This window comes from Mytilus edulis, chromosome 4, assembly GCF_963676685.1.
Source record: "Mytilus edulis chromosome 4, xbMytEdul2.2, whole genome shotgun sequence".
Taxonomy (NCBI): Eukaryota; Metazoa; Mollusca; class Bivalvia; order Mytilida; family Mytilidae; genus Mytilus; species Mytilus edulis.
In genome coordinates, this window is record NC_092347.1 from 13,351,359 (window position 1) to 13,623,061 (window position 271,703).

Consider the following 271,703-nt stretch of genomic DNA (forward strand, 5'->3'; position numbering starts at 1 on the left):
CAAGCAATTACAAACATAAGCTCTGAAGAGCTTTTAAAACCGACATAACAAGTAAAACAAAACATACATGATGACTTGCCGTTCGATGGTATTGTCAGTTTCACAATTTGAATACGTTTTGGCTTTTATCGTTCGTTTAGACATTGTCTACAGTGAAATAAACTTAACTCTGCCACAAAATAAACAACAGGCTCATAAAGTACTTCACTACAAAAAGGCAAATTGGGAGCAAATAGAAAAAGATCTCACTGAAACATACAAAGAACTTAAACATTAGATCAAGATAAATTAAATCTTGATGAACTTTGGAACATGTTCAAAACCAACATTCAAAAATCTATTACCAAGAATATTCCAACAAAAAGCATTGGTAACAAATCGAAACTACCTTGGGTAAATTACCAACTCAAAAAGCTCATCAACAAGAAAAACAAATTATACAAAAAGAAAAAGACTGAAAAATCCCAAGTATAAAAAACAATCCCAAGAAATTAAAACCAAGCTCCAGAAAGAAATGAGAAACTCGTACTGGCAATACATAGAAAATATGATTTTCGATATTGAAATAAAGGAGCCAGATCAACCATGCTTCAATAATACACCTAAAAAACTGTACACCTACATTAAAAGCCAGAAAAACGAAAACACCGGCATAGCTCCTCTGCGAAGTGAAGGTACACTGCACTCAAGTCCATCTGAGAAAGCAAATATACTTAACAAACAATTTCAGTCTGCTTTTACATCTAAAGCAAACACTAACATTCCAGACAAAGGTCCTAGTAAACACCCCATAATGGAACCCATTAGAATATCTAGGGATGGTGTTTACGAACTAATCAAAAACATAAACCCCAATAAAGGAACTGGCCCTGACACCATCGCAGGCAAAGTACTAAAAGAAAACATCGAAATATGTACAAATATCCTCACTTTAATATTTACAAGATCACTACAAACAGGCAAAGTACCATCTGACTGGAACCACGCAAATGTCACACCTGTATTCAAAACATGCAGGAGATAAACACAACCCAGGCAACTATAGGCCTATATCCTTAACACGCATAGCCTGCAAACTACTCGATCATATCTTTGCAAGCAGCATGATCAATCACTTACTAGAAACAAACAACACTCTATATGAATTACAACATGGATTTAGGACAAAACGATCATGTGAATCCCAAGTCATCTCACTGATACATGAATTATTCCAAAACAACGACAAGAACATACAAACAGATCTAATTATAATCATGGATTTTGCTAAAGCTTTCGAAAAGGTACCACACAAAAGATTACTATACAAAATGAAATACTTTGGCATATCAGATCAAATCATTAACTGGGTAGAATCATTTCTTTCAAACAGAACGCAAACAGTACTTTTAGAAAACATGTCATCTTCAAAAATACCAGTCTCATCAGGAGTCCCTAGGGTACAGTGCTAGGACCAATACTATTCTTAATTTACATAAATGACCTCCCAGATTACATCCAACATAGCAAAATCAGACTCTTTGCAGATGACAGTATAATCTACCGACAAATTAAAACTCAAAACGACTGTCTCAATTTTAAGCTCCAAGTAGACATTAAAGCTGCCATAAAATGGGAAAAAGATTGGCTTATGTCTTTCCATCCAGACAAGTGTAACATCATGAATATAACAACAAAAAGAAATCCCATCCACTTTTATTATAACATGTATGGACACATCTTAGAATCTGTAAAACATGCAAAATACTAGGTATCACCATCTCAGCAGACCTAAATGGAACCAGGGCCGTAACTAGCTTCTTTTAAAAGTGAGGCGAAAGCTCTGAAAAAAAATGACGCCAAATCGTGCATTCTGACCGTTTCCCGGACTCTTTCTTACTCTGAAACGCAATTAATGTTTAGCTATTTTTTTCGACAATATTCTGGTCTCCAAGCAAACTATATAGATTCAATGTAAATAAAAACTTTTAGGTTAAAGGGACAACATCAAAAGACCGATATGTAGGATAAAGCAAAAATCGTAATTCTTATTATCATTTTAATACCGGATCTGTCTGTTCTTGCCTTGTATTGTGTTTAGACTTTGGTGAATTTTGTTTATGACTGAATTCAAATATAGTGACAGTGCAGTATTATACTTTAAGTACCGCTTAAGTCGACACTAGGGACCATCTTGACCTTGTTTTAAGGTATTAATGATTTTTTCATTGTTGAAGACCCTCAGGCCAGCGACTATCAAGATGAAGAACAGGAATAAAAACCCTGACCATTGATAATTTGTATTTTTCTATGTATTGACTTTGTGTGCGATTAAGTCACTTGTACGTTTACTCCATATTCCTTTATTTTGTATTAAAGGGTCTGAACACGACTTATTGCAAGTTTAACCCTTCAATGTAAAAGGTCATATATGGTAATACATTGTTGTTTTTTCAAATGATTTGATACAGGGATATTGGTGGTCTCACTTTAATTTAACCCATGTCAGCTATCTAGTTTTATCTACAAAAAAAAGTGTCAGTTTTGTATTCTTTAATATTGAATTCAATTCTCCATGAAGAAACGACCAATTTTTCTGTGTCTAGTAGCATCGTATCTTCTTAAAATATTATCTCGCACAATGTCTGGACATCGGTGGACATGCAACATTGCCAAACCACACAACCGTTCACCCGTCATCGTAGATCTAATTTCAAATATTCTTACAATTGAATGTAGTTTTTTTTTCAATTAGACAAAAGATCCTTCAGTATACATGGTATAAGAAAACTCAAGTTTAAAACAAAATGACTAGATTTACAAAAGAAAATCAACACTTAGACTATAGTCCTAAAGTAGGACAATAAATGAACAAAAGACAAACCCGGGTACAGATAAGACACATAACTACAAACAATAGACCATCAACACTGAAAACTAAAAGTAAATTAGAAACATGGATCACGAAAAACATGCAGGGGCGACATCAGAGAGTGAAGAGAACTTGCTTCTTGCAAGACACTCGCCGTGAAAACAATTTGATATGAAGACAAGCTTTTGTTTCAATTTTTTTTTTTAAATTTCCAAAATGAGGTATTTGCCTCATTTGACTCCATGTAGTTACGGCCCTGGGAACACCCACATCCAACAAACCGCTGCAAAAGCAAATAAATCCTTAGGTTTCATCAGAAGAAACCTTAAAGTCCAATCGCAAACAATTAAACAAAGAGCGTACCAAACAATCATAAGACCAAAGTTGGAATACTGTTTAACTGTATGGGACCCATTTACAAACGGTAAGCGGAAGAAGGGATCCCGTAGACCGCCCTACGTCACGATTGTACACACCTGTCAAACGATTCAAATTTTGTGCAGCTTACTTATTGTTGTGGTAGTCTATTCCAAATTTTGATGGTGTCTGGCAAAAAGGAGTAATGACAAACTTGAGTCCTGGCAAAAGGAATGAGAAATTGTTCTGCATGTCCTCTTCAGTACTGTTGCTCATTTTTTGAAGGCCACACGATGACCTATAGCTGTTTACTTCTGTCACGGTCATTTTGTCTCTTGTGTAGAGTTGTCTCATTGGCAATCTTACCACACGGCACATATTTTAATTTTTATATCATTACCAAAAACGAGTTGAATAATTAAATCTAAAAAAAGAATACATTTTTTTTTACCGTTTTCTGCATGTTTGGTTTTATGATTATAGAGTAAGGCACATATGTATATACTTGTTTTTAACAATATTCTATGTAGAGACATTTTTGAACTAGTATCTACTTATCATGTTGGCGGTTGACATACTAGTACACGTTAACATTGGCAAAGTAGTGTACGAATTAAAGTTCAAAACTGTACCAACACCCCGTTCAACGACGATTTTAGTAGTCTTTACTTTAAAACGGCTACTATTTTTTAGGGATTGGGATTTCCTCTCCCAGATTCAACTAAATCGAGAAAAAAGGTTGGCTGGAACAAATATGTCATGACAGATATGTAATGACTCATTACACTGTCAACTTAGATGTGTAATAACTCCTTACACTGTCGACATAGATGTGTAATAACTCATTACACTGTGGACATAGATGTGTAATAAGTTATTAACTCATTACACTGTGGACATATATGTATAATAACTCATTACAATTGTCGACATAGATGTGTAATAAATCCTGACACTGTCGACAAAGATGTGTAATAACTCCTTACACTGTCGACATAGATATGTAATAACTCACGATTTTAACAGTCTTTACTTTAAAACGGCTACTAATTTTTAGGGATTGGGAATTCCTCTCCCAGACTCAACTAAATCAAGAAAAAAAGGTTTGCTGGAACAAATATGTCATGACAGATGTGTAGACTCATTACACTGTCAACTTAGATGTGTAATAACTCCTTACACTGTCGACATAGATGTGTAATAACGCATTACACTGTGGACATAGATGTGTAATAAGTTATTTTAAAAACTCATTACACTGTGGACATATATGTATAATAACTCATTACAATTGTCGACATAGATGTGTAATAAATCCTGACACTGTCAATATAGATGTATTATAACTCATAACACTGTCGACATAGTTGTGTAATAACTTCTGACACTTTCGACATAGATGTGTAATAACTCCTTACACTGTTGACATAGATATATGATAACTTCTGACACTGTCGACATAGATGTGTAATAACTTCTGACACTGTCGACAAAGATGTGTAATAACTCCTTACACTGTCGACATAGATATGTAATAACTCACGATTTTAGTAGTCTTTACTTTAAAACGGATACTATTTTTTAGGGATTGGGAATTCCTCTCCCAGACTCAACTAAATCAAGAAAAAAAGGTTTGCTGGAACAAATATGTCATGACAGATGTGTGATGACTCATTACAGTGTTAACTTAGATGTGTAATAACTCCTTACACTGTCGACATAGATGTGTAATAACTCATTACACTGTGGACATAGAGGTGTAATAAGTTATTAACTCATTACACTGTGGACATATATGTATAATAACTCATTACAATTGTCGACATAGATGTGTAATAAATCCTGACACTGTCTATATAGATGTGTAATAACTTCTGACACTTTCGACATAGATGTGTAATAACTCCTTACACTTTCGACATAGATGTGTAATTACTTCTGACACTGTCAACATAGATGTGTAATAACTCCTTATACTGTCGACATAGATATGTGATAACTTCTGACACTGTTGACATAGATGTGTAATAACTTCTGACACTGTCGACAAAGATGTGTAATAACTCCTTACACTGTCGAAATAGATGTGTAATAACTCATTACACTGTTGACATATATGTATAGGTCATTTCACTGTCGACATAGATGTGTAATAACTCATCACACTGTCGACATAGATGTGTAACAACTCATTACACTGTCGACATATATGTATAGTACCTCATTGGTTGACCTGCATGTTTTACCTTTATAACTTTAGCTGACCTGCATTTTTAACATAGCATGGCTGTACCATTTTGCATCGTCTGATTTTGGCTGTCCTATTTTATTTCTATGACTTTTCATGTAATATTTAACATCTCTGAATTTGGCTGACGTGTTTCATCTCTTTGACTTTGGTTGCTATGTTTAACCTCTATGACTTTAGCTGACCTGATATTTATGACTTAAGATCTGCTTCTTAACCTCATATGACTTTAGATGACCTGTTTAACCTTGGGTTATTATGGCTGTCCTGTGTAATCTGTCATGTTTAACCTCTAGGACCTTGGTTGTCCTGTTTTTCCTTGTAGGAGTTGGGATGACATATTTAATCTTGTATGACTTTGGCTGTCCTGTTTTTTCCTTGTAGGAGTTGGGATGACATGTTTAACCTTGTATGACTTTGGCTGTCCTGTTTTTCCTTGTAGGAGTTGGGATGACATATTTAACCTTGTATGACTTTGGCTGTCCTGTTTTTCCTTGTAGGAGTTGGGATGACATGTTTAACCTTGTACGACTTTGGCTGTCCTGTTTTTCCTTGTAGGAGTTGGGATGACATGTTTAACCTTGTATGACTTTGGCTGTCCTGTTTTTCCTTGTAGGAGTTGGGATGACATGTTTAACCTTGTATGACTTTGGCTGTCCTGTTTAATTTCTATAACTTTGGTTGTACTGTTTAACCTTGTGTGTTTTAAGCTGTCCTATTCAGACATGTTTTTATTTTGATTGAATAAAACCTTATATATTAGGTCCACAAAGTGTTAGAAATGAGCGTCCTCATTGATTGATGAATGTTATTCCAAAAACATGATATATGATTTAGTGATGAAATTGATATTGTTTATGATGTGACAAAGTTCTTTTTTTTGCTATCCATGAAAGCCTTCATATGTACAACTGCAGTGAATAAAGTGTAAAATGCAAAATTCCATTGCCTCACAGTGTAAGTACTCAAAGCTGGTTATCAGTATTTGCTTACATTCATTGCTTGATGTAGAAGCTTGGGTTTATGCACACACATTTCTATATTAAAATACATTGTTGTCACAGATCAAGCCAAACCATAGCAGAGGCACAAAGAAATCATTTATCTCACTGTGGCAGATGCAACAATTTTGAAAGATTTAGAAGAATTAATGACCTACTTCAGAAAAATAATAAAAGATATATTAACTATCAACCAACAACATTTTGGACAAGAAACTGAATATCTATGTGCTCTTGTATTTATCATGGAGTAGCATTTATTACTGGAAAAGAATTGCAAAATAACAATTAAAAAGGTCTGATTAATGAAATGACTGAAATTATTCTAAAAAAAAACCATGCCCATCTTCAATTCTGTCATTGACCTCGTCCATTCTGGCAAATTTGGCTATTTCTAAAACCAGGGAGGGCATCAAACAAATAAACTTTGTAAAGGTGAGATTATGTAAATAGCTTAAATTAAGTTTGTCTAATTATTTTGTTACTTCTTCGCTGTGATTTTTATTTACAGAAAGCAGTTTGTTTTCATGAAATATATAATGAGATAAAAATCCTGTGTACATCATTATATTTCTTGATTGTATGTATTTTCAAACATTACATTCAAATTTGAAATTGTTTTCTTTATTTTCTTTTGCCTTAATATGCCTGTCCTTACTCCATTATCATGTTATTATACCACTTTTAGATGTGCAATGAAAGTAATCATTAAGGATTCATATATCTATCTTTATTTTAAAGAGATGCTTCAATCACTGACTGGTACTTTTCCATACACATAAACATAACACAAGACTTCATTCACACTTCCATATACATATTGAATCTGTCAGATTCTTCAATATTGATACTTGTTTGAAAACAAAATGAAAAAATATTACCTTTTTAAACTATAAAGTACTAAAATGTTTCTTTACAAAAGTTATGATATTTTTTGGTGAAATAATTGTGTTCTAGAAATAAATTATAAAGTATCATTTAGAATCTTTTTTATCATCTTTGTCCTTCTTCGACCCATCTTTGACCGAACTAATAGCGTTTTGTATAGCTTCACTTTGTGGATCAACACCAGGTAATCCTTCAAGAACACTTTGTAAAAATGTTGGATCGTTTATCACTTCAGAATAATCCTCATCCTGTAAAAAAAATAATATTGTTGTTGATTTGAACAGTTATATATATATCTAATTCTGTTTATTTGTTTGTTTGGTATTAATTTGAACAATAGTCTATTTTATTGGTGAAGATAACCTGAGTTGTACTATCGGCAGATAACTGAAAAAACTCTTTCACATTTTATAAAATAGGCCTTACTATGCAATTTTTGATAATAAAAGAATGTCCTCTTCCCAAAGATCTAAATGAAAAAGTTCTTGTCTTTATTTTTTCTATGTTGTGTTTAGTGTACTATATTTTTAATGTTTGTCTTTTTTATCCATGGTGTTGTCAGTTTATTTTCTATTTATGAGTTTGAATGTCCCTCTGGTATCTTTAGTCCCTCTTTTATAGACAAAGCACTACTAGTATCTTAATTTTGCCTATTTAACAGTACTGTAGATTCAATATTTGTGAAAAAAAACCAATTGTCATAGGTTTAGGTAAACAACAAACTAAAATGTTCAACAAAGTATAAATTTACTATGAAGAGTTATGCAAAACCTTGAAATAAAATATCAAGAAAACTACAATCTTTCCTAGGCCTTGTTATTGGTGACAATAAAAGAATCCACATATTGATTAGTATCACAATCTATTGTTTGATGATTTCTCTGTCATTTTACTACAGAACTACTTACAGCTCCCTCTGCCTTCTGGACAGGTGTTTTACCATCTTCATCCACATCCATAGGAGCTGGAGTGTTTTCTGTTGTATTATCAGCTAAAATATAAACAATCGGTTAAGATGTGTGATTCTTACAATTAGTTTTATTTGCATCAGAATCCTCACATTGTTTGAATTGTGACACAAGAGTTTTGTTTTACTTCTATTGTTCTTTTCCGAAGTTGGTATAGTGGATTAAAAAGCCAGAATTTTATCAAACCACATTTCATTATGATAGAAACATTATTGTACAGACTACAGTGTGCATACCCATGGATTATTGTCATTAAGGTGTTCTTCGTTATAAGGGTAAATGGTTTAGGGGTTCACAAACGGGACCTAGGAATTTCGAAAACACAATGTAAATCTACTACTTCACGATTTGAAAGAATTATCCAAGTTACAATGAAAGTTCTATCAGAGATATATTCAGTGTCTCTTTTAGTTTATTACTTTTATAGTGTTTCAATAATACAGTCCAATACTCTACCATGTGTAAGTTTACAGTTATCCTGCAAAGTAGGTTGAAAGCTCTTTTGTAACTCACAGCTATATGACAGTGATAAATATTATACAAAAATATCTTGCTGACCTGAATTTTGTAGAGATAACTGCATGGCGTATGCAATTTGTTCCTCTTCTGATAAAGAACTAAAATTCTGTCCACTAGGTGTTGGTGCTGGTTCTTCTTCCTGTCCTAGTGACATTGTCAATGCTTGTCGTAACATGGCTTCATCATTGGTTCCTACAAAACAGATGATAAACTAAGTTAATGAATATGGCAAATATCAACTTTACTCAACACAATGATAACGAACTTAGGGCACAAGCATACATACAACAAACCCCAACTTTCTAGGAAGCATTTGCACAGAGTAGGCTTTTAGAAATTTACAAAATATATTCTCCTGAATCAACACATTTCATATTAAGATTTAAATAGTGATCAATATCTTATAAAGTTATCCCTTTCAATCAGAAATATTTGCTTTATAACAGAAATAGCTACTAGTGTGGATTGAATAAACAAATAATTGTATCTGGAATAAACAATAAAACTGTGGTCTAATAGGAGGTCCAGCCCATCTCAGGACTTTAGGAAAACTATGTCTTCTGAATGATAAAAATATAGTTACCAGTTTCCTGTACTGGTGCTGTCTCTTCAGCTGTTGAATCTATAGCTTTCTTAGCTTCATCTTCCTGTCTGGCTCTCTGTTCCTCCATAGATACTCTCAAGGCCTATAAATCAAACAAATGGTACTGAGAACAAGCTCACAAATAAGAAGCCCCCCTAAAGTAATGTTTAATGATCTTTCCCTCGAGGTTGTTTGAGCAGAATTAATTTTCCTTTTAGAAAAAACACTTCATAAGATGGCGCATCTGAAGCTTTTTTCTAAATTTATCTTCACCAGGAATGCTTAAGCCCAAAAATTTTGATAATCTAAAGAACGTGTAATCTTTAAATGATGTTCTACCCTCGCATAAGTTCCCTATAGTTCATTTGTAGTTTAAACAGTAATCATGACAGATAAACAGGCTGATATACCTTATATAGATAGCAATAAGGATGACAGATACTATTTTATTTCAAAATTACATTCTTCCTTTAGTTATTTAAATTTTAGGAAATACATACCAGGGCTAACTCGGGATCTTCATTAGGATCAACCCCAAATTCAAATCCTGTGGCTTGAAGACCAGCACCAGATCCATCCTCTCCGACTATGATAGGTGAATTAATCAAGGCTTCAGATAGTAAAGGTCCTGGTGGTACTGTTACTAAATGGGATCTGAAATGGATAAGGATGAATCTTATTTCAGTAAAAGTTAAAACTTCCCAAGAAAAACAGGATACGCTGGAAAGGAACAGAAACTTGGACTCATAAGTAATCAAATAAGAATGGAGAAAAATGTATGACAACTGTTTCACAGTAAAACTTCAAATCACCCTTTATGTATGAAATAAAACACAAAATTCAGTCCCATGTTTTCTCTGATAGCAAGTCCAATTGACATGATTGACAATGTATGAACTGAGTCCTTACAAAGGAAAACAGCAGTTTTATATAAAACTTTACATTAGGAATTTGATCATTACCCAGTTCCATCTTTTCCATTGATTGTGTTAACTAATGCTGTCAATTTGTCTGTGTTGACTGCCTGTAAAATATAAACCAAAGTATTCACCATATATACTTTTTATACTAGAGGCAATACAGATTTTTTAATTAAGTGTGCAGGTAAGAGAAGGAATACATTTACTTATTCACAAGGAAATAAATTTGAGAGTTTAATTACCTATCTATACTAAAAAAAATCAATAGGTGCCATTTCCTTGGATAAATGTTTTAATAATTGCTTCCTCATGCAATATTCAAAACATGTGTTGATTGTGATTACCTTCATATTATATTTATGTTCATTTTATAATAACTTTGCAGTTTTGTTCCACTAACTTTTAAATTACTTTTATGCATTATATCTTTATAATCACAAGGTTAAATGAAACTGTTTCCTGTTTGTTTCAATAATGTTTGTATTGTTGTTTTTCATTTTCCACCAGCAAGAAGTTCAGGTATAATTATCAAAAACACTGTCTAACTCATACAACATTTCAAAATGAATTATCCCAACAATCTACCATACAGACCTCTTCTCCAAAATTGACTATATCTATCTGGACTTTTTCTTTCTTCAGTTTCTTTGCAAGTTTTACCAACTATAATAAACAAGACAATATAATTACATAGCACTACAGAAACATAAGTCAAATTTGCCTAGTAAAACTTTAGTTACAGTTGGTCTGTTTAATCATTTTCTTTTAGTATTTTATCATTTATTTTTTCAGCTCTAATAGACGCCATCAACCAAAATTGTGAGAAACATCAAATAGATATCTTTTGCCTCATTCTAGGAGCCAATGGAAACAACCACTTACACAATTAAAAGTTAAAAATACCTGCAAACCACTTCTTTCTGGCCATTTTTTTTATTTCCAGAAAGCACTTACTAGGCTAAGTAGATTTAATCAGATAAATTGGTAGCAATAATAAGAATCAATGCATAAATCAGTAAATGTAACATTTTACAATTTAACAAAAGATTTGTAATCTTATTTTTGATATTCCATTATAGAAAACCTTTAATAACACATGCCAAGCCTATATAGGCCAAATTAGGCAACATTTCAAATCATTGACAAGAATCAAACTAACCTCTTTTTCTTCATCTTCAACAGGACTTCCAACAAAGAATACAATTCTCATTTTATGATTTCTTCCTTGTCTGTGCTTGAGTGCAAGCTATAAATAAATTACATAAGCTAGGATTTTCTTCTATTCTTGAAACACCAGCATGACTGGTAAATTCTAATCGGACATACATGTAGGTCTTTCGGAAATGGTTTATATTTTGTTTGATCAACAACAGCCTAAAATAACATACTACATTGTACATGTAACATGATGTATGATCAACAACAGCCTAAAATAACATACTACATTGTACATGTAACATGATGTAAATATGCACTGATCAACAACAGCCTAAAATAACATACTACATTGTACATATAACATGATTTAAATACATACTGATCAACAACAGCCTAAAATAACATACTACATTGTACATGTAACATGATGTAAATACACACTTCCCTTCTCATGTTTACAATATAATTTAATGAGAATCTTAAAGATTTAATACATTTTCAGAGTTATTGCATAATGTGATGAACTCCACTTATTCTATTCCAGATTCATCATTTGTTCTTAAAGACTTACATGTGCAACTTTCAGTGCTGTTCCAAATTTGATTTCTCCCATTGGTTGAACTTGATGAAGCTTACTTAAAACCCTTCCAGCATCTGTGGTCAAGGTGACTAACACTTCAACACTGAAAAGAAGATAAACTCAATTATTAATTTGATTTTTAAACTATAAATTGACATGTCACCTTCTGTTTCATATAAGAAAATTACTTATTAGTTTTTATTAGCTTTGATCTATATAGCTAGCTGTCAGTAACAGTGAATCCTCTCAGATTGGTAATTATTGTCTTTTAGTTGTGATGTATAATGCTAGTCATGCTAGTCCATGTCCCCTTTGTTTTATTTAAAATAGATGCATATTTATTGGTATCCATCGGATTAGTTTAAACTTTTTCAACTGAATTTTATATTTTGTTCTTAGGTCGTACTGTTACACTACTGTCCAGGATTAGGGTAGGGTTGGGCGCCTGCTAACATGTTTAATCTACAATCTGTCAATATCTATAACTTGGCATTGCACAAGGTCATGTTTTTCTCTGGCTGTTTATGACGTGTTTACACTAAATCCATTGGATGCTGGATGTGTACGGATTGATTGTTTAGTCTTAGATGCATGATTTTTTTATTAGTTGTTAGTGGCTTTGAACTAGCTGTCAGATAACTATGAGTACTCTCAGATCTGTTCATTACGTCTTTTTGTGTCGGGATGTATAAGTACCCGGCCACGTCTACTTGTATTTTTGTCCATCTGATGAGTTAAGCCTTTTTCAACTGATTTTTATAGTTCGTTCTTATGTTGTACTGTTATACCACTGTCCCAGGTTAGGGGGAGGGTTGGGATCCCGCTAACATGTTTAACCCTGCCACATTATTTATGTATGTGCCTGTCCCAAGTCAGGAGCATGTAATTCAGTGGTTGTCGTTTGTTTATGTGTTACATATTTGTTTTTCGTTCATTTTTTTACATAAATAAGGCCGTTAGTTTTCTCGTTTGAATTGTTTTACATTGTCTTATCGGGGGGTATTACATTGTATAGTTGACTATGCGGTATGGGCTTTGCTCATTGTTGAAGGCCGTACGGTGACCTATAGTTGTTAATGTCTGTGTCATTTTGGTCTTTTGTGGATAGTTGTCTCATTGGCAATCATACCACTTCTTTTTTATATTAACCCCATCAGGCATCACATTCTGTATGTGCCTGTCCCAAGTCAGGATCCTGTTATTCAGTGGTTATAATTTGTTGCTGTGTTACATATTTAATTGTTTTTCCTTCATTATTTAGTACACCAATTACATGCAGTGGTCTCGCTAGCCCAAAATAGAAGGGCGCCGCGCCCTGTGTGCCCTCAGCTGCGCCCTGGGTGCCTTCATCCGCGCCCTTCTGCCCTGACGTCTTTTTCCAAAATCATCTTGTGCCGTTTTGGTAAAATTTTGTTTCATCGATTTCTGATCTCCAAGTTAATTACATATATGACACCTGTGTGATTGCCCCCAGGTTAATCATGTCATTACAATCAATTACAATGATAAAGACTTCAAAGGTGTTAATAACTAGGTAATTTAATTAGGACAATGTATCTTTTTGTCATACTTTTGATGAATGTGTCAGCGAGTGAGTGTGTTTAGCTTGGGTCGGCATTTTCGATCTCCAAGTCACAATTAATGGAAGAGCGTATATAAATGAAGACTTTCATGACTTTAGAATTGAATTTAAGTCATCAAAATAAAACTATGCCTTTACAGAAATGCCTTCCATGTCAACTTGTTAGCGACAAGCACAGTTTTTAATTAACCCAAACGTGGTGGAAATTGATTTTGGAGTTACTTCCCCTGTTTTAGCTTATTACAAATTTGTGCTCTAAAAATATTATCTAGTACCAAAAAAAGGAATAAATTACCAATTGAATATATAATAACATAATAATGTTACCTTAAAGATATTAACTGTCTTTGAACATATTAAAAAATATATATTGCAATTTCTACTTGATAATTATACTTTTAGCAATCCATGTTCTAAACATTGCTAAATTAGTAATGCTCTCTGTTCCAAATCATATGATGTATTCAAACTATAATTCCTATATAGATGAAAAAAACAAAACAAAAAACACATATTCTTTGATAATGGGTAGAGTGAAGTTGAACTGTAAAAACATAATATGTTGATGAAGATGTACTATATCAATCATAACTACACAAACAATGAAATAAAGACTATAGTTGAAAAGCATCTTTATTTAAAAAAACCAACATACATGTATACAGTAAAAAAAAAAGAAGAGATTCGTTAACTCGTGATACACACAGAAACGTAGACAAAAAAATGAGCAGTGCCTTTTCTTATCATAAAAAGTGCCCTGCCCTCCACTGGCACCCTGCCCCTTTTGATTTCTAGCTAGAGCACTGACATGTATGCTGTTAGTTTTCTAGTTTGACTTGTTTTACATTGTCATTTAGGGACCTTTTATAGCTGACTTTGCCATATGGATTTTTCTCATTGTTGAAGTTAGTACAGGACCTATAGTTGTACATTTTAATTTCTGTGTCACTTGGTCTCTTATGAAGACTTATCTCATTCATGTCATTGGCAATCATACAACATCTTCTTTTCTATAAATACTTTTTTTTTTTATATCATAACAGAATATAACATAGCAAGAAGTGCTTTTGTGCTTGATATGCATTCTGATAGTCACTTACTTTCATTCTATAAACATGATAATCTAAAAAAACAAAAACAACATTAATTTCTAAAGTATTTGAATTTGCATATACTATGTATACACGTATTTTACGTTCATACTTCTACTTTTCAACATTATTTCTCTTCAACTTACTGAGACATAACTAATAGTCCAACATTGTTTTCTGGATTAGATCTAGTTTTGGAGTGACAAACAAGATTGACAGCATCTTGTTGGGCTTGCAGTCTAGTAGGAACAAAGTCACCATTTCTCATATAATCACTGTTGTCAACACTGAAACACATATAAAAGTAAATAAATTGCAAGTGTATCAAAAACACTAGTCACTACTGTCACTAGGTTAGGACTAGTCCAAATAATTATGACGTCTGGCAAGGCTATTTCATTTTTTTTCTGGGACGCCTTCCTATAAGGTCATAACGCTGAAGCCATTTTTTACGTCTGGAGTTTGAGAGCAGATTTTGGTGGGAACTTTGACACCTAGTTTTGACATGAAATTTTCATTGCCGGTTAGAAATTTTTACATAGTTACAAAGTCCTACCTTTTTTGTGCTTATTGATGTAAAATATTTCCTGAAATATCCAAAAGAAAAGATAAAATAAGGTACGATTCCATTTGAGGTGGGCAAATATTTATTATGTCTCAAAATGTTTTCCCATAATTACCAAAGAAACGTCAATTCCGATGGATATAAAATTTAAAATCTGTAAAATTTGACAGACCAGAATTTCCAGATAATGTAAATGGAACGTTCCGGAAATTCGGCTCCATTAAATTTTACCGTTTTTAATATTTTAACATGACGTCCTTCAAACGTTTGAGTACACACCCGTGGTAAAATCTGAATATATTGCCAGGGCTGTTCCAATCGTACTCCAACGTCATATACTTTTTTATGAATGAGGTGCCCGACGTCATAGAACGATGACGTAAGAATATAAGCATTTTACGGGATGACACGCTTGTGAAACCGAAAATTATCACAACAAGGAAACGTAAACAAACGATGCTAAAAGCTGGTTTAAGCCATTTTTTAAAAACATATTAGACATATATAAGTAAACTATCATTTAAATTCATTCAAAACGATATAAATACGTTATTGTGATTAGCTTAAGCATGTCAATAATTCAGTTAGCTCTGTTCTTTTACGCCAATTGAATAGTGCATTTATATATGGGAACGGCAAATATTTGCCTCCACCTAGAGCGCTTCGATCCAAAAGAATAAATGTATATACACTTTTGGTATTTAGCTGTATTTTGCCTCTGAATGACCTTTTATCACCTCGGAATAACCTTTTGACGTCAGGCAACAATCACTTTTTAGTTGTGACGTCAAAGTTTACGGGAACCTGTGTGATTTTATGTAATGGCGGACAAATTTGCATACAAGTGTAATTACGTCTATTGCCGTATTTGTCCTATTAGAATCGAAATAATTCATGGGGGTTTGAATATATCCAGATTTTACCACGGGTTGTTCCTTTCAGGGCTGCCAAATTTTTTTTGAGCCAGCCGGACATTTTATATCTGATCCCGATTTTAATCTCTAAGACTAAGTCACAAAAGGCAATTATGCTAATCAGATGGCCATCCCAAATTATGATTGACATTAGATTGACAATGACGATATTAAAATTTACTTTGATATGAATTTGATGTTCTGAAGTAAACTGTTAAAATTGGCAGTGCATCATTCAAAGTGTGCACATCAGCATGCTCATATCTGCCTTAGGCTCTTTATTTGTGCAAAATGACATTGTCAAAAAATTTACTTTAGTTTTTAAAGTCACATTTTCCCAAACCGGATGTTGACTTGACAATGGTAAAACATGGACCATAAACGGATATGTAAAATCAGTGTACGTTTACAAAGCACGACTGAGTGAAGAAGCTCTTTCCACGTTATTTCTCCAACAAAATACTTGAAATGAACGTTAGATACAGGTATCAATGATAATTTTAGCATTTTTGAAGAAATGTAGGATGCATAATTAAATTTCCCACCTGTGCACATGCGCACACATGTTCTTATTCATGCAACGAAGTTCTGACGATTTTTCATTTAAAACCTTTTTAAATGTTTCATCAAATCATGTTTATAAATGTATTTATTATAATTTATTCTTTTGGACTAAATCAATTAGATACAAACTGCTGAAATGTACGGAAATAATTGTGAATAGACAGATTAATTTATCCGATGTCTGGTACTGAAAATTATAGTTTACCTGTCATCTGAGCAGGTAGTTTTCAGCTGTCCAGCAACTAATTAGCCTGGATTGAAATTAGAAAGTATTGAAGTAAGGGTTGTTTTGATAGTAATTAATCATCATGTCACTTTTAAGATCGGAAATGTGGGGCTGTTAAAGGCATAAATTTGGGTCAAAAGATCGTGAATTAAGTAAAAATGACCGAAAAAGCCTTGAAAACTAAAAAGTAGATGACCGTTTCATGCTTTGCCCAGCTGGACTTTTAACGGACATTATACAAATGACCAGAATATTTGACCGTTTTGGAAGCCTTGGTCCCCTTATGCCGATATTTTACCCCTTGCTATCGCTCAGGGTAAAATATTTGTCATAAAGGGCCAACTCGTGGTAAAATCACGATATAGTGATCAAGCCCCCATTAGTTATTTCTTAAATAACGTCAAAAGTAAAATCCCTAACAACAGAACCAAAATCGGAAATGTTACAGTATTTCCGTTTCTTTTTTTAACAGATTTGAAGTTACAAAAAAAAATCGTACAGACTTCGTCCCCTTTCACAGGTAATGCCTGCCTCATATTACATTGACATAATTTGTGGCATTTTTGCACTTGGTCTTCGAATATTTCCCTTGAACAGTAAAATTCCATTATAGCATTATATTCAAACAGGGTTAAACAAAACCGATTTCTTTATAATTTTACGTGAAATGATCATTGTCACATTGATATGACCGAGTCCAACCGGTGATGTGGATTTCCAAAATCGCTAAATCATCGTCGTTATAACGAATAAATAATTTTCACACATTAAATACCCTAAATCAGGAATAGTGAATATGAGACGATAAGCAAGTTTACATCGGGCCTCTACCGAAATATGTATCTTATTAATTAAGCTTGAGTGTGAGGGAAACAAATATGATTTAAAGTTTTTTTACCAGACAATTGTACTTTCGAGAACCATTTTGGAAATGAATGATATGATGCGTTGTGATTGGTTGAAATTATTTTCCATCTTAATGTCCGGATGATAGACATTCAACAGCACAGCACAACGACGTAAAGAAAAATATCGCTGTGCTTGCTTTTTAAAGATTGAAAATTGATTTAAAATTTTTCATTGATAATCTTTCACAAAGAGCAACATTTAAAAACAATTAAATACACAAGTAAATGAATAAATTGAAGCAAAAGTGCATATAATTATATTATTAAATAGTATTGTATTTGTTTACTGGTTTCCGTCACACAACCTCGTCATAAACGGAACCCAGTCTTCAAGCACATGGTTCAACAACAACAACAAAAGAATTATGGTCAACTTCTATGGCTATGACGAATTTATGGACGATAGATCATTACAAATATTGAACGAAAAGAACGTCATAAGAATCAACTCATCATGGAGCAACACAGCAGTTTATTTTGGCAAGTATCTAATTAAAAGAACACAGTTAGGTCAATCTCTTGGAGATTACTACAGTTAGTTTAATAGTATATTTTATCTGTTGAATGACACTAACTTGCTCAGAAAAAAACACTGGACCGGAACATTTCCGTTGATAACAAGGTGTAACTGTAAAAGAATAAAGACAAAGGAACTTAGAACCGACTGAGTGGTATAGCAAATATTGGATTGTTACCAAAGACTGACAAACCTGACAATATTTACAAACATGCAATAGTGAAAGCTAATAAATTTTTATATAGGTATGTCATATCATGGGTCTTGCATCTATGGTCATATATTAAGATACTCAGTTTTTGCAAATTTGATATGCATGCTGAGGGTAGATTACAACTGTCCAGTGTCCTGTCACTCAGTATTCTGTCTTGTACTATCACACCGTGGCTTTTTGTAGATGTTAACCTGTACAAAAGCACCATAGAAACAACAAAGAATCTCCATCATGACACATTTGCTAAAATGTCATTGTTTAATGCTTAGTATAGCTTAATAGTTATACTTCAGTTTGTTATTTAAGGCATCGTGCATTGTTTGTCTCATTAGCATGATTAGTTTTCATATTGTAGCTTTCATGTATGCCTGATCTTCTCAGTGAGAGGATAAGCATATAATGGATAACTGTGGGTCTGGATTTCTGCATTCTTTATTTTTAAATCAATTTCTATATTCTTTAATTATTTTGTCAATTTTTATATATACCGTACTTTCTAGCATCTATTATAAATCTATTCTTTTTTTTTTTGCCAATTTTCTTTTCCCCCTTTATTCTGCACTTTTGACTGTAGTTCTCCATCCAACCAGGCCCTCTTACAATTGCTTTTGATACGTTTTGACTGGGCAACTAGTTCGGCCATAAGTCGTTTCGGCCGCTGAGTAAGTTCAACCAAAGTCATTTTGGCTACAGTCATTTCGGCCATACTCGATTCGGCTAGACTTTTTCATATTGTTATCATAATATGTACGACTAAGCGCTCATATCACAACTTCTTATGCATATTGATAATTGTTAAATATTTTGACTGAAGTTTGTTTTGAAAAGGAAAATTTGTAACAAAAACGAAATAATCTTTTTGACATAAATTGTAAAGTAAGATCCTTGCATAAATTGTGACTTTCTTATGGCACTGTGCCACACATGGTTAAGATATTACTGATTACAATTTGATACGAAATTCCAGTTGACAAGGTCGGTACTTCAAATTGTTATTTAACGTCTGCTTCTAATTTCCCCCTCCCTTTATAACAATGAAAGCCTTGTCTGAAATGACCTTACAAAGTTTTGCCGATTTGGAACTGGCAGTATATGACCAAAATGACAATGGCCGAATCGGCTGTGACTGAAACGGCTTGCATCGGTAAACTTGCAGGGACAAGTTTGCGTTTTCAAGTTCCTGAAATAAATTCTTGTCAAAGTTGTGACAAACGTTTTCAATTGCTTTATCTTAGATATATGTTTTCCGTCTTTCATATCCCCAAGCATATCCTACGTAAATTCTAATACGATAATTAATAATGTTTTAAATGTTGAATAAGTTTCTACACATTGTGTTGAACACGATGTGGTCATCTTTATTCACATGCATCATTTTAAAAACTTCGGACATGTGGATATTGTTCGTATCCTCGATATGTCAGTGCATTTGTCTGTTTGAAGAACTATTTTTGTGATACAGTTTTGTGTTTGCAGTATATGCTTTTTATTGCTAAAGTCGATAAACAGCCATTTGAGCAATAACGCAATTTTTTTTATAAATTATTAACTAGCATACCAACACAGACTAGCTCGTATCTTTTGCCAGGTGTCACAGGCCTTATTTGAAAATGTAAAGAATGCCATATGGACGTCATATGCGATTAATATTTTATCATATTATAAAATTGAGAATGGAAATGGGAAATGTGTCAAAGAGTTATTTTTTTTGTGATATGTTGATATGACGTTGTTTGCTGCCCGTACGTCTACACATTGTTTTTGTGGTTCTCCGATTATTGAAAATATTTTGAAAAGAATTTTGCCAATAAACAAATGTCACCTTTGAAGATATAACATGTTTGAAGACCATTTTAGAGAATCATTTAGAGCAAGGAATACTAAAAGACCAAAGAGCAGAAAACGACCGAAGGCCATCAATTTGTCTTCAACACAGTAAGACAATCCTGCATCCGGAGACGTGCTTCAGCTGGACCATAAACGAATATGTGTACTAGTTTAGTGATAATGGACGTCATACTAATTAACTCCGAAATATATAAACGAACTAAAATTAAAAAATCATACAAGACTAACTAAGACCAGACTGAGCTACCTGACTTGGGACAGGCGCAAAAATGAGGCGGGGTTAAACATGTTTTGTGAGATCTCAACCCCCTATACCTCTAGCCAATGTAGAAAAAAATATATATGTAGCAATACGTAGTTAAAGTTAACTGATATCTTTACTATGCACTCTTGGTCCTATATCTAACTGCTACTAGTGAAGCAGGACGGCTTATCTTTTCGTTGCTCATGCCCAGTCTCCGAAAAATACTTATATACCCTTATGTAACAATTTTCTTATGACTGTGGCGTTGTATTACACATGAGGTTATAGTTAATAACTTTCAATTGAAGATTTAAAAGATAAATATGACAGATCATCCAGTAAAATAAATTAAATAACATTTAGATGAAAAGATGAAAGAGTAGATTGTAACCCCCTCGAAAAAAGGGATGATCAACATTGGCTTCCCCTCGGTTGACAATTGTTTTCTCAGGAAAAAATGTACTCTATCTTTCTTTTGATTATGTGTTGTTTAAATTTTTTTTTCAATTAATCTTATTTTCTTAATCATTCATTTATATATTGCACATTTGAATAAAGGATTTTCTTTCAGATGACGGAAAACAAAAAGTATTGGGCTATCAACATGCGATATTGGACCAAATTCTTTACAAAATTTCTGGATGTTCCATTAAAAACATTACATTTGTTGGTGAAAATCTAGTATGTTTAAACAATTCTGATCAATGTTATATGATAACAGACAAATTAAAATATTTTATGATACAATTTTATGACAAACAGCAGCACAATGGACAGATAAAGATATGCCATCTTACTGCAACGGACAAAGACCTCGTAATTATTTCAGGTATGTTCATAAACTGAGAAGTTGTTAAATTTATATCAAATACTCTTATTTTCAGAATCATCATGTTTAAGATTAAACATATCTTATTTGCAAAATATCTCCAAAAGGATTAGACACAAGTGAGTCCAACTTAGACCATCTTCTCCTACTATATAATTTTAATCAATACAATTTAGATCATGATCATTTACAGTTTGTGTTTGCCACCTATCATTACTCGAATACTGAGAGATGTGTCATCTGCAAAGAGTCTAGTACGTTCTTCTCGACAGAATCGTTTATACAAATTATAAGAACATAGGACCGACCCTTGGGGAACGCCTGCTAAAACAGATGTAGGAGAAGAACAGGACGGTTTAACTTTTTCATCATATATATTTCCATGTGCTCTTATGTTTAATATTATATTAAGTATAAGATAACTCTAAATCATGTATAGGAATCCAAATGCAATAAACCCCACTCCCATAGGCGGATCCAGGGGGCCCTGGGGGGCCCGGCCCCCCCCTTTTCGTGGGAAAAATTTGGTTGATTACATAGGGAATCATTGAAGCATGACTGGAGCGGGCCCCCTCTTAGGTCAGTCAGCGCCCCCCCCCCCCCCCTTAGGAAAAGTTCTGGATCCGCCAATGACTCCTCACAAGAATTAAAAACATAGCATGTTTTAGATCGAAAATATAGGTTTAGCACTTAGTAAGTGTGCCTTTCAATAATTTTAGGTTCTAAAAAGGCCATTTACAAGATTTACAATTGGTTTGCTTCCAGTTATACTATACATAATACTAAAACCCCTCATTTCTGGAGTATTTAGTGCATATTTTGTCTAAATTGAATGATAACTTTTCATGTTTAATGATGAATGCAAAATAATGATGAATGCAAAAACCTTAACAGTACCTAACTACACATCTTTATATTACTTGAATAAAAGTCAGACGGATATGAGCTGACACTATCGCGCCCGTTTAGTGTCTTTAATCATACTAAGAGTAAGGTACTTGCTGTTATCTTGTGAGCTAGTATGTTAAAATCCGAATCAAAGTGTCGATCTTGTACAAAGCAGGGCTTTATAAAAGCATATATCCATGATCTAAAGGACAACTTTTTAATTTGTTAAAGCAAAAACTTTGAAAAAACAGTTGATCGTTTTGGAATAATCGTTTCACAGATGATATCGGATATGTTCCTTATGTCGTAACTACAATTCACTTCCCTGTTCACTACAAATGTGACTTACCGTTTATACTATAATTTACCGGGGTTGTAATAACATGAGCAACACGACCGGACGGGTGCCACATGTGGAGCAGAATCTGCTTACCCTTTCGGAGCACCTGCGATCACCTCCAGTTTTTGAAGGGGTTCGTGTTGCTTAGTCTTTAGCTTTCTATGTTGTCAAGTGTGTAATTTGTCTGTTTGTCTTTTTATATTTAGCCATGTCGTTGTCAGTATATTTTCGATCCATGAGTTTGACTGTCCCTCTGGTATATTTCATTCCTCTTGCTAAATACACATAAATATACACTGCAAGTATCAATATATAAAATCAGATTTTAAGTATTTATTTTTGAAGGTATAGAATCCAAACAAATGATAACATCGAAAATAAAGAGATGTGGTATGATTGCCAATGAGATGTGTTATGATTGCCAATGAGATGTGTTATGATTGCCAATGAGATGTGTTATGATTGCCAATGAGATGTAACTATTATCCAACAAAGTTCAACGGAAGTGATTATAAACAATTACTAATATAGGGCAACTGTATTGCCTTCAATGAAGAGAAAAATCCATAACTTATAGTTTGTTACAAAAGGTCCCGACAAGAAAAATATAAATAAAAAAATGACAGATATGAACGAACGACAACTACTGAACTACAAGCACTTGACATGGGGCAGGTATATATATAGAATGTGGCGGGGTGTCTTGAAAATGCACTTAATATTTTGCAGACAACCGTTAATAAAATGTTAATAGATCAATTATTGTTATTACTATATATCTTTACAAGAGGCAGTAGGTTGACATGTTTGTGTTATTTAGTTTTTGCTTATAAAGTACCATATGAGCCAATTTTGTAAAGCATACCTCTCAATAAGAGACTTATTGTAACATTTCCCATCATATTCAATGTTGAGTTTTAGTTCACTTGTTACTATTATTACAGATACCAAGATATGTTTTATAAGCGAGAACATATTATGTAAAATAGGAAAAGACATCAGATGCGAAGATACAGATATTACACCAACATATTCATTGCCTTTAGTGTCTCTATGTACAGATACAGTGGCTGCAGTTAGCTGTGGAAAGGAACATGTCTTACTTTTAACAACGTATGGCACAGTCCTCACGTTTGGCGGAGGAACGTATGTAGGCCTAGTATATAAAAATACGATATAAGTAAAGGGAGATGTACTTGCTGTTTTACAAATTGTTTTAATCACTTTAATTTTTAACACAAACAAAAGTAAGATTTGGCTTAGATTTTACATGAAACACAGTGACGTTTAAGATAATAACTTTCAAATATTGTATGCCCCTTTTTTAATGCAATTTTCTTTATATAACGCATCCGAAGAAATCGTGTCATTTCACCAGATTAGACATAGCGATTGCTCTTTCCGAGATATATGTAGCTTTTCTGCATTCTACTGTGTCCAGTACATTACAGTCAGTCGCAGTGATATGTCTTCACTTGCTTTCACAAATGTTTAACATTAGCAGTCTTTATTACTGTGTATTCCATTTTATTTAGTCGAGGACAACTTGGTCATGGAACAGTTGATAGTACAAAGGAACCACATTTGATAGACAGCTTAGCGGGACTCAAAATGTTAGCAGTTGCAGCTGGTGGCTGGCATTCGCTTTGTATTTCAGGTAACACAAAACGAAATGATTGTTTATTGTATATCAGTAGAAAAACAAGAGCATCGGTGTCCAAGTAGAACTGATATATATCACTAGCCTATCAACACGGAGTTAGTGTGGCCAATTCCGCATGTTGCAGGTGCGCTCGAATCCAAGCTTAATTTAATAGTACTAGTAACCAAGTTGTCAGTTTTCCTACAGAAGATCGGCACGAAATAGCACAAAAGTGTTGAAAGTGTCGTCAAACACCAATCAATATATTGGAAAAACTTATAAAACTTTAAATTAAGTGTAAACTGCCTCCTAAACATCAATGTTAAAGTTCGACAGCCTGGTTTTAACGATGAAATAGTGTATATATCTATCTAGTACGGCTGTTTTCTTCCCATCCTGGTTTCTAACTAAGCATAATAAATGTATTATCCATCAAGACAAATAAGTGACAACTATCGAATATTAAACATTTGACTACTATCTATGGACAGAATGAGATATACATCTTGTATTATTTTAATTTTAGTTTCTTGTGTACAATTTGGAAATTAGTATGGCGTTCATTATCACTGGACTAGTATATATTTGTTTAGGGGCCAGCTGAAGGACGCCTCCGGGTGCGGGAATTTCTCGCTACATTGAAGACCTGTTGGTGACCCTCTGCTGTTGTTTTTTATTTGGGCGGGTTGTTGTCTCTTTGACACATTCCCCATTTCCATTCTCAATTTTACAGCTACTTTTACATATGTACTATTTCTGTACTGAAAATCTGTAGTACTGGAAATTTACTTTTAATATTTAGTACTATTTCTTTACTTAGAATTATTGTAATATTCATGTACTTGTATTTTCCAGTACTTGATTTGTACTTACAATATTGGTACAAAAATAATACCAAAAATGATCACAGTATTCCATGGTGGAACATTATTACTTTATGAGATTTGAAATAGACAAACTTTCAAAATGCTGAAAATGTAACCGTGCAACCAAAAAAATCTGTAGTACTTAAATTTCAAGTGCAAATCATGTACTGTAAAATACAGGTACCTAAATATTACAATAATTCTTAAGTAATAAAATAGTACTGAATATCAAAAGTAGATTCCCAGTACTACAGATTTTTGGTACAGAAATAGTATGCAAAAGTAGCTGTGTATGGATACTTTAAAGATGCATCCATCAACACACAAGTAAAGTTCTATTTTCATTTTTGCAGAGCATTCTGAAATTATAATATTATAATTATCCATTTAACTTATTTGTTTAGAATGTGGAGATATATATTGCTGGGGTTGGAACGAAAGTGGACAACTCGGTCTTCCCTCTTACACTGTTCGAGAAAAAGACGGAGATACTAATCGACAAGACACGTCAACACCACAAAGCAGACATACTATGGAAAACATTGTGATTAAAGATGATGATACGAACAAACTTGTACAGGATAAAAGCAATGACAGATCTTCACTATCATCAAAAGATATTTTAGCTGATGACTTACCCGAAAGACAAAACTTAGACAAGTTGGAAAGTTTATTGTTTATACAAAATGTAGACCCAGCACAAATTCACCCTCTCCCATGCTTGATTGATTTACAGGACACATTTAACATACAAAAAGCCAGTTGTGGATCTCGTCATACTGCTTTACTCACAGGTACATTACCATAGGAAATCACCGGGCTCCTTCTTAACCCTTCTCACCATCGGCATCGTACATGCTCTTTTTATAGAGCTCCAGCGATTTGTGTATTACTTGGTTTGTATTTTCTAAATAGAGTAATGTGATTTGAACATCGGTAAACTACCGTGGCTCCTTATTGAGGATAGTTAAAGTTACTTTCTTCAGTTAAGTTGGTTCTGATCTCCTTTAAGCAATTTCAATTAGCCTATTACCAATTTTACTCACTGTGCTATTGAAAGAAACAAATTAACTCATATTTCACTACCTCACTGGTCGTTTTTTTGGGACACATTCCCCATTTTCATTCTCAATTTGTTTTGATTAAGCGAGTTTGATTCGTGAACTTTATATACTGTAAGTTCTTTCCAAATCTATTCTGACATTTTTACATTTCTCGTGGATATTTTATTTTTGTTACTCTGCAATAATACAATAATACTCTAATTTTTTATAGTAACTTATGACCATTTTTAGTGTTGCAACACACAGTGAAATTACAAAAGAATTATAATTGATTTGCTCGAAAAGAATCCACTGTTAGTTTTTGTAGTAACAATAGAGAATCCAACATACAGGCTTTGACAGAAATGCTACATATTAAAACAATTGTATCTTCTTGCTCTTTTATTGCAGAGAATGGTATCTTGTTGACCAGTGGATGGAATGACTATGGACAGTTATGTCATGATGACAAAATCACAAGGGACTATTTTGAAACTGTATCTTCATACGTCAGATCAGGGACTAAGATAAAGGATGTTCAGTGTGGTCCTTGGTCTACTTACATCATTACAGATTAAAATGAACTGCATCAGAATTCTACTTTTTAAAATGTCATTAAAATTTGAACTTGAATTAACCTCGTTAACAATTAATACCAAAGGTGTTGAAATTATTTTGTTAAGATTGAGAATACTCAATTTTGTATTTTATCAAAAGAACAGTAACAACAATAATTATCTTGGTAGAATTAAAAGGTCTTTCTTCAGCAATTTATTATAGCCAGTCTTTCACATTAAATATCTTTTTAAAGATTCTTTAGATAATAATAAATAAAAATATTAAGGCTAGGTGTACCGGTATTCAAATCTCATTATATCAAGGTGCAAATCAAGGTAGCAAACAAACACCTACAAAACCACAAGAAATAAAAACAAAAAACCAGATCAGACGACTATCCCACATATATATATATCTAAAAATCTAAGAGCGCTAGGAAATGGTAAAAAATCACTGACTCAATTAGTTACTAGTTATACAATGATAACGTTCATTGAATTCCGACACGAGGCTATCGAACACGTTGTGCCTATCTAGTGAGTATAGACGGGTACATTATATCGGTTAATTAATATGTGATGATGACCGTTAAACCTAAGTAGTGTCGATCTCAGTTTTCTTGCTAAAAACTTTTTTTTGAGCATTTTTTGTGTAAGGAGCACACGCTTGTTTATGAAATCTTTATTAATAAAGGCAACAGTAGAATACCGGTGGTCTAAAGTCATAAATCGATGATATGAACATGCTCGAGCGTAACATATTAATTGAGATATGCGCACTATGATGGAACAAAGGTATCATGGAATTGACGAGAAATGGGAGCTTGACAAACTGAAAGTTGAAATCATCACGCTTGTCATAGATTCTTGTTTGAAGTCGTCTATATGTGTCAATTTTGAAGGAAAAAAAAGTCCAGATATGAAGCAAACCTCGGTCGGTAGTATTCTAACTATAGCTCACCGTACGGCCTTCAACAATGAGCAAAGCCTATACCGCATAGTCCGCTATAAAAGGAAACGATATGACAATGTAAAACAATTCAAACGAGAAAACTAACGGCCTTTAATATTTATATAAAAAAATTTAACGAAAAACAAATATGTTACACATAAACAAACGACAACCACTGAATTACAGGCTCCTGACTTGGGACAGGCACATCCATAAATAATGTGGCGGGGGTTAAACATGTTAGCGGGATCCCAACCCTCCCCTAACCTGGGACAGTTGTATAACAGTACAACATAAGAACGAACTATAAAAACCAGTTGAAAAAATTTTAACTCATCAGATTGACAAAAATGCAAGTGGACATGGCCGGGTAATTGTACATCCCGACAGCAAACAGACACTAGGAACAGATCTGAGAGTACTCGCAGTTATCTAACAGCTAGTTCAAAGCCACTAACAACTAATAAAAAATAATCAAAAAACAAATCATAGTAATACATAGATTGCGTTCGTTAAAATCAAAAACGTCACAACAGACACGGGTATAGCGAACATCACCATCTAAAAATGGAAAATTAACAATAGGAAACGAAAAATCGTCTCTTTTGTCTTAAATTTTAGTGTGGAGTTTCCCGTTTAAAACCGAAATATCTCAATCCAGGAAAGGACAGTTATTACTGAATAAATTTGATTTATTAAAAGAAAGTTCCTTGGGGTAAATTTCTGCAGTATATTGAGAAAATTCTTGATTATTTAACGAAAAAATATCACCAAGATAACGGTAAGTGTTGTTGAATTTATCAATTAAATGCAATTTCGACGGGTCTTTACTGAGTTTAGTCATAAACTGTGATTCGTAACAGTACAAAAACAAGTCTGCTATTAAAGGGGCACTAATTTTGCCCATGGGTGACCTACAACCTGTCGATAAACTTTGATGCCGAAACGTACATAAATATTATCAAGTTAACAGTTTCAATCATCTCATCACATCTCCAGTAAGTATATCTAGCATATTTATCTTTCTCATTAGAGAAGAAGGCTTTAAATGAGTTGCAACACATATATTTACATTCAGCTTTACCAAACGACCATTCAATTAAATAGATAAACTTTTGTTAAATAAGATAGTGTGGAAGTGTAGTGTAAAGAGTAGAAAAATCAAAACTGTCAACAGAATCAAAAGGACCCTCAAAAGCACGTAATTTATCTAAAACATCCAAAGAATTTTTTACACTCCAAAAATGGTTTATACCACTATGTTCATATATTTTATTACAATAGTTTATGATAAGCTCTTTAATAGTAGTAAATGAACTTGTTAAAAGCACTGAAAGATTAGTTGTAGAACACTTACTATAGGCCGAGATGAAACGATATTTAAATGTTTTTTTGTGTAGTTTAGGTAGCCAATACATAGTAGGGACCTTCAAATGTTCAGAAGAAGCCTTAAGCTTTGATGTGGTTGTGATATATTTGTTTACTATATGACTCTCTGTGGAGCGGATGGACTTAAATGTAGATGAATTTAAAATTTATTCTCAAGAACGTCCGTGTAGTATTTACGGCATACCACCACCACATTGTTGGCTAGTACAAACACAAACCGCTTTGAAAGTTTTTGAAGTTTATTTCTTATTCTGGAAATAGGTGTATTATGTACTCTATTGTTTACTTCTAAATCATTTTCAAAATGTGATATTCTCTTATCTACCACATTCATACATTTATTTAAATAAGAATCAAGAGATTTTCTATCAAATTTTCCTCGTTTACACCACTTTTTACAAAACGAGGAAAGATCATCTTTGGTGACTTGACGACACTCTTTCCAATCTATTTTAGATGGAGGACGATATTTTGGTCCTTTTTTCAAAAAGTTTTTAACCTCTCTGTCCTGGACGATATTGAGGTCCCCTGTAATAACATGGCCATAGGGAACATATCTAAACTTCGACGATTCACAGTTTCAAGTTAAGGGATTATTAGTATCTATATTTACGTCTGATGTAACCGACGTATAATTAAAAATTAAACTTCTGCTGGTTTTTTTTGTATGTGTATGAAATTATAGGTGGTTCTATGTTATCAAAATAGGGAGGTATAATGTTTTAAACGGTAGATCGAGTCATTAAATATACTAGATAAGTTGATGAAATCAATACCTCTGCTAATATATTTAATTTTCAGAAAATGACGTTTATGATCTCCAAGTTTGTCGATACGCGGGAACAGCCTATGGTGACAAAAAGCTGTAATTATACGAGAATATTTATACAGTGGGCTGAAGAAAGAGATGTAGTCACACTCTTTTGAAAATATCATGTAATTTACTAATGGTTATTTGACCCGGTTTACATAATAATTGATGCCTACCATTGCTTTTTAATATAGATAGGAGATTACCAAGTGTATAATTTATACGATGTTTAACTTGTTGATTTACATTGATACGTTTCCCATGAGACCTATTATTTCGTTGTTTTTTTATCAATAATATTCATGATATCAAAAGAAGAAGTAGTAGATATGTTCCCTTGTCCAAGTATATTGTCATTTAGACCCAGGGGATAAGCTGTTTGAAGTCGTTTAATCCAAGACAGTTCGGTAATTTTACGGGAATCTTCAAATTGTTTATGCGATTGCCCTTATTGTTTCTGGACCGTTTCGAGCGGTTGAAATCTAATAAATTTAATATTGTGGTTGTGTTGTATCTATGATGAGTTTATTTACCTAAATGTTGATAAATTATACTTTTGAATTTCTTAGGTTTTCGGAAGCGGTATAGATGTTCATGTGTTCGTTTAAAAAAACTCCCGTACTGTTTGTCCTACATATTGTATACCACACTTTGGCTTTGTTCATGTAACTATATAAATGAGGTTTTTGGGTTTTTCATGTAATGTCACAGGAAAAGGAAAGCGAAAAAGCTCTCCCGTTCACTGTTGACCTTATGGTATTATCAGAAGATAATCTAGAACAGGTTAGTCATTTTCTGGCATTGCATGGAAATATTTGTGGATATCCACGTGCATTTTTATTGAATAATCTGGCTGCAGCACCATTGCCACCTTTAACACGATTATAAAAAATGCTTAACTTAGATGTGGAATTTCGATTAACGGCGGTTGAATTAATATTTGGAATAAGGTTCACTCTTTACATAAGATGTAAGCATCCACTGAAATGTGTGTTATTGAGTGACATTATATCATAAATTTATCTGATAGAAGTGAAATAAGCAGGGATTCACAGTTCGTACCAACTGAAATACCGACTAAACATGAAAATCAATCGACCAAACTCAACAACTTGTCGATAGGTCCACATTATGATAAAATTATCTTTGATGTATTTATTGATGGACCCAGTGCTGTTCTTCACAAATTATTTTTTTCATGACAAAAAACGGTATTGCGTGGTATCTATTATAACCATTTGAGCAGTAAAAGGACTGTTAAATGAGACGATGCATTCAATTGATCAATTGATCAAGAGACATAGTAGTGTGTAGCGTCAAAGGTTTTGATAATAATTAAAATTGTAAAGAGTGTTATTAAATATTTGGAAAAGATCTTCAGACTACAAATATTTAGGAGTCCAAATCGCTGTATTGAAATACCACAAAATATCTGAGGGCATTCTATTTTTTATTGGAAGGAAAGGTATTGAGTCGACCAACATGACGACCTGGCTATATTTATTTCTTTATAAGGGTTTTCGTGAGGGTTATGTATTTAGTTTATAGAAAGGGGGTTTTAATCCATAACAAAAATAATTTGTATTTGACAATTTTGTTTATGGATTCGTCGCGTAGAAAGAATAATGCATCCTCAACATTGGTACTTTTTAAAGGAGTTGAAACCTGTGTGTTTATTGTACATTGTAGATTTTCAATGCAACACCAAACAGCTTTGACTTCAGATAAAGTACCCGCGAGAAAATATGTGTGTGTGGACCACAAACAAGAGCAATCAGGAGGTTTGTAATTTACTTCACTGAGGGTAAAGGTCTTATTTCTTCTAGTGGATGAAAATCTTAGATGCAATAAGTTTCGATGTAGGTATATATGAAATGTCAGCTGTAGTTATTATCTATGAAGTAATGTATGGTTTAGATGGAGGGAAGATATCACAGCTGTAAATCTTCGTTGATATATTTACTAACTTGCGTCAAAACTACCAGAAGCGAAAACGGCCTTGATGCCAATGCTTTAATTTGTGAATCATTCAACACAGATTCGTTTTAATACGCAGATCTCTCCAGATCGTCGATTGTGGAGGTTCACGTTGAAGAGTCGAAATGGCATATTGTTTAAGGAAAGCAGCGTCTCTGGTTTTATTTACTATTGGAATAGTAAAATCTGCAAGTATTTCAAACACCAGTAAGTACCCTTAACACATTAAGAGGCGTTGTTTACCACAGTAAGATTTTAGCTTTTTATTTTAATGAAAAAATATTTTGCGTTTGCACATTGCATACTATCATGGAGTAACCATTTATCTCATAATTAATTCTAATACTATTTTATATGTCTTTTTATATTTGTGTACTATGTTGCTCAATCGTATTAACAAGAGTCTCGTCTGATACGATAATTTTGATTTATTTTATACCGAAATGAACTCTTTAAAATTAATGCAGGCAATGTCCTATTGAGCTTAGCAGCTGTACATGTAATAATATGTTGAAATATCTATAAACAATGGTTGCCTTAATTTAAGATATACATTTCAAATATTGTCTTTATAGTGTATACTGACTGCCCTCTATATTAACAGTAAAAAGAACAAGAAAAAAAAAGAGTTATTTAAGCAAATAAACCCTTTTTGGTATACATATATTTGTACATATATATTAGAATGAATATAATTGTTCGTTTAGATAATAGCCCAACAATGATAGATATCCGCAAATTTTTGTTCTTTGTTAGTTCCTGGCCGGGATGCGAACTAGTGCATGTATACATATATATGTGTGTGTGTGTTTGGTATTTTGGGAATAGCATTAATATATTCATCCAAAATATGAAATTGACTGTTTCATTGAAACTTTATACAATTTTCTCTGTGCATTGGGTTATATTTTCTAGTATAGCTTTGGCTTGGCTGGCTTTAAATCTATACCGATGTATTGTTTTTTTTATTTCCTTATAGATGAATCAAATACCAGACTTCCTATAGATTGTGGTGACATTGATATCAATAGAGGTAGTGGTGTGTACAAAATATATCCGCAAGGATATGGCATCAATGTCTTCTGTGATATGGAAACAGAAAATGTGGACGGAGGATGGACAGTACGTTTGTATGATACATTTATACAACATTCAATTTATTAAAACATATATGTTACTATAACTTGATACATTTTTAATTTCCTGTTTACAAAACTTAAATTTCTTCGTAATGGTGGTAATGATAAGGGTTTTCTCCACCAGGAATATATAACCTTAGCTGTTTTTAGTACAATATTTTTGGAAATTTGGGTCCCCAATGCGTTTCAATTTCGTACTTCGTTTGTCCTTTTCTAAGTAGCAACATTCCAGCAGCACCTGCATACGGGGTATATATCTCCCAATTGATACGATATTCCCGTGCTTGCATTTCCTATCATGATTTTCTTGATAGAGGTTTGCTGCTAACAAGGAAGCTATTAAACCAAGAGTTCCAAATGGTGAAGTTGAAATCATCCCTTCGTAAATTTTACGGACGCCATCACGAGTTGGTTGACCGTTATGGAATAACCGTTTCACAAATGATATCGGATATGTTCCTTACGTCGTAACTACAATCCCCTTCCCTTTCATGAATATGACCTACCGAATTAGACAATTTACCGGATTTGTAATCACATAAGCAACACGACGGGTGCCACATGTGGAGCAGGATCTGCTTACCCTTCCGGAGCACCTGAGATCACCCCTAGTTTTTGGTGGGGTTCGTGTTGTTTATTCTTTAGTTTTCTATGTTGTGTCGTGTGTACTATTGTTTTTCTGTTTGTCTTTTTCATTTTTAGCCATGGCGTTGTCAGTTTGTTTTGGATTTATGAGTTTGACTGTCCCTTTGGTATCTTTCGTCCCTCTTTTACAACTTTGTTTTATTCAAGTTTCACTGATAAGTAATTTTTAGACAAAACTCGCATCTTGCATACAATATATTAATCTTACTTTATTTAAAACTTATTAATTTCAAGTGTTCCTGATAATGGATATTCATGAAACATGTGTTGCGCACAACAAAATTGGTATAATGCATTATACTTGTAATGCAAACGATGCTAATTGAATATATAATATTTTTCTTTGCCGAGATTATGCTTACAACGAAAGAAGATTAAAGGGGTAATACAAATTGTAATGTTAAAAATGAGCCTGTTTGTTGTAAGGAAATTTGACCAGTTTTATTAGAATGATCAACACTTGTAAAATTGATCAAACAAGTGAAACTGCGAGCTACTGCTCACTGATGATACCCCCGCCGCAAGTGGATAATATTAATAGTGTAAAAATATGCAAGTGTTCGGTAAACAGGAAGTTGTCGAGTGATGAATCTGAAAACGCATCACACGGTATAGCTGACTTATATAAATCCTGAAACCAAATTTCAGAAATCCTTGTATTGTAGTTCCTGAGAAAAATGTGACGAAAATTTTCAACTTGGCTATCATGTGTAAAATCAGACAAGTGTTCGGTAAACAGGAAGTTGTCGAGTGATGAATCTGAAAACGCATCACACGGTATAGCTGACTTATATAAATCCTGAAACCAAATTTCAGAAATCCTTGTATTGTAGTTCCTGAAAAAAATGTGACGAAAATTTTCAACTTGGCTATCATGTGTAAAATCAGACAAGTGTTCGGTAAACAGGAAGTTGTCAAGTGATGAATCTGAAAACGCATCACACGGTATGGCTGACATATATAAATGTTGATACCAAATTACAGAAAGGGTGGATGTGTAGTTCCTGAGAAAAATGTGACGAAAGTTTCATGGGACGGACTGACGGACTGACGGACTGACGGACGGACGGACAGACAGAGGTAAAACAGTATACCCCCCTTTTTTTTAAAGCGGGGGTATAAAAAGCGAAACAATGTCGCATTTTGCATTTACTTTTGGAAAATAGTTTATAGATACGTATGTTTAATACAAAATATTTGCACAATGTATTCTTTGAATTAGGTCTTTCAAAGACGAATGAATGGTGACGTTAACTTTTACAGAGGGTGGACTGAGTATAAAGCAGGATTTGGGACTCTAAACAAAGAACATTGGCTTGGTAAATACTTTAATTGCATAGAAACTACTTCACTATCTGTTCACCACAAATTTTGGTATGAATTCGTGTCTCAATCTTTAGTTTTCTCTGTAGTTTTGTTTGTCCTCTGATGGCCTTTGGTCGTGCTGTTGTAATTAGTCTGAAATAATTTCTGTTTTTACTTATAACAGTATTATCAGAAAAAGGGCTTTCAGAAATTAAAAACCGATTGTGAAAGTCTTTCCACATTGAATTTATTTTTAAATAATTGATAAGATGCTTTTTCAGGTTTTTAATCATTTACTATTGGAGTTATTTTTTATACCGACTCAAAAACATAATTGGTCTATGTAAATTTGTCTGAAATTAGTGTATGTTTTATGTTTTTTTCTTTGATTTGTTTTAGTTACCATGCTGAATGTACAGCGCCTTAGAATATTTTTTATCTTTTTATATTAGACACTTTATAAATGTTCATTATCATTATTCAGTAAGGGAGATAATTTGCTACTCAAGAAAATGACAGTCCCGGTCTCAAACATGCAAACGAAAGCTTTCATTACACTTATAACAAATAACTATATGGTTCTATGTACTTTCATTTGAAATAAGGGAGGCAATAAGCCACTCTCAGCTTACCGAAGATAACAGTCGGTACCATTAGAGAGCTATAAGATGACTTCTGATTTCAAATAATGGCTGCTGTTACGCAATTTACAGACACTTTATTCGGAAGGTTCAAGAAAAGATTTAAATTAGAAATGGCCACAAATGCTAGGACATACAAAATTCCCATTCGATCTTTTAGATTTAAAACTCGTAAAGCTTACAAATAATAATATTGCAAATCAAAGTATTGAATAGTTATCAAAGGAAATATATCATATTTAGCATGTTATTTTTTATGATTTTTTTCCAAAATCCATTTATGTTGATATTCTATGTTTTATAAAGGAAATGATAAACTCCATAAACTGACCGCCCAGGATGAATATGAACTGTTGATAACGATGCAGGACTTTGGAAATAAAAAGCGTTATGCTAGATATTCAAACTTCAAAGTGGGTAATGAAGCAACTAAGTTCAACATGACGTTTTCCAAATTTACTGGAGATGTTGGTGAGTAATCTAATTTATTTGTATTTCTTTAATGTGCATGCCGCCTAAATCGCCCATATTGAGAGAAGAAATTAATATTTCGAAAGAGTATTCAGATATCGAAAATTGTGTCGCTGATCATTGGTTTTGTTCACACATCGTTGTCAATAAAATGGAATTTTATGCGACTGTCATACAAGTTAAAGGTTGAGCTAGTAAAGACCAGGTTTGATCCACCATTTTGGACATAAGAAAATGCCTGTACCAAGTCAGGAATATGACAGTTGTTATCCAATCGTTTGATGTGTTTGAGCTTTTGATTTTGCCATTTGATCAGGGTTTTTTCGTTTTGAATTTATTTACCTTGGAGTTCAGTATTTTTGTGATTTTTATTTTTAATTTGTTTTAACCATAAAGAATAGACACATCCTATTTATAAATATACATTTTACCATATACTATCATGATGAAGCAGAATAATGAACAGTAGTACATAAGCACATTATGTGCATACAAACTTCTTGTTTTTGTTTTTTTAAAGGTGACTCCTTAAGGGGTCATAACGGACAAGGATTCTCTACAAAAGATCAAGATAATGACTCTGATTCTCGAAACTGTGCAGAAACGTTTAAAGGTGCTTGGTGGTACGCATCCTGCCACGAATCCAACTTAAATGGACAATACCTTGGAGGTGAACACTCTTCTTTTGCTGATGGTGTAAACTGGAAACATTGGGAAGGCTATCATTATTCTCTAAAAGCAACATCTATGATGCTACGAAGAATGGAATGAAACTGGTGATTAATTTGAATATGCTGATCTAAACACATGTTTAAACGAATTATGTCTGAAGAAAAAGTAGAAATTATCAATGAATTCGGAAGTATTTAGGGTCTTTGTGTTCTATCTGCTAGCAATACGCTAAATTTTACTTTCGACTGTTGGACAACCCAAAACACTAGTGCGAATAATTGACATAATAGATGATGACGACTGCATGTATCGACACATTATCTTACTCTTTTTAAAGATACGAAACACATATTTGATAATTAACACAGCGGCAGAAAAAATAGGTAGTAACATTTAATGTTTAAAATATAATTCTGCCTGTCCTCCTCTGTCATTGTCTATTGATTTGCTTAGTTTCCATTATTAGCTTGCGATTAAGCCAGTTTATAGAAAACCATTCGAGGTAGGTCAATAATATTTGGTATGCAGTTGCATAAGCATTGCCATATCTCATTTCCATGAAGATTATTTGGCCCGTTCCCCTTAGTTATGGTCTTTTGACTTTGAACGTTTTGCTTACTTTACATGTATTAGGTTAAGTTTATGATGAATGACTTATGTTAAGTCAATGATATTCGGTATGCAAATGTATTGGCATTTGCAAGTTTCATTTCCATGGAGATTACATAACCCTATATCCTCACTATGGTTCATTTACTTTGAAACTTGTCCATAGTTTACAACTTAAGGTTTGTGTTAAGGTTTGTTGAAAAGGAACGACTTTTGATATTTCAGTGGTATTTGCTATGCACTTGTATTAGTATTGGCACATTTCATTTCCATGGAGATGTTTAGACCTGAACCTTCAGTCATTGTTTTTTTGACTTTGAATATTTGCATAACTTACATATTAAAGTATTTCTATTTTAATTTTAACATTTGCATTATCAAAATAACAAAGCGGCGAAACACATATCTGTGTTAACAGTTTAGGCTTTTATACAAGACATATTTTCATCAATTGGTAATACTCGTCTCTTCGTTCCTTGTCCGGTTTTGACTTTATTTTTAGTCAATCAATAGTTAAGAGTTCAAAGTGTGATTACAATATTTTCATTTCTGGTATCTATGATGAGTTTATTTCCATAGGCCTTGGTTCACGAGGTCAATCTTACGGTTCAAAATGTTTCAAATATCATTAATATTAAGACAAACGTTTTCTTACTTATCAACATAAAAAATAATGCTTAATTTATTTATTAATAAAATTATTCAATAGGATGTGATATTAAAAAAATCATATGATGAGGAAGAGCGTATGCTACTACTGAGAAATATTAAAGTTGACAGTAGGAAAAGGGCAACATTCTTAGATCATACTTTGAAGTAATCCCATCTGCGTCAATTTCAAGAAACCCGTCGCTGATGTTATCAATTTCATGTTTACTGGAACAAATAAACAACCTTTTTAGTGTAGATTATTGAATGGAATGGAATTTTGGATCCTCAATGCTCTTCAACTTCACACTTGCTTGATTTTATAAATATTTTGATCTGAGAGTCACTAATGAGTCTTATGAAAACGAAACGCGCGTCTGGCGTATTAAACTATTGAGTACCAGGACATGATCAATATTTTAACGGTTTATTTTGCAAACCGTTTTTTCAATCCGAACACTAGAAACACGACACCGTTTAAATTTCAATGACGTACTAAAGATCAATCTAGGTCTGCATTAACTCTCTCAAAAGTTTCCCTCCAGTAGCAATTATACGTTTCCGGCAAGTATTATATTGCACAGTGCAGTTATTATATTCTACGACGTATAACTTGTCGTTTGAATCTTTCATCCGCCAAGATGGTCAAAAATTCATCCATGTGGTACTTTGTGATGTTATTTTGTTTGATTATCGTACTGGTAAAATCTATTAGCGTTTCCAGTGAGTATCATTAAAATAAGCTATAAGAGTAAATTAAGTTAGCGTTTCTGGTGAATATTATAAGAATATATTATAAGAGTGAATTATGTTTGTGTTATTATTTATTACTTAATTATTTATACATTTAACACAATCATCTATCTTATGTTGAATTAGTTTTGGTATGCTTAAATTTACTACTTATTTTGTCAGCTTGAGCATTATATTTGTCTTTTTAAAGAATGAACAGTATATCTAGATTTTAAATAATGTTAAAGATGTACTAAGGTGAGGTTTTGGAATTGGTGTCAAATGTTCGGACTCCTGGTTTTTTCCCCCATACCATAAATATTAAATATTTTGTCCCATAACACCCATTTATCTTTTCATATAAGACTTAATAGATTATAAAAGGTCATTTTTGAAAATTTAACCAGTTTCTTGTTATTCTTATTATTTTTTAATTTTAATTTGAGACCCAAATACCAATGCAAATACAAGGTAAAAGTCTGAGTCAGCATTTTCCCGCTATGTATTTTTAAATGAAATATCTCGAAAAGGAGCTACATGACTTTTTTTCAATATTTTTAGCTTATATTGTTCCTTAACAAATGCTCTTCTGACTAAAAGATCTAGAGGGACGAAAGATACCAAAGGGAAAGTCAAACTCATAAATCTAAAACAAACTAACAACGCCATGGCTAAAAATTAAATAAGACAAACAAACAACAGCACACACGACACAACATAGAAAACTAAAGAATAAACAACACGAACCCCACCAAAAAACTAGGGGTGATCTCAGGTGCTCCAGAAGGGTAAGCAGATCCTGCTCCACATGCGGCACCCGTCGTGTTGCTTATGTGATAACAAATCCGGTAAATGGTCTAATTCGGTAGGTCACATTCATGAAAGGGAAGGGGATTGTAGTTACGACGTATGGAACATATCCGATATCATTTGTGAAACGGTTATTCCATTACGGTCAACCAACTCGTGATGGCGTCCGTAAAATTTACGAAGGGATGATTTCAACTTCATCATTTGGAACTCTTGGTTTAATACCTTCCTTGTGAGCAGCAACCCTCTATCAAGAAAATCATGATAGGAAATGCAAGCACGGGAATATCGTATCAATTGGGAGATATATACCCCGTATGCAGGTGCTGCTGGAATGTTGCAACTTAGAAATGGAAAGTTCACAATTGGAAAGCTGAAATCATCTCTTTTGTCGTAAAGTTTTGTTTTCAACCGACCCTCATTGTCAATTTCTAGCTGTAAGTCAAGATATGAGGCCGACTTAACTGTATCTGTAGTATCCTTTATATCTAGCTCGATTGGATAGATGCGTTACAAAGTATCAATCTTAATTTCTTTTTTTTTAATTTCACCTAATTACTTTTAATTAGGATATATTCCTCCCAGTCACCAGTGCTTTATGACTGGTGAAAAGATGGACAATAAAAAACCCTGGTTAAAAATGGGGCGTTGGTTTTCAAATTACGACTGCCTTTTAAAAAGTTGAATCACTGCATTTTTGGCAGTCCTATTTATGTTCTTTATTAAGGTCTTTCCTCTACGCGAGAAAAGACCTTATTGTTTTTCTTCTTTATTTTTTTTAGCCTCCCCCCGTTTCTATTGGAGTTATCAAGACCAAATATGGACAATCGGTAGACCTCATCATGAAGTATTATCACACGAGGCTGTGTAGGATTTCATCATCCTCTTTAGAAGTTATCACCCTTTTATTGTTTTTTTTCGACATGGCCCCCTCGTTGTTTTTGAAGATATCATGACCTTATTTGGATAATAGTTAGATCTCATCATGATGTGTAACCATGAGAGGCTGCTAAGGATTTCATCATTCCCTATGAGAGCTATGTTCCCTTGAAGCATTTTCTTTCTTTTGCATTTTTCTCAAAAAAATGGCAATGTTAATAAACATATACAATCATTTTGTTGTTAACCCTTATAAGGAGTTATTTCCCTTGAAAAATATACACAATTTTTGAAAAATTGTATCTCGAGAACCGGAAGTCGTAAATACTTGGGACCTACACCAATAATCTTAAGCTCATGTGACCTTCGTTCAATTTGCACCCAAGGTCAAAGGTCACAGAGTGCAAAAAAAAACCAACTTACGCTGCAATTTCAAGCTTGCATATTAAGAAAACGATAAGAGTTTGCTGCATACTTACAGCGTATAAAATGTTCCTCTCGACGAGCTCTTCATTTTATACAATGTGCTCAAAAGTGTCCGACTGTCTGTTCAAAAGTTACGATGGGATGATTCTTAAAAGTATAAAATTGTGTGTATATCTTTTTAATGGCAACAGATATCAACCTACTATAAACTTTAAAAATGGTCAGTAGTTTGATACCTTCAATTTGATGTCAATGTCAGGTCATGATGAAATTTAACCTTCACCTTAAACGTGTATTATGACCTTGACCTTGTGACATTTGAAAGGTCAAGTTGTTCTTAATTGAATGGTGGTAGTCTCATGTCTCTACGACTTCCGGTTCTTAAGTTTTGTATTACATCATATATGTGATGATTCTTTTTGACCTTGATGAACCTTGGAATTGTCCCAAATTTTTTTCTTCATTGTTATCCTTCAACTGCAGATCATTTATCATTTACCTGATTTGAGATATGTATTGTCGTTTTAGAGATAATGCAGTTTCAAATTTTGCGAGCGGAGGCATGTATTTATGAATCAACAACAGGTTACCACTTAAAATGTTTTAGAAATTGAAGAGGTTAACATAGTTATATGTTTGACCAAATACCAAAAACATTCCATGGAAAAAAACCCACCAAAAATCAATTTGAAATGTTCATGTTTTGCATTGACTTTGTAAGTTGCATAAGTTCTATTTATATAATTGATATTGCATCATTTTTGGCACTTTGTCAAATGGGGTCATCTGATATATCAAATTGAAGGTCTTAATAAATCTACTTAAAAATGAAAATTTTAAACCCCTTTTTGATCCCAAGGATAAGGGTGGGGTCATTTAGTGCAAAAAATTAAACTTCTCAGATGGCTAGGTTGTTGCATATCAAATGAAAGTCCGTAAAGCGTACATTTAAAATATCAAGTTGACGTACCCCAAAAAATGGGTTGGGTGGGGTCATTGAGTGCAAAACATATATTTTCTTTTAAGATAAGGTTGTTGTACCGGTATATCAAATGAAAGGTCTTCACGTGTACATTTCAAATATTCCTGTATTTCAAAAATTAGTTGGATGGGGTTATTATGTGCAAAAATCAAGTTTTCTAGAACATGGCGTTGTCGCATATTAAATGAAAGATCACTAAGTCAACATTACATATATCATACTTCCGATCTCGAAAATTTAGACGGATGGGGTCACTAAGTGTAAAAAGCGAAAAGGTTCCGAAGGTATGCTTGGCGTATATCAAATGAAAGGTCGTAACAAGTACATTACGAAAACATCACTTTTATAGAAAAGACCTTTCAATAGTTTTACAAACAATTGAGATACTAGTTTACAAATACATTTATCTACTAGAGTTGACATGACTATAAATGATGACCGAATATTCAGGAGTTTCAGAGGGTCCACAACTGTTAAAAGTTATCAGTTAAACAGTATTTAGTTGTGGAAATTGATGTTTGATTAGGCTCCTATTCTTGATGCATGGGAACTTTGTTTGAATCAGGGAATTAGAATGACAAGCTTTTTTTACCCGATGTTGGTTAATTAAGTTTGATTTTGTCTGTCTTTTTGAATTTACTTTATAATTCGAAATTTTTGTTATACTTTCTGCTTTGCACTCGACTTTATTTTCGAACTACTCTTCTACTGTCGTCACTGTAAAATGGTGTTTGATTCTACATGTGAAACAATGTGATTTTAACCCACCAGAATAATGTCAAAATTTCTTTGTTAATGTGGTTTGAGCAGCAGTATTATACATTACTATTTTGTTCATTTCACAACATAAACATCATATTGGCAGATTGTTACGCTTGCCAATTTTGATTTAATTAGAAACATCCTACAAAGATACTTTAAATTTTAAAAATATTATATTACTAAGTGGATGTTAAACGATAACATTGTCATCAATTTTGTATCATCAGCACAGTAGTAAGCAATCCAATGTTAAGATGAATATTAATCATGTGGTAATTTTATAAATTTCCTGCTTACAAAAGTATGATTTTTTTCGAAACACTAAGGATTTTTTGATCCCAGGCATATATAACCTTAGCTGTATCTGGCACAACTTTTTTGAAATTTGGGTCCTCAATGCTCTTCAACTTTGTACTTGTTGGCTTAACAACTATTTTGATCTGAGCGTCACTGATTAGTCTTATGTATGAGAAACGCGCATCTGGCATATTAAATTATAATCCTGGAAACAATTATAGAGGGTTTCATCAGATGATACCAGACATAGATTTTTCCTATATTTTGTAAAGTAGCTGAATATTTCTATCCTTCGGATCTACAAAATTTCTTGCTGCTTTCTTTTTTGTTTTTGAATTTTGAGGGGATTCTTTTGGATTTCAATTTTTCAGCTTATATATCCAGACTCGCGTTTATCTTAATAAAGGCACCAGAAGTATACCGCTGTTAAAAAATCATCAAATAATTGAGTGCAACAAAATCAAACGCCAACATATATAGAAAAAAGTAAAATCACAAAAATACTGAACTCCGAAAAAAATTCAAGAAGGAAAGTATGTAGAAAATGATGGATTAAACCTGGTTTTAAAGCTAGCTAAACATCTAACTTGTATGATAGTTATCAAAGGTACCAGGGTTATCATTTCACCAGAAGCGCGTTTCTTCAACATAAGACTCATCAGTGACAGTTGCACCAAATTCTATTATATGGACAAAGATATATGAACAAAATAAACAGACATAATAGGTAAAGCTGTCAAAGAAATGGGTACAGCAGTCAACATTATGTTATAATAATAATCACTATAAAAATAGACAAATATGTAACAAACAAGCACAAAATGGCTTATAGACCAAGCATATTAGAAAAAAATAAAAACAATAATACACAAATTTACCATAGTACAACAACACAATGAAGGGATGAATAAGTACAGAGCCACGTCATATATGTATAAAAAAACAACAACAACATAAAACAGCCATATAAACAAAGCACATAGCAAAGACGAAAGACAGGAATACAACAATGTTTGTCAATAACACAATAACGGGATGTACAAGTACAGGGCCACTTCATAATTAACAAAGAAACACCAAAAGGCACATAGAAAAAGCACAATAGCAAATGAAAACCTATTTTATTACAACTGCCATATTCCTGACTTGGTACAGGACATTTTAAGAAAAAATGATTTTATTGGTAGCACTATATTAAACCAATCGCTAATTTAGGCAGTCAGAAGAAAGATGGCACCGGACTACATTACTCGTGCTATCAAATGTCTTAACAAGACCATTCATTCACAGTCAATATTCTTCACCATGCTTGAATCAAAGTCCTACATTGTTTGACCCAAAGATATTTAAAAAGAGAAATATCTGAAAATATTAGGTCCGTTTTATTTTCTCTTCAATTTCTCCAAAAAATGACGAGGAACTGAATCTTTTTTCACTCTACTGGTTGCAAAGTTTTATACATGCACTTACAAACAACGCTACATTGCTAGTTCTCTCGAATTCTTTACGAAGTTTATTCCCAAAAAACCTGTGATATTATATCAACAATCAAAACAGAGGATCAGATTCCGACTTTTCACACGATAAGTATCCACACAATTTACTCTTTAGTCAAGTGATATTTATTCAAAAATCTTGGTCGTCTGAGGCATATTGCATAATATTTTGAAAGGGGATTGGGCTACTTGACGAAAACAAATATGATTAGATTCTACACGACTAGTCTTATTTCCTTGCCATCTGATTTCAAATCAATTTGTGTATGTTTTGCTCTTCAACTTCGTACTTTATTTGGCCTTTTTAACTTTTTTGGATTCGAACGTCACTGATGAGTCTTTTGTAGACGAAACGCGAGTCTGGCATATAAACAAAATTTAGTCCTGGTATCTATGATGAGTTTATTTGCTTATGAATCAGAGTAATTTGTATTTTAGTGTCATGGTCTTGTATATTCTTGGAGTTTTGTATTTTAAATGCACACATCATTTTTAACTAGGGATGGCAACGAGTACTCGAGTACTCGGGTACTCGCTCGGAAGGCCGAGTACTCGAGTACAGTTTTAGTACTCGGATACTTGTTTGCCTGTTATACATATGGAGATATTTCTCTTCACATTTCACTCACTTTTCCGTTGAAATATCCCCTTCGTAATACTAAATAAAATCAATTAATAACATAAATATGTTTACTCTGAGGAAACTATTTGTTATAGTAGTACCAGCAACCTCCTTTCCTCCCGAGGGAATGTTTTCATATGCACTAGTTGTAACAAAACATAGACAGTCAAACAGTCTTTCTTCTGAACTTGTTGACCAGCTCATATTTCTAAACAAGAACAAAATCAAAGTGACCTGCAGTGAACCCTTCGCAACTGATTAAAGACATGTTTAACGGTGTTTGTACAAGGATCAACACTTTTATGGATGAATAATTAACTCGTCACAAGCCTTAAAAACTGACCTTTGTTTGTTAATCAAGACTTCTATGTAAACGTGATTGGTATGAGATGTATATCTAAATTAGTTTAATTACTCTGTATTTCAAACTTAACTATAATTTTTTAATTTACAATTTAAAGATTGGCGAAAGTACGAGAGCGGCATTCAAATCAAAAAGTCCAAAATAAACTTACTACGTCATGGCTAAAAAAAGAGGGGCTAACGAGAGTGCAAAAAAAGAGAGAAAAAGTAAGACTGAGCAGCAAGAAAAAAGCCCAATAGTATTGTTGGCAAATTAATGGACAAGTCCTACTATAATAATATATAAATACCAACTCATTAGAAACAGATGATACATATATTGTCTTCTTTGTCGAACTTTATAAGCAATTATTTATGATTTTATTAAAACTTGGTTCATGAACACGTGCACAAACAATAATTGCTACTATGATAGGTTATTTGTATAATCGGCGGTCGGTAGTTCATTGTTTAAATGATAAAAAAAACAGAGGATCAAGCTACTTTAAATTTGTAGTACTTTGTATTTTGTTAATATGTTTATGAAAGGTAATAACAACAACACTGCATCCCACCTAAAATCTCAATTTTTCAGTAAACGTTTAAGATTCATCCGAGTACTCGCGAGTACTCGAGTATCACGACCGAGTATCCGAGTATTAATTTCCAGATCTTTTGACATCCCTATTTTTAACATATACTTGTGTATTATGATTTCGGTAAGGTTTTAAGCTTATGATAAATATACATACAAATCTGCTAATACATGCAACTGATCATCAACTATCATTAATCGGATTTAGATATAATCAACAGAAAAGAAACCAACACGTTATAAATCTGATGCGTCCGAAGTGCTTTTTTGGATTTACTGGTCCTAGTTAATCAGAAAATTCAGTATTGAGTTAAAAAAATAAAATACTGAACTTCGGAAAGTCCCTAATCAAATGGCATTACCAAAAGCTCAAACATACCAAACAAAAGGATATCAACTGTCATTTTCCAGACTTGGTACAGGCATTTTCTTATGTCAACTATGTAGACTAAACGCGCGTCTGGCGTACTAAATTATAATCCTGGTACCTTTGATAACTATTTACATCACTGGGTCGATGCCACTGCTGGTGGACGTTTCGTCCCCGAGGGTATCACCAGCCCAGTAGTCAACACTTCGGTGTTGACATGAATATCAATAATGTGGTCATTTTTATAAATTTCCTGTTTACAAAAGTTTGAATTTTCCAAAAAACTAAGGATTTTCTTATTCCAGGCATAAACTTTTAGCTACTTCTTTACAAGCAGAACCAAACACAATGAAAGTCCCAACTATGTACTGGCTTCCGAAGCTGCACAAAAAACCTTACAAATATAGATTTATTTCATCTTCCAGCCATTGTTCAACTACTAAATTGTCTGTTTTACTTACTAGTACACTTGGTACAATAAAAAACCTGATAATAAATTGTTCAAATAAGGCCTTTGAAAATAGTGGAATTAATTACTTTTGGAGTGTCAAAAACTCGTTGGAAGTACTTGATAAATTGCATGCATATATTGGTGATTTTGAATCTGTTCAAAGTTTTGATTTTTCCACCCTATATACCACTTTGCCTCATATTCTTATTAAGAAAAAATTCACATCCCTAATTAACTGGGCATTTAAAAAGTCGGAATGCGAGTACATATGTTCAAACTCTTTTAGATCATTTTTTAGTAGCAATAAACAAAAGAACTATGTCAATTGGACATGCTTTGATACTATTTATGCACTTGAATTTTTACTTGATAACATTTTTGTTCGCTTTGGAGATTCCGTATATCGTCAAGTTATTGGAATTCCAATGGGGACTAACTGTGCACCACTTATTGCGGACCTGTTTTTGTATTGTTATGAGTTACAATTTATGACTAAAATTAGCAAAGACCCATCAAAACAACATTTGATACAAAAATTTAACAATACTTTTAGATATTTGGATGATATATTGGCTCTAAATAATGACGACTTCAGTATGTATACTAAAGAAATTTATCCTGTAGAACTTACTTTAAATAAAGCTAATGATAACAATGACCACTGCCCTTTCCTCGATCTTGATATCTATATCATAAACGGGAAGCTTAATACAAAAATTTATGATAAAAGAGATGATTTTTCATTTCCTATTGTTAATTATCCATTTTTAGATGGTGACGTTCCCTTGTCACCATCTTATGGTGTTTATATATCTCAACTTGTACGATTCGCTCGTGTATGTAACAATGTATTAGATTTTAGCGAGAGAAATTTATGTATTACTGAAAAATTATTACACCAGGGTTTTCGATATCACAAACTGGTCAAAACATTTACTAAATTTTATCACCGGTATAAGGAAATAATTCGTAAATATAACTCAACATGCAGACATCTTATACGTTCAGGTATTTCACATCCAAAATTTTATGGAAATATTCTTTATAAAGCACAAAAATGTCAGTATTCTCCTCAGAAACTAACAAAACCTTTAAATAGACTTATTAAAAGGGGATATAGTTACGATACTGTTGTCAGGTCATTAAAGATTGCATATTTTGGCTTTAACATTGATTCACTGATAGGGTCTTTGCATCGGAACTAAACACATTTATTTCTTGAAAAAACAGTTGTTGGCATGACACGGGTTATGTTCTTCTCATATATTTTATGATAGTATGATACTAAACCCCTAACGGGAGGGATTGTACCTGATATTCATATGATGAAGACATAATCTTTCAATCAGTTTAATTGAGGTCTGGAGCTGGCATGTCAGTTAACTGCTAGTAGTCTGTTGTTATTTATGTATTATTGTCATTTTATTTATTTTCTTTTGTTACATCTTTTGACATCAGACTCGGACTTCTCTTTAACTGAATTTTAATGTGCGTATTGTTATTGTTTTACTTTTCTACATTGGCTAGAGGTATAGGGGGAGGGTTGAGATCTCATAAACATGTTTAACCCCGCCGCAATTTTGCGCCTGTCCCAAGTCAGGAGCCTCTGGCCTTTGTTAGTCTTGTATGATTTTAAAATTTTAGTTTCTTGTGTATAATTCGGAGTTTAGTATGACGTCCATTATCACTGTACTATTATGCATATTTTAGGGGCCAGCTGAAGGACACCTACGGGTGCGGGAATTCTCGCTACATTGAAGACCCATTGGTTGCCTTCGGCTGTTGTTTGCTCTATGGTCGGGTGGTTGTCGCTTTGACATATTCACCATTTCCTTTCTCAATTTTATAGATTACCTTAGCCGTATTTGGCACAACTTTTGGGAATTTTGGATCCTCAATGCCCTTCAACTTTGTACTTGTTTGGCTTTATAATATTTTGATATGAGCGTCACTGATGAGTCCTATGTAGACGAAACGCGCGTCTGGCGTACTAAATTATAATCCTGGTACCTTTGAAAACTATTGCAGGGTTTTCTTATTCTTAATTTGCACATATGCCTGCTTACAAGGGTCTTGTATATCCGTTATTTTTAATTTTTTTTTACAGATTTTAATTGGCCTCTTAAAACCTTATACTAGTATATCAAATGTTTATTGACTTCCCGTGCATTTATAAAAAAAACATATAAGAACCATGAGAAAAAAATATCGATTAAAAGTGGTATATTCGATATTTACCTAAAACTGTTTAAAAATATTGATAGCAGATCGATATAAACAATTGCTGTGTCTTTTATAATTTCTATTGTTGAGTATGTGTATAATATCAATCTCGATTTAGAATATATGTTGAAATGAGCGATACATTTGGGCAGAAGAAAATGTTGTGTGATCATGTTCAAATGTCACAAATAAATTAAAAAATACAAATTAAGGTAACAGACAAATATCAGAGGGGATCACAAAATCGCATTTAGAATCAGTACCTTTCTCGAAGTATTAGCCTAGAAGGATAGGATGAGTTCCCATTCTTAATGTGTGATTTTAAATTATAGGTCGATATAACATCGGTTTTCCTTCTGACTGTGGTGACATCGATATCAAGAAAGGCAGTGGTGTGTACATGATTTACCCTGAAGGAGTGGAGGATGGATTCAATGTATATTGTAATATGGAGACAGACAACGTAGGAGGAGGATGGACGGTGAGTAAAATCACTGACAGTTCAAACGTTTTTAGGAAGAAACGTATGTATAGCTCACGAAGGATTCAGTTGTGAAATTTTTGAAAAGTAAAAGTTTGGTTCAATTACAAACTATAGTTACCATTCTTCTGTATTAGTATGTTCTCATAAACCTATCAAAGATGAAAGAAATTACCGAATATATTGAACAATACAATATTTCTCATAAACCTATAACGGATAACAGAAATTACCGATACATTGAATAGTGCAATAGACCCCCCCCCCCCCCCAAACCAACCAACAGATAAAAAGGTTTAGGCATTTCCGAATATATTGAACAGTACAATAGACCTCATGAACAGATAAAACGATAACAGAAATTACAGAATATATTGAACAGTACAACAGACCGCACAAAAACCAACTATAACACTCGACTCATATTAAAGAATGACGTACAAAAAAAGACGATAGAAATACAAAAATATAATTTTAACATAAAGCAGAATGTTCGTTCTCTCTTTTCTCTTTCTTATGTTTCTTTATGCGTGTGCAATTTAACGCTTTGGTATGGTTTTGTTCAAGTTTGAAGCCTGTCATTTACATGTAGTTGTTAAAATATTAATCACTAGTCCGTTAAAAATTTGAATAGATGAATGCAACTGGTCCATTTGGTACATAAGACCAATGAAATATACACCAAGGGGCAAACACCATCATAAAATTGAGAGTCTACAATACCGGTGCTATGATCAAAAAGAAAAATAACGAAAAGACAAACCTATAAAATACTACACACAATACTAAAGAACGACTCACATGAACTCTACTAAAATCCATGGTAAACACAGGTTCTCCTAGAGGATAAGAAGTTCCTTCTCCATTGCTCATAGCAAGTAAAATTCAATGATTTTTTGCATTATGCGATGTCTTCATCATAATCATAATAGGAAACGCAATCCCCGGAATATCGTATCATTGGAAAAAAACTATACACTATCTGCGGAAGTTGTTACATAAATGCTTAAGAAATATAAAGTTCAAAGCAATTTATCTAAAATTCATTAGATTTGAGAAGGAATGCAATTTGAAACATTTGGAAAAACATAGGACTGCTGGAACGCTGTGTTGTTGAAACAGGCTCCAAAATCTTGCGGAAGTATGACTTCCTTCCATATTTTTTGACAATGTTTTTTCGTGCGATATTTTTAAACGAGCAGTAAACAATAAAGGTGTTTTTGACATTCCAAATAATGATACGAATCTCTTTACAACCATAGGTGTTCCAGCAACGACTAAATGGTGAGGTTGATTTTTACAGAGGATGGAATGATTATAAATATGGGTTTGGAACTTTGTACGGAGAACACTGGCTTGGTGCGTTTTCTCGTAATTTTTTAGATATGCTATCATTATACATTCTCAAATAAAAAATGTTCTAAGATTTTATCAGTCGTGAAAACTCAAAATATATCTTTTTAACGGCAAATTTATAAGAACTTGATGATCATGAGGAACAGATGATTTTGATAATGTTTGTAAAAGTTTCTATATATAGTTCAATACTGTTTACTCCGAAGCTAATATGCAGTAGCTGTTTTAAGATTTAATTTAATGAAACATTTACAACACTTTCTGGATATTTGGAAGTATGTTACCATTTATTTTAAAATCGAAGAATTGTCATTGAAGTCGAATGATACGCACGGGGCAGTTTATTTCGCTGACGTTCTTCATGAATCGGTAAACTCAATGTGCGACATTGACATTCGTTGTACGTAATCCAGACTTAAAAAAACAATAATTTTCTCCAAGTTTGACATTAAGTGTTAATCAGTAAAAACATTGAAATATAACGATTCCATTCGAAAGCAACATAACTCAACGACAATATAGAAAACATAACAGCTTTATCAATAAACAATGCTTTATTCTAAATTTCAAGCTCTTAATCATTACGAGTCTACGAAGTCGTGTCAATATATCTGAATGTTTAGAAGAAAAAAACATATATTGAATTTTAATCTAATTGTTTGTTTCTAGCATGACTGTGTCGAAGTGGCGATATAAGTATGTCCTTCACTGGATTTTTTTAAGTTGGCATTGTTATAGAAACACAGATAATAATCCGTGAAGTTGCATTTTACTCATATATTACATTAAAAAATAAATTACTATTGTGTATAATCAATAAAAATTGTTTTGATATATTACATACAGGTAATAAAAATCTCAATATTCTTACAACCCAAGACAAATACGAACTCTTAATCACGATGCAGGACTTTACCAATCATACTGGATATGCAAAATATGCAAACTTCAAAATCGCGAATAAAGATTCAAAATTCAAGATGACCATTTCATCTTATACTGGCAACGTTGGTATGTTTATCAAATTAGATTTATATATACACTTGGTTTTGTGCTGACAATATTTTTGGGATGATTTTGTTACGTTTCTTTGACATCACCTTTCATTTACATATACGAAACACTTCCATCTCGTCTTTGTAAAATAACTCTAGACCTATTTGAAGAAAACAGAAAATGAAAAGCGACCTTAATTCAATATTTTCCGTGAGAAAAATAAATCCATATTTTTTTTAAAACTTCACGAAGAAGTCACATATGTCGTTAATGTTGATAAAACATGGGTGAAAATAAAAATTAATAGTGAGCATATTATGTGTTTAAGCAAGGATTTGTATACTCTAGATTCGTTCGAAAATTCATCACTTCATTTAAAATAATTTTATTTCATTCACACCTTGAGTTTTAGTCGTCATCAAATTATTAATAATAGAAAAGGAACGTCGTTACATACGGAACATGAGGATAAGTCTTTTTTCCAATTCCCGTAATTGACCATATAATAAGAGATCCCATTTTTAGTTATCTCCCTTCTGAAGGATATAAGTTTTTATTTACGATGGAGAGCTAGCAGACAGTACAATTTTGTCCGGTATAGAACCAGTCTACGATTGACAAAGGGAAGATATTTGTTTAAAACGTGTGTAATAACGTTAACAGAATCAATCGGTTATTGATTCTGTTATCCTTTATTTATTGGTAAATTGACTATTTACACCTACTTTTTTTAAAGGTGATTCACTTAGCGGCCATAATGGGAATAACTTTACTACGAAAGACCAGGATAACGACCAGAATGCTCACAACTGTGCTTCCTTATTTAAAGGTGCATGGTGGTACACATCCTGTCATGCTTCAAACTTGAATGGGCAGTATCTTGGCGGGGAACACAAATCACGCGCTGATGGAATCAATTGGAAAGCTTGGAAAGGCCATAACTACTCATTAAAGACAACCGACATGATGATTCGAAAGAAAAAATAAAAAACTTTTTTTGCAAAATTTGTAATTTATCGAAATGTCTTTTTTAATAGCAAATCATTACAAGGTATAGTTTAGGTGAGGCTTAATAAATTAGAGTAAAACAGATAGAAATTATTCAACATTTGAATAAAATGAAAAGAAAAAGATTTGTTTTTATTTTCCTTAAAAAAGCACACAAGAAAAGAACCTAACAAATTTGGGTTATAATTATACATTTTTCTGGTGATATGAAAAGAAAGAGATGTGGTATGAATGCCATGTATATATCTACCAGAGAACTACAGATTACTTTTATGAATGTGACCTAACGAATTAGACTATTTACCGGATTTGGTATAACATGAGCAACACGACGGGTGCCACATGTGAAGCAGAATCTGCTTACCCGTCCGGAACACCTGAGATCAACCCTAGTTTTTGGCGGGGTTCGTGTTGCTTATTCTTAAGTTTTCTATGTTGTGTCATGTGTACTATCGTTTGTCTGTTTGTCTTTTTCATTTTTAGCCATGGCGTTGTCAGTTTATTTTCGATTTATGAGTTTGATTATCCTTCTGGTATCTTTAGTCCCTCTTTTACCGGAATATTTTTATTCACTTAATACTTTTCAGAGGACAAACTGACATTTAATTGTCCTTATGATATATTGTTTAAGAAATTTGAATGTTTCTTGCTTTGGAATATTTTACACCTTTGTACATTGATACAGCTACAAATTGGTTGTTAAAGTTGCTAGTGGAATGTCAGTTTATAAAATCCAAGTTATACATCATAATTGTCAACTTTTAGTTGATAAACTATGTAGTTGCACTGAAACATGAAGCCATCAGGCAATTTGACATTGTAACGAAGCACAAAAAGATGTAAAACATGTTCTACCAGACTAAAATATCAATCAGTACACATCCAACGCATTTGGTGTAAACACTTTATAAAATAGCATGACATTTTGCAACGCTAACATATTAGTAAATTATATCGACAGAATGAAGGCTCATGTGTTTTTACAACTTCATATCAATACATGTTTGTTATGTTATAATTGATCACAAGACAATTTTAGGATCGTCAAGTTGGTTACTTATTCCTTATTACTTATTTGTTACTCATTCCTTATTCGATGTATCCTTTTTTTGTGCTCAACCAATCCCCTGCTACTTTATATTCGATACCTTTTTGTTCCTTATTCGATTTAAATGCGTTCTACCTTTTAGCTACTTTATTTCCGTGTGTCTGGAGTTTGTACCTTTTACAAAATACCTTTTGGAATTTTATTTCTTGTCTATGGTGGTAACTATGGATTCTTAAAGGTGAAATACCCCTATTAGCGCGTATGTACCCGTTTCAGCTCTCGACTAATACCTTGTTACTTATTCGTTTCTTATTCACTGTTTATCGTTGCATCTTTCTAATGTTGAATTTTATTTTATTTTCTTGTATCTGGTGGTAGTTGTGGGTTTGTAGAGATAGAAGAACCCTTTTACTGGATTTAACCTTTTATAACTTGGGCGCGTATGTATGGGACGAGTTTGTAATGGGGTGATTTGTGATAAATTAAAACTTAAGTTACCTTAGTACTGCTCATTACTTTCCCCGGCATGAATATTGTACTGAATTCGAGTTATAATATACCTTTGTTTTATGTAGAAGAACTACTATAGGTTGCATTTCTTTAAATATTGACAATGCATTTACCCATAGGAACTCTCTTTACGGCTAAATGCGTACCACTTTTACTATGAAGCTTCAACGTTTATATGCCCCGAACTTCAAAGATTTTAAACTAACACTGAATTTCTTAACTACCCCTACCTCGACTGCAGGGTTACCACAGATTTCAATATAAACAATATTCACATGTATATTTACTGGTAACATTTCCAAGTTATGTCTCTATGAGATGCAACCTACATATCAGAACTGGGAACCAGTATGTAAACACAATTAATTATCTATGAATATTATAAATCTCCCTAAAAGAGGCGTGGTTTGAGAAACAGCTGTATTTACAAAGTGCAACCTATAAGCACAACGGTCTTTTTTATTTGTTTATCAGTAGACTTATTGAAAATAGCCGTTGATAATTTATTTGATATTCAAATAATGATATAAATAAAAATGAACATTAAATTATTCATTTAGAATAGGAATAATTAAAAATTCTTAACAAATGTAGGAGTCATTTTGTTTATCGGGAAAATTTTTCGTGAAATAACTAAAAGTGGTCAAGCATTGTGATTAGATCGTGAATGATCTGGTGTAGGATCGTAAATGAATGAATTGGCGCACACGACTTTCAAACTTGTGCGCATGACTTTCTTACTTGTGTGCATGACTTTTAAACTTGTATGCATGCCTTTCAAACTTGTGTGCATGACTTTAAACTTGTGTGCATGACTTTCAAACGTGTGTGCATGACGTTCAAATTTGTTCGGATGAATTTAAAATTGGCGGGCACAACTTTCAAATTGGTTCACACGACTTCAGACTCGTGTGCACCAGTTTGATAGTCGAGAGTACCAGATTTTGAAAGTTATGCGCACCAGGTTTTTTTTATGTTAGTTGCATGACTTTTCTAACAAGTAAGCGACCCTTAAGTATATCAACTGTTTCTTCAGAACTGCGAATAAAACCCTCAAGGAAGTTGTTAAAAAACAGAATGTGTTATTTTCACAAGCCCTGTGGCTCAACTTTATTTAGGCATGCCGGTTACCAAATGGAAGATATAACCTCAAAACATTACCAAATAATGATATACTAGTATGTAAAATACACAAAAGCTTCTTTGAATAGAGTTTTTGAATTAAATGCAATTGTGTTTACGCGTTCTCAAACCAAACACAACACGTTTTTACTTTCAATGATACATGAGCAATAAATGTAGATCTGCATTATTTTTCTCACAAGTATTTACCCTCATATAAACTACACGTTTCCGGTGCGTATTACATTGCGCAGTTTAGTTATTATACTACGACGTAAAACTCTTTGTTTGAGTGTTGTATCCACCAAGATGTGGTACTTTGTGATGTTAATTTGTTTGGTAATCGTACTGGTAAATTCTATTAGCGTTTCCAGTGAGTATTATAAAAATAAGCTATAAAAGTAAATTATGTTAGCGTTTCTGGTGAGTATTATAAGAATAAGTTATAAGAGTAAATTCTGATTGCTATTCCAGTGTGTATTATAAAGTATAAGCGATAATAGGCATTTATGTGAGGGTTTTCAGTCAGTGGCTTTTATCAGAATATGTTGTAAGGCTAGCCATTAAACCAGGTTTCAACCCGCCAAATTTTCTTAAAATGCCCTGTACAAAGTCAGAAATATGCAGTTCTCAAATAGTCCTTTTCTTTGTATGTTGGCGTATGTATTTGTAGCTGTTCAGTGTTTCTGTTATCCCGTTGTTTTCTACTTATAGTTGATATACTTTCCACGATTTTTGTTTATGACCTGAATTTGTTTTCGCTTAATCGATTTATAACTATTGAACAGCGATAAATTACTGTTGCCTCGTTAAGGATGAATTATATCTGCATTTTAGTGAGTATTGTTAAAAATAAGTGACGAGAGTCTGAATCCTGTTAGCGTTTCCAGTGAATATTATCAAAATAAGTTATAGTACATTAATTATATTTAACAAAAATATCTATCTTACATTGGGGTTCGTGTTGCTTATTCTTTAGTTTTCTATGTTGTGTCATGTGTACTATTGTTTGTCTGTTTGTCATTTTCATTTTTAGCCATGACGTTGTCAGTTTATTTTTGATTTATGAGTTTGACTGTCCCTCTGGTATCTTTCGTCCCTCTATTATATTGAAATACTGTTGATATGCGTAAATGTAGTGTTAATTTCTAATTTGTCATCTTTAGTGTTTGAAGGGGTTACTGTTAATGTTTGTTATTATTCGAACTAAGACAAACTCAAAAAGTAAAATACAAACTATCTTTATTAAGGATAGATTCCTCCCAGTTACCAGTGCTTTACGACTGGTGAAAATATAGATAATAAACAATCCTGGTTATAAATGGCGCGTTAATATTTAGATTGCGACTCCTTCAGGCAAAATTGAATCAAGGTATTTTCGGCTGTCCTATTATCATCTTTATGTTTATTTAATGTGTGTGGTTTTTTTTTGCATTCAGCTTTCAAACTTTAAGTGTAAAGCGCATGAGAATAAGATTATGTCGTGTGAATTAAACTCGATATAGTACGTCTGTATTTTAGCATTTAGGTGGTCGGTTATTCTATTTTCAAAATCTATATTTCGTTCCGTTATTATGCTAATACATTAATAGTATATTGACGTTTGAAACTCTCTTAGCTACTATAGATTTGTACATAAAACATATATGATGACCGAATATTCGGAAGTTCCAGACAGCCATAACTAATTTAAGTTTTCAGTTTAACAGTATTTAGTTGTTGAAATTAATTTTATGTTCGGCTCCTCTTTTTGATGCATGTACATATTTTCTTAAATCGGGGAATTGATATGACCGTTGTTTTTCACTGTTGGTTGGTTGATTACGTCTGATTCTATCGGTGGTTATGTTATACCCCATTTCAAATTAACCTTGAAATTCGATAGTTTTGTCATACTTTCTGTCTAACCACTTGACTTTATTTTCGAACTATTTAACTCCTTATGTCCACTGTAAAAATGATGTTTGCTTCTACATGTGACACAATGTGATTTAACCCACCAGAATGATGTCAGTATTTCCGATTTTATGTTGTTTGAGAAGAAAAACTTTACATCCCTTCTCTTTTTATAACACATCATACACATCATTTTGACAGATTCTCACGCTTGCATATAATGTGCCAATTGTAATTTAAGTAGAAACATCATAAATAGATACTCTAAATTTATCAAATATCATAAAACTAAGTGGATGTAAAAATATGATATTATCATCAATTCTGACCTTAGGGCAAATTTTGACAACGTGAGACCTAAACACAAACTATTTTAGAGGGTTTAATCAGATGATACCAGACATAGTTTTTCCCTGTATTTTGAAAAGTAGCTGGATAACTGTATCCTCTGAATTGTTAAATTTAATGCAGCTTTCCTTTTTGTTTTTGTTGTTTTTGTATTTTATCAGAATTTCAATTAAAGTTAAAACATATCCATACTCGTATTTATCTTAATAGACATCAGAAGTTTATCGCTGTTAAAAAATCATCAACTGATTGAGAGAAAACAAATCCAGCTTACAAACTGAAATCAAGGGAAACACATCAACTATAAGATGAAAACAACGGAACAACGGGAAACCTGAAGTGCAACAAAAATAAACGCTAATATACATAAAAACGGACTGTTTGATAACCCTGCCATATTCCTTACTTGGCACAGGACCTTTTAAGAAAACATGTTTTTATGGATAGAAATATATAAACCAATCCCAAATTTAGGCACTGGGTAGAAAAATGGCGCTAGACTACATTTTTCGTGCTATCAAATGTCTTACCAATACCATTTATTTAGTAAATATTATTCACCATGAATAAATCCAAGTCTAACATTGTTGACCAAAAGACATTTAAAAAGAGAAATATCTGGAAATTTTAAGTCCGTCTTATTTTCTCTTCAATTTATCTTAAAAGACAAAGAACTGAATCTTTGTTCTCTCTACTGGATACCAAATTTCATACGTGCCCTTACAAACAACGCTATATTTCTAGTTCCTTAGAATTCTTTACGAAGCTTGTTTCCAAATAACGGACCTGTGATATCAATCAAAACTGAGGATCAGATTCCAACTCTTCACACAATAAGTATCAAAACATTTTACTCTTAACAAAAGTGATCTTTATTCAAAACTTGAAGACAGGTGCACAGAATACGTTTTATGAAATATGAATGACACACATTTTAAAGTTTGAGAGAGAAGATACCAACTGAAGGTGGTTATTAAAATATGCAGTACAAAGATAAGTATAACAGCACCATGGCCAAGGAAAAGACAAACAATCCCTCATACATTTCAATAAACTTTTGAGTTACACAAACTAACACAAAATGTGCTGAAGAAATGTGCTGCGTAAGATAAACATATTGGTTGTGTTATGTGGCAGTCTTAAATATCATAAAGACGATATTTCATGCAAACCCTTGTCACTGAGACGTTTCTTTGTTCGTATGAGGTAGATGCATAAGATTGGGAAGGGGATCGGGATTCTTGACGGGAAAAAAAGATATGAGTAGATACTACACGACTGATCTAATTTTCTTGCCAACTGATTTCAACTCAAATTTAGTATGTTTTTCTGACGCTTTATGTGTTGAGGTTTTTTATATTCTATTTAAAAATCAGAGTAATTTGTATTTTAGTGTCATGGTCTAGCATATTCTTTCAGATTTTATTTCTTGTACTTTACATGCACTCAATTTTATATAAACTAATGTCTTATGATTTCGGTAATGTTTAATGTTATAATAAATATATATACAAATCTGCTAATACCTGAAAATGATCACCGAGTATCATTAATCGGAATTAGATATAATCAACAGAGAGAAAAAAACACATTATTAATTTTATGCGTCCGAAGTGCTTTAATTTCTGGATTTACTACTCAGTCTATGGAAGAAGCGATTCGATAAAATCTTTTCTTATATCAACGAGCGATATTGTCTTATATCAACGAGTTGCATTGTGGAAAATTTCAGACGAATGTTAGCATTTGTACGAAGAAAGGCAGATTTCTCGGTATAAAGAAATGACTCTTTTCTTAAAACAGGGTGACATTTAACACAACATACGTCAAGTGTATAATATCCATGGATTATTTTATGTAATAACAAGCAAGGTGTTTTTAAACGAGAAAATTGAATTGTTGAATAAATGAAACATAAATGCACGATTATTCATTTGTAGATGTACACATTCTATAAATATCATGTACCAAATTCAGTGGAATGCTATTGAGATGAATGCAATTGTTTGCTAAGCCAAAATCATCTATAAGTCAAAGATACTGCTATATTTTATTATATCAATGCGATATTTGTCTTATATCATAGCGATGATTTTTTAATATAAAAAATTTATGAATTCGATACTTTTCTAATATAACTGCTATAGTTTTCTAATATAAAATGAATACGATGACACGTCACAATGCATGTCAAGAAAACTGCAAACATAATTCACAAACTTAGATCATGACCGGTTTAATGTTTTAGGATCAATATCACTAAAATTTCGTAACTGTAACAAAATGAACGCTTACAGGAACTTATCATTTCGAAAATGTTGCTTGACCCTATTGATAGTTGAAAGTGTTAACAACCTGTTCAGTCTATTGTTTTCAATCACATGGTTTAAAGTCATATGAAACGAGTGAGTGTTGAAAAATAATGTTTATCCAATTCTTGAACCAATACATGTATATATCGTAAACTTAGTCCTTTGTGCACGATTTTATCATTTTTTTCGCAAATATATCGTATAATCGTCAATTTTTGTTCTCTCTGTCTGTTATGATTTAACAAATATGGCTCTTCATTTAATGTCGTGTTATGAAGCCGAAGTTTACCGATTGTCACCTTATAGTTAACAAATAACAAAAAGCATGGGTATTGAGCACGTGTTTAAAATGTGTAATCAGATAATTGTTTGTTTTAATGACAGATCCATGCGTATTGCGATCACCTGATTTTTACGAAGCAAGCAATTAAATATATGTAAACTTCTTCTAAATGTGGAAAAATTAAAGAATTTTCCTCAGAAAAAAAGTATATGTACATAAGTTGTATAATGAAAACTATCTATTTAGTTATAAAAAAACATATGCATATTTTTTTTAATTTGAGGTTTCTTTTGACCAACTAATTCGAATTGAAGTGTTGATGCAATGGCGGAATTTAAATGCGGTTACAAATAGTCTACCGACCTATTAGATTCTAATATACTGGTCACACTGCTATAGCCTATCCACCAATATCGAAATAGACAAAACATATCATTACTTAAAAGAAACATTCATTCAAACAATCAAATCCAATACAGCTCTAAATTACTATGAATATTCAAATGGTAAAATAAATAATCTTAACAAATTAAAATGTACAAATGCTGATGTCCCGAACTTTAAAGATACCAACTGAGTAGCCTCAGGCTATAAATTTGACAACTTCAGATACAACGAAAATCAAAAATCTTGTCACACAGAAAATGTATGTATTATTAACATAGAAAAAAATATTGAGAAGGAAAACAGTTCTTTTTGGATATCAAAGACTTATCCCGTTGGTTAATCAATATCTCTATGAACATAATCAGCTCGTCGCGTGGACGCTCTTTTACATCGCGATGTCCGTCAGTGCATTCCGATGTATTGTTGGCACATAGATTTTACTTTCGTTTTTGACTAGTAACAGATCGTATAAATACGCGAACATTTCTTAGTGCAAACTAACAATCCATATCGCTTGTTATAAATTCGTGTCTTCAATGAGTACTAAAAAAAATGTTTAGAACACAAATAAATAAGATGTAAATGTCTTTTGACGTTAGAAATGAGTATATATCTTTTCTATATTTATAAATTTAGATCGTTTAGTTGGAGGACTGGAAAGCATTTATTTATAAGGGAAAATTTTAAAGATTTATAGATATAAGAAGATGGTGCATGAGTTCGAATTAGACAACTTTCCATCAAAGTAATAATTTGTTTAAAGTAAACCATTATAGATCAACGTAGGGCATTAAACACGGAGCCTTGGCTCACAGCGAACACCACGCTATATAGGAATAAAAATATAACTAGTGTTAAACCATTCAAACAGGAAAACCAACGGTCTAATTTGTATAAAAAAAGGAGATTCAAAAGTACAGGTTAGATTTTGTCGAATCAATTTGAACGAGGACAGTATGATTCATCATTGTTATCAATAAAGAAAGTCTTCCATGCGTGCGTTGCGAGCATATCTGATATATATTATTTCGGTGCGTTCATTATAAAATTTGCTAAATGTTATATATGTGAACAATCGTTTTGATACTTAGCTATTTGATTAAGACATTGTTTATTAAACCCTTATTTGCTTAGTTTTGCTTCCAAAAACAGTTGAAAAATTTGTAAGATGCAACCAAAAACAATTTGAATTTAAGTAATGGTCATAAAACTGCTTATTTACATACAATACTACTAAGAAGTAAAATCACAAAAATACTGAACTCCGAGGAAAATTCAAAACAGAAAGTCCCTTATCAAATGGTAAAATCAAATGATAAAACACACCAAACGAATGGATAACAACTGTCATGTTTCTGACTCGATACTGGCATTTTTCTAATGTTGAAAATGGTGGATTGAACCTGGTTTTATAGCACTTAACCTCTCACGTTTATGACAGTCTCATCAAATTCTGTCATATTTATAACGATGCGTGAACAAAACAGACATAATAGGTAAAATTGTCAAAATATGGGTACAGCAGTCTAATATTAGTACTAATTAGTACTAATATTGATATAAAAAAAATACCGCTATGATATTTTAAAAGTATCGCATTGATATAAGAACTAATAGCATTTGTTTATTTATGTATATAAGAAAAACACAGCACTTCAAATTTTACACGGACATAAACTTTAGCTTCTAACTAACTTCTGAATCTATATTTAGACTCAATTGTTGTTTATATTTGAACAATAAGTTTTAAAGTTAGTTTTTTCTTAATTTTTCGTATCCGAAAACAACATTTTCCGCATGGAATGTCTGCATATTTACAATATTTACAATTGATATTATACAAATATAGCCTTTGTATAAGGTCGATACAAGGATATATTGACCTCATACAAAGGCTATATTTGTTATATTATTAATTTCCGACATGTGTGTATCAAAATCGTCATTTAGGTTTGTTGGAACTTTATATATATAACATTGTCTCCTTGACAATAACAACATATTAGTGATTATTTCATTTACTTTTTTTTTTGGACATCTTATGTATTTGAAGATTTTTTTTCGTCAAATAATCGATCACAGATTTCATTCTTTCAAAACGTTAAACAATATCCTGAAATTCATTACATGACGTCACAAAGTATATCGGTTTTTAGATATTCTAAAAATAACCGTGCAATATGCTTTTTGCCAGTCAATATGCTTTTGCTATCCGCCGTTTTCTCTCTACCTTCGAAAATATAGTTTAACATGTGACTATCCCTAAACGAATCAAATTTGTTAAAATATACGAATTAATAATATTTTCTAATATCGCTATGTGATATAAGAAAAGTTTTTATCTATAACTTCTTCCATAGACTGCTAATAGTATTAGTGAATCAGGAATAAAGCTTTTTGAAGGGGGTCACAATTTAGTTAAAAGGTAAAATCAGAAAAATACTGAACTCCGGAGAAAATACAAAACGGAAATCAAATGGAAAAACCAAAAGCCGAAACACACCAAACGAATGGATAACAACTGTCTTATTCATAACTTGGTACAGCTTATTTCTATTTTTATTGTGTAGTGTTTTGTGGACTTATTTTTAATTTGCACATATGCCTTCTAACTATGGTGTTTTACACAGGCAAATTTCATTCACATCAATTTCACATGAATTTAAATTCATGTGAATCTCACGTGAAATTCACATGAATTTCACCTCAAACGAGCTTATACATGAAACTCACGTGAAGACAAGTTTTTGTGAGTTTCATGTGAATCTCATGTGAAACTCATATGAATTTCACATTAAAATGACGTAAATTTTTTTCATGTGAAATTCCCATAAAATTTTAAAAAAAAAAGAGTATTTCAAATGACATCTTAATTTTCAAACTTAGTTAAAATCATGAAAAATATCAATTTTTTTGGTGGTAAATTTCACGTGAAATTCATGTGAAAAATTCACATCAGATTCATGTGAATCTCAATTCACGTGAAATTCACATGAAAATTTTCACGTGAGTTTCATGTATAAGCTCGATTGAGGTGAATCTCACGTGAAATTATTCATGTGAATTTCCTGTGAGATTACGTGAAATTCATGTGAGCAAATTTTGCCTGTGTATAGATCCCTTTTTTATTCTTATTTTACATAATTTGATTGGCCTCTTGGTACCTTATTTATCAAATGTTTTCAGACTTTCCATTTATTTATAAAAAATATATATATATACATAGCCAATATCTCTTTAACTGAAAAGTACCATGAAAAACAAACCGATTAAAAGTAGTATTTTCGAAATTTTCTCAGAACTGTTTACAAATATTGATAATAGTAAATAAATGAATTGCAAATTGATATATACCATTGCTATGCCTATTGCAATTTTCATTGTTAATTTTGTGTATTATATCAATCTGAAGTGTCGATCCTTCTCAAAATGTTTCTTTTTTTTAAATTATTCTAATTGTAGCAGCATTATTGTAGAATATTGAACGCTTACAATTATTTATAACTGTATCTCATTCTAAAGGTGCAAGTCACGAGCCAGAAGCCGGTAATATAATGGTGTACGTTGGTTGTTGTCTACTATAATTATTTGTTGTTTACTGTATTAATCATGCCGTTGGGTTTCTCTTTTATATTATTTGAAAATTTGTCATCCCAGAGCCTTACAAATAAAGGCAACAGTACTATACCGCTGTTCAAACTCATAAATCCATGGACAAAAAACAAAATCGGGATAACAAACTAAAACTGAGGGAAACGCATTAAATATAAGAGGAGAACAACGAAACAACACTACAATGTAACACACACAGAAACGGACCAAGCAACAGACAAAATCCCAAGAGAATAACAAATATAACATCAAAACTAAATACATGAATTTGGGATAGACAAGTACCGTGACACGTCTTATCGCAATATGAATTTACACTAAAAAATAAGAGAAAACAAACGACGCAACGTTAAAATGTAACACACACAGAAACGAACTATAATATAACAATGGCCATATTCTTGACTTGGTACAGGACATTTTTAAAGAAAAAAATGGCGGGTTGAACCTGGTTTTGTGGCATGCCAAACCTCCCCTTTTATAGCCATGTTAAAATCTTGAATACGGTATGAAGTTTACTCATTGTTGAAGGCTTAACAATGACCTGAATTTGTTCACATCCTTTTTTGTGATTTGTTTGTGGACAGTTGCAAAATTGGCAATCGTGCTACATCTCCAAATAGGTATTTGATTTCTTTTTAATGGTTTGAACACATTCCATTTTAGTGTTTCAATGATTTGAATATATGTTGAAATGAGCGAAACATTTGGGCAGCAGTAACTGTTGTTTAATGATGTACAAATGTCACAAATAAAGTGAAAAAATATAAATCAAGGTAATAGATAAATAAAAAGGGGATCACAGAATCTCATTCTGAATTAGTACATTTCTCGAAAAACTAACCTAGAAGGATATGATGTTTGCTTATTCTTTATGTGTGATTTAAAATTTATAGGTCGATATAACATCGGTATTCCTTCTGACTGTGGTGACATCGATATAAAGAAAGGTAGTGGTGTGTACATGATTTACCCTGAAGGAGTGGAGGATGGATTCAATGTATATTGTAATATGGAGACGGATAACGTAGGAGGTGGATGGACGGTGAGTTAAATCACCGACAGTTCAATGTTTATTAGGCAGACACGTATGTGTATCACGAAGAGTTGAGTTGTGAAATATTTGTTTAGTTCTATTACAAACTATAATTTACATTATTCTGTATGTATGATTTGCGTTTTCAAACAAGTTTAAATTTTGATCAAATGTAAATGTGATGATTTGTAAAAAAAAACTCTTGGGAACGCAACTCAATATATATATAGTAGGTATGCTTAATATAAATTAATTGTTTGGTAACCTTGATACTATTTGTTTATTGAATAGTACAATAGACATCACCAACAGATACAACGATAAAATAAATTACCGAATATATGGAACCATACAATAGATCTCATAAACCTATAAAGGATAACAGAAATTACCAAATATATGGAACAATACAACATATCTCATCAACAAATAAAGGATGACAGAAATTACCGAATATATGAAATAGTACAATATAACTCACCAACAGATAAAAGGATAAAAGAAATTTACGAATACACTGAACTATACAATAGATCTCAGAAACCTATAAAGGATAACAGAAGTTACCGAATATATTGAATAGTGCAATAGACCCCCCACCAACAGATAAAAAGGTTTAGGCATTTCCGAAAATATTGAACAGTACAATAGACCTCATGAACAGATAAAAGGATAACAGAAATTACAGAATATATTGACCAGTACAACAGACCGCACAAAAACCAACTATAACACTCGACTCATATTAAAGAATGACATACAAAAAAAGACGATAGAAATACAAAAATATGCTTTTAACATAAAGCAGAATGTTCGTTCTCTCTTTTCTCTTTTTTTTTATGTTTCTTTATGCGTGTGCTATTTAACGCTATTTTGTCTGATGCTTGGTCCGTTTCTGTGTGTATACATTGTAGTGTTGTGTCGTTGTTCTCCTCTTATATTTATGCGTTTCCCTCAATTTTAGTTTGTTACCCCGATTTTGTTTTTTGTCCATGGATTTATGAGTTTGAACAGCGGTATACTACTGTTGCCTTTATTTGGCATGGTTTTGTTCAAGTTTGAAGGCTGTCATTTACATGTAGTTGTTAAAATATTAATCACTAGTCCGTTAAAAATTTGAATAGATGAATGCAACTGGTCCATTGGTACATAAGACCAATGAAATATACACCTAGGGAAAAACACCATCATAAAATTGAGAGTCTATAATACCGGTGCTATGACCAAAAAGAAAAATAACGAAAAGACAAACCTATAAAATACTACACACAATACTAAAGATCCACTCACAGGAACTCTACTAAAATCCATGGTAAACACAGGTTCTCCTAGAGGATAAGAAGTTCCTTCTCCATTGCTCATAACATAAAAATTCAATGATATTTTGCATTATGCGATGTCTTCATCATAATCATAATAGGAAACGCAATCCCCAGAATATCGGATCATTGGAAAAAAAAAACTATACACTATCTGCGGAAGTTGTTACATATATGCTTAAGAAATAGAAAGTTCAAAGCAATTTATCTAAAATTCATTAGATTTGAGAAGGAATGCAATTTGAAACATTTGGAAAAACATAGGACTGCTGGAACGCTTTATAGTTGAAACAGGCTCCAAACTCTTGCGGAAGTATGACTTCCTACCATATTTTTTTACGATGTTTTTTCGTGCGATATTTTTAAACGAGCAGTAAACAATAAAGGTGTTTTGGACATTCCAAATAATGATACGAATCTCTTTACAACCATAGGTGTTCCAACAACGACTAAATGGTGAGGTTGATTTTTACAGAGGATGGAATGATTATAAATATGGGTTTGGAACTTTGGACGGAGAACACTGGCTTGGTGCGTTTTCTCGTAATTTTTTAGATATGCTATCATTAAACATTCTCAAATAAAAAATGTTCTAAGATTTTATCAGTCGTGAAAACTCAAAATATACCTTTTTAATGGCAAATTTATAAGAACTTGATGATCATGAGGAACAGATGATTTTGAAAATGTTTGTAAAAGTTTCTATATATCGTACAATACTGTTTACTCCGAAGCTCATATGCAGTAGCTGTTTTAAGATTTAATTTAATGAAACATTTACAACGCTTTATGGATGTTTGGAAGTATGTTACCATTTATTTTAAAATCGAAGAATTGTCATTTAAGTCGAATGATACGCACGGGACAGTTTATTTCGCTGACGTTCTTCATGAATCGGTAAACTCAATGTGCGACATTGACATTCGTTGTACGTAATCCAGGCTTAAAAAACAATAGTTTTCTCCAAGTTTGACATTAAGTGTTAATCAGTAAAAACATTGAAATATAAAGATTCCATTCGAAAGCAACATAACTCAACGGCAATATAGAAAACATAACAGCTTTATCAATAAACAATGCTTTATTCTAAATTTCAAGCTCTTAATCATTACGAGTCTACGAAGGTCGTGTCAATATATCTCAATGTTTAGAAGAAAAAAACATATATTGAATTTTAATCTAATTGTTTGTTTCTAGCATGACTGTGTCGAAGTGGCGATATTAGTATGTCCTTCACTGGATTTTTTAAAGTTGGCATTGTTATAGAAACATAGATTATAATCCGCAAAGTTGCATTTTACTCATATATTACATAAAAAAAAAAATTACTATTGTGTATAATCAATAAAAATTGTTTTGATATATTACATACAGGCAATAAAAATCTCAATATTCTTACAACCCAAGACAAATACGAACTCTTAATCACGATGCAGGACTTTACCAATCATACTGGATATGCAAAATATGCAAACTTCAAAATCGCGAATGAAGATTCAAAATTCAAGATGACCATTTCATCTTATACTGGCAACGTTGGTATGTTTATCAAATTAGATTTATATATACATTTGGTTTTGTGCTGACAATATTTTGGGGATGATTTGGTTACTTTTCTTTGACATCACCTTTCATTTACATGTACGAAACACTTCCATCTCGTCTTTGTAAAATAACTCTAGACCTATTTGAAGAAAAGCAAAGCGACCTTAATTCAATATTTTCCGTGGGAAAAATAAATCCATATTTTTTTTTAAAACTTCATGAAGGAGTCACATATGTCGTTAATGTTGATAAAACATGGGTGAAAATAAAAATTAATAGTGAGCATATTGTGTGTTTAAGCAAGGATTTGTATACTCTAGATTAGTTCGAAAATTCATCACTTCATTTAAATATAATTTTATTTCATTCACACCTTGAATTTTAGTTGTCATCAAATTATTAATGATAAGAAAAGGAACGTCGTTACATACGGAACATGATGATGAGTCTTTTTTCCAATTCCCGTAATTGACCATATAATAAGAAATCCCTTTTTTAGTTATCTCCCTTCTGAAGGATATAAGTTTTTATTTACGATGGAGAGCTAGCAGACAGTACAATTTTGTCCGGTATAGAACCAGTCTACGATTGACAAAGGGAAGATATTTGTTTAAAACGTGTGTAATAACAGAATCAATCGGTTATTGATTCTGTTATCCTTTATTTATTGGTAAATTGACTTTTAACACCTACTTTTTTCAAAGGTGATTCACTTAGCGGCCATAATGGGAAGAACTTTACTACGAAAGACCAGGATAACGACCAATCAGGAGGTAACTGTGCTTCCTTATTTAAAGGTGCATGGTGGTACACATCCTGCCATTCTTCAAACTTGAATGGGCAGTATCTTGGCGGGAAACACAATTCACACGCTGATGGAATCAATTGGAAAGCTTGGAAAGGCCATTACTACTCATTAAAGACAACCAACATGATGATTCGAAAGAAAAAATAAAAAACCTTTGCAAAATTTGTAATTTATCGAAATGTCTTTTTTAATAGCAATTCATTACAAGGTATAGTTTAGGTGAGGCTTAATAAATTAGAGTAAAACAGATAGAAATTATTCAACATTTAAATAAAATGAAATGAAAAAGATTTGTTTTTATTTTCCTTAAAAAAAAGGTTTTAATGATCAAGAACACAAGAAAAGAACCTAACAAATTTGGGTAATAATTATACATTTTTCTGGTGATATGAAAAGAAAGAGATCTGGTACGAATGCCATGTATATATCTACCAGAGAACTACAGATTACTTTCATGAATGTGACCTAACGAATTAGACTATTTACCAGATTTGGTATAACATAAGCAGCACGACGGGTGCCACATGTGAAGCAGAATCTGCTTACCCGTCCGGCGCACCTGAGATCAACCCTAGTTTTTGGCGGGGTTCGTGTTGCTTATTCTTTAGTTTTCTATGTTGTGTCAAGTGTACTATCGTTTGTCTGTTTGTCTTTTTCATTTTTAGCCATGGCGTTGTCAGTTTATTTTCGATTTATGAGTGTGACTATCCTTCTGGTATCTTAAGTCCCTCTTTTACCGGAATATATTTATTCACTTGATACTTTTCAAAGGACAAACTGATATTTAATTGTCCTTATGATATGTTGTTTAAGAAATTTGAATGTTTCTTGCTTTGGAATATTTTACACATTTGTACATTGAAACAGCTACAAATTGGTTGTTACAGTTGCTAGTGGAATGTCAGTTTATAAAATTCAAGTTATACATCCTAATTGTCAACTTTTAGTTGATAAACTATGTAGTTGCACTGAAACATGAAGCCATCAGGCAATTTGACATTGTAACGAAGCACAAAATTAGCTAACATAAAAGTAAAACATGTTCTACCAGACTAAAGTACCAATCAGTACACATCCAACGAATTTGGTGTAAACACTTTATAAAATAGCATGACATTTTGCCATGCAAACATATTAATAAATTGTATCGACAGAACGAAGGCTCATTAGTTTTTACAACTTCATATCAATACATGCTTGTTATGTTGAAATTGATCACAAGACAATTTTAGGGTCGTCAAGTTCTTTACTTATTCCTTATTCGTTACTCATTCCTTATTCGTTACTTAATCCTTATTCCTTGTTCGTTCCCTATTTTATACTTATTCCTTATTCATTACTTATCCGATTTTTGATATCTTTCCTCCTTTTTAAATGGTTTATATTCTTATTTTTGTAATAGGTTCTTATTTTGTTGAGGTGAAATTACCCTTTTAACACATATGTATCCGTTTTTGTGCTCAACCAATCCCCTGCTACTTTATATTCAACACCTTTTTGTTCCTTATTCGATTTAAATGTTCTACCTTTTAGCTGCTTTATTTCCGTGTGTCTGGAGTTGGCACCTTTTACAAAATACCTTTTGGAATTTTATTTCTTGTCTATGGTGGTAACTATGGATTCTTAGAGGTGAAATAACCCTATTAGCGCGTATGCACCCGTTTCAGCTCTCGACTAATACCTTGTTACTTATTCGTTTCTTATTCACTGTTTATCGTTGCATCTTTTTAATGTTGAATTTTCTTTTATTTTCTTGTATCTGGTGGTAGTTGTGGGTTTTTAGAGATAAAAGAACCCTTTTACTGGATTTAACCCTTTTTTTAACTTGGGCACGTATGTATGGGACGAGTTGGTAATGGGGTGATTTGTGATAGATTGAAACTTACGTTACCTTAGTACTGCTCATTACTTTCCCCGGCATGAATATTGTACTGAATTCGAGTTATAAAATACCTTTGTTTTATGTAGAAGAATTACCATATGTTGCATTTCTTCAAATATTGACAATGCATTTACCCATAGGATCTCCCTTTACGGCTAAATGTGTACCACTTTTACTATGAAGCTTCAAAGTTTATATGCCCGACTTCAAAGATTTTAAACTAACACTGAATTTCTTAACTACCCCTTCCTCGACTGTAGGGTAACCACAGATTTCAATATAAACAATATTCACATGAATATTTACTGGGAACATTTCCAAGTTATGTCTCTATGAGATGCAACCTACATATCAGAACTGGGAACCAGTATGTAAACAAAATTAATTATCTATGAATATTATAAATCTCCCCAAAAGAGGCGTGGTTTGAGAAACAGCTGTATTTACAAAGTGCAAACTATAAGCACAAGTCTTTTTTTATTTTTTTATCAGTAGACTTATTGAAAATAGTCGTTTATAATTTATTTGATATTCAAATAATGATATAAAAAAAAATGAACATTATATTATTCATTTAGAATAGGAATAATTAAAAATTCTTAACAAATGTAGGAGTCATTTTGTTTATCGGGAAAAATTGTCGTTAAAGAATAACTAACAGTTGTCAAGCATTGTGATCAGATCGTGAATGATCTGATGTAGGATCGTGAATAAATGAATTGGCGCACACTTTTCAAACTTATGCGCATGACTTTCTTACTTGTGTGTATGACTTTTAATCTTGTATGCATGACTTTCAAACTTGTGTGCATGACTTTAAACTTGTGTGCATAACTTTCAAACGTGTGTGCATGACGTTCAAATTTGTTCGTATGAATTTAAAATTGGGGAGCACAACTTTCAAATGTGTGCACACGACTTCAAACTCGTGTGCACCAGTTTAAAAGTCGAGAGTACTAGATTTTGAAAGTTATGCGCACCAGTTTTTTTTTATGTTAGTTGCATGACTTTTCTAACAAGTAAGCGACCCTTTAGTATATCAACTGTTTCTTCAAAACTGCTATGTGTCTTCAATAAAACCCTCAAGGAAGTTGTTAAAAACAGAATGTGTTATTTTCACAAGCCCTGTGGCTCAACTTTATTTAGGCATGCCGGTTACCAAATTGAGGATATAACCTAAAAAAAATACCAAATAATGATATACTAGTATGTAAAATACGTAAAAGCTTCTTTGGATAGAGTTTTTGAATTAAATGCAATTGTGTTAACGCGTTCTCAAACCAAACACGACACGTTTTTACTTTCAATGATACATGAGCAATAAATGTAGATCTGCATTATTTTTCTCACAAGTATTTACCCCCATAGCAACTACACGTTTCCGGTGCGTATTACATTGTGCAGTTTAGTTATTATACTACGACGTAAAACTCTTCGTTTGAGTGTTGTATCCACCAAGATGTGGTACTTTGTGATGTTAATTTGTTTGGTAATCGTACTGGTAAATTCTATCAGCGTTTCCAGTGAGTATTATAAAAATAAGCTATAAGAGTAAATTATGTTAGCGTTTCTGGTGAGTATTATAAGAATAAGTTATAAGAGTAAATTCTGATTACGTTTCCAGTGTGTATTATAAAGAATAAACGATAATAGGTATTTATGTGAAGGTTTTCAGTCAGTGGCTTTTATCAGAATATGTTATAAGGCTAGCCATTAAACCAAGTTTAAACCCGCCAAATTTTCTTAAAATTCCCTGTACAAAGTCAGAAATATGCAACTCTCAAATAGTCCTTTTCTTTGTATGTTGGCGTATGTATTTGTAGCTGTTCAGTGTTTCTGTTATCCCGTTGTTTTCTACTTATAGTTGATATATTTTTCACGATTTTGGTTTATGACCTGAATTTGTTTTCGCTTAATCGATTTATAACTATTGAACAGCGATAAATTACTGTTGCCTCGTTAAGGATGAATTTTATCTGCATTTTAGTGAGTATTGTTAAAAATAAGTGACGAGAGTCTGAATCCTGTTAGCGTTTCCAGTGAATATTATCAAACTAAGTTATAGTACATTATCACAGTTAACAACAAATTCTATCTGACATTGGGGTTCGTGTTGCTTATTCTTTAGTTTTCTATGTTGTGTCATGTGTACTGTTGTTTGTCTGTTTGTCTTTTTTTCATTTTTAGCCATGGCGTTGACAGTTTATTTTTGATTTTGAGTTTGACTGTCCCTCTGGTATCTTTCGTCCCTCTTTTATATTGAATTACGGTTGATATGCGTAAATGTAGTGTTAATTACTTATTTGTCAGCTTTAGTTTCCAAAGAATGAACAGTGTTTGCGGGTGTTACTTTATGTTAAGGTTTGTTATTATTCGAACTAAGACAAACTTAAAAAGTAAAATACAAACTATCTTTATTAAGGATAGATTCCTCCCAGTTACCAGTACTTCACGACTGGTGAAAATATAGATAATAAACAATCCTGGTTATACATGGCGCGTTGGTACTTAGATTGCGACTCCCTCAGGCAAAATTGAATCAAGGTATTCTCGGCTGTCCTATTTTTTTTATCTTTATGTTTATTTAATGTTTTTTTTTTTGTTATTCAGCTTATAAACTTTAAGTCTCAAGTGCATGAGAATAAGATTATGTCGTGTGAATTAAACTTTATATAATACGTCTGTATTTTAGCATTTTGGTGGTCGGTTATTTTAATTTTTGATTTTCGATTTGAGTTTGACTGTCCCTCTGGTATCTTTCGTCCCTCTTTTATATTGAATTACGGTTGATATGCCTAAATATAGTGTTAATTACTAATTTATGCTAATACATTAATGTGGCGATACTACTAGTATATTGACGTTTAAAACTCTCTTAGCTACTAGAAATTTGTACAAAAATCATATATAATGACCGAATATTCGGAAGTAACAGACAGCCATAACTGATTTTAAGTTTTCAATTTAACAGTATTTAGTTGTTGAAATTAATTTTATGTTCGGCTCCTCTTGTTGATGCATGTACATTTTTTGTTCATTCGGGGAATTGATATGACCATTGTTTTTCACTCGTGGTTGGTTGATTACGTCTGATTTTGTCGGTGGTTATGTCATACCCCGTTTTGAATTAACCTGGAAATTCGATAGTTTTGTTATACTTTCTGTCTAAGCACTTGACTTTATTTTCGAACTATTTAACTCCTTTCGTCACTATGAAAATGATGTTTTATTCTATATGTACCACAATGGGATTTAACCCACCCGAATGATGTCAGAATTTCCGATTTTATGTTATTTGAGAAGAAAAACTGTACATCCCTCCTTTTTCATTGCACATCATAAACATCATTTTGACAGATTCTTACGCTTGCATATAATATGTCAGTTGTAATTTAAGTAGAAACATCTTTAATAGATACTTCAAAATTCTAAAATATTATATGACTAAGTGGATGTAAAAATATGATATTGTCATCAATTCTGACCTTAGGGCAAATTTTGACAACGTGAGACGTAAACACAAACAATTTTAGAGGGTTTAATCAGATGATACCAGACATAGTTTTTCCCTGTATTTTGTAGCTGGATATTTTTATCCTCTGAATTGTTAAATTTAAAACAGCTTTCTTTTTTGTTTTTGTTGTTTTTGTATTTTATCAGAATTTCAATTGAATTTAAATTTTCAGTTTAAACATATCCATACTCGCTTTATCTTACTAACGACTCAGTAGTATACCGCTGTTAAAAAATCATTATCACGCCTGGTAAACCATCCAATCTCAACCAAATGTTGAGGCGGAAAAAAGTATTCTGGCACTTCCTGTTGAGCTTTTCTGGTTCAAAATATTCAAATTAAACACAGGGTAGGTCGACTATTCGTCAATTTACTGAAAATCAAGGCGTTTTTTGTAAAATCGGAGAATGTCATGCCAGAGATATTTGAATTACAGTTTGTCTCTTGTATAACACAGATGAATAGGATTTTAAATGACATCGTAATGACTTTTCTCCAGCAGGTAAATGTGGCCAGCGCAGTCAGCTATTGACAACATGACAGTGATATCATTGATAAACTAGCATATATATTAGTAAATTAGTATTTTTCTAAAACATTATACACATAAAATTATAAATTGTTCTTTTTCTTTAATAATTTAATTTCATTATGCTAAATATGTTATAAAGTATGTCATGTTGAGATTTTCTGGTATCGGTTGAGATATTCTGGAACAATGTTGAGATCTTCTGGTAAATGAAATTTTCAACTATAAAAAGGAAGATGTGGTATGACTGCTAATGGGACAATTGTCCACAAGAGACCAACGACACAGACATTAACAACCATAGGTCACCGTACGGCCTTCAACAATGAGCAAAGCCCCTACCGCATAGTCAGCTATAAAAGGTCCCGATATGACAATGTAAAACAATTTAAACGAGAAAACTAAAGGCCTTATTTATAAAAAAAAATAAATAACGAAAAACAAATTAATATGGTTCAATATGTACCACATAAACAAACGACAACCACTGAATTACTTGGGACAGGCACATACATAAATAATGTGGAGGGGTTAAACATGTTAGCGGGATCCCCCCCCCCACATTTCCTGGGACAGTGGTATATATATAACAGTACAACATAAGAACGAACTATAAAAATCAGTTGAAAAAGGTTTAACTCATCAGATGGACAAAAATACAATTGGACGTGGCCGGGTTCTTGAACATCCCGACAACAAAAAGACACTAGGAATAGATCTGAGAGTACTCGCAGTTATCTGACAGCTAGTTCAAAGCCACTAACAACTAATAAAAAAATCATGCATCTAAGACTAAACTATCAATCCGTACACATTCAACATCCAATGAATTTAGTGTAAAGACGTCATAAACAGTCAGAGAAAAACATGACCTTGTGTAGCTTAGTATCAATTACATATACAACTTTCAAAATTCATAAACTTGCTGTATATTGTTTGACATTTCAACAGTCAATTTTAATCTTGTCTGTAGTTATCACAGCAGCTTCTAAAGAGGCCTTTGTTTATGTGTTACATATTTGTTTTTCGTTCATTTTTTTACATAGATAAGGCCGTTAGTTTTCTCGTTTGAATTGTTTTACATTGTCTTATCGCGGCCTTTTATAGCTCACTATGCGGTATGGGCTTTGCTCATTGTTGAAGGCCGTACGGTGACCTTTAGTTGTTAATGTCTGTGTCATTTTGGTCTTTTGTGGATAGTTGTCTCATTGGCAATCATACCACATCTTCTTTTTTATATTTGGTTGTAATAGAGTCTTAATAGTAAAAGCGTTTGAAATGCAGTTTTGCACAGAGTCTTTAACGTCAATGATGTTGTAATTAACTTCTCCAGGGCTAGAATTTTTTTTTTTTTTTATGTGTAACATATTTGTTTTTCGTTCGTTTTTTTTTATATTAATAAGGCCGTTAGTTTCCTTTTGTAAATGTAAAACTTTTGTTTGTCCTTTCGGCGTTCGTTCGAGCTATCTGGTAAGGTGTGACCACAGTTTTCAGCAGATATCGCATGCTTAGCATAGGCATACACAATTTTTTTATTAGAATTTAAGTTGACCAGGCCAGAGTCCAAACTAACTATCTCCCACAATTTAGCTACGTCGAATCAAGTTTTAAAATATTTAAAAAGAAAACTGAATTAATATTCAGAAATAGATAATCATTAAATGCATTCATTTCATCAAAAGTTATTCTCATTTAAAATAGATAATTGCAAAGGAGATGTACATACAATGGCGATTACCTCTAACTGTCATAATCTGAAGGAGAACTGTTCTAGCGGACTAATGTGGAACTATATCCTGACACTTTTAAGACAGTTCTAGCTAGAACAGTTCTAACCAAGAACTAATTTGGTCATTGGTAAATTCTACCTAGAACTGATTTACACAGTTCAACCTGAAACTGATCCTGACAGTTCCACGGCTAAAAAAATCTACGACTAGAACAGAACTGCGACCTGATTTCGCCACGAACGCATCACGATTGTTTTGAACGTGTTTAAATTAAAGTTGGCTACTCTCAACACGAATACCAAGACCTCATCAAGACCGTAACACGACCATACTGCACTACGATCGCCAGTAGCATTATTGTTTTAGAGATCGTAGTGCGGTCACGGCCTAGTGTGACGGGTCACGGGTTATAATATAAATGTTGCTGAATATAACCAAATATTAAGGATTTGCCCTGAACCCAGTTGTGAACAAACGTCACTTATAATACTTACAAAGCAATTTTAAAATCGAATCATATTTTTTTGGTATTATAATGACAAAAATGACATCTTTTACTCATATTTAAGTTATCACCACCTTTTACCTGAAATAATGTGTACGAAAAAATAAACCTAGAAAAAGGGTCCTGTTCGATTGTTTAGTTTTTAACTATTTTATTTCTTTATAAATGTACGAATTTTTGGCATTAAATAAATTTTGATGTCTGTTAGGAATCGAATTAATCCAAATCATGAAAATACGAATCAGGTTAACCATAAAAAAAGATTAACTCGAATAGTACAGCGCAACCAGAAAGTCTCAACATTGTGACAGAAAGACTCAACCAATACCTTTATATCTCAACCATTTATTAGGTCTTTCCACTTTTCTGTGGAAAGACCTATTGTTTTTCTTCTGATTATTTTTTTTTTTTTTTTTTTTCTTCCGCCTAATTTTGTTCTTGCGATAAACATTTGTTTCGCAATATGTCGCTTAGATATTTGGTATATGATATCGAACAGTTTATGCACTTTTGAAATTTACCCTGCGTAAACCAATACTTTTCTTTGTAGGAGTTATCTCCCCAAACACTGTTTTCCTTGTTAGCGCATCTCCTTCGCAACCGTAAAAGATTATGACAAATTTATTTTACAAAATTGCTCGTTATATCCTTCGAATGATTTGTCCTATTTTGACCGAAGCGATATGACCGCTCCATATGAGAGTTATTTCCCCTTATGCATCTGATATAAGTGATATGAATTTCTATCTTATAAATCATAAGTGATAGAGACCTAGGATCTTTTGATTTGAGGTCCTTGGTCCCAAAAAATGAAAATTAGGTCAAGGTCAAAGGTCAAGGTCATATTCTAATATTTGAATTTGGCTTATTTTCACTTATATCCAAAGACTCTATAAGATATCAACAAATTATTTTTACTAAATTGTTAGTTGCGACATGTCGTAAGATGTAAATTTTGATTGCAAGCGTACGTTGAATGTAAAAGGGAGTTTTCTCCCCTCTTGTATTTAAAAATACGCGTTTGGTGATATAACTCATTAACTAAATATAATAAAGACCTATGGTCTTTTGATTTGAGGTTCTTGGTTTATGACCTTGAAACTGATCTCAAGGTCATAGCTTAATTTGACGTTCTAGATTTTGACCTTTGCTTTTATTCTATATGTATACATGATAAAGATATACAACTTTTAGAAAAAGATATCAAACCATTTAACCTTGTAAAAAACAACCGGAAGTGACCTTTTGTAAACCGGAAATAGCTATTTTTTTGTACTTTTTAATATAAAAGTATATAGAACCAGATATTTTTGGAATCAGTGTCAAGTAAATATTCAAATATAATCGGAAGTAACATTTTTCAAACCGGAAGTAACAAATTATCTCCCTTATTTAAAAAAAATGTATGGAAACAATATATTTTTGGAATCAGCTTACTAGGAGCTATCATTTGACGATTGAAATGACATTTTAAACTTAGTTTCACAACTTTTCATATCAAAATACATTGTTTTGATGGAAAGACCTTCAATTGTTCTCTGAACAATTGGTTTTTAATATTCTTTTTATTTTTCTGCTCAGAGTAGGCTTGACAAAAACATATTTGGGAAATTTACAGACGTGGTTATCGTAAAGCCAAGAAAAACCACAAATAATTGACATATTTCTTGCTAAGTCATTAATATATCATAGCAGTTCTGTCGGATTTAAAAAATGTAAACATTATAATCCGTAGGAGAAAAGTGATTGTGACTTCAATTTAAAATATTTTAAACCAAGAAGAGACAAATTAGTTACAATTATGATTTATTTATGGCATGACATTCTCCGATTTTACAAAAAAGTCATTGATTTTCAGTAAATCGACGAAAATTCGACCTACCCTGTGTTTATTTTCAATATTTTGAACCAGAATAGCTCAACAGGAAATGACAGAATACTTTTTTCCGTCTCAACCATTTAGATTAGATGGTTTACCAGTCGTGATTATTTAATTAAGAGAAAACAAATCCGGGTTACAAACTAAAATCGAGAGAAACACATCAATTATCAGACGAAAATAACGGAACAACAGAAAAACTGAAAGGCAACAAAATTAAACGTCAACATACATAGAAACGGACTGTTTGATAACTCTGCTATATTCCTGACTTGGTACAGGACATTTTAAGAAAACATGTTTTTATGGATAATAATATTGACAATGTTTTCTCGGAGTAACAATCTGCTCTATCACCCTCTCAACCTTGTGTTATCTATAATGTTAACTTTGTAGTGTTTTGAGGACGTATTTTTAATTTGCACATATGCCTGCTTACTAGGGTGTTGTACATCCTTTTTATTTTACATCTTCTAAATTGTCTGTTGGTACCATATTTTGACAATGTTAATTGACCTTCTGTGCCTTTATAAATCATATATACATAGCCAATATCTCTTTAACTGAAAATTAACATGACAAAAAATCGGTTAAAAGGGTTACCTCCGATATTTACTAAGGACTGCTTAAAAATATTGATAGCAGTACATATATGAATCGCAGATCGATATAAAAAAATGGCTGTGTCTTTTGTAATTTTGTGTATTATATCAAATATCTAAATGATTTTTTTAAAATTCTTGTGATGGTAGTGACAATGTCATATGCCTACAAATGTTTTTAACTACACCCCATTCTAAAGGTGCAAGTAATGAACCAGAAGCTGGTTACACAATGGTATACTTTGGTTGTTGTCCGCAATAAATATTTGTTGTTAATTGTATAAATCATGCTGTTGGTTTTCTCTTAAATTTTTCATATTTTGTCAGTCCAGTGCCTAACAAAATTTAGTATACGGTATGAAGTTTACTCATTGTTGAAGGCAAAACAATTACCTGAATTTGTTCACACCCTTGTCCTTGATTTGTTTGGAGGCTTTTTTTTTTATCATTGGCAATTGTGCAACATCTACAAATAAGTATTTGATTTATTTTTAATGGTTTAAATATGATGTTTTTAGTGTACTAAGGATTTTGAATATAAAATTATGTTGAAATAAGTGCAACATTCTGGCAGCAGTAACTGTTGTTGAATGATGTTCAAATAACACAAATCAATTGAAAAAATACAAAATCAAGGTGACAGATAAATAACAGAGTGGGCACAGAATCGAATTCTGAATCATTACCTTTCTCGAAGCACTAGCATAGAAGGTTAATATGTTTATATTCTTTATATAGATATAGGAAGATGTAGTGTGAGTGCCAATGAGACAACCCTCCATCCAAAAAACAATTTAAAAAAAGTAAACCATTATAGGTCAATGTACGGCCTTCAAAACGGAGCCTTGGCTCACACCGAACAACAAGCTATAAAGGGCACCACAATTACAAGTGTAAAACCATTCTAACTGGAAAACCAACGGTCTAATCTATATAAAAAAACGAGAAACGAGAAACACGTATAAATTACATAAACAAACGACAACTACTGTACATCAGATTCCTGACTTAAGACAGGTGCAAACATTTGCAGCGGGATTAAACGTTGTAATGGTACCAAACCCTCTCCCTTTTTTAGGACAATAGCATAACATCACAACATAGAAAAACATACGATAAAATATCAATTGACAGGCTTAACTCAATCAAAAAACGTAAATTAATACACTATGAACGAATAAATTTGATCTGCGATATCTGAATGTAAATGCACAGTTAATAAGACTTTAGGGATAAACATTTAAGGCCAAAAAGCAAACAAATAAGTCCCAACAAAGCCATGGCAAGACACCACTGCGAAATATTTAACCCTAAAAAATTATCACATTTGAAAAAAAACCCGGTTTTAATAATACAGGTAAATCTTGAAGTTTATACAAATGTAGTGAAAATTAGAAGATATTCCAAATAATCAAAGCTGGTATATAGACAAGTTCCATATTAATATAAAATAACAAAAAGGCATTATAAACAGTATCAACAGGTCGAATTAGCAAGAAAATACGATTTGAGAGTACTCGCAGTTACTGACAGCTACTTAAAAGCCAAAAACAACTAATAATAAAAAATCATGCAAAAACACATCCCAGGGATTTAGCATTTTAACGTCATGAACAGTCAGAGAAGACATGACTTATGCAATGCTAAAATAAATGTATTGACAGGCAGTAGGATAGCGAGAAGCGACTTCTTCAGAGACAAAAATCAACGTGTCTGTGTCTCTATACATCCCGCCTCGAAAGAAGACACAATTTAGTTATGTTTTAATTTGCTAATGACAAAATCGATATTAGTCCCAATGTAAACTATATTCAGAGATCTAATTACAATATTGGTACGATAACCCTAACTTATAAGTTTGTTTAAAGGTTCGATAAGTTTACACGGATCACATTTATGTTTGCTTTTAAATTTATAGGTCAATATAACATCGGTATTCCATCTGACTGTGGTCACATTGATATAAAGAAAGGAAGTGGTGTGTACATGATTTACCCTAAAGGAGTGGAGGATGGATTCAATGTATATTGTAATATGGAGACGGACAACGTAGGAGGTGGATGTAAAGTGAGTAAAATCAATCACCGACAATTCAAATGTTTATTAGGAAGAAACGTTTTTCACGAAGACTTGAGTTTTGCAATTTTTGTTTGTTTCAATTACATTTTGTTTCAAGTTTTCATTCTATATTTGTATGTTCTTTATGTATGAATTTTGTTTGTATAAAATTGAGAATGGAAATAGGGAATATTTCAAAGAGTCAACAAAACGAACAAAGAGTAGATAACACATGCAACTTTTGATCAAATTTAAATGTAATAATATGCAAAAAAAACAAAAAAAGAGAAAAAAAAAAGAAAAAAAAAACGTCTTTTGAACGCAACTCAGATCTTTATAGAAGGTAAGCTTCTTAAAAATAATTAACATTTTGGTAACGTAGAAATTATTTTCTTTTTTAATTGATAAGTACTTTAGAGCCATGCTACACATAAACGGATACAAGAAATTACTGATAACATTGAACTATACGATAGATCTCGTAAACACCAACACATAAAGGTTAACAGGCATTACCGAATACATTGAACACTACAATAGACCGCACAAACACCAACACCAACAATCGACTCATATAAAAGAATTATGTGCAAACAAAGACGATAGAAAATAAACTCATCATCAATTTTATATTTACGCCAGACGCGCGTTTCGTCTACAAAAGAATCATCAGTGACGCTCGGATAAAAAAATATAAAAAATGCCACATAAAGTTCGAAGATAAAGAGCATTGAGGACCAAAAATTCTGAAAAGTTTTACCAAATACAGCTAAGATAATCTATTCACAGAAGTGCTGACTATTAGACTGGTGCTACCCTCGGGAAATTAAAGCTCCACCAGCAGTGGAATTACACAGATATAATTTTAACATAAAGCAGAATGTCCGTTTTCTCTTTTTATATGTAGTTAATAACATCTTTGTCCTTTGGTCTCTGGTACCGTGGTCAATCACTCGTCCGTAAAACATCTGAATAGACGAATGCAACTAGTCCATTGGTTCATTAGATAAATGAAATAGGCACTAAGGGGCTATCACATCACACTCCATCAATCTATGATACCGGTACCATGACAAATAAGACAAACAACGAAAAGACAGCAACAGTCCTTAAAATACTAAACAACCAACACGAACTCCACCAAAACCAAGTTGTGCACAGGTGCTCCGGGAGGATAAACAGTTCCATCTCCATTTCTCATAGCAAATAAATTCAAAGATATTTCGTATTACGAGATGTCATAATCATAATCATAATAGAAAACGTCATCCTCGGAAGATCGTATAATTTGGAAAACTATACACTTTCTGTGAATGGGAAAATAGTACTATCAAAATAATTTATGTAAAATTGATAAGATTCACAGAGGAAAAACTCGGAAAACATAGGACTGCTGGAACGCCGTATAATTGAAACAGGTCACATGCAACTCCTCTAAAATTGGGTGAAGCATGACTACCTTCAATACGTTTTCACGGTTTTTATTTCTTGAGATATTTTAATTTTAAACGAGCAGTTAACAATAAAGGTGTTATTGATATTTCAAATAATGATACAAATCTCTTTACAACCATAGGTGTTCCAACAACGACTCAATGGTGAGGTTGATTTTTACAGAGGATGGAATGATTATAAATATGGGTTTGAAACTTTGGACGGAGAACACTGGCTTGGTACGTTTCTCGAAATTTTCAAATCAAATATGTATTAAAAAAATAGAAGTTCTTTAACAGTCGAGAAAACTCCAAATATACCTTTTTAATCGCCTATGTACAAGATCTGACTGAATGATTATGAAAACCGGATTTTTTGATAATGTTTGAAAAATCTTCTCGTTTTTGTCATAAACTACTGTTTCCTCGAAAGCTGTTATGAAGTAGTTATTTTTAAGTTTATATTAAACATACACGTACGCTTTCATTTCAGAGATTTTAAAAAAATCAACACAATACAATACAATACAATATTTTTATTGTCAACCAAGGACGCCCTAAGAGAGCAGTATAATTACAAACAATTTATTACAATGATTATTATTAATTCTTAATGATATATAATGACAAAATATAGAATAGAGAAAATAAACACAAAAGCAAAATTAAAACCCCAGATATTTATATAAATATTAAACATATAAAAATGTATATCTCTTGAGCATGCCAATGATTTTTTTAAGTTGGCATTTTTAAAGAAACATAGATAATAATCTGCGAAGTTGCATTTAATTGATATAATACATTATGATATAAATTACTATTATGTATTATCAATAACAATTGTTTTGATATATTACATACAGGCAATAAAAATCTCAATATTCTTACCACCCAAGACAAGTACGAACTCTTGATTACGATGCAAGACTTTACCAATCATACTAGATATGCAAAATATGCAAATTTCAAAATCGAGAAGGAAGAATTAAAATTCAAGATGACCATGGCAGACTATACTGGCAACGTTGGTATGTTTATCAAATTAGATTTATATAAATTTGGTTTGTGCTGAAAATATTTTTTGGCATGATTGGTATATGTTTCATTGACATCACCTTTCATTGACATGTACGAAACACTTCCTTCTCTTCTTTGTATAACTCTAGACCTATTTGAAGAAAACAGAAAGCGACCTTAATTCTATATTTTCCATGGGAAAAATAAATCCATTATATCTTTTTTTAAATTTCATGAAGGAGTCACATATGTCGTTTATATTGATAAAACATGGGTGAAAAAGATTTAATAGTGAGCATATTGTGTGTTTAAGCAAGGATTTGTTTACTATACAAATCATTGTTTTAAGAAGAAAAAAGTAGTTGCAGGGCTCGAGCAAAAGGTTTTGTGAAAAAAAATGTATACCGAATTTGGATTTCTTCTTTTCTAGATTCGTTCGAAAATTCATCGCTTCATTTAAATATAATTTTATTTCATTTAAACATTGAATTTTAATTGTCATCAAATTAAAAATTTTAAGAAAAGGAATGTCGTTATATACGAAACATGATGATGGGTCTATTTTCAAATTCCCGCAATTGACCCTAAAATTAGAGATCCCTTTTTTAGTTATCTCCCTTCTCAGGGAGATTATTTTTTTATTTACGATGGAGAGCTAGCAGAAAATACAATTTTGTCCGGTATAGAACCAGTCTTCGATCGACAAAGGGAAGTAATTTGTTTCAAAAGTATGTATTAACAGAATCAATCAGTAATTGGCAAATTGACTATTTCCACCTACTTTTCTTCAAAGGTGATTCACTTAGCGGTCATAATGGGAAGAACTTAACTACGAAAGACCAGGATAACGACCAGAATGAAAGCAACTGTGCTACCGTATATAAAGGTGCATGGTGGTACACATCCTGCCATGCTTCAAACTTGAATGGGCAGTATTTTGGCGGGAAACACACTTCGTTCGCTGATGGCATTATTTGGAAAGCTTGGAAAGGTTATAACTACTCATTAAAGACAACCACCATGATGATTCGAAAGAAACAATAAATAACCCTCGCAAAATTTGTAATTGATAGAAATGTCTTTTGTAAAAGCAATTAATTAAAAGGTATAGTTCAGGTGAAGCTAAACAAATTAGAGTAAAACGGGTAGAATTTATTCAACATTTAAATGAATGAAAGATAAAAAAAATTATTGACCTAACAAATTTTGGTAAAAAAATACCCATTTTTCTGATGATATACCAGTGAACAAATGGCGAGGACTTATGTAGACGAAACGCGCGTCTGGCGTATTAAATTAAAATTCTGGTACCTTTGATAACTATTTACACCACTGGGTCGATGCCACTGCTGGTGGACGTTTCGTCCCCGAGGGTATTACCAGCCCAGTAGTCAACACTTCGGTGTTGACATGAATATCAATAATGTGGTCATTTTTAAAAATTTCCTGTTTACAAAACTTTGGATTTTTCGAAAAACTAAGGATTTACTTATCCCAGGCATAGATTACCTTAGCCGTATTTGGCACAACTTTTTGGAATTTTGGATCCTCAATGCTCTTCAACTTTGTACTTGTTTGACTTTATAAATATTTTGATATGAGCGTCACTGATGAGTCTTATGTAGACGAAACGCGCGTCTGGCGTATTAAATTAAAATCCTGGTACCTTTGATAACTAATTATAAAGAACTACAGATTACCGTAATAAATTGTTTTCACTTGATACTTTTAAGACGGACAAACTGACATTTGATTGTCCTAATGAAATAATGTTTCTTGCTTTGGAATATTGTACACTTTTTTATATTGATATAAATACAAATTAGTTGTTGCAGTTGCTATTAAACTGTCAGTTTATACAATTCGAATATACATCCTAATCGTCAACTTTTAGTTGATAATTTATGAAGTTGCACTAGAAACATAAAACCATCGGGCAAAGGTTAATAACATTTTACGAACAACAAAATTAATTCTAATGCAATTATTTTGCATCAATGGTTCTGATTGGATGACAGTAAGCGTAAAATTCTCTATCTCCTTGTATGTAACTAAGGAAGCCGACATTTTGAATTGCTGAATGTATTGACATGTAATTTCTACAATAATAAGCCAAAATACTCACATGTTGCACATAAAAATCTTCTTTTCATCAAATTTTATTACATTTTGAAGCGGCACAGAAGCCCGAAAACGCCTGGTGTTTATGTTCGACGCCGGAAGCATACCTATGACGTCACCTAGTGTAGGGACCAAAGAAGATAACTTCTTTTCGCGGAAATTTCTATAATGAAGATTTTACACTGAAATAATGATTAAAATTTAATTATAAACTTGTTTTGCATTAGAATAGAGATAACTGTATTGTATTTGAAGCTTTGCGGACGTCCATCGGTAGTTTTACTGTCCGTTTACCTGTCTCCGCTACGCGTCGCCAGGTAAACTAAATTTGCGACAGTAAAACTACCGATGGACGTCCGCAAAACTTCAAATACAATACAGTTATCTCTTAACTAACATACAAATAAAACATGTTCTCCCTGACTAATGTATCAATCAGTACACATCCAACGGATTTGGTGTGAAGACGTTATCAAAATATTGAAAAAGCTTGACCCTTTTGCAATGTTAAGATAAGAATAAGTTTATTAAATATATTAAACATGTTTATCAGCGCTCAACCCCTAACATGAAAAAAGGTGTAACATAAGAACAAATTAAAGAATGATCATTCATACATTATTTAAAAAATTTAATAACTATCCGAAAAACAGCCCAATTAAGTGTATCAAAAGTAAATAAAACCACATATTTATTTTCCCAAAACACAGTAATTGTTAATTATTCCATATTGACAGAACTTTCGTAGGTTTTCTTTATGGATTAGATTATGACTAACAGCACAGTCACACGAGGAAAAAGTAAACTCACAGCACACAACGACGCATGCAGCTTAATTTTATGTTTATATGTGGAAAACACGAATAAACAGACTTCAAAGGTAATAAAGTTAAAAAAATAAAAAGTCAAAATCTCTTTGGTAAAATTTTAAATGATACAAACTGAATTTTCACTAGTTCTGCTATGCAAACAAATTAAAAAAAAAGGAGATGTCATATGATTGCTAAAGAGCCAACTACCTACCAGAGACAAAATGGTGAGAATGTAAACAACTATATTTGTTTTGCGTGAGTAGTTTGGAACATAAATAAGGCAATTGTTTGTTGGTTTTCTCGTTTTTGCTTTTGTTTTACATTTTTACATGTCTGAGCATACGATAGCATACTATGCTGAGTGAGTTTTTCATAGTTCTGGCCCTGGCGCCATAAAACTATTTGAGTAATTTGATTTTACTCCGCCTGAGAATTTCCTCAATTTTTTATTCTCAGGAAAATACACCACCAAAAAAAAATATAAATTCTCAGATATTTTTTTACTCTTAGTTAAGAATATTCTTAGATTTTTTAGTAAAGCCAAAACCATACTTAATTATATAAAAAAAAGCTTACGTATTGCTTTTAAATTGAAGAATGTCAACACAAATTAAATTGTATCCAAAAGAACATACGCATCTTTACTCAGTCAAAGATATTTTTGATTTTGATAACGTTGTCTTTCTCATGCATTATCTGTTTTATTATAAATGTATGAGAACGATGTCCAACGTAACCAAAATCCAAGATATCTGTCAAAATTTAGGTTTTAGGCTTTTACTAGCGTTTATACCTTGTTGATTTATTTAAAATACTCTTTTTATTGTTAGAAGAATAACAAAAGTAATCACAGTGCTGTGAAACTATGAATTTTAGTAAAGATTGAAGACTTCTTAAACATAGTGTGAAATAGCTTCACTGCTCCTTTTTTGTTGTATGAAATCACCCACATGTTAGTAGGAATCAGATATTTGAGCAAAAATAATGATGCGATGGGATGCAAACATATCAAAATGATTGGGAGCAGGTATCAAAATGCTGAGGTATTCAATAAAGAACAAAGCACAGAGTTCCAATTTTACCCGCGTTGCACTTATTTGATATTTCCAGAGGGCATAACTCATCTAAAAAAAAAGTCGATCGTCGTATTTTAAAACTTGTCCGAGATATTGCTGATATTAACCTACATTATAAGTTTTATTAAAGTCTGACATGAATTGTACCCGTGAGAGCGTTAACGAGGCCAATTTCCATAAATTTAATATTTCTAAGGGGAATAACTCTTTTAAAAAGTTGATCGTCCACAAATTTAGAACTTGTCCGAGATATTGCTAATATTAACCTATAGTATAACTGTATCAGTTTTGTAAAAATCTGGCAAGAATTGTACCCGTGAGAGCGATAACAAGACCGGACGGACGCACAGACGAACTGAAACACAGACGGACATACGGATGATGATGCCAATTTAATATTTCTATTCATTATCTGCTGCAATTTTTCTAAAATATACCAAATAAAGAAATGTTTTTTTTTAAACAGAACAATCTCACAACTACAAAAATATAATCATGAGAGCATCCAATATCTATTCGAACTAATAAAATTCATTAAACAGCATCTGTTATTCATAGAAATAAATTAATCAGTATGACTGTTGTAAAATGGGTAAATCATAATCTTTCAGTCAGTTTAATTGAAGTCTGGAGCTGGCATGTCAGTTAACTGCTAGTAGTCTGTTGTTATTTATGTATTATTGTCATTTTGTTTATTTTCTTTGGTTACATCTTCTGACATCAGACTCGGATTTCTCTTGAACTGAATTTTAATGTGCGTATTGTTATGCGTTTACTTTACTACATTGGTTAGAGGTATAGGGGGAGGGTTGAGATCTCACAAACATGTTTAACCCCGCCGCATTTTTGCGCCTGTCCCAAGTCAGGAGCCTCTGGTCTTTGTTAGTCTTGTATTATTTTAATTTTAGTTTCTTGTGTACAATTTGGAAATTAGTATGGCGTTCATTATCACTGGACTAGTATATAATTGTTTAGGGGCCAGCTGAGGGACGCCTCCGGGTGCGGGAATTTCTCGCTACATTGAAGACCTGTTGGTGACCCTCTGCTGTTGTTTTTTATTTAGTCGGGTTGTTGTCTCTTTGACACATTCCCCATTTCCATTCTCAATTTTATAATCTATGTTGAAATATTCCAAATATGGAACATGGCCGTAATACTTTCTTTTAATGTATAAAAAAATACAGAAAAAAGAGTTAAACAACCGATGCAGACAATGTTCAAAGATTTTACTACAAAACTAACTTTATAACCTCTCAGATTTTTGTTTCAAGAGATGAATAATTTAACATACATCGTTTCTTAAATTTAGCTCTATAAAATCATTCAGGATGTCACTGTGCTATCCATTTTGTAAAATAAGGTACAACCAAACCAGGAAACTTAGTATGAAATTCATAACAGTGTAGCTATGGCCATTCATTGACTGGGGAAAATTAGGTGAACGTTCGTCTGTAATGCCCACTGCTCACGACATACTTATCATAGAAATTTAAACTGTGAGGTCACCAAAGGTTCTAAACGCCTAAATAAAATAATTAAAAATACTAATCAGGAATAACCTTTGTAATTTGAAAATAAATAACATACGCATTGAATAAATAGTAGGCCATTCTTAAATGATCACACCGTAGAAGTAGTTGTGCTCTTAATCAATGACATATTTTGTCAATTAACCCCATCAACTTAATAGTTTTTTTTACAATGGATAAACCTAATTTTTTTTTATTATTATTAAATAATATCATCTCTGAACATTATTATTCTTATAAATGACACGGTTGTATGTGATGATTATAATAAATATTTAAAACAAATTCCTTTCAAGCTTTGTAAAAAGAAAGTTTCATTTTATGTATCGGAATGTGTAACAAGTGAATATTTCAATCCCCACTGGAAGGCCTCTGACAGACTGGGTGAGCATAAAATCATAGCCGTTGACAAACAAGTTACAACCTACAAACGTTTTACTGTCGACCACACTGTTCTGCAATTAGTTCTATCTTTGTATTCATGAAATAGAAGAAAAAGGTTTAAGTAACGTGTGGTAACGAAGGGAAATCTAAAACGGCATTTCAAATCGAACTGGGATATGCGTACACCGAAAAAAGAGACCAAATGCACCCCGGTCTTTAAAAGAAAACGCACCAGTACGAAACATCGATTTAAGGACGCCAACCATTTACACTTCACGGAATGAAATTTAATTAAAAATTAAAATCACAAAAATACTGAACTCCGAGGAAAAATCAAAACGGAAAGTCCTTAATCAAATGGCAAAATCAAAAGCTCAAACATACAAAACGAATGGATAACAAATATATATCTGGTTTTGTTTTATACAGGTGGTAATTTTTACAGACCAAACTCATATATTTTACAGCCTCTCTTTAAATTTCGTTAAGCCGATGTCCTTTGCTTCAGTTTTATATCTGTTGAAACGCATAACATTTAGTTCCAACAATTGTGTAAAGTTTTGAGATAATCAATCAAAAGATGATGGAGTTAATGCGCGATTTGTAAATCCATTCGTTTGTATACAACATGTATTAATAGATGCACAATTGACAAAGAAAAAATACTAAAAAACGTCAACTAGAGCACAGGATGTCTTATAAAAATACGACAAGACCATTCACACTTCCATTACTGTGCATGCTTTGTGATAGACGTAAAATTATAAATACATGTACCATAACACGGTTATCTAAACTCTTATTCAAATCAACAATGCTTTTATTCAAATCATTAGTTGTATAGTGTTGAAAATCTAAAACACTAGGTTTAAATGTAGAATGAAGGTTCACCGTCATACCTGACTGCTTATTGATTCTAGCTGAATATTTCTTCCTTGTTCTATGTTTTGTATAGCTGAAGTTAGCAACAAAGAACACACTACTGTCAATTTTATAGATCAACTCCACTAGCAGTTAATCACCTAAAAGACATGAGCGGCAGCTACGTATTAATATTCATAAATGCTATTGTTGTAGCACTATTGGCCGTTTACGTATACCAGAATGAAAGACGAATGGATGAACTCTCCGCCAAGCATGATAGAACAGGTATTTAAATGATGAAAAATATATATAAGCATTATTTAAATTTGAACTCATGAAAATATGTCATACAAGTATTTAGTGTGTTAAATGCGATGATTTGACTTTCACTGTGCATCTCGCTTCTCTTAATTCAAGTTCAGTATTGAATGTTTTTGAAAGTTCATACGAAACGAAAGCTAGTGAACAACACATTTTCATGAAACACGTTAACGCTATCTTAAAAGGTGTACATCATATAATGACAGGTGAATATCATGTAATGTCGCTTCGGCATCATATAATGACAAATGCACATCATATGAAGATACAATCACAACAACATTCACAATCATAGCAAACGCGTACCATTTTATAAACATGACATAATTAGAAAGTTTTGGGTGTTCCAAACATTATTATTATTAATTTCATCTGCTGTAAAATAATGTTAATTCCTGGTTGTGTTTCCTTTATATGTAACAAAAATGAGAAACGAAATAAGAATATGTATGTTCTAATATTACACACACCGAACTGTTTTGTATGTTTAGAGGTAAACAGTCAATTGATTTCAATATAAGTAAATAAGATTGAGAATGGAAATTGGGAATGTGTCAAAGAGACAACAACCCGACCATAGAACAGACAACAGGAGAAGGTCACAACATGTCTTCAATGCAGCGAGAAATTCCCGCACCCGTAGGCGTCTTTCAGCTGGCCCCTAAACAAATATATATATATACTAGTTCAGATGTTTAATGCAAAATAAATAGATTTATAAATCCGCTTTTCTTTATATTTTCAGGAATTACGCCTACAGAAAAAACTACGACTGAGGAAGGTATTAACACATAACCCACCACCCGACACATTTTGATATGAGATACATGTACTAAGATATACGCTTCAATTGATCGATTATGATTTCACTGTCCCAACTCCATGCAGTAATAATATTTCAAACAGGACCTCTCCATAATGTTTGCGTCATTTACATGTAAATTTTATTTAGATTATAAAACAAAATGGAATATTATCCCTAAAATCGTCATAATACCGCTATGAAACAAACAGTAATAATATCTTATGTTTTATAAATACTATTTATTCTTACATGGAAGTTAGCGTATCATATGATTTAACACCCGAATTAATAATTTTGTTCAAATTTATATTGGACAACCAATAAATAATTTGAATTAAATTGTTGTAATGATCATTCTTTAATGTATTTTTTTTTCTTAACCAGCCGTATTGTTTCTATTTTTCTTCTCGATTACTTAATTCATTTCGATCAGACAGTTTATTTTAAATTTTGTTTTCAACATGTAGGACACTTTTACCCGAATGTATTATATCTATTTTGTTTATTTTCATTCAAACTAAAAAGTCGAAAATATTCTAACAACGTCATTGATAAAAAGGAAAATTACCAAAAGACAAACAGTAAATACACAAAAACAACCTAGAAAAAACTTACAGACTTTAAACCCCATCAAAAACAGGGGTGATCTCAGGTGCTCCGAAAGGGAAGACAGATCCTGCTGCCTATTATACACCCATCGTGTTGCTCATGTTAGTTTAAACCCGGTTATAAGTCCAATTTGGTAGGTTACAATCGTGAAAAGGGGACGGGATTGTAGTAGCGACAATATAAACATATCCGCTATCGTCTGTGAAGCGGACATTTCATAACAATCAATCAACTGGTGGTGGCCTTCATAAAATTTACGAGGAAATGATTTTAACTTCACCATTTGGAACTCTCCTTGTGAGCAGCGACCCTCTATCAAGGAAACCCTTGTAAGGAAACAATTTTACAATTTTGTCTCGTTGACCTATTTGTAGATCTCGTTTTGCTAATCAGTTTTGTTGTTCTGTTGGTTGTTTAGGGTGGTAGTTTTTTTTAAATATTGATTTCTTTAGTTTCTTTTGATTTTGTTTTGATGTAGGCATGTGATTCTTTAATTCTTACTTATAAACAAACAAGTTATCTTAGCATTATGCGCTTCTTGAGAAAAAAGAGGTAAAATTTATGTTTTATTTTACAGGAGCAAGACGATGCAGGTTCTTTAGTCTTAACTTTAGTGTTCGACTAGGAAAGTCCTTTTAGTCTAATTTCTGGGCCAGATGATTACTATTGTTTCGGCACACTAACAAACCTCACAGAACAAGCTTTAAAATTATAATGCTACAAGTTCTATTTTTTCTGTTTTTATAAGGATTGAATGAGCAATATAAGATTCTTTGTTATATACTGGAATGATATATTTATGATAAAATATCTTTCGTTTTTCTGTCTGATTTTTGTGTATAGCTGAAAGAATTCCTTCATTGTTTGTTCGCATGATAAATTTTTGGCCACTTCGTATTCATAATTTATATGCTTAGTGCTCAGTCGTTTATATACACTACTCTAATCATCGCTCGCCGTTGGTATATAATCGGGGAGGGGTGTGTGTTCATTCACGAGTTGAAAAAATATTTGCAAAAATCTTAGAAATATATATGGATCTGTATTTTCTATATTTCATGTCTTATTGAGGTATGTTTTAAAATATTTTCTGTTCATACTTTAATCTTTGATTGCCATATATTTTATCTTTTGTTTCAATTGAAGGGTTAACTTTTAATCTAAGGATTCCTGTTGTTTCATACAGATAAAGAGTAACAGTTGTTGTTTTTTAAAAGTAAAATGCTGGATATTTTTTAAAAGTCTACAGCGCTTGACTTTAAATCTACAGCGCGACTTTACGTTAAAAGCGTACGACAGCGCTAGACTTTACATTACAGCACTAGAGTTTACGAATTCAACAGAGCTTCAACAGCTCTTAATTTGAAAAACTACAATCTGTGTTTGTATGAGGCCAACAGGGCACTGTAGTAATATGTGTATGTATGAGGCCAACAGGGCATTGTAGTAATCTGTGTATGTATGAGGCCAACAGGGCATTGTAGTAATCTGTGTATGTATGAGGCCAACAGGGCACTGTAGTAATATGTGTATGTATGAGGCCAACAGGGCACTGTAGTAACCTGTGTATGTATGAGGCCAACAGGGCACTGTAGTAATCTGTGTATGTATGAGGCCAACAGGGCACTGTAGTAACCTGTATATGTATGAGGCCAACAGGGCACTGTAGTAATCTGTGTATGTATGAGGCCAACAGGGCACTGTAGTAATCTGTGCAAAAATTAAAATTTGAAAATAAATAATAAAAGGTATATACCAGTGGCGGATCCATGCATTATTATCAGGGGGGGCACTGACTGACACTCAAGGAGGGAGGGAGGGGCTCTTTTCATGCTTCTATAATTTCCTATATAATCAACAAAATTTTTCCCCACAAAAAAGAGATCCGATTCCCCTGTATCCGCCCATGTATACTCTGTTAAAACGGATGATTCTTAATATTTCAGATAATCGCCCTTTAGATTGTGGTGACATTGATATCAACCATGGAAGTGGTGTGTACAAGATATACCCTGAAGGACCAGGACATAGTGGCTTTAATGTTTACTGTGATATGGATTCGGAAAATGTAGACGGAGGTTGGACAGTGAGTATTTAGAATCAACTTAATTTGTAAATTTAAGTATTAAATTTGTCCATTTATTTTAATTTATAAATGTAAATAACTTAACATGTATGTAGTAACGTATACAACTGTGTCCACAGTATTTCGTTTAAAAATCGACGTTTTACGACATACAAAACGATGACGTGACGCTAATTTTCGAATCTGTGTAATGAAAACTAGACGTCAGAAGTGACATTTTGCTAACCGGAAGTAGCTATATTTTTTAATTATTATAAAGGTAAATAAAACAAAAAATAAGGTTTTGATTGAATAAAAAATAAGCTATCATATGACACTAGGCGGAAGTTACATTTTTAACCAAAAGTAGCTGGTCATCTCACTTATGTCTAACAACAGAACTATAACTACTAGTACATATTTATGGAATCATGTGCATGATTAATGTTCATTTGACACCTTTTTTTTTATCAACGAAGGTTGTTTTAGTAATAATAAAAGGTGTCTGCATAAATTCGAAAATTGTAATGTGCACCTTAATTTTTCGAAATATTGTTTTTTTACATTATATCAATTTCCTTTATGTAAAACATTTTTTCAGTTAATGTAATGATGTGATATAGACAAATTACCACTTCTTAGAATAAAGTAAAACAGTTTGGTATATTTTCTGATTGTTTAGGTGTTCCAACGTAGACTAAATGGTGAAGAAGACTTTTACAGGGGTTGGCGTGATTATAAAGAGGGGTTCGGTACTTTTCAAGGTGAACATTGGCTTGGTGGGTTCAAGTTAAATATACTAATTATAGGCCATAGCAGACGAAATTTATTTCTTATTTATAGGGGGAGCGTTTGATGCCGATTTTAATGCTTATAACACATGTTTCTGGAATAACCTTCATCTGGTGCACATGAAAACAAATCCTTGGAAAGTCAATAATATAAACGTTCGAGAACATAGAAATCAAAAACTCCGTAACAACAGACACACACTAAAAGACAACTTTGCAAAAAGGGAGTTTTAACCCAATTAGTTTTAGTTTAAGTACATAATGTATTACTTGGAGTTACAGACACAAATACCGAAATTTAAAGGCAATATTACACAATTACTGTTTTTTGCTGAAAAACTCATATTCACAGAGGACAACAACAAAAGTCATTATTAACATATGATTTTTACTGTATGATAACAACATAGAGATTAATACATGGCCTTTTTCATATCAGCCTGGGTATCATCCCGAGACCCCCATATCAGCCCAAGACGGAGTCGAGGTGCTGATATGGGTTGAGGGGTGATACCCAGGCTGATATGGAAAAGGCCATGTATTAATCGCTTTATCATATACTTCCGACAATAGTTTTATGTAAGGCAAATAAACAAATTCAATTACTAAACAGTCAAAAACTTTATTAAGAAGTTAAATTATGAATCAACTATACTATAATCGTCCAACAACAGCACCACTACCTCCATATTATTTATGGTAACGTTTCCTATAGAGGCATTTTGAAACATTGAAAATTTGGAAGATTTTTATGATCATTATTACTCTATGTTTGTTGTACACTATAAAATGATTCATAATTGTCAATGGCCATGTGTTAGCAAGTACTAAACTATCCCCACAAAAGTTCCCGTAAAATTAGACGTCGTCATAAAAAATATCTGACGTCACAATGGGAAAGTAAACAACCAATACCGGAAACAACGGAAGTAACTTGCACGAGAGGCACTATTATGGGTTTTGTGCACGAGATGCACCTGATATGGGATATCGGCCCGGGTGGGAAATTATGGCTTGTGTACTTCCGCTCATTACACATATATAAAAGCTATCATATCAATGCTAAGTATATGATAAATTAAATTAACGTAAACTCCATATTTTTCGAATTGGTGCTTAGCGGGCTGATAAGAAAAGTTTATCACATGCTGATTGTTATCACATGCCTTTCAGCCGGACAGCAAATCCCTGATTTGTCAGTTAAAACCCCGGATTTATTATTCGAGATTCAAGTGGAGATAATATCTGTGAAAGCCGTCAATAGATGTCGCTGCGCTAGAAAAAAAATAGTTGCCGAAAACGACACCTTGAAAATGTATATTTTTCAATATAATATAAACGGAATAATAGTCCTGTCGGATAAAATTTCAATCAAAGGCATAAAAGCATAATAAATTTAAAAAGAAGTTGAGGTGACATTAGCCAGATAAATAAAATCGAGCGATTATTTTTCAGTTTTTGGGACAGCCATTTTCCGCTTCGACTGTCGTTGGCCAATTTTCTGCTCAGAACGAATTGACACATTGCCGTTTTAAAATGAAAATACGGATTTTTTGTGTTATTAAAATTTGCTGTTACAAAACATTTGAAATTATTATAAATTAAGGAATGTATCTCCCTCATGCAAAGCTCTGATTCCTTTCACGGATTTGGCTATACTTTTTGGACCTTTTGGATTATAGCTCTTCATCTTTTATATAAGCTTTGGATTTCAAATATTTTGGCCACGAGCATCACTGAAGAGACATGTATTGTCGAAATGCGCATCTGGTGCAAGAAAATTGGTACCGTTAATTTTATTACTACCACTGGGTCGATGCCTCTGCTGGAGGACTATTAGTCCCCGAGGGTATCACCAGCCCAGTAGCCAGTACTTCGGTACTGGCATGAAAATACGGATTTTTTGTGTTATTAAAATTTGCTGTTACAAAACATTTGAAATTATTATAAATTAAGGAATGTATCTCCCTCATGCAAAGCTCTGATTCCTTTCACGGATTTGGCTATACTTTTTGGACCTTTTGGATTATAGCTCTTCATCTTTTATATAAGCTTTGGATTTCAAATATTTTGGCCACGAGCATCACTGAAGAGACATGTATTGTCGAAATGCGCATCTGGTGCAAGAAAATTGGTACCGTTAATTTTATTACTACCACTGGGTCGATGCCTCTGCTGGTGGACTATTAGTCCCCGAGGGTATCACCAGCCCAGTAGCCAGTACTTCGGTACTGGCATGAAAATACGGATTTTTTGTGTTATTAAAATTTGCTGTTACAAAACATTTGAAATTATTATAAATTAAGGAATGTATCTCCCTCATGCAAAGCTCTGATTCCTTTCACGGATTTGGCTATACTTTTTGGACCTTTTGGATTATAGCTCTTCATCTTTTATATAAGCTTTTGATTTCAAATATTTTGGCCACGAGCATCACTGAAGAGACATGTATTGTCGAAATGCGCATCTGGTGCAAGAAAATTGGTACCGTTAATTTTATTACTACCACTGGGTCGATGCCTCTGCTGGTGGACTATTAGTCCCCGAGGGTATCACCAGCCCAGTAGCCAGTACTTCGGTACTGGCATGAAAATACGGATTTTTTGTGTTATTAAAATTTGCTGTTACAAAACATTTGAAATTATTATAAATTAAGGAATGTATCTCCCTCATGCAAAGCTCTGATTCCTTTCACGGATTTGGCTATACTTTTTGGACCTTTTGGATTATAGCTCTTCATCTTTTATATAAGCTTTGGATTTCAAATATTTTGGCCACGAGCATCACTGAAGAGACATGTATTGTCGAAATGCGCATCTGATGCAAGAAAATTGGTACCGTTAATTTTATTACTACCACTGGGTCGATGCCTCTGCTGGTGGACTATTAGTCCCCGAGGGTATCACCAGCCCAGTAGCCAGTACTTAGGTACTGGCATGAAAATACGGATTTTTTGTGTTATTAAAATTTGCTGTTACAAAACATTTGAAATTATTATAAATTAAGGAATGTATCTCCCTCATGCAAAGCTCTGATTCCTTTCACGGATTTGGCTATACTTTTTGGACCTTTTGGATTATAGCTCTTCATCTTTTATATAAGCTTTGGATTTCAAATATTTTGGCCACGAGCATCACTAAAGAGACATGTATTGTCGAAATGCGCATCTGGTGCAAGAAAATTGGCACCGTTAATTTTATTACTACCACTGGGTCGATGCCTCTGCTGGTGGACTATTAGTCCCCGAGGGTATCACCAGCCCAGTAGCCAGTACTTCGGTACTGGCATGAAAATACGGATTTTTTGTGTTATTAAAATTTGCTGTTACAAAACATTTGAAATTATTATAAATTAAGGAATGTATCTCCCTCATGCAAAGCTCTGATTCCTTTCACGGATTTGGCTATACTTTTTGGACCGTTTGGATTATAGCTCTTCATCTTTTATATAAGCTTTGGATTTCAAATATTTTGACCACGAGCATCACTGAAGAGACATGTATTGTCGAAATGCGCATCTGGTGCAAGAAAATTGGTACCGTTAATTTTATTACCTAGTGTAAATCAATTTGACTGGGTTATTTGGGTACATTGAGACACGGAGAATAGCTACAGTATGGTCACATGACGTTACCATGCGATGCAAATTCGCAATCGGCCTTTCCGCCCACATCCATAATATTGTAAGGTCATACAAAAAAATCTCCTAATAATTTCAGCAATACGACAACAGTTGGAATCATAACAAAGTAATAACTGTACAAAGCATTCAACAACGAAAAGATCTTCAAGTTTTCGCAAAATTTCACTCGGCCAAATCAGTTATTTGTGTTTAATTTCCCTTTTTAAATGCCCCAAATGACGTAGTCCAGATTAGAGGTCACAGTTGAAAAACTTATTTACAAACAAAGTTTGCTTACACGTCTGGTATTTTCACCTTAAAACTGCATTTATAACTCATTGTTTAATATAAGGAAAGGCAATATAATATCAGAGCTATACATTGGGCACTGTTCATTGATATTTTTAGAACATTTGTGTACTTTTTCTGTTTTTTGTGTAAAGAATTTTCTTCCCACATTTCTCTTAAGACTCTCTTTACCCCACACATTAAATTTCTTAGTGCCTGCAGCTTGGTATAATAATATTCAAATATACAGCTTAAATTAGTCTTCAATTACACATAGTATCCAATAGTATTTAATGTAGGACTGATAAAATCTGGGACATAATGTGATAGTCCCTCTCCCAGAACTTGTGAAGGTGTGGTATGGCCTTGCCCACAGATATTTCATTGCATTTTAATATTTACTGATTTTAGGAACCTCTTTTCCATTAACTTTTTTAATTTACTGCTTACTGTACATCATCCCATAACATAAGTAACCAGATTTCCCTGCCTTTTTTCATTTCCACTTGAATTGGTATACATTAAATTTAATGATAGTCATAACATATTTTGTTTTAAAAATATAATTTAAAAATATAATTTTTAATTGTATAATTTAGTTTGATTCTGTTTATATTATTTCAATTTTTAATTATTTTTATGTGACTTGTTTTAAAATGTAAAATATGCCACGCAAGAAAAATTGTGATATTGTACATGAAGGTAGACAATCAGGACCATGTGTTTACTGTCGGTTACATGAAAGAACAGACCGATATATCCATCTGGTGCAAAAAAAGGAAAGTGCTCTTGAATTTTACACTTTTGTAAAACAAATATACCTTATTGAGGATGAAGGGTGCATTTGCAGAAAATGTGAACTGAAATTAATTTGAAGCTATGATCAACAAAAGCTAAATCAAGATATCTAGGATGAAGCTACTCCAGTAAAACAACAGTGTCTTCCACATGAATGTCCTCCAAGTAAGAAGAAGGCATTGTGTTATCTTGCAAAACACAACTTGTGTAACTCAGATGAAAAACTTATACTAGTAACAACCTCTGTTGAAATTGGACCATTCGAAACTTGCTTATATGTAGCATTTGACAAGAAATATCTCCAACCTGGTAATGAGCAAGTAACACTGGATATTTGTCACATTCACTATATGTACTTTAAAAATTATGCTGCAAGATCAAACTGCTGTATATGCGATGTTAACAATAAGATTAGTGCTCTGGAGAAAAAAGTAAACAGTAACATAGCATCAATCCTTAAATACAATGGAATGCCTGGATAATACTGCCAGACTCATGAAAACTCATGTAAAGCTTTATGTTCAAGACGCTATCAAGACAAAACTACCAGACATTCACTGCTTTGATTTATTTAAGGAAATCAAGAAAATAAATCCCACATTATGGAACTTCATCTATGTATTAACATCAAATGAGGGAGAAGAGAAAATTTGGAGACAGAGTTATTTTTCATGGAATAAGCATTATATGCCAGAGGATATGCAACAAAAATGTAGGCTTTTTCCTAGACTTTACATTGCCAGTTGTATCTTTCATGCCAACAGCTCACATTTTGTTCAGCCACTTCATCTACTAGCATCTGATATATTAGATAAGTACAGTAATTCCTCATCGGTCTCTTGACTATAAATTCCAGACTTGGTGCCGGAATTTCAAAGGACACATGAAAGAGGATTATTACAAACAGAGTTATGCAACTAAATAGAGATAATACCATCAGTTCGGAAAGTTTCGCTTTAGCTTCTTTCGATAATCTTGACAAAAATCAAAGCTATGCATTAGTAGGATCTGGAAAAGGCAAGTCAGGTTTTCATGGTACAACTATTCAGGCTGTGATACCTAAGCAAAGTGAAAAGAACGAAAATCTAGATATTGCATCGCCTGAACATATTGAAAAAATAGATCACAGAAAGCGAATTGAAATGTCTAGCAATAGAACCTTACCATCAGACATAATCAAATCCTTGAAAGAACCCAACAACTTAATTGGTGAACCATCTAAGCTTTAAAACTGGTGGATTTTCATGAATCTGAAGTTGAAATACATCAATGGAATACATTTCAGAGTATGTTGATATCCTATGGCTTTGTAAAGGATCATGTAAAGGAGAAGCACATTATCATACCAGGTCTAAAAACATATCTATCATATTCTCAAAAGACAGCCGAAGCTTCAACGTTTCATTCAATTGCAGTACTTGATGATCCCGCCGATTCCAAGGAGACAGTTGTCAAAACACTAAATATTTTGCATGATCGGTTTCAGATTGGAAATAAATACAGTACCTAGTTGTTGTTGATGATGGCAAGTCATATGATCATCTCATTAAACTGAAAGCGGAATATGGGTGTGTCTTAGACTGGGTTTTACCATATCCAGGAGATTGGCATATTTTGAAAAACATCTTACCAATATTCATCAAGATTTTTCTATGATGCGGGATTGAAAGAATTAGCAGGAATTTACCATCATGGTGCTACGCTGAAAGTGTTTACAGAGTGTACAAAGTTTAGTGTTACCCACAGATTCTTTTGTCATGTATGGGAGGCAATGCTCAGATGCCAAATAGATGCATACAAAAATCAGGAGACAGTAATGGATTGGCGTAAAGAATTAGACATTGTGTTGAATACTGTGTTGAGGTCTTGTGATCATACACCTGACACAAGTGAAAAGTGCGCCGGAGATATGTTAGATTGTGAGATTTGGAAAAGTTTATTACAAGAGAAATCAAAACTTAAAAGCTTGCTTGATGGTGTGTGCACTAATTTTGATCAATGGAGGGTCCATAATTGTACAGCCAGTGCTACATTTCAGTTCTGGGACACATTTGTCCACACAGATTTTATGGCTTATCTGGGATTATACACTGGAATTAGAAGCAGAAACTGGAATCTAAGGAATGTTTCGCTTAAAAAACTGGCATGCTTATTTTATGTATTTGACAGACACAACTACCTCCATATGATTCCTTACCACTTAGCTGATCTTCAGACTTTTCCACAATCAGTTCTAGACCATTTTGAGGCAGGATGTTTTTCCGTTTCCATCACTGGAAAAAAATATTACTGTGTTGCGTTGGATGAGGCTCATGAAATGGAAAGTAATCTAAAAACCAAGCAGGCAATAAATTCATTTAGCCCATCTCTGGCTACACTAACACATTACTTGCCACATAGAGCTGAAACATTGCACAATATTAAAACCCAGTTGTGTATAGAAAAAGTGATTCACAATACCGGGAGTCCAACAAGCCATTCATTGAAACCGAAGAACTTACTATCAGGCAGTATTTGAGTGAACTTAACACCACATCATTATTTCAGGGGAATTCTGAGTGTCCACTTGTACACATTTTCCAAAAAACAATGGCAACAACAGATCAGTCTAACAGCATGTTAAATTATAGGGAGTATGGGAACACAGACATGCAAAAGTATATAACATGCTTTCTTATTAAATCCACTGAATTATCTGCTAAACAGATGCATGGAAGAATGCGAATGAATGTAAAAACCTTTGCGCCAATGAAAATTAGTATGCATAAACAGAAAAAGGAAATCAAAGACAACCAAACAGTGATTTCTTGCCTTCGCAAACAGATTGCATTTTCGAAGCACACTCAGAAACCAGTGACAGACTTGGATCAATTTATTTCGCTTCCAAGAGCAATAAGTGATGCCTCAGGCCAACCTGTAAAAGGTACAAAATCAAATGCGTTGAAAGTAATCAAATCAACCTATGAAGCTGCTTTTCTGTCGTCACTTCCAGTCATTGATGAATCTGTTCAAAGTAATGTAATTCTTGAAGGAATGTTTCTGATTTTACCGCCTTATTCTATGTGTATATTTCTCAAAGCACAGGACAGCATTTCAACCAGCAATTTCAGTAAAGGAAATGTATGACAAAATCATATGTGAAAGTGCTTTAGATAAGCATGTTACTCTTGTTAAAGATTTCCGTGAGAGGATGTGGTAGCGTGTAATGTTAGAAGTCGAAATGATTCCCAATGCAGAGGCGTTGAAAATGCATTGGCTAAGATGTTGCTGGGTAATGCAATACTGGAAACAAGGAAACACCAACTTTATGTCACTGCCAGATTTGAATAGTTATGGATGGAATATATCAGATGGAGGAATTACAGTTGTGTGGGACACTGAAATAATTTAAAAACAGTAAATGATACCATACAGTGGTATACCAAGGGATGTTCCTGTAAAAGTGGTTGTACAACATTAAGATGTAGTTGTAAAAAATCTGCAAACAAGTACTGTTCACCAGGGTAAGTGTGTAAACTGCGTTAACTAGCCAACAAATCTGAACCAAGCTGTTGATGATCCAGATTCTGATTTAGAAGACAGTGAACAAGAAGAAGACATTTCCTATGAATCTGATTCAGAAACAGATATTAATGAGTTTGCAGCAGATACATCTGGAAATTCATCAACTGCTTACAAAAACTACTGGGACACTTTTGAGAAATACATTTTTGCAGTACCTACAGATTAATGTAAAATCCCATATATATACATGAAATTACTGCATACTCCCAGGGACTTCCCTTTAATTTCATTTGATTTGTTCTATTGTCCCATACTAGAATATATATGGTTTAGGGGTGGGGATCTGAACCGTTTACAAGATACTAGCACTTTCTCAAATTGAACAGGGTTGGGTGACCCCCAGGGACTTCCCTTTAATTTCATTTGATTTGTTTTATTGTTCCATACAAGAATATATATGGTTTAGGGGTGGGGATCTGAACCGTTTACAAGTTAATAGCACTTTCTCAAATTGAAAGGGGTGGGGAGGACCCCTAGGGACTTCCCTTTAATTTCATTTGGTTTGTTATATCGTCCCATACAAGAATATATATGGTTTAGGGGTGGGGATCTGGACTGTTTACAAGATAATAGCATATTATCAAATTGAAGGGGGTGGGGAGGACCCTCAGGGACTTCCCTTTAATTTCATTTGGTTTGTTATATCGTCCCATACAAGAATATATATGGTTTAGGGGTGGGGATCTGAACCGTTTACAAGTTAATAGCACTTTCTAAAATTGAAGGGGGTGGGGGCGACCACCAGGGACTTCCCTTTAATTTCATTTGGTTTATGATATCGTCCCATACAAGAATATATATGGTTTAGGGGTGTGAATCTGGACTGTTTACAAGATAATAGCATATTATCAAATTGAAGGGGGTTTTGAAGGACCCCCAGGGACTCACCCTTTATCTCATGTTATGTGTTTTATTGTCCTATAATCATTTCTGCAGACTGCGTGTGTCTATCACTAACAGTTTTCAAGTTATATTCATTTGAAAATTTTAGAAAAAAAAATCCCATAGGTTTCTATAGTAAACCCCTCCCCTCTTTCTGTCCCCCAAAATACCCCTTAATAGACCCCAATGCACAAACGATAGATTGATGGCTCACCTAGATATATTAGTCTAACATTCTATGAAATCCTAAGAAAATCTGACAGGCGGTTTTTCTTCAAAGTTTCATTGTGATTTATGAATAATAAATTATGAAAATGAGTGTCTTGTTAAGATGAAATAATTGGTCTTATAATATGCATAAAATCAAAGAAAATAGATTATTTTCTAAATGTCTTCCTATGAACCTAATAGTTATCAAAAGTACCAGGATTATAATTTTATACGCCAGACGCGCGTTTCGTCTACATAAGACTCATCAGTGACGCTCAGATCAAAATAGTTAAAAAGCCGAATAAATACAAAGTTGAAGAGCATTGAGGATCCTAATACCTAAGATTATATTCATCTTAAATAGGAGTATATTAACTATTTCTTAATTATTCCCCCTCTCCTCCCCTCCCCCCCCCCCCCAAAAAAAAGGGAATACAACACCCAAATTCAATTTGTCAGCAAATCCGCCCCTAAAAATTTAAGACCAAATTCCCTTTAAATAAATCTCTATTTCAGTTTCTGAATATGTAAGTGGGCCCCGTTGTAAAACTTAAATGAAATAGAATTATTGGTACTTAAACCATAAAATAAAACCAAATGAAATTAATATTGCCATCAAACTGTAAAATTCCTAATATTATTATATCAAGTATATTTCTATTGAAATACTCTTATGAGAGATCAATTTTGTTTTCTCCTTTGAAACCCCCCATTACAAGTCCAAGTCTAAGTTGGCCTCTTGTTACCAGGAATTCATTTGTCCTTTAATATCATTTTAAACAGAAAAGAATGAATAGTTTAAATTTTCCTGTTAATCTCCTGTATTTAAAAACACAATCATTATATATAATTAGACAACAACAGATATTTTATTTTTAATCCCCTTAAGAGCCTTATGAAATATAAATGATAAAGTAAAAGCAAGTTATTTAATTCTATAATATAAAGTGAAATTTTTGTTCTTATTTCACCTACTTAGATTTTGAGTTTGGGCAAATATTATGTTTGGACCACCACCCCTATTTCCTTAAAATGGTTGGCGGCCCCTTTTTGGGGGGACATATGGTAACAGGTTAGAACCCTCCCCCCACAAAAAAAAACCTGGATGAGTTCCCTTAACATTAGTTTATGTATTAGATAAGGCCTCAACAAATGATTTATGATTTTTACACCCATGGACAATATTAATTATCCCACATCTCCTGTTAATTAATTCACACATAGAAATGTAGATTGGTCATAATGAACATCAATAAAAGGGAAGAATTCAGCTGCTGAAAAGGTGTAATTAGACCATGTTTCAATATTCATTATATCTACCTCAATTTGGCTCAAACATGACAATGCATGACATGAAGGATAAAAGTTAAAATCATTTAAGTGGTATATGTTATTGAGATATCAACCAAACATCACAATATGAGGCACTTTTATAAGAAAATTTTCTCTATTTGAACGCTTCCAGGTTTTCTTAGAGAAGAAAAAAAAAAACAATTCAGGTTTTCACATTATTTTAAACCATTTATATGTTCATTTCTTTAAGTCAATATAACTATTATAGGTTACCAAACATAGAAAGCATAGTTCTTTTAGTTGACATAAAGTTGGATGTGGGTGCAAAGCTAGTTGTTAGATATATTAGCTACCTTTTAATACCTTAATATACTGAAATACATCCCCACTCCCTGACCAAACTTGCCATTCAAGGTTATTGTAACAACTATTGATCAGTTTAACTATAGTCTTGTTTCAAAACAAATGTGATACCAATGTTTATATATGTATATGTATTTGACAAAGTAGCAGATGTTGCCATATTTCTGATATGAAATGCAGTTGAACATGAGTCGGGTCATTTAGAGTACCATAAAATTGTTCACACCAGTTCAAAGTGTCCTTCATGACATACTGATTAGTTGTCCATAGGGTTGATCGTGTTACCGTTTAGGATGTCAAACAGGAGTTAGTACAGATTTCTCAAAATTTTATGTTTACTTAATATAAGTTAAAACCACAATGGCATCATGATATGTTGTACATTTGAATGTTTGTCAGCTGTGGTGTTTTTAATTTCTAAAGTCAACACTTCTTGGCCAGACTTTTGTACAATAACTGCTTCAAAGACTGCTGTTCCAAATGTAATTCATGTTGACACAGTTTTGTTTTGAGAAGCAATTCTTTACAAGACTGTGATACATATTGTACCTATTCAATGTATAAAATTGTGTATAGCACCGACAATTGATCTCGTTCTTGGTTCTACCACACATACTCAGGCATAACATGTTAGTCACTGACTGTGACATGCATTGTTCAGTATCAAAGATTGTATATTTGTTCCACAGTTATGTGAATTTTACTCCTTGAAAATGTAGTAAATAATCTTTAGCCATTCATTAAAACCAAACAGAATTCATGTTATAATGATTTTAACTATTTTGGGTTTTCCTGTTATGCTCAAGTATTAGATGATAGTAACTAAGAATTTAGAACATGATTTCTAGAGCAAAAAAAATGTCTATGCAAGTCAGATGTGAAAATATCTTTCTTTTTAATTATCTTAGATTACATGACAATAAATACTTTTTGAAAAGCGTGTTTAAAATCAAAATAAACTGTGTAGATGTACATATGTGTTACCATTTTACAATTAAGAACAGAAGATGTGTAAAAAAATTAAGGATGCTACATGTATAAAGACCTTCACGATCTAGGCAATGTGTGGTAGTGAAAAACATACATATTTTTTTACTTCTCCTTGTTGAAATTCACCAATTAATATGTGCTTGATAAAATTTCTTTTTACCATATTACAGCCTGTAATGGTTCACCACATTTCCCATGTCATTGGAATAGAATATTCCATTTTTAGTGTCTTCTTGTATGTGTGGTAAAGTGGCTTGACTATTTCCAATGCCAGGTTCCCTGGGCGAGATTATTGAAGCTGAATAGGTTATTTCTTTTTCTTGGTGGCATTTATACAAATTTAATTACTTTTGATTTTGTTTAATTGTTTGATTTTGTTTATTATGTTATTTTTCTATTAAGTTTGCAATATTATTTTATCTTCTGTTCTATTGTTGCATAAAAAAATCTGGGTCCAAAACAATTTTAATAATTTAAAATCAATATTCATTAACATTCATAATTAATGATTGTTTGCAGGGAACCTATATATTAGTAAGTTTACCTCTCTTGAATGTCTTAAAGGTTATTAAATTGATTTGATAGTCGGTGGAGGTGATACTAATGCTATGTTTGTTATTTCAGATTCTCCTTTATAGTGTTATATAATCTCAACATTAGGTATTGGTTTAATTTTTCAATGTATCTCATGCCAACTTTTTTTTTTTACAATAACTATCTTTACTTATTAAAATAAGAAATTGTTGAGACAATTTTCAACATAGAACCATGAACAATGCAGTTTTGAATGTTAAATAACTTAATTCCACAACAAACAACAAATTATTGAGGTCTATGGAAATTAGCAAGACCACTTTCATTGATAAAGCCCACTAACATATTATTTCTGTACAAATTGTTAAGATGACAGTAATTAGATATTTCTTTGGAATATTTCTAACTGGTTTTATTAGTAAATTGGCTTGAGAAAAAAAAGTGTAAAGTGTAAGTATGTCAGTATTATAAGGAGTTAATTTGTTAATTTGTTATGTTTTTTGTTTGATAACCCCTTTCTGGCTTTGCTGGTAGTTGATTTTTTATTTGTTAAAGCCAGGAGTAGAACTCTGTGTACCATTTAAATATTAAATCGTGTTTCTGGAAAAGGGATTTTAATTTTAAATATGCAAAATTATTTAAATTAGCTTGATACTTTAAAAGTTTAATCATAAGTCATATAGCTATAGCTAAGTTTATCAAAATTATCAGACAGCTATTCTGTTTCATTTTAATTAATACTGATTCAGATTTAAATTGGTTTAATAAAGAATTTAGGAAAACAAATTACTTCAAATGTTTCTGGCTTAATTTTAACTGGCATATTATTCAATAAATTATAAATTTCTTCTAGTCTTACATTATTACCATCAAAAAATTATTTAAAATGTACAAATTAAAAATTTGGAAAGGAAACATTTAAGATATAAAGTTTTCAATTTCCAAACAAAAATATGATTAGCATGTACTTATAGTTTTTAAGATTATTTGTTTTTTTTCTAAAACACAATTCAAGTCATTAAAAAAAAAGAAATATGAAATGAAATAAATTTTTTATATAATTTTTTTTTTACATCTACATAAATGAAATGTATTTATAATGAAGTATTATTTTACACAAACACAAAGCTCAATTTTAATGAACAAAATTCATTTAGTGTACTACAGTTAAATTTAAAAATAAATGTAAAATGTATGAATTAATTACAAAAGGTGTTTTTTTGGTGGTTCAGTAACACGAGTTCTGCTCATGATTCAGTTCAAAGGACACTTGTATTTTTTATTCAAAAAATTGAAGAAAAAAAAATAGAAAGATCTTTGTGTCCTTATATATATAAAGTTTTCAAAAGAAAATCATTGAAAAATTGTATCTTTATTAAAGTTAAATGTGTTTCTGTCATTTGCACTGGATTGCTAGAGGGCCTCTTGACATTGTAATTATGCTCAAATTAAATACATTTCTGATCTTCAGGTACATTATAAAAACAGTTAATAAAGATTTTTCTTTCATGGTAAAATCTAATTATAACACAGAAATCAAATAATTCAACACAATTCTTTTTCTCATAAAAATTAAAAAAATATTTAAAAATTGTGATGTGAATAGTATCTGTAAACCAGAATTGTATTTAACATTAGCATTAGAAATGTCATGAGTGTATCCACCAATAAAACCGGTGGACGTGTTTAAATCAAATTAAAGCTATCACTTCTGTTCATCCTCATGCTTATAGGCAGTAGGCAGTAATATTTTTAGGAAAACAAATATAGAATGAATAATTTTCCTAGTTCAATGCTTGTACAATGTAGATAAGCAAGAAATAAGTGATTTAAAATATGTGTTACTAGAAAAATTAACATTAATGACATATTTGTTATGTTATTATTTTTGAAATTCCAGAAGGACCACATTTAGATGTAAATAATTTTGAATATTTACAAGAATTTATTGTATGCTCAAACTTGTCAAAAGTATTTATTGAAGCAAAGACAAAATTATTTGAAAGGGAATATTTTTTTCTGACTACCAGATATATTTGAGAAGAATATATAGCATTATACTATTGGTTTATTAGTTTTTACTTATTAAATGATAAAACAAGTTCTTGTTTAGGTGGGAAATTAATAAAATTTATTTTAGTATTTTTAGGAATTGATTTGGAGATATTATTTTTAAAGAAAAACACACTTTTCTAAAAAAATAAATGATATTATTTTTTTATTTTATTCTTTGTACATTCATATAAATGGGAGACTTGTCTTGGATGAGAGTTGTCAATTGCATAGCCAGATCTAGGGGAGGGGGTAAACATCGGTTGATTATATAGCGAATCACTTCAGCATGACGACTTTTGTTTGAGTTCAGTCAGCGGGTACCCCCTTATGAAAAGTTCTTGATCCGCCACTGAATTTATAAAAAATATGGAAAACATAATAAATTATTTAACAGAAGGCAAATTATTTGTGAAGAAAAGATATTACTGGACGTGTTTCAATCGGAAATGCTGTATCATCAATGTTCAGATCAAACGTGCCCTCAACTAAACTTATCGCTATTTCCATGTTACTTTAGGAACTTTTAACTTCTTATAAAGATTTATGATGTTATCTTTTGAAATTTATGTTAAGAGTCGTGATTCGCATCACGAAAATTAAGGCAAAAATAATGTCCTTGTCATTTCCTGTCGCCGCCCTTTCTTTGTTTATGTTTGGCATGTGGTTTAAATCGAGTAAATCCCCTTTGATCGTTCAATTTTTGGGCTTGTTGAATCGACACAATGCCGTTTTACCTGGCGAGTTTTTCTATCAATAGGCATTTTCTGTTCATAAAATCAGGAGGTATCATTCATATAAAGGAAATCCCGTTACCATTCCGTTTTGTATTACAATTTACATTTTTTTTTTAAGTGTGAACTTCAACCATCAAATTTGCAAGAAAGTCTTGAGTATTAACTCTTTAAATATGAACACAGTGACAGTCTGAAACCTTCCGTATCAAATGATATATGTAGTTAATTTTGGGAGAAACTTAAAATGTATTTTCGCTGACGTTTTCGTAACGGCATTGCGGTTTTTAAAAAAAGCCATTTTTTTAATCCAAAATCACGTGACTATAATAATAAAATCGACGCCATTATGGGATTTGCTGTCCGGCTGTTTCCGTAACGTTATTGCATGGCATTCCGGTAATACTCGGCAAATTCCGGAAAATACACCTCAGTGCTACGTTTTCAGTGAAAAACATTACAAAGTAGTGTACAAAACGGCTAGAGGTATAGGGAGAGGGTTGAGATCTCATAAACATGTTTAACCCCGCCGCAATTTTGAGCCTGACCCAAGTCACGAGCCTCTGGCCTTTGTTAGTCTTGTATGATTTTTAATTTTTAGTTTCTTGTGTATAATTCGGAGTTTAGTATGACGTCCATTATCCCTGTACTAGTATACATATTTTGTAAGGGGTCAGCTGAAGGACGCCTACGGGTGCGGGAGTTTCTCGCTACATTGAAGACCCCTTAGTGGCCTTTGGCTGTTGTCTGCTCTATGGTCGGGTTGTTGTCGTTCGGTCCTTTCTCAATTTTACAAAACAATTATTTGCATACTGGAAAGTATATTGTGTAAATAAATAGATAATAATAATAATAAAAAATATATTAAATAAACGCATTTTTTGCAAGTTTCACACATAATTTAGAAAGTTTCTTTCAAAAAGTTGACTTTTCCAAACAGTGTTCATTATGTATATTGTTGAATTATTTCTTTTGTCGATTCGTCCATATTAAAATAATTTTCTTCTCTGTTGAGGCTTATGATAGAAAGATTTCACATTGAATGTACTAAATCTTGGGTCCGACGTCAGTGAACTTTTCAATCTTTGAACTTCTATTTTGTAACCACGTAAAAGGATCATTTTAATGAATCTGTTATTTTTCTACATTGTTGAAGCATATGATAAAACGATCATAACATTTCAATTTTCATATATCATGCATTATCAGCCCTCTATCAATATCAGTCCTCGAACCATGCGGCTCTTGGGCTGATATTGAACCTAGGGCTGATAATACATGCGATATGAACAATGCCATGTAATAGTCTGATATTATTGAATAACTTGGGTAGAATGTAGTAGATGTATAAAATATAAGTTCCAATTCGAAACTTAGATGTACTAGTATCTCATTTGATACATTTCTTGAATCCCCTTTCTTTTAAAAACAGTTGAACGACCTTTTTTTATTCGAGTCTTATGTAGACGAAACACGCATCAGGCGTACCCTGATTATAAGCCTGGTATATTTGATGAGTTTTTTTGGCATCATATAATACATTAAATGTCTACACAAATTTAACACTTTTTCAGGTAATGACAAGCTCTATACTTTGACATCCCAAGCAAATTATGAACTCTTGATAAGAATGAAAACTTTTGAAAATGAAAATGGATATGCTAGATATAGCGACTTCAAAGTGGGTGATGTGGCCTCCAAATTTAAATTACAATTGTCAACATTTACAGGAAATGTAGGCGAGTCATAGACTTGTCTACGTGATGGTTACAATGGGATTTATATTTATTTTTACGTATCGCTCTATAGTTTACAAAAGTTCAAATATGTTCTTTTTATGACGTTGCAAAATTTCAATTAATACGAAGAAGGAGATGTGTTGGTAAATGCAAATGCGACAGACCCCTCGACTAAAAAAAACCCAAAACAAAACCAGATACTATTATTTCTTTTCAAGCGTTTTATGCAATTTGGAAAATAACTACTAACAACTAAAATAACGAGGTCCAAATTGATAGCCGGCGTAAACACGATGAAGGCAATAAAACCCACGATCTAACACTCACACAAAATTTAGAAAATATCAAAATATATCAGTATAACGACATGATCAGATGACAATACTTATACTAAAATCCGGGTTAAAAATAAGAGGTAGGTACTTTAGTTAAGTCATGGACCTGTGTTTTCTAGTGTTTACTGAAAATAACGTTTTGTATACTGATTTAAAACGGTTTAATGTATATTGGATACTTATTGTTTATTGAATGATTCAGAAAGGTGGCAAACGATTGTATAAAAGGCAGGTTGATAGTTACTGCCATTTAAAGTAAAGTGTAAACGGGCCATGTTTTTGTCGCACAGCGAACAAATTCACATTATTATAATTATAAAACATATGAAACTATATGTCAAACCCATTGATACATATCTTTTTAGTTGGCCATTTCTATTTGTTTCATTGCTCAATTGTTCAGAAATAAGCACAAATCACAACAGGATATCAAATTAACCAAAAAACAGTGTCTGGTAATATTCTATACATTCCCAATCGAAAGACTGGTATCTGAGATTATGTGTTTTCTATAGAAAGAATTCGAATATAAAACACAAACCTGCTGTATTATCAAATTTTGAAAGTGAACAATTGTACAATTATTAAAGGATTCACTTTGATAACTGTTTAATATGAAATAAGGAGATTTGTTATGATTGCAATTGAGACAACTATCAACCAGAAACCAACTCACTATAACAAACATTTGAAAAGAACTTGGCTCATTAGACAGATACAAAGCACAAAACAACTAACAAAAACACTCACAGCTACTGTATGCTAGTTCAAAGCCAATAACAACTAATGCAAATTGATTTGCCTAAGGTACAAGATCAATCAGTTCACATTTTATTGTATAGACGTTATTTATACAAACAGTCTAGGAAAAGATGAAATTGTACAATGCCATAATATAAGTATCGACAGAATGTAGAACCGTAATTGTTAATAACTGTAGAGCAATACATATTACGTAATGTTTAAATTTATTGTTAACAAAATCAATATAAGTACCGATAAAAACAATATTCAAAGATCTAATTACAATATTCAATGATAATATTATTTTAAGGACCGATAAGCTTAGACGAATCTTATCTAAATGTACATTGAATTCTGTTTACAGGAGACTCCCTTATAGACTCTCATAATGCTATGAAATTTAGTACAAAAGACCAGGATAACGATGTTTATAATGAAGGAAGTTGTGCTGTAGATTATAAAGGCGCTTGGTGGTACGCTCAGTGTCATGCTTCTAACTTGAATGGACTTTACCATGCTGGAGATCATACATCCTATGCTGACGGGGTGAATTGGCTTGCATGGAAAGGCTACAAATACTCAATGAAGGAGACAACAATGATGATACGGCAATTGCACTAAATCAATTGTTTTAAATAGAATAAGGAAAAGTTAAAACAGTTGTTTTTGGGTACATGTTAACACAATTTGTTCTAGGAAAATGTTCGCCGAAGCGTCTTGGGTGAATGAAAAGGAAAGATCAGTTATGCTCAGTTATGCTTAAGTATACATGTTACCTCAATAATTTGCATGCAGAAATGCAAGTCCAGATCCGGAATAGGTCTTGTTGATGTAGAGCAATCTGTAAAATTGAACCTTATCCTATACAAGCGATTGTATATTGACATGATCATCATGAATTTGGTAATTTGTGTACACATACTTTTGTTATCATTTATTGACACCTACTCCAGAAGTCAGGAATATGACAGTTATGTGCATTCGTTTGATGTGTTTTATCTTTTGATTTTGCCATTTGATTTGGGACTTTCCGTTTTGAATTTTCCTCGGATTTCAGTATTTTTGTGATTATCATCAATTATCCAAATATGCTTCATTTTTGGGCCTTTAAAGAATACTGTTCGGTTTCAGCTAAGGGTTCGTGTTAAAGGCCGTACTTTTACCTTGAATGGTTTACTGTACAAATTGTTGCTTAGATGGAGAGTTTTCTCATTGACACTCATATCACATCTTCTTATATCTACTCACGACAGCATGTTTAAATACTTAAGTCTTGGATGAAGTCGACATATTAAAGGCTTGATAGGTTATAACATGACATGCTGCATCCTATATTGTGTATATTTCACATGTGTCCGGTTTGCTATAATATTTGCAAACATTTGTTTTTAATATTTTAAGCAGTGTTACTAATCGTTTTAAAGAATTTCTACAACAAGGGCATCAGGCTTCATATATAATTCAGTGAAAATGGTAACTTTCTAATGATGGTCCTAAAAATTTAAATGAATTCTAGCATATTTAAATTACTGTCGATATCAATTCCATTGTCTAGTGGGAACTTTATGAAACCTAAAGTGTTTTACGACGGAGGACACATGCGGAGCCGGATCTGCTTACCTTTACTGAGCACCCGAGATCACCCCGTGGGGTTCGTTTTGCTGTTGTACCCCTGTTTGTGAAATGTTTACCTATTGTGTTCTTTTTTTTCACACAGTATTGTCAACATAAGGGAATTTAATGCGACTGTCATTCAAATGAGAGGTTTATCGGTTTAAAACCAGATTCAATCCACCATGTTTTACATCAGAAAATGCCTGTACCAAGTCAGAAATATGACAGTTGTTGTCCATTCGTTTGATGTGTTTTATCTTTTGATTTTGCCATTTGATTAAGGTCAAGTAACAGTAAATGAACGCCGTCTAGCGGATTCCGCGAAATATTGCGACGTTTTGTACGAATTACGTCCCTTTGACCAGATTTTGCAATGTTAAAATTTCAACCGGCGACTTTTCAATGGGACAACGGTAAATCTGACGGAAAGTATGTATCTTCTAGGAGAAAGAACTTGTTTGCTAAAATTGAAGAAATGCTACAGGATTTTGAAAATGAATATGAAAAGTCATGAAGACGACCTTCAAAACGAAAATCAGGTGTTTGAGTTTGGATATCTGCCGACCAGTTAAAACAAGTGTGAAAACTGTTGACCACTGTTGCTCACCACTATTTCTACAGAAAAACAGTGCGGTCTCGACAGTATATTGAACTCTGACACAAAATAGTACTTTTGATGTCATTGTTTACTTAAACTAACCAACAAATATGCAGAAATGAAACTTCTGGTGAAAGGGAAATATAGTTAAACCATTTTGAGTCAAAATTCACTTGTCTATGAGTTTGCGTTAAAAATTCAGGATTAATGCGCTACATAGTACACTAATTTAAGATTTCAAGAAAACAGGGAGTTATTATGGTAGTACCTGTGTTTTCAAGATCAGAAATTTCATATAAGACTTTAAACATTGGTTGAAAATTGACATGTAGAAAGGTGATACATGTACAATTCAGGATATACCTGGTTTCCTTGAAGTTAAACTTAAGGTAAAATATTTAGATAGCTGTGAAAATTGCAAGATTCGGTTGAACAGATAGGGATTTTTAATTGGTGGTCTGACACCTTTATTTTCGTTTTCCTCCCAAAATAACACAAACTGAATAATCATAAGAAAAGATGACAAATGCGACTATACCTATATAGAACACAGAGGCATGATGATTAATTCATTGTAGAAGGAAGAGAAGCGACACACAAAATTAGGTCTTCTCGTTTATTAGTATAGATACTCTAACTTTTCTTTTACAGTACTTTGTATATCCCCATCCCTGTTTCACTTGAATTATTGTCAGCTTATTCGAATATGAGCATGTTTTCTGGCACGTTTGAAATAAATGCAATTCATCTAATGTTTGAATGTTAATTTACACAAACATGTAATTATAAACATTTAGCATGTTTTAAAAACAGGAAGAAATGTTTATAAGTGCAACACACGGTATTTTTGGACAAGAAATCAATTTTTCTTACACTTTTAAAATTCAAATGAAGTAAAACAAGAAATCAATCTGGTTGACGCAACAATGACAATCTGTTACACAGAATAATAGTGGTGCATTTCTTTCCAGTGGGTCTCAATCAACACTGATTTACAGAAATCTTGGTAAGAATTTAGTCTTAGATGCTTGATTTTTTTATTAGTTGTTATTGGCTTTGAACAAGCTGTCAGTAACTGCGTGTAGTGGCGGATACAGAGGGGGGCATGAAGGCGTACGCCCCCCTTTTTGCTTGGACTTAGACAAGACTTCGTAAACTTTGCCATTTCCCGTGTATTTAATTTTTATGAGACAATTCTTTTCTTATACAGATTTTTTTTCGCCAGTATTTACTGATTATTTCAAAAGTAAAACTACAAAATACTGAACTCCGAGGAAAGTTCAAAACGGAAAGTCCCTAATCAAATGGCAAATTCAAATGATAAAACACATCAAACGAATGGACAACAACTGTCATATTCCTGACTTGGTACAGGCATTTTCAAATGTAGAAAATGATGGATTGAACCTGGTTTTATAGCGCTAAACCTCTCACTTATATGGCAGTCGCATCACAGTAGAGTGATTCGGTATGGTTGAGTTGACCAGTTCGTCGAAAAAACGTCACTTAGTCATTTTGAAATTCAAATTAAAGGAACACATTTGCAATTCTGAGCATGAAAAATCATGACACCTTCAAAGCGACAAAGGAGTGAGCAAGAACGTATTGACTTCTATTTCACAATTCAACCAAAAAAAGTTATACTCTATTATAATCTCATGAAAAAAGTTCCACATTAAAATTATTTACCTACGAAATTATGTTTAACCCCAAACGCCCGCGCCTATCTTAAAATAACATAGCTGAATAATTATCCCCAGTCAGTATAAGCTCTGGATAGATTTAAAGTGCAAGGTTCGAGCCATTGTTTGAGGAGGCAGTCTGAGATCTGATAGTCTGGCCGTATTTAGATTGAAAACAATAATCTTGTCCACTTTTTGGCTAATAGAAACGAAAATTTCCAACAGAATAATATAGCATTAAATGAACATAATGAATAAAAAACGGGCGTATTTTTTTCGGGACGGGGGTTTGCATGAACTGATATATCGAATACTTTTATCAAGATCAGACTGCAACCTGCCTGCTGGTGTGGCCTTTATGTCTCCATTTGTCGACCGTCATTCATAAATTCGTTGTCATTTCAGACTCATTCGTAGCTTTTGGTTAATTTTCAATTGTGTTGGGTAAAACATATCAACCAAACATTTGTATAAAAATTACTTGTTTGTCTTTTTTAACTCGTGTCGCTCGTATTGTAAAATTCATCGAATAGCGCGGCGTGTATCTTGTTTACAACAAGAAATCTGTGAGTTTATGCTAACTTAACATACAACAAGCGAGAATTTTCCATGTCTTGTTTTTACTGACAAGTCCCACATCAAATATATCAGTTCATAGCTTTTGACCCATACTATAATTTTATGATAGACAATTTATGGGGAGAATACAACATCAAAAATGTCCAACTCTTACACTTGACAGCAACTATTAAATATACATGCCCCACCTCAAGAACCGTTTAAAAAGTGCATTTTACAATTATTTTATGTTTTTTAGCAAAAAAAAGGTCCCAAAATTTGTTCGCCTCGCGCCGCTCGGCGAATTTAAAAAACTTCGCCCCACTTTGCAAAATCCTGGATCCGCCCATGTATTCTATACGTAGTATGTCAAAACTGTCCATACAAAAACCCTATACATGCTATATTCACTGGGAAAAGACATCGTGTAGCAGGAAATAAGCAGAATGGGGTGCAAGTTTGGGACATTAATACTAAACTTAGTCTTGTACGGTAAGACTAGATATCCCCTATTTATCCCCAGTCAGTCATATAGATGACACTAAACTATAATACATTTAAATGTTTAACCTTCTTTACGGTCGGAACAATAATTTAATATTCATACAACAGTTTTTAGACTATAACAAATGAAAAATAAACAAAAATGATGTCCCACGATCATTAATCCATCGCTACATTTTGTATTCTGACGTGTTTGTTTTTTTCTAATGGTGTTTTCTTTCACGTCCGCAATTTTGTTGAAAGTTTCGATGTTAAAAATAGAACACAAATCTTTTTAATAGATACATGTATAAATAGTTTATGGTTTAAAGAGTTATACATGGAATATTATCCTAATAAAAGAACATTCAGTGGATCCTTAAAAGAATTGTCTTACTAGTATTGATTCGTATGGTTGTCTCCTCAAAGGAAATTGTTCTATATATATATATATATGGGTAAAAATTAACCGAATAAAAAATAAAAATGTACCCTGAAAGTAGCATCTCAAATATAGAATAGAACTGTTATCAATTCTATTTCACCCATAAAACTTGAAGGTCGAGAACGAGATTATATCGATCATCTCTATATCATACTACTACTATATACCTACTAAAAAAATAGGAAGGGTCCCGATTCCGAAATCCCGGACTTTAAAAAATGAAATCCAGAGGTCCCGAATTTAAAGTAATTTAAAATAAATCCCGCCATCCCGAAATTCGAAAAAAAGATTCCCGGATCCCGAAAAGATTAATTCCGAAATCCCGTATTTAAAAATACTCGATCCCGGAGTTCCGATCCCGGTCCTCCCCCCTCCCTCATTTGTGTGGATGAACTAAATAACAAAACAAACATTTACGAGTCATTTCTCAGCCTGTGTGCGATTATATTTTTTTTTTTTTTTTTGTGTGTTTTCTTTTTTTTTTTTGGGGGGGGGGGGGGATTATTTTGGTAGACATATTAAACATTAATTTGTACATCTGTTTTTAAGTTATATCTCAATCTCCGTATGTTTGGTTTCCTTGTAAATGTTTTACACGATGTATCTTCTGGAAAATACACCGTGCTTCAAAGACCGTGCAATGTCTTGAGAAAAAGCGAAAATCAGAGAGAGAAGGACATTAATTTATTGTCACATATAATAAGATCTCAAAGGGAGTTGCAGAATAACGGATACTGGCGAATGTAAAAATTGAACAAACAAGTTTGCAAAATTATAAAGAATAACAACAGAAAATAAGATAATAATTTAATACAACAGTGTTGACACAGACAAGAACCATGTACAGAATTAAGAAATCATTTAATAATAGAAGAATTTTACAAAATTCTTTATTGAGGATTTTACAGAATAAGCGTTGTATTTAAAGATAAAGAACATTTAGGTCCACACTTCATATAAACCCTTAAAAACTCGTTGGATCATCTCGTTGTGGCTGGTCAGTAATAAATAAAAAAAAGTCACTGGTCAATTCAAAGGTTGTCGTAAGTGATGCAATATATTCTTATTTTCCTGTTCCCCTTGTGTAACTTCCAGTTTTATTGAAGTTTACATCGATCAAAGCCTTAGTTTAATTTAGTTTCCTGTTATTACTACCCCCCCTTTTTTGTCGCATGTTGTGTATCATGTACTGATTCTATATATACTTCGAGCATACACATGTACACTTATGGAAAAATAACTATTTACTAAACTTTTTAAAACGTTTTTGTAGACTTGTATACAATAAATTTTATGCAGAACAAAAAAGAATAGTTACAAAGATGTCAGTTTGTCTGCGTGTTTTAATTGTTAACTTGAAGATGTATAAATAACCGCACGACACTCTTTCAATAATTTGTAGAATCGTTGATATAATGTTTGTTTATATATGCGATGTTAAGCAGTAGTATATGGACAGAACTCGATCTGTCGTGATATAGTACCAAAAAACGAGCTATTACATGTTCCGCTGCTAAAGTAAAGTAACCGTTGTTTTCAAAAATTTGCCAAATCATATATCGGAACGGAGAAAAAATGCAAACAGATGATCTACACTATAGTCTAAGAGATTTACGAATTGGTTACCCAAAAAAGTGACAAAATTCAACAATCTCCCATTAGAGCAAATATTAATAAAGATCACAACCCTGACCACATGCACACCTTCAATATATGTACTAACAGACAACAAAGTGAAAACGTTCTAGGATTCAAACTGTAGATGTTATGCGGATTAACTATAATAGGAGAAGGACGGCGGACAGAGGGACAGGGGTAACACCCCCCCCCAACTTTCAGTTGCGGGGGCATACCAAATTATAGTTTCAATTACATCTTTTATTGCGTCAACTTGTAGATTGTAGACAGTAAACCTGATGATTTCTATTTTTATGTTTTTACTATTTTTGCGTTCATGTACTTGCAATGTATTTTTGTTTGAATTAGTAATTGTTTTAGACATGTGTATTGATAATGAACATACATGTATCATATTTTTTATAACGTATAATTTCTTTTAAAAATGTTCCATAAAAGAGGGTCTGATTGAGGTTAACGGAATACAGAATAATGGGCAAAAATTGCAGAATAAAAGGCAAAAAAAAAAAGAAAAAAGAAAAAGAGCATAATGGGGTGCCTAAATATAAAGAATAAAGAATATCGGAAATACAAAATAAAAATTAATGATAATTATCCAGATAAAAAGAATCTATCAATACGAAACACATATTAATCGTGCATAATCAACACGAAGAACGTTGGAAATAATTAGCATGATAACTTGACGTTATGTAATAAAAAATAACGACGTCACGAATTTTGATGGTTTTTTTTTTGCCAAAATCTTGAGTTTGCGTCGCTTCTACAGGGAAAACGAAGTCGGTGACCATATTTTTTTTTAACATCATCAAATTCGTAAGACAAAGAGGAAGAAAATGTTAATTTAAAAAAAAAAATCTATGGAGCGGTTTACGTGATTTATACCGGAAACAGAAAATTGTAGAAGAAAAATACAGATTCCCCCTATATATTCAATGTAATTTAGTACCCTCTCGAACCATTTAAAAATGATTTTTTCTCGAAAACGAAGTCGGTGACATATACTTTTTTTTACATTTTCTGATGTATATTTTCAATATCTAATCAAGTTCTAAATTTAAAAAAAATCTATGGACTAGTTCATTTACTGATCCTTGACCTTAAGGACTTTTCGTTTTGAATTTTCCTCGGGGTTCAGTACTTTTGTGACTTTACTTTTCACAGCTGGGGATTTTGTTTTTTTTTATTTTCGTTTACTTAGTATCAAGTATCCCTGAGCTAGCATTTGAAGTTGCGAGCACAACGTGAAACTGCTAATATAATGTGCCTTTGTGTTTCTTTGTTCTGGTAACTAATCATCATGATGTAAGCTGCACTATGTACGTTTTTATTGTTGTGGTGCGGTGGTTCTTATTGACGTCAATAATTCACCTTTTGAGGATTAACTCCCGTGTTGTACACTCAAAACCAACACATAATATTCCCTAGAAACTAGAAGATAAGAATTAGCATTACAGAAAACCTTCTTCACTTTTACACTTTTTTTACTTTTGAAAAAATGGTGGGTTGCACCTAGTTTTGTGGCATGCCAAACCTCCCGCTTTAATGTCAGTGTTAATTTTAACATTAAAATGACAACATTACACGACAGGGTTAAAATAAATAAACAGATAAATGGGAGAAAATATAGGAAAGAGAAACAAACGAATAATAGCCATCAAATGGTAACAGGTTAAAAAATATTTGTTAGTGCTACTTCCACATAAAACTATGCTCAGATGTAAAAAGGCCTGCTGTATGGATATGAGTAGCGTTTTGTTTTTTAATACTAGTAATATTTGAATGCTGTCAATGGAAACAGAAAGTAAACCTACTCTAAAATTTCGTGTTTTAACTTGCCTACAAAGTAGAAAGACGCACTTCAGATATTACTCCTCATGCACAAACGATCTATAAATGTATATCGTCGAAATAAAATATGAAATAGGAACATAGAAAATGTGTCGATAATGATTTGGAATTCAATCAAACAAATAAGTCATAAACTAATTAAATCTGACCAGTATGCGCAATGTTGAAATATACTTTATTAAAAAAAAAAAAAAATTGATGTGCAGTGTTCAAATATTTTGGATCCCAAAACTTATATCTATAGAATTGTTTTTTATATTGAACATCTGTTGATGGTGTGCAATCATTATATTTAGAAATCGAAATAATTTAAAACAGGAAAATAATGCATATTCAATGAACCGTGAATATTAGTTTAACACTTATTTGGTATTTCCATATGGAAAAATATTGGATAATTCCTGGTTTAATATGTTGCTCAACCGTTCACTTATATGACAGTCCAATAAAACTCCATTATATTGACAAAAATGTGTGATCAAAATAAATTATATGTATATTGATCCAAATATCCACCCGTTTATAGTATGGATCACATTTCCGACCTTACATTGATTACGTGCTACGTGTACAATGTTTCGAGTTCTTTCGGAATTATATTCCAGGTAACTCTCTTCAGAGGTCGTCCGTTTTGTTTTTTATTCACTTATATGACAGTCCAATAAAACTCCATTATATTGACAACAATGTGTGAGCAAAATAAACACACATAATAGGTGTCTCTTGTGGACAGTTGTCATTGGCAATCATACCACATCTTCTTTTTAATATAATGGTAAAAATTGGGGTACAGTTGTCAACATTATGGTATAATCTAAATTACTATGTTAAACAAAAAACTATGTAAACAAAGAAAAGACAAAATGGAATGTAGACACCTATAGACAAACCACACATGCAAAAACGAAAGAATACAAACAATTACCACAGCACAATAACGCAATTGCGTGATGTAAAATACCGAGCAACGTCAATTTCATCAAATTCAACAAAGCACAAGTTATGCATATTAAATTGTGCATAACATTTGAAATATTTGTGATTTTTAAATATTTCTATTACATTGATCCAAATTGTCAAGTGAGCTGATCTCATCACTTGACGTCCCGCGTCGTCGTCATCTATTAACTTTTACAAAAATCTTCTCTAAACTACTTTGCAAAATAGAACCGAATTTGGCAACAACCATCCGTTACACGTTAAGTTAATAATGTGTCCGATGATTCAGCCTGCCAACTAAAATGGCCAACATGTCCAAAATAGATCCTAGGGGTAAAGTTTTATCAATTATTTTGAAAATCACTAAAAAGAGAAAATCTTACACCCCAAACATATTCTGAAAGTTGAGCTCTTCCTATATTTTTATTCGATTTCTAAAGATAAAAGTAACTGCGAGTGTTCAATACGAAAAAATGAAAACGAGTAAAAGTCGTCGGTTGAATGCAATAAACTAAGAAAGAAAATTCATTTCGGAACGAAATCAAAATCTGCGAGTGTGTCACCTCCGGAGAAAATGGGAAAACATACAAGATGCTTTCTTTCTACAATAACATAATTATCTGTAAAGCACAAGACACTGCTGAACAGGCAATAATGGCTAGAAATGTTAAAAAAAAATTCAAGAAACATATTTTTTTCTTGAAATTTCGATCTTCATTTCAGCATCATTAAACAGCAGTTAAACGAAGATGAAGACGGTAGCTGAGGATCAATGTCAACAAAATAGAGAATTCTTGATAAAAACAATCAATTTAGATACGATCATTCAAGTTTGCCAAAAAAGAATGAGACAGATTTGTTCTATTTACATGTAAAGGGCAAACACGAAACCAAATGTACGTCACCGCTAAGATACCACAACGAATATGCAAAAAAAAAACCTGACAGAAAAAAATAAAAAAACAAACAAATACGAATATTGTTTCCCGGTACAAGGAAACTAATCACATGTTTTCCGTCGTTACATTAAATCTTCGCAATTTGTTATTTTAACTTTGTATTTTCCTGATTCAGTGTGTTGTATAATAAGCAAAGGAACTAGATCAACATCATCAAAATGTCTATTACCTCGACATGTGTAGTATTCCTCAGTATATTAGATATACTCGTATATGCGGTTGACAGTAAGTACCAATCATTGTTTTGTTAAAAGTAGATTGTCATATCTATTGATTAGTTAACATTTGAAAACCATATTTTGGATCCGAATTCAATTTTTTCCCTCAGTTTCATGATAATTTAAAAAAGTGTAAAATCCATTTTCTAAACAAAATTATTCTTGACTTTCGGGATGACTCACACATTGATAGTCTTTTTCTCTTTTCCTGTCTTTTCTACAATCATTATTTTGTACACAAATCAGACCGTTAATTTTCTCGTTTGAATTGATTTCTTATAGCTGATTATGCGGTATGGGTTTTACTAATAGTTGTACGGTTATCTATAGTTCAGAGTTGTTAATTTCTGTATCATTTGGTCTCTTTTGGAGAGTTGTCTCATTTGAAAACATACCAAATCTTCTTTTATTTATATCTAAACTGTTGCCTCTTATTTATGGTCTCAACTAATGCCAATTTCTGGTGTAAATGATGTTGTTGATTGGCTCTGATAAATTCAGATGGTCCAATCTTGCAAGCGTCACTGCTGTTGTTATGGTATTCGTTATAAACATAGCAGTCTCTTCTATTTTTAGTTGTTATTTTTCTGTTTTTGAGTGTTTTAGTTTGCTATAAATGCAAACCTAACAATGTAAAGCTATTTTACGGTATACGCCGATTAATAATTCATAATATTTCAGATAATCGCCCTTTAGATTGTGGTGACATTGATATCAAACGTGGAAGTGGTGTGTATAAGATATACCCTGAAGGATCAGGACAGAGTGGCTTTAATGTTTACTGTGATATGGATTCGGAAAATGTGGACGGAGGTTGGACAGTGAGTATTATTTTATTTTTTAAATCCTTTTGTTTTTAGTATTTGTTTTAATTTTATTAAAGTATTTGTTTCTTATTAGATTAATATAAATCTTATTATGTACAATATCTGATTTGACATTTTCCTTAGAGTGACAAAAAAAGATATGAACAGTTTTTCTTATTATTTGACTGTCCAGGTGTTCCAACGCAGACTTAATGGTGAAGAATACTTTTTCAGAGGCTGGCGAGATTATAAAGAGGGATTCGGGACTCTTCAGGGTGAACATTGGCTCGGTAGGTACTTATCCTGTTTATACTTCCGCAGAACATACATTGAATATTTGGAAAACTTATGATACTGATTTTTGGACTTATGACACGTTTGTCCGGAATAACCTTCATCGGGTACCATCGAAACTAAAGTTTGGAAGGGAAAATTTAAAAAGAGAAAAAAAATACCATGGTAAACTCCGCCTCTGGAAGTTTTATCCCAGGTTTACGTACATGCAGATGCATGAAATATAAACTAAATTATTGTCAAAGACAATTAATATCAAAATGCTATCACATTTATATTTTATATCGATAAACCTTACCTAAACTATACTTTCCATAAATTTGAAACTCTACTTCAGGTAATGCCAAACTCCATATCTTGACATCCCAGGCAAAATATGAACTCTTGATAAGAATGAAGACTTTTGAAAATGAAAATGGATATGCTAGATATAGCGACTTTCGTGTGGACAATGAAGCTTCTAAATTTAAGATGACATTTTCGGCATCTTATTTTACTGGAAATGTCGGTGAGCAATATTTATATATATTTTTCCTTTATAATTGTAAATATTGAAATTTATTCTATTCAGCTTTATTTTCCATATTGTATATCTATTCGGTATATTCCCATATGATAATTTGAATACATTAGAAATATACAAACTGTATGGATAAATAAATATGTTTTGATATAGGAAATCAATGTAACGACAGAAATTACCAAAAATATTTTTTTAACTTTTCTTCATATACGCCTTTCTCTCTTTCTCGAAGTCATTTATCCTTTAATGTATGTCGACCGGAAACAATGTTATGTGCATTTCACTTCATAAACACGTAGTCTTAGGCACTTGTCTTAGACAAAAAATGTCCTAAGGTATATAGGAATATTTATTCTGAAACAAGTGCATGTACAAGTAGTCAATACTTGCTTGATGAAAGTTTTTTAATGCAATTATTCAAAAACGTAGGCGATGGGCGGATGCCAAACAGTGTCCATGAATTTAACTGTTAATCGTTCAACCGAAACTATTTCAAATTGCAATATGTAGTGTTACTGATAACAAAATGGGGTCAAGCTCAATATTGGCGACTTTCAGTTTCACCGTTTAGGAGAAATGGTTCTTGAAAGATTGAAAAATTGTGTTTCCAGTCGTGTCCGTGTTGTAACTCATGAACTGTTTAACCAATACTAAGCTTTCCAAATTTTTAATATGTTGTTACTGATAACAAAATAAAATGGAGATCAAGTTCGATATTGTTGATTATGGTACTTGTTATATTGAAAAATGTCATGACATAAAAATATAGTTTAAAAAAAGTCACTTTGACAGCATCTTGTTGATACTAAAAATTAAATTCACTGATAAATATCAATTTTGTATCATGCGTTAATTAGAATTAAAATATATGTTATTTTTGTAAAAAGTTGATGTTTACTGTTCATATAAATTTTATGAATTATTCAATTTTCACTAAATTTATAGGAGACTCCCTTAGGCATCATAGTAACAGGAAGTTTAGTACGAAAGATCAAGATAATGACTCTAGTGGTGGAAATTGTGCTTTAAATTATAAAAGCGGATGGTGGTACGGAAGCTGTCATAGTTCAAATTTGAATGGACTTTACCATGCTGGGAATCATACATCCTATGCTGACGGTGTGAATTGGAAATCATGGAAAGGCTACCACTACTCATTGAAGGAGACGACAATGATGATACGACCATTGCAATAAATTCATTGCTGGGGAAATAAAATATTAGAAAGTTAAAATTACTTATATGTTAGCACATCATTCACACACAAATATCAATACACCCCAACAAAAACTTTGATTTCCTTTTATGTTTAGTGTAGATTATTTATTTCATACCTTTTTTGTTCCTATTAAGAAATTTGTTGATCAATAGCTTCTTATTAATAATTATGTTATTCGGATATTTTGTATCACTAATCGTTAATTTTTCAACCACATACAGCATTTAGAATTATGTAGCTTCTTGTTGTATGATTAGGGGTTAGATTCTTTTTTATTGTAAAGCTTTACCATGTAGTTAAACAAATATTTTAATGTTTAACGATAGAACATATTTTCATTGTACTTTACTAAAGAACCATTCATAATAGTATTTTTTCACAAAAAACGTTTTAGTTACTGTGATAAAATACATCTTTGGTAACAGGAACTATTTTTCCTTGTTTTCTAGTGTTCTTTTTTCTTTAGAAATAAAATGTAAAGTACCCTGTGGAAAATCAAATGTAACCATTAGCTTGTGCTACGTGTACAAAATGTAAATAAGTCTCGACCATTGGGTTATTGTTTTTTTTTAAACTTTTAGAAAATACATGGAATCAAAAACGTTATGTTAGGCCAGTCAAAATGTCACCAGCCTTTATCCTATTTTAAAAATGGATGAAATACCAGTCAGTTGATTGTAAATTCGTAAGATTTGACATACCATATGCACAGTAAACCCGAGTGTTTCAATCATATTTGGAAGACACAAGTCAACATAACTTCAAAGACGGTAATTTAAAATGAAGGATTTTACCCTTTGACTTGGGTTAGGCATATGCAAATGTTGCGGGGTTAAAAAAGTTTTCAGCGCTCAACCCAAGATTACTTACCTTGAAGCTCTTTTTATGTTATAGTCCAATAGGTAGACAAAATTTGTTTATAAAACTATTCGCAAGTTGCAACTTACCTAAACCTGATTACAATTTTACTGCACTTAAAATCATTGCCACTGTAAGTATTGTTAGTGATTTTACATATTTCTAAGGTGATCGTTTTAATCATATCAATTACTTCTGTAGTCTATATGACTAATGTATATGACTAATGTTTCGTTGTAAAGAGTTTAGAATTGTTACACAATAAGGGGACATGACAAACCTTTGATCTTCCAGGGCGGGGGAGGGGGGGGGGTGGTTGTTGTTGAGTGGGTTTTCTTATTTTCAATTTTGTAAACAATTACAATCAACAAATTTGAGCGACAGCAAAGGTATTTCCTTACTAAGTGTATTCCAAAAACTTCTAAATTTACCCCCCCCTTCCCCGCATCTTCTTCGCAAATTATTACATATCTTAACATATTTTATTTCAAAATTACATCACATATATCATGTTTTTTCATTAATGAACTTGAAAAGGGTTTTTTCGGGAATAATCATTCTATACAAAATTGGCCAATTTTGGACGACTTGAAGCTATAAAAATAGCACGAAACCAAAACTTATTTTTGAGATCATATTGAGAAAAAAACCATGTTAAAATCTACAATAGATAACAAGCATTTGAAGGGAAACAAATTACAAATGTAATTTTAGTATACTGCAAAGTTGTTTGAACACCGTTTTAGACAATAAGTTGGATATTTGAGTTCAGCAAATTTTATGTAGAACAAGGTGGATTAAAATTGGTAGTTTAAAGCCTGCTAAACCTCTTACTTGTATGACAGTCGCATAAAATTCCATTATATTGACAACAATGTGTACACAAAAGGTAAAAATGTCAATAATTGAGGTACAGCAGTCAACAAGGTTTTATAATCTTGATAACTATAAAACAAACAAATATGCAACAAAGAAACACAAAAAGGCCTATAGACAAAGCACATTAGCAACAATTAAAGACAAGAATACAATCATTTACAAAAACACAATTACGGGATGTGTTAGTCAGAGCCACGACATATGTTACAAATATATAGACAATGCACATTAGCAAAAATGAAAGACAATAATACACAATTTTTATAGCACAATAACACAATGAAGATGAAATAGATTATATAAGAGATCCCATGGATAAGCATTAGTCTGCAAAGAAGGTATCATTCGACCTCCAATCTCGTAGCATTTTTAAAACGCAAGTGCCTATCCATTGGATCGCCGCTCTAGTGCCAAAGAACTTACGTTTGACATATTTTGCGCAGTACAATTTATTTACGGCAGGAACCTATTTTTAACCCCTTTTATCCGTTTACAACTAAGCAACAATAACTGTGACATGTAACGTATTATTCTACAGCATAGTATACACAAGTCAGGTAAAGTTGTTGCGGCAAACATGGAGAGTATGGTAGTATCACTAATAATCAGCATCATACTTTTATCGCAACATTGTGCTAGTCTTTCAGGTGAGTTGTCATTGTCAAGATTTCGAATATTAACGTCGAACACATAAAATTAAGTTTGAAATGTTAACATTTGAAAAAGTCGTAAGTGACTATCATGTTTGTCGCGGCATGGTTATTAACATAATCATTTTTTACGACAAACACAATAGCTTATCTACACGATATACCATCCACTTGTCACTATATATCATATAAGCCGACGGGGTTAGGCATTCCATTGACCAACGAAATCTATATTTTAATATAGCCTTGGTGATTGAGTGGTCTAGGACGCTTGACACGATGCAGTTAGTGTTGCAACGATGTTACAGAAGCAAGGATTCGAATCACTTTGATTCTCTAACAAAATTGGCAAATGTTTAGACGTGTGTATATATATAAATCAAAGACAACCAATAAAATACAAACACAATCAGGAATCGGATATTGACAAAAATTATTCAATATAGTTGATATCGATTATGAAACCAGGGCTGCGTTCAATATCGTAGCAGTTACGTAGTGCTACGTAGATTTTTATCTACTGAGCGAGTAACTAGCCTAGCTACTATCAATATCTATGTAGCAGCTAGGCTAGCTAAACATTCAAAAGTCACAAATCTACGTAGCCCTATGTAGCCGCTACGATATTGAACGCAACCCAGGATAAATTGACAGAGTGCATATCGTTGATGGCATCGATATCAACACTTGTTTCATATCAATAAAGTAGACTAGTTTACAGAACGAAATGAGGAAAATTATAAAACAGTGTATCCCAACCGTGACTTTTTATAATGGAATACTGTGACTAGATATCAAGTCGATGTTGTCGATAGCAGGATAGCATCGTGCCATGGTCATACAATACTAAAGTATTGAACACTTAAACTCTTAAATTGTAATAAAATTTTCCCTGTTCTTCAGTTTCATAAACGATATCAACTATATTGAAAAAGAAAATATTAGTTAAATCTATATTATCTGTTACAATTGTCGATATCTGGGCGTTTTTCAATAAAAGCGTGACTTTCAGACCTAAAAAAATGAAAAATCAACTTGTATAAAATTTAATTTCAAGAGTTATATTGAATAGCTAGATCTATTATAGACCTGTTTGTAAACAAAAAGTGCAATCTTAAATACTCTTTTAAATGAAATTCTTTTCCTAATTTGTGTACTGTTTCGTAGGGGACAAAAACGAAACTGCTTCTAAACACACATATTTTTGCAATTTTAAATGTTTCCTTTAGACATTCCAGTTTGTTTACTTTATATACTAGAAAAATCACATTTTTTTCTGAATTGGAGAACCATTTTTTATCGATAAAGATTAGACAGTACTTCACATATGAAGGTACAACTCATGTTACTTAGGGGACATTTTGATGCATTTCGTAGTTGACAAAACCGTTTTTGTAATGGACATAAAGTTTCGTAGTTGACATCAACCCTATTCTATGTTAATTAAAAAAAAACATAATAAAAATTACATAAAACTTACCCTTGTTATTTGTTTTGCACGAATATAATTGAAAAAAAAGAGAAAAAAAAGACTGCATGGTAGTGGTAGTGTCCACTACGAAACGTTTTTCTCCCATACTTGTTTCGTAGGTGACCGTTTCGTAGGGGACATGTTTCACATGTTTCACATGTTTAATCCCCCCACAATCCCTATATTGCAATAGTAACAAGACTGATTCTATTCATCAAAGCATGTATTAAGCTGTACACTGATATTTTTTTCATGATTTTAAAACCAGATACTGAAGGAGATTTTACCCGTTTCGTAGTGGACATTAACAAAAATACGGTATCACTCTAGTCCATTTGATGTGCTCAATTTTTCTTACCAACAATTTAATTGCCGTTATAAAAGCACCACTTCTTTTGTAAGACCCTAATGTTTATATCTCTTGCAAACAAAAATTACATTGATTTAATAAAACTGCTTATTAACAAATTCTAATGACTTCGTTTCGTAGTGGACATTTTGTCAGGGACACAGCTTCTGAAATTAAAAATCCTATGTTAAAAGCTGTTTATTAAAAAATGTTGGCTCTAAATATACTTTTGAACTATAAAAGAACTAAAATTAAGTAAAAATAACATTTATTTCTACATTTTTGCGACGTAGTCGGTATAGTTTCGGTTTGTGCCCATTGAACTTAAGGACGCTTAACTATCACTACAAACCATTAAAAGTCTGAAATGGCCTATATCTGTACTCGACTGTACTGATTTTTACTCGACCAGTCTGAATTCGTCTGAGATTTACTTGATAATACTCGACTGTAGTCTGAACCATACTTAACAATCTGAATGTGTATTTGACCAGTACATAACCATTTTATACGAGTCTGAACCGAACTCGACCTAGTCTGAACCGTACTCGACCTAGTCTGAACCATACTCGACCTAGTCTTAACCAACCTAGACCTATTCTTTGTATATATCAACTGAATTTTATCAATTTAGGAATTCTTTTAATAAAAATGAAATTTGAACAACAACTCGAAATTAAAAATGTATTCAATACAGTATTGAAATTAAAATTTCACAATAATCAACCATAATATAACTTCAACTCAATATATTTAACACTTACATAATAATGTATATCAACTTTTAAAATTTAAATAAAACAAGCTGATCAAATAATTTAAAAAATTGAGTTGTGACTAATATTTTCAATATTATTCAAAATTTTATGAATATTTCGGAAGTATTTTATGGTAACAGGACTATTTTCACTATTAACTTAAGCCTAGTATAGATTTATGTTCAACTTGTCAGTTGACTTTAGTTAATAATGCAGTGAATGTTTTTTATTAAGATATATATAAAATAGTATATAATACAACTTAATAAGTTCTAAAAAAATAAGAGCTTAACTGTTTTGTTTTATTAAACCAAGAATTTAATATAATCATGATAATAGAATTTTCATAGCAATTCTCGATAACCTTTTTAAAAAAGGAAATGTACTCCAAAGTAACAGTAAAAAAAATTTAAATTTATTTTAGTATTTTTTTGTCAAATTAACATGGCATACATAAAGCACTTTAATATGTTCTAATTACCTCAGTACATGTGTGTTTTACAGGTAAAAAGAAAGCCCTATTTTCTTAAATTCGTGTATTACTTATCTAGTACATACATGTATATTCGAAAGGCCTTGTTATTTAATTTAAACAGGATGTTGCTATTTTGAATCAATTTTATTTAGAATTTAATACCTCTGGTCAGGTGTGATCTTATTTATGAGTTTGCCCCCAAGCAGAGGTTATACTTTATATTTCACCACTAATCAGAAAAACAATTTTATTTATTTATTTAATTTTATCCCTTTTTTATATAAGTTATATATAATATATTTTTTTTTATTCTAAATATAATCAAGAGATATATTTCTTTTATAAGGTTAAATTTTTTGTTGGCTGTTGTTATATATATCAGTTAAAAAGAAATTTATTTTAACAGTTAAAAAAGAAGAGGTTTTTTGGTCTAGTATGGTTCAGACTGATCGAGTATTGTTCAGACCTTTGGTTAAGTATGGTTTAGACTGGAAAAATAGGTCGGGTACATGTCGAGAATGGGTTAAGACTGTTTCAGACTGGTCGAGTAATGGTTCAGACTATTTTCAACGGCAAAGATAAGGGTCAAGTACGATTCAGTACAGTCAAGTATGGTTCAGACTGGGGTCGAGTAATTTCAAGTAAACAGACCAATTTAGATTGGTCGAGTAAAAATCAGTACAGTCGAGTACAGATGTAGGCCATTTCAGACTTTAATGGTTTGTAGTGTATGGCAACAGAATATCGAAAATCCTTTCTGTGATTGGACAAAATGCTGTCATGGTGGGTGATTTGGTTGTGTTTGAAAAAAACGTCTCGTTAATTATATCGTGATGGAAAGCAAGTGAAAAACTATCAATATTTGACTAGATCTTACAAAGATTTATATTTTTATTAAAATAATTGTTTCTCCAATAGCTCTTTGCATCCGCGACAGCTGTTTAATCGGGACAATTATATATAATTTTTAATGTAAACTTTGTTGTACATGACTTTTAGAACGCACCTACGCATGTGAGATTTCCGCGGGGTTTTGGTGAATGTAAACAGAAAGATACGAGGACCGAGAATACTGAACACAAACAGAAAAAACGTTATTTAAATGGCATCTTTGTGCTTCTGAAGGTTATCGAAATTATAGTTTTAAACATATACTCAAATTTAAATACGTCGGATATCTTTTTTAAAGATAGTTCTTGTTTTACGATATTTTAGAGTATGAATGTTGACCAGGCGGTCCAGGAATGCCATTTTGGTTGTTTTGGACCATTCAGGAATCAATATTTTATCAACCCCTCTAAAAAATAAACTTTTTCTTTGCTTAAAAATGTTAAATCTAATTCAATGTACTGACTGCACAAAAAATTACTTGCAAAGATCAAACACATTTTTTTAAAAGTGGCTGGAACAAGAAAGTACGTTTTTATTGAAAAAAAAGCCCATCTACGACATCAAGGACAATCTCCTCTTCCCAAACTATGTACAAATACATTTTATATTTAGAAACAATATATGCATGATTAGTAAAATACATCTAACCAAAACCATAGGGTTTAATATTAGCTCCTTTAATTCTGGAACCTATATAGTTAGATATACCGTTCCTAGTTTAACTGGAAAATCAAAGATAAAATATGTTTTGCAAATCTTTCCTTTTTTCATTACACATGGATTGTCTATTATTTTCGGAATAACGATATCTCTTTAAGTATTGCAACTACTGAAATCTTTTATATGCTATATTTGGTGTTTTTTTTAAAAGTAAAACACTTCCAGAGAAGTCCTTTGGATTGTGGAGACATTGATATCGAACATGAAAGTGGTATATATAAGATATATCCCCAGGGTTCATTAGAATGATTTTAATATGTATATTGTGATATGGACACAGAAGATTTGAACGGAGCTTGGACTGTAAGTTGTATCGGAAAGATTAAGTCTACTTATATAAAATAAATGTAAACGAAAACAATACAGGAAAATGAAACAGTAGTTTATCGTGTGATTTACTCTGACTTTCTTATAGGTATTTCTCTCCACCGATTCCACGTCATTCAAAATGCTTTTTCCTATTTTTCATTATTAACAGTGGGTTTTTTTTCATTCAAATAATAAAAATACAATTTCGAACAATAAATTCAATTTTATATCATCCACTTTAAAATTCTATTTTTTTCCACATGATACCGACGTGGGGATACAGAGTGTGTTTTTTTCTCTACTTGAAATCTTTTTAAAACTCATTGGTTTTCTATTCCTATATGTTTGTGTGTGGGGGAGGGGGGATTGGAGCAGGTTTAATTTGAGGTTGCTTTGAAATCTCTATGAAATTCTTTATCGCTTTTGGGTTTTTTTTCTTTTAGGTTTTTCAGCGTCGAATCAATGGTGAGGTTGATTTTTATAGAGAATGGGCGGATTATGAAGAAGGATTTGGGACAGTTAAGGGAGAACATTGGCTTGGTAAGGTAATTTTTTAAGGAGAATTATTACTTAATTTATGAACTATAATCATTAACATAAAATAAAGTACAATGTATCTGTATATTAAATAACATATTTACAAGTAAAAGTTTTCTAACACTTCCTTTCAAACATCGGTACTGGCTATCCAAGAGGTCCACACAAATGCACTTACCAGCCCAGCTCTAGATGTTAAATAGGTTCGTCCTCTTTATTGAGGTTTGTCAGATTTACATTTAAATCAAATAATGAACCTTTTATGCAGATATAAAAAAAAATCACACATTCCGCTTTTGGAGCTGGCAGTGGCGTAGCTAGGCTATTTTTAAGTGTACGCTTAACCTCGGCGAGGAGTTTGAGAGCTCCAATCGGATCCAGGTTATAAAACCTATTCATAGTAGTGGGTAGGAGGAGGGGGAGTCCCATTTCTATCATTAAAACGAACTGCATGTAGAAAGTTGAACATACTTTAGAGACTATTGTTTTTTATGTTAATGAACCCATTTTGTTGATTTGGAATCTGATGGTCATTAGTGTTAGAGAAATTATCCAGACCAGTTACTTTAAAATATGTTATAAAGGAACCGTGGGCTAAAGCAATTACTTGACTAAAACCCCTGTATTTGTGCAAATGGATATGAAATGATAAATTTGCATAGATTTTTAGGTACATTATGAAAATTCGTAAAGGGGTCCATGGATTACCGTGATTCTCGTCTGAGATTACCCCTTCAAAAATTGAATCCATCAATCAGTTCATTTCATTACAAGATTTAAAACAATCAAACATTAAATTTATTAAGATGGTTTTTTTTTCTTGATCTGGAATATTAATTTCTGCCAAAGTTTCAATACAATATCTGAAGATTTTCAAAATTGTCTAGTAAAAAACAATATTAACCACAGACCGTCTGTTAATTGCTAAAAGTTGCTTCAGACATTAATCACAAAAAAAGCTTCTCAGTTAAAGGTTCATAAAATTCGATGAAGGTTTGACAAAGTAATTGAAGTGTAACACACTTCTTTAACCGCAGACTGTATTTACTCTTTAACTGCAAAAAACAAATTCCCTTTATCAGTAAAATACGGTAAAATCAAAAAAATAAATTCATCATTATGCTTTGGATACTCTATTAAGAATAAAAAGCTTCTGTCCAACTTTCGTAAAACTTCATGAAGGTTTGACAAAATTATTGATATTAAAATAACCACATATTGAACCTAAATGTTGACGCCGCTGAAGAAATCTAGGTTCGCTATTTTTTTTTCGCGTCATAAATGTCGCAGGCTCGGCTAAAATTCAAAGCACATATCGAATCTCAGCTGAATTTCTTTGAACAAATGGAAAGTAAGAAGAATCACCAGGAGATTCAGACTTTGACCGAAGGAAAATAAACAAATATATAATACGGTACTATTTGATCGGAAGTAGATTTCGTCACTTTTATAAGCAATAACAAGCTATTGGAGATTGATTTACAACACTGATGTGCTTTAAACCAGATCTTTGTAATTGAGATATTTTTTTTTTATCAAATTCAAGTGTACGCCCGGGCGTTTTGACGTAAACGTAGCTACGCGCCTGGAGCCTGGCTACATCCTCTGGCCACCCCTGATTACTTTATTTCAAAAATTAAAACGATTTTGAAAAGTTTTCTGTAACACGTTTTATTCCACAACTTACAATATACAGCTTGTATATTCTATAAATTACAGCAGAATTCATTGATTGTAGGAAATGGCATAATCTTTAGTTAGCTTGCTTTTAAGATGAACCGTGAAGTCATTATAAGTTAGGTATATAACCCTCCTTTCGGAGAAGTCTTGTCCTACAGACAGATAAATTAGGTTATCTGTCGGACTAGGCTACGTAATAGTTTTCCTACGAGGACTCGGTGTGTCAGTGTAAGATCACCCCGATGGCCGGAGGCCAGAGGGTGATCTAAAACTGAGTCACAAAGTCCGAATGGAATAACTATTTTCTATCCCACCTGTTTTAGATTAGACGAAAAACCATTTACAATTCATAAAATCTAGTTTATAACGCCACATCACCATTAAAATATACTTTATTTATTACTATATTATGTATACCCTTTTATGAAATTTATGAAAAAAAGTTTCTCCTTTTATTTATCACCTTCAAAATTATGATCATTAGAAATGACACAGGTGTTAGTTATGCGTCTTTTTTTTATTAGAAAACATAATATAAGTACTAAAGTAGTATTGAATGGAAAAATATTACCATAATAAAGGTCTGCCAACTCGTGCCACTTATAAAATATATCTTGCTTCTTTTAAGTATGTTAAATTACTGTTAGTTGGTATCACGTCGTCCTGGTGCAGTGTTATGTGTCTTGGGTTAATATGCTAAAGGTCTTGAGTGCGAATCCCAGCATATACTGTGGATGTTTACTTTCTACGTAAATTTCCGTATAATTAATAACAAGTTTTAAAGTAAATTTGACATTCTTGCAAAAATTTTACAGAACAGAGGAAAGCATGCAAAACAAAGAAACTCAAGCTGGGTGATCTGGTAAGGATGATCCGGCTCAGATTATCCCTGTTAGAACAAAGGAGCTGGGATGTAATCTTACAGAAGGGTAGTTTACCTTTTGGGTCTGTGTGTCTCAATTGTTAATATTGTGTGAAGCATTTGTTGGATGTTTGTCTTTTTGCCCATTCCCGAATAGAGTCTGCCTTTCTTTCAGTTAGTTTTAATAACTGAGAATAATCTTCTATACTTTCAATTTTACTAAATATTTGACTAAACATTATACAAAATTAAATAGTTTAATTGTTATCAATTCAGGCAACGATAAACTACATATTCTAACATCACAAGGGAATTATGAACTGTTGATTTCAATGAAAGACTTTGAAAATCATAATGGATATGCAAAATATAAGAACTTCAAAGTTGGGGATGGAGCATCAAAATACAAGTTGACTTTCTCGAACTTTACAGGAAATGTTGGTAAGTATTCATAATTGTTTTGATATAGGCTGTTCCATAAGTTTCAAAACGGGGAGATCAGATGACAACAAAAAAATATTCTGGATGCTTATCCCAAATACCTTATCGTGTTTTGTTTTAAAAAAAAACTGATTGATCGCCTCGAAAAACTAAATAAATTTGTTCGCCAAAAAAAAAATAATCTGAGTAAGAAAATAAAACCCGTATCTCCTCTCCTCCCCTCATTTTAAAGTTTAATGGGTGCTCCCTTAGTGAAATATAGAGTATACAAGTCATTTCTTAGTGGAAAATAATGTATAAAAGTCTTATCTGTTCTTAGTGAAATATAATGTATAAAAAGTCTTTTTTTTTTTTTTTTTTTTTTTTTTTTATAGATATGTCCCATTTATAGATAACTGATTTATGATACAGTGTGTATATCTCAAAATTGTTTTTTTTAAAGGTGACTCTTTTGCACATCATAACGGTAAGATGTTTAGTACTAAAGATCAGGACCACGATAACCATGGATCCAGCTGTGCTACTATGTTCAAAGGAGGCTGGTGGTACGGCAAATGTCACAATTCTAACTTGAATGGGTGATACCTTAAAGGAACACACACCTCCCATGCTGACGGGATAGAATGGGAAAGTTGGAAGGGCTCTTATTACTCATTGAAGACAACCACAATGATGATGCGTAGAATGAAATAAAACAATACCAGGTGCTTTGTGTTGTTTGATTTAACTGTGCATAACATACGGACAACTCACAAGCTTGAAAATGGAGGTCAACTTTGAAAAGTCGCTTTTGACTAGATCTCTGAAATACAATGTATCATAGTTTTATTTAAATACACACAATTCATAATTCATACAATGCTTCTATCAAAACTACTGTTGTCAGAATAAAAATAAAAATCAAATAAATACGAAAACCCACACGACCGGTATCAACGATCAAAATAGAAAGTTTCATGTTGTATTATGTTTCTACGACGTTTTCCTTGGAAAGAGTCGTTTTAGATTGTAAATCAAAAGTGTTTCTTGAGATTTTAGTTAACTGTACGGTGACCTATAGCTGTTCAATACTTCATGAACTTCGGTCTTTTTGGTGAATAATCCTTCCAATAGAAATCGTACCACATATCTATATTATAAACAAACCACTTTTCACTCTTAAACATGAATAACAAGACGTCAGGCAGTTACAATTATATAAAATAAGTGTTCCACAATCTAGCAAATATAAATGAAATAACGACATAATGTTCAAGGAAAACGTGTTTTATTCACATTCAATCTTTAATCTATTAGTTAATAAAATTAAAAGTTGAACGGAAGCATGAATATAAGGACAGTAACCCAGAGACATACAAGAAAAAACTTTGCCACGATGCAATCGCACAGATAACTCAACCATGGCGGATCCAGAATTTTTCATAAGTGGGGACCAACTGATTGCCTAATAGAGGGCCTAATCAAGTCATGCTTTAGTGATTCTCTAAGTTACTAATCAATTTTTTGTCCACAAAAAGGGTGGCCAGGCCCATACCCACACACATATTTTGTATACATAACACATAACAAGTATACGACTAATTTTAAGTAAATGAAATAACGATTACATTTTTTATATATGAACGTTAGATTATGGCGTGTGAAACGTTACAATATTCACAATAAACAAAACATATGGTCATAAAATTAAATAATTGTTCGTAAAAACGAAAATTTGTTCTTTAAAATAAAATATATATTTAATATTTAAAATATGTGTTCATAAAATAAATTATATATGGATGTTCATACATGACTTTTTGGTTTAAAAAAAAAATATTAACATTGTATGATCATAAAAGCAAATAATTGTTCATATAAACAAATAATTGTTCATAAAAGCAAAAATAATTGTTCATAAAAACAAATAATTGTTCATAACAATTAAATACGTATTCATAACAATTAAATATGTATTCATAAAATCAAAATTGTTATTCATAAAATCAAATATTTATTCTTAAAATCAACGTATTCATTCATAAAAATCAAAATATTCATTCTTAAATCAAAATAATCATTCATAAACTAAAAATACTCATTCATGAATTTAAAACATTTTTTCATAAAATATATATATTTTTTAAAAATTCCTAATTACGTTCAATAATTTGCATCATGTGAGTAAGTTAAATAGAACTCTTTGTGTCAAAGTTTTATTTTAAAGCGTTGATTTTTACATCCCGAATATGTCAATACAGGAAAATTTGGCGAAATTAGACAAAATCGGCCGGATTTCATCCAAATTTCGGACCAGGATACATATGGTGCAAGCGTCGACAATCAAAATACTCAAGATAAATATGTAAAAAGTAAAATCACAAAAATTCTAAACTCCGAGGAAAATTCAAAATGGAAATCCCTAATCAAAAGGCAAAATCAAATGATAAAACACACCAAACAAATGGACAACAACTGGCAAAGTCCTGACTTGAAACAGGCATTTTCAAATGTAGAAAATGGTGGATTAAACCTGGTTTGAAAGCGCTGAACCTCTGAAGTATAAAATGTATGTACAAACATTATTTCAAAAGATTTTTTTGTCGACGAATGCGTTCTATGTGTCCTGTCCAATAATCAATAAAAATTTACCAATTTTCATTAAAATTTTCGAGGAAAATCATTATGAGTACTATTTATGACGTCATGTATAAAATGCATGTACGTAAATTTTCAACAAAGGCTTATTTCTTATCTAGGCACTGTATTAGCTACGATGCATTTTGATATTGGTAACTAAATCCTAATTTGAAATTTAAGCTTAAAACATGGTACATTTTAGGACCTTATCGAACCTTCTCTCCTTTAATGTGCAGCCTAACTTGACTGTTGTGTCTATCAGATGGTTTCCTACTTATCATTACATTCATAAAGTGACAAAACTCACAAAACATTGGGATATGGGCATCGAATTGCTGATATAACAAATATTGCTTGTTAGTACTTAATTTCTCGAATTTTTATCTACCCCAAAGAGTCATTATTTGCTTTTTACAGTGTAAACACGTATTCCAGTGAATTTCAAGTGTACTGATAAGAAAGCATAACATGCTTTTGGAACAGTTACTGTTGTGTCATGCTTCTCAATACTGTTGTAAATACACAAGCAAAACGTTTACCCTAAACATGCACAACATGGTGAATTCTAAAATCTAAAAACAAATTGCACTTTTTAATTTTAACTATAAATATTTATTGAACGTCAAAATGATAACGACCAAAAACACCTGTTTCCTTTACAAGCAGCTCATGAATTGGAAATGGACAAAAGTATCAAGAACCCGCTCCCTAAAACAAAAACATAAATAAGGAAATCCAATGCTCTAGAAAAAAGTAAATTCACAAAAATACTGAACACTGCGGAAAATTCAAAATGGAAAGTCCTCAATCAAATGGTAAAATCAAATGATAAAATACATCAAACGAAGTGACAACGACTGTCATATTCCTGAATTGGTACAGGCATTTTTTCAAATGTAGAAAATGGTGGATTGAATCTGGTTTTAAAGCGCTAAACCTATCACTTGTATGACAGTCGCATTAAATTTCATTATATTTACAACGATGAGTGAACAAAACAGACAAAACCGGTAGAAATGCCAAAATAAGGGTACACTGTGGCTCTTTTATTATACATCCCTTCTTTTGGGTTATTGTACTCTGGCAAAGTTATGCCATTCTGTGCTTCTTTGTTACATTTTCTTTTTAAGATTAAGGTTATAAAACAATTTTGACTGCTGTATATTTAACATTTTTACCTATAATGCCTGTTTGTTTTCTTCACACATTGTTGTCAATATAATTGAATTTGATGCGACTGTCACACAAGTGAGAGGTTTAGCTACCTATAAAACCAGGTTCAATCCACCATTTTCTACATAAGAAAAAGTCTGTACCAAGTCGGGAATATGACAGTTGTTATCCATTCGTTTGAAGTGTTTGAGCTTTTGATTTTGCTATTTGATTAAAGACTTTCCGTTTTGAGTTTTCCTCGGAGTTCAGTATTTTTGTGATTTTATTTTTTGGATCAATTCAGCATTAGGTTTGTTTGAAATATTGTACAAAGTATACTCATTACCATTCAAATGTTTGTTTTTATCTACGATCGTATATTTGCGGTTTCTATAGCTAGTTTATACCATTTTGATACATGTAACGCACAATCTTACAATTCCCGATCGGTATAAAAGTTTTAACAGTAGTAATCTTGAGGGGAAAATGATATGTTTAATTGAAGGCAACGTAAATCTTCATATTTTGACCTCCCAAGCCGAATATCAGCTATTAATTAATGGAACCCAATCCGAAAAGTTCGGATTGTAAATGGAAAGAACATCCTCAATGTATCTGAAAGTGAAATTAAATAATCTGGCTTCTTTGATGTTCTTGTTTTTGACAAGTGTCTAAAGGACTCCGATTCATATGAAAATAAGAAGAGGTCGGCAAGGAGAGGTGCACAGTTTGTTCCCATAAAAATGGCGACAATTTGTTGAAAAAGTCTACCTCCAAATTCAACAAATATGTTTTCGATAAGAAACTCCACCATACTGTTCACTTGTTCCTCTGTATTGCATGTTTTACCCCTTTTGTTCACTATTAACAAAATCTGCCTTATGATATCCCAAAGTAATAAATTTATAGCGTATGCTACCATTTTTATGTTGAACTTGCCTCACTACAAATGCAAGGAGTCTCTGTTGTGTTGGTTATCAGCTGTCACAATCGAGAAAAAGGAGACTTTCCATTCATTTGATGTTTTTCAGCTTTTGGTTTTGACATTTGATTAGGGACTTTCCGTTTCGAATGTTCCTCGGAGTTCGGTATTTTTTCTTTTCTTTTACCCAACATCAACATGTCTGTATAAGGATTTTCTTAATTTCTGCTATCTCTTAGAATAATTTATCTCGTCTGAACATACTTCTATGAAATAAGATTAATCTTATTACATAGTTTATAAATGCAGTCAATAACTATCATTATGGGATATCTCAAAGCAGTATGTATTAATACTGCAACAGTTACAACAGATTAAATATTCTTTTTGAAGAATGTAAACTTGATTAAATAGATGCAGCAAAGATAGTTTTTAATTTTTTTAAATATTAGTTTTAATACCGGTGTCACGTGTTTACTTTTAAATGCGTATAAACCTTTTTTTTTTTAATAAGGAAAGCCAACAACACACTTGAAGGGATAATTCCTTGATAAAGCGAATATTCTTCTAGTACTTATGAAGTTAATAGCTACTATTGAAATAAAAAATTTCTTTTGTAGTTTAAAATATATGTTTTTTTCTAATTACCTTTTCCGGTAAAGGATCAAAATGAGGATCATGATGATAATCAGACATAGAAAGAAGAAAAGAACTCACTACAAAAAAAGTCCTGACAAAGACAGTTCTCAAAAAATTAAACAAACAAATAACAGAACCATATATTTGTAATTTCATTAAAGACAAAACGAATGACCAAAAACATATAATCTTGATGATGATTTTATTTAACTTAGAACAGGAAAATGTGTCTACACAAATATCCGTAAGTCTCCGTTTTGTAGTTACATCACACATTTAATGCGTTTTTCCTATCTACAATACTAAATGCGGAAACCTGTTTTGTTATATGTCGTTTCTCTGTATTCAGCAGTTACATTTTACAACTTTTTCTACGTTTTTTTCCTATGTAAATTAAATACACCTTGTATCTTCGAAGTTCAACAGTATAATCATGACATCTCTCACTTTGGAAATTGGAGTGTTTCTTGGGTTCATTGTGGTGTTGGTGAATTCAACAAGTATTCAAAGTAATAGTGAGTATTTCTTACTGTTGTACATCCTATTGTATATTTGTTTAATTTATATGACCATAACACGTTCATTCATACTTGAGTGTCAACTCCTTTCAATTGAACCAGACAACTCTTTAACCTGAACACCATTTAGGCCAAGACAGCTTTATCGAATCCAATTTGAAGGTAACACGACAATGCTTATGACCTTTATGGATTATCTTTTAAAGGAAGTGCCTACTTCGTATTCAGTTGCATGTTGTGTAAGAATTGTCATCGTTACTACTTGATAAGAATCAATTTGTATCATTGAGCAATAAGTGGTAACTTGCGGTTTCTGAACCTCTTTCTTTCTTTAAAGAGTAAGTTTGTTTTGCTACATCTAAATCTTTGTTCGAAAATATTTTTTCTTATTGTTTTTTCTTTCTCTGTCTAATTTAATGAATAATGCGAGTAATTCTAATGGTAGGATACTTTGCTTTGAAAAATGACTTGCAATTACAATTGTTTGATGCACTTATATTTCCAATTCTGAAATATGAGTGTGAAATATTGGGATTCGGAAACAATTGCATGCTGGAAAAAAATTAACTACAGTTTTACCGGAATGTGTTAAAAATTAGATCATCAACACTAAATTTTATAACATATAGAGAACTTGGTCGTATAACAATATATACTATAATAAAAGTAAGAATGGTGTGTTTTTGGAACAAACATCACACCAATGAAAATAAAATAAGCAATATACTATATCGAATAATGTTCTACTTAAAGAGGATTACACGTCCAAATGAATTGACTATCTTAACTCGATGTTAGACTATTCAGAACTTAACTATGTTTGGATTCAGCAATTATCATGTAAATCAACTGAAAATCGTTCTGAAGCAAAATCTTATAGATGCATGCATTAAAAAGGGCATAGTAGAATTGACAATTCTTCAGAGGGGAATTTTACAATCTGTTTAAAACAATGTTTGGTTTAGTAAAGTATCATGTACAATTATCACAAATCAAACGTGAATGAATTCCTAAATAACAATGTAAGATGCTGTAATGTGAAAATTTCAGTAGAACTGGGTAGATGGTACAATATACTGAAAGACGAGATGATACGTAATTTAAGTTTAAAAACTATTGGTAATGAATTCCATTACTTTTTCAAATGTATTCCATCTTAGTAAAAAAATATCATATATCAACACATTCCACAATACTATGTTAAATATCCCAGTGCAGCAAAAATGAAAGGATTACTATCATTGGTTATTATAAAGGTACTAAAAATGTATCTTTATCCGTTTCAAAGTTATCGGAAATATTATAAAGTATAGTAAAATCTAATACATTCCATTTTAAAGTTGTTTTATTTATTTCTATGATCGTATGTGATTATACTTTATAAAATTGAGAATGGAAATGGGGAATGTGTCAAAGCGACAACAACCCGACCATAGAGCAGAAGGCCACCAATAGGTCTTCAATGTATCTAGAAACTCCCGCACCCGGAGGCGTCCTTCGGCTGGCCCAAACAAATATGTATGCTAGTTCAGTGATAATGGACGTCATGTATTTACCTTTTGTTGCACATGTGAATGGTACGGAGTGTTTTTAAATAAAGGATAGTGAATATTGTATATAAAATACTATATTATAACCATCGGAATTATTCAACAGCGAAAATGATATGTACAAATGAAAACTAAACACCTATTTAAAAGGTTTAAGTGTATATTTTATTTTTAGGCGGATCTTACACCCGAATTCCCATAGACTGTGGGGATATTGATATTAAAAGAGGGAGTGGTGTTTACATGATTTACCCGACAGGCTCTTTAGATGGCTTCAATGTATATTGCAATATGAAAGAAGACAATGTAGGTGGGGGATGGACGGTGAGTTTACAAGAGCCGTAAATACAGGAACAATATTGGCATCATGTGGCTGTCAGATTATATTAAGTTGATCAAATTCAAGGCAATGTATCCTGTGTTATTTACTAATTTGATTCTTAATTATGTATCATATGTATATAGTCAAGAGTTGGTGGTCAAGATAAATCCGATTAATTTCTATGTCCAAATATGTATATACGTGCTACGTTTTTAGTGTTTTCAGCAGTTAGTATAGATAAGTGGATAACTAGCGTTTACATAATTTGAAAAAGGAAGTGATAAAAACTGTATATGATTTAGGGGATAATCAAATGAATCAGCAAGTTAGCATAATTATCATTACGTTTTCATTTAAGATACTGAAATTAATTTATTTACGCAGAGCACACATTGGACCAAATAGTTGCTACAAGCGTTCATTTAAGTCTATGTTAAATTGTTCAGCATCTCTAATAGTCTATTTGGGTCAATGATAAAATTCTGCCTTACACAATAATGTTCATTCATATGACTATGCGAAATACCAGCCTCGATTGAAGACTCTCATTCCCAATTCAATGTTAAGTCATTCAAGATTTTCTTAATCTATTTCATCCTATTAAGTGTTCTTAAAAGGCGACACACTGTTCGAAGATGTTTTACTGACAATTTCCGGGTTTTCTTTTTCTTCTTCATAAAAATCGAGAAGGAAAAAATACCACAAAGATACAATAAGAAATACATCGTGCCAAATATGAAAAGCCTATGAGCAAATGATTAAAACTTAAGTTCCAGACACAAAAATGTGAAACAAAAAAATATTTTGACCTGGAGGTCGATAGGTAAGAACACAGGATTTCACAATTTGTTTTTGAAACACCGTCTTATAGTAAATAGTAATCAAAGGTACCAGGATTATAATTTAATACGCCAGACGCGCGTTTCGTCTACATAAGACTCACCAGTGACGCTCACATAAAATAGTTATAAAGCCAAACAAGTACAAAGTTGAAGAGCATTGAGGACCCAAAATTCCAAAAATTTGTGCCAAATACGGCTAAGGTAATCTATTCCTGGGATAAGAAAATCCTCAGTTTTACGAGAAATTTAAAGTTTTGTCAATATGAAATTTACTAAAATGACCATACCAGAGGTGATATACCTTCATACCAAATATCACAAGTATGTTACAAAAGATAAGAATAAGTTTTGACCCGGATAGGGTTGAATCAGAACCAGAAGAAGAAGAAACAATGTAACATGTTTCCTTTCGTCCAAGGGAAGACGTAAAAAATAATAAATTTCAGATAAAATTATGAATGTTTAACTGCAGGTATTCCAAAGACGAATGAATGGTGCAGTAGATTTTTACAGAGGATGGGATGATTATAAAACGGGATTTGGAACACTTGAGGAAGAACATTGGCTTGGTTTGTTTATTTATATATAACACTATATATGAGTTATATATTTGTGCCACATTTTTATCTGAAAACATATTTATCTACGTTGTACAACAATTAATAGTTTTATGTTATTTCGATTATTGCACATCTTTGACCGATCTTCTCGATATATTCACTAAAATTTTAATGTTTTGATTACATCCCTTAAGCCCTAGTTTTGGCCCAAGAAAATGAAATGCTTGATAACTATTTCAAATTGGCACATAACGTTTAGATATGCATAGGGTCAAGAAATATGAATGAAAAACATTAACATTTTTATCTGATGACGTCACAAATACGTCATAATATCTACTGTTTTCACAAAAACGATGAAAAATACAGAATTTATACAGTTTTTTTTACTTTATTTCCATTGTGGAAACATCCTGCGCAGCCGAGAAACAACAAAATAATTTAACAAAAGCTTTATCATAACTATTGGTATTATCTCACCAAATATAAAGTTGTTTCTTGGGTGCGCACATACTTTTTCAGTCTAAAATATACTTCAAATTTGATGAAAAAACAAGGAAAATCACGAAATTTAACAAAATATGTAAATTAGGTTATGATTTGTTGCCATGGTAATTTGTTCGATGTCAAGTTTGTTTTGTTTTTCTTAGTGCCTTATACTTTAGACAAGTTTTCAGTAATTTAAGAATATTTATGATAACTTTAAATTTTGCTGTTATTTTTGGGCCAAATAAGGGCCTTATTGCCCCTAATCCTTTGCCTTAGATACTTTGAGAAAAAAACTTTGTTATTCACTTGATCTAAAGGGGGACTGAAATAATTGGATTTGTATTTTATCCTTTGGTATTATCGAATTGTTTGTTTTTCTAATAGTGTTAATATGTTTAAAAGCGTCTGCGGAACACGAGTTGGTGTTCTTTAAGAACAAAATTACTGATTCTCTATTTCCCTGTTAGAATGATGTAAAGAATAGGAGATATTTTCATGTTTCTTCGTTACATATATGACGTTGCCCTGTTCCTATACATCCCATCATTGTGTTATTGTACTATGGCAAAGTTTATGCCATTTTTTGCTTCTTTTATTAGATAATTTTTTTTAGAGATTAAGATTATAAAACAATGTTGACTGTTGTATATTTGACATTTTTACCTATAATGTCTGTTTGTTTTCTTCACACATCGTTTTCAATATAATGGAATTTAATGAGACTGTCATACAAGTGAGAGGTTTAGCTAGCTATAAAACCAGGTTCAATCCACCATTTTTTCTACATGAGAAAATGCCAGTACCAAGTCAGGAATGACAGTTATTATCCATTCGTTTGATATGTTTGAGCTTTTGATTTTGCCATTTGATTAGGAACATTCCGTTTTGAATTTTCCTCGGATATCAGTATTTTTGTAATTTTACTTTTTGGTTCAATTAAGCATTAGGTTTGTTTGAAATATTATACAAGGTATACTCGCTACCATTCAAATACGGCAATTTGATTTTTTTTAACAACGATTGTAAATTTGCGGTTTTATAGCTAGTTTTTATTATTTTGATACTTGTAACGCACAAACTTCAAATCTTACAATTCCCGATTTGTATAAAAAGTTTAAACAGTAGTAATCTTGATAAAACAAATTGTCATGTTTTATTGCAGGCAACGATAATCTTCATATTCTTACCTCCCAAGCCGAATATCAGCTATTAATTACACTGCAAGATTTTGCAAATCACACTGGATACGCTAAATATGCAAACTTTAACATTGCTAATGGAGCTGCGAAATACAAGATGACATGCTCATCCTACAAAGGCAACGTTGGTAAGTTGTAATTGACATACTCATCCTGTGTTGGCATTGTTGTGGAGTTTAAATTGCAATATACTTTACTTGAAATATCTTTAGGTTTTATAAATTACATATTTTTCCTATGTAGATTTATAGGTAACATACTAATTCTTTGTAGATAGGTTTACAGTGGATATTCACATATATAAAAAAAGAAGATGTGGTATGATTGCCAATGAGACAACTATCTACAAGAGACCAAAATGACTCAGAAATTAACAACTATAGGTCACCGTACAGCCTTCAACAATGACCAAAGCCCATACCGCACAGTCAGCTATAAAACTATGTTTGTATGTATTTATACCTCTTGTTTCACATGTCAATGTGACGGAGTGCTTTTAAATAAAGCATATTGTATTGTATTATTGGTAGGTTTAAAGAGGACATCAACATCATATGTTGGAATCGTGTATAGGTTTTAAGATAACATACTTTTCCTTAAATTTCTTCAAAGTGTACGATTTAAAACTTTATAACTTGTAATCAGTATCGTCATCGGTATTTATTGCTAAATACTACTGACTTAGTAAAAAGATATGCTTTGCATTTGATCTCTGTCAACGGTTTTCCACAGTTTTTGTCGTTATTTATAGGCCTAGACTATCTTTATAAATGCATAATTTATATAATTTGTATTATCTAGGTGACTCATTGGCACACTCGATTGGGCAGAATTTTACAACTAAGGATCAAGATAATGACAAGTATGCTCAAAACTGTGCTACTTCGTTTAAAGGGGCCTGGTGGTACAAAGACTGCCATAAATCAAACTTAAATGGACAGTATCTTGGGGGAACACACACTTCCTTTGCTGATGGTGTCAACTGGGAAACTTGGAAAGGCTATCATTACTCTCTTAAAACGACAATGATGATGATACGTAGAAAGATATAAATGTTTTTCTCTCAACATCCTCTGTACCTGATTGTGACACCTTCTGTTAATTTGATCGCAGATATTATTGAAAATAAAATTGGTTAAAATAATTGTGTTACATATAATGTGATTAATTTATGTGATTTCCAGGAATATTAAAGACTGTGCATGCATGGCCTAACTAAATTATTTGTTTAATATATAAATAAAAAATAGTGATAGAATTGTCAATGAGACAATTACTCTTCACAACAGACCAAATGACACAGAATTTAACAACTACCGTACGGCCTTCAAAAATAAGTAAAACCGATACCACATAGTACGTTTAAAAGATCAAACTGCCACACCAATATCTAGAAACAGTTTCATATCTGTACTTTAATTGTGGAAAATGGACAGTTTCTAATTCAAAAAGACGCATTTGGTAACTATATTCATCAAAACAGTTGGTTTTGTTCTTTGATAAAAGGGTAACGGTGTATTTCTATTGCTGTCAGAAAAAGCATTAGTGAAGGAAATAAATTTGGCTTTTGTGAAAATAATTACAATTTCCAACAGTGGTTGGGGAACCGTAGATCTTTGCTACATACGTACCAAGGTAAACAATGAAATGAAATTGAAGGATTATTATTTTTTGAATATCTTTACTTGTTTCAACTTATCCATTTTTTTCAACCACTGATGCCCACATGGTCTAAATAAAGTACTGTTTTGTATGGTAAGGGATTGGAAGAAGATGTCTAGCACTATATCCTTCATACATGTATATTTATCTTACTAAAGTATCTATACAAAACTAACGGAAGGTAGACAACTTAATATTAGTCTGTATTCGAAGCTTCAGTCATGTTGGTTTTATTTTCCCTTTTGTCAATAATCATATATAGTCAAATTACCTAATATTGACATAGTTTTGTCTGTTATGACGAAGTACTGGTTAACGTTCTGATCGCGTCCTCATATTCGTTAGACGCATCTTACTTTTTTGCCCAAGGAAAATACTGAACTTTCGAACACTTAAATACAATCTCTAGCAACTGACCATGCAGGGTTAAAAGTAGAAACTACAGCGTGGACAATTTATATCATATTTTGTATATTTTTTTTCTATATCAAATCCTATCATGCAGAGAATTTGCAGTCAATTTTACTGAGATATATGTGTATGGTCATCATAACTAGCCAATGGTTACGATCAAGTCTACTCCTCTGTTGAGATGAGGAGACTGGATCGTAACCATTGGCTAGCGAAGATGGTGTATGGTGAGATGATGCATCCAAAGAAAACATTTTCTTGAGTCTTAAGCATACGACCTATAGATGATCTGAATGGTTTTCGTGCTGCAACAACCTTTTTATCATTGTATCAATTCTTTTATATCATAATAAATAGATTGAAATATATGTTTCTTATATACATGTATTTGATATGTCTTATTTATTGTGTAGCTTTTGGACTTTACTGAAAGATGTGAAAAAACCCAGATTAGTTTGTCACGGTCTCGATGACTCCATTTGATAATTTTTATACTAAATCACTGTATTGCATATCCCTGGGACATGCTTTCAATGAGCAGTTTTATCGGTCCAATATATGTAGCGTAAATTAGGCATAGTATTACACTTTATACTTACTGCAAAGTTCTTGATACGGATTGATGTGGCACGTTCTTGCCTAATAAAGTGTAAATCAATATTACAATTTAGTTAATTTAAATTGATATTCAAAAAGTCATGTAACATTAAGAATGTAAGAGGGTAGAAAAGAAAACCCGATAATCTATACAAATAATAACTCCAAGTTAAAAGTAACAGTAACCAACACTTCTGTGCTGACTTGAGTTAACATTGATATGTTCATAATTATAAATTGACTGTTAACCAAACTTTGAATTTTTGAAAAAAACTAAGGCTTGTCTACCTCAGGAGTAGATTACCTTTAGCTATTTTTGGCAAAACTTTTAGGAACTGTTGGTCCTCAATGCTCCTCAACTTCGTACTTAATTTGGCCTTTTTAACATTTTTTTTTTATTCGAGCGTCACTGATGAGTCTTTTGTAGACGAAACGCGCGTCTGGCGTAAATATGAAATTTTAATCCTGGTATCTATCTATGATGAGTTTATCATACGTTATGAGTTTCCCAATCGATGAAGAGCGTAACTATGGATACCATTACCTATAGTTGTGTTCATCCTCGTTCTTCAGTGGTTGACAATCACAACCATGGCTAATCTCAACATTTCATATCTGAACAGGGACCGCATTAGTTAGGCAGTAAAAATACTTTTATCAAATCTGTCTTAACAGATTAACAAGACCTAGCAAAATTTTCTTTTTATGTTCGAAAAAGTAAATTCCCAAACATAAAATAAGAAGGGTAGTATTTGACTGTGTACAATCTATATGGTTTATTGAGAATAAAGATATATATATATAGACAATACACAACAATATCGGTGTTCATAAAGATGTTTTGCAAATTCCTCATACGATTTTTTTCCCATTATACACCCTGGGTTTAAAAAACGAGTTTAAAAGCGCCTCATAAGAAATAGATTCGACCGTTATATTGTGAAGTCAGGGGTGTACGGAATTTTACACCATTGTAAAAAATGCATACACCATTCGGCTGGCCTCAGTGTGTTTGAATTATAAACACCGGTGTTACATTCTGGTAATCCCTGATAACTAATAATACTGCCCCTGTTAGTTTACAGTAAAATATTAAATCGCCAGTGTCTGTTCCATAGCCTCAGAGCCTGATGTGCAGTGGTTGTCATTGGTTTATGTCTGTCATATTTGTTAATCGTAAATTGTTTTGTTATAAATCAGGCCGTATGTTTTCTGCACGGACTTGTTTCATATTTTTCATGTCGGTGCCTTCCGAACGGTTGGCTATAATTACTGAAATCCACCTTATTTGAATTTTAGTGGATAGTAGTCTCATTGTCATTCATACCACATCTCCTTATTTGAATATACATAAAGAATATGGCGCTACCTATTGCGTTAATTAAGTACAGCTCTTTATAAGAACCAGGCAGAGTGCCATATACATGTGATATATGGGGGGGGGGGTTTAGTTTTATCACCATAGCAACCGATTTTTTCCTTGGAAACAGAGTTTTTATTTGCAGAATATTGCAGTTTTAGAGCTTAAATGTCCTGAATTGTTTTATAACCAATAAGAAAATACATAAAACACCAACTCAAACTTTAAATTACTATCGTCAAGTGTTGTTGACTTCAATTGTTACCATGGAAACACATATTATCCATATAGTCCAGGCAATCTATGAAAAACGTTAAACTAATTGCAACAGAATATATTATTGCTTTAATGTTGTCAGATGACTGCCATATAAAACATATAAAAAGTCTTTGAAAATCAAAAATGTATAAAGGGGTCAATTAGGGGGGTCCAATTTATGGATTTTGGCTTGCAGATATTGACACCAAAAGATCGCCATACACACAAAGGGAGACAACTACAACAACAAGATTTTTAGTGTCAGTACAAACGATATAGTTGATTTATTCTGCAAAACTTATAATGCAATGTGAACAAAGACTTCAATTGATGGTAAGTATCTCTATATAAATTATTATACGAGTTACAACCTGTACAACAACGGTAGAAGCAAGAATCGGCAAAAGTAAACATTCCCGAGTGACGTCACAACGCCGGTTTTTTACATGTTATTTTCGGTCTTTTTCAAGGAACTAATCTTAACTTTTTTATATGAAATACACATATTTATAAAAATAAATGTATGTTTTAATATGTTGAACCCATTTATACGTTTTATTTCCAAAAAAGTAACAATTCTACATACGTCCTTGTCAAAATTTAAAAACTATGGAACGCCATTCGGGACAAAAAACTAACAGTTACAAAATATATACGGATTAGTAAAGTTGCATGAATTTGATCAAATTTGAGTTACTGCAACAAAAAATAAGAACTTTTAGAAAAATATAAATGCATTTGTGTAATCCTGATGCCAAAAAATAATAAAAAACAAATAAAAATAAAAATATTTCAAAATAAATAAGCAAATTGGAAATTACAAAATTATTTTTCTTTTGCAGATTATATTGATGAATTGAATGACATATAAGCAAAATTAATGCAGTATCATGTATGCCACGATGAGATATAATCCAACAGAGATTTAATAGTTTTAAGGTAATTTATAACGAATCGTAGAGTTACATGTACACTGCACAAATATTTGATTTACAGTAAATATACGTATATTAGTATTGAAAAATCAATAACCAGTCTCATTATTGAAAAGATAATCTTATAGCCATGAGAGCCGGTCGTTTTAAATAACTGCCAGGTAAAACAAAGACTCATAGAGTATACAAGTTATTTTTCTAGTTTCATAAATCACAAATCGTAAAGATTAATTCTAAGACACAGTGATCTAGTGATGGCCGTATACATACTAAACATTATTATTAAGAAATATGATTTGTACTTTCTACTGTTTAAGGGTATATATTTTTATACTTGCAGGTATCAGTGGCTGTTATGGAAAAATGCATCATATGCCTTAAAGATGACGATACATCATCATTAGTCAAGTTACGTGAAAAAGGAAGCCAAGGAATAAATAAAGCGAGTAGAGAAAGAGAGGGTCAGATACTAGCTTCTGTAGGACAGTTTGTCCACCAGGAATGTAGAAAATCATATACAAACCCAACAGAAATCACAAAAACCAAAAGGCAGCAAAATATACTACAGGAATCTAATATACCGACTCTACGATCAAAATCAAATTTCAGTCATAAAGATCATTGCTTATTCTGTGGGAAAGAGGCACAGCTAAAAAGCAAATTAAAAGGAAACGATGTTTTTGCTGTCCGAACAGATGATTTCCAGAAGAGGATTGAACAAGTATGCAATGACAGAGATGATGAGTGGGCAGTTGAAGTACGGGGAAGATTAGAATGTGTTGGCGATCTTCATGCTGCAGATGCATTATACCATCAAACCTGCAGTGTTAACTTCAGAACCAGTAAGAAGATTCCAAAAGCATTTTCACCAGACAGCAAAGGAAAGGAAAATAACTACCAGGGAAGACCAGCAGCTTATGGTGAACAATTCCTAAAAATTGTAGATTATCTCAAACAGCACGAGGATGAACAGATAACTATTGCAGAGCTGGTTAATAAAATGAACGAGTTATGTGGAGAACAGGCATACAGCTCAGTTTATATGAAGAAAAAACTGAGAAACCATTTTGGAGAAAATATTATCATAACAGATATTTGTGGGAAAATTAGCGTTGTTACGTTGAGAGATACAGCATCCTGTGTTTTGCAAGAGTTTTACCACAGACCAACATATCAAAATCCAGACGATGAAAAAAAAGCCATAATAGATGCTGCTGCAAAACTAATCAAAAGTGACATCAGATCTTTGAAAGGGGACAAGGAAAATTATCCATTGGCATCAGATGTATCATCACTGAAATCAAATTTGCAATATGTACCCGAGAGCTTAAGCTATCTACTAGAAACAATGTTTGCTGAAAAGGACTCCAAAATGAAAATTGCTTCTATTGGACAGGCAATAGTTCAGGCATCAAGACCCCGTGTACTTATTGCTCCTTTGCAAATTGGTCTTGGCATTCAACTTCATCACAACTTTGCATCCCGTTTTCTGGTTTCTACTTTAAACAATTTAGGATTTTGCTCATCTTATCAAGAAATTCAAAAATTTGAATCAAGTGCTGCTTTAACACAAGGAGTTGACATCCCTGGCGAAATATGTAATAGTTTTATTCAATTTGTAGCTGACAACGTAGACCATAATGTGAGAACACTCGATGGCAATAACACATTTCATGGAATGGGAATCATAGCCGGCATTACACCAGGCACTAAGCGAACAGCCCCTATACCTAGAATATCTGTTTCATCTGATGATATCAACTCAATAGCAAAGGTTAATATTCAGTATTACAAACCTCAAAACGACTTTATGACAAAGCTAAATTTTTCAGAGCTTCGAGAATTAAGGGGAATGGACAAGACTGCATGTCTGGATTTACTGTCACTGGTGGTATGGCCCTTAAAGAATCCAACACCAGGTTGGTCAGGTATAATGCAGATGATACATAAGGGAGAATACCCAGGCAAGTCAACAGTTGTTTTTCTACCTATGATAGATATGAATTCAAGCGATATGTCATGCATATACTCAACTCTACTCTTTGTTTCAAATCAAGCACATCGTTACAACAGAACACCAGTATTGACATTCGATCAGCCCTTGTATTGGAAAGCCCTGACAATAATTCAAAATGAACATCCAAATAGTCAGTTGAAGTCTGTAGTATTGCGTTTAGGAGCGTTTCATACAGAAATGAGTTTCTTAGGTTGCATTGGTCACATTATGAGGAGTTCGGGGCTTCAGGAAATTCTGGAACTTATATATGCACCAAATGCAGTTACACACATGCTAAGTGGTAAAGCTGTAGCTCGTGCCATTAGAGGACATATGCTAGTTGACACTGCCTTACACAGCCTTCTTGTATCTAAAATTTTCAACTTTGATTTCCCAGCAGACGAAAATGAAGAAGGAAACATAAATGTTAGTGTTGACGACATCTTATCTAAGGCAGCCGACGTATATACAGAATTGTTGGAAGGAACACTGTCCATATCTTCTGCATGTGATAGTGCTGTACTTCAGAGCATCAAAGAAACAATTCACAGACCACTTGAAGAAATGAAGAAAAATCGAACCTCTAAATTATGGCTTCAGTATACAGAAATGATGCAGATCCTTAGACAGTTTATTAAAGCAGAACGGACTGGCGATTGGGAATTGCATTTAAAAAGTGTTAAAGATATGCTGCCTTATTTGGCTGCCTCTGGCCACAACTTGTATACTAAATCTGCGTATGTGTATCTAATGATGATGCAACAACTTGAAATAGATCATCCGGAAGTTTTTGCTGCTTTCAAAGATGGCCATCATGTTATGAGACGTAGCGACAGATATTGGGCAGGATTGTCATCAGATCTAATGATTGAGCAAGTGCTCATGAGGAGTGTAAAAACAGCAGGAGGACTGACACGTGGCCGTGGAATGGGTGAAAGTCAGAGATCACAGTGGCTTTTGTCCATGCCCGCTTGTGCAGACATGAATCAAGCTATTCAAGAGCTCACAGGAGTAGGTTACTACACAAGTGATCAGCACAAGGAAGAATCAATTGCACGTCAAAAACGAGACAGAGAAGACATCATGTCAATTCTAACATTTATGAAAGAACGCAGTCCATTCACCGGAGACAGTTCACTGCGAAATATTGAAACTGGAGTAACAGCTGATAGCTCTGTTAATGTAGACAACTCAAAAGATGTGGGGACAGCGATAATAGAATCTCTCGTTGGGCAAAATGTCATTGACTATACTTTCAAGAAAAAAAATCAAGTAATAACTTTAAATAGCAAAACTAGTATCAAAGTAGACGGGGAATTAATACAAGTCGACCCACAGCTTCTGTTTCAAAGATGCACCACCATAGCTAATGGACTATTTGAAGACATATCAGAAATATTCAAATATGAACTCTGTAGTGTTCCATCTTCGTTATTTGACAATAATGGCTTACCAAGACAGGCAAATAAATCGATTCTAGCAGACTCAATTTGGGACTTTGATGGATGCGGATGTTTGGAAACTGGCATAAATGTTCACCATGTATTAGATGGTGGGTCTCTCATACATCGCATACCTTGGACAAAGGGAAACTCATTCAATAGTATTTGTCAAGCATATATTGATTACGTTAAAAGCCACTACTCTCAAGCAACTATTGTATTTGATGGTTATCCAGATGTACCTACTGTCAAAGATATTACTCACATACGACGATCAAAAGGATGTATTTCTCCCAAAATAAATTTCTCGGCTGAAATGCCCTGTAAAACAAAAAAGGATGCATTCTTGTCAAATGAAGAGAACAAACAACGATTTATCAACCTGCTAAGTGCAAAATTTGAGGCAAGTAATTATGCAGTAGTCCATGCCTTTGACGATGCCGACTTGAATATCGTTCAGACAGCAGTCTCAATTTCGGAAGAACAACATGTTGTAGTTATAGGTGAAGACACAGATTTGCTTGTTTTACTTTGCTATCATGCCATGATGCACAACAAAAACGTTTTTTTCAAGTCAGAACCGAAGCAAAGTATTCAAAAGATCCGAATATGGGATATCAAAAAGACAAAGAAGCATTTGGGTGAAGCTATATGTCGGTTGTTGCCGTTTATACATGCATTTAGTGGGTGCGACACGACATCACGAGTGTTTGGGTTAGGAAAAGGAGCACTATTGAAAAAAGTTAAATCATCTGCATACTTACAAGATCAATCACAGCTTTTCCTTCAGAAATCAAGTAAAGATCAGGTTGTCAAAGCTGGAGAAGAGGTTTTAGTTGATTTGTACGGCGGTGTTCAGTCAGTAGAAGGCTTAGATTTACTTCGATACAGGAAATTTGCGTCAAAGGTCGTTGTAGGGAACGTTTTTGTACAAGTTCACACTCTGCCGCCAACATCGGATGCAGCTAAACTACATAGCATGAGAACTTTCTATCAGACACAAATTTGGATCGGAGAAGGACATGATTTAGATCCTAACCAATGGGGTTGGTATACATCAGAGAATAAACTTATGCCTGTTAGATGTTTATTACCACCGGCACCCCAAAAACTGCTGAAAGTAATACGATGTAACTGCAAACAGAACTGTGATTCAAGAAGATGTTCGTGTCGAAAACATGGAATCGACTGTTCTGCTAGTTGCGGCGAATGTCGTGGCATTAACTGTTCAAATTCCAGCATAGTAACACAAAGTGATTTGGATGATGTTTAGAATTTCTTTTGTTGTGTATGGGAAATGGCTATGACTAAGATTTTAAACAACGAAAAAAGTGTTATATAAACAGGTTAAAGAACTAGACATGTCACTTTTAATATGAATTATGGTATGGACATTGTCTCATGAATGTGTGGCTGATATTGTTTTTTTTCTCTCCAACTTCTTTTCAATATATCTATAAAGTTAGAATAACTGGCCGTTAAAAAAATATAATTGCAAATGTTTTGGTTTTTTTTGCAACTAGAATTAAAAGTAATAATTTAACATTTTTTCATGATTTTTTTTATGAACATCTAATTTTGACATGTGTTATATTTTTATGTCATCTATTCACTATTTGAAATTTTTGTTATAGGCAGGCAATTCAATTAACAGATAACAAATAGCAGCATTATTTTTATTGACTAGTACTTAATTTAAGCATTCCAGTGAATTGTAGCTTTCATTGAAAAAAAATGTTATTTTCGATGAAAAATTTGTAATTTTCAAAGAAAAATTTGTAATGTTCAATGAAATTTGCATTTTGAACTCAAATTATGGACCACAATTTTATAGTTTATCATATAATGCCTTTTATATTTATAACTCAATTAAAAAGGAACAATACAAATCCAAAAACACAAAAAGTTTCATTGATGTACTGCCAAATTAATTATTTAAAGCATATTTCCAGTTTTCCTGGATTTTTCCGTAAAAACTCCTATTTTTACCCCAAAAAAACGTTATTGACATATATATGTCCTTTCTTGCTATAACTAATTTCTTTTTGTATCATTGTCAATTGAATCACACACTGTTTTGAATGATTTTACTGCAAAATAAACTTGTTCTGGTCTATTTCCAGTTTTCAGCGATTTTTCTCTAAAAACCTGTATTTTACCCCAAAAATATCGTTTTTCCGCACTTCAGATTTTGCAAGACTTTTGATATGTGATAGAGGCCATATTAACCTTTAAAATGAGACCAAATTTCTTTCTGTTGCAATTTGTTTAAGGTTGAGCTATTTTTGGGGTAGAATGACTGGACTAATAGCAACATCCACCTAAAAACTACAAAAATAGAAATTTATGTAAAAAAAATACATAAATAGAGGGTGTTTATTTTCAAATTGGAATATGACTTCATTCTTTGCTTCACTCACAGTCTTGTCTGGTTTTTTTCCCCTTCAGATTGTTCAATAAATGTAATATATATAATGTAACATTGGGGTTGGAGGGGGGAGGGGGTAGGGGGGTATGTTGATTTTTTAAAATGTTGCATACAAGTAGATACTTAAAAAGATAATTGCATTTGGTCGGACTTTGTTCCGAGTTCATCATCTGATTATCAATTTTTGGAATTTAGCAGATGATGAACTTCATGGGTTTACAATAAATGGGCCAACCTGGCTTATGGCAAGGCAAGATAGATATGGCCCTAACAATTGTAAAAAAAAAAATTAATTTCTTATGGCACCCACCCGTCTAAGATGTTATTCCAGCATAAATCACAAAATTGACCTGTAACATAATATTAACAAACCAACAATAGAATCATTTGGTCAAAGCATTTCTAAACTGAAACTTAAGTGTGATGGACGGACGGATAGACACATTTTAAGTTGGTGGTGACTTAAAAAAAAATAATAATAGTCAATTGTTGATCGCTAATATCAGAAGTCCAGTATAATGAAATCCTCTTTAAATATACATGTAGCTATTAACATATCATTAATAACTCCTTTGTTGTACTACTATCCCGCAATTAAAATTCAGGATCTCCGAGATACACAAATAGAATGCATCTGCTAAGTTGAAATTGTGCTAATCCCGGTAAAATAATAATGCTATTACCGGCAAGATTATCATATCAAAATTATCAAGCAAAATAATTGTATCAATTATGAATTATTCCTGTATATGCGTCGTTCTACATACATCTCATAAGTTCAAGATTCCGATAACATTAAATCTTGTTTTGTGTGTGTGTGTGTGTATGTCAAAAGGAAGGTTGGGATTGATTTTTGGAGTGTTGGTCACAACAGTTTAGGAATTAGGGGCCAAAAGGGGCCCAAATAAGCATTTTCTTGGTTTTCGCACTATAACTTTAGTTTAAGTAAATAGAAATCTATGAAATTTTTACACAAGGTTTGTGACCACAAAAGGAAGGTTGGGATTGATTTTGGGAGTTGAGGTCCCAACAGTTTAGGAATAAGGGGCCAAAGAGGAGCCCAAATAAGCCTTTTTCTTGGTTTTTGCACCCTAACTTCAGTATAAGTAAATAGAAATCTATGAAATTTAAACACAAGGTTTATGACTATAAAAGGAAGGTTGGGATTGATTTTGGGAGTTTTGGTCCAAACGGGTTAGGAATACGGGGCCCAAAGAGTCCAAAATTAAACTTTGTTTGATTTCATCAAAAATTGAATAATTGGGGTTCTTTGATATGCCGAATCTAACTGTGTATGTAGATTCTTAATTTTTGGTCCCGTTTTCAAATTGATCTACATTAAGGTCCAAAGGGTCGAAAATTAAACTTAGTTTGATTTTAACAAAAATTGAATCCTTGGGGTTCTTTGATAATTATGCTGAATCTAAACATGTACTTAGATTTTTCATTATGGGCCCAGTTTTCAAGTTTGTCCAAATTGTGGTCCAAAATTTAACTTTGTTTGATATCAACAAAAATTGAATCCTTGTGGTTCTTTGATATGCTGAATCTAAACATGTACTTAGATTTTTGATTATAGGCCCAGTTTTCAAGTTGGTCCAAATTGGGGTTCAAAATTAAACTTTGTTTGATTTCAACAAAATTGTATATTTGGGGTTCTTTGATATATGCTTAATCTAATCATGTATTTAGATTTTTGATGTTTGGGACCGGTTATCAAATTGGTCCACATTGAGGTCTAAAGGGTCCAAAATTGAACTTTATTTGATTTCATAAAAAATTGAATTCTTGGGGTTCTTTGATATGCTGAATCTAACCATGTATTTTGATTTTGGATATTGGACCATAATAGGTAATGTCCAATTTAAAATTTAAAGCTTTTAAGTTTAAGTTCTGAGACCACATTCATTATGTGTCAGTAACCTTTGTTGTGTCAACTATTTAATCACAATCCTAATTCAGAGCTGTATCAAGCTTGAATGTTGTGTCCATACTTGCCCCAATGTTCAGGGTTCGAACTCTGCGGTCGTATAAAGCTGCTCCCTGCAGCGCATCTTGTTTTAGGTTCAAATTTCAAAAACAATATTTTGCTATTCTCATCGGTTTTTTTTTAACTTTTACATGAATTACGCCCCTATTTTCTGTATCTGTCTCTGTAACCTTTATAAAAGACTGCATTAATCCCGAGATTTGGAATGAAACCACTAAGCTGAGAATATTTGCATAAATACAAGATTAATAACAGAAATAATTTGAAGACAAATTCCACACATGGTCTTATTTAATTAAATGCAACACTAGAAACAGCGCAGTACATACCAATGCTATTTTTCTTTGTAATTATCAATGTTTTCTAATCCCAACAATTAAGTTGTAATCATTCATGAATACATTAGACTTTAGTGTCCCATGTGTAAAAAAAGAATAAATTTCCGATGTCCCACGCGTTGTGCACACATTTGATCGATTCAAGGTACAATGGCAAAAACTAAAATAAACACTTTTATGGCCGCGCCGCAATTTGGGAGGGGGGAGGGGGTGTTGTAGTAGGTTTAATCCATGTCTGTCAGTACATTAGTCGTCACAAAGTTGGTTTCTATTTTGCAATTATAGTTTGCCTCAATCAAATCTTATGAAACATGTATACACAATGCTTATTACCACAAAACAGTGATCAAGTTTGAATGTTGTTGGTTAACTATTATAAAGAAATTTCTCAAAGTGACCATTTGATCTTAAGATGTGGTAAAATTGTTAATAAGAAAACTCTCTACAAGATACCAATGATCATAAGATAGTATCCAGAAGTAAATTTTGTAAAAATAAAATTCTATTTTTTTCCGTATTTTACTTATAAATGGACTTATTTTTTTCTGCGGGGAAACATTACATTTACTCTGTGGTTAAAGTTTTTAGAATTTTAATAACTTTCTCAAACTATCCTGGGCATGCTGGGTTTGTACCAAACTTGGACAGAAGCTTATTTATGATCATAAGATAGTATCAAGAAGTAAATTTTGTAAAAAGATAAATCCATTTTTTCCGTATTTTACTTTTAAATGGACTTAGATTTTCTTCCAGTTAACATGACATACAGTCTGCAGTAAAAGTTTTTAAAACATTTATTAGATTCATAAACTATCCTGGATTTTTACCAAACTTGGACAGAAGCTTCTTACAATCAAAAGATAGTATCAAGAGGAATATTTTTACCGATTTTTTCCTCATTTCTGTTGAGCCTGCGATTTACAGCAAAAGTAGGCAAGACACTGGGTTCCGCAGAACCCTTACAAATTTATTCTTAAGACATTCAAATGAATAAAACATGAGGATTCCCAAAATCTGACAAAAATCCCAAAACATGACAACTACAATGTACCTTAACTTAGCTCTGAAGCTAAAACCAAGTTATATCGATGTTATATAAGAAATTTCTGAGAGAAAAAAAAATGATTCTATTTATAATCAGGCTCGCCGACCAAACGTTATCTTTTCAAAAATCTTCATGTATGATATCTTTTACCCCCCTTTTTTACCTTCTAACCCCAATATTACATTATATATTACATTTATTAAAAAAATTTGAAGGAAAAAAACCAGACAAGACTGTGAGTGAAGCAAAGCATGCAGTAATGTTCCAATTTGAAAATAAACACCCTCTATTTATGTATTTTTTTACATAAATTTCTATTTATGCAGTTTCAGAGTGGATGTTGCTATGGTTAATATGTGTTTCTGTGGTAACAATTGAAGTCAACAACACTTGATGATAGTAATTTAAAGTTTTTATGTATTTTCTTATCGGTAATGAAAAAATCCAAGACATTTAAGCTCTTAAACTGCAATATTCTGCAAATAAAACTCCGTTTCCAAGGAAAAAATCGGTTGCTATGGTGATAAAACTGAAGAAAATCCCACGCATTTTTCTATTCAATTTGGTAAAGTAGTATCCAAACTTCATAACTACAGTGCTAACTATTCTGTACACATTTGCACTTTTTTGAAAAACACCAGAGAAAATTTGTTAATTTCTAAAAAATCCCAATTTCAGAAATGTTGAAAATATGCATTTTTTCGCAAAAATTTTCAAAAAAATTACAAATTTGGTTGACATGCAATCTTCACTAAAATGAAGCTGAAACCAAGTTCTATCAATGTTAGATTTGAACATTAATGAAAAATGCATGATTCTATTCATAAGCAGGCTCTGAATTGTGGTGATTTAGCTGTTTTTTGAAAGATTTTACCAAGCTTAACGACCAAAAAATAGAGTGTCCGTTACCATGACAACCACTCAAATTTTCCCACTTAAATTTTTTTTTGAGCAATATTCATTAACTGCTTCTACTAGGCCAATTATAGATAAAATCTGAAACCATCATGTATCGCACTCTGCCTGGTTCTTACAAAGAGCTGTACTTAATACGTGTTCAATCCATCTCTCCTTGCTTGCACAACATAAAAACGCAAGTTGTAAAAGTTGGTTGAAAAGGGCTTTTGGTATGACTATAAATTTTCACTTATATATGTTCTCGTATATGAACAACAAAATTATTTATTTCGTAAAAAATGTTTCCGTACTCCATGACTGTATACCTTTCAACAAAATTATTTTTATTTACCTGTGTACGTTATTTTATTTGGAGGCATTTTGTCCAATGTTATGGTTGTCCAATATCTGATATTTTTAATCATCTTATCCCTTATTTTATCAATTTTGTATTTACATTGAATCATAGATCATATATATTTGTTCAGTGTATGTAAGTCAGGAACCAGATGTTCTTAACTAGATTATTAAAGGATTGTGTACGATATTCGTGTACCTGCCCTACATTGGCTCCCTTTTAAGGGCATGTAAAAGTAGTTGATAGAACCCCTTATTTATTTTTTTACAAAATATTGAAAGTGTATGTTAGATTGTTTCGAAGATTCCATTTTTTTTTTTAAATGAACTATGGTCTGATTAATAAGCTCGGGATCACATAATAGTTTTTGATATATCTGCAGATGCGGATAAGTCAACGTATACGATACGCGTTGAAAGTAATCAAATCAACCTATGAAGCTGCTTTTCTGTCGTCACTTCCAGTCATTGATGAATCTGTTCAAAGTAATGTAATTCTTGAAGGAATGTTTCTGATTTTACCGCCTTATTCTATGTGTATATTTCTCAAAGCACAGGACAGCATTTCAACCAGCAATTTCAGTAAAGGAAATGTATGACAAAATCATATGTGAAAGTGCTTTAGATAAGCATGTTACTCTTGTTAAAGATTTCCGTGAGAGGATGTGGGAGCGTGTAATGTTAGAAGTCGAAATGATTCCCAATGCAGAGGCGTTGAAAATGCATTGGCTAAGATGTTGCTGGGTAATGCAATACTGGAAACAAGGAAACACCAACTTTATGTCACTGGCAGATTTGAATAGTTATGGATGGAATATATCAGATGGAGGAATTACAGTTGTGTGGGACCCTGAAATAATTTAAAAACAGTAAATGATACCATACAGTGGTATACCAAGGGATGTTCCTGTAAAAGTGGTTGTACAACATTAAGATGTAGTTGTAAAAAATCTGCAAACAAGTACTGTTCACCAGGGTAAGTGTGTAAACTGCGTTAACTTGCCAACAAATCTGAACCAAGCTGTTGATGATCCAGATTCTGATTTAGAAGACAGTGAACAAGAAGAAGACATTTCCTATGAATCTTATTCAGAAACAGATATTAATGAGTTTGCAGCAGATACATCTGGAAATTCATCAACTGCTTACAAAAACTACTGGGACACTTTTGAGAAATACATTTTTGCAGTACCTACAGATTAATGTAAAATCCCATATATATACATGAAATAACTGCATACTCCCAGGGACTTCCCTTTAATTTCATTTGATTTGTTCTATTGTCCCATACTAGAATATATATGGTTTAGGGGTGGGGATCTGAACCGTTTACAAGATACTAGCACTTTCTCAAATTGAACAGGGTTGGGTGACCCCCAGGGACTTCCCTTTAATTTCATTTGATTTGTTTTATTGTTCCATACAAGAATATATATGGTTTAGGGGTGGGGATCTGAACCGTTTACAAGTTAATAGCACTTTCTCAAATTGAAAGGGGTGGGGAGGACCCCTAGGGACTTCCCTTTAATTTCATTTAGTTTGTTATATCGTCCCATACAAGAATATATATGGTTTAGGGGTGGGGATCTGGACTGTTTACAAGATAATAGCATATTATCAATTTGAAGGGGGTGGGGAGGACCCTCAGGGACTTCCCTTTAATTTCATTTGGTTTGTTATATCGTCCCATACAAGAATATATATGGTTTAGGGGTGGGGATCTGAACCGTTTACAAGTTAATAGCACTTTCTAAAATTGAAGGGGGTGGGGGCGACCCCCAGGGACTTCCCTTTAATTTCATTTGGTTTGTGATATCGTCCCATACAAGAATATATATGGTTTAGGGGTGTGAATCTGGACTGTTTACAAGATAATAGCATATTATCAAATTGAAGGGGGTTGGAAGGACCCCCAGGGACTCACCCTTCATCTCATGTTATGTGTTTTATTGTCCTATAATCATTTCTGCAGACTGCGTGTGTCTATCACTAACAGTTTTCAAGTTATATTCATTTGAAAATTTTAGAAAAAAAAATCCCATAGGTTTCTATAGTAAACCCCTCCCCTCTTTCTGTCCCCCAAAAATACCCCTTAATAGACCTCAATGCACAAACGATAGATTGATGGCTCACCTAGATATATTAGTCTAACATTCTATGAAATCCTAAGAAAATCTGACAGGCGGTTTTTCTTCAAAGTTTCATTGTGATTTATGAATAATAAATTATGAAAATGAGTGTCTTGTTAAGATGAAATAATTGGTCTTATAATATGCATAAAATCAAAGAAAATAGATTATTTTCTAAATGTCTTCCTATGAACCTAATACCTAAGATTATATTCATCTTAAATAGGAGTATATTAACTATTTCTTAATTATTCCCCCTCTCCTCCCCTCCCCCCCCCAAAAAAAAGGGAATACAACACCCAAATTCAATTTGTCAGCAAATCCGCCCCTAAAAATTTAAGACCAAATTCCCTTTAAATAAATCTCTATTTCTGTTTCTGAATATGTAAGTGGGCCCCGTTGTAAAACTTAAATGAAATAGAATTATTGGTACTTAAACCATAAAATAAAACCAAATGAAATTAATATTGCCATCAAACTGTAAAATTCCTAATATTATCATATCAAATATATTTTTATTGAAATACTCTTATGAGAGATCAATTTTGTTTTCTCCTTTGAAACCCCCCATTACAAGTCCAAGTCTAAGTTGGCCTCTTGTTACCAGGAATTCATTTGTCCTTTAATATCATTTTAAACAGAAAAGAATGAATAGTTTAAATTTTCCTGTTAATCTCCTGTATTTAAAAACACAATCATTATATAATTAGACAACAACAGATATTTTATTTTTAATCCCCTTAAGAGCCTTATGAAATATAAATGATAAAGTAAAAGCAAGTTATTTAATTCTAAAATATAAAGTGAAATTTTTGTTCTTATTTCACCTACTTAGATTTTGAGTTTGGGCAAATATTATGTTTGGACCACCACCCCTATTTTTTTAAAATGGATGGCGGCCCCTTTTTGGGGGGACATATGGTAAAAGGTTAGAACCCTCCCCCCACAAAAAAAAACCTGGATGAGTTCCCTTAACATTAGTTTATGTATTAGATAAGGCCGCAACAAATGATTTATGATTTTTACACCCATGGACAATATTAATTACCCCACATCTCCTGTTAATTAATTCACACATAGAAATGTAGATTGGTCATAATGAACATCAATAAAAGGGTAGAATTCAGCTGCTGAAAAGGTGTAATTAGACCATGTTTCAATATTCATTATATCTACCTCAATTTGGCTCAAACATGACAATGCATGACATGAAGGATAAAAGTTAAAATCATTTAAGTGGTATATGTTATTGAGATATCAACCAAACATCACAATATGAGGCACTTTTATAAGAAAATTTTCTCTATTTGAACGCTTCCAGGTTTTCTTAGAGAAGAAAAAAAAAACAATTCAGGTTTTCACATTATTTTAAACCATTTATATGTTCATTTCTTTAAGTCAATATAACTATTATAGGTTACCAAACATAGAAAGCATAGTTCTTTTAGTTGACATAAAGTTGGATGTGGGTGCAAAGCTAGTTGTTAGATATATTAGCTACCTTTTAATACCTTAATATACTGAAATACATCCCCACTCCCTGACCAAACTTGCCATTCAAGGTTATTGTAACAACTATTGATCAGTTTAACTATAGTCTTGTTTCAAAACAAATGTGATACCAATGTTTATATATGTATATGTATTTGACAAAGTAGCAGATGTTGCCATGTGTTTTTGATATGTCTGATATGAAATGCAGTTGAACATGAGTCGGGTCATTTAGAGTACCATAAAATTGTTCACACCAGTTCAAAGTGTCCTTCATGACATACTGATTAGTTGTCCATAGGGTTGATCGTGTTACCGTTTAGGATGTCAAACAGGAGTTAGTACAGATTTCTCAAAATTTTATGTTTACTTAATATAAGTTAAAACCACAATGGCATCATGATATGTTGTACATTTGAATGTTTGTCAGCTGTGGTGTTTTTAATTTCTAAAGCAACACTTCTTGGCCAGACTTTTGTACAATAACTGCTTCAAAGACATGTTCATTTAAATATTTATGAATAATGAATAAACTGCTGTTCCAAATGTAATTCATGTTGACACAGTTTTGTTTTGAGAAGCAATTCTTTACAAGACTGTGATACATATTGTACCTATTCAATGTATAAAATTGTGTATAGCACCGACAATTGATCTCGTTCTTGGTTCTACCACACATACTCAGGCATAAAATGTTAGTCACTGACTGTGACATGCATTGTTCAGTATCAAAGATTGTATATTTGTTCCACAGTTATGTGAATTTTACTCCTTGAAAATGTAGTAAATAATCTTTAGCCATTCATTAAAACCAAACAGAATTCATGTTATAATGATTTTAACTATTTTGGGTTTTCCTGTTATGCTCAAGTATTAGATGATAGTAACTAAGAATTTAGAACATGATTTCTAGAGCAAAAAAAAATGTCTATGCAAGTCAGATGTGAAAATATCTTTCTTTTTAATTATCTTAGATTACATGACAATAAATACTTTTTGAAAAGCGTGTTTAAAATCAAAATAAACTGTGTAGATGTACATAGGTGTTACCATTTTACAATTAAGAACAGAAGATGTGTAAAAAAATTAAGGATGCTACATGTATAAAGACCTTCACGATCTAGGCAATGTGTGGTAGTGAAAAACATACATATTTTTTTACTTCTCCTTGTTGAAATTCACCAATTAATATGTGCTTGATAAAATTTCTTTTTACCATATTACAGCCTGTAATGGTTCACTACATTTCCCATGTCATTGGAATAGAATATTTCATTTTTAGTGTCTTCTTGTATGTGTGGTAAAGTGGCTTGACTATTTCCAATGCCAGGTTCCCTGGGCGAGATTATTGAAGCTGAATCACTGTGTATCATCGCCACCGGAAATTGGGTACTAACGAAGCGGAGAGAAATAGAAAAAAAAGTAAACAAGTTAAGAATTCATTCAATTTAAAGCATTTCTACTCATTTGATCAGGCTGCCGCTTAAGAAATGACTTTCTGATATATAATTCTTTAAATTATTAGGCCGATAAGTACAAAGTTAATACAAGATTTTGTGTAATACTCCAAAACTTGCCACTTAGTACCGGAAAATTTCGAGGTCGATCGTCCTCTGTCGCCCCATTCTCAAGATACTGAACTGTTTTTCATTATTTTTCCAGACACTTTTTTAGATTATTATAGTGTGGCATCATATTTATTGAAATTTGTTGTCAAAAAGATGTATTTTAAAGAATATAGACCATAAAAAATAAAGTCTAGGGTACGGCAACTTGCTCGTGTTGACAAATTTACTGTATGGCAACTTGTTTTCAGCTGTACGGCAACTTGCTAATTTTAGAATAGTTATTTACCGTCCTTTCAAAGAAAATAAAGTATTAAGTTCAAATATCTAAGGTTGGAGGGGGTACCCTTTTATATTAAACTGTTTTTGTCCTTTTCAAGGTTTTAATTTGTTTATAACTTATTTGACTGATAAATTTTAAAAACTGTTAACTGTTTTCGACCCACTGTCTGTAATCGTTTTTTTTAAATTTGCAATGTTGTTAACTGTTTATTTGAAATTGAGATTCCTGTTATCTGTTACTTAATACTTAAAGTGTTCACTGTTTTTGACATTATTATTTACAAGAATCACATTAAAATCTGCTGTCCATCTCTTTCTTTACGTTGCTTCCGCAAAGGAGTGACATAAACAGCATATATGTAACTGTACATGTCTTTAAAAAATCTTTGAGTATAGTAAATCCTTGATAAATTTGAGAATGGAAATGAGGAAAATGTCAAAGAAACAGAAGCCCGACCAAATAGAAGAAAAAACCCAACGCAACGAGAAAATTATGCACTAGGGTGGGGTGTCAATTCACAGATAGGAACAAAACTTAGAAATGACACTCATAATTTTTAAACACCCTCTTTCCCTTTCTTCCTAATAAATAAGGCTTACTATTTGAGTTATGCATGTGTATATTTATGGAAAGAGAATCGTCCATAGATTTGATTTCCAGTAGTAATAATGGTGAAATATAATCTCTTTTTTTGTTTGTTTAACCATGGCAACAACAGCATTTATTTGATACCAAATATTGCAAAATAGGGGGTTGAACATGTCACAAAGATCTAAAAAATTTGGTCCAAAGGAAAATTTCAATCAATAAGAGTGATACCTTTCCTGAAACCATAGACATATATCTATCAAAAGGTAAAAAAAAAAATCATATGCATTTCTGCTGTTTTTTCCATAAAATTGAAAATATCGAGCGTCAAATCTTTGTTGAAAAACAATACAAAATTTCTAAATCTATGGCGGTACGGATAGGAACATATGGACGTTCAAACCGAAAAATGTCTTACAAAACATGCTAAAAACAATCTAAGTGTTCACATAAACCCACTAGGAAGGCTTTATTATTATTCAACTATCTAAAAATCAATTCGATTGTACAAAAACTTTCATATTTAGAAAATTCGCCATGGCTATAATGCGAAACTACACTTGTAACTGTGTATTGATATACCTGAAGCTGTCTCCTAAGTGAGCAATCATTTAACTACAAAAAGGGGGTAGAAGTTCAATGTTTGTTTCTTGAAACATATAAATGAACCAAAATTTAAAAAATGAAATAAATACAAGACTATATACAAATGTAGAAAAGGTTACGGACTCAAGTTGGGTCATGCAGGTGCAACAAATGCGGCAGTGTTAAACATGTTTAGGGATATCTCATGCCCCTCTTTATACGTCTAACCAATGTAGTTATATCTGCCTTCTATTTGTAATGTACCCAAAACATTAAAAGGAAAGGCCACTTATTATCCAGCTAAAACTCTGGTCAGTCCTATGATGAAAATAAGTTATATTGACCCAGAGTACCTGGACGGAATTGTGAAAATAAATTACCTTTTCAATTTGCAATACGTAAAATAACTGAACAGTGTGACCTGGTAGACAAGGCCGAAAAATGAGGACTATAAGGTTCTCAAATTGATGTCAAATTTTCTAGTCTAAGATTTCAGAAATGTAAAGATGGACCAAGGCTTTTTTTTAATATCAGATCAGAGTTCTTAATTGGGACTTGGAGATAAAAGAGCGCTTCAACTTGTGACACCTTACATGTTTTTTTTCTTATTTATACACTAGTTTTGATGATTTAAAATAAAAATCAGTAAACCTTCGTAATTCCTTTTAATAAAATCATGTAAGCAATGAGTCGCATGAATACCCTGACTGAGATGTAACCATAATTTATAAGAGCCCCCGCCATAAAAAAAATAATGTTCGCGCCCTATAGTATTCACTCATTCTATCTGGGTGTTACACTTTCGTACGTCATGACGATAACCCAAGTTTGCTACGACTAATGACATAAAACATTTACTAAACAATATACATAACCAGAAGAAGCCTCCCTTTTGCTGTTTGAAGCATTTTCGATTATTCATGACATAGTCCTTTTTCTTGGAGTCAATCACTCCGTCTGCTTTTCCATCCGTTCAATTGTCTGGCCATGTGTCAATAAAAAAAAAATATGGTACTTGCGTGTGTCTTCTGAAAATTAGTCAGCTTTATAAAAGATTCCTTATGGAGCTTGGCATTTCTACGACTTTATACAGTGGTTTTCAAACTTTTGAATACATTGAAGATATGCACTTGCCCTTTTCATTGCTTTTGGGTTCGTTTGGAAAAAAGGGTAAATTAAAGTTGCTGTTAACTCTTATCAGCATTTAAAATTTGTTGTTAACTGTTTTTGCCAAAATCGGGGTGTTGTTAACATGTTAACGGACCCCTCCTCCTATCTAATTATGCATTAGATAAAATGCATTAGATAGAAACACCATTTGCTTGACAGCTTTTAAGATGTATACAAATGAAATTTTTTAAAAAGAAACTGACAAGAAAATTAATTCGAAATGCAATTCACGATTTGTTTCTCCTTACTTTCGATGAAAACAAAGTCTTTTCTTCATTTTGTCTGTCCGAATTCTCGATCCTGTGGTTCGGTGGTTGTCGTTGCTTCATCTCTTAGACTATCTGATTTGTTGTTTTCATAAATTGTTTTGCTACACTGTATATGAGTTAGGCCGTTAGTTTTCTTGTTGAGTCCTTCCACGTTTTTCTGTCGGTGCTTTTTATAGCCGACTATAAGGTACGAGTTTGCGTTGTTGAAGGCCGTACGATAGCATATAATTGCTTGCATACACTTTATTTTATCCTGATACCGACCGTGCGAGGGCTGTATAGCCAGTCAAGGTCGTTAAACACCACCACATATATTTTATCCTGATGGATAGTTATCTTATTTGCTATCATACCACATCTCCACTGTTTTTATCTATAAAAAAAAAGCCAGCACCAACGAAAGATGAATGGACGGTTTATTTTATTGAACTTACACAATTTCAACCTAACAACAAATAAGACAACAGTCGTTAGTAGTATAACGATATATAAATGTATTTAGGATAATATGGTTGAAAAAAACCTTTTTGTACAAAATCAAAAAGCGGTACGCAACGAGGCCTTCTGAACTGAATTAACGGCATATATTTAATAATATTTTATAAGTAAGACATTTGGTATATTTGTAAGCCTGTAAAGCTTTGATATCAACAAAATATTGTCACTTGATATTATCTAAACAGCGATTAATTTCCTCTTAAAATTATAATATATTGCAAGACGCCGTACAGACAAAAGTTGTTATTTTGCAATTCGCCGTACAACGTTCTGCAATTCGCCGTACAACAAACAAACAATGTTTTTGTCCATATTCTTTAAAAAACATGTTTTTGACAACAAATTTCAGTAAATATGATGCCACACTATAATAATCTAAAAACGTGTCTGGAAAAATAATGAAAAACAGTTCAATATCTTGAGAATGGGGCGACAGAGGATGATCGACCTCGAAATTTTCCGGTACTAAGTGGCAAGTTTTGGAGTATTACTCAAAATCTTGTATCAATTTTGTACTTATCGGCCTAATAATTTAAAGAATTATATATCAGAAAATCATTTCTTAAGCGGCACCCTCATCACATGAGTGGAAATGCTTTAAATTGAATGAATTCTTAACTTGTTTACTTTTTTTTCTATTTCTCTCCGCTTCGTTAGTACCCAATTTCCGGTGGCGATGATACACAGTGTGAATAGGTTATTTCTTTTTCTTGGTGGCATTTATACAAATTTAATTACTTTTGATTTTGTTTAATTGTTTTATTTTGTTTATTATGTTATTTTTCTATTAAGTTTGCAATATTATTTTATCTTCTGTTAATTCATAATTAATGATTGTTTGCAGGGAACCTATATATTAATAAGTTTACCTCTCTTGAATGTCTTAAAGGTTATTAAATTGATTTGATAGTCGGTGGAGGTGATACTAATGCTATGTTTGTTATTTCAGATTCTCCTTTATAGTGTTATATAATCTCAACATTAGGTATTGGTTTAATTTTTCAATGTATCTCATGCCAACTTTTTTTTTTACAATAACTATCTTTACTTATTAAAATAAGAAATTGTTGAGACAATTTTCAACATAGAACCATGAACAATGCAGTTTTGAATGTTAAATAACTTAATTCCACAACAAACAACAAATTATTGAGGTCTATGGAAATTAGCAAGACCACTTTCATTGATAAAGCCCACTAACATATTATTTCTGTACAAATTGTTAAGATGACAGTAATTAGATATTTCTTAGGAATATTTCTAACTGGTTTTATTAGTAAATTGGCTTGAGAAAAAAAAGTGTAAAGTGTAAGTATGTCAGTATTATAAGGAGTTAATTTGTTAATTTGTTATGTTTTTTGTTTGATAACCCCTTTCTGGCTTTGCTGGTAGTTAATTTTTTATTTGTTAAAGCCAGGAGTAGAACTCTGTGTACCATTTAAATATTAAATCGTGTTTCTGGAAAAGGGATTTTAATTTTAAATATGCAAAATTATTTAAATTAGCTTGATACTTTAAAAGTTTAATCATAAGTCATATAGCTATAGCTAAGTTTATCAAAATTATCAGACAGCTATTCTGTTTCATTTGAATTAATACTGATTCAGATTTAAATTGGTTTAATAAAGAATTTAGGAAAACAAATTACTTCAAATGTTTCTGGCTTAATTTTAACTGGCATATTATTCAATAAATTATAAATTTCTTCTAGTCTTACATTATTACCATCAAAAAATTATTTTAAATGTACAAATTAAAAATTTGGAAAGGAAACATGTCAGTTTGTTTTAGATTTATGAGTTTGACTGTCCCTTTGGTATCTTTCGTCCCTCTTTTAAGATATAAAGTTTTCAATTTCCAAACAAAAATATGATTAGCATGTACTTATAGTTTTTAAGATTATTTGGCTTTTTTCTAAAACGCAATTCAAGTCCTTAAAAAAAAAGAAATATGAAATGAAATAAATTTTTTATATAATTTTTTTTTTACATCTACATAAATGAAATGTATTTATAATGAAGTATTATTTTACACAAACACAAAGCTCAATTTTAATGAACAAAATTCATTTAGTGCACTACAGTTAAATTTAAAAATAAAGGTAAAATGTATGAATTAATTACAAAAGGTGTTTTTTTGGTGGTTCAGTAACACGAGTTCTGCTCATGATTCAGTTCAAAGGACACTTGTATTTTTTATTCAAAAAATTGATGAAAAAAAATAGAAACATCTTTGTGTCCTTATATATATAAAGTTTTCAAAAGAAAATCATTGAAAAATTGTATCTTTATTAAAGTTAAATGTGTTTCTGTCATTTGCACTGGATTGCTAGAGGGCCTCTTGACATTGTAATTATGCTCAAATTAAATACATTTCTGATCTTCAGGTACATTATAAAAACAGTTAAGAAAGATGTTTCTTTCATGGTAAAATCTAATTATAACACAGAAATCAAATAATTCAACACAACTCTTTTTCTCATAAAAATTAAAAAAATATTTAAAAATTGTGATGTGAATAGTATCTGTAAACCAGAATTGTATTTAACATTAGCATTAGAAATGTCATGAGTGTATCCACCAATAAAACCGGTGGACGTGTTTAAATCAAATTAAAGCTATCACTTCTGTTCAGTATTTTCACTTAACCACAAAGTCTAACTGCCCAGGCTTGTAAATACCTTCTGTACAAGCCTGGCAACACAATCCCACTAAATATTCATCCTCATGCTTATAGGCAGTAGGCAGTACTATTTTTAGGAAAACAAATATAGAATGAATAATTTTCCTAGTTCAATGCTTGTACAATGTAGATAAGCAAGAAATAAGTGATTTAAAATATGTGTTACTAGAAAAATTAACATTAAAGACATATTTGTTATGTTATTATTTTTGAAATTCCAGAAGGACCACATTTAGATGTAAATAATTTTGAATATTTACAAGAATTTATTGTATGCTCAAACTTGTCAAAAGTATTTATTGAAGCAAAGACAAAATTATTTGAAAGGGAATAATTTGTTTCTGACTACCAGATATATTTGAGAAGAATATATAGCATTATACTATTGGTTTATTAGTTTTTACTTATTAAATGATAAAACAATTCAAGTTCTTGTTTAGGTGGGTGATATAAGGAGGGAAATTAATGAAATTTATTTTAGTATTTTTAGGAATTGATTTGGAGATATTATTTTTAAAGAAAAACACACTTTTCTAAAAAAATAAATGATATTATTTTTTTTTTTTAGAAAAGTGTGTTTTTCTTTAAAAATAATATCTCCAAATCAATTCCTAAAAATACTAAAATAAATTTTATTAATTTCCCTCCTTATGAGCAGAACTCGTGTTACTGAACCACAAAAAAAACACCTTTTGTAATTAATTCATACATTTTACCTTTATTTTTAAATTTAACTGTAGTGCACTAAATGAATTTTGTTCATTAAAATTGAGCTTTGTGTTTGTGTAAAATAATACTTCATTATAAATACATTTCATTTATGTAGATGTAAAAAAAAAAATTATATAAAAAATTAATTTCATTTCATATTTCTTTTTTTTTAATGACTTGAATTGCGTTTTAGAAAAAAAACCAAATAATCTTAAAAACTATAAGTACATGCTAATCATATTTTTGTTTGGAAATTGAAAACTTTATATCTTAAATGTTTCCTTTCCAAATTTTTAATTTGTACATTTTAAATAATTTTTTGATGGTAATAATGTAAGACTAGAAGAAATTTATAATAAATGATATTATTTTTTTATTTTATTCTTTGTACATTCATATAAATGGGAGACTTGTCTTGGATGAGAGTTGTCAATTGCATAGCCAGATCTAGGGGAGGGGGTAAACATCGGTTGATTATATAGCGAATCACTTCAGCATGACGACTTTTTTTGAGTTCAGTCAGCGGGTACCCCCTTATGAAAAATTCTTGATCCGGCACTGAATTTATAAAAAATATGGAAAACATAATAAATTATTTAACAGAAGGCAAATTATTTGTGAATAAAAGATATTACTGGACGTGTTTCAATCGGAAACATACTGTATCATGTATGCTGTATCATCAATGTTCAGATCAAACGTGCCCTCAACTAAACTTATCGCTATTTCATTATTACTTTAGGAACTTTTAACTTCTTATAAAGATTTATGATGTTATCTTTTGAAATTTATGTTAAGAGTCGTGATTCACATCACGAAAATTAAGGCAAAAATAATGTCCTTGTCATTTCCTGTCGCCGCCCTTTCTTTGTTTATGTTTGGCATGTGGTTTAAATCGAGTAAATCCCCTTTGATCGTTCAATTTTTGGGCTTGTTGAATCGACACAATGCCGTTTTACCTGGCGAGTTTTTCTATCAATAGGCATTTTCTGTTTATAAAATCAGGAGGTATCATTCATATAAAGGAAATCCCGTTACCATTCCGTTTTGTATTACAATTTACATTTTTTTTTTTTTAAGTGTGAACTTCAACCATCAAATTTGCAAGAAAGTCTTGAGTATTAACTCTTTAAATATGAACACATTGACAGTCTGAAACCTTCCGTATCAAATGATATATGTAGTTAATTTTGGTAGAAACTTAAAATGTATTTTCGCTGACGTTTTCGTTTTAAAAAAAGCCATTTTTTTAATCCAAAATCACGTGACTATAATAATAAAATCGACGCCATTATTGGATTTGCTGTCCGGCTGTTTCCGTAACGTTATTGCATGGCATTCCGGTAATACTCGGCAAATTCCGGAAAATACACCTCAGTGCTACGTTTTCAGTGAAAAACATTACAAAGTAGTGTACAAAACGGCTAGAGGTATAGGGAGAGGTTGAGATCTCATAAACATGTTTAACCCCGCCGCAATTTTGAGCCTGACCCAAGTCACGAGCCTCTGGCCTTTGTTAGTCTTGTATGATTTTTAATTTTTAGTTTCTTGTGTATAATTCGGAGTTTAGTATGATGTCCATTATCCCTGTACTAGTATACATATTTTGTAAGGGGTCAGCTGAAGGACGCCTACGGGTGCGGGAGTTTCTCGCTACATTGAAGACCCCTTAGTGGCCTTTGGCCGTTGTCTGCTCTATGGTCGGGTTGTTGTCGTTCGGTCCTTTCTCAATTTTACAAAACAATTATTTGCATACTGGAAAGTATATTGTGTAAATAAATAGATAATAATAATAATAAAAAATATATTAAATAAACGCATTTTTTGCAAGTTTCACACATAATTTAGAAAGTTTCTTTCAAAAAGTTGACTTTTCCAAACAGTGTTCATTATGTATATTGTTGAATTATTTCTTTTGTCGATTCGTCCATATTAAAATATTTTTCTTCTCTGTTGAGGCTTATGATAGAAAGATTTCACATTGAATGTACTAAATCTTGGGTCCGACGTCAGTGAACTTTTCAATCTTTGAACTTCTATTTTGTAACCACGTAAAAGGATCATTTTAATGAATCTGTTATTTTTCTACATTGTTGAAGCATATGATAAAACGATCATAACATTTCAATTTTCATATATCATGCATTATCAGCCCTCTATCAATATCAGTCCTCGAACCATGCGGCTCTTGGGCTGATATTGAACCTAGGGCTGATAATACATGCGATATGAAAAATGCCATGTAATAGTCTGATATTATTGAATAACTTGGGTAGAATGTAGTAGATGTATAAAATGTAAGTTCCAATTCGAAACTTGGATGTACTAGTATCTCATTTGATACATTTCTTGAATCCCCTTTCTTTTAAAAACAGTTGAACGACCTTTTTTTATTCGAGTCTTATGTAGACGAAACACGCATCAGGCGTACCCTGATTATAAGCCTGGTATATTTAATGAGTTTTTTTGGCATCATATAATACATTAAATGTCTACAAAAATTTAACACTTTTTCAGGTAATGACAAGCTCCATACTTTGACATCCCAAGCAAATTATGAACTCTTGATTAGAATGAAAACTTTTGAAAATGAAAATGGATATGCTAGATATAGCGACTTCAAAGTGGGTGATGAGGCCTCCAAATTTAAATTACAATTGTCAACATTTACAGGAAATGTAGGTGAGTCATAGATTTGTCTACGTGATGGTTACAATGGGATTTATATTATTCAGTTTTATTTTTACGCATCGCTGTATAGTTTACCAAAGTTCAAATATGTTCTTTTTTATGACGTTGCAAAATTTCAATTAATACGAAGAAGGAGATGTGTTGGTAAATGCAAATGCGACAGACCCCTCGACTAAAAAAAAACCCAAAACAAAACCAGATACTATTATTTCTTTTCAAGCGTTTTATGCAATTTGGAAAATAACTACTAACAACTAAAATAACGAGGTCCAAATTGATAGCCGGCGTAAACACGATGAAGGCAATAAAACCCACGATCTAACACTCACACAAAATTTAGAAAATATCAAAATATATCAGTATAACGACATGATCAGATGACAATACTTATACTAAAATCCGGGTTAAAAATAAGAGGTAGGTACTTTAGTTAAGTCATGGACCTGTGTTTTCTAGTGTTTACTGAAAATAACGTTTTGTATACTGATTTAAAACGGTTTAATGTATATTGGATACTTATTGTTTATTGAATGATTCAGAAAGGTGGCAAACGATTGTATAAAAGGCAGGTTGATAGTTACTGCCATTTAAAGTAAAGTGTAAACGGGCCATGTTTTTGTCGCACAGCGAACAAATTCACATTATTATAATTATAAAACATATGAAACTATATGTCAAACCCATTGATACATATCTTTTTAGTTGGCCATTTCTATTTGTTTCATTGCTCAATTGTTCAGAAATAAGCACAAATCACAACAGGATATCAAATTAACCAAAAAACAGTGTCTGGTAATATTCTATACATTCCCAATCGAAAGACTGGTATCTGAGATTATGTGTTTTCTATAGAAAGAATTCGAATATAAAACACAAACCTGCTGTATTATCCAATTTTGAAAGTGAACAATTGTACAATTATTAAAGGATTCACTTTGATAACTGTTTAATATGAAATAAGGAGATTTGTTATGATTGCAATTGAGACAACTATCAACCAGAAACCAACTCACTATAACTTTGAAAAGAACTTGGCTCATTAGACAGATACAAAGCACAAAACAACTAACAAAAACACTCACAGCTACTGTATGCTAGTTCAAAGCCAATAACAACTAATGCAAATTGATTTGCCTAAGGTACAAGATCAATCAGTTTACATTTTAGTGTATAGACGTTATTTATACAAACAGTCTAGGAAAAGATGAAATTGTACAATGCCATAATATAAGTATCGACAGAATGTAGAACCGTAATTGTTAATAACTGTAGAGCAATACATATTACGTAATGTTTAAATTTATTGTTAACAAAATCAATATAAGTACCGATAAAAACAATATTCAAAGATCTAATTACAATATTCAATGATAATATTATTTTAAGGACCGATAAGCTTAGACGAATCTTATCTAAATGTACATTGAATTCTGTTTACAGGAGACTCCCTTATAGACTCTCATAATGCTATGAAATTTAGTACAAAAGACCAGGATAACGATGTTTATAATGAAGGAAGTTGTGCTGTAGATTATAAAGGCGCTTGGTGGTACGCTCAGTGTCATGCTTCTAACTTGAATGGACTTTACCATGCTGGAGATCATACATCCTATGCTGACGGGGTGAATTGGCTTGCATGGAAAGGCTACAAATACTCAATGAAGGAGACAACAATGATGATACGGCAATTGCACTAAATCAATTGTTTTAAATAGAATAAGGAAAAGTTAAAACAGTTGTTTTTGGGTACATGTTAACACAATTTGTTCTAGGAAAATGTTCGCCGAAGCGTCTTGGGTGAATGAAAAGGAAAGATCAGTTATGCTCAGTTATGCTTAAGTATACATGTTACCTCAATAATTTGCATGCAGAAATGCAAGTCCAGATCCGGAATAGGTCTTGTTGATGTAGAGCAATCTGTAAAATTGAACCTTATCCTATACAAGCGATTGTATATTGACATGATCATCATGAATTTGGTAATTTGTGTACACATACTTTTGTTATCATTTATTGACACCTACTCCAGAAGTCAGGAATATGACAGTTATGTGCATTCGTTTGATGTGTTTTATCTTTTGATTTTGCCATTTGATTTGGGACTTTCCGTTTTGAATTTTCCTCGGATTTCAGTATTTTTGTGATTATCATCAATTATCCAAATATGCTTCATTTTTGGGCCTTTAAAGAATACTGTTCGGTTTCAGCTAAGGGTTCGTGTTAAAGGCCGTACTTTTACCTTGAATGGTTTACTGTACAAATTGTTGCTTAGATGGAGAGTTTTCTCATTGACACTCATATCACATCTTCTTATATCTACTCACGACAGCATGTTTAAATACTTAAGTCTTGGATGAAGTCGACATATTAAAGGCTTGATAGGTTATAACATGACATGCTGCATCCTATATTGTGTATATTTCACATGTGTCCGGTTTGCTATAATATTTGCAAACATTTGTTTTTAATATTTTAAGCAGTGTTACTAATCGTTTTAAAGAATTTCTACAACAAGGGCATCAGGCTTCATATATAATTCAGTGAAAATGGTAACTTTCTAATGATGGTCCTAAAAATTTAAATGAATTCTAGCATATTTAAATTACTGTCGATATCAATTCCATTGTCTAGTGGGAACTTTATGAAACCTAAAGTGTTTTACGACGGAGGACACATGCGGAGCCGGATCTGCTTACCTTTACTGAGCACCCGAGATCACCCCGTGGGGTTCGTTTTGCTGTTGTACCCCTGTTTGTGAAATGTTTACCTATTGTGTTCTTTTTTTTCACACAGTATTGTCAACATAAGGGAATTTAATGCGACTGTCATTCAAATGAGAGGTTTATCGGTTTAAAACCAGATTCAATCCACCATGTTTTACATCAGAAAATGCCTGTACCAAGTCAGAAATATGACAGTTGTTGTCCATTCGTTTGATGTGTTTTATCTTTTGATTTTGCCATTTGATTAAGGTCAAGTAACAGTAAATGAACGCCGTCTAGCGGATTCCGCGAAATATTGCGACGTTTTGTACGAATTACGTCCCTTTGACCAGATTTTGCAATGTTAAAATTTCAACCGGCGACTTTTCAATGGGACAACGGTAAATCTGACGGAAAGTATGTATCTTCTAGGAGAAAGAACTTGTTTGCTAAAATTGAAGAAATGCTACAGGATTTTGAAAATGAATATGAAAAGTCATGAAGACGACCTTCAAAACGAAAATCAGGTGTTTGAGTTTGGATATCTGCCGACCAGTTAAAACAAGTGTGAAAACTGTTGACCACTGTTGCTCACCACTATTTCTACAGAAAAACAGTGCGGTCTCGACAGTATATTGAACTCTGACACAAAATAGTACTTTTGATGTCATTGTTTACTTAAACTAACCAACAAATATGCAGAAATGAAACTTCTGGTGAAAGGGAAATATAGTTAAACCATTTTGAGTCAAAATTCACTTGTCTATGAGTTTGCGTTAAAAATTCAGGATTAATGCGCTACATAGTACACTAATTTAAGATTTCAAGAAAACAGGGAGTTATTATGGTAGTACCTGTGTTTTCAAGATCAGAAATTTCATATAAGACTTTAAACATTGGTTGAAAATTGACATGTAGAAAGGTGATACATGTACAATTCAGGATATACCTGGTTTCCTTGAAGTTAAACTTAAGGTAAAATATTTAGATAGCTGTGAAAATTGCAAGATTCGGTTGAACAGATAGGGATTTTTAATTGGTGGTCTGACACCTTTATTTTCGTTTTCCTCCCAAAATAACACAAACTGAATAATCATAAGAAAAGATGACAAATGCGACTATACCTATATAGAACACAGAGGCATGATGATTAATTCATTGTAGAAGGAAGAGAAGCGACACACAAAATTAGGTCTTCTCGTTTATTAGTATAGATACTCTAACTTTTCTTTTACAGTACTTTGTATATCCCCATCCCTGTTTCACTTGAATTATTGTCAGCTTATTCGAATATGAGCATGTTTTCTGGCACGTTTGAAATAAATGCAATTCATCTAATGTTTGAATGTTAATTTACACAATCATGTAATTATAAACATTTAGCATGTTTTAAAAACAGGAAGAAATGTTTATAAGTGCAACACACGGTATTTTTGGACAAGAAATCAATTTTTCTTACACTTTTAAAATTCAAATGAAGTAAAACAAGAAATCAATCTGGTTGACGCAACAATGACAATCTGTTACACAGAATAATAGTGGTGCATTTCTTTCCAGTGGGTCTCAATCAACACTGATTTACAGAAATCTTGGTAAGAATTTAGTCTTAGATGCTTGATTTTTTTATTAGTTGTTATTGGCTTTGAACAAGCTGTCAGTAACTGCGTGTAGTGGCGGATACAGAGGGGGGCATGAAGGCGTACGCCCCCCTTTTTGCTTGGACTTAGACTAGACTTCGTAAACTTTGCCATTTCCCGTGTATTTAATTTTTATGAGACAATTCTTTTCTTATACAGATTTTTTTTCGCCAGTATTTACTGATTATTTCAAAAGTAAAACTACAAAATACTGAACTCCGAGGAAAGTTCAAAACGGAAAGTCCCTAATCAAATGGCAAATTCAAATGATAAAACACATCAAACGAATGGACAACAACTGTCATATTCCTGACTTGGTACAGGCATTTTCAAATGTAGAAAATGATGGATTGAACCTGGTTTTATAGCGCTAAACCTCTCACTTATATGGCAGTCGCATCACAGTAGAGTGATTCGGTATGGTTGAGTTGACCAGTTCGTCGAAAAAACGTCACTTAGTCATTTTGAAATTCAAATTAAAGGAACACATTTGCAATTCTGAGCATGAAAAATCATGACACCTTCAAAGCGACAAAGGAGTGAGCAAGAACGTATTGACTTCTATTTCACAATTCAACCAAAAAAAGTTATACTCTATTATAATCTCATGAAAAAAGTTCCACATTAAAATTATTTACCTACGAAATTATGTTTAACCCCAAACGCCCGCGCCTATCTTAAAATAACATAGCTGAATAATTATCCCCAGTCAGTATAAGCTCTGGATAGATTTAAAGTGCAAGGTTCGAGCCATTGTTTGAGGAGGCAGTCTGAGATCTGAGAGTCTGGCCGTATTTAGATTGAAAACAATAATCTTGTCCACTTTTTGGCTAATAGAAACGAAAATTTCCAACAGAATAATATAGCATTAAATGAACATAATGAATAAAAAACGGGCGTATTTTTTTCGGGACGGGGGTTTGCATGAACTGATATATCGAATACTTTTATCAAGATCAGACTGCAACCTGCCTGCTGGTGTGGCCTTTATGTCTCCATTTGTCGACCGTCATTCATAAATTCGTTGTCATTTCAGACTCATTCGTAGCTTTTGGTTAATTTTCAATTGTGTTGGGTAAAACATATCAACCAAACATTTGTATAAAAATTACTTGTTTGTCTTTTTTAACTCGTGTCGCTCGTATTGTAAAATTCATCGAATAGCGCGGCGTGTATCTTGTTTACAACAAGAAATCTGTGAGTTTATGCTAACTTAACATACAACAAGCGAGAATTTTCCATGTCTTGTTTTTACTGACAAGTCCCACATCAAATATATCAGTTCATAGCTTTTGACCCATACTATAATTTTATGATAGACAATTTATGGGGAGAATACAACATCAAAAATGTCCAACTCTTACACTTGACAGCAACTATTAAATATACATGCCCCACCTCAAGAACCGTTTAAAAAGTGCATTTTACAATTATTTTATGTTTTTTAGCCAAAAAAAGGTCCCAAAATTTGTTCGCCTCGCGCCGCTCGGCGAATTTAAAAAACTTCGCCCCACTTTGCAAAATCCTGGATCCGCCCCTGTATTCTATACGTAGTATGTCAAAACTGTCCATACAAAAAACCTATACATGCTATATTCACTGGGAAAAGACATCGTGTAGCAGGAAATAAGCAGAATGGGGTGCAAGTTTGGGACATTAATACTAAACTTAGTCTTGTACGGTAAGACTAGATATCCCCTATTTATCCCCAGTCAGTCATATAGATGACACTAAACTATAATACATTTAAATGTTTAACCTTCTTTACGGTCGGAACAATAATTTAATATTCATACAACAGTTTTTAGACTATAACAAATGAAAAATAAACAAAAATGATGTCTCACGATCATTAATCCATCGCTACATTTTGTATTCTGACGTGTTTGTTTTTTTCTAATGGTGTTTTCTTTCACGTCCGCAATTTTGTTGAAAGTTTCGATGTTAAAAATAGAACACAAATCTTTTTAATAGATACATGTATAAATAGTTTATGGTTTAAAGAGTTATACATGGAATATTATCCTAATAAAAGAACATTCAGTGGATCCTTAAAAGAATTGTCTTACTAGTATTGATTCGTATGGTTGTCTCCTCAAAGGAAATTGTTCTATATATATATATATATGGGTAAAAATTAACCGAATAAAAAATAAAAATGTACCCTGAAAGTAGCATCTCAAATATAGAATAGAACTGTTATCAATTCTATTTCACCCATAAAACTTGAAGGTCGAGAACGAGATTATATCGATCATCTCTATATCATACTACTACTATATACCTACTAAAAAAATAGGAAGGGTCCCGATTCCGAAATCCCGGACTTTAAAAAATGAAATCCAGAGGTCCCGAATTTAAAGTAATTTAAAATAAATCCCGCCATCCCGAAATTCGAAAAAAAGATTCCCGGATCCCGAAAAGATTAATTCCGAAATCCCGTATTTAAAAATACCCGATCCCGGAGTTCCGATCCCGGTCCTCCCCCCTCCCTCATTTGTGTGGATGAACTAAATAACAAAACAAACATTTACGAGTCATTTCTCAGCCTGTGTGCGATTATATTTTTTTTTTTTTTTTTGTGTGTTTTCTTTTTTTTTTTTTGGGGGGGGGGGATTATTTTGGTAGACATATTAAACATTAATTTGTACATCTGTTTTTAAGTTATATCTCAATCTCCGTATGTTTGGTTTCCTTGTAAATGTTTTACACGATGTATCTTCTGGAAAATACACCGTGCTTCAAAGACCGTGCAATGTCTTGAGAAAAAGCGAAAATCAGAGAGAGAAGGACATTAATTTATTGTCACATATAATAAGATCTCAAAGGGAGTTGCAGAATAACGGATACTGGCGAATGTAAAAATTGAACAAACAAGTTTGCAAAATTATAAAGAATAACAACAGAAAATAAGATAATAATTTAATACAACAGTGTTGACACAGACAAGAACCATGTACAGAATTAAGAAATCATTTAATAATAGAAGAATTTTACAAAATTCTTTATTGAGGATTTTACAGAATAAGCGTTGTATTTAAAGATAAAGAACATTTAGGTCCACACTTCATATAAACCCTTAAAAACTCGTTGGATCATCTCGTTGTGGCTGGTCAGTAATAAATAAAAAAAAGTCACTGGTCAATTCAAAGGTTGTCGTAAGTGATGCAATATATTCTTATTTTCCTGTTCCCCTTGTGTAACTTCCAGTTTTATTGAAGTTTACATCGATCAAAGCCTTAGTTTAATTTAGTTTCCTGTTATTACTACCCCCCCTTTTTTGTCGCATGTTGTGTATCATGTACTGATTCTATATATACTTCGAGCATACGCATGTACACTTATGGAAAAATAACTATTTACTAAACTTTTTAAAACGTTTTTGTAGACTTGTATACAATAAATTTTATGCAGAACAAAAAAGAATATTTACAAAGATGTCAGTTTGTCTGCGTGTTTTAATTGTTAACTTGAAGATGTATAAATAACCGCACGACACTCTTTCAATAATTTGTAGAATCGTTGATATAATGTTTGTTTATATATGCGATGTTAAGCAGTAGTATATGGACAGAACTCGATCTGTCGTGATATAGTACCAAAAAACGAGCTATTACATGTTCCGCTGCTAAAGTAAAGTAACCGTTGTTTTCAAAAATTTGCCAAATCATATATCGGAACGGAGAAAAAATGCAAACAGATGATCTACACTATAATAGTCTAAGAGATTTACGAATTGGTTACCCAAAAAAGTGACAAAATTCAACAATCTCCCATTAGAGCAAATATTAATAAAGATCACAACCCTGACCACATGCACACCTTCAATATATGTACTAACAGACAACAAAGTGAAAACGTTCTAGGATTCAAACTGTAGATGTTATGCGGATTAACTATAATAGGAGAAGGACGGCGGACAGAGGGACAGGGGTAACACCCCCCCCCCCCCCCCCCAACTTTCAGTTGCGGGGGCATACCAAATTATAGTTTCAATTACATCTTTTATTGCGTCAACTTGTAGATTGTAGACAGTAAACCTGATGATTTCTATTTTTATGTTTTTACTATTTTTGCGTTCATGTACTTGCAATGTATTTTTGTTTGAATTAGTAATTGTTTTAGACATGTGTATTGATAATGAACATACATGTATCATATTTTTTATAACGTATAATTTCTTTTAAAAATGTTCCATAATGCCCGCGTCACACTGTCCCGATTTTTATGCCGATGGCATCACGATTATGGAAATTTTCAAAATCGGGACTGATCGTATCCAGATCGGGCTATTCGTAGTGCCATCTTTAACCATCGTAGAACCATTGGCCACTTTTTCTAGCCTTCGGGGACAACTTCGGGAAGGGTTCTAAATTTTTTAACATGTTAAAAAATCCCCGAAGGTGCGTCCGATGTTGAGGGTTCGTATTGAGTTCGTATCACCATCTTCACCATCGTAATGTCACCGGGAATGCATCTTTAAACATCGTATTGCATTCGTGTTTCCATCGTTTCCATCGGGCAGTTTTGACATTACGATGTCTACACGAATGAATCACGAAGCTACCCGAAGGTCTTACGATGGCAACACGACTTCGTGAAGACCTCGTAATTCCGTCGTGTTGCCATCGAATAAAAGTACGAAGGCGACAAGATGGAACTACGACGGCTATCAATCCAGCTAAATATAAGTTAATTTTCGCGCTAAAATACATTTAAAGTGCAACTCGCAATATGAACTGGTCAGTATAATACGACAGTTTAGAAAGACGTTCACAAAACATGGGGCTCATATCATATGATTCTATGAGAACAAGAAAGGCGTCAGCGTTGTTTCTATTAATTCAAATGAACAAGAAGAGCAGCTATTACAGGCTCAGGATTTACTTTTACAAGTAAAATATTATTTTTTGTCAATTTTTCATATCAAGTAACATAATGAAAATCATAAACGCGCCTCGTACACCAACACTGCAGGTACACGTATATAGGGAAACCAACTTTTTCTTCATTATTCTGATATTTTATGTATCGTCTGATCGCTGAGTTGTTATCACACGAATGTTTACTCCATAACCATTTTGTTTTCTATATGTCATATTTTGCCGCATTTGTTGCTTTCCTCACATCCTTCCTTTTGTCTATATTATTATGATATTCTCCTGGAAAGAGCTCTTTTTGAATAAAAGGGATCAACGAACCCATTACCTTACCTTTAAGATAGATCAGTAAACATGGGCATAATTATGGGTGATTATTCAGACTAGTGCACATATTTTACAAGCCAGCCGAGACTGGCATCCCCTCGTATGTAACATATTGGGGACAAATATGGACACTCTATTTGTATATGACACATGCAGAAAATGGTAAATTGAATATGCATATTTGATACATAAACTATTTTTTTAGAAATCAACCAAAACATTCAGTAACTGGAAATACCTTTAATATTGTCTTTAGAACCAGCAGGTAAGAAAATGAGCAACCAATTTCCAGTCACGGTATTATGCTATTTCAAGGAGAAAAAACAAGTCCATCTGAATGACCTTGACCTTTGGCCTTGAACGTAAAAAATGTCATATCATTACAAGGAGGAACAATATACCAAATGTGGTTAAAATCTTTTGAAGCATATTGGTTTTAGAGTGTCCACAAGGGTGATATTGCCTTGTATTACAACTGCCACTGTGACCTTGACCTTTAAACTTTAAAGTCAATAGCGCTTAAGATATTCTTAACGAGTAACTCCATTCACAATTTAAAACGCGTGATGCCTACGGCATATACTTTAAATGCACCGTAAGCTGTACACGACGTCTTTTAGACATCGTATGGCCATCGCGCCATCATCGTAATCCATCGTGTAGCCTTCGTAATCCATCGTGTAGCCTTCGTTATCCATCGTGTAGGCTTCGGCTGAGATATGAAGCTTAAATACCCGTCTTCGGTTAACCTTCGTATGTCCATCTTTTGCTATCGTATATAATTTCGGCACCATCGTATAGACTTCGTTATTAATCGTACTTGCTTCGGTCACTTTTTGGTATTTTAACGAGATCGGGACCAACTTCGTACGAACTTACAATCTTCGCATTCGGGTGTCCATCGTAAATAAAAATCGGGACAGTGTGACGCGGGCATAAAAGAGGGTCTGATTGAGGTTAACGGAATACAGAATAATGGGCAAAAATTGCAGAATAAAAGGCAAAAAAAAAAAGAAAAAAGAAAAAGAGCATAATGGGGTGCCTAAATATAAAGAATAAAGAATATCGGAAATACAAAATAAAAATTAATGATAATTATCCAGATAAAAAGAATCTATCAATACGAAACACATATTAATCGTGCATAATCAACACGAAGAACGTTGGAAATAATTAGCATGATAACTTGACGTTATGTAATAAAAATAACGACGTCACGAATTTTGATGGTTTTTTTTTTGCCAAAATCTTGAGTTTGCGTCGCTTCTACAGGGAAAACGAAGTCGGTGACCATATTTTTTTTTAACATCATCAAATTCGTAAGACAAAGAGGAAGAAAATGTTAATTTAAAAAAAAAAATCTATGGAGCGGTTTACGTGATTTATACCGGAAACAGAAAATTGTAGAAGAAAAATACAGATTCCCCCTATATATTCAATGTAATTTAGTACCCTCTCGAACCATTTAAAAATGATTTTTTCTCGAAAACGAAGTCGGTGACATATACTTTTTTTTACATTTTCTGATGTATATTTTCAATATCTAATCAAGTTCTAAATTTAAAAAAAATCTATGGACTAGTTCATTTACTGATCCTTGACCTTAAGGACTTTTCGTTTTGAATTTTCCTCGGGGTTCAGTACTTTTGTGACTTTACTTTTCACAGCTGGGGATTTTGTTTTTTTTTATTTTCGTTTACTTAGTATCAAGTATCCCTGAGCTAGCATTTGAAGTTGCGAGCACAACGTGAAACTGCTAATATAATGTGCCTTTGTGTTTCTTTGTTCTGGTAACTAATCATCATGATGTAAGCTGCACTATGTACGTTTTTATTGTTGTGGTGCGGTGGTTCTTATTGACGTCAATAATTCACCTTTTGAGGATTAACTCCCGTGTTGTACACTCAAAACCAACACATAATATTCCCTAGAAACTAGAAGATAAGAATTAGCATTACAGAAAACCTTCTTCACTTTTACACTTTTTTTACTTTTGAAAAAATGGTGGGTTGCACCTAGTTTTGTGGCATGCCAAACCTCCCGCTTTAATGTCAGTGTTAATTTTAACATTAAAATGACAACATTACACGACAGGGTTAAAATAAATAAACAGATAAATGGGAGAAAATATAGGAAAGAGAAACAAACGAATAATAGCCATCAAATGGTAACAGGTTAAAAAATATTTGTTAGTGCTACTTCCACATAAAACTATGCTCAGATGTAAAAAGGCCTGCTGTATGGATATGAGTAGCGTTTTGTTTTTTAATACTAGTAATATTTGAATGCTGTCAATGGAAACAGAAAGTAAACCTACTCTAAAATTTCGTGTTTTAACTTGCCTACAAAGTAGAAAGACGCACTTCAGATATTACTCCTCATGCACAAACGATCTATAAATGTATATCGTCGAAATAAAATATGAAATAGGAACATAGAAAATGTGTCGATAATGATTTGGAATTCAATCAAACAAATAAGTCATAAACTAATTAAATCTGACCAGTATGCGCAATGTTGAAATATACTTTATTAAAAAAAAAAAAAAAATTGATGTGCAGTGTTCAAATATTTTAGATCCCAAAACTTATATCTATAGAATTGTTTTTTATATTGAACATCTGTTGATGGTGTGCAATCATTATATTTAGAAATCGAAATAATTTAAAACAGGAAAATAATGCATATTCAATGAACCGTGAATATTAGTTTAACACTTATTTGGTATTTCCATATGGAAAAATATTGGATAATTCCTGGTTTAATATGTTGCTCAACCGTTCACTTATATGACAGTCCAATAAAACTCCATTATATTGACAAAAATGTGTGATCAAAATAAATTATATGTATATTGATCCAAATATCCACCCGTTTATAGTATGGATCACATTTCCGACCTTACATTGATTACGTGCTACGTGTACAATGTTTCGAGTTCTTTCGGAATTATATTCCAGGTAACTCTCTTCAGAGGTCGTCCGTTTTGTTTTTTATTCACTTATATGACAGTCCAATAAAACTCCATTATATTGACAACAATGTGTGAGCAAAATAAACACACATAATAGGTGTCTCTTGTGGACAGTTGTCATTGGCAATCATACCACATCTTCTTTTTAATATAATGGTAAAAATTGGGGTACAGTTGTCAACATTATGGTATAATCTAAATTACTATGTTAAACAAAAAACTATGTAAACAAAGAAAAGACAAAATGGAATGTAGACACCTATAGACAAACCACACATGCAAAAACGAAAGAATACAAACAATTACCACAGCACAATAACGCAATTGCGTGATGTAAAATACCGAGCAACGTCAATTTCATCAAATTCAACAAAGCACAAGTTATGCATATTAAATTGTGCATAACATTTGAAATATTTGTGATTTTTAAATATTTCTATTACATTGATCCAAATTGTCAAGTGAGCTGATCTCATCACTTGACGTCCCGCGTCGTCGTCATCTATTAACTTTTACAAAAATCTTCTCTAAACTACTTTGCAAAATAGAACCGAATTTGGCAACAACCATCCGTTACACGTTAAGTTAATAATGTGTCCGATGATTCAGCCTGCCAACTAAAATGGCCAACATGTCCAAAATAGATCCTAGGGGTAAAGTTTTATCAATTATTTTGAAAATCACTAAAAAGAGAAAATCTTACACCCCAAACATATTCTGAAAGTTGAGCTCTTCCTATATTTTTATTCGATTTCTAAAGATAAAAGTAACTGCGAGTGTTCAATACGAAAAAATGAAAACGAGTAAAAGTCGTCGGTTGAATGCAATAAACTAAGAAAGAAAATTCATTTCGGAACGAAATCAAAATCTGCGAGTGTGTCACCTCCGGAGAAAATGGGAAAACATACAAGATGCTTTCTTTCTACAATAACATAATTATCTGTAAAGCACAAGACACTGCTGAACAGGCAATAATGGCTAGAAATGTTAAAAAAAAATTCAAGAAACATATTTTTTTCTTGAAATTTCGATCTTCATTTCAGCATCATTAAACAGCAGTTAAACGAAGATGAAGACGGTAGCTGAGGATCAATGTCAACAAAATAGAGAATTCTTGATAAAAACAATCAATTTAGATACGATCATTCAAGTTTGCCAAAAAAGAATGAGACAGATTTGTTCTATTTACATGTAAAGGGCAAACACGAAACCAAATGTACGTCACCGCTAAGATACCACAACGAATATGCAAAAAAAAAAACCTGACAGAAAAAAATAAAAAAACAAACAAATACGAATATTGTTTCCCGGTACAAGGAAACTAATCACATGTTTTCCGTCGTTACATTAAATCTTCGCAATTTGTTATTTTAACTTTGTATTTTCCTGATTCAGTGTGTTGTATAATAAGCAAAGGAACTAGATCAACATCATCAAAATGTCTATTACCTCGACATGTGTAGTATTCCTCAGTATATTAGATATACTCGTATATGCGGTTGACAGTAAGTACCAATCATTGTTTTGTTAAAAGTAGATTGTCATATCTATTGATTAGTTAACATTTGAAAACCATATTTTGGATCCGAATTCAATTTTTTCCCTCAGTTTCATGATAATTTAAAAAAGTGTAAAATCCATTTTCTAAACAAAATTATTCTTGACTTTCGGGATGACTCACACATTGATAGTCTTTTTCTCTTTTCCTGTCTTTTCTACAATCATTATTTTGTACACAAATCAGACCGTTAATTTTCTCGTTTGAATTGATTTCTTATAGCTGATTATGCGGTATGGGTTTTACTAATAGTTGTACGGTTATCTATAGTTCAGAGTTGTTAATTTCTGTATCATTTGGTCTCTTTTGGAGAGTTGTCTCATTTGAAAACATACCAAATCTTCTTTTATTTATATCTAAACTGTTGCCTCTTATTTATGGTCTCAACTAATGCCAATTTCTGGTGTAAATGATGTTGTTGATTGGCTCTGGTAAATTCAGATGGTCCAATCTTGCAAGCGTCACTGCTGTTGTTATGGTATTCGTTATAAACATAGCAGTCTCTTCTATTTTTAGTTGTTATTTTTCTGTTTTTGAGTGTTTTAGTTTGCTATAAATGCAAACCTAACAATGTAAAGCTATTTTACGGTATACGCCGATTAATAATTCATAATATTTCAGATAATCGCCCTTTAGATTGTGGTGACATTGATATCAAACGTGGAAGTGGTGTGTATAAGATATACCCTGAAGGATCAGGACAGAGTGGCTTTAATGTTTACTGTGATATGGATTCGGAAAATGTGGACGGAGGTTGGACAGTGAGTATTATTTTATTTTTTAAATCCTTTTGTTTTTAGTATTTGTTTTAATTTTATTAAAGTATTTGTTTCTTATTAGATTAATATAAATCTTATTATGTACAATATCTGATTTGACATTTTCCTTAGAGTGACAAAAAAAGATATGAACAGTTTTTCTTATTATTTGACTGTCCAGGTGTTCCAACGCAGACTTAATGGTGAAGAATACTTTTTCAGAGGCTGGCGAGATTATAAAGAGGGATTCGGGACTCTTCAGGGTGAACATTGGCTCGGTAGGTACTTATCCTGTTTATACTTCCGCAGAACATACATTGAATATTTGGAAAACTTATGATACTGATTTTTGGACTTATGACACGTTTGTCCGGAATAACCTTCATCGGGTACCATCGAAACTAAAGTTTGGAAGGGAAAATTTAAAAAGAGAAAAAAAATACCATGGTAAACTCCGCCTCTGGAAGTTTTATCCCAGGTTTACGTACATGCAGATGCATGAAATATAAACTAAATTATTGTCAAAGACAATTAATATCAAAATGCTATCACATTTATATTTTATATCGATAAACCTTACCTAAACTATACTTTCCATAAATTTGAAACTCTACTTCAGGTAATGCCAAACTCCATATCTTGACATCCCAGGCAAAATATGAACTCTTGATAAGAATGAAGACTTTTGAAAATGAAAATGGATATGCTAGATATAGCGACTTTCGTGTGGACAATGAAGCTTCTAAATTTAAGATGACATTTTCGGCATCTTATTTTACTGGAAATGTCGGTGAGCAATATTTATATATATTTTTCCTTTATAATTGTAAATATTGAAATTTATTCTATTCAGCTTTATTTTCCATATTGTATATCTATTCGGTATATTCCCATATGATAATTTGAATACATTAGAAATATACAAACTGTATGGATAAATAAATATGTTTTGATATAGGAAATCAATGTAACGACAGAAATTACCAAAAATATTTTTTTAACTTTTCTTCATATACGCCTTTCTCTCTTTCTCGAAGTCATTTATCCTTTAATGTATGTCGACCGGAAACAATGTTATGTGCATTTCACTTCATAAACACGTAGTCTTAGGCACTTGTCTTAGACAAAAAATGTCCTAAGGTATATAGGAATATTTATTCTGAAACAAGTGCATGTACAAGTAGTCAATACTTGCTTGATGAAAGTTTTTTAATGCAATTATTCAAAAACGTAGGCGATGGGCGGATGCCAAACAGTGTCCATGAATTTAACTGTTAATCGTTCAACCGAAACTATTTCAAATTGCAATATGTAGTGTTACTGATAACAAAATGGGGTCAAGCTCAATATTGGCGACTTTCAGTTTCACCGTTTAGGAGAAATGGTTCTTGAAAGATTGAAAAATTGTGTTTCCAGTCGTGTCCGTGTTGTAACTCATGAACTGTTTAACCAATACTAAGCTTTCCAAATTTTTAATATGTTGTTACTGATAACAAAATAAAATGGAGATCAAGTTCGATATTGTTGATTATGGTACTTGTTATATTGAAAAATGTCATGACATAAAAATATAGTTTAAAAAAAGTCACTTTGACAGCATCTTGTTGATACTAAAAATTAAATTCACTGATAAATATCAATTTTGTATCATGCGTTAATTAGAATTAAAATATATGTTATTTTTGTAAAAAGTTGATGTTTACTGTTCATATAAATTTTATGAATTATTCAATTTTCACTAAATTTATAGGAGACTCCCTTAGGCATCATAGTAACAGGAAGTTTAGTACGAAAGATCAAGATAATGACTCTAGTGGTGGAAATTGTGCTTTAAATTATAAAAGCGGATGGTGGTACGGAAGCTGTCATAGTTCAAATTTGAATGGACTTTACCATGCTGGGAATCATACATCCTATGCTGACGGTGTGAATTGGAAATCATGGAAAGGCTACCACTACTCACTGAAGGAGACGACAATGATGATACGACCATTGCAATAAATTCATTGTTGGGGAAATAAAATGATAGAAAGTTAAAACTATTTATATGTTAGCACATCATTCACACACAAATATCAATACACCCCAACAAAAACTTTGATTTCCTTTTATGTTTAGAGTAGATTATTTATTTCATACCTTTTTTGTTCTTATTAAGAAATTTGTTGATCAATAGCTTCTTATTAATAATTATGTTATTCGGACATTTTGTATCACTAATGTGGCTTCTTGTTGTATGATTAGGGGTTAGATTCTTTTTATTATAAAGCTTTACCATGTAGTTAAACAAATATTTCAATGTTTAACGATAGAACATATTTTCATTGTACTTTACTAAAGAACCATTCATAATAGTATTTTTTTCACAAATAACGGTTTAGTTACTGTGATAAAATACATGAATCTTTGGTAACGGGAACTACTTTTCCTTGTTTTCTAGTTGTTTTTTTTTCTTTTAGAAATAAAATTTTAAGTACCCTGTGGAAAATCAAATGTAACCATAAGCGTTTGTTACGTGTACAAAATGTATATAAGTCTCGACACATTGGATTATTGTTTTTTTTTTAACTTTAAAAAAATACATGGAATCAAAAACGTTATGTTAGGCCAGTCAAAATGTCACCAGCCTTTATCCTATTTTAAAAATGGATGAAATACCAGACAGTTGATTGAAAGTTTGTAATATTTGACATACCATATGCACAGTCAATCCGAGTTTTTCAATCATATTTGGAAGACACAAGTCAACATAACTTCAAAGACGGTAATTTAAAATGAAGGATTTTACCCTTTGACTTGGGTTAGGTATATGCAAATGAAACACATGAGTTGGGCGCCAAATGTACCCAGGAATCAATGTGTTACAATGCAGCGCGTTAACAGACATAGTTTCTTTAGCTCAGTCAGTCAACGCGCTGCCAAGTAACTTAAATATCCCAGATTCGAGTCCAGGATGAGACAAGCGATTTTGAAATGAAAATCATGCTTTCTGGATTCAGTTACTGTTTCTGTCCAATCTAAAATTCCTCTCATTAACCAGCTATTCTGTGGTAGTGCAATTCAAATAATACAAGTCATTCTTATTTAAGACTCTAGCTTTTGCATTTAATTTGCTATCGAACGTAGATGGTGATTATTTCTCCTGAAAACACGTGTACTTTTTTTGAGTTTATATTAATATCATTGAGTCAGTGTCTTTGGTGCTGAACTGTTTGTCACTCAACAGAGCACTCCATTTCTCCATTTGTGACTATAACTAAAAGTGAATTGTGGACGTGTTTTCAGGGATTTCTAGCAAAACGACGGGTGTTATTTGAGCAACAGAACCATTCTGCTATTTTTTCCGCGAAGTAAATTCACAAAAATACTAAACTTCGAGGAAAATTCAAAACGAACAGTCCCTAATAAAATAGCAAAATCAAAAGCTTAAACACATTAAATGAATGGACAACTACTGTCATAATTCTAACTTGGTACAGGCATTTTCTTATGTAAAAATGGTGGATTAAAACTGGTGTTTAAGCCTGTCACTTGTATGGCAGGTGCATAAAATGCCATTATATTGATAACAATGTGTGAACGATATTCACGATTTTTAATTAACATATTGTTGTGTAAAGGCTACTATAATTACCATATGACGTCGTGTTTTGCCATGACGTAAATTCGCCAAAATATTCATGAAATTTCACGGAATTTTATTTTGATTTTAATTTTATACATTTTGCAAGCTTTAGTGCATTTATTTTATTTCTCTGTTATTATATAATTATGCATTAAAAGAGAAACAACTGTTCTGCATTTGTTTTTTTAATTTCTCAATTCTCTGAAAATCCCGGAATCCCTGCAAACATGTGTATCGCTTATGAATATATTACGAAATTAGTTTTGGAAACATGGTTTATCGAAGTGTAAACCAAGAGAAAAATTCTAACTGACCAATCCAGTTCAAGTATTTTTAGATATGCAAATCATATAAGATTTTTTTTTTTATCTTAATCACTATAGAAATAGAGCAATTAAAAATATGTACAGACAACATTTACAAGGGCACAATAACACAATGACGTGATTTATACTGCAACTAGTTGTTTTTATTTTCTAAATATAGTAACATAGCTATATTTTGTATAATGTCAATTTCATCATAGAACACTTTCTCCACAATCAGGGGTTCATTAAGGGATGAAAATACGTTTGACATTTGTGTTACTATTTAAAAAGCTATCAATGTATTTGTTTAAGTTGCAGTATAAAAACAATATTAGGTCAATGTCATAAAAATATAAACGTTTTTGTACTCGGTGCAAAACTGTGGAACCTCGCCCTTCCCCAGTTTTTCAGCCTCATACAAAAAAGTTTATATTTTTCTTTCATTGACCTTATATTGTATACATATAAGTACAGAAGCACGTCATATGGGACAAAAGAAATACAAAACGACAAATAGAAAAAGCAAATTAACCAAAATGAAATACAAGAATACAAAAATTATCATAGAACAATGACACAATCACCGGATGTATGAGTACGAGCTCCGTCATATACTTTATTCAAATAAATTAAATTGTATTGGGCAACAGATAAAGCCGTTGTGAGCCCTCTCCAAAAAACAAGGTACAATATATTACATTCAAACAACACAACACATGCACAAAAACAATGGCAACTAGAATACATGTTTACATCATAGCTGACTAGAATAATGCGTCAAATAGTTAACTCAGATAAAAAGTATTAATATTCTAAGAATGCCTTAAACAGTTAACTCATAAAGAGAATATTAATATTCTAGGTAATAAACTCTTATATTGATTTAGAGGCCTTACGTTAAATCATATAGTCTCCAGTCAGCTGTTTAATATTATAATTATGATAAATCATTTCAAAACAACATGTTTGATATCATGTACTTATTTTTACTAATTTATCGCACATGAACAATAATGGCAGTGAGTAAATAACCATATTGATCGATTAAAAATCAAAATAATATAAATTAGAATTTTAATAAAAAAATAGAATATAGATTTAAGAAACTAAAGATATACAAAAGAAGATTAAAATGATTAAGAAAATAGAGGTGCATTTATAAGTTTTTTACTTTTATAATATCAATTACAAGTAATTTATTTTTTGCTTATTTCTCAAATATTGAGAAAGATTAGGAATTATTAAAGATTCGAAAGAAACCAACAGACGTCAATTTAGGAATACGATATACCAGATAAAAGATAACCCAAATTCGTTGAAATCCCTCGTAATATTTCCAACGACTCCAGATTACCTTCGTTATACAAATGTGAACAAATTGTAAGACAAACTAATATATGATCATAATAAAAAACAACAAATAGTAAGTTTGAATTTTGGCAATTTTTTGTCATGGATTTATTAGGACAGTTCAACTATGTATCAACCGGCCAACGAATTTGCATTCATCGACAATTTCTCATTAATGTCCAAGATAAAAACATTGAAGGGCAACCATCATATGTTTTCTCCAAATGGCAACTGGGCTACCAGACGCCAACTGTGATAAATTCAGCCAAATGCTAGCAAACTCCGTTTGTGAGCATCGCCAAACAAAATTTATCAATCCATGACAAAAAATTCACACTTAAAACAAGTTCTGAAATTACATAGGTTTTTAAATTCAACCATATCAATTGAACGTAGTAGATCAACCATACTTACAACAGTTCAACGTAGTACATGTTTATGAACTATACTATACCACAGTTCAACGTAGTATATCAACCATACTATACAACAGTTCAACGTAGTATATCAACCATACTATATAAAGTTCAACGTAGTATATCAACCATACTATACAAAGTTCAACGTAGTATATCAACCATACTATACAACAGTTCAACGTAGAATATCAACCATACTATACAACAGTTCAACGTAGTATATCAACCATACTATACAACAGTTCAACGTAGTATATCAACCATACTATACAACAGTTCAACGTAGTATATCAACCATACTATACAACAGTTAAAAGTAGTATATCAACCATACTATACAACAGTTCAAGGTAGTATAACAGCCATACTATACAACAATACAAATATAAGTAACGTGTACAACTCAACATTTATTCACTTGACCGGAGTCCTATGTTCAAACCAATTTGAAACTGAACTTATATAAAGGATTTCCCATTAATATGTATAAAAGCGGACCATTATTTCCAGGTCTTATTTGGAAAAAAGTTATCAAACTACGTAAATGTAGAGGACAAATCTCATTTGTTTATTTTTATCAACAAACTTTTAAAGTAATGGATCTCCCTTTTTTATCAGTTCAGAAAAACCTATAGTAATAAAAAGCTGACTTTACATGATCAATATATATATCTCGCCTATGTTCAACATGTGATGGAGTGGCAAGTTCACTCGCACGTAAAATGCAGCAACTGCGAAGTTACATGCTGTTTGAAGCTTATAATTGTTATATTTCAAATTGCTACAATAGCCAAATTACCACAATGAAATTCATTTAAATGAATAAAAAGATGACTAAAGCATAGGTATTATTTTTAAATAAGTGATGTCAACTAATAAAACTTTGTCCCAATTATATGGCTATTTTGAAAATGATCATGACCCATTTGAATAAACTGCACAACCAAAGAAAAAAAAAAAAACAAACCACCAGCATACAAATGTAAATCAGCATTTATTAATGTGTGACACTGTTTATTTGAATGAGGAACAATAAGTAATTTATTGCATTTGATAAAATGTTCAGATCGAACAAGGATCGGTGATTAATTTTTTTCTTCTTTTACTTCGCAAATTATTACAAATCTTAACATATTTTATTTCAAAATTACATCACGTATATCATGTTTCTTCATTAATGAACTTGAAAAGTTTTGTTTTCGGGAATAATCATTCTATACAAAATTGACCAATTTTGGACGACTTGAAGCTATAAAAATAGCACAAAACCAAAACTTATTTTTTGAGATCATATTTTTGAGAAAAAACATGTTAAAATCTACAATAGTTAACAAGCATTTGAAGGGAAACAAATTACAAATGTAATTTTAGTATACTGCACAGTTGTTTGAACACCGTTTTAGACAATAAGTTGGATATTTGAGTTCAGCAATTTTTATGTAGAACATGGTGGATTAAAATTGGTAGTTTAAAGCCTGCTAAACCTCTTACTTGTATGACAGTCGAATAAAATTCCAATATAATGACAACAATGTGTACACAAAAGGTAAAAATGTCAATAATTGAGGTACAGCAGTCAACAATGTTTTATAATCTTGATAACTATAAAACAAAAAAATATGCAACAAAGAAACACAAAAAGGCCTATAGACAAAGCACATTAGAAACAATTAAAGACAAGAATACAATCATTTACAAAAACACAACTACGGGATGTATTAGTCAGAGCCACGACATATGTTACAAATATATAGACAATGCACATTAGCAGAAATGAAAGACAATAATACACAATTTTACAATAGCACAATAACACAATGAAGAGATGTACAAGTGATCAATGACAAAAACATCTTATTAAGAAACGAAAATGAAATAGATTCTATAAGAGATCCCATGGATAAGCATTAGTCTGCACAGAAGGTACCATTCGACTTCCGATCTCGTCGGATTTTTAAAACGCAAGTGCTTATCCATAGGATCGCCGCTCTAGTGCCAAAGAACTTACGTTTGACATATTTTGCGCAGTACAATTTATTTACGGCAGGAACCTATTTTTAACCACTTTTATCCGTTTACAACTAAGCGACAATAACTGTGACATGTAATGTATTATTCTACAGCATAGTATACACAAGTCAGGTACAGTTGTCGCGGCAAACATGGAGAGTAGGGTAGTGTCATTGATAATCAGCATCATACTTTTATCGCAACATTGTGCTAGTCTTTCAGGTGAGTTGTCATTGTCAAGATTTCGAATATTTACGTCGAACACATAAAATTAAGTTTGAAATGTTAACATTTGAAAAAGTCATAAGTGACTATCATGTTTGTGGCGGCATGGTAATTAACATTATCATTTTTTACGACAAACACAATAGCTAATCTACACGATATACCATCCACTTGTCACTATATATTATATAAGCCGACGGGGTAAGGCATTCCATTGACCAACGAAATCTATATCTTAATATATATAGCCTTGGTGATTGAGTGGTCTAGGACGCTTGACACGGTGCAGTTAGTGTTGCAATGATGTTACGGAAGCAAGGATTCGAATCACTTTGATTCTCTAACATAATTGGCAAATGTTTAGACGTGTGTATATATATAAATCAAAGACAACCAATAAAATTCAAACACAATCAGGAATCGGATATTGACAAAAAATATTCAATATAGTTGATATCGATTATGAAACTGGTGAACCATTGCTGCGTTCAATATCGTAGCAGTTACGTAGTGCTAAGTAGATTTTTATCTACTGAGCGAGTAGCTAGCCTAGCTACTATCAATATCTATGTAGCAGCTAGGCTAGCTAAACATTCAAAAGTCACAAATCTACGTAGCTCTATGTAGCCGCTACGATATTGAACGCAACCCAGGATAAATTAACAGAGTGCATATCGTTGATGGCATCGATATCAACATTTGTTTCATATCAATAAAGTAGACTAATTTACAATACGAAATGAGGAAAATTTTAAAACAGTGTATCCCAACCGTGACTCTTTATAATGGAATACTATGACTAGATATCAATTCGATGTTGTCGATAGCAGGATAGCATCGTGCCATGGTCATACAATACTGAAGTATTGAACACTTTAACTCTTAAATTGTAATAAAATTTCCCTGGTTCTTCAGTTTCATAATCGATATCAACTAGATTGAAAAAGAAAATATTAGTTAAATCTATATTATCTGTTACAATTGTCGATATCTGGGCGTTTTTAAATAAAAGCGTGACTTTCAGACCTAAAAAATGGAAAATCAACTTGTATAAAATTTAATTTCAAGAGTTATATTGAATAGCTAGATCTATTATAGACCTGTTTGTAAACAAAAAGTGCAATCTTAAATACTCTTTTAAATGATATTATTTTCATAATTTGTGTACTGTTTCGTAGGGGACAAAAACGAAACTGCTTCTAAACACACATGTTTTTGCAATTTTAAATGTTTCCTATAGACATTCCAGTTTGTTTACCCTATATACTAGAAAAATCACATTTTTTTCTGAATTGGAGAACCATTTTTTAGATTAGACAGTACTTCACATATGAAGGTACAACTCATGTTACGTAGTGGACATATTGATGCGTTTTGAGTTGACAAAACCGTTTTGTAATGGACAAAAGTTTCGTAGTTGACATCAACCCTATTCTATGTTAATTAAAAAAAAAACATAATAAAAATTACATGAAACTTACCCTTGTTATTTGTTTTGCACGAATTGAATTGAAAAAAGAGTAAAAAAAGACTGCATGGTAGTGGTAGTGTCCACTACGAAACATTTTTCTCCCATACTTGTTTCGTAGGTTACCGTTTCGTAGGGGACATATTCACATGTTTTATCCCCCCCCCCCCACAATCCCCATATTAATAGTAACAAGACTGATTGTATTCATCAAAGCTTGTATTAAGCTGTACACTGATATTTTTTCATAATTTTAAAACCAGATACTGAAGGAGATTTTACCCGTTTCGTAGTGGACATTAACAAAAATACGGTATCACTCTGGTCCATTTGATGTGCTCAATTTTTCTTACCAACAATTTAATTGCCGTTATAAAAGCACCACTTCTTTTGTAAGACCCTAATGTTTATATCTCTTGCAAACAAAAATTACATTGATTTAATAAAACTGCTTATTAGTAAATTTTAATGACTTCGTTTCGTAGTGGACATTTTGTCGGGGACACACCTTCTGAAAATAAAAATCCTATGTTAAAAGCTGTTTATTAAAATATGTTGGCTATAAACATACTTTTGAATTATTAAAGAACTCATATTAAGTAAAAATAACATTTATTTCTACATTTTTTTACGATATTTTAAAGTATGAATGTTGAACAGGCGGTCCAGGGACATGCCATTTTGGTTGTTTTGGACCATTCAGAAATCAATATCTTATCAATCCCTCTAAAAAATAAACTGTTTCTTTGCTTAAAAATGTTAAATCTAATTCAATGTACTGACTGCACAAAAAAATTACTTGCAAAGATCAAACACATTTTTTTAAAAGTGGCTGGGACAAGAAAGTACGTTTTTATTGAAAAAAGTCCATCTACGACATCAAGGACAATCTCCTCTTCCCAAACTATGTACAAATACATTTTATATTTAGAAACAATATATGCATGATTAGTAAAATACATCTAACCAAACCATAGGGTTTAATACTAGCTCCTTTAATTCTGGAACCTATATAGTTAGATATACTGTTCCTAGTTTAACTGGAAAATGAAAGATAAAATATGTTTTGAAAATATTTCCTTTTTTCATTACACATGGATTGTTTATTATTTTCGGAATAAAGTATATCTTTAAGTATTGCAACTACTGAAATCTTTTATATGCTATATTTGGTGTTTTTTTTCCAAAAGTAAAACATTTCCAGAGAAGTCCTTTGGATTGTGGAGACATTGATATCGAACATGAAAGTGGTATATATAAGATATATCCCCAGGGTTCATTAGAAGGATTTTATGTATATTGTGATATGGATACAGAAGATTTGAACGGAGCTTGGACTGTAAGTTGTATCGGAAAGATTAAGTCTATATAAAATAAATGTAAACGAAAACAATACAGGAAAATAAAACAGTAGTTTATCATTTTGGATCTCAATGCTCTTCAACTTTGTACTTTATTTGGCTTTTTTAACGTTTTTGGATTCGAGCGTCACTGATGAGTCTTTTGTAGACGAAACGCGCGTCTGGCGTATATACAAAATTTAGTCCTGGTATCTATGATGAGTGTATTTATCGTGTGATTTACTCTGACTTTCTTATAGGTATTTCTCTCCACCGATTCCAGGTCATTCAAAATGCTTTTTCATATTTTTCATTATTAACAGTGGTTTTTTTTTCTTTCAAATAATAAAAATACAATTTCGTACAATAAATTCAATTTTATATCATTCACTTTAAAATTGTAATACTTTCCACATGACACTGACGTGGAGTTACAGAGTGTGTTTTTTCTCCTTTTTAAACACGTTGGTTTTCTATTCCTATATGTGTGTGTTGGGGGGGATTGGGGCAGGTTTAATTTGGGGTTGCTTTGAAATCTCTATAAAATTCTTTATCCTTTTGGTTTTTTTTTTCTTTTAGGTTTTTCAGCGTCGAATCAATGGTGAGGTTGATTTTTATAGAGAATGGGCGGATTATGAAGAAGGATTTGGGACAGTTAAGGGAGAACATTGGCTTGGTAAGGTAATTTTTTAAGGAGAATTATTACTTAATTTATGAACTATATTCATTAACATAAAATAAAGTACAATGTATCTGTATATAAATAACATATTTACAAGTAAATGTTTTCTAACACTTCCTTTCAAACATCGGTACCGGCTATCCAAGAGGTCCACACAAAGCGCTTCCCAGCGCAGCTCTAGATGTCAAATGGGTTGGTCCTCTTTATTGATGTTTGTCAGATTTACATTTTAAATCAAATAATGAAACTTTTATGCAGATAAAAAAAAAATCAAATATTCCTCTTTTGGAGCTGGCTACATCCTCTTGCAACCCCTGATTACTTTATTTCAAAAATTAAAACGATTTTGAAAAGTTTTCTTCAACACGTTTTATTCCACAACTTACAATGTACAGCTTGTATATTCTATACATTACAGCAGAATTCATTGATTGTAGGGAATGGTATAATCTTTAGTTAGCTTGCTTTTTAGATGAACCGTGAAGTCATTATTATGTTAGGTATACAACCCCTCCTTTCGGAGAAGTCTTGTCCTATAGACAGATAAATTATGTTATCTGTCGGACTATGCTACGTAATAGTTATCCTACGAGGACTCGGTGTATCAGTGTAAGATCACCACGATGGCCAGAGGCCAGAGGGTGATCTACCACTGACACACAAAGTCCGAGTGGGGTAACTATTTTACATCCCACCTGTTTTAAATTAGACAAAAAACCATTTACAATTCATAAAATCTAGTTAACGCCACACCACCATCAAAATATACTTTATTTATTACTATAAAATGTATACCCTTTTATGAACCCCGAACATGAAACAATGTCAACTCGTACCACTGGCAAATCGGCCCACACTAGATCGTCACTTTATAAAAAAAAAAACGCCCCACTCTTGTTCACCGACTCGCCCCTCTATTGAAAAAGTGTAAAATCAAATTAAACAATCAGTCTGATAACTCACTTATTAACAAAAAGGGTTTAAACCCCACCAAATAAAGGTCTGCCAACTCGTCCCACTTATAAAATGTATCTTGTTTCCTTAAAGTATGCTAAATTACTGTTAGATGGTATCAAGTCGTCCTGGTGCAGTGTTATGTGTCTTGGGTTAATATGCTAAAGGTCTTGAGTTCGAATCCCAGCATATACTCTGGATTTTTTCTTTCTACGTAAATTTCCGTATTATTAATTATAAGCTTTAAAGTAAATTTGACATTCTCGCAAAAACTTTACAGAACAATGGAAAGCATGCAAAACAAAAAACTCAAGCTGGGTGATCTGGTAGGGGTGATCCGGCTCAAAGGAGCTGGGATGTAATCTTAAAGAAGGATAGTTTACCTTTGGGTCTGTATGTCTCAATAGTTAATATTGTGTGAAGCATTTTGTTGGATATTGTTTGTCTTTTTGCCTATTCCTGACTAAAGTCTGCCTTTCTTTCAGTTAGTTTTTATAACTGAGAATAATCTTCTATACTTTCAATTTTACTAAAATTTTGACTTAACATTATACAAAATTAAATAGCTTAATTGTTATAAATTCAGGCAACGATAAACTACATATTCTAACATCACAAGGGAATTATGAACTGTTGATATCAATGAAAGACTTTGAAAATCATAGTGGATATGCAAAATATAAGAACTTCAAAGTTGGGGATGGAGCATCAAAATACAAGTTGACTTTCTTGAACTTTACAGGAAATGTTGGTAAGTATTCATAATTGTTTTGATATAGGCTGTTCCATAAGTTTCAAAACGGGGAGACCAGATGACAACAAAAAAATATTCTGGATGTTACTAATCCCAAATACCTTATCGCCTTAATATCTTAAAATACCTTAAAAAAAACCTGATTGATCGCCTCGAAAAACTAAATAAATGTGTTCGCCAAAAATAAATCTGACTAAGAAAATAAAACCGTAGCCTCCCCCCCCCCCCTTTCCCTCATTTTGAAGTTTAATGGGTGTTCCCTTAGTGAAATATAAAGATATAAAGTATACAAGTCTTTTCTTAGTAAAATATAATGTATAAAAGTCTTTTCTTAGTGAAATATAATGTATAAAAAGTCTTTTTTGTTTTATATAAATGTCCAACCTATAGATAACTGATTTATGATACAGTGTGTATATCTCAAAATTCCTTTTTTTTAAGGTGACTCTTTTGCACATCATAACGGGAAGATGTTTAGTACTAAAGATCAGGACCACGATAACCATGGATCCAGCTGTGCTACTATGTTCAAAGGAGGCTGGTGGTACGGCAAATGTCACAATTCTAACTTGAATGGGCGATACCTTAAAGGAACACACACCTCATATGCTGACGGGATAGAATGGGAAAGTTGGAAGGGCTCTTATTACTCATTGAAGACAACCACAATGATGATGCGTAGAATGAAATAAAAAAAAAACCAGGAGCTTTGTGTTGTTTGATTTAACTGTGTACAACATACGGACAACTCACAAGCTTGAAACTTTAAAAAGTCGCTTTTGACTAGATCTCTGAAATACAATGTATCATAAATACACACAATTCATAATGCATACAATGCTTCTATCAAAACTACTGTTGTCAGAATAAAAATAAAAAATTAAATAAATACGAAAACCCACACGACCGGTGTCAACGATCAAAATAGAAAGTTTCATGTTGTATTATGTTTCTACGACGTTTTCCTTGGAAAGAGTCGTTTTAGATTGTAAATCAAAAGTGTTTCTTGAGATGTTAGTTAACTGTACGGTGATCTATAGCTGTTCAATACTTCTTTAACTTAGGTCTTTTTGGTGATTAATCCTCTCAATAGAAATCGTACCACATTTCTATATTATAAACAAACCACTTTTCACTCTTAAACATGAATCACAAGACGTCAGGCAGTTACAATTATATAAAATAAGTGATCCACAATCTAGCATATATAAATAAAATAACGACATAATGTTCAAGGAATACGTGTTTTATTCACATTCAATCTTTAATCTTTAAGTTAATAAAATTAAAAGTTGAACGGAAACATACAAGAAAAAACTTGGCCACGATGCAATCGCACAGATAACTCAACCATGGCGGATTCAGAATTTTTCATAAGTGGGGACCAACTGATTGCCTAATAGAGGGCCTAATCAAGTCATGCTTCAGTGATTCTCTAAGTTTCTTATCAATTTTTTGTCCACAAAAAGGGTGGCCAGGCCCATACCCACACAAATATTTTGTATACATAACACATAACAAGTAACGACTTATTTTAAGTAAATGAAGTAACGATTACGTTACAATATTCACGATAGACAAAACATATGGTCATAAAATTAAATAATTGTTCGTAAAAACAAAAAAATTGTTCTTTAAAATAAAATATATATTTAATAAATCAAAATATGTGTTCATAAAATAAATTATATATGGATGTTCCTACATGACTTTTTAGTTTAAAAAAAATTATTAACATTGTATGATCATAAAAGCAAATAATTGTTCATATTAACAAATAATTGTTCATAAAAACAAATAATTGTTCATAAAAACAAAAATAATTGTTCATAAAAACAAATAATTGTTCATAACAATTAAATACGTATTCATAAAAATTAAATATGTATTCATAAAATCAAATCTTTTATTCATAAAATCAAATCTTTTATTCATAAAATCAAATATTTATTCTTAAAATCAACGTATTCATTCATAAAAATCAAAATATTCATTCTTAAATCAAAATAATCATTCATAAACTCAAAACACTCATTTATGAATTCAAAACATTTTTTCATAAAATATATATATTTTTTTTAAATTCATAATTACGTTCAATAATTTGCATCATGTGAGTAAGTTAAATAGAACTCTTTGTGTCAAAATTTTATTTGAAAGCGTTGATTTTTACATCCCGAATATGTCAATACAGGAAAATTTGGCGAACTTAGACAAAATCGGCCGGATTTCATCCAAATTTCGGACCATGAAACATATGGTGCAAGCGTCGACAATCTAAAAACTCAAGATAAATATGTAAAAAGTAAAATCACAAAAATTCTAAACTCCGAGGAAAATTCAAAATGGAAATCCCTAATCAAAAGGCAAAATCAAATGATAAAACACACTAAACGAATGGACAACAACTGGCAAAGTCCTGACTTGAAACAGGCATTTTCAAATGTAGAAAATGATGGATTAAACCTGGTTTTAAAGCGCCTCTGAATTATAAAATGTATGTACAAACATTATTTCAAAAGATTTTTTTGTCGATGTATGCGTTCTATGTGTCCTGTCCAATAATCAATAGAAATTTACCAATTTTCATTAATATTTTCGAGGAAAATCAATATGAGTACTATTTATGACGTCATGAATAAAATGCATGTACGTACATTTTCAACAAACTTAGGCTTATTTCCTATCTAGTCACTGTATTAGCTACGATGCATTTTGATATTGGTAGCTAAATCCTTATTTGAAATTTAAGCTTAAAACATGGTACAATTAGGAACTTATCGAACCTTCTCTCCTTTAATGTGCAGCCTAAATTGACTGTTGTGTCTATCAGATGGTTTCCTACTTATCATTGCATTCATAAAGTGACAAAACTCACAAAACATTGGGATATGGGCATCGAATTGCTGATATAACAAATATTGCTTGTTAGTACTTAATTTCTCAAATTTTTATCTACCCCAAAGAGTCATTATTTGCTTTTTACAGTGTAAACACGTATTCCAATGAATTTCAAGTGTACTGATCAGAAAGCACAACATGCTAAATTTGGAACAGTTACTGTTGTGTCATGCTACTCAATACTGTTGTAAATACACAAGCAAAACTTTTACCCTAAACATGCACAACATGGTGAATTCTAAAATCTAAAAACCAATTGCACTTTTTAATTTTAACTATAAAAAATTATTGAACGTCAAAATGATAAGCACCAAAAAAACCTTTATCCTTTACAAGCAGCTCATGAATTGGAAATGGACAAAAGTATCAAGAACCCGCTCCCTAAAACAAAAACATAAATAAGGAAATCCAATGCTCTAGAAAAAGTTAAATTCACAAAAATACTGAACACTGGGAAAATTCAAAATGGAAAGTCCTCAATCAAATGGTAAAATCAAATGATAAAATACATCAAACGAAGTGACAACAACTGTCATATTCCTGAATTGGTACAGGCATTTTCAAATGTAGAAAATGGTGGATTGAATCTGGTTTTAAAGCGCTAAACCTTTTACTCTTATGACAGTCGCATCAAATTTCATTATATTTACAACGATGAGTGAACACAACAGATATAACCGGTAGAAGTGCCAAAATAAGGGTACACTGTGGCTCTGTTCTTATACATCCCTTCATTTGGGTTATTGTACTCTGGCAAAGTTATACTATTTTGTGCTTCTTTGTTACATTTTTTTTTAAGATTAAGGTTATAAAACAATTTTGACTGCTGTATATTTGACATTTTTACCTATTATGCCGGTTTGTTTTCTTCACACATTATTGTCAATATAATCGAATTTGGTGCGACTGCCATACAAGTGAGAGGTTTAGCTAGCTATAAAACCAGGTTCAATCCACTATTTTCTACATAAGAAAAAGTGTGTACCAAGTCGGGAATATGACAGTTGTTATCCATTTGTTTGATGTGTTTGAGCTTTTGATTTTGCTATTTGATTAGAGACTTTCCGTTTTGAATTTTCCTCGGAGTTCAGTATTTTTGTGATTTTATTTTTTGGATCAATTCATCATTAGGTTTGTTTGAAATATTGTACAAAGTATACTCACTACCATTCAAATTTTTGTTTCTATCTACGATCGTATATTTGCGGTTTCTATAGCTAGTTTATACCATTTTGATACATGTAACGCACAATCTTACAATTCCCGATCGGTATAAAAGTTTTAACAGTAGTAATCTTGAAGGGGGAAAATGATATGTTTTATTGCAGGCAACGTAAATCTTCATATTTTGACCTCCCAAGCCGAATATCAGATATTAATTAATGGAACCATATCAGAAAAGTTCGGATTGTAAATGGAAAGAACATCATCAATGTATCTGAAAGTGAAATTAAATAATCTGGCTTCTTTGGTGTTCTTGTTTTTGACAAGTGTCTGAAGGACTCCGATTCATATGAAAATAAGAAGAGGTCGACAAGGAGAGGCGCACAGTTTGTTCCCATAGGAATGGCGACAATTTGTTGAAAAAGTCTACCTCCAAATTCAACAAATATGAAAACTCCACCTAATGTTCACTTGTTCCTCTGTATTGCATGTTTTACCCCTTTTGTTCACTATTAACAAAATCTGCCTTATGATATCCCAAAGTAATAAATTCATAGCGTATGCTACCATTTTTATGTTGAATTTGCCTCACTACAAATGCAAGGAGTCTCTGTTGTGTTAGTTATCTGTTGGTTATCTGTTGGTAGGTTTTATTCAAAATTTCACAGCTGTCACAATCGAGAAAAAGGAGACTTTCTATTCATTTGATGTTTTTCAGCTTTTGGTTTTGACATTTGATTAGGAACTTTCCGTTTCAAATGTTCCTCGGAGTTCGGTATTTTTTCTTTTCTTTTACCCAACATCAACATGTCTGTATAAGGATTTTCTTAATTTCTGCTATCTCTTAGAATAATTTATCTCGTCTGAACATATATAAATGCAGTCAATAACTATCATTATGGGATATCTCCAAGCAGTATGTATTAATACTGCAACAGTTACAACAGATTAAATATTCGTTTTAAATAATGTAATCTTGATTAAATAGATGCAACAAAGATAGTTTTTAATCTTTTAAAATATTAGTTTTAATACCTTTTTGTATAAGGAAAGCCAACAACACACTTGAAGGGATAATTCCTTGATAAAGCGAATATTCTTCTATTACTTATGAAGTTAATATGTACTATTGAAATAAAATTTGTCTTTTGTAGTTTAAAATATATTTTTTTTCTAATTACCTTTTCCGGTAAAGGATCAAAATGAGGATGATGATAATCAGACATAAAAAGTTAGAAAAGAACTCACTACAAAAAAAAAGTCCTGACAAAGACAGTTCTCAAAAAATTAAACAAACAAATAACAGAACCAAATATTTGTAATTTCATTAAAGACAAATTTTAAAACGAATGACCAAAACATATAATCTTGATGATGATTGTATTTAACTTAGAACAGGAAAATGTGTCTACACAAATATCCGTAAGTCTCCGTTTTGTAGTTACATCACACATTTAATGCGTTTTTCCTATTTACAATACTAAATTACGGAAACCGGTTTTGTTATATGTCGTTTCTCTGTATTCAGCAGTTACATTTTACAATTTTTTCTACGTTTTTTTTTCCTATGTAAATTAAATACACCTTGTATCTTCGAAGTTCAACAGTTAAAGTATGATCATGACATCTCTCTCTTTGGAAATTGGAGTGTTTCTTGGGTTCATTGTGGTGTTGGTGAATTCAACAAGTATTCAAAGTAATAGTGAGTATTTCTTACTGTTGTACATCCTATTGTATATTTGTTTAATTTATATGACCATAACACGTTCATTCATACTTGAGTGTCAACTCCTTTCAATTGAACCAGACATGTGGTGTGAGTGCCAATGAGACAACTCTCCATACAAATAACAATTTAAAAAGTAAACCATTATAGGTTAAAGTACGGCCTTCAACACGGAGCCTTAGCTCACACCGAACAACAAGCTATAAAGGGCCCCAAAATTACTAGTGTAAAACCATTCAAACGGGAAAACCAACGGTCTAATCTATATAAACAAAACGAGAAACGAGAAACACGTATATATTACATAAACAAACGACAACTACTGTACATCAGATTCCTGACTTAGGACAGGTGCAAACATTTGCAGCGGGATTAAACGTTTTAATGGATCCAAACCTTCTCCCTTTTTCTGAAACAATAGCATAACATCACAACAAAGAAAAACATACCATTTAGGCCAAGACAGTTTTATCGAATCCAATTTGAAGGTATCACGACAATGCTTATGACCTTTATGGATTATCTTTTAAAGGAAGTGCCTATTTTGTATTCAGTTGCATGTTGTGTAAGAATTGTCATCGTTACTACTTGATAAGAATCAATTTGTATCATTGAGCAATAAGTGGTAACTTGCGGTTTCTGAACCTCTTTCTTTCTTTAAAGAGTAAGTCTGTTTTGCTACATCTAAATCTTTGTTCGAAAATATTTTTTCTAATTGTTTATTTTTTTCTCTGTCTAATTTAATGAATAATGCGAGTAATTCTAATGTTGGGATCCTTTGCTTTGAAAAATGACTTGCAATTACAATTGTTTGATGCACTTATACTTCCCATTCTGAAATATGAGTGTGAACTATTGGGATTCGGAAACAATTGCATGCTGGAAAAAAATCAACTACAGTTTTACCGGAATGTGTTAAAAATTAGATCATCAACACTAAATTTTATAACATATAGAGAACTTGGTCGTATAACAATATATACCATAACAAAAGTAAGAATGGTGTGTTTTTGGAACAAACATCACACCAATGAAAATAAAATAAGCAATATACTATATCGAATAATGTTCTACTTAAAGAGGATTACACGTCCAAATGAATTGACTATCTTAACTCGATTTTAGACTATTCAGAACTTAACTATGTTTGGATTCAGCAATTATCATGTAAATCAACTGAAAATCGTTCTGAAGCAAAATCTTATAGATGCATGCATTAAAAAAAGGCATAGTAGAATTGACAATTCTTCAGAGGGGAATTTTACAATCTGTTTAAAACAATGTTTGGTTTAGTAAAGTATCATGTAGAATTATCACAAATCAAACGTGAATGATTTCCTAAATAACAATGTAAGATGCTGTAATTTGAAAATTTAAGTAGGACTGGGTAGATGGTACAATATACTGAAAGACGAGATGATACGTAATTTAAGTTTAAAAACTATTGGTAATGAATACCATTACTTTTTCAAATGTATTCCATCTTAGTAAAAAAAAATATCATATATCAACACATTCCACAATATGTTAAATATCCCAGTGCAGCAAAAATGAAAGGATTACTATCATTGGTTATTATAAAGGTACTAAAAATGTATCTTTATCCGTTTCAAAGTTAACGGAAATATTATAAAGTATAGTAAAATCTAATACATTCCATTTTAAAGTTGTTTTATTTATTTCTATGATCGTATGTGATAATACTTTATAAAATTGAGAATGGAAATGGGGAATGTGTCAAAGCGACAACAACCCGACCATAGAGCAGAAGGCCACCAATAGGTCTTCAATGTATCTAGAAACTCCCGCACCCGGCGGCGTCCTTCGGCTGGTCCATAAACAAATATGTATGCTAGTTCAGTGATAATGAACGTCATGTATTTACCTTTTGTTGCACATGTGAATGTGACGGAGTGTTTTTAAATAAAGTATAGTGCATATTGCATAGTGCATATAAAATACTATATTATAACCATCGGAATTATTCAACAGTGAAAATGATATGTACAAGTGAAAACTAAACACCTATTAAAAGGTTTAAGTGTATATTTTATTTTTAGGCGGATCTTACACCCGAATTCCCATAGACTGTGGGGATATTGATATTAAAAGAGGGAGTGGTGTTTACATGATTTACCCGACAGGCTCTTTAGATGGCTTCAATGTATATTGCAATATGAAAGAAGATAATGTAGGTGGGGGATGGACGGTGAGTTTACAAGAGCCGTAAATACAGGAACAATATTGGCATCATGTGGCTGTCAGATTATATTAAGTTGATCAAATTCAAGGCAATGTATCCTGTGTTATTTACTAATTTGATTCTTAATTATGTATCATATGTATATAGTCAAGAGTTGGTGGTCAAGATAAATCCGATTAATTTCTATGTCCAAATATGTTTATACGTGCTACGTTTTTAGTGTTTCCAGCAGTTAGTAGATAAGTGGATAACTAGCGTTTACATAATTTGAAATAGGAAGTGATAACAACTGTATATGATTCAGGGGATAATCAAATGAATCATCAAGTTTAGTATAATTATCATTACGCTTTCATTTAAGATACTGAAATTAATTTATTTACGCAGAGCACACATTGGACCAAATAGTTGCTAATGTACAAGCGTTCATTTAAGTCTATGTTAAATTGTTCAGCATCTCTAATAGTCTATTTGGGTCAATGATAAAATTCTGCCTTACACAATAATGTTCATTCATATTACTATGCGAAATACCAGCCTCGATTGAAGACTCTCATTCCCAATTTAATGTTAAGTCATTCAAGATTTTCTTAATCTATTTCATCATATTAAGTTTTCTTAAAAGGCGACACACTGTTCGAAGATGTTTTACTGACAATTTCCGGGTTTTCTTTTTCTTCTTCATAATAGTCAAGAAGGAGAAAATACCACAAAGATACAATAAAAAATACATCGTGCCAAATATGAAAAGCTTATGAGCAAATGATTTTAAAAACTTAAGTTCCAGACACAAAAATGTGAAACAAAAAAAATATTTTGACCTGGTGGTCGATAGGTAAGAACACAGGATTTCACAATTTGTTTTTGAAACACCGTCTTATAGTAAATAGTAATCAAAGGTACCAGGATTATAATTTAATACGCCAGACGCGCGTTTCGTCTACATAAGACTCACCAGTGACGCTCACATAAAAATAGTTATAAAGCCAACCAAGTACAAAGTTGAAGAGCATTGAGGACCCAAAATTCCAAAAAGTTGTGCCAAATACGGCTAAGGTAATCTATTCCTGGGATAAGAAAATCCTCAGTTTTACGAGAAATTTAAAGTTTTGTCAATAGGAAATTTACTAAAATGACCATACCAGAGGTGATATACCTTCATACCAAATATCACAAGTATGTTACAAAAGATAAGAATAAGTTCTGACCCGGATAGGGTTGCAACAGAACCAGAAGAAGAAGAAACAATATAACATGTTTCCTTTCGTCCCAGGGAAGACGTAAAAAATAATCATATAATAAAATTAACAATTTCAGATAAAATTATGAATGTTTAACTGCAGGTATTCCAAAGACGAATGAATGGTGCAGTAGATTTTTACAGAGGATGGGATGATTATAAAACGGGATTTGGAACACTTGAGGAAGAACATTGGCTTGGTTTGTTTATTTTTATATAATACTGTATGAGTAATATATTTGTGCCACATTTTTATCTGAAAACATATTTATCTACGTTGTACAACAATTAACAGTTTTATGTCTTTTCGATTATTGCACATCTTTGACCGAACTTCTCGATCTATTCACTAAAATTTTAATGTTTTAATTGCATCCCTCTAAATTTGCCTTAGATGCTTAACTTTGAGAAGAAACTTTGTTACCCACTTGATCTAAAGGAGGACTGAAATAATTTGATTTGCATTGTATCCTTTTGGTATTTTCGATTTGTTTGTTTTTAATACCCATTTCTGTTTTAACCTTTGTTTTCCAGGATATGTATAATGATATATAATAGTAAAAATACACTATATTACTCAGTCTGTTGGAAATCTTTCGATATTAAGTTGGTGTGTGTATCACATCGCCAAAATTTAACATGGATATTGTGCTTTACAATGAACAAAACAACTTTATTTAGTGTTTATATGTCCAAAGACGTCCGAGGAACATTAGTTGGTGTTGTCGGGACATTGCAATTTACCATGATTGCTATGCATTCTGTATTGATCCACAACTTTGTTGTCGCCTCATTTTACTACATCGACATGTTTTGCAGTCTTCGCTTCTGACCAGACCTTGTTAAATATGATTTAAAGCATCGTAAAAACAAACATTGATAGCTCCTGTCTGAAACAACTACAGACCTATTCAAACGCGCAGGAACGGCCAACAAAGCCCCAAGTTATCCGTAAAATCCATGTGAGATCAAATGTCGATAGTCAAAGGCATTAATCGTCCTAAATTATCGTATTTTATATATATATCGTGTGATATAAGTCAGTTCTTCAATCAAGTCACAATTTGTAAAAGTATACCATTATAGGTCAAAGTACAGTCTTCAACACGGGGCCTCGGCTCACAACTAACAGCCACCTATAAACGGTCCCAACAAATGGCTTGTGTAAAACCATTCAAATAGGAAAACCGACGATCTAATATATATAATACTCGTCTAAACATCAACCCAACAATGTTAGATCTGTAAATTTGCTTTCGAACCCATGCTACTGCGATATCGTGACACCAAATCACCTGCACTGCAGCCGTCCCGCTAGACCACACGACCACCTGGGCTCTTAAAAAATAGAGCTTTCGCTGGCCGTGTGTTACCTTTCCACGTCAGTTTTAATCTAGCGGCGTACTGCAGTACATGATATATAAGGCATGAAGATGTTATTGTTACAGATCAGCTAAATTATCTATAGTAAAGGATCCTACAAATTAATGTAAGATACAGTCACAGAAAATAATTATATTTATAAGTACGTCTGAGTCAGTGACAACCCTACAACAGATGTATCCATCGGATCGCCATCAATGATGGTGATACATGGCTGTGTACATATATATATGTACACAGCCATGTATCACCATTATATATATATATATATTACGGATTACAAATGTGTCGAGGTTTGTGATTGGATAACAACACAGAGATGTCAGTATATATTCAGGAAACTGCCGGGGTATATACGACGTTTTTATCCCCAATTGGAACCTCAAAAACGTCATCATAACACCGGTTACTATGTGACGTAGTCAAAAGCTATCAGACTATCAGAGGCTCACAGAGGGAAAATAATGACGTGCTTCAGTCAATAATACATTTTTGATACAAAATCACGCATTTTACACTTTTAATACTTAAATTTAATGTTAAAAGTGTTATTATAAATTATTACATACACGATAAAATTATGTTCACAGCAAATTAGAAAATCCTTCACGTATGCCGAACATATCAGGTTGGGTTTTTCAATATATGTGTTGTCAACAAATACCTGCACTGGAAAATAACATTAAGTCAGGGGTAATCCGTAATATATGTGTAATTCAGGTCTCAGAAAGGGTATATACTGTGACATTCCCGGCTTAGGGCTTATATCCCCTTCGCCTTCGGCTCAGGGGATATAAACTCTAAGCCGGGAATGTCACAGTATATACCCTGTCTGAGACCTGAATAACATATAATGTACACAGCCATGTATCACCATCATTGATGGCGATCCGATGGATACATCTGTTGTAGGGTTGTATATTATATGTTATTCAGGTCTCAGACAGGGTATATACTGTGACATTCCCGGCTTAGAGTTTATATCCCCTGAGCCGAAGGCGAAGGGGATATAAGCCCTAAGCCGGGAATGTCACAGTATATACCCTTTCTGAGACCTGAATTACACATATATTACGGATTACCCCTGACTTAATGTTATTTTCCAGTGCAGGTATTTGTTGACAACACATATATTGAAAAACCCAACCTGATATGTTCGGCATACGTGAAGGATTTTCTAATTTGCTGTGAACATAATTTTATCGTGTATGTAATAATTTATAATAACACTTTTAACATTAAATTTAAGTATTAAAAGTGTAAAATGCGTGATTTTGTATCAAAAATGTATTATTGACTGAAGCACGTCATTATTTTCCCTCTGTGAGCCACTGATAGTCTGATAGCTTTTGACTACGTCACATAGTAACCGGTGTTATGATGACGTTTTTGAGGTTCCAATTGGGGATAAAAACGTCGTATATACCCCGGCAGTTTCCTGAATATATACTGACATCTCTGTGTTGTTATCCAATCACAAACCGCGACACATTTGTAATCCGTAATATATATATATAAAAGGAGAAACATTTATGAACCACATCAATAAACGACAACCACTGAACGTCTAGTTCCTGACCTAGGACTGGTGTAAACAAATGCAGCGGTTTAAAACATTAGCCAACAACCTTCAACCTTACCTGAAACAATAATGTAACATCACAACATATGGCCGTTGTTTTATTATTCTTTTGAACAAAATTACTGATTCTCCATTTCCCTGTTTAAATAATGTAAACGAAATAAGAGATATTTACTTTAATTTAGCGTGAGGTTTCTTTGAAATATTGTACAAGGTATGCTCGCTACCATACAAAAAGTTGGTTGTTTTAGCTACTATTGTATATTTTCGTTTTCTCGTTTTGACAATGTTGATACATGTAACTCACAAACTTAAAATCTTACAATTCCCGGTCGTGTTAAAAGCTTGAACAGAAGTAAACTTGAGAAAACAAGTATGTGTCTGAGGTTATGAATAAAATCTTGAATCTTGTTTTATTGCAGGCAACGAAAATCTTCATATTCTGACCTCCCAAGCCGAATATCAGCTATTAATTACATTGCAAGATTTTGCAAATCACACTGGATACGCTAAATATGCAAACTTTAACATTGCTAATGAAGCTGCGAAATACAAGATGACATGCTCATCCTATAAAGGCAACGTTGGTAAGTTATAATTGACATACTTATCCTGTGTTGGCATTGTTGTGGAGTTTAAATTGCTCTATACTTTACTTTAAATATTTATATGTTTTATAAATTACATATTTTTCCTATGTTAGTAGATTTATAGGTAACATACCAATCCTTTGTAGATAGGTTTATAGTGGATGTGGATATTCACCTATCGTCGTTGGGCTTCTAAAATGTTGTAAAATACAAATTTTTCAAGAAAAAAATTTGCTTTGAAAATTTTGGCAAAATGCATGCTTCCAAAATGTCGTATGTGAACTTGAACATTTCTGTAAATAGCAGTGAAATAAAAACGTTGACATTTCTGGATTATCCAAGAACTTAAATTATTTTCACAAAAATAAAGAAATGTACAATTATTTTTTTCCCAAAGCCATCCTACAACGATTTTCAAGTTTTCATACAACATTTTGGAAGCAACTTTTACAAACAACTGACATTGGCAATTTTGTAATGTGTCTTTTTTCACACATTTTGATTGGTCTAACTGTATGCTATTTTGTGATACCAAAGATTTCCTCCCGCCCAGACCATTGGTGTCAAAAAGTATGTTTAGCCAAAAAAGTCATATACGACATTTTAGAAGCCCAGCGACGATATATAAAAAAAGAAGATGAGGTATGATTGCCAATGAGACAACTCTCTACAAGAGACCAAAATGACACAGACATTAACAACTATAGGTCACCGTACGGCCTTCAACAATGAGCAAAGCCCATACCGCATAGTCAGCTATACAACTATGTTTGTATGTCTCTTTTTTCACTTGTCAATGTGACGGAGTGTTTTTAAATATGTATTATTGGTAGATCATCATCATATGTTGGAATCGTGGATAAGTTTTAAGATAACATACCTATCCTGAAGTTTCTTCAAAATGTACGATTTGAAACTTTATAACATGTAATCAGTATCGTCATCGGTATTTATTGCTTTACTAATGATTTAGTAAAAAAAGATGCTTTTCAATTATTCTCGTGTCAACCGTTTTGCCACAGTTTTTGTCGTCATTTATAGACCTAGGCTATCTTTATAAATGCATATATAATTTGTATTACCTAGGTGACTCATTGGCAAGATCTATCGGGCAGAATTTTACAACTAAGGATCAAGATAATGACAAGTCTGCTCACAACTGTGCTACTTCGTTTAAAGGGGCCTGGTGGTACAAAGACTGCCATAATTCTAACTTAAATGGACAGTATCTTGGCGGAACACACACTTCCTTTGCTGATGGTGTCAACTGGAAAGCTTGGAAAGGCTATCATTACTCTCTTAAAGCGACAATGATGATGATACGTAGAAAGATATAAATGTTTTTCTCTCAACATCCTCTGTACCTGATTGTGACACCTTCTGTTAATTTGATCGCAGATATTATTGAAAATAAAATTAGTTAAAATAATTGTGTTACATATAATGTGATTAATTTATGTGATTTCCAGGAATATTAAAGACTGTGCATGCATGGCCTAACTAAATTATTTGTTTAATATATAAATAAGAAATAGTGATATAATTGTCAATGAGACAATTGCAACTCTTCACACAACAGACCAAATGACACAGAATTTAACAACTACCGTACGGCCTTCAAAAATAAGTAAAACCGATACCACATAGTACGCTTAAAAGATCAAACTGCCACACCAATATCTAGAAACAGTTTCATATCTGTACTTTAATTGTGGAAAATGGACAGTTTCTAATTCAAAAAGACGCATTTGGTAACTATATTCATCAAAACAGTTGGTTTTGTTCTTTGATAAAAGGGTAACGGTGTATTTCTATTGCTGTCAGAAAAAGCATTAGTGAAGGAAATAAATTTGGCTTTTGTGAAAATGATTATAATTTCCAACAGTGGTTAGGGGTATACGTAGGTCTTTGCTGCATATGTACCAAAGTAAACAATGAAATACAATTGAAGAATTATTATGTTTTGAATACCTTTACTTGTTTTAACTTATCCATTTTTTTCAACCACTGATGCCCTCATGGTCTAAATAAAAGTACTGTTTTGTTTGGTAAGGGATGGGGAAAAGATGTCTGGCACTATATCCTTCATACATGTATATTTACCCTTCTGAAGTATCTATACAAAGCTAACGGAAGGTAGACAACTTAATTTTATTCTATATTCGAAGCTTCAGTCATGTTGGTTTTATATTCCTCTTTGTCAATATTCATATATAGTCAAATTACATAATATTGACATAGTTTTTTCTGTTATGACGAGAAGCAGTCAACATTCTGATGGCGTCCCCGTTTTATTTGGAGACATCTTACTTTTTTGACCCAGGAAAAAACTGAACTTTCGTACAACAAAATACAATCTCTAGCAACTGACCACGAAGGGTGAAAACTACAGCGTGGACAATTTATATCATATTTTGTAGGGTTTTTATAATATAAAATCCCATCATGCAGTGAATGTGCAGCCAATTCTACTGAGATATATGTGTAGTCATCATAACTACATGTAGCCACGGGTTACGACCAAGTCCACTTCTCTGTTGATATGGATTGATATGACACGTTCTTGCCTTATAACGTGTAAAGCAACAATACAATTTAATTAATTCAAGGTAAATTGATCCCAAAAGTCATTTAACATTAAGAGGGAAGTAAAGAAAACCCGATAATCTATACAAATAATAAATAATAACTCGAAGTTAAAAGTAACAGCAACCAACACTTCTAAACGTGAATTGCTAATCATATGTTATGAGTTTTCCTCATCAATGAAGAGCGTATGGCTACCAGTACCTATAGTTCATCCTCGTAAAAAGAAAGATAATTTTATGGCAAAAAAACCCGGGCGTATAAAAACGGTAGTAATTGACAGTCAGTGGCGTAGCTGGGTCATTTTTACGTGTACGCCCGAACCTTGGCGAGGGATATGAGGGGTGCCAACCGCTCAATGTCAAAGCATCTGTTGGTAGTGGGTTCGAAAGGGACGAAGCCCCCGAAAGCTATCGAGAATGAGATACCATAATGATTCCTGTCAGTAAAAAATCATTGATAACAACATACTTTTGAATCTAAATGGTTTATTTTTTTTTTGGTTAAATTTTGTAATATGTTAACTTATTCATCGTGTTAAACTGGAAAGCTAGCCTTATGGTCATTGATTTTAGAGAAAACGTCCAAACCAATATTACTTTTAAATAAGTTTAAATGGTGCCGTGAGTGAGCATATAATCAACAAAAGCACCTTTTAATGAACACGAAAAAAAATATTTCTAAGAGGTGCAATAAAAAAAATTCTGGAACACCTTGGATTTCTTCCACAAAAAGTGAATCAATGTATCATTCCTTTACAGGGATTTAAAAAAAAATTAAATTTTCTTTTGATATTTTTTTCTTGATCTGGAATTTTTCACGACAATCTATGAAGTTTATAAATTGAGCATGTAATTGCGTAAAGAAGAGTCCAGCTATCTGTCTATCAGAAAAGAACCGAAAAATGAACGAAAACAAATGCTTTTAAAATTTTAGCTTTAGACATTAGTCATAGAGAAAGCTTCTTCGACATTTTCATAAATTTCGATGAAGGTTCGACAAGTAGAAGAAATAACAAAATGTAAGCCCAAACTGCGACCACTTATTAATTCTGAGACTACTATAACACATGTGTTATAGTAGTCTCAGATTAATTGCAGAAAGAAATACATTTTATCCTTAAAATGCGGGAAAATTAAAGATATAATTGCATTATTATATTGCTCTGAATACTCTTTTGGTCATAAACAGTTTTTGTACAACTTTCGTAAAATTTCACGGTCGGAGAGTCATTTAAAAGAATTTATCCACATTCGGAAACCTAAATATTGACACCACTTTGTCTCGCTTTTGGGACATAAAACACAGGCTCGACAAAAATACAAACAGCATATCGAATCTGAGCAGATAGTGAATTGCTTTAAATATAAGAAAAGAAGGTAGAATTCAAAGTGGATTCAGACTTTTACAAAAGATTCGAACAAATATATTAAATGATCTATTTGAGTAAATTTAGTCCCAATTTTTATTCAAAATTACAATCCATTAAAAAAAGAAGCACAAGGCTGATGTGCTTTTGACCAGATTTTCTTATTCTATGTCGATTATTTGTTTTATTTTCAAAATTCAAGTGTACGCCCGGGCGTTTTGACGTAAACGTAGCTACGCGCATGACAGTACACAGCAATATCGGTGTTAAAAAAAGGTGAAGTGAAAATTTTCATACGATTTTTTCCATTTTACACCCCGGTTTTAAAAACGAATCAAAGAACGCCTCATTAGAAATAAATTCGTTATCTTGGTGTAGTCAGGGGTTTACGTAATTTTACAACCAGTGTTAAAAATGCATAGAACATTCGGCTGCGCCTCAGTGTGTATGAATTATCAACAATAAGTCAGTTTACAGTAAAGTCATATCGCCAGTGTCTGTTTACTCTTAATTTTCAAAGCATCAGAGATCATCAGAGCCTGTTGTTCAGTGGTTGTCATTGGTTTATTTCTGTTATATTTGTTTTTTCTCCTTTTTGGGATACGTTATAAATCAGGCCGTTTTACCAATGTACTCTACTGCTCCGGCGAAATTACTCGCAGTTAAAGGCGTACTAAATTATAATCCTGGTACCTTTGATAACTATTTTCTGTAAGATATCATCCCAGACTAAAATATCAATCAACATATCACAACGGATTAAACACATCTCAAACAGATTTAAACGTGAAAAACTTCATCAGCAGACTAGTTGTTTTATTTGATTTTAGTAACTTATGCATATTTCTTTTTATTATGAATTGCTTTTGGCGTTTAACTAGCTTTCAGTAACTGCGAATACTCTCAAATCGTACTTTCGTGTTAATTTGACCTATTGGTACAATTTGTAATGCTTTTTTTGTTATTTTATGTTTACTTATTTCATGTTATATCTATCTATTTTTTTTTTATATATACCAGCTTTATTTAGTGTTTGGTATGACTATACAAACGTTTAAACCCGCTGCATTTGTTTGCGCCTGTCCTTAGTCAGGAACCTGATGGTCAGTAGTTGCCGTTTGTTAATGTGGTTCATACGTGTTTCTCGTTTTTAGCTCACCGGGTCCAAAAGGCCAAGTTAGCTTTTCTCATCACTTGGCGTCCGTCGTACGTCGTCGTTAACTTTTACACAAATCTTCTCCTCTGAAACAACTGGGCCAAATTTAACTAAACTTGGCCTCAATCATCATTGAGGTTTTTAGTTTAGAAAATGTGTCCGGTGACCCGGCCAACCTACCAAGATGGCCGCCATGGCTACAAATAGAACATAGTGGTAAAATGTAGATGATGACTTATATCTCTGAAACCAATGCATTTAGAGCAATCTGACATGGTCAGGTCAAGATCTATTTGCCCTGAAATTTTCAAATGAATCGGATATTCCGTTGTTGGGTTGCTGCCTCTGAATTTGTAATTTTAAGGAACATGTTTTGCCGTTGGTTATTGGCTTGAATATTATTATAGATAGAGATAAACTGTAAACAGCAATAATGTTCAGGAAAATCAGATCTACAGATAGGTCAACATGATCAAAATTGTACATATTTGTAATTTTTTACAAAATTTTCTGCTCTGAACTACTGAGACAAATTTAACCAAACTTGTCCACAATCATCATTAGGGTATCTTGTTTGAAAAATAAGTCCGATGACCCCGTCCGAGAATCAAGATGGCCTACATGGCTAAAAATAGTGCATTGGGTTAAATGCAGTTTTTTGCTCATATCTCTGAAACCAAAGCATTGACAGCAATCTGACATTTTGGTTGAATTGTTTATCAGGTCAAGATCTATCTGCCCTGAAATTTTCAGATGAATCGGACAATCCGTTGTTGGGTTGCTGCCCCTGAATGGGTAATTTTAAGGAAATTTTGTCGTTTTTGGTTATTATCTTCAATATTATTATAGATATAGATAAACTGTAATTAAACAGCAATAATATACAGCATGGTAAGACCTACAAATAAGTCAACACGACCAAAATGGTCAATTGACTCCTTAAGGAGTTATTGCCTTTTATATTCAATTTTTAAAAAAATTTCTTAAATTTTGTATATTTTTGTAAATTTTTACAAAATATTTTCTTCTGTAACTACTGGGCCAAGATCATTACAGATAGATATAATTGTAAGCAGCAAGAATGTTCAGTAAGATCTCCAAACACATCACCATCATTAAAACACAATGTTTTGTCATGAATCCATCTGTGTCCTTTGTTTAAAATGCACATAGACCAAGGTGAGCGACACAGACTCTTCAGAGCCTTTAGGTTTTTTTTTTTTATAGATTAGACCGTTGGTTTTTCCGTTATATTGGTTTTACGCAAGTCATTTTTGGGGCACTTTAAAGCTTACCATAGGCTGTGAGCGAACGCTCCGTGTTGAAGACAGTACTTCCTTGTTGTGCCAAATTAGGATATCGACAGGATGTATACCAATGGTAAGCAAGTATGTTAACTACATGTACATGTATTATAAGAATAATCAATGCAACTATTATTTAAGTGCGGTGTTGAATTGATAACCCTTTAAGGATGAGAGTATAACAAGGACCAATAAGTGTACACGAGTTGTACATATCTTAATGTAAGAGCTCAATCATTAACATTTCCGTAAAATTCGGTAGTGATTTTTTAATACTGTATACACATGGATATTCACAAGCACGAACTTCATGTGTATTTTTTCAACCTCAAACGAGCTTACACCCCAGTTCTATTGTTTTACTCCATTGTTTCTATTTCTTATACGTGAAACTCTGGTGAAATGATTTCATGTGAACAGCACGTGAAAATAATATGAACTTTTTTTAGGTGAAAATCTGAGGATTTTTTTCACATGAAATTCCGTGACCTGAATTTAGAAAATAAAATGATTAAAAAAAAATTAAATTTTCAAATAATTTTTTCAACTCATTAAATCAAAATACCTTTGATTCATAACGTTAACGTAAAATCCACACGAGAAGTTCATTAATAATTCAAGGGAGGAAATGTTGTCTGTTTTACTTTATATGCAGGAAGTGCCAAAACTTACATAAATATTTTCGAGGAGTCACATAAAAAATTATAGGCAAGTAAAAATCAACAAGAAAAAAAAGGGATGAAATTGTCAATTGAATCCTTTCTGGTTAATTGTCCTATATATGTTGATTCTTTCGTTTTTAGAATGGAACTAGAATCACGATTTGTCATACCAGGGATTTGTATATCGTACTGTATGGTATGGGTAATGTTCATTGTTGAAGGCCTAACCGTTACCTATGTCACTTTCTAGATCCGCTACTTTTGACTGTTTTTTTTTTATATTTGTTTCATTGGAACGCATACCACATCTATTTCTATACTGGTAACAATATTATTTAGAGTACGAAAGATAGCCTCTTTTCAAACTTTTTCTTGCACAAAATATAATCACTTGCAAATATCTTTTGTGTTCATTTATGATGTTTAGTTGCTGTCTCAGTGATTAATCGCAAACATTTTTTCATGTATAAAAAAGAAGATATGGTATGATTGCCAATGAGACAACTATCCACAAAAGACCAAAATGACACAGACATTAACAACTATAGGTCACCGTACGGCCTATTTTTTTTCATGTGTATATTAAAGCACGAAGTCACAATTCCACGTTTGAATGTAAAAAAAACCAAATTGTATGATCATAATAAAGAATTTTAAGTCCAAAGACATTGAAAATTTCCTCAGAACTGCAGAGTCTTCAATTATATCCAGTCTAATATCGTGTCCCCTTTCAACAGAAAGTATAACAATATTTTATATAAAGTATAACCAATAATCTAAATGACAACACCTTTGAAATCCTCCTGTTTTTATTGTGTTGTGGTTTTTTTTTGTTTTTTTTAGGGGGGTGGGGGGGGGGGGGGGGGTATGTTGCTCAGACTTAAGTTTTCTATATGCAGTGTTTTTTTGTGGACTTGTAAGTCGTTTCCTCGTGTTTCATTTTTTGACATGGCGTTATCAGTTCTCTCCGACTTATGATTTTTAAATGTCTCCGTGTTATCCTTCGCCTCTTTGTTTCAAAACAACGCAACATGATTGAGTAATGATAAGTATGAAGTTGTCGTTAGTATAAGCATTATATATAGAACATAACTACCAACAGGTCAATCATATTAGGCTGTTTTTTTCTTCATATCAATATATATAAAGAAATCAAGATCATGTACCACACAGCGATTTCGAAAGTTAAGACAAACCACCTTTAATAAATAAATCAAAATTTTATTTGTTAAATATTTACATAAATTGTGTATGATCAGGCAACGGACGTGTGGAAAATGTCAACACACTTGGAAATAAGTAATCAACTGAATGCTCGTCGGTTAACGGGGAGTCTGTATACAATATTGTAGGTTGGCGGGAGAAGCATATTTCCTCGTCATGTTCGTCGTATGAACACCATGTATCATCTTGGTTATCAGCTGAATTATTTGCATTTAGTCCAAACTGAAGTGTAGCTTGCTTCGAATTATTTCTTTGACGGTTCCTCCTGTCACCTTTCTGACGTTTTTTATTTACTCTAGGACCATACTTTTCTTTCAAGAGGTCGCAGTCATTCTTCTTTCCCGTTATCACCTGGGCTGGTTTTTCGTTCAAGTGTCGCATGTCCGCAGTTTCTTTTACTTCTTCTGAGTTCATCACGCTGTCTATATGAGCAAACAGTGCAAATTCAAAATCCTCTATTATGCCTTCGTCACTGTTACAGTTAGAATTAACAGACTCACAGACTTCGTCAGATATATGGCTGTCTCTTGATTCTTCTTTTCCTGAACACTCCGATATCGAATCAATATTGTTCGGATTGTGGTGTAAATGCTTGTTCGGAATCCCACGTGTCTTTAACTTCTTTGGTTTTTCGGTGATACCTTTTCTTGAACCTTTTTTGCATTTTTCAATTGCGATTTCTCCATCAGTTCGGTAATGCGTTCCTCTGGCGAACGGTCCCACTGGATTAATGTCACACTCGAATGTTTTCTCCTCCTTCTTTTTCAAAAAGTACTTAATATTTTCATGATCGGATGGTCTACGTTCATGTTCAATGGTGTCTCCACATCCATGTTCTATCTTATTCACCTCGGACGTTTTTGTGTGATGGCTGCTGTCGTCGACACGTCTTTGTTCTGCGTCATCTTTTATTTCCTTTACAATACTATTTAATTTTTTATTGTGCTTTTCAACTATTTCCGTTCTGATTTCATTCAATTCTGGAATCTGAGTAGGAAGCTTCGGTTCAATTTTCTTCTTATTAGGATTACTTTCATCTTCTAGTGCGTGTTGTGCATATAACATGAATGGTTTTGCTATTGAAATTACATAAATTCTAAGCTTATCCTTAAAGACGTCTTCCTCATGTGGCAAAATCCCCATTTCTTCTTCAAATTTGTCTGTAAACGAATCTACTTGTTCTCTGCATAATGCCATTACCTTGCTTTTGTGTTTAGAAACGTCAAAATTAGGCAGTTCTCGTTTTAATTTTTTCTTTGTTGTTTCTGCATATCCACTTCTCCCTAACACGCCTAAAACAGCTAGTCGAATCGATGAAATCTGAGCTGACACAAGTGCGTCGTGTTTCTTCTTTTTATATCGTTCTTCCACTATTTCTTCAGTAGCCATGGTAGCAGAAACTACATTTATGAAATTGTTTCCGTATCTGACAGTAGTTTTTCTGTTTATCCAATATTCTGGTCGAATATCTGTTTGACATAATTTATCATTGGTATTTTCATTTTCAAAAGACATCATTTGTTTCTCGCTTTCAATTAAACTCGTTCTTGGCTTACAAATATGTCGTTGCAATGCTTTGGATCTCTGGTGTATTTTCCATAAAACAGGATTTGCCGAAATGAGGGATTCACCACTATCCAAATCTTCATACCAGTGTAATGTTGTCCATTTGCAGTTTTGTTCAAAAAAGGCTTTAACCTTTTCTTCTGCGTTCATCGTAAATTCGTCCTGTTTTAGTTTTTCCGTTATCTGTGGTTTTGTGGTATTTTTTCGTCGCACAACGTTTAGTTTTCTTTTCAGTTTCTCGTGCAATGATATATGTTCTTTTTTGGGAAATTGATCGTCTTTCCTTTTTCTATGTGGTGACTTCAATCTCATTTGTGTGATACTGCCGTTTGTTAATTGATCCTGCTGTAGAACATTTGAAGTTTCCATTTTGTTTTTGATTTTTATGTCTGGAGTTGGTGACTGATGGACTTTGCTGCTTCTTAAAGATTTAAATTTGTCATAAACACTTGCCTTCTCTAAATTAAAACTTGCCTTCATTTTTCTTGTCTCTTTGTTTTGTGCTTTAATGTCTTCTTTGCAATTTCTCGTGTCATCACATGTACGTTCATCCGTATTTGTCGCTGTCGTTTCATCCCATTTTTCATTTTCGTTACTAGTTTTTCGTCTATTTTCTTTTGTAGGCGAATTTCCCATCATGTAAATGTCTTTCAGAACTACGATGCATCAATGCTTCACTATTTGTGTTTCATATATAACTGTTTCCTGAGACTATATCGAATGTTAATTCGTCGGTTTGCAAACTAGATTCTATAATAAATGTCGACAGGACATTTTCCAGAAGGCGTTGTAATCTTATTGACGTCATGTGTCTTTATTCCGGGAAAACGCATCAAAAGTTTTTGAAAACAATATGAAGTTTTATCAATTGGTCCATGTATAAGTTTTACCCACTTTTTTAATCGAAATATTAAAAAACACAACAACTTCAACATAAATATCATTATGACAAAGAATTCATGAAAAATAATTTCGAAACATCTATCTAGTAATTTTTTTTTAACAGAATGAAAGTTCATGCCATCCATTACTTTAGTAGAGTGCCAACAATTTTACAACTCCAAAATATATCTGGTGAATTTAAAATCTTATATAAATATCTGGACACACGATTGATATTGAAACACTATTGTTTTGAAAACCAGATACCACAGGGAAATTCAAACCCAGAAGTCGAAAATAAAATGACAACGTAATGGCTAATAAAGAAAATTACAAACAGAAAAACAGTCATGATTATGCACAAAACACAACATAGAAAACTAAAAAAAATCATATAACTGCGAAAGTAGCTCTAAAATAATTTAAGACTTCTGTGGTTTCATTGTAAATCATGAGTCATAAAGTTTTTAACTTTCCAAAACAGCAGTTAAAATGAACATACAGCATGGCATGAAAGAATTATTTCGATTCTTATGGGGAAAAAAATAGAACTATTATCCTCTTAAACCTCCAATTATTTCAGTCTTTTGTAAATCTACATCGATTTACCCTGAAAACATGGAATCTTTCACCACAATCACAATTTACTCAAAGTTTATGATGTGTCAATTAATCCGACTTCTTCTTCTCCTCTAAGTAAATTCCTCCGCAACGGAGCACCCGTGTCACACGGTAACAGAAAAAAAACCCTTATTTTTATTTATTACTGTTTAAAAATATGGAGCAAACCAGATTAGAATATATACAATCCTTAAAAGATTATCGTTGTCCTAAAACCGTTTTTTAATGTAAAAACTAACATAAAAATATTTACACCTACTATTTTATGTACATTAAGCATATAATAATGTTAGTCAAAATATCTTAAAACGTACAGATTAAAAAGGAGTGAAATAGATTTACTGGTAAAAGGTAAAAGGACATAGTTTATTCATTTATTTCTTGACAGAAAAATAAAAGGATTATAAAAATATAGATTGCTATTTAATGGTCTGGGATTTATCATTACTATGTACACCACTAAAATTAAAATTAACTGTTATGTTACTGTACAGAACATGCAGAATTTATATCAGTTTATTTCTATTTAACCAGTTGTTCTACAGTTAAAATAGAGGTTGATAATATAGAATCATAATACTTTTATAAAATTTAAATATTTGATCTGAGATATTACCAATTTAGGCCTTTTAAAAAAAACTAAAATATTGTATATTCCTTTTTGTGTTACCGACATGTTGGTAAATATACGGGACAGAGCAGGAAATCGAATACTGTATTTAGAGTCCGCAACTTTTTCTATTCGGAAAACAGTGGAAAATAAACGAAATGTTCCGAATTTAACATCTTGCTGTTTTGTGAAAATTTCAAGACTATACAATCTGCCAACTGGAATCTCTTGCAGAAGAAATTGATATTATGCCGTTACGACATCAACACAGAAAACGAAGACCACTCTATTCTCTTTTGCAAACGAGACAACTTGGTGACAACGTTCAAGAAGGAGATTTAAACAGAACATGCTCGTCTCTATTTTCAAACTTTCAATCCATTTATACTTGGGATCCCACAAAATCAGATAGTTGTCATCATGGTGGAATTTTTAATTTTGATTTTTCTCCGAATGGGTCAGAATCTTTTCTTTATGCTCTATAGATTAAACCAATATTGAAAATGTTAACACAACAGTCCCACCTGAAAGTCAACTTGACCTGTCAACATGGTAAACAGGTCAAGTTATGTCTTATTGTAAATGACACATCTCCATTAATCCTTAGGGTATCAGGTCCGTTCGCGCCCAATACACTTTCGCACCCTACATGTTCGCACCTCGCACGTTCGCACCCTAGGTCCGTTCGCACCCAATTTAAAATGAAGTTTCAGTTGAATAATTAGAAAATCATGATTGTTGTTTTAAATTGCTTTGATATAAATACTGCATGTATTTAGCTTCGTCAAATGTTCGTATGAGTAAAACATTGAAAATTTTAAATGAAAAACACAAAAGATAATTGGTTGATCTGAAACAATTAACTGACAAAAAAGTTTAGCAATACACTAACCAAAAATGATTAAAATTTAAGATTTATTCCACCCAAAAATATTCCCGTTGTCAGAATCTCTCTTTATTTAGAAACAATGATTAAAAATATTTTAACAATACACTATCCAAAACATGATTAATATTTATTCAACACAAAAAAAACACGCTGTCTCGCTTTATTTTGAGACAATGACAATGAAATAAACACAAAACCAATCAAAATTGGGCGCGAACGTGTAGGGTGCGAAAGTGAAAGGGCGCGAACGTGAACGGGTGCGAACGTGAAAGGGCGCGAACGGACCCGGATTCCATCCTTAGGGAGTGTACATGGATCCGCTGTACCCTTGCAGTCGATCAAGGGGTGCGTCTACACTGGCGGAATCTTAAAGTACATACATATGACATCTTGTAAACTGAGACACAGGGACTTCGTTAGCAGATTTAAATTATTGATTATGTTTATCAATGTTTTCTCATTTTTTTTATTTGTATTTCTTGTTGAATTGTATAACACTAACAGTGCAGTCCGGTGTATCTATGCCCCTAAGAGGGACGTAAGGCATGTATCTGCACAGAAGAACGTGAAATAAAATTCTCATTTCAAGATGAACAAACAATTAAAAATTTCTTGCACGTTATCTTTTTACCGATTTTAGGAAACATGGTGATTAAAAAACCTTTTTCACCACTGCACGTGAAATAAAAATGGCAAAACACTTTGCACAGGAATAACCCTTTAGTAGCTGTCACTTCGGAAGACTTAAAAAAAAACAATAACAAGAATGATTCTATTTGTGGTTATGATGAAATCAATTTATATGGGATATCACTGGCCAGACACCAGAGACTCAACTGTCACATATGACTGTACATTATTTATGTTTTTAACGTTGTCATCAATATTTTTCTTTTTTTTCTAACAGTGTGCAGTTTACTATCCATAGTAAAGAAATATTGATGCCAACGCAAATAATTTAATACAAATAAATCATGTAGATAGCAAATAGGAAAAAAAGATTTGAAAAACCCTGATAAACAAAATTTTGATCTGCTTACAATTGCTAACCAAGTCCCTGTGAACTAAACAAGACTTGAACAAAAGGCATATTAAACAGCTAGTACTGTAGTTGAAGAGTTGCCACCTTCAAATCAAAATTGATGGTGGCAACTCTTCAAAAGTTTAAATACAGTACTGTAATTCTGATTCTAATGCATTACAAAACAAATAATATATAAAGGCTTCAAAAAATGTATAAATTTGAAATAAAATGAAATTCTTTAAAACTTCATTAATGATAAGCAAAGACTTCATACAAATGAAAACTTACAAACTGAAGGTTATAACGTTTCTTTAACTATGCTATTGCTAGTTTGGATAAAGTCACATCTATACTATTAAACGAGAAGACCTCATTTTGGGTGTCGCTTCTCTTCCTTCCACAATAAATCAATCATCATGCCTCTGTGTCCTATAGATAACATGCATAGTCGCATTTGTCATCCATTCTTATGATTAATCAGATTGAGTTATTTTGGGAGAAAAACGACAAAACAGGAGTCCCGATATGATTCCGTCATCGGACTGACTTTTAGTCATAGATAAGACTTCCGGTTTTAAAGATGCACAAATACAATCAATCGTATGATAGATAACAAAAATGAAAAATAAATAAGCCAATCAGAGCGTTCTCCATATCATGGTGTTTAGATCGCAAGAACCACAACTATTATACCTCCTTATAGAGGACAATTATTTTTCGCGTTTATCTATTATATGTAAACTACGATTATACTACTTTAATATATAGAGACTCTCTGTATTCTGTCTACTGTTTTTTTTTTAAATGTTTACTATTTAAGGGGTCATACCAGTTGTATATATATTAAAATAAGTAAAACATTTGACACATGTCACTTGACAACCAATCGTATGATGGATAACAAAAATGGAAAAAAAATAAGCCATTCAGAGCGTTCTCAATATCATGGTGTTTAGATCGCAAGAATCACAACTATTATATCTCCTTAGAGAGGACAATTATTTTTCGCGTTTCGTATCATGGTGTTTAGATCGCAAGAACCACAACTATTATACCTCCTTAGAGAAGACAATTATTTTTTCGCGTTTATATATCTACATGTAAACTACGATTATACTACTTTAATATATAGAGACTGTCTGTATTTAATATATAGAGACTCTCTGTATTCCGTCTACTGTTTTTTTTTAAATGTTTACTATTTAAGGGGTCATACCAGTTCTATATATATTAAAATAAGTAAAACATTTGACACATGTCACTTGACAACCAATCGTATGATGGATAACAAAAATGGAAAAAAATAAGCCATTCAAAGCGTTCTCAATATCATGGTGTTTAGATCGCAAGAATCACAACTATTATATCTCCTTAGAGAGGACAATTATTTTTCGCGTTTCATATCATGGTGTTTAGATCGCAAGAACCACAACTATTATACCTCCTTAGAGAAAACAATTATTTTTCGCGTTTATATATCTACATGTAAACTACGATTATACTATTTTAATATATAGAGACTGTCTGTATTCTGTCAGGGACTTTCTATGTTAGTATGTTAGTATGTTAGTATAGAAAGTCGGCCCTGATTCTGTCTACTGTTTTCTTTGAAATTTTTACTATTTAAGGGGTCATACCACTTGCATATATATTAAAATAAGTAAAACATGCTCAACTTCATCTAAAACTACCTCGACCAAAAACTTTAACCTGAAGCGGGACAGACACGGGCGGACGAACGAACGAACGGATGTACAGACTAGAAAACATAATGCCCATAAATGGGGCATAACAATTTATTGTTGAAAGGGAAAATAGTGATTTGGCAAAATTGAAAGTAAGGTAGAGATTAGAAGTAGGCAGGACCTTTTTCGGGGCGTCGGGATCGGGTGTTTTTAAGCTCGGGATTTGGGGATTGATCCTTACGGGATCCGGGAATATATTTTTCGATTTCGGGATTTCGGGATATGCATTTCTTTAAATTCTGCATCTCGGGATTTCATGGTTTTAAGCCCGGGATTTCGGGATCAGGACCCGTCCGACCACCCCTCAAATTAGCCTTAGTACTTTATACATGATTCATATCCTACCATTGGCATGTTAATAAGGCTCGCAAAAGAAAAAGAAAACACTGATGGATTGTCCTAGAAGTATATTTTATTAGACTAATAAGGGTCTATATATAAGCAGTTACATTTGTTTCATGTTTGAAACGGTGCAAATTGTTAATTTGATTGACTTTTACCAAAAGAAGCATTGTAGCAAAGGAGAATAATTGTGGTCTGAGGCCAGACACACGAAAATAATTGAATTTAACAGAAAGGAAACAAATATCGGACTTTGGAAAAAGGGAGAGGGCTTTTGATACCTTTTATGAAATTCTCCATACATAATATTTTTTACAAAAAATCATCCTACAACAGTCTACAAGCTGTATATGCCCGCGATTTCGCGGGTGTGTTCTAGTCAATACTGAAATTTTGAGGTACATATAGCTATATCTATATATATTATGTATATAGACATGATAGATGTTGTTTTCTTATAGATAATATTGTAAATTATTGATAACCACAAAATGAAATATTCAAGAATTACGAATTTCCTATTGGGCCGTATTGGCATGTATACACACTATGTCAAAACCAGGAAATGAAATATCCACGAACATGTTTGTTTTCCTTTATCCACAATAAATTGCTACCCCCTTAAATAAATAAATCCACGGTATATACATGTATATGTGAATGTCATGAATGTAGTGATGGAATTAGTTACAATAATTTCCAAATCCTTCCCATAAAAATTAATCTAAAAACTGAACTCCACAAAGTTTATTGAACTAGAATTTCTGAATTTATCTTTACATGATCCCAAAATGAGACTACATTAAAACAATAAGAATTTTATAAAATACAATTTAGAAAAAAGTACCAAGAAAACAGGGTTCACAAACTGTCCACTTTTCTTAAAATTCATGCAAATAAGGGTAATTTTAAATTATGTCTTCACAACAAAAAATATTTAAAATTCATTCCTGAATTATTTAGCTTTATATACATCATTGTAAATTTATTTATACAGGTTATGATCTACATAATATATATAGATGTAAGAAGATGTGGTATGAGTGCTAATGAGACAACTCTCCATCCAAGTTACGATATGTAAAAGAAAAACCATTATGCATGTATTAAAAAAATGATGGAAAAACTTTGTATATATTAAAGATTCCATTTATAAATGCAATGTACATGTATCTACATGTAGCTTGTGATCCAGGTAGACTCGCTGCAGCTTACATAATTGCAGCTAGAATCCCAGAATTTTGACAGTCATTTGAGTTGGTGAATATGTCAACACAAATCATGCTAATGAGCATGATGCGATACATTAACGTACAAAATGTAGATGTAATTTCATTAATTAGGTGTATTTTAAAAAGTATGTTGTGTAATTAGCGTTGAATGATTATACTTATATTTTGTAGGAAGTGTACATGTCTTAATAGTTTTTGAGATACTTGTATAGCATATACATGACATACATTCATGACATAATACATGACATAAGACATATGGCTTCAGAGTTCATATTTTGCTTTTTTTACACATTACAGGCATAGAAAAGAGTAACAATGAATTTGAAGGTTTTCACAATTAGTAAGATAAATGCAAAGAGGCTTTCTGGTGCTTATAACATAAACGAAGATACATGTATATGTTTAAAAGTAATATCTTTGTAAAAAGATATATGAATTCTGAAGGTTTATTTATGTTGTAAAAGTATTTAAGGTGGTACCTAACACTACAGGGAGATAACTCTGTAAAGTTAGCTAAACGTTTTAATTACGTTGTGTTGTAAAAGGAATATTGAGCTTCTCTGACAATGATCAAAATTGTTTTTTGTCAAAGTGCTATATAACCAGTGTAATTTTTCTGACAAAACTGTTGGTTCAAAATTTTTAAAATTTTTATATTTTTGTTTAAGGATTTACTTTGACAAAATTTTATGAAAATTAAACGAGCCAAATTAATTTTAGTGAAAGTGTTGGGTACCACCTTAAGCTGACTTAAGCAAAGTATGTACATAAGCATCATTTTGTAAGCACACCCCACTTAAAAAAACAGTGCTAATTAATGTGGTACTGTTATCTCCTCAGAAAAGAACAGAGATATATCTTTGCCAACTTTTGTGATAGGATAGATGCTGAGCATTGCTGAGGTAATTTACTGCTCTATGTACATGATGTACATGATGTACAAAATGTTTAACAATTTGTACAGAATGCCCATTACTAGTATTATTCCTATGTCAGTATGTGCCTTTTTTGGTGCAATGTAATTTTAATAGAAATATTTTGATTCATGTAATAAATATGCAAATGATGAATATGTTGGTATTCATTTCAGATCTCTATTAGCTGCTGCATGTGAAGGTCACAGTGTCCTGTTGTTTGATCCATTCTCACATAAGCTGGTCAAAGAAGTCAACAAGGCTCACGATGATTGTGTAAACTGTGTAAGGTTTGTATTTAACTTGATGGTAATTATACTATTTAGGGGATTAGGGTTTCACCACTGTTGGTGGACTACTAGTCCCCGTGGGTAACAGTCTGCAGGGTTAGCCACTAGTCCGATGCCCCAGACTAGTAAAATTTCATTCGGACTAGTAAGTTTTTGCCAAATTTTGTTTGGCCCAATAAGAAAAATGTCAGAATATTGGTCTTCGGACTAGTAGTTGAAAAAGTTTTTGGTGCAGACTGGGGTAAAATACCTTTAGAAGTCAGTGTTCTGTACTGATTTAATTATACTTTCATGAACTGTCCATTTATGAATTTGTAAAATGTTAAGAAACTAAGATTTTAAATCACCTTGGCAAAAATGACTGTAGATGGATTTGGCTTTTATTTTCAGATACTTTTTGTTCATATACATTTATCTCTACACTATTTTGGTACTTATACACTGTTTAAATTTGGGAGGCATCACTCTTACATTTGTAGAGTTATGCCCCTTTACAAATGGAAAATTGCTGAAATTTTCATTTTCTTCTACTCAAGATTGCCCTAACTAAATGTTATAAATCTTATACACAATGCTTATAAACACAAAACACAGATTATTTTGGATTCAGGTAGTGTCACTTTTACATTTCTAGAGTTATGTCCCTTTACAGATGGAAAATTTCTAAAATTTTCATTTTCTTCTACTCAAGATTACATTAACCAAATTTTATAATTCTATATGCAATGCTTAATACCCCAGAACACAGATAATTTTGAATTCATGTGGTGTCACTTTTAAGGTTCTTGAGTTATGTCCAGGGATCTCCATGGCCTGTTTAACGATGGCGCCCCGCCATCGTTCAAATGTCTTGCGCCATCGTCAAATGACTTGCCCCATCGTTAAATTGTCTTGCGCCATCGTTAAATTGTCTTCCGCCATCGTTCAAAACGTCATTATTTTTTGTAGCCCGACACCATTTTTTTTATCAATTATAATCAAATGCATGTAATTGCATAACCCTTAGGCTTTTTATGTTATAATCCAACACAGTTCTAACGCCTGAGGGATATTCGGATTAAGATCGCTAATCACTTGTACCTGAGCTTGTACAGGTATAGATCAACAAACCAGACAGGAGAATACTAACTGAGGATAGACGATCCATTTGTCGAATTAATCAACTAAGTTTCAGCAAATGATTATGATAATTTAGATTAAATAAATAAATTAATAATCCAGTTACAAAGAAAACAGTTTAACAAGTCGAACACGTGCTTTATTTTGACTTACGCAATCAGCATCCCCCTTTTTTAAGAAGTACAAAATAAGACGCAAAACAGTAAATATTATTTCATCGCAAATAACTCGAGTACTGCTGTAACGATAATTTAGAATTACTTTAAAAGTTTAAAAGTAAAAACTTATAAATATTTCCTGTAAAGAAATATCGTATCGTAATTCCGAATTCATTTCGTATATTACAATCAAATTGATACATCCGCGTTTCTGGTTTTTATTCAGACTCGAAAGATGCATGTTGCACAGCATCAATTTGTCAGATAAAGTCATTAAAAACCTTTTCATTTGCTTTACAAATCTCTTTAACTTTTACATAACCCGTACGAATCGTTTTGTTGTTGCTGCAAATCAGCCATACCGGTAATGGGTTCTGAATTTGACAGTGTCCATGAAAAATAAGCTCCACATCATATGATTTTTAACCCCCATAACAATTACCAAAAATTCAAGAAATCTACATGGGGACCTTCATGACAGCTTTTGGTCATTCTCGACTAAGTGGGGACCATGAAGACTTGGCATTTGAATGGTAAAACGGCAATAAATGAACATATTGATACTTCTATAATTCTACATGTATAATGAAAATTCAAATAAATATGATTTAAATAAGCAATGAATTAGCATGTTCACCATTCCTTGTATGGAGAGATAAAATACTTCCGATCGCACTACACTGTACAACGTAGACACGGTTTGTAATGGTGAAAGTTCCTCCATGGTTCAATTTTCATCCATGGAGATCCCTGTATGTCCCTTTATAAATTAAAAAAAATCTGATATTTTGGAGGTTCAACTTTAACACTACAATTCAAGGTCTGGTATTTTTATTGAATTGCAAATTGTCATTGTAAAGGTAAATTTTTTAAAAAGTCATCATGACCTACAGTTTAATAAAACATGTACTTAATCTGCTTATCTTATATGTTGTATTTTAACATGTACAAAGATGGAAGGCAACCCATGTATTAATGACACTTAATTACCACACTTGTAATTATAATGAAATAAAAAAAATTACAACTGAAATGAATTAATTGTTTATTGTAGATTTCTCGATTCTAGGCTGCTTGCAACATGTTCAGATGATAATAATGTGGCATTATGGGATATTCGTTATTTAAAAACCAGACTCCATCTTTTATGTGGTCACACAAACTGGGTTAAAAACATTGAATATGCATCAGATTGTGGTAAACTTGTTACTTCAGGATTTGATGGAAATATTTTTACCTGGGATATTAACAGGTAAGCACAATATTACATCTCAAGGCTCAATGTGTATTTATAGATTATGGTTGATCATCTTGACGAGTATGCTTTTTGCGATAAAGCTGGTAAGGCGAAAGTTAGAAAAGTAATGGAGTTGAGATGACCAATGATAATCTGTTTATCGCTATTTTACCTGTGAAGACATTGTTAATTTCATGTCAATTTCATTAGCAACACCACATGCTCCCTTAGTTTCTAGTGATAATTTTTCATATCACTCAACTCCACTGAGAAAGAAAATTATCAGTCAGCAAGATCAATAGAAAATTTCCTAAAATAGCAATAAATATATTTATATATATATTTTACTAGGAAGTTTGATTATATGTGTATCGTTCATATCAGTTTCTTGTATATATCCTCAATTGTCATAAAAAATGAACAGGTAGTAAAATATCTTGGCCTTTTCGATTTTCTAATTAGATGTGTGCACATTTTTTAAACAGATCTTACAATTTCTGATCAGTTTTATTTGTAAGCATGCTATTTTTCTAAATCATCAGTATAGTATTTATATCAAGATTTCACTTTTATTTCAGTTATTGTGATGGTGCTATTCAGGGACAAAAAGTGTTTTCACATAAAATGTTAATGAGATCTAAACTATCACCAGATGGTTCAAAACTAATAGTTTCAACGCAGGAAGGCAAAATAATTTTGATTAACAATCTGGATCTCAATCATCTTGCCGAAGACATGAAAGAATTTTTACCTCAAAGACTCTTTACACGTAGAGTTCAACGGGATAGTTCTATTATCAGGAATAGAAAACAAAGGAATTATTTTGAGATGATCAATGATTGGCCGATGGGCAATGGGGCTGGTGACATAGCCTCTATACAGGTACATATATCAAATTGCTAAATTATTGTGTTTCTATGCAACTACATGTGTCGTTTATTTTTATGTATTTATTATAATACAACTTGTCAATATACAAAAATCTTTAGTATGCCCCCGCCATGGCGGAGAGGGCATTAAGTTTTACCCTTGTCCGCCTGTACACATCTGTACATCCAAAAGTTGGTTTTCGTTCTCTAACTTAAGTTTTTTATTACCAAATGGTATGAAACTTGTACACAATTCTTATTACCAGATAACACAGATCAAGTTAGAATTTTGGTGGCATCACTTTAATCATTCTTGAGATATGCCCCTTTACAAATGAGAAAAATTGCTGAATTTTGTTTCCCTTCTCTAACTTTCGTTAACCTGAATCATATGTTATGAAACTTATACACAATGCTTATTACCACATAACACAGATCAAGTTTGAATTTTGGTGGTGTCACTTAAACCTTTCTAGAATTATACCCCTTTTATTAATACAAATGAAAAAAATCAATACTTCCATTTTCTTACTTAAGTTTGTTTAAACCAAATTTTATGAAACTTATACATAATGCTTATTACCACAAAGCTTAGATTAAGTACACATTTGGGTAGTGTCACTTTTACTATTCTTCAGTTATGTACCTTTATAACTTTATATGATACTAGAACACACCCGTGATATCGCGGGTCCGTGACTGAATTAAAGTATATAACTATGTGTAAGCCTTATTTAAGTATTGGTATTGCCATCTGATAAACATGATAATGTCATGTGGATTATAAGATACCCAGTTTTCTCTGCTTTCGAAATCTTTCTGTTTGAACCCGTCGACCCGTAACTTATCAATTATTGGTAATATTAATTATTTGGAAAACAAAAGGTCCTAGAATGGAGTTTAATTCTTTTATTCACTGTTTTTACGTCATGCCCGCTAACAAAATGAAAACTGTACCTATATGCCTTATTTCAAGTCCAGATTTTTAGTATTTGTATTATTATCTTAGAAAGTCTTACTGATTAAATTACTACAACCCTGTGATTATGACCCGTGTATACAGCAAAATCCTAAATACACCGTTTGGTGGTGCGCCTGTCAGATGCGGAACGTACAGATAAGGTTATAGGTAACAGGTGTCATATACTATTTGTATCGGTATTGGATTCGACCCATAACTTGTTAATTATTGGCAATATTAATTATGTGGAAAACAAAAAGGTCTGAAGTGGTGTATAAATTTTTAATCAACACCATTGTCCTATATTAGTTATATATAAAGTTGAATTCTTTGATTTGTCGTTTTTACCAGATGACGGCTGACAAATTGGACCTCGTTATTTTAGTATTGTAGATGCAAGTGGGGGCATCATCTGTGTCCCATGGACACATTCCTCATTTATTTTGAATTAAGCCCATATAAATTTAAAATAAAGCAATCAGAAGAAAACAAAACAAACTTTCGTTGACAGGACATTATGAAATACTGATGTACGATGGTAAGTGGCCTGTCTTTGTATTTTTTCAGCTGAATTTAAGTACAAAAAAGCCTAGCACTTGGATGGCAACCATTTTAAATGTACTATTAAGAAAAAATAGAGCTCCTTCCAATTAAATTCAAAAGTGAGTTAATCATTTAATAGACTATTAACATTTGTGCTACACAAGTAATAGACTATTAAATTTGAGTGTTCTTTTAATAGACTTTTAACTTTAATAGACTTTTTGCAACCAAGTCAAGAATTTCTTATATGTTTTAAATGTTTGATATTTTCCTCAAAAAGACATAACGCACTTGAAATGATAAATTTTTATTTAAATTTGTTACCTACACAAAACTATAAACATAGGTTTTATGAAAATAAGGTAAACATTAGGACAGTTTGATATATTGAAGTTGAAATTTTATTAACAACAAATCAGAAAGAACTGACATCAGCACAATAAACAGGGAATCTAAATTATTAAATGACATGATGGAATATGATTTATGTTTGCTTGTTTGGTATGGAAAGCCAACAGGGTCAAAATTGAGAGAGAGCGCCATCAATGTATTGACGGTGCACGAGAGCAGTTTCTGATCATGAACGGCTGTTGATGGCTTTCCATAGTTTGGAGAAAGAAAACACAACAGCAGTGATTGTTTTTATCCAAGATTCTCAAATTATGAATACTTAAATATTTAAGTAATATGTTTGAATAGCAAATTTTTCACAGAAAAACAGTGTTATAGTGAATGTGGGAGATACTTTTACCAAAGAGACAGTATGAAATCACAAGTCAAGAAAAACAAATAAAAAAACGGTAAATAAAGAGATAAAGAGAAAAATAGCAGTCTACAAAAGACATCATAGAAAACTATAGACTAATTAAATAAGCAATACAAACCCCACTAAAAACTATTGGATCACATGGAATTATAACACCAATAAATGCAGTTTAGTCATCAAAACTGTCATGTAAATATGTAATATGTAGAAATGTAATTGACTATATATTTATTTGATAGGTTCACCCTCAGGGATGGTGTGTATTGTCACGTAATGTAAGCAGAGATTACAAGTCGGAGGTAAGATATATATAACACTCTAGTACGATTTGATTAAGCTCATAACCAAGGGTCATTGGCATCTTTTTATGCCCCCAGCTAGACGAACGGGGCATTGGGCATTAAGGGTTGTGTGTTTTTCTACCAAAGTTGGTGGTACTCCCTGGTCACTCTGGCTTCCTCCACCATTAAAAACTCACCACCACGAAATAGCACAATAGTGTTGAAAATGGCATTAAATACCAATCAATCAATCAATCAATCATTCTTTTACTTAATATACAATCATGAAAAAAAATGACAGTTTTGTACAACCTATAGTTTGAAAAAAGGTTTTACCTATATCTTTCATTCTATTCTTGAAAACAAAATGATGCAAATTACGAATTAGCCGTTTCAGAATCTAATGCATTCTGGGTAATATTTTCAAAAGGGTACACCAAAACATCGTGATTGGTTAACAATGTCATAAACAATGGAAATTCAACCAATGACATGACGTTATTTTCATTTTGGGGTACGAACAATGAAATTACCCATGATTCTTTAGATTCCAAAAAGGCCAAGTGGCTGAGTATTAAAGATTCAATTGATTTAGATTTAGAAGTAAAACATCAAGGAAAATTTGTTAACAAAAACTATTATATCTTATCAAATATAAATGAATACATCAAAGATACAAGGCTTCTAACTTTTATATTTGCCAAAGATACGTTTCCTTTACACATGTTACAAAAGACTCATCACTAACACTCAAATTGAAAAAAATAAAAAGCTCAAATGAAATATGAAGTTGAAGAGCATTCAGGACGGCGGACACATGATAAAGGATATCAAATTCTTTCCAATGTTTTAAAAATTAAAAAATTACCTAAAGATAGCAAAATTAATGTCTTTCCTGAATTAATTACTGATATAAAATTAAATACATTTATATATTTTAGTGGACATGTGTTCATGATATTCAGGATTATCCTGACACGGAGGAAGATATGCAGGAGGAGTCTGACTCTAGTCAAAACAATGAAGTACCAGTAGAGGAAAGCAGTAATACAGATATCAATCCCACATCATCTGTACAACAAAACAGTGTTCCATACTTACTGCTGACCTCAGAACTAGATTCTCCACTCTCTCCAGGATCAGAGACCAGTAATGATGCAACTTTTGGTACTGTTGAAAGACAGACACTCGCTAATGGATTCCATCCACAACGGATCAGTGTAGACAATGTTTCAAATAGTGAAACAGAATCTTCCTCTGATGAAACAGAGGGCACAGGTTTATCCCTTTTTAATAACAGATCACTTGAAATATTGAGTATGATTGGTGCTTTTGAGTTTGAAAATGGTGAACCACCTCTTACTTTTCATCAGAGACTTTCAGGATTTAGCTTAGGCAATAGAGACAAGACACGAAACAGACTTCTGCATTATATAGAGGAACCTAATGTAGGACGAGGGTTTATAAAGGAGTTATGTTTCAGTAACGATGGCAGACTTGTTTGTTCACCTTTCGGATATGGTGTGCGGTTGCTATCTTTTGACCCTGATTGTAGTGAACTTTGTGATATAGCACCTATGTCTAGTCCTGGTCAACCATTGAGAATGTATGAGGTTGAGAACTGTCTTTCCCATAGTAATGTGGTAGTGACTTGTAAGTTTTCACCACAACATTGTATGTTTGTATCAGGATGTCTCAGTGGTAAAGTGGCCTTTCATCAACCAGTTTTATAACAGTGTTAAATGCAGTCATCAAGTTTCTTACCTCATACCAATACCTATAAATACAAGTCAACTGTTTTGAAAATAGTCTGGCTTTGACAATTGAAAGACGAATGTACCAAAACCATTTTTCTACTTAAATGATACACCAAAGGCTTTCAGAATGATTTTGTTTTAGACATTCATGGGTTGCATGGGAGATGCAAAATACATGTTTATATGGTGAAGCTCAGCAAATCTTGTTCAGTCACAACAACAAAAAACAAAATTTGTACAAAAAAAAATTCATAATTTATTTCATTAAAGTTTTAATTATGATTTGTAATAGATATGTGATGTTATAATGTCAGTTCAAGCATATTCAAGGAAAATTTGAAATCATTTTGTGTTATGAATACAGTTATAAATGTATTAAAAGTGACCAATCAAAAAATTAGAATTTAAGATGAGGTTATGAAAAAAATTTGGACAATGAACCTTGCCAGGAATGAGGAAATTGTTTAAGTGTTTTCAGTTGATAATGTTTTCGTACTTCAATAAAAAAAAAAAAGGCTGATTCCAGCATTAAACATGTTAAAATCTGAAGAAAACTTCGAAAGTATGGCAATATTCATGGAGAAGTAGTGGGTTATACTGTTTTCAATGGAAACTATAAGGAGTAGACCTGATATTAATTGATATGTTCTGATTGTCATTTTGACTTTGATACTTTTAAATGTATATATTTTCATCATGATAATATTGGAAATAAAAACATTAAATGACACATGTGAAATGTTGAAATGATGTTTTCGTACAGAAATAATTATATATATAACTGACAACTATTCAGGGCATGAGACAGGTAGGTGACTGCTGAAAAGAGTTGAATTATATAGAGACTACTAAGTTAAAAATCCTTGACATGCTACCTGGCATGCAACCTTTGACTATAATTGTATTTAAAAAAAAATTAAGTCATTATTTTTCACTATGATAGCAGTCACATATTGGTTGATTATTTGATACACTATCTGTGTTATGAATTAGAGTTAAAATTTTACAACACTTTCATTGTAATGTATTGAGTCTAAGATAGAAATAATTTAATGTGTACTTTTAACATAGAAAATTATTTAACCATCAGAAAATATCCCCTTTGATTAATGTTGACATTTATCCATTATATGTATGTATTAAAAATAAAGGCAAAGTTTTGAAAGTTTAAAATTCAAAATATTTCTATGAAATCCAAAATAACCCCCACAACAGTAAATCATATACATTGCTTTTTCTTGCTTTTTATCATGGAAAACAATTTCTGAAATATAATGTAAATGATTGACTTACCGGTATATCAAATGTATACATGTATTGATAATACTAGAAAAAAAATGATATTATCAAATTGACTCTAACAGGAAAATTTGTTTGAATTGAGTATGTTAACACCAATAATTAAGAAATAAATTAAAAAAAAGAAGTGTTCATCAATTATAGGTTGTCAAGAGTGAAATATCAGTAGCTGGCAAATCGGAAAAGGTAATATGATCATGATGATATATTACAAAAGTAAATACTTGAATGATTTAAATTTTTACAGAATCATTTGAATTGTATTATTTATTTTTATGTCAATATACCTCCTATGAAGAGCTATAAATTATCCCAAAAGGTTATTTGTATATTTGATTCATATGAACATATTACATTTGTACACATGGTTGTAGTCATTTTGCATTTCAAGTTGAAATAAAATATCAAGTACATGTACTTATTAGGATAGTTACATTTAATTAGCTTGTATTATAACGGATAATCTTTACATTACTTATCGCAGTGATTGTTTTCTCTGTGGAGTAAACCATATCTCATGTTAACAACAGTTTACGATGCAGTTTGTAATTTTTGACTTGTTATTGAATAGATTACTTATTTTTGATATTTTAAGCAGACTTGACTCTAAGATTTAGTTTTATTAATCACCATCACATTGCATCTATTGTTCAATGTATATCTTCTTTTGTCTTTTTCATCCATATTTTGATATAATATTATCTTTTTAAGCAAATGATAAGTGACAAAAAGAAAATGTTTGGTAAAATAAACCAACACGATAGTCAGTATCTAAAACAGAACATAAATGACAAGGGTAACATCAGCTAAATAGTATTCTTCATCAATTTATTGGTATTGAACTTTCTTTGTAGTAAATTGTTCTATAATAAGAAAAAAGTAGGAACAAACTTCAAAATTTCTGTTCATTGGTACACTTCAACACAGTCCTGCTCCAGGCCTAGGTCTTTGATGACGTCATAAACAAAAAAAAGATCGCACCTTCATTGCCAGTCTTCTAAAATAAATATACAGTATCGTATATGTTTTGTTCTGTTTGATACATGTTTGTTCTTATTAAGAACATTTGGCTTAAAAATAATTGATAAAGATAATTTCACCAAGTACTAAATTTTTACCAACCGTAGGTATATGAGGTTGATAATTAGTATAAAATAGTACTAGTATACAATAACCAATACACATGAATGAGCTTTCTTTTGTTTGACCTACTGTTGACCTTATGACCTTTCCTAACTTTTTTTGAAAATAATATTCTTGTGCTCTGTTTTTCAATGATTGTAGAGAATATTGTGGTGATATTTTGTATATTATAGAATTAAACAATGCATTTGTTTCCATGTTGTCATGTGCAATTACAAATTAAGGATACCAAATCAATTTTGACAGCTTTCTAGTTTTATTAACTTTACTGTCTGAATTTCTGAAATGACAGTTGCCTGCTGTCTTTTTAAACTTCATAAATAATATGTAGATAACTTTTTTATATGAGTGCAAAAATTTTTGCGGTCGTATATTGGTATCACATTGTCGTTGTAGTCTGTGTCGTTCAAATACGGATGGTTTCCAGATAATAACTTTAGTATAAGTGAATAGAAATCAATAAAAATTTTAACAAAATGTTTATAACCACAAAAGGAAGGTTGGGATTGATTTTGGGGGTCATGGTCCCATAGGTTTAGGAATAAGGGGCCCAAAACATACATTTATCTAGATTCAGGACAATAAGTTGTGTATACAAATTTCAATTACTCTGAAATTCATACCATTAAGTAGAAGGTTGGGATTTATTTGAAGGGTTATGGGACAAACTGTCTAGGAATTAAGGGCCAAAAAGGGGCCAAAAACAAGCATTTTCGAAGTTTCGGGACAATAACTTATGTTTGACTGTATAGATCTCTCTGACATTGTACCACAAGGTTCCATATAATGAAGGGAAGGCTTGGTGTCAGTTTGTGGTTAATATCCCTGAACATTTAGGAATAAGGGTCCAAAAAAAGGGCCAGAAAGAAGCATTTTTTTTAGTTTACAGACAATAACTTGTGTTTAAGTGTATGAATCTCCCTAAAATTATACTGCAAGGTTTGCTACTACAAAGGAAATGCTGAAATTGAGTTTTGGGTTTCTTGCTCCAAGGGGGGTTTCAATAAGTGAGGGGCCAAAAAAGGGGCCCAAAAAAGCATTTTTGTAGTTTTCAGTCAATAACTTGTGTTTAAGTGTATAAATATCTCTGAAATTATACCACAAGTTTCCATACTACAGAGGGATGGTTATAGGGGGTAATGGATCAATTAAGCAATTAGGGGCAAAAAGGGGGAACAGGGTTTTTCTGGTTAAAGGTCAATTTAGACAATTTAAAAGCAGTGTAAGGGAGGTAATCCAATTCCAATTAAAATTTAAAGAATACTGTTATATATATATATGTTTGATTACTTGTTTACCCCCATTACACTGCTTGAAAGTTATGTTAAAGGAAGTGATAATTGTCTTGAGATGTGTAGCTGTAAATTTATTTTTAGAAGTTACTGTTAATTTATATTAATTTTAACCATGACTAGGTTATTTTATATTTTAATACTTTATGATGTATTTAAATGAGTAGTTATTGTTACCAACTTAATTAGAAATTTGAATTGAGATTATTTTTGGAATAAGGGATTAGGGGAGGTGAAAAAAAATGGGGAGGGTAGGGAGGGGGGTAAAATTTTTCATTTTAGATTTCAGAAATTAAGATTTTTTTTGTGGGGATTTACATTCAACAGCATAGTGTATTGCACAACAGCAAAAAGAAATAATTTAAGTTCATTACTTTTTTTAGACCACATTCCTTCTGTGTCAGAAACCTTTGCTGTGTCAACTATTTAATCACAATCCAAATTCATTATAATTTTTTTTATATAATTAGAGGTTCCAGAGCCTTGGTAAGCTGTATTATCAGTAACATGCCTTTGATTAGATAAGAGGTGGGGTGGCTTATTTTTTCGTGTGTTGTCAAGACATGTTCTTGTGATATAGAAGCTCCAATAGTTTTAATTCTGAATTCATGTCACAAATTTTCTTAAGCTGTATAATTGGTAAATGTCTTTCAGACAAACTCCATACATGGCAGTCTTTTCAATTTTCCCCATCTTCAGCAGATGTGTAGATGTTGGAGAGTGTGCAAGTGGACAATTTTTGTTTTGTCCCCCCTCTCATTGATAAAAACACTGAATTAAAATATGACACTGACTAAGGATTATGTTTGTTCCTCCTCATTTTTCAGTTTATTACTACACCACTGAAAAATGGATGCAGATAGTTGAATAGTTCAAAGACAACCTATGTTAGACTTAATGGCCTTTGCCCACACTTTTCAAAATTTGGTTCCAGATGGTTCTTTGGTACAAATTAAGAACTTTTAATCTTGACCGATCTGTTTATGAATATAAGTTGCACATAGACACTAGTGAAAAATATCCACTTGTACAGATATATCATGTTCAGAAAGGACAATTCATGCCCAGAAAATGCAAAAAGTTCTTAGCTACTAAAGTTCTTAGCTACTAAGCAATAATTTCTCCAGCCTCACATCACCTAATTACACACTAGTTTTTAAGTATTTACTTATTGTTCTGGATTTTTGACATTTCATTTTTCAATGTATTTAAATGATACAAAACTAATTTAATGTTAGATGCTCTATGATCATTTATGTGTTCATTTAACCACTGATAATAAGTATGATCAGCTGTTCATTTATTGATATGCAACAATAAACAGCAAAATAGTGTTTGGATTTGTGTTTATTGGACTCCAGTTGTTTTCAAATTCATGTTCTTGATTGTTTTTTTAATTGTCATAAAAACAATCTCAATACTTAAATGAACAGAGAGAAACAGTTAATTAGAAAATATTTAACACAATAAGATTTATACATTGGTCAGCATGTATATTTGAGAAACAATTGATTTTGGAAAAAAATAATTGTCATCAAAACATTTTTAGTTCTCAGAATATGGAATAACACAATAACACAATAACTGACTATTTATGAGGCAACTTTTGGTTTAATTAATTTTTGAAAAAAAGTATTTGGCTGTTGATTTAGTTGAATTTTAAAAGGCAATGATATACCTTAATTACCTCATCCAAAAACTATTTTTTAAGGAATGACTAATATTTTTTCTGTCTATTCAAAAAACATAAAAAATGTGGTGCACACTTAATAATAACTCGCTACACGGGTTATTCAGTGTGCAACACATTTTTTAGAATTTAATACTAAATTTGATTTTAAACCGCGAAATCATGAAAAAACGTTGATAACGTCATGGTCACATGACAGAATTGTGTCTATGGACTGATAAACAAAACGACGTCAGCCAATCAGAAGACGCGTTACATCCAAAATTATATTATAACATAATAAATGTGAAAAGGTATTAGACAGGAGTTTTGAATGATTGATTGTTTACTTAATGTCCAATGATGAATAGTTCATATGAAAGCAAGGAAAGGAGATACATGTCAATGTTATATCAACCCAATAGCACAAAAAGAAAGATGTCTGTTATACTGCTATCCAAGAACCACTTTTATCTCATGTATCAGGTTAAGTCGTAGTTTCACTCCGTCTGCTGACCCGTATTTAACTATTGATATGTGGTTATATTTGAACGTTTACCATTCAGTAAAAGAAAAATGTTTGGACTCTACTGTGTACAATACCTGACATTCTTTCAACCTTTAAGAGTTGCTGAGTAGAATGTTTTTGGAGGGGGTCCTAAGAGGTTCTACAACTTAGCTATAGTTCAAGAAGAAGAGACAGGCATTGCGTCTGCTATACCACGTACTTCAGATGCCTTGAACTAAACAGTGTTTTCTGAATATGATGTACCATGTATGTTATAAAATTCAATGTGACTATTGCCATTCTTAGCATTTTTTCCCTCAGTCATAGTACCAAGGGTAAAGATAGACTTTTCTATACAGTTTTTCTATAAAAGCATGCAAAACAAAACATTGACCAACTTGCTTACTATGTTGCTTGGTTGTTTGCAAACAATAGGTAGGTGGAGTTTTAATATATACTGGGATTTGATTGGACAATAAGAATTGACATGAAATGAATTCAATGTTTATTGGCTAATCATATTCCTGTAAAACGTAAATAGACTGAAATAGACTACCTACTTGTGGGTCCTACTAAAATGCGCCCGGGAGCGCCCGGGTGAAGAAAAAGCGCCCGGGGAAAAGAAAAAGCGCCCGGAGAAGAAAATATAGCGCCCGGGGAACAGAAAAAGCGCCCGGGGAAAATATATAGATATTTTATTGGCATGAGACAACTTTGCTTAAGTACGGACATTGATTTTTTTTTTTTTTTTTTTGACAAGTAATTTGAAAATTCAGATAATAGACATTTGTAATAAACTGCACAAATTTAACCAATATGAATATTTCAAATTTAACAACAGTATATGAATACTATTTCGAAAGACTGATAATAATGTATCACAGTTTATGCTGAAGATTTATAACATGTAAGACATCAAAAGACATATTTTTCAAAAACGATATCAAAATGAAAAGTGTATAAGACAACTCAAATTTCACAGTTTTAGTTTTATAAACAGATATAATAAATCTATCTCAGCATCTGTATAAAAAAGTGTTCACCATGCATTTGCGAAAATATTAGACCTCAGGCACCGATTAGTTTTAGTAACAAAATATACATTTTGATCGAGGACAATGTCTTTCATGATTCTTCTATATACTCTTATTTATATCTATTTACTTACTTATATATAATTTTGAAATCTAAAATGTAAAAGTACAACAACACTTCAGATGTAACATGATGTCATCGTACATATCCCCATTTATATTAAGGACAAAATTAACAAGCAATGATTAGGTTTTTTTTAAGGAAAAAAAAATTGTTATAAAATATTATATTTTTTTTCTCCCGGGCGCTAATTTTCTTCTCCGGGCGCTAATTTTCCTTCTCCGGGCGTTTTTTCTTTTCCCCGGGCGCTTTTTCTTTTCCCGGGCGCTCCCGGGCGCTATTTAGTAGGACCGCTACTTGTTGTTTACAAACATCCAAACAAATATAGCAAGCAAGTTAATCAGTTGTTTGTTTTGCATGCTTTAATAGAAGAACTGTAACTGTGCACCGTACCTCAGATACTCAAGATCAGCTTACAATAGATAGGCATGTGGTAGATGGTGTACCATACACTCCCCCTTGTCTTGCTGAATAGAAATAATAGGGGATATATTCGGTATGTTACATAGTCCAACATGACACTTGCCAGCTGATCATACTTTATCAGGATTTGTCAGGATTATAATCATACCAAAGGTATAGGTTGACATGTCCTTTAGTATTTGCTGTATCATATTAAACCAAACTCCAAAACCCGCGTGCTCTTAAGATCGAAGGTACAATATATGCCACTTGGTCGAATTGACTAAACTATGCAATTAAAGTCAGGATACAAAATAAGTGGTACCTTTTTTGTCAATTAGGCAAACTGACATTTTTCCAGGCTGCCCACAGTTCAAGAGGTAGTGATTTGCGTAACTCTACTTTCCGCTATATAGATGATGTTCTTTCACTAAATAATTCAAAATTTGGTGACTGTGTGGAACGCATCTATCTCATCGAACTAGAGATAAAAGATACTACAGATACAGTTAAGTCGGCCTCATATCTTGACTTACATCTAGAAATTGACAATGAGGGTCGGACTTTACGACAAAAGAGATGATTTCAGCTTTCCAATTGTGAACTTTCTATTTCTAAGTAGCAACATTCCAGCAGCATCTGCATACGGGGTATTTATCTCCCATTTGATACGATATTCTCGTGCTTGCATTTTCTATCATGATTTTCTTGATAGAGGGTTGCTGCTCACAAGGAAGCTTATTAAACTCCAAATGGTGAAGTTGAAATCATCCCTTCGTAAATTTTACGGAGGCCATCACGAGTTGATTGACCGTTATGGAATAACCGTTTCACAAATGATAGCGAATATGTTCCTTACGTCGTATCTACAATCCCCTTCCCTTTCATTAATGTGACCTACCGAATTAGACTATTTACCGGATTTGTTATCACATAAGCAACACGATGGGTGCCACATGTGTAGCAGAATCTGCTTACCCTTCCGGAGCACCTGAGATCACCCCTAGTTTTTGGTGGGGTTCTTGTTGTTTATTCTTTAGTTTTCTATGTTATGTCATGTGTACTACTGTTTGTCTTTTTCATTTTCAGCCATGGCGTTGTCAGTTTATTTTCGATTTATGAGTTTGGCTGTCCCTCTTCTCTACATATACTATGCTCCTCAGAACCAGACTTCCACTGGTCTGGCTGTATAGAGGCGGTACTTCAAGAGATACAGGAAAAATTGCATCTACTTATGCATCTTATCACGTATAGTTTAGACCTGAATAAAGGCAACAGTAGTATACCGCTGTTCGAGTGAGAAAAAAACAAAACCGTGTTACAAACTAAAACTAAGGGAAACGCATCAAATATAAGAAGAGAACTACGACACAACAGATACACAATATTAAAATGTAACACACACAAAAACGAACTTTAATATAACCATGGACATTTTCCTGCCTTGGTACTGGACATTTTGATAAAAAAAAAAATGGTGGGTTGAACGTGGTTTTGTGGCATGCCAAACCTCTGAAAGTCATGAGTACCTTTTATATCAGATATCCCAACTGACCACCTTTCTGGCCGCTCTTATGAGAGATTACATGTATGTAACCGGACAAAGAACTAGAAAAACTTCCACGAGTCTTGCTGTATAAAGGTGATACTTATTGTAGCCAAGCTGAACGATTATTCACTATGACCATTAAACAAGTGAAAGAAATAAAAATCGTCTCTCACGTGTCACATTGAATATCCCCACCAAACCTTTGCTACAGAATCTTGAAGATCTATAATATATGTCGAACAGCTGATATATTAACCAAGGGAGAAACTATCGGTTTGACCCGTCATCACCACCAAATCTCCCGCTTTGCAGCAAGACTTGTGAAACTCTGCAAAGTAAAGGCAATGCATACCAACTCTATGGTCAAGGAGGAGAATGCTAATTGTGTTGGAGCAGCCAGCAATTGTTGAGTTGGGTTAATCGACATACTGGGTCCGTAAAAGGTTAGTTCTAGGATATCTGTGGCAACTTGCATAGTATAGAACATTACAAAGATATAATCCACTTTATTTGTTTGATTTACTATCGCCGATAGTGGCGTAATCGGTTTTCTTGGATATGATTTACTAGAAAGAAAAATAACAAACATACCGAACTCTGATAAAAATTCTAAGCGGAAAGTCCTTAAGCAAATGACAAATGAAAAGCTCAAACACATATTCCTGACTTGGTACAGACATTTTCGTATGGAGAACATGCTGGATTAAACCTAGTTTTGTAGTTAGTTTAACCCCTCACTTGTATGAATGTCGCATACAATTCCATTGTATTAACAACGATGTGTGACAAAACAAACAAACATGAGAGAGCAAAAATGTCACAAATAGGGGTATGTTAGTGAACATTGTGTTATAATCTTAATCACTATAAAACAGATTCATTTTAAAGCGTATTCTTAACTCAGAAAGTTTCTAAGATAGCAGTATAACTGGCGTCGTAAGTCTTTATGAATATTTAGGTCGAATTATCTTCGAAACAGCAATTATCATCAGGACGTCGCAATAATGATCTTTTGTCATCACAGAAGTGTTCGACTGATAATAAACTCGTCATAGATACCAGGACTAAATTTCATTCGTCTGTTATGGACAGGTTTCATAATATTTGGTCCTGTAAGATGGTTAAACGATGCCTCTACAATAATCAATAACAATCTGTTGACGTAACAGTTGATATGAATAAGAATAATTACAAACCTCAAATTCTGAGACATACAATTGTGTATTAAAACGTCGAACGAAACAGCCGTTTTTGGCCACAAGTTACAATAGATATTGGTACAAGTTAAATGCAGAAAGAAGAACCTGCTTCTGAATTGTTTGTTATCACTATAGTGTGCTACCGCTATTGGATTAAGTCGATTAAAACCTTCGTGTATGATGCTGTCTGTCCAAGTTGACAAGCACAGTTCATAAAATCTCCATTTTTTTTTCTGTCCTTCATTCTAAGTTGATCAACTTGATGTATTTGAATGGTCTTTTAAAAACTACGTTTCCGGGCCTGTGTATGTACAATTATTGTGTATCTTTTTTTATTTTCTCTTCTTTATATATAAAACTTTTCATACAAAATTTTCAAATTGTTTCTCGTTTACTATTAGTTTAGTTGACTATCCCCTGACAATATTTGACAATCAAATATTGTGTATACAATGTATGTTAATTTTTTCGGTGTTCCTGTGGTTTCTTTGTTTTCCTATTATAATTGACGTGATTCCTTTTGTTTTGGTTTGTAACCCGGGTTAGTTTTCCTTTCAATCGATTTATGACTTTTAAACATCAGTTTACTACTGTTGCATTTATTTACCTAAATGTGTGCGATCTATTTGAGTTACAATTCTTTGTTCGTTTCGAAATGATTCAGAAAAGATGGACAATTTGTGCATTTATTATATTATGACTATCGTGACTATTTCCATCGTCATTAACACCTACTATCACAATTTTACGATTATATAAGTCCAGAAAGAGATCATATCAACTGGAAACAGCTCAATCGGTAAGCAAGCAAGTACATGGCTGCCATGTCCTGTTGGTCACGCACCATTGACTTTCAAACTTTAGTTCGTTACATACTGTTGCTTTAGCAAACATGTACTTCGGTTTCCTTTGTCTTAGCTTGATGCAGTGACTTTTGGATTTATATATTTTGTTCATTTTAAATGTATAAATTTGTTATTTTAGCATTCGAAGTACTTGCATTGACGATTATAATATTTGGTATACAAACATAATGTTACCATCCAATTACAAAAATAAATTCACAAAAATACTGAACTTCGAGGAGAATTAAAAAGAGGAAAGTCCCTAATCAAATGACAAAATCAAAAGCTCAAACACATCAAACGAATGGAAAACAACTGTCACTTTCATGACTTGGTTCAGGTATTTTCAAGGTATTGCAAGAATATTACTTGTTCTAACATTTTTATCATGTTGTTCTGATTTGAAGTAATTAAATGTTCATTGTGCAGTTCTGATCACGTCAGATTCAGTTGTACTTTAAAAGAGAAAACACATCCCATAGGGATGCAGTTGTATGGTAGATTATCAAATTACTGTTATTGATTATGATGCAAAGCAATGGAGACACATCTACGTCTCAGTAGATTAATTAATAACAAATACGAATCAATTATATCAATTCTAAGTTACTTTGAATAAATATTTTTTTCTTTCTGTTTTTTTTTTTTATCTATTTTTTGATTAAATTATTCTAGTATTTTACTCTTAACTTGATTGGCCTTTGCTAAATTAACTATGCAATTAAAGCACTATTTATAACGAAATGCGTGATAAACTACTGACATTTTTCAATTTTTCAATAATTTGTATTTCAGTATTATATGTGTTTAATAAAGCAGTTAATATGCATATTGTAAAAAACATTTTCGAAAAGTTAAATTGAGGAAAGTTTGTAATTATTGTCTCTTTTCTTCTGATGCAGTTTTAGAAAACATCGCATTAGTTAAGGAATCTACAGTAGCGTAGGAAATAATATTCATATTTTTGGTTTGACTTGTATTATGGTTTTTATACGATAAGCATAAAATTCACTTTTTCGAAAGAAAAATAGTATTTTATACAGTGATCGAGATACAAATAAAGGCAACAGTAATATTCCGCTGTTCAACAATCATAATCGATTGATTAAAACAAATCCGGTTTACCAACTAAAACCGAGGAAGACACATCGACTATAAGAGGAAAACAACGGAACAACAGAAACACTGATCAAGATAAAAAAAAAAAAAATTCCACTTATTAAATAAAATAACTGTTTTTTTGTTGTTATTTTTGTGTTTAAAACATATAACATTTATTATTAAGATTTACGGAAATAGGTAAAATAACTTCCATGAAGACTGAGTGCAGTCATGCATCTATATTGAATTACACCAAAATCACTACGATACTCAATTCCACACTCATTTACACAAAACAATAAAAGAGGAACGAAATATACCAGAGGGACAGTCAAACTCATAAATCGGAAATAAACTGACATCGCCATGGCTAAAAACGACATACAGACAAACAATAGTACACATGACACAACATAGAAAACTAAAGAATAAACAACACGAACCCCACAAAAAACTAGGGGTGATCTCAGGTGCTCCGGAGGGATAAGCAGATCCTGCTCCACATGTGGTACCCGTCGTGTTGCTTATGAGATAACATGAAAAAAAACCTAAAGAATAAACAACACGAACCCCACCAAAAACTACATGCTTATGAGATAACAAATCCGATAAATAGTCTAATTCGGTAGGCCACAGTTATGAAAGGGAAGGGGATTGTAGTTACAACGTGAAGAACATAACCGATATCATTTGTGAAACGGTTTTTCCATAACGGTCAACCAACTCGTGGTGGCGTCCGTAAAATTTCCGAAGAGATGATTTCAACTTCACCACTTGGAACTCTTGATTTAATAGCTTTCTTGTGAGCAACAAACCTCTATCAAAACAATCATGATAGGAAATGCAAGCACGGGAATATCGTATCCACCGTATGCAGGTGCTGCTGGAATGTTGCTTCTTAGAAATGGAAGGTTCACAAATGGAAAGCTGAAATCATTTCTTTTGTCGTAAAGAAGAAGTTCCTGTATGAAGTCAGCCACATAATAAAAAAGAAACAAGTCTGCAAGAAGAGGGGCACAATTCGTTCCCATTGGAATGCCGATAGTCTGTTGAAAAACACGTCCTCCGAACGTAACAAATATGTTGTCGATCAAGAAATCGAACATCTTGATAATGTCAGTTTCAGAGAATGTTTTGTACAAAAGTAGGATTTATCCCTTCCTAAGACAAGATACTTGTATCTTCGTTGGCCGTTCTTTTTTTATGAAACAAAGCAATATCAACTCTTTCAATTTGTCTTTTAGTTTGGAATGTGGAATACTTGTATAAAGTGTAGAAAAGTCAAATGTTTAAATACTATTACAAGATGAAAGAGAGTTAGATTGTATGTATTCTAAAAAAAAAATGGAATTTTTAAGTATCCACATCTGATTCACGCCACCTCTGGAATAGGCAGTTTCAAAATATTTTTGAAGCCCGTGTTTGATTGCTATTAAAATAGATGTTTTGTTTTTAAAGTGAATTATGTTTTATTGATAGTTTTTCACATTTGTTAATGGATACATCAAATACCGGTACCTTATCCCGGCCTCGTTAACCGTTAGTAGTATATAATAAATTCTGTTAGTACTTGTTAGTTTAATTTGTCTGTAATACATACATTTATAAATTATAAATCCAAATAATTGTTAGTCAATTACAAATAGAAATATATTACAATATAATAGATATAGGAAGATGCGGTGTGAGTGCCAATGAGACAACTCTCCATCCAAATAACAATTTATAAAAGTAAAACATTATAGGTCAATGTACGGCCTTCAACACGGAGCCTTGGCTCACATCGAATTAAAAGATAAAAAGATAAAAATAAGAATAAAAAGATATGAAGGGCCCCAAAATTACTAGTGTAAAACCATTCAAACGGGAAAACCAACGGTCTAATCTATATAAAAAATGGAAACGAGAAACACGTATAAATTACATAAACAAACGACAACTACTGTACATCAGATTCCTGATAAAATAAATGTTAATAATTTAGAAAGAGGTTTTGTGGAGCACTTGGAAGACCCAGCAACATACCGTTGTTTGTAATGACACTAATGCAGTTTAGATATCCAATACAGTGATGGAAGATTCAGTTCATCATCTTTAGTTGAAACTCCAAAAGGAGCATAGAACAGACCTATGATTATCAAGGATTTCCTCTTTAGTAAGTGTCGTAAAAGTTTATGTTGGGTTTCCAAGTGAATTGTCAATACATAATTCGTTTATCAAGGAGTTAATAAACTGCTCTCGTTAATATAATACAAAATACTTTATCAGTTATAAATATATATATATATATAATTCATTAGACTTTTTGTTAATCAAGATAAATGTCCTTGCGTAACTTCATAAATGAAGCAAGATAAAGTATATTAAAGCACAATAAAGTTCAGTACAGACAAAACATGCTAATTCCAACCCCAATGACCACCTCTCAAACTTAAATATTATGTTTCGACATTTCCATGCAAGCGTATGTACTCAGGAAAAATCTTGACGCATCGTGAATATGGCTCGTCATTTCTAAAAGTATTATTTTGAAAAAAAGTAAAAGGTCAAATATATTTAGTATTATGTTAGGATATTAACATGGTTAATAATTCATGACTCAATTAAAAATCAAAACATAAAACTTTGATTGATCTCAGAATCTCCAATATCCTAATACAATGTTGAATATTTTTCAAACAAAGGATATCTTATGAAAGCCATACGATTAAATATCAATGGGCTCTGTTATAAGTACAAGTGGGAGAATGGGACTTTGAAATAAGAAAAGTTTTTCAAATATTACAACCGAGTTTAAAAAAAGGGGGACGAAAGATACCAAAGGGACAGTCAAACTCATAAATCTAAAACAAACTGACAACGCCATGGCTAAAAATGAAAAAGACAAACAGAAAAACAATAGTACACATGACACAACATAGAAAACTAAAAAATAAACAACACGAACCCCACCAAAAACTAGGGGTGATCTCAGATGCTCCGGAGATGACATTTTTTTAACTAGTACATTTCAAATGACATTTGACCGTTTTAACATATGAAGCTGTCTGATTGATTTGATTGAATCATGTAATAAATTATAATTCTGATTTGCACTATAATTATGATAATGCAATGTGTTGTTGATTCAATGCATCTAAATGAAGGCGTTATATGATTACGATAACATGGTCTTGTACCGTCTTTGAATTATTCGTTAATTGTTATAAAATCATTACTTGAATAAGATGGATCTGTATTTTTTCAGATCTGAGTGAGCTGAATTAAGACGCTAATCTAATAATCTAATATTATGTGTCAATTTGTTTTATACTAGTTCGTCGGTCTATGATTTTAATTTAACAGACTGTTTTGTTTTAGGCCACCCCAAATTTGTTTTTTTCGTGCAAGCTAGACCAGCTCACAATAGGAACAAATAATCAAAATGACATTGAATAAGGGCCATTCTCAAATTTTTCGTTTCATGAGTTAAATATTTAGTTTAGGTACCGGGCTTATAATTAAATATCCCCAAGGGTGACTGGGGAATAGGAATATGGTCACTTGGTCTTCTCCCGACCGGCAGTAAAACGCTTGCCGAAGTGGGGCGTCCGTTTGGCTGTGCGGGATGTAACAAGTTCGCAGTCACGTCCGATCAGAACGGGGACGTTAACACCGATGCCTCGTTTAAAGAGAGTGCCACAGTCTTTGCACGTTAAGAACCCTTGCAACAACTCTTTGAGGGGTCCGTAGGTAACCTGTTGCAAGGCAAAATGTCTGTCCCTATCTAACATACCCTCATTTTTCAGTGGCAGTCCAAATTTCCCCGACTTTCATCCCAGATGGCCTCTCTTGTGACAAGACTTACCTATTGTATTTATTGTTAACTTGTTCTCGTCCTGAATATGCATGAAATATTTGGCACTGGACATTAAGCAACCAACAATCAATCAATCAATATAATTAAATACGCCAGATGCTCGTTTCGTCTACAAAAGACTCATCAGTGACGCTCAATTAAAAATAGTTATAAAACCAACCAAGAACGAAACTAAACATTTTTCTTTCCTATATATCAATCTTAAACAACAATCAACCTTTCTAATTATATTGTCAACTGTTATTTCACCGAACAAATTTATGTCAAAGCCAATGCCTTGATATTTAGTATAACACTTATTCTCCTATTTGAGTTTGTTTTCAGAGCACACAATGCATCTATACTCAAAGTGGAAAAAACTCCAATCTTCGAAAAGCTGTATTTAAGATTGACAAACAAGTACTTACATTATTTTGTGGATAATAAGTTTTGTGGATAATAAGTAAAATCGATTAATAGTTTATGGCAGATCATTAGTAAGCCGCAGATATAAACGTTACTTAGACATAAATGAAAAATCAGTAATGAAAACGCACTGCAAAGCCATAGCTGAATCGGTTTTGAAATACTTTATCATTGAATAGGTAATAACGTTAATCAGTAATGAAACTTAAAAGTTATAAAAAGTAAAATCACAAAAAAACTGAACTCCGGTGAAAATTCAAAAAGGAAAGTCCCTAATCAAATGACAACATCAAATGATAAAACACATCAAACGAACGGACAACAACTGTCATATTCCTGACTTCAAATGTAGAAAATGGTGGATTGAAACTGGTTTTATAGCGCTAAACCTCTCACTTGCATGACAGTCGCATCAAATTCCATTATATTTACACCGATGCGTGAACAAAACACACATAATAAACAAAAGTTAAAATATGGGTACAGCAGTCATCACTGTGTCACATGACTGAAAATCAGTACTGAAATTATAAAGTAACTAACCGTCCAATATAAATGTTCGAATCAGCAGTAATGAACAGAAAGTGTAGCATTACATTTCTATGAAATCATTTTAAAGTACTTATTTAATCAAATAAAGATAGAAAGGTATACCTACAGCAGGGTTTCCCCTGGGTCAATTATTTTTTTCGCCACCTCTTTCGCCAAAACAATATATTTTTCGCCACTTTATTATTTTTTTCGCCATATGACACAAATACATCTTTCTTTTGAATTCCCCTCCCTCAAACCTAAATAAGATTACTTTGCCGCATTGCTTTCTAAGATTATTTTCGAAAACTATTCTTAAGGTCTGTATTGTAATAAATAAAAATACTAAACATTTACCTTAAAAAAAAAAAGAACTGTTTAGGGAAAATTGATTATATTTTGAACAACTTTAAAAGAAGGGGACCACTTATTTTTGAAATTAAAGAAGATATAAATCCTGGAATATAATCTTGGTTACATGAAAATGTCACAGTTCTTTGGGAAAGTTTAAAAAAAATAATAATAACATGTGTCCTTTTGTACTAAGAAGTGTTTTTTACAACAAAACAAAAGTTTTTTTATCACTTGACATTGATCCCTCATGTAAGGTGTAGTCATAACATTGAAGGGTTATTTTTATTCGAGGGGTTGTTCCCAACCTTTTGAATAAATTTCTTTAAAAAGACAGTTTTCTTTTTTATACCATCGCCAATCATTAAAAGAAGGAGAAGAGTCGTCAAAATTTTGCTTCAAACACGTGCGTTGCAAATTCACGTTTATAATAGATCCTTTAAGTGACATGTAACGAACGCCATCCAACCATATCATTTTCTCATTACAATCAAAACCTTTATTAATTAGTCCTTTGATGTCGATAGGCATAAAATGCAATCAGCTGATTATTGATTTTCTGTCAAAATCTTAACGAGTTCAAGGTGAATTCCGAGTATTGTCTGACCAGGTAAAGACCGAGAAATCCGAAAAAAAAATTTAAACAAACAAGATGGTTGAAAATAAATCGTTTTATATATTTCTTTCGCCAAATTCTTTCGCCAATGACGAATTTTAATCGCCATAATTATTATTTTTTCGCAAATTGCGAAAATGGCGACCGCCAGCGGAAACCCTGCCTACAGTATAGTCTTAATAGTGTAGCCTATCTTAATGTTAAAATAGTTCTTAAAATGATTTTTCTTTCTGGGTTTTGTTTCAATAATTATAAACTTATCTCGCTTTGCTGCCCCAAAATCAGGCTCTAAGCAACACACGTAAAAGTTAATACAGATATGGACATCGAAAACTCACTTTACGTCATTTGGTCTCTGGTGATGAGTTGTTTCATTGGCAATCATACAACATCTTCTTTTTTTCATATCGAAAGCAGCAAAGCTATGTTGCGTATGCCAGTAGTAAAATTTTTATCTGAGTTTGTCTTCAACTACCATAATATCTGACATCTATTTGATAAAGAATTTATTGTGTCATAAACCTTTGTTATCGATATTTCAAAGGCACTACTTGTAACTCTACAGTAGCAATATGTTGATCAAATTCATCTGTAATGACCTTCATTAATTTTCATGTTCAATAATTTAATTGCGAAACTGTTTGATTCAATGACTCAGAATTTGCCTTCATACGTAAGGAAGTCAAGATAGGATTGGTATAAATAAAATATTTCAACGTGTTTAGTTAATTGAGAGCAGTTTGATGATACCAAGGGTGTAATTAGAATCAATAAATGGAACAAGGACAATTAGATGACCGAATAGAAAATAGAAGTCCAGATTGTCCTAAATGATGTTTCTTGTCTATTTGGCGATGTGTTGATTTCTTAAATCTCAGTTGAACTCAATAGATTCCTTTGTGTGTACATAGGCTTTTCGTGTGGCGCTTAAAATTGTTCATCGTTGAACGTATACCGTGTTCAATTTTAACTATGTACCAAGTCAGGTATTTGACACTTTTACCCATTGATTTTGCCATTTGGTTAGGGACTGTCTATTTGAGATTTTCCTCGTAGATCAGGTTTTTTTTTTTTTATTTAACTTTTTGTTTAGCTTAAACATATTTTATTTGCAGAAACACAAATTTGATAACTTGAAGACACAAGTCAAACAGACGATATAATATTCTTCTTTTAACATAATTAACAATGCTATATATAAGGGGTCAAGAGAAGAACTGCTTACAACTGAAAAAAGGCACATATTTATTACCTAGATATGTTAATGGAAATCATGATCTTTCATTCATACATCTGGGAATGGATTGAATGGTACTGTAATAAATATGTGAATTAAAAACTAAACATTGATTAAAATTGTTTCCTTCTAAAATAATACCATTGCTGATAATCCCATTAATCCATCCTGTTCTATCACATGAAGACGAAGCTGCTATGAAGTTTTTCTATAAACAAATTTCATATGTGACTTGCCAGTTAACGTGTTCATTCCCCTTTCATTTGCAATGTTAATAAATGGAAAACACAAATGAGCACCTCATGAATCATGTGCAGGAAATATAGTAAGGTTAGTATGCATCTTTCGTCTTCTTAAGATTGTTATTTGTGAAATTTGATTATTATTAATTTGTAATCTCATGATTTTTTAATGTATTATTTGTATCCCATCAGGAACACAACATTCTACACTGGAATGTGCTGAGTATATATAATCATTTTGATAAGCTTAAATTGTGATTTATTAGATGCATTAATATTTTATAAAATTTAAACAAAAAACCCATGTTAATTATTAGTTCTATCATTTGATATTCTGAATTCAAGAATTAAATGAAGAACTATCGAAACTTGCTCATCTATACTAGTTCATAATAATTAATTATTACATGCTAATTTTCACATCACCGCTGAATGGACATGATATCTTAACATTACCTACAATTGACGCTAAAAGAAGATCTATTTCCAAATATGTTTTGTTATGTGACACGAAGGACAACTTATGATATCTGTTTACGCAAGAGAATGATCGCACATATTCAATATAACTTTTACCTTCATTTGTATCGTCTTAATTGGATTTGTCCATCGGTTAACTACTGTTGCCTCTATTCCTTAATCAGAACATAAATGCAATTTCAACTTCCAAGATGAAAGATGAAGCTGAATATATGTTGCTAACCTTTAGATCTGCATGATGTTTCAATGTTGTCATAGAACCAATCTTGCCTTCTGGGTTATTTGGTCCAGCAGTTATGTTGATTACATTTACTTCGATTGTAAAGTCGTGGTAATGTTTCTATCTTTTTTAGGACTGGTACTCTAGACTCGACAGCTCAGAGCCCGCGACGAACGAGAATCTATTTCATCTGGATAAGACCCAACCAACATCACATCACTATTATACCTCTTTTTTAAAACAAAAGTATGGTTCGACGTTATACTGCATTACGGGTCGCTGTCGTGAACGTGATCTCATCGTAAAAAATTGTTTTTATTTTTTCATGCACTACTATCCCCGTTTACTATCATCGACTATCATCTGTGAAAAACAAAAGTGAAAATGCACAGCTTCTTCATTTAAATGTGAAATCAGTAAAAAAATACAAATAGATTTTTTTTCTAAATATCTAAAGTTACCCGGAACAAGAATATGAAGTTGAACTTCAAATGTAACATGCACACAACTTTAAGGAATTTCTTTTGTCATGTTTTGGAATTTTTGTCAGATTTTCGGAATCCTCTGGTTTTATGCATTTGAATGCCTTAACAAATTTTGCCCATTGACCCCATTTTTTCTATTCATAAATCTGTTACATGTATCATTATAAGCCATCTGTTAAAGTCTTATAAAATTGTTGTTATTTTTAATACTTTTTGAGGTCTTAAACTTGTCAACTATAAAACTATGAAAAGTCAAGAGAGAACAGTTTCCCGCCAAATTTTAAATGGTTTATATCTCGAAAACAAGCACTTGACCTATATGTCATTTTTACTCTTTTTTGTTCCTTTATTAATCCCCTGTCTATACATAATAATGTTATGAAAAGCTTGTTATTTGTTAACCAAGTAGCGAACTTCCTTAAAACAACGAGCAATCGTTTTTCAAAAATTGTAAGTTAATGTAATCTGTGCGATCTTTTACGTTTAAAGTTAGATTCAAAACAAACCGGATAATATAGTTAATTGCTACCTTAATCTGCTATTAATAAGTATTGAAATGTGCATTGTTATTAAATGTAATATCAGTATTTAGTTGAAACATAATCTTAAATCAATCCTTATTCTATCTTATTCATTCAAATGTGACGTCATTTTTCATTTCTTTATGATCTCTTTTACAAATTCAAATGTGACGTCATTTTTTGTCATTTTTGACAATTTCTAACATGACGTCACTTGGCGTTGAGGTTTAAACTTATTCGGATGTGTTGCATTTTGTCGGGTTATACAATGTATTTCGGATGTTCTGGTACCTAACAGAAAACCCTGGCCGTTTTTGGCACAACTTTTTTTGAACTTTTGGTCCTCGATGCTGTTCAACTCTGTACTTGTTTCGGCTTTCAAACTTTTGTATCTGGGTGTCACTAGTAAGTCTTGTGTGGACAAAATGCACTTCTGGCGTATTACATTTTTTTTAAAACTTGTTGCCTTTTGTTAGCTTTTTTTGTGTGTTTATTTGTCAATTGTGTTCTCCTATTTATTTATATTGTAGTCCTGTAATGTTGTGTTGTCATTTTAATGTTATATTTCACATGGCCATAAAAGAGGGAGGTTTGGCATGCCACAAAACCAGGTTCAACCCACCATTTTTGCCTTTAAAAATGTCCTGTACCAAGTCAGGAATATGGCCATTGTTATATTATAGTTCGTTTCTGTGTGTGCTACATTTTAACGTTGTGTTTCCGTTGTGTCGTTTGTTTACTATACGTGTAACGGTACTTATCTATCCCAAATTCATGTATTTGGTTTTATTGTTATATTTGTTATTCGCATAGGATTTTGTCTAATGTGTGTGTGTGTGTGTGTATGTGTGTGTGTGTGTGTGTTACATATTAATGTTGTGTCGTTGTTCTCCTCTTATATTTAATGCGTTTCCCTCAGTTTTAGTTTGTTACCCCGATTTTGTTTTTTGTCCATGGATTTATGAGATTTGAACAGCGGTATACTACTGTTGTCTTTATATACCAGAACAAAAAAATAAGAAATGACATTTGACTAATCTGTAATTGTTTGTAGGATGACGTTGATTAAAAAGCTATGAAAGTAAAATATTTCAATTTTTCGTCATCACAAAAACTCTTTCTGTATTCTAAACATTTAAAGATAAGTTTCAATTTGACTCATCCTAGCCTTATTGTTAAACACTGTTAACTGCAGTTTTAGTAATATACGGATGTTTACTGCTGGTAAAAGGGAAAAAGATATGTTAGAAGGAATATTTCGATGAATATGAAAGTAGTATACTGACAATTAGTATTTTGAATATACTAACTTCAAATATTAACAGACAAACACGAGGGTGACAAATTCGACAAACATGAAAGTGACAACACACTCAGAGTGACAACAATTTCATGAACTCAAAATACATGAAACCATGATTATCAAAAACATTGAAAAGATACATTTAGGCACATGAATTTACCGATGTTCAATTCTTTTAAACCGATTAGGGTGAGATAAATCAGGGTAACAATGAAACAAGACATGACTCGTCGACATGGCATGTGGCTCCTGCTATACATGCATCTCCCGCCATGTAAATTAGCACTCAGTCAACAATGACATAATCGGAAAAAGAACACAAATGATAAAGACAATTTTTACCTTCGATACCTCTGCTGGTGGACTCTCACTCTCCGACGGTATCATCAACATGGTGGTTTGTACTTTGGAACTGACATGATTTTTCACAAACCTTTCTACAATTGTCTCGGTACTTATACATTCTAGGATTTCAAATTTTTAGCTTTGATCGTTCCTGATGAAAGGAAATCCAGAAAAAGCGCTTCGTATGTATGCAATAATGGAACATGTTTTCATATTTAAGTGGTATCCAAAGTTCTGAGGTTAACATCCCCTGCTAAAGATACGTTCAGATAAAAAAAAATAGACTAAAAATCAGCAAATAAATCTGTGGTAAAGTAAAGGGGGGATAACAGAATCCAGAGGGAAAGTCATACTCATAGATCGAAATAAACTGACAACGCCATTGCTAAACAGACAAACAGACAAATAATTGTATAGAGGACCCAACATAGAAAACTAAAGACCAAGCAAAACGAACCCCACCAAATACTGCGGGTGATATCAAGTGCTCCGGAAGGGCAAGCAGAGCCTGCTCCACGTGTGGCACCCTTCGTGTTGCTTATGTTAATACAAATCTGGTAAATAGTCTAATTCGATAGGTCACATTCGTTAAAAGGGAAGGGTCTAGTAGTTACGACATAAGTAACATATCCGATATCATTTGTGAAACGGTTAATAACGGTCAACCAACTCGTGATGGTGTCTGTAAAATTATCTGGTCATGTTGATATTGTGAAACACTTTAAAGATCAACACACTTATGATGGTTATCGTAACCTTTGTGTATGCTGCGCATAACTAAATTTCTTAACGAAGTTTGAATAATTCTCAACTTAGCAGTTCTCGGAAACCACAAGTCGTATTTTCTTAATATTTACTATATGATTGACTTATATTCTAGATATGCTTTAAGTAATTAGTTCATGTAATATAGGTCCGTGTCGGTGTATTGTAAAGACAAAAAAAGGATGACGTAAAGCAACCAGATCCTATGTTTAAATTGTTTTGTTATATATGTCTTTTTCACAACTGCATTGTAGAATAACCCTACATGTACATGAGATAGTAAAAACAATTCATCATAAACTGTAATGGAATCTAGAAGGAAAATTGTGAGATGCTACAACAAAAAAGATGTTTTGTCATGGTTTTATGGTGTGTATGCATAAAACAAGAAACTTATCATCAGACGGTATTATTGTGTGAGTTTGCTAACTATATAAGCTGAGTCAGTGTAACACATGCCAATCGTTTTAAAGGGTCTCAAAAAGATACTTAAGATATAGTTTTACTTCAAAAAGGTGCACATTTTAATTGTGTTTTGCAGTCAATTATTGTATACGATAGACTTTTGTGTTATCTTAATGATGCATTATAACTTGCTTAAACTGTACTTCATTAATCCGTTGGATTTTGTTTTAGGAAGATACAAAAACACAACAGCAGATGGTTCAATTCGTACAAGTTAAAATCATTATAGATGCATATTTTCGAATAATATTTTCAAATCTATGTCCTGCATCAGGAAAGCGTGATTATATCAGATATGTGACCCGTGAAGTTATGACACTTAAATCTGTTGGCCTTTGTCAAGCCTGCAATCTATGGTTTTTCTTTAGTTCTGTGTCCTTGGAACACGAACTGGTGACCCTTGTTTCTTTAAATTTATATCTTTTCATATACGACGGAGTAAAAGCGCTCAATCCTCCACTAGAACCGTTGTGCTACAACACAGTATGAAAGGACTTCTCTCATTAGATGAGTACAAAGTACAAATATCGAAGAAACAAAGAAACAAAAACAGAAAGAAAAAAAAAGACATAAAGTAACGATCCCAGAACATGAAATCTATTTTTCAGTTTGGCAGTCAAGGCTTTGTTACTTCTTTGAAAAGCACAACAATGTATTATGACAAATAGGCCTGCTTTGACTGTTTTGACTATTTTTTCCTTAATAAAAACACTTGATTAAGGCTAACAACTTATTAATAAAACAAATGTATGAGGTTTTTTTTACAATCTATTGTATTGCGGGAACTTGCATTAACTTTTTATCACACTTAACTGATATTGATCTAGATAGATAAGTCCTATCAATGTCTTCAACAGCATAAATATTTCTTTGGTGGCGTTTTAACGATTCTGACATTAACACATATGACATTGTTAAAAAGGAAACATATTTGTGAAAATAGGGGGTATATATCTATGACGTGTTTAACCCAATTACGAATAGGACACAGATCTGAGGAGAGGACACGTATTTGAGACTCAAAATAGGTTTATGACTAACACATATGG

At 32.4% G+C, this 271,703-nt stretch overlaps 15 protein-coding genes across 15 annotated transcripts; 14 read left to right on the plus strand and 1 right to left on the minus strand.

Moving 5' to 3' along the window:
- Positions 1 to 7,165: 7,165 nt before the first annotated feature.
- Positions 7,166 to 18,023, minus strand: LOC139519000 (26S proteasome non-ATPase regulatory subunit 4-like). The gene is made up of 11 exons (XM_071310713.1): positions 17,914 to 18,023; positions 14,893 to 15,033; positions 12,065 to 12,176; positions 11,495 to 11,581; positions 10,930 to 10,998; positions 10,378 to 10,439; positions 9,916 to 10,069; positions 9,416 to 9,518; positions 8,872 to 9,024; positions 8,254 to 8,336; positions 7,166 to 7,593 (listed from the first exon to the last, which is right to left on the minus strand). Exons 1-11 carry the CDS (start codon positions 17,988 to 17,990, stop codon positions 7,432 to 7,434), a joined length of 1,203 nt encoding a protein of 400 aa, XP_071166814.1. The 5' UTR covers positions 17,991 to 18,023; the 3' UTR covers positions 7,166 to 7,431.
- Positions 18,024 to 18,229: 206 nt separating this feature from the next.
- On the plus strand, positions 18,230 to 26,987 carry LOC139518999 (uncharacterized). The gene is made up of 6 exons (XM_071310712.1): positions 18,230 to 18,403; positions 21,318 to 21,575; positions 23,748 to 23,949; positions 24,339 to 24,460; positions 25,716 to 26,105; positions 26,766 to 26,987. The coding sequence occupies exons 1-6, from the start codon at positions 18,289 to 18,291 to the stop codon at positions 26,930 to 26,932; spliced, it is 1,254 nt and encodes a 417-aa protein (XP_071166813.1). The 5' UTR covers positions 18,230 to 18,288; the 3' UTR covers positions 26,933 to 26,987.
- A 4,925-nt stretch (positions 26,988 to 31,912) lies between these two features.
- LOC139519003 (ficolin-2-like) lies at positions 31,913 to 37,888 on the plus strand. Its single transcript, XM_071310715.1, has 5 exons — positions 31,913 to 32,247; positions 33,020 to 33,162; positions 35,047 to 35,143; positions 36,077 to 36,241; positions 36,762 to 37,888. Exons 1-5 carry the CDS (start codon positions 32,166 to 32,168, stop codon positions 37,010 to 37,012), a joined length of 738 nt encoding a protein of 245 aa, XP_071166816.1. The 5' UTR covers positions 31,913 to 32,165; the 3' UTR covers positions 37,013 to 37,888.
- Positions 37,889 to 38,255: 367 nt separating this feature from the next.
- Positions 38,256 to 53,123, plus strand: LOC139519002 (fibrinogen C domain-containing protein 1-like). The gene is made up of 5 exons (XM_071310714.1): positions 38,256 to 38,893; positions 49,490 to 49,638; positions 50,901 to 50,997; positions 51,841 to 52,005; positions 52,727 to 53,123. The coding sequence occupies exons 1-5, from the start codon at positions 38,812 to 38,814 to the stop codon at positions 52,975 to 52,977; spliced, it is 744 nt and encodes a 247-aa protein (XP_071166815.1). The 5' UTR covers positions 38,256 to 38,811; the 3' UTR covers positions 52,978 to 53,123.
- Positions 53,124 to 55,911: 2,788 nt separating this feature from the next.
- LOC139519004 (microfibril-associated glycoprotein 4-like) lies at positions 55,912 to 69,514 on the plus strand. Its single transcript, XM_071310716.1, has 5 exons — positions 55,912 to 56,051; positions 65,413 to 65,561; positions 67,306 to 67,402; positions 68,246 to 68,410; positions 69,121 to 69,514. Exons 1-5 carry the CDS (start codon positions 55,988 to 55,990, stop codon positions 69,369 to 69,371), a joined length of 726 nt encoding a protein of 241 aa, XP_071166817.1. The 5' UTR covers positions 55,912 to 55,987; the 3' UTR covers positions 69,372 to 69,514.
- A 2,972-nt stretch (positions 69,515 to 72,486) lies between these two features.
- Positions 72,487 to 86,210, plus strand: LOC139519005 (fibrinogen C domain-containing protein 1-like). Its single transcript, XM_071310718.1, has 5 exons — positions 72,487 to 72,629; positions 81,784 to 81,932; positions 83,500 to 83,596; positions 84,223 to 84,387; positions 85,170 to 86,210. The coding sequence occupies exons 1-5, from the start codon at positions 72,566 to 72,568 to the stop codon at positions 85,418 to 85,420; spliced, it is 726 nt and encodes a 241-aa protein (XP_071166819.1). The 5' UTR covers positions 72,487 to 72,565; the 3' UTR covers positions 85,421 to 86,210.
- Positions 86,211 to 91,206: 4,996 nt separating this feature from the next.
- On the plus strand, positions 91,207 to 181,790 carry LOC139519007 (ficolin-1-like). The gene is made up of 6 exons (XM_071310720.1): positions 91,207 to 91,447; positions 92,229 to 92,264; positions 94,844 to 94,983; positions 95,645 to 95,741; positions 179,624 to 179,788; positions 181,238 to 181,790. Exons 1-6 carry the CDS (start codon positions 91,330 to 91,332, stop codon positions 181,492 to 181,494), a joined length of 813 nt encoding a protein of 270 aa, XP_071166821.1. The 5' UTR covers positions 91,207 to 91,329; the 3' UTR covers positions 181,495 to 181,790.
- On the plus strand, positions 117,024 to 127,742 carry LOC139519010 (fibrinogen C domain-containing protein 1-like). Its single transcript, XM_071310723.1, has 6 exons — positions 117,024 to 117,118; positions 124,783 to 124,892; positions 125,567 to 125,706; positions 125,885 to 125,981; positions 126,323 to 126,493; positions 127,454 to 127,742. The coding sequence occupies exons 2-6, from the start codon at positions 124,826 to 124,828 to the stop codon at positions 127,702 to 127,704; spliced, it is 726 nt and encodes a 241-aa protein (XP_071166824.1). The 5' UTR covers positions 117,024 to 117,118; positions 124,783 to 124,825; the 3' UTR covers positions 127,705 to 127,742.
- On the plus strand, positions 129,962 to 139,315 carry LOC139519011 (ficolin-1-like). The gene is made up of 5 exons (XM_071310725.1): positions 129,962 to 130,111; positions 134,930 to 135,081; positions 135,531 to 135,627; positions 138,443 to 138,607; positions 139,050 to 139,315. Exons 2-5 carry the CDS (start codon positions 135,049 to 135,051, stop codon positions 139,187 to 139,189), a joined length of 435 nt encoding a protein of 144 aa, XP_071166826.1. The 5' UTR covers positions 129,962 to 130,111; positions 134,930 to 135,048; the 3' UTR covers positions 139,190 to 139,315.
- Positions 142,859 to 150,563, plus strand: LOC139519008 (microfibril-associated glycoprotein 4-like). Its single transcript, XM_071310721.1, has 5 exons — positions 142,859 to 144,454; positions 146,183 to 146,331; positions 147,644 to 147,740; positions 149,383 to 149,547; positions 150,221 to 150,563. Exons 1-5 carry the CDS (start codon positions 144,373 to 144,375, stop codon positions 150,469 to 150,471), a joined length of 744 nt encoding a protein of 247 aa, XP_071166822.1. The 5' UTR covers positions 142,859 to 144,372; the 3' UTR covers positions 150,472 to 150,563.
- LOC139519006 (uncharacterized) lies at positions 154,533 to 160,196 on the plus strand. The gene is made up of 2 exons (XM_071310719.1): positions 154,533 to 154,646; positions 154,983 to 160,196. Exon 2 carries the CDS (start codon positions 154,998 to 155,000, stop codon positions 159,351 to 159,353), a length of 4,356 nt encoding a protein of 1,451 aa, XP_071166820.1. The 5' UTR covers positions 154,533 to 154,646; positions 154,983 to 154,997; the 3' UTR covers positions 159,354 to 160,196.
- A 2,250-nt stretch (positions 181,791 to 184,040) lies between the features above and the next one.
- LOC139519009 (fibrinogen C domain-containing protein 1-like) lies at positions 184,041 to 196,672 on the plus strand. The gene is made up of 6 exons (XM_071310722.1): positions 184,041 to 184,091; positions 193,713 to 193,822; positions 194,497 to 194,636; positions 194,815 to 194,911; positions 195,253 to 195,423; positions 196,384 to 196,672. Exons 2-6 carry the CDS (start codon positions 193,756 to 193,758, stop codon positions 196,632 to 196,634), a joined length of 726 nt encoding a protein of 241 aa, XP_071166823.1. The 5' UTR covers positions 184,041 to 184,091; positions 193,713 to 193,755; the 3' UTR covers positions 196,635 to 196,672.
- Positions 196,673 to 202,409: 5,737 nt separating this feature from the next.
- LOC139519012 (ficolin-2-like) lies at positions 202,410 to 208,671 on the plus strand. The gene is made up of 5 exons (XM_071310726.1): positions 202,410 to 202,567; positions 205,229 to 205,377; positions 205,958 to 206,054; positions 207,601 to 207,765; positions 208,210 to 208,671. Exons 1-5 carry the CDS (start codon positions 202,498 to 202,500, stop codon positions 208,458 to 208,460), a joined length of 732 nt encoding a protein of 243 aa, XP_071166827.1. The 5' UTR covers positions 202,410 to 202,497; the 3' UTR covers positions 208,461 to 208,671.
- A 4,660-nt stretch (positions 208,672 to 213,331) lies between these two features.
- On the plus strand, positions 213,332 to 221,986 carry LOC139519013 (fibrinogen C domain-containing protein 1-like). The gene is made up of 5 exons (XM_071310727.1): positions 213,332 to 213,535; positions 215,620 to 215,768; positions 217,106 to 217,202; positions 220,390 to 220,554; positions 221,644 to 221,986. The coding sequence occupies exons 1-5, from the start codon at positions 213,448 to 213,450 to the stop codon at positions 221,892 to 221,894; spliced, it is 750 nt and encodes a 249-aa protein (XP_071166828.1). The 5' UTR covers positions 213,332 to 213,447; the 3' UTR covers positions 221,895 to 221,986.
- Positions 221,987 to 232,669: 10,683 nt separating this feature from the next.
- On the plus strand, positions 232,670 to 248,662 carry LOC139519016 (DDB1- and CUL4-associated factor 10-like). Its single transcript, XM_071310729.1, has 6 exons — positions 232,670 to 232,994; positions 238,863 to 238,976; positions 241,308 to 241,505; positions 242,069 to 242,372; positions 244,869 to 244,928; positions 245,852 to 248,662. The coding sequence occupies exons 1-6, from the start codon at positions 232,786 to 232,788 to the stop codon at positions 246,641 to 246,643; spliced, it is 1,677 nt and encodes a 558-aa protein (XP_071166830.1). The 5' UTR covers positions 232,670 to 232,785; the 3' UTR covers positions 246,644 to 248,662.
- Positions 248,663 to 271,703: the final 23,041 nt, after the last annotated feature.

Bases quoted from the DNA above. Each gene is read 5' to 3' on its own strand.
- LOC139519000 (XM_071310713.1), bottom strand. From the start codon at position 17,990: ATGGAAAATAATTTCAACCAATCACAACGCATCATATCATTCATTTCC. The intron at 12,177-14,892 runs GTAAGTTGAAGA...TCTTCTTTTCAG, and splicing joins GGACTATTAGTTATGTCTCA to TGTTGAAGTGTTAGTCACCT. The intron at 9,025-9,415 runs GTAACTATATTT...TCTGTTTTGTAG, and splicing joins AGCACCAGTACAGGAAACTG to GAACCAATGATGAAGCCATG.
- LOC139518999 (XM_071310712.1), top strand. From the start codon at position 18,289: ATGGTCAACTTCTATGGCTATGACGAATTTATGGACGATAGATCATTA. The intron at 21,576-23,747 runs GTATGTTCATAA...CTATTATTACAG, and splicing joins AGACCTCGTAATTATTTCAG to ATACCAAGATATGTTTTATA. The intron at 26,106-26,765 runs GTACATTACCAT...CTTTTATTGCAG, and splicing joins TCATACTGCTTTACTCACAG to AGAATGGTATCTTGTTGACC.
- LOC139519003 (XM_071310715.1), top strand. From the start codon at position 32,166: ATGGCATATTGTTTAAGGAAAGCAGCGTCTCTGGTTTTATTTACTATT. The intron at 35,144-36,076 runs GTAAATACTTTA...TGTTTTATAAAG, and splicing joins AAACAAAGAACATTGGCTTG to GAAATGATAAACTCCATAAA. The intron at 36,242-36,761 runs GTGAGTAATCTA...GTTTTTTTAAAG, and splicing joins CAAATTTACTGGAGATGTTG to GTGACTCCTTAAGGGGTCAT.
- LOC139519002 (XM_071310714.1), top strand. From the start codon at position 38,812: ATGGTCAAAAATTCATCCATGTGGTACTTTGTGATGTTATTTTGTTTG. The intron at 50,998-51,840 runs GTGCGTTTTCTC...TATTACATACAG, and splicing joins GTACGGAGAACACTGGCTTG to GTAATAAAAATCTCAATATT. The intron at 52,006-52,726 runs GTATGTTTATCA...CTTTTTTTAAAG, and splicing joins ATCTTATACTGGCAACGTTG to GTGATTCACTTAGCGGCCAT.
- LOC139519004 (XM_071310716.1), top strand. From the start codon at position 55,988: ATGTGGTACTTTGTGATGTTAATTTGTTTGGTAATCGTACTGGTAAAT. The intron at 56,052-65,412 runs GTGAGTATTATA...TAAAATTTATAG, and splicing joins AAATTCTATTAGCGTTTCCA to GTCGATATAACATCGGTATT. The intron at 68,411-69,120 runs GTATGTTTATCA...CTTTTTTCAAAG, and splicing joins ATCTTATACTGGCAACGTTG to GTGATTCACTTAGCGGCCAT.
- LOC139519005 (XM_071310718.1), top strand. From the start codon at position 72,566: ATGTGGTACTTTGTGATGTTAATTTGTTTGGTAATCGTACTGGTAAAT. The intron at 83,597-84,222 runs GTACGTTTCTCG...TATTACATACAG, and splicing joins GGACGGAGAACACTGGCTTG to GCAATAAAAATCTCAATATT. The intron at 84,388-85,169 runs GTATGTTTATCA...TTTTCTTCAAAG, and splicing joins AGACTATACTGGCAACGTTG to GTGATTCACTTAGCGGTCAT.
- LOC139519007 (XM_071310720.1), top strand. From the start codon at position 91,330: ATGAGCGGCAGCTACGTATTAATATTCATAAATGCTATTGTTGTAGCA. The intron at 92,265-94,843 runs GTATTAACACAT...TTAATATTTCAG, and splicing joins AAAAACTACGACTGAGGAAG to ATAATCGCCCTTTAGATTGT. The intron at 95,742-179,623 runs GTGGGTTCAAGT...ACACTTTTTCAG, and splicing joins TCAAGGTGAACATTGGCTTG to GTAATGACAAGCTCCATACT.
- LOC139519010 (XM_071310723.1), top strand. From the start codon at position 124,826: ATGTCTATTACCTCGACATGTGTAGTATTCCTCAGTATATTAGATATA. The intron at 125,707-125,884 runs GTGAGTATTATT...TTGACTGTCCAG, and splicing joins ATGTGGACGGAGGTTGGACA to GTGTTCCAACGCAGACTTAA. The intron at 126,494-127,453 runs GTGAGCAATATT...CTAAATTTATAG, and splicing joins TTATTTTACTGGAAATGTCG to GAGACTCCCTTAGGCATCAT.
- LOC139519011 (XM_071310725.1), top strand. From the start codon at position 135,049: ATGGACACAGAAGATTTGAACGGAGCTTGGACT. The intron at 135,628-138,442 runs GTAAGGTAATTT...TTATCAATTCAG, and splicing joins TAAGGGAGAACATTGGCTTG to GCAACGATAAACTACATATT. The intron at 138,608-139,049 runs GTAAGTATTCAT...TTTTTTTTAAAG, and splicing joins GAACTTTACAGGAAATGTTG to GTGACTCTTTTGCACATCAT.
- LOC139519008 (XM_071310721.1), top strand. From the start codon at position 144,373: ATGACATCTCTCACTTTGGAAATTGGAGTGTTTCTTGGGTTCATTGTG. The intron at 146,332-147,643 runs GTGAGTTTACAA...GTTTAACTGCAG, and splicing joins ATGTAGGTGGGGGATGGACG to GTATTCCAAAGACGAATGAA. The intron at 147,741-149,382 runs GTTTGTTTATTT...GTTTTATTGCAG, and splicing joins TGAGGAAGAACATTGGCTTG to GCAACGATAATCTTCATATT.
- LOC139519006 (XM_071310719.1), top strand. From the start codon at position 154,998: ATGGAAAAATGCATCATATGCCTTAAAGATGACGATACATCATCATTA.
- LOC139519009 (XM_071310722.1), top strand. From the start codon at position 193,756: ATGTCTATTACCTCGACATGTGTAGTATTCCTCAGTATATTAGATATA. The intron at 193,823-194,496 runs GTAAGTACCAAT...ATAATATTTCAG, and splicing joins ACTCGTATATGCGGTTGACA to ATAATCGCCCTTTAGATTGT. The intron at 194,637-194,814 runs GTGAGTATTATT...TTGACTGTCCAG, and splicing joins ATGTGGACGGAGGTTGGACA to GTGTTCCAACGCAGACTTAA.
- LOC139519012 (XM_071310726.1), top strand. From the start codon at position 202,498: ATGGAGAGTAGGGTAGTGTCATTGATAATCAGCATCATACTTTTATCG. The intron at 205,378-205,957 runs GTAAGTTGTATC...TTTTTCTTTTAG, and splicing joins ATTTGAACGGAGCTTGGACT to GTTTTTCAGCGTCGAATCAA. The intron at 206,055-207,600 runs GTAAGGTAATTT...TTATAAATTCAG, and splicing joins TAAGGGAGAACATTGGCTTG to GCAACGATAAACTACATATT.
- LOC139519013 (XM_071310727.1), top strand. From the start codon at position 213,448: ATGATCATGACATCTCTCTCTTTGGAAATTGGAGTGTTTCTTGGGTTC. The intron at 213,536-215,619 runs GTGAGTATTTCT...TTTTATTTTTAG, and splicing joins AACAAGTATTCAAAGTAATA to GCGGATCTTACACCCGAATT. The intron at 220,555-221,643 runs GTAAGTTATAAT...TGTATTACCTAG, and splicing joins ATCCTATAAAGGCAACGTTG to GTGACTCATTGGCAAGATCT.
- LOC139519016 (XM_071310729.1), top strand. From the start codon at position 232,786: ATGCCGTTACGACATCAACACAGAAAACGAAGACCACTCTATTCTCTT. The intron at 232,995-238,862 runs GTCAGAATCTTT...TATTCATTTCAG, and splicing joins TTTGATTTTTCTCCGAATGG to ATCTCTATTAGCTGCTGCAT. The intron at 241,506-242,068 runs GTAAGCACAATA...CTTTTATTTCAG, and splicing joins TTTACCTGGGATATTAACAG to TTATTGTGATGGTGCTATTC.